The 273,354-nt window shown below is 40.5% G+C and overlaps 2 protein-coding genes and 1 long non-coding RNA gene across 10 annotated transcripts; 1 reads left to right on the forward strand and 2 right to left on the reverse strand.

Annotated features, from left to right (window-relative positions):
* Positions 1-47,188: 47,188 nt before the first annotated feature.
* On the reverse strand, positions 47,189-178,203 carry CHD7 (chromodomain helicase DNA binding protein 7). 7 transcript variants are annotated; one of them, XM_032675237.1, is made up of 40 exons: positions 177,383-177,805; positions 175,191-175,294; positions 155,699-155,829; positions 135,446-137,309; positions 103,812-104,233; positions 94,313-94,451; positions 90,979-91,116; positions 89,829-89,894; positions 85,075-85,130; positions 83,542-83,656; positions 82,111-82,194; positions 81,065-81,202; positions 80,847-80,968; positions 80,153-80,396; positions 75,305-75,481; positions 73,840-73,983; positions 72,254-72,509; positions 67,448-67,658; positions 66,731-66,926; positions 66,335-66,502; positions 65,498-65,677; positions 65,098-65,208; positions 64,806-65,011; positions 63,657-63,856; positions 62,894-63,053; positions 59,812-59,901; positions 59,109-59,212; positions 57,616-57,745; positions 57,264-57,336; positions 56,991-57,045; positions 56,057-56,285; positions 55,679-55,887; positions 54,865-55,542; positions 54,314-54,474; positions 52,481-52,708; positions 51,812-52,255; positions 51,013-51,234; positions 50,459-50,599; positions 49,870-49,974; positions 47,189-49,083 (listed from the first exon to the last, which is right to left on the reverse strand). In XM_032675237.1, the coding sequence occupies exons 4-40, from the start codon at positions 137,132-137,134 to the stop codon at positions 48,130-48,132; spliced, it is 9,045 nt and encodes a 3,014-aa protein (XP_032531128.1). In that variant the 5' UTR covers positions 137,135-137,309; positions 155,699-155,829; positions 175,191-175,294; positions 177,383-177,805; the 3' UTR covers positions 47,189-48,129. The 7 variants fall into 7 exon arrangements, with proteins under 7 accessions (XP_032531128.1, XP_032531382.1, XP_032531468.1 ...); XM_032675491.1 differs by lacking the exon at positions 155,699-155,829 and having other exon boundaries at positions 54,314-54,471; XM_032675577.1 differs by lacking the exon at positions 155,699-155,829 and having other exon boundaries at positions 50,459-50,596.
* LOC116780521 lies at positions 97,625-101,240 on the forward strand. The gene is made up of 3 exons (XR_004354514.1): positions 97,625-98,009; positions 98,413-98,511; positions 101,150-101,240. It is a non-coding gene; the product is annotated as an uncharacterized LOC116780521 (long non-coding RNA).
* Positions 178,204-197,793: 19,590 nt separating the features above from the next.
* On the reverse strand, positions 197,794-238,991 carry RAB2A (RAB2A, member RAS oncogene family). 2 transcript variants are annotated; one of them, XM_032679513.1, is made up of 8 exons: positions 238,645-238,991; positions 228,723-228,794; positions 225,065-225,132; positions 215,504-215,586; positions 214,059-214,151; positions 210,421-210,532; positions 201,254-201,322; positions 197,794-198,980 (listed from the first exon to the last, which is right to left on the reverse strand). In XM_032679513.1, the coding sequence occupies exons 1-8, from the start codon at positions 238,688-238,690 to the stop codon at positions 198,885-198,887; spliced, it is 639 nt and encodes a 212-aa protein (XP_032535404.1). In that variant the 5' UTR covers positions 238,691-238,991; the 3' UTR covers positions 197,794-198,884. The 2 variants fall into 2 exon arrangements, with proteins under 2 accessions (XP_032535404.1, XP_032535411.1); XM_032679520.1 differs by lacking the exon at positions 238,645-238,991 and adding an exon at positions 228,928-228,955.
* Between the last annotated feature and the right edge of the window lie 34,363 nt (positions 238,992-273,354).

Below are 273,354 nucleotides of genomic sequence, written 5' to 3' on the forward strand. Positions count from 1 at the left end.
CCCACAAGGACATGTTGTTTTCCAGTATGATTTAGAGCTTGGAGCGGAGGGAGGGTTTAATACAATCATGCATCAGTTTTCTTTCCAAACAGCACTGTGAAACGGAGAACAGAAGGAGGATTGCCTCTTCACCCCCTAAATCCACTTAAGCTTGGATTATGAGCCATATTCACCCAATTTTTGCTAGGAGCTTAAGGCAGCACCATGCTGCTCTTGGTCTGTGGGATGCTGGGAAGCTGGGGCAGGATTCAGGAAGCTCCAAACTTCCAGAAGTGAAACTGCCACATTCTTCGATGTGCGGAGCTCAAACAGCATAGGTCTGACTTCAGCCATACTCTAGGTCTACGTATGGAAATGGATGAAGTGCACACAGAGCAGGCAGAAAGAGTTTCTTTTAATAACTAGTAGCTTTCAGAGCATGTGTTTTTTAGTAGCTCTGCCACACGGAGTTGACAAAGAAATAAAAGGGAACACTTCTCCACACACAAATCTCTATTGATCCAAATATGGATCTTGTTTCAATATAGAGAACAACTACCACTGATGCTGTCAAACAGAGCCTTCTGGAATTATTTTACAAGGTCTATTTTCTACCCTTATGCTTCTTCCTGATACTACATGGAGAGAGAGAAAGGGAGAAAGGAGTGAAAAGGAACAGAAAAAAGAGGAGAGGAGTGAAAAGGAAAAGAAAGGAGAGAAGAGGAGAGAAAAGCAAAAGCAAAAGCAAAAGCAAATAAAAAGAAAAAGAAAAAGGAGCATAGACACTGGTAGATTGTGTGAAACCTCCACACACATCACCTGCTCTGAGCACTGTCCTTCCCGTACCCATCCCTGATGAGCTGGTTCAGTTGTGCAACCTCTGTCCTGGTTTCTCTCTTTCCCCCATGAGAATGGCCTTTCCAAGAAGTAACTGCACACACACACACACCTGGCACTGTGAGATAGGGAGCCTCACCATGGATACCGGCCTCCCATTCCCAGTCTGATCTGCGCTCCTGGGATTTGTGCAACTGTCTCCAGGATGCTGTAAACTCCAGATGTGCCTTACCTACTGCCTGGAGACACCATGTGCAAATGCTGCTTACAACTGTTATTCTGTACTCACACACACACACAGAGACACTGGCTATGCAAATCAAGCTTTGAGAAATGAAATAAAGCAAAATGTTAATCTTAATCTTCCCTTTAATATCCTACCCCATGCCAGATAAGAGCAGCTGTGTTCACACAATGTGTCCAACTGGACATGATAAATAGCCTGGGAGAAAAGAAAAATATACACACACACACAAATATATATGTGCATACACACATGCTGTAAGGAATTTAAAATATGTTTGTTAACAGAAGTGGTGGCCTCCAGCTCACAGCTTCCTCGATTAAGAGAAGGGTTGATTAGAAATAAAAATGGCTTGCCAAGGTTGGAATCATACACAATATCTGCAAGGGTAGCCCAAATGGTTAACCTTGCTGAAGCACAAATACTGGCTCTCCTCCTGTTACAGTGTAAATGCTGATTGGAAGGAAGAGATCATTCTAGGTCAGTATGTCCTTTATATTGTGAATAGCTTGACAGGGGCTAATAAACTCCCCTGCCTATGGCACTGATAATTTATTATATATTCCTAGGCATCACATGCAATTTTTTATTTAGACATGTATACTTGGTTGGTTTGCTTTTAGAGAGGTGAAGCAGGACAATGTGGGTCAAGAAACAAGCTTAAGCCCAAGGATGCAGAAGGCTCTACTCTCCTAGTCTTAACCTATGGTGGAGAATAGCATCCTGGTTGCTGCTCCCTGCTTTGCTGCCGGAACTTTGCATGGCAGCTGGGAATTGCCAAGAGTGAACTGCAGGTCAACACAGTCAACTTCTTGTACAGGGATCCGATGGGTCACACAGGTACACTTTCTCATGCTGCAAAGCAATCTCAGCTGACTTCTGAGTGATCTCGTGAATTGAGATCGTAATTTTTAATTGTAAAACTAACAGATTTTAGGAGTGGTCGCTCCCCCGCAGCCCACTGCTGAGGGAGCCATGCCCCAGAGCAGCCTGTCTTGCTCTTGCCTGCAACGTGCTGCATTTCACACTGATGAGGTAATTCCACTGCAGATGAGGTAACCCTGCAAGTTGCCCACAAGCTAGAAGAGGTTACCATATGATCGCTCATGTAAACATGCAGCCCTGTCCCCCCGGATGGTGGCTGACAGCTGCGCTCTGCCGACGCCCCGCGACGCTGAGCTGGTGGGCAGCAGCAGCCCTGGGGAGCCCCTGGCCTGCGGGGGCTTCGCGCCTCAGTGAAAGCAGCCGGTTACCTGCTATGCGTGTACCACACACCACTCACAAACGTGCTGGGCACTGCTTGGCTTTCCGCCAGTCTGACAGGGGACCCTGTTTTTCTGGCACCCCTGCAGCCAGGTTCATCATTCAGATGGCTCTTCGTCTTCCCGCAACAGGATTTCTAAATGCATGTGCCTTCTCACGCCCTGGTGAAGTGGATCATCTCTTCAGCAAGCACTAGGGAATGACTTTCTCCTGCGGCTAGAGAAGACCTGGGGGAAATCCCTTCTTCCCTTGCCTAGAGGGTGCAGGGGAGGTGAGGGGCAAGGGTGCTGCAGGGCAGCAGTGTAGGGAGCTGCCTGGGAAATCCCCACTGGTTTGGTGTGCGAGCGCTGGCACTTTATGTGAGTGCGCTTCTCACAGGTGCTGTTCCTAGAAAGTCCCCAATTTGCAAGCAGCACAAACAATGACTTCTGTGGTTAAGGAGCACTGATGACTGCACCCCTCTCCTGCCTGTAAGTGTATGCACCAGAGGATCTGCAGAACTCTTCTCACCCAACAGGCAAAAAGCTTAAATCAAAGCTCCCAGACCCAAACACCTTGTCTTCAGGGTCTGGAATCATCGCCATTTACAGTGCAGCGTAGCCTAGGACCCCTACTAGCTCTGCTGTGGTAAGTCTTCCCAGTGCTGATCCCTACCAGGGTGCTGGGCAAAGCAGATCTGTGTGATGAATGTGTGAGAATGAGGAGGAATTCACAGAGAAAAAAGAGCAGGACATAGGCTTGTCAACTCCCTGAGCCCAGAGCTCACCTGCAGCCTGCTCAGTGCTAGGAACTCTCAAAGCCTCCTTTTGACTAACAGGGTAGCTGGGATCAAATCATACCACAGCTCCCAGTAACTACCTGTGCCTGCATGGACTCTAATTAGCCACAAAAACTGTGTTTGAGAAGGTTGTTTTAGCAAACTTCCTCTCAGCAGTGGCAGTCACTGATCTGGAAATCTGTTCTGGGTAGACCTCAACCTGAACTGCAGGTGACAAGTGACCCAGGAGGACCCCGAGGTCTAACATGTCATTAGATTTGGGAAAGCAGCTAGGGTGAACATCTTGTGCTCTGTGCCCAGGTTACAAAGCTCAGGTCCCCTGGTCTGGCCAGTCTAGAAGAGGTCTAACCAAGCACCCCTGGTAAGTAAGGCATGCCTGTGCCAAGGATCCAAAGGAAGCTGTTCTCCTCAGCCCTGGGGATATAATGATCAAAGAGCTGCTGGCAAAAGGGGAAGTCTTTCCATTACCCTCTGGTGAGTTTATTTGGCCAAAAATGGGAATTACTGTGAGCAAGCCCTGGAGGAAGTCTTGTCTTTCCTTCCCCTATCTCCCAGAACAACTGCTTACACAAGGAATAGGTCAAAAGGAATGACTGATTTAATTGGAGTATATGAAGGGACAAAAAATCCATTACTGCTGGAGCTGAGCTCACCTCACTACGCAAGAGCTGAGGTCAGGACTCTTCCCCTTACCCTGAGCTCACAAGACTGCCAAAGGGGCAGACTTTTCCTGAAGTCTGCCCAGAGGGGATTCAAAAAAGCAAGGGGAGAAGTGAGGCCACATGATTTTCTCGTCCCTCCCAGCCTGGAGAGCCAGCAGTCTCTGCACCAGAAAACCTGCATCAGGGCCCCGAGGAACTGTACAGCAGGACGTGTGTTGGACTCCAGACATTGCAGCTAGATTTTTAAAAGATGTGGCTAATTTTATAAGCTCTAGTGGTTGCTGTCATGCATAATGAGGTACAGTTAATCATTTCTCTGCCTCATGCTGTAGCTGGATCATCTGTGCAGGCTCTTTTATAGGGAAAAGCCAGATGTGTTAGGTTTTACTCCTCCCTCTCTCAAACTGGGTGCCGGTCACTGTTCAGTGGAACATGAAGCCTGGCAGAGTCATGACCACCCTCCACCTCAAAGGGGTCTGTGAACAGCAGGTGGCAGGGGCCTAGAGCATGCCTGTTATGACAGACTCTAGCCTTTTGTCTGCATGCCACCTACACTTTTCAGACTTGCTCTGGTTTAGAGGGCAACAGATGGCCACACCAAGGCAGTCTGGGTAGCTTGAGCTCTCCCAGGATGTGTGTGAGCAGCTCAGGTGGGATTCACCTCTCCGACCCCTTGCTGCAGTGTAAATGTTGCCAAGATTGTCACCTCCCTTCATGGTTTAGGGGGACAAGCAGGCATCCTGTGGGCACAGCCGCCACCTCTGAGATGGTTACGGCCCCAGGTGAATCACCCTTCAAAGGTGCCATTTCCTCTCTGGTGGCCATAAAGGATCTCTAAGGTCATTAGCTTGGACCTGTCCCTGGAAAAAGCCATGTGTTCAGTCAGATCAGTTCCACCCTTTGAACCTGCTTAGTAGCCAGGCTGGCACCCCCAGCCCATGTGTCATGGGTCCTCAGCCCCAGGATGCAGACCTCAAACCTCTGCTGCTCTGCCTCAGGACGCATCTTCCCCTCCAAAGGCCCAATTACAGGTGCTGTAACACAGGCAGATCATTAATTATGTCAGGAACTGATGGAGATCCAGCAGGCAAAGAGTTAAGAGAGCCAGGGCTTGTTGCTATCCAGGAACCCAGGCTACCTCACCTCCCAGGATAACCATCAGCCAGACCTTTCTCAAGCCTTTTTTGGCAGGCTGCGTTGTCAGAAAACCACCTGTTACTTGGGAGAGATTCAAATGCATAATGAATTAAAAAAGCATATTGTGTGTTACTATCTAACCCCCAGACAGATGTGTTATTTAAGTGTGGTTGTGATCTGTGCTGTTAATTTTAAACAACATATGATCAAAGATCATGTCTGGCTCTGTGCTTTGCTTCCTTTCAGGTTCTGGCTTGTGTGACCATGCCAGACAGTTGTGGTTTCTGTCATATGGCAGGAAAAGCTTATTTTACATGCTGCCTAAATTTATATTTTATTGCACATTAAAACAGCCCATCAGAATTAAGTTATCACATTGTTTATAATGGTAAGTGAATCACAGCTGTGGAAAAGAAAGCACCACACAAAGGGATTTTTTAGGAACACCTACTCCCTACACTCAGGACTTGCAGCCATTTTAAAGACAGCAGCAGACCGAAGAGCAGACTGAAATATATAAACCACATCACCGCTCCTGTGGGAAGACTGGAAACTGTTGAAAATGGCAATCCTGCCAACCAATCAGTCCAAAAACACCAGCCAGGCCCTCGGCAGACAGGGGGACACGCTTAACAGATCATGAGATTTTTTTAAAATAATACAGTTGGGGTTCTTTTTATTTGCTCCTTGGCCTGAGTTTTCAGGCTTTGCTACCCAGCTAGAATAGCTAGACATCTGCCCTGGATGAATAGGTGAGTAAACAAACTGACTAAAAAAAAAAGAAAGAGCAGCCCCGTGTGATTGCTCAGTTCATCAGGAGATGAGGCTTTAACTTAGAGGAAATGTGTGTTTCAAGACGCTGGGTAAAACTACAGGAACTCTGGCAGACTCAGAGTGGTAGAGAGGCAAATATTCTCTTGATGGATGCCTAACTACACTGCTTTCCAAAAAACCCACACTATTTAGGGCAGATGTAAAGCACAGCAAAAAAAGTCATTCTTGCTGATTCACTGTGCAGAATAGGTATTTCACCATTGTAGCATTTGAGGATACAGAGAGAATCTCAGTTCAGACTTTCCAGATAAATCTGAGAAGTGAGATTCATCATAAGAGAACTGAAAGTGAGTAAAGTGGTTTAACACTAGTAAACATGGAGCCAGACTCAGCCTTATCTGCACTGAGGTAAGTGCAACGCTGCTGCCATGGCAAGTGCACAGGCACAGGGAGCAAGCAGATGCTGCTGGTTGCCCGCCTCTGAAATGTGCTGGGGCTTTAGCCCTCCTTTTCCTAAGAGAAGGCAAGCAAAGCTTCTGCCAGGCTGCAGGCAGCTGCCGGGCTTTGACCATCCTGCTGGGGAGGTAATTATCCTCTGACTAAACACACAAGTTACTCAGCCCCTTTACAGGAATCAGTCATCTCTTCTGCCCAGGTGTGTCAGGAGGGCTGCTCTAAGTGCCAAAGGCACTCTGCCCCTGCTCTACCCAGCCAGGGAATTCGATCCAGATTCCTTTCCCAGCCTTTTCATCTACTAAGAAACTATTCTCTCCCTGTTGTGGAGTTTCAGCTCTGCCCACTTGAGGTGTGGAGGAGGCTTCACGCTCTCCCGACACCAATGTGCTCCCAATTCCACACAGAGCAGATCCATGAGCTGGGCTAGTCACTGGCTGCCACTATCCCTGTGAAAGGCAGGCCAGCCCTGGATCTCAGCTTCACAGAAATAAATAAAGGGAAAAGACATGAACTCTCCCCCTCCAAGACTGTATTGAGACACACACCACCGTGGCTCTAGACCAGCCAGCCTTCAGCTGTGGTGGTACTACTCTGCAGCCATTTGGCAGAGGTACCACCCGTCCTCCCTGCTGGGGAAAAACATTGCCCTAAAACCTCTCCATGGAGGGGACTCAGAGAAGAGGTATCTGTGATACATCTGTGAAGGCTGTTCCCACCTCTGGGAGCCAGGCTAAAATGCTGTGTGAAGGCTCAGAGGTGAAGCAGTGAGCATGGGTTGAAGGGATGGCACTGTGCTGCTTTAAAGTAAAATAATCCTGCTCTGGGCTGCGACTGTTAGAAGACCTGAAAACACCCTCACCCACACACGCAGTACTGAACAGGAGAGTATGAGTGGTAAGATGGGATTGTTTGAGAGAAGAGACTAGAGATGAGAAGAGGATTTTAAAGAGCACAAACTCATTTCATATGGCTGAGTGCTGGCGACACTAGGAGAAATTCAATGGATTATGTTGCACCGGAGGTCAGAATATAATTGTCCCTTCTGGCCTTTAAAACCTGTGAATGTATAGATGAACCTTGAAATGACCAGATTCCTCAGGAATTTGATTCCTGGCGTTTATTTATTTATTTTCTTACCAGCTGCCAGACACAGCATGCTCCTAGACAAATAAGGAGGTGGTAGCTATGGCGGTGAGTATATCAGTAGCGCTAATCTCTTGCAGGGTTTCCTGGTAGAATTTCTATCTCCCTCAAGGAGACAAGGTTAAGGGATATAAGACAGTTTCATCTTAAAAAACTAAACAGCACGGTGCTACTTCAGAAGTCAATAGATGCAAGGGAGAACTAAGCAACTTAGTGTATGAATATTCTCCTAGAAGATTTTTTTTAAACAGAACTCCCAACCCCCACATTAAATAACTCTCTGTTGTCCTAGCAAAGGGCCAAAGAGCTAAAGATAGCTCCACTAATTGCTGCTTTCCTTTGTCCCTTAGCTCGAGAGATACCCATCTTCTATATTATTACTTCATCATTTTAATTGTGCAAGAAGCTTTTCACAGTATTAATTAGAATAAAATGATAATAATGTAAAATATAAACAGTTATTAGTATATAGGTAGCATCATTTTTAGAGCAGATACTTTGCAAAAGACTAGTAACCAACACTTCTGTCTGCACATGCTCATGATAGGCAGCCTCATTCTGCAAACTGGGGACCCATCTTGTGACCTGCACTCACGCCAAGGAGCTGTACCCTGGAAATACATTGCTGTCTCCTGAGACATGCACTGAAGAAAGGAAAGAAGAGTAAGGAATAGGGGCTGTTTCAGCTCTGAAACAGGAAGAGAAAGCCTAGAAAGTTTAAGGTGACTAACAGCCACTGTTCTTCTCCACACCCTTGGAAGTACAGGACACAATCTACTCTATAACTGATATCCACATGGGGAGGCAACTTGCAAACATCTGACCCTCTGATACCAGGCACAGACATTTAAGCAGACCAATTTACCAGTGTCATTCATTTGCACCTTTCAACTTAATGATACCTTACAGGGAAGAAAAATTCAAATTAAAAATTGAAACTCTTAATATATCTTTGAAAATTATAAAGGAACAAGATTAAGACCAATAGGAGGCCACTAATCTTGGCATACTTCTGACCTTGTACCCTTTAAATCATTGTAATACCTTGTTCAAATTCAAACATAAATAGGATTTTTTTTTATGAGGGAGTTAGTGCTCCTGCTGCATCAAAAGCCATATTACATTTTAAAATTCCTAGAGCTGAGAATACTCATTCCCAAAGTAGAAGACCTCCTCACCAGATGATGGTAACGCAGATGACAAAATAACGTTACATTGAAAAATACATCTGTAGAAAGTGAAACAGAAAAGCAGAAGAAGAGCTTTTCTCTTACACTTTTTGAAAGGGGCTCGCAAGGTAAGTAGAATGCATTTTACAGCTTTATAGTGGAGATACAGTATATTGCAGAGTAACCATGTCCTCTCCCTTCCATTGCTTCTCCATTCCTGGCAACTAGCTGCAACTCATGTATATGTGACAAGCATCAGCTAAAGACAGGCAGAAAGAGGGAACTGCTCCCAGCCAACTAACTGCATCTTTAAATTTCTCTTCCCCCTGCTCTCCATTATGTCTGTCTGCCTGTCTCTGTGAATGCCTGTTTCCCTGGAAGGGAGGAGGGGACCCAAGCAAACCCTGAAGCAATCCCAAATTTCCTTGGTAGGGGAAAAATCTATTCTCCAGAGATCAGACCTTTGGTGAATCATTTTCCACTGCTCTGACATGTCAAATACTCCAGTGATTCACCAGTCATGGATCTCTGATTCACCTGCAGTAAACAGGGCTGATTGCTTCCCAGAAGCACTGTGGTTTGCATTGCTCTTTAAAGGCTCCACTTCCTCCATGCAGCTTCTCACCTCCCTGCCACACCCCACTGCCGTGGCCTCCCTGCCACAGCAGCAGCTAGGTCAGTGACAAGGAGCAAGAAGTTCAGGCTACTGGTTTTGGATCAAAGGGCCAAGAGGGAAGACAGTCTTGGGTAAATGAACAGTGAGAGAAGTTAGGAGGGCTCATGAATCTCCCCTTGTTCCTATTTAAGTCTGAAAATGGGAAGGACAGAAAAGAAGGGATGGGAGGAGTTTGGTATTTATTTGTGGCTCTCATTGGGTTCATCTCCCTGCCAGCACAGGACGCAGTTTCTCCAAGAGGGAGTACCAGAAATAGAACCGACGTTACATCTAATGAGCTTTTTGGTGGCATATTCATTAAGTTTGTAGAAAGGGTAAAGAACGCAGGAAGCTCAGTCTTGGAAAGGCTCCAACTGGACCCCTTTGACTCATTAAAGGAGGGAGTAAAATGAACCATGCCTCAGGGCAATCATAAAAGGATAAGCTGGAAAGCAGGAAAGGGTCAGTTCATTAAGGACTGGGGGACCCCAGCAGTCCCTGGCTGGGTAGTGTGGGGATGGGGCCATGGGATGGCGGGGCCATGGGATAGAGCTCAGCGGCAGGGATGTCTGCTCGCCCTTGGCATGCTGGTGGAGCCACTGATGCTTTGTTCTGGCTGAGCCACAAAAGGCAGCAGTGAGGGGACCTTTGATAGCCCTTGCTCCCCACAATTGTCATGAGTTTCCCATCCACCACCAGCACCAGAGTTCCTGTCTCCATCTCTGGCTTGGACTGGCCTTCCTGCCTGGCAAGGGGAGGGGGAATGGGGGAAAAGTCACACAGACCCTCCTGAGCCTTGCAGGGTCAGGGGAAGGGAGGGGTAGGCAAACTCAATTGTGCAGCTTTGCGGGGGGCCCCAGATTTTCTCAAACCAGTCACGCCAGCTGCAGCCCAGCCATGAGGAGAAAGGAGAGGAGACAGTGCGACAACGGCTTCTACACCCCGAGGGAGGAGGAGTAGGAGGAGGAACAGGAGGCCCAGGCTGCTAAACTGACACCAGGCAAAAGTTGGCCACGTTTTCCCCCAGCCACGGAGGAATAGCACAGGCAAGTCAGATGTGACCATGCTACAGGAACCAGGAGAAAATAAAAACAAGTGACAGCTGACTCTTGAGGACTTTTGTAGGGGTGGGGGAGAGAGAGGGCGAGGAGGGAGGGAGAGACCTACAAATACGGGGGGAAGGGCAGAGCGCAGCCCAGGAGCCTTCTGCAGCAGCAGATGGAGAGGGAAGCTACCGCTGATTCCTGCAGAGTCAGGGAAGGAGAGAGACAGCATTGCACTGAGGTGATCACATGAATAGGGAATGAAGGCTCAGAACAAAGAAGGGGTTTTGGGGAGAGGGAGCGAGAGTCCTTTGCAGGACCCCCAGAGCCAGGGTGTCCCAGCACGGTGCCCTGGGGTGTGCAGCGGGGGGCAAACCTGCACGGGGGCTTGGGCGCAGCCAGCTGAGGCTGCTGGAGGACAGAGACAGTGCAAGCAGAGGACGGATAAAGGAGACAGTGCAGTTACTAAGGGGTGAAGCTCAGTAAGACCCCACAGAAGAACTAATTCCTCAGACCAACCAGGACACAAGCACATGGTGGGAAGGAAAGTCTAAATTCCCTTGCTCTGGGCTCAGAAGCTTCCTCTAACCGGCTGCAGGATGAAGCTGCGGAGGCTGTGAATAGTGCAGCCTGTCTTTTTGCTAGTCCTGAGGTCCCCGATGTGCCTGTGATGATTGTTATGACAGTCATTCTCGCTGTGATTGGCACCTGCCGGTTAGATCAAGGTCACTGTTGGAACATATCTTTTCATTAAAATGGCCGAGAGCCTTTCAATGACCACAGGCCACAACTAATTAAGGGAGGACCCAACACCCCCACAGGAGTCGGTAATCAGGGCGGATGCTGAGCCACCCACCCCAAGGGGAGCCAGCGGAGCAATCCTGTCCCCAGAACCCTTGCATGCAGGGAAGACATACCCACTCCCGGCATGCCAGGCCACCCACCATCCTCACTGCTGTCACACCAGAGCAATAGCATCCCCTCCTCTCATGAGAGGCACAATACCATCTTGGGCACCTGGGAACAGTCTTTGTGTCTGGCTAGGTCATGGATCCTTGAAAGGAGAAGGACGGATGACAACAAAGCTTCTTAGAGTGTGCGATCAGGTGCACATTTAAGGGACAAAGATGCATAAGCAAGCTTTTGATTTGAAGAAAATCCTTTTAGAAAAATGTCTGAATGTGACCATGTTGTTTTAATAACTAATTCTGTGAGGCTGGCTCTGTGCAGGACTTAGGAAACATGACAAAGTCTTCTTAGGAAAGGACACTGTAAGAATAGGTCCATGCTACTTGTGTAAATTATCAGATCAAACCCCGACACAGGTGAGATACAATACACTGTCCAAAGAATTTTTGCTGCCAAACACTAAGATGAAGCCATACACTGCCTGAGATTCTACACATATTTTGCATAGTACCTTCGCATGGTCTTAGTTTGGTTAAACAACGTATCGATAAAAGTCAGTTTCTTCTTATTAAAAAAAAATAATTCCTGAAAATTGAGGAAAACAGTTTTATTCCAAAGGCTACTGGTGTCTCTCAGTCTTGTTTGACAGCACTTCTGTCCAGGTCCTTACCTAGGGCTCTCTTATTAATTTTCCCATCACTGAATGATAGAGCAAGAGTTCCTCATCATGGAAAAATGGGCCTCTGGGCTGCCTCCCTACTGCCACAAATGTAATCCGTTTACTTTTACCATCAAGCTAGTGTCTCCAAGCCACACTGTCTGGTGTTCTCATGCAGACAAACTCTTCCCAATTCAACACCATTTGCACCTTACAGAGGGGTTATGCTAATCTCAAGAGAGCTATGCAAGATTCCTGCAATGCGGTTCCATGCAAGTTTGCTTATTGATGCACTTTCCTCTATTTTGGCAAAATATTTTCACTTTGTGTCCACCTCAAAATGAAAAGACTTTGGAATTATTGCAGCGTCCAGGTGCACTTCCCTTGTTTTTTTTGACTATGGTGACCTTCCACCTAGAGATAAAAGAGGACCAGTATTGGAGTTTAGCAATACAAATGATGGTATATAGGATAGGAAAAGGGGTAATGGCTTTAAACTGAAAGAGGGTAAGTTTAGATTAGATATTAGGACAGAAATTCTCTACTGTGAAGGTGATGAGACATCGGAACAGGGTGTCCAGAGAAGCTGTGGATGCCCTATCCCTGGAACTGTTGGATGGATGCCCTATCCCAGGTTGGATGGGTCTTTGAGCAACCCGGTCTAGTGGAAGGTGCCCCTGCCCACAGTAGAGAGTTTGAAACCAGATGATCTTTAAGGCCCATTCCAACCCAAACCATTCTATGATTCTATTACAGCATGTGTTTTTGGCCCAGTGAATGTGGGAAAGAAGTTTGACTCCCTAAATATGTTCTGATATACCAGACACCTTCAACGGCTTCCTGGCAGAGGAGGAGAGGGAAACTCAATCCCCCCATCCCCCCTAGTTTGTTCTCAGGCTAAACAAATGCTTTTTGGCCTTTCCATCAGTTTCTTCTTCTACTACTGTGGTTTACAAGTTACATATTAGGCCCTATACCTGAAAATAGTTTTGTAAAATATCCAGTTGAGCTGGAGTCTGACCTTAGCAGACATTTCTTGGCACAAGGTAATTTAATAATGACAATAGTGATGTTTAATTTTGACTGTGATTGTGAGAGAAGGGCAAAAGACACAGCAGGTACTTATTGCCTTACACATGAAATGTGTTTTGCAATGCAACTTTTTAAAAGTGTTTTTTAAAGAATCTTTTTTTAATTGCTATGAAGAAAGGTAAACCTTGTGTAATTTTGTCAGCATTTCACTCTGATCTCTAAGTGCCTAATCCAGGCCAGGACTTCAAGAAACCCATTACAGTGACACCAGGCACCCACTGTGAGAGTCAGTCTGGGAGCTAGACAGCTAGGAAAAACCACAGCTTTGGTCTGTGTCCAGCAGTCTAAATAAAAAGTTTCCTTTCCATGCTTTGCATTCATCACAAAAGAGCACTAGCAATCTCTTTTATACAGTAAATGTGCACCACCACAGAAACATATCACATTAAAGTCACACTCGTAAAAGCTTGAGCACAGGATGTTAAAAATGAGGTATTGTAATTATGTTATCTCAGATTAATTTCTCCTTTTTAATGACTCACGGTATTCACACAGAAATGTCAATCTCAAGCATAAAAAGAGCATGTGTTGTTTTCTCTCCACCTCAGTAAATTGTCATAGATTTGGCTTTAGAGAAAATTATTTAGGTATAAATATATATGTTTACATATATAAGTGGATGTATGGAATTGTGAGTGTTTATTTAGTTTGCACTTTTTGCACTTTAGTGATGCCCAATATTCTTTTCACAAAGGTGGAGGTGCAAAAACTGAGATTTTGCTGTTATTCATGAGACTCGTTAGGGCTTAAGTAAAGTATCAAATGTTATGAGTTCATGATGAGGTGCAAGAACTGCCAACACTATTAACTTCTTACAAGATAAATGATATATACTAAGCCAGCAAAAAAATATACGTTGAAAACACAATGCACCTGAAATACCTCTGTGTTAATATTACCAGGAATTGAACAGCTGCATCTCCTGACTTCAGTATTAACAATTCTTTTCTAATAGCTCTTATGCACTCAATCTGTGTGATGTTGTTTAAAAAAAAGAGAAAGAGACAAAATCAAGCACTGAAGTTCAGCACTCTCAGAGGGGAATACTGTGGGGAGTAGTGAATTTTGAGCGGTGCTAATTCCCATGCTGCTAATTGGACAGAGGCCATTTCCTGCACGCTAAAGTCAAACAGGACAGGAGCATATGGGCTTTCAGAGAGAGAGTTGAGTCTTTGCAAGAAAACACTAAAAAAAAGCATCCTAGAAGCCCCACAGAATATTGGTGATTGCAGTTAAATTACCGACAAATTACAAACTTTAAAGCTATATGCACAGATGCTGCTCCTATTGCTTCTGGGAGAACTGCACCTTTGAAAAGATGGTGCTTGTTCCCTGGGGATATGCCATTTTCAGTGCCCAAAATTCTCCCTTGGCCCTAGCGTTAAAGGGTATAGGGTTTGATTTGTTTTCTTTATTAATTTTTAATTATTTTTCACTTTATCTGAATTTCTTATAGGTTTCAATGGCAGGATAACATCCTCATTGGTATGCTTTTCTGAGAGCAGCCGGTATAGCTCTCAGGCCTGAAGGAGAGAGGAGGGTTGCAGGTTCTGTAATGTCACAGAGGGGACAGACCTGTCCTACAAGACTGAAAGTTAGCAGTCCACATCAGTCAGCACAGAGTCTTTTATTCAGCTGTGTCATATTCAACTAAGCCAAACATTTATCATCAGTGGAAACCATATTGGCACAAGTATCAAACATTACCTGCTCTTCTTTAAATATGCTAAATCCAAGCAAAAAAAGCCTTGCCAAATGAGTCTGGGACAGGTATAGGAAGGTCGTGCTTCAGGTATGTGACAGAGCTAGGATTCTAGGGGTGAGAGGGATGCTCTTGGAGGAGATGCTGATTAGCTCACTTCCCTGTATTTTCCTGCAAAGAAATTGGTGTAGGGTGGCCACAAACCAGGGCACTAACAGAGCATCATTCTGATCCTTTGTGGCAAGGATGATGATGGTCCAAAAGAGTTGATTTTCTTCTATTAGCTGCTAATCAAAGATGCCTCTTTTACTTTGTTTGACAGTTTATTCTCCCCACAGCAATCTCTCCTACACAACACCCTGCAAAAAACAGATGCACAGAAGGTGCTGCACAGGGACCAAGCACTGAAAATTTCAGCTGCCAGAGTGGGTGGTTTATAAAAACAGCCATGGAAAGCCACAGGGACACAATGGCTCTTGTGATGGAGTTGGTCATAACAGGCAGCACAAGCAGCAGCATCCCCATTAGAGGAGCAAACCTGCTGCATCTCCACCCAGCTTCTGCTTGCAGCCGCAGCTGCCGGCTGACCGCCTGGTTTAGCTGCTGCTGGGGCTCCCTCAGTAGCTGTCACACCTGCTCTGCCCTCCCTCGGAAAGCTGCCAGAGGAGAGAGCAGACAAAGGACGATCCACACAGCTGGAGCTGCTGGAAGCTGCACGCTACTCGGGTTGGTGTAGTGCTCGCCCAACACCCCTCTTCAGTAGGAAGCCTCTTTCCTGCTGCCCTCTGAGTTCGGCTCTTCAAGCTCCCTCATTCTTATCCCTTGCCATCGTTTTTAAGGCATTACTGCAGAATTCCTTTGTGTTTTTCAGTATTATTATCGCCGGTTCTCACCGATTTAGCCACCACAAACAATATGTCTTCATTGCTGGCTGTGCCCATGAAGCCCACTTAGGTGGCTTGCCTTGGTGCCAGCACTTGGTTGAATGGCCCAGGGCAGCAGGGCCCTGCTGGAGCACATGGGCATCAGAGCAGCAGAGAAGGGGTTAATAAAGGGTTTAATACCAAGAGGCCATACAGCAAAGCCCAAGTTAGGGCCAGCTGCACCCCTCCCCCCTCGGCCTTCATCCTGCTGCAGCAGCCCTGGCAGGGATGCAGCACTCAAGTGCTTCTTTCCCCACTTCCCTCCTGCCCCACTTGTGTGATGTAAAGCAATCCTTTTGTTTCCTCTTTAAGACATTAGCCTCAGGGGCCATTACAGGGAAAAAAGGTAGCTGGGGCTCTTTTATCTGAAGGAATCCATTAGGAAGGTGGGGGGGGAGTCTTTTCCTTCCCCCATGCCCAGGAAGCAGCTCCTGCTTTTGCACTGCTCCAGGGACATCTCACTGCTCCAGGGCCACCTCCTCCCTGCTCCATTGCCTTCTCTTCCCTGTTCCAGGGACATAACATCACTGCTCCAAGGACATCTCCTCACTGCACCATGGCCACTTCCTTGCAGCTCATGGCCAGCTTCTCAATCCACTCCAAAAATGGGTCAAACGCAGTGTCACCATGCAGAAAGCATGAGTCTGCTATTCAGAGCCTCCACCTCCCCACCCCCATGTGAAATGAAAAGGAGGACATGTTTTTAAATACACCCCAGTGTAACAGATTGGCTTTCTCTTTGCTGACATTTTGGGTGACTGAGGGGTGTTTAGTATTCTGGCATGTCTTTGTGGCTATAGAAAGCAGAAACTCATTCTTGCTCTGTTTATCCTTGCACTGAAAGCAACAGTCCCTGTGCATTTGCAAGAGTCCAGGACCTGAGGATTTAAATAAAACTCCAGATATTGTAACACTCTTAATAAACTTGAAACCACTGAAATAATAATAATAATAATAATAAAGAAATAAAAAAAATTATGACAGGGAAAATAATTGGGTAGCGGGGGGGAGGGGCTCTTTTGAGCATACCCTTTGAGCTTCTGCAAATCATGAATCACAGAACAAACATTTGTTCTGTACAGTGCATGCCACCAAGACCCATAAGGACCTATCTTAGGCTAATATAAATTGCCTGAGTTCCAGTAAGACATTAACAGCAGATAGTCCTGCTTATGCTCCAACCTCAGCGGAGACCAAGCAGCCGTGGTCAGCCGAGAGTCAAACCAAGCATGCCAGCCCAAATGGGTGTATTTACCCAGGCTTGGTGTTAACTGCTAACACCATTATGTGGTTTTACCACAGATAGGAGCTGGCTTGCACATCAGTGATTCAGAAGACAAGCAGGGTGAGGACACCAAAATAATCCTAGCTAAATACAGTGTTCAGCACAAAAGATGCAGATTAGGGTAGAAAAGGTGCCAGCGTGATTTGCTTCTGTCTAGGTCATGAGATATAGGATGTTTTTGAAAGCCCTTACTCAGCACCTGACTGCATCCGTGCATGGGGAAGCCACCCCCACAGGCACAGTCATGATGGGCACCACCGACTAGTCAAAAATAGAGGGATCAAATGAGAGCAGCTGCTGAAGACATAGTGGGAACATGTTTGTGAGCAGAAATACATGTGAACCCTTAGCTGGAACTGGTGTGAGCAGGAGCATTACCATGTCTCCTTGTCAAAATCATCAGGGAGAGAAATGCCAGTGGGCTAAGAGCAAGGGTTCCTCCCTGAGCCCTGCCATGTCCTGTCCTGCACTGCCCTGCCTTGCATGATGGCTCCAGGAGGGAGGTAGAGAGTGAGGGAGGTTGTGGTTGCTTTATAAAATGTGGGGTCTTGGGAAAAAGCCACAGGGGGATCCACACTCTGCTCTTCAAAGATCAATGGTTGGGCACACCTTAAAGCCACACGCTCGAACTCCAAAATATTTCAAGTTCGCCCAGTACCGAGAGAATAAAAAATAAATGTAGGAAGACTTCTGCCAGGAAGCACTCATGGGAAGGCCAGTGTATCTGCTGCTGCCCATTCTGACAGGTCTCCCTCTGCTCTCTCGTAAACATCCTCCCCACATGCCATATGTCACACATACCCTCCCTGGACCCGCCAACACAATTATGCTGGGTCTGGGCACAGCCAGGGAACAACATCGCTTTCCCATCAGTTCTGCGCTGTTGTAGGTAGCTCGGGAGATAACTGACCCCCAGCTACTTCTGTCACAGCCAACGGAGAACAGGAACAGGGTTGAGTCCAGTTGCTTGAGGCAAGACAAGCGGAAACACAAAGGTAGCAGAAACAGCACTGGTGTGAAAAATATTTAAACATGTATGATATTGCAGAAGTGACCTCCTTCGCTGTCATGATCCTACTTCAGCACAGGCTAGTGCCACAAAAATGAGTGAAGATGTGTGGTGCTGCTGGTAAGGTAACACTTGATCACTGACCTAAGCAGCCCCTCCTGTAGGGCTCAGGCAGCAGGATCCTCAGCTACGGCCTGGTGTCCTACTGTTTCCCATCCACAAAGTGCCTACACCTATCTAAGTGAATTTGCACTGGGAGAGAATCCTACACTGTGTGTGCACTTTGTATGAGGGTTTTTTGTTTAGGGAGAAGATGCAGGAAGGGGTGATTTGTTTCAGGGGGAGGTGGGTGGTTTGCACACACCGTACCTGCAGCAGCGGCCTGGCGGGAAGCAGGGGCTGGAGATCATGCAAGCCGCAGGGCAGACCCTGAGCACGTCTGGAGGTGCCTGCAAAGATGTGTTAAAAGCAGCCTGATTTCCAAGCCTGGGCAGATTTCCTACAAGGAAGGAAAGTGACTAGCAAGCCTGTAGCTGCCCATTGAGACACTCGGGGTACACATTTTTCAGAGCTGTGGCGCCTGCCCCTCAGCTCTTCAGGGTGCCGTGGCTGAGCCTGACACTGCCACTGCCATTAAGTGGGTGTCTGCCGGCATGGCAAAAACTCACCAACAGGCTCTCAAGGAGCCACATCTGGTGCTGGAGGTAGCTTAGGTGTCTTGCTTATCCTAGGCTGATGTTCCCAGCAGGGCTGGTAAACAAGTAGATGTTTATAGCCTCCAATCAAGGGAGGATGGCTGCTCAGGCCTGCCCAGGGTATTCTGCACAGCACTGTGCTCAGCCGTGTATGTGCTGCTTGATCCATGCAAGTCAGGCCAGTAAGAGCCAGGGAGAACTTCAAGGGGTTACATTTTGAAGAGAGTTAATACAAATAAAACAGGTTATCTTTAGAAGAATTGCAAGCAAGACTTGTCTTTCTCTACCTGGAGAGTTACTGCCAACACTGAGAAACTGTTCTAACAAAGAGCTCCCAAGAAACAGGGGAGGGATGTGATGGAAACCCTACCATTTGAGATGTGATTGACTGGACAAAACATTGAAAATATGATGGTTCCAAAGCTGCCAGAAAAATACATCAGAGCTGATCTCATCTATGACAAGTGTATTATGTACTTATGGATGGATCTATACAATCCCCCACATCTGACCCGGGGTCACAGGCGTAAAACAGTGGGAGTCACTATAAACACATTTATAATTATTTAGGAATGTCTTCTCTTCCTTCCATTCATTAAAGAAAATAATTTTGTTTCCCTTTCCACTTCTTTACTCAGGAAGAACCTGTACCTCAGATGATTAAGGTTTGCAGAACTTTGTGGAGTTTGGATCAGACTTCAAAATTCGAACCACTGTCAGGAATCTGCTCTGCCAAGATGTGTAGAAAATGTAATCCTTATCCTTGGGAATTGCTTCAATAATTCAGTGGTGTGCAAACAATAAACAACACTAAGGGTGACGTTTCTGGCAGTCCTTGTAGCCTCACAAGCAGGATTTATGCCAGGTGCCTGTTATGCATTGCTGTCACAGTCCTGTTGCTTCACATGCAATTATACTCGATCTTGGGAAGGTGCACCTGGCATTTTTGCCGAGCGTTGCTCTGTGCAGAGGCCATACAACTTGAAGATGATGCTGTGTGAAGAGACAGAGGAGCTTTTTCATCTGCTCCCTGCTCCAGCTAAAAGCATTTCCTGGGGCAGAAGCCAGACATGCTGGGAAAAAATGCTCAGGCAGCCCACTTAGTCTTGCTGGTGGACTAGCATATCTTGGCAAATAGACAATAACTAACGCCCAGAATTTGTTAACCCAGGGTATTTTAATCTGTTTGGGTGTCAGCTCTAGAGTCTGGCCATAGATGCTCACAACCCTCATGAGAATATCATGCTCTTTCTGCTGTGGTGCCAGCAGGTGTAAGTGTCCCGAGCTGAGGTGACCTGCAAAAGGCACGTGCGCTTTCCCAAGTCCTTCCTTGGCCCCTTCATCCTGGTACTCACAGAGGACGGAGATTTGATGCCAGTCCAATCTCCAGGCACTGCAGCGGCTGGGGCTGGACCACCTTGACCTAGACTTCATGTCATTCATTTCTCCTCCACTGGGAAATGGCTCTCTGAGGTCTCAGGCATCTGCTACTGCTTACCCAGGCTGCAACGCTGATTATCGGTGCTGGCACTGGTTCAAGAACACACTGTAATACTTTATTGTGCCAGTGCTGTTTTTCTGAAAGCTGCCCCAGAGGCCAGGAGGATGGGTGGATAGGAAGAGGTAGGTGGACAGGGTCCTCCACGTCTCTGTGGTGTAGGGAGGTCTCCCATCCCAGAAGTTATTGCAGCCAAAGTGCCAATCTCCAATGAGAAAGGCACTTTGCTTGCACTTGTCAAGTGGCTGTGTGAGGGGAACACATCACAATGGAATGGGGAGAGGATGTTTTCCTTGGCTTGGCTGGGGAGAGTAGAAACCCTCCTGACAGGCAGGAAAGTAGGCAGGGAAGGGAGAAGATAGGAAAAGCAGGAAAGTTCAAGCAGAAAGGCAACATCAGCAGGCAAACAGCATAATGGAGGGCACCTGTTGGAATAACTCCAGGAAAGTTCCCAGTTATTCAGGGAGTCACGAATGTGTTGAGTCAAAGCGTATTAGGAAATAAATCTGGTGGGCAGAGTGGGAGATGCCTGCATCTACGTGGCACTCAGAAATATTTTGGATACTGTCTCACAGCTATTGCTCTGAAAGGCCAAGAAAATAATTTCAAATTGCTGTATGATCCCTGGGACAGCAGAGCACTCAGCCAGGAGTGATTTGTCAGCAGGCAGACAGGGAATGGCTGTAACAGGAGCAACGGACCCCTCCCTAATTAAGGAGGAGAGATTTTTCCCAGCAGGGTCTTGACAGGCCCCCCAAATAACCCAACAGCACACCACTGAGGCTGACTCAGTCCACAGCCTTCTATCCCTCATTCACACACCTTTGAGGCAGAGCCCTCAGCTTTTGTAGGTATTTCTTCAGCCCTGACCAGGTACAACCAGAGGGGCACATTAGATGGAGTTGTAAAGCCTGTTGCTGGGAGCAAAGCTGCTGCATCCATGAGAAGGTGAAAGAAGGTTGATGCTATAACAGCTCATCCCATGAACACCGCTGCAAACACCACACCAGAAGATCAAGGTCTCCTTTAGATGGTTTCCCAAGGCTTTACAGCTCAGCTATAAAACTGTGCACTGGGAAAAACTTTAGCAGCATGAGAACAAAGTTGTTGCATCATTTTTCCTTTGCAGATTTGCCTCAGCCGTTTCTCAGCCCTCACCCTGCTGAAGAAGAGTTAATGTGCTCCCAGCTGGAGAGATTACATTTGAGCACTGCATGGCCAAAAAACCTACATGTGGAAGGAGAGGTGGAGAAGAATCTGGTGCAGGATTGACATTGCTGAGCTGTCTGGTGCCCCTGGGATTTCTCCGCACTGAAAAAAGACAATAAATAACAGTGACTGGTGGTGGTAGCATCATGCCCTGCACAGAAGGCTCTGTGGAGGATGCCAAAGGGATACACAGGGCATAGGCTCCTGCAGGCAGGATGGTGTTTTTGGGGTGCCCAGGTGGTGCCCAACTTCATGCTTTATGGGAAGGCACTACCTCCTCCCACAGAAGCAAATTAATGCCTCCCCTCCCTTCATCCCTCCCTGCTTCCCGCCCACTCCTCAAACCACCTTGGTGGCCAGCAGAGAGGGAGCCTGGGTGGTGCCCAGTGGTGCAGGGACACAGGTGTCTGTCACCTGCTCCCAGCTCCAGCTGGGATAGAGGAGGATAAGGGCTAGCTGTCTGGTCTGCCTCATTGGAAATGAGTTTCTAAAACCACAGCCATTTGCAAGGCAGATCAGCTGAAGTCCTTGACATTGCTTAAAATCTTTTTTTTTTAAAGAAGAAGAAAAGGAAGCTGAACTGCATTGCAGTCCAGGTGGGAAGCAGCAGGAGAGCAACTCCAAGGTCAGCGAATTGTGGTGGCAGGAGATGGACCAACTTGCGGAGGCCACATGGTGACATTACCACAGCAGTTCTCACCCTGTGACATCTCCTGAGCTGCAGGGTCCCCACCACCCCAAAAGCTGCATCACTCCAGACAGTGCCCGGGCACAGGGGCAAGCAGGGCATCCTATCCCTGTGGTCCATGGCAGGCTTGGAAACCACCTTGCTGGTGCCTCCTCTGGCCTTCTGCTTCTCCCTGTCCAACTTCAGCTCCTTTCCCTTGAAATCGAGTTAAGGGAGGCCTGGGCTTTTCCTTTTACACAGATGAGGTGGGGGGTGCTGCGGGGGAGGGGTTGCTATAATTGGATCACTCACTGTGTGACTAATCACAGCACCGGTAACCACAGTGACTGTGGTTTCAACCTTACTTGGCCATTCCCAAACCACATGGATGACCCAGCCATCTGCGGCAGGGTAGGCAGGCTGGGGGCACACGCCCCACAGCCCTCACTGCCTGCCCGCATGTGGGTGGGTCAGGGGCTGTGGCATCTTGATGCTGGTTCTTTCTCCATCTCTGTGCTGGTGGCCTTCTGAACCGGTGTGTGTCAGGTGGGAGCATGGCCACAGACCAGGCAGGACTAGTAGTTCTTGGTCAGTATGGGCTTCTGTGATGGAGCACCCCCCTCCTCCCAGTGCCTCCTGATTAGAGTTTGGACTGTGGCTAGGGACTTGAGATAAGACTATTGTCTAATCATCTCAAGTCTGAGGAGAAGTGGACAAGGCACAGGAAAGAAGAATATATCTGTGTTAAGAATCAGTCCTAGCTGAGCTCAGGAGGTGGTGGGGGAGAGGGGTTTCGGATGTGTGATGGTGAAATCTCCACACCAAACCAAAAGAGCAATCCCGTGCCCCCACCCCTGCCCTGAGAAGACCACATACACATGGGACATTCACATGAGAGGCAGCTGAGAAGGGGTCATAAAACACCAAAGACCCCCAAATCACCCCCCTAATTCATTCCTGAGGCCTTCCACCACCAGAAGACTGCACATGATCCAAGTGAGGCAAGAAATCTGTTACAAGTGACTGCAAAGTTCCCCCCACAAGGGGAGGTGCTGGGCATCTCCCAAACATATATTAATCCATTGGACTCTATGTTTTTTGGGAAACCTTCACCACCAAGAAGACCAGAAGAACTGGACTGATGGGACACCGCCTGGTTACATGGAATGGTGATAGTTTTTCTATTATAATCTCTCTCTGTCACTCTCTTTCTTCTAGCCCCTTCTAGCCCCTCCCTCCTTTTCCCTATTTCTTTCTATCTCTCTTTCTCTGTCTCACTTTTACCATTAAGTAAAACCCATACTATTGATTTCGGCATTTGGTCTCATAATGTACCTTAATTTGGGCAGAGGCATTTCTAATAATTTTAATAACCGGATCGTAACAGCTTCAGCGAAAAATCCAGATGTGACATTGCAGCATTCCCCAGATGAAGGGCTCAGGCTTGGCCCAGTGGACAAACCCATGGAGCTCTGCACGTCCGTGTCTGGATGTGACCGGTGGTACCTGTGCTCACTGCAGAGGTGGCATCTGACTGCCCACAACTTGCCCTGGTGCATCTATTTCTGGCAAGGAAGCAGAGGCTAGATTATGGATGGTAGATCAGATTAAGTTTTGATTCTTATGCATTTGAGTAGGAACAATCCTTAAAACACATTATTAACCTCCTTACCTTTAATCAACCAATTGCTGGGTGCCCTAGCACCTGCTTTTACCAGGTGACCTGGTGAACCTGAATGTGGTTCAGGGAAGCAGGGCATAGGCTACCACCACTGCTGTTCATCAGGAAGCTGCGCTGCAGCAATGTGTGTCAGGGCATTCACCTTCCTCTGTAACAAATTCAGGGCTGCAAGATGAGGCTGGGGAACACCCACCTGCCCCGTGCAAACACAGCCTCCTGGGAAAGCCAGACGGCCGCTGCCACTGTCACTTATTTTGAGCCCAGTGTTCAGTTCTAGAAAGGAGGACGGAAGGAAGCAACAAATGGGAAGGAAACGGGCCTGCTTGTGAAATCCAAAACCGGATCGGTAAGAAAAACATCATAAATTATGGATCCCCTGGAGCCGCCAGCAGCCTGTCACTGTGCATGATCTGTCTCCATTGTACTTTTCTGTGTGGTGAAACTGTTGTAAACTAACACAGGGTGAGCTTTTTCTGCCGAGGATCACTGCCCACTGTTAGAAGAGCCCTCTGCCTTCCAGCACAAACAGGCCATTGCAAACCAAATGTTTCGTGTAACCGATAGCGGCCCCAGCGGATAGGCAAGCCCTTGAAGAGGGTGAAGGGGAATGAGGGTTTCAGCTGATCCTGCTCACTGGAGCTTAGCACCGGTGGATGCGCCAGCTGCAAGGACGGGGACGAGCAGCCTGGGCCAGCACAAGGCCGCCCATTGTTCCCCAGTACACTGCTGGAAAAGACAACCGGATTAGGGGAGACGAGTGGCAGTGCTGCAGTGCAGGACACTCTTACTGGGGAGCCAAGGGGGCTCTGTCCCAGCCTTCAGCCCCCTGTTCCTGGGGATGGTGTGGGGGGCACATCCAGAGTGTGGTCTGCCCAGAACAGCAGGGGTTTTGAGTTGTGGAAGGGGGATTTTCAGCCATCGAGCTACACCAGCCTGTCTTGGATACCAGATGCAAGTGGGCAGGGGGAGGAGGGGAGCGGGAGCAGAGAACGAACTCAAGGTCAAACAGCGAGGGGAGGGGGAAGAAGAGGAGGTGGCGGGGAGGAGAGGAAGGGTGTCCCCCATGCGGGTGGAGAATCGCTCTTTATCCAACCTCCTTCCCCCCTTCTCACACGCCAACCACAGAGGCAGCCTCTCATCAGGATATTTATGAACACACGCACAAATGGGAGGCTGAGGGGAGGCAAAAAAAAACCCCACCGCCAACCATCCAACCCTATTTTGCTCATTCTCTTTCTTCAAAGGGCAGATGTGCTATGGCCTGCAAAACGAGAAGGACACTCCCTTGCTGTTAGCTAATTTAGGCTGACATGTTAGGGTTTTGCAGTTTGAAACAAGAAGTTTAGTAATCAGCCACTAACACTAACCAACACCTCTCACACAGCCGCCTGCGCAAGGCTTGGGCATCCTTAAATATAATAGGAAAAAAAATCTTTTTTTCCTTTTGCAGAAAAAAAAAGGCAAAAGGCTCAGCAGCATAAGACAGTTCATGGTAGTGCCGGCAAGCCCCCCTACTTTCACTGGAGCCCAGGGAGTAAATGAACAGTAATGGCGAAGAAAAGGCTGTCACCCTGGTGCTCACAAACGAGTGCCCCTCCCCACCCCCCAGAGATTCAAAGAAATAAGTCTTTCTAACATGTTTATATAGTTTTAAGAGGTCTCGTTTCTCTGTTTAAGCCACTCTCCTACTTATTTTCTCTGTTTCTGGCCACGGTTCAGCGGCTTATCAGAAGGTGGGCTAGTCCCTCATTGAAGATTCAAATGCACTTCTGTGCCAAATTGACCTGCTGTTATCCCCCCTTTCAGCTACTGTAACCAACACCACACAAACAATGAATTATGAGATTAGAGTTACAGAAAAATGGCCTCATTCTGCAGATGTTGTGTCTGGAACCGGCTGCTGCGGCCTCGTGTTTGTTGTGTCATCTTCCTCACTTCCCCCCTCCTCCTCCTCACAGCCCCACCTCCACCGTGTGATGATGCTTGCCAGGGACCCTGTTATGCAAAGAGTTAATTAGCCTCTTTCAACCCTGACACACACAGACGCCCTTCCCCCCCTCAGAAAAAAAGAAGGAGAAAGAGGGGATATGAATGAAAGAGAAAAACACATAGATAAGAGAATAGCTATTGTATAGACAGACAAGCAAAAAATTGAACTGGAATTAAAAAAAAAAAAAGCCATAGCAGAATTATTTTAAGATATTGGAGTTTCACGTGGGAGCTTCATGGTGCAGATAGCGCGATGCTGCTGAGGCCAGAGGAGGCACACAGAGTTCTTTTGTTGTGTGTGTGCTGGGAGAGGCATGGGGGTGCCTCTGTGTGTGTGTGTGTGTGTGTGTGTGTGTGTGTGTGTGTGTGTGTGTGTGTGTGTGTGTGTGTTTGTTTGTGGGTGTGCACGAGTGTGCATGTGCTGGAGCCCACACGCTGCCATCAGCTACTCGGCATCGCAGCAGCTGGTACCTGTGGACTAAAAGCCCCCTGGGCACCGTGGCAGCACCAGGATGCAGCCTCCAAAGTACATTTGCTAACTGAGGAGTTTCAGGGTGTTGTGATTTGGGTTTATTTTCCCCACAGTGAATCCAGATTTTGAGTTTAAAAAGCGGTCATTTAAAGTAGATTTAGGGACAAGAAAATGTAACAAATAAAAAAGCTACCTTAAACTCTTGATGCTGCTGAGAGTTTTGCTGTTGACTTCAACTGGGTAAGGAATTTGCCCAGGAAGCCAGTGATTGATGTGGATCAAGCCTGGTAGATACATTTGATCACTCCTTTTTCCCACTATGCATGGATTACACAGTTCAATAATTATATTTATGTGCAATTTTTAATGCACATTAGGGAGCAATGAATGGAAATAGAAGCTTTCTGCATGCTGAAGGGCCAAAGCTGTGCTCTTGGTTAGTCGTGGGACAGGTTTGATTCAAGGGAGTAATTGATTTGAAAAAAAATGCAACTCTAGGTTTAAGCTATTTGCCAGTTTCATCATATTTTTGGGGAATAGCTTTGACAAATAAAACAAAAATTCACCAGCGTTTCATTTGGGGTTTTCAAATGAAAGTACAATTTTCAAAATGAAAATACTCACTTCTGTCTTTTAAAATGATGTTTCACTTTGGAAATTATTTATGTTTAAGGAATTTAGAAAGCAAAATAAAATGAAGTGGTCTTCTTTAGAGTGAAACTAATCTTTAATTATTTCCTCTGTTGCTGAGTGTTTTTTCCCAGTTCAATGAAACCTTTTTTTTGGTTGTCATTAAATTTATGTCAGAGAGTGAGCTGGATGTCCCCAGCCTGTGTGGCTCTCTCCCCCAGCGCAGAAGGAGGTGTAATTGCTGGGGAAGGTAATTGTCCACATGGTGACAATAACTCTCTGTTCTTCAGGATGCAGCCAGGTATCCGTGTGAAACCACAGGCTGGGCACCAAGTGGAACAAGTGTAGTGATGGCCAGGAGAGGGAGGAGGTCAACCAAGCCTCCTCCTCTGCCTGGTACCCAACCTGAAGGTCCCAGCCTGCATGGAATATCCTCTCTGCCTCTCCATAAAGAGCCCGGAGGTGATCTTGCGCCCGAAAGCTGGGAGTTTCTGTGTCCATTCATTCTGTTCATCCAAGAGCAGATGGCTTCTTGCCCCAAAGTGGGGCAGTCCTGTGTCATCCAAAGAAGACACAAGTGTCTCTCTGAATTGCTTCAGGTTACATCCATCCCTCCGCTGCCCCCCACGGGTTTCCACTCTGGCACACTGCGGTGCTGCCGTGTGCCTTTTTAGTAACTGGGACTGCCGTGGCACTCCAGAGGACGAGAAAGCACAAGACAGAAACGGGAAAGCGGCTGCGAGAAGAAGCCCCATGGAGATGCCGCATCTGCTCCCTCTCTTTCTTTTTTTGCTGGTATTTTAATCTCTCAGCTAAAACGAACAGCAAGTTACAGAATTTGGCTTGATCTTTTGTGTTTTCTGCAAATTCTCAGCCTACCATCACATCCTATTGTGCTTCAGGCAGCAGCTGTAGGTAGGCTCCAATATGTTAAAAACAGTTAGCATTCCTTGAGGAGAAACACACTTTTATGAGATGCTGCAGACCTGTTAGGCAGCAGGTTCAAGATTCCCTTCTCCCTATGTCTCTGGTCTCAGTTTCTCCACAGCGTCAGTTCCCTTTCCATCCTATGTTTTCCCCATCGTCTTTACTTCCATTTTTTTAAGGCAAACTCACATTGATGTTCTTATCCCAGTCCTGTCCTGGTAAAATAGGTTACAAACATCAGTCTCCCTATTAGCAAATTCAACTAATAATATGGCAAAGTAACATTTGATAAATATCAGTTATTAAGACCCAACAGTGACAGAAAAGGATGTAAGACTTCAGTAACCTGAGTTCTTTATGATCTGCTTAGCTTTTTTTTCTGTTTTCAAAGCAAGTGTCTTCTACTGTGCCATTGAGAGGTTTTGCATCCTCCAGTCCATTTGCCCTAGACATTTTATGCTTGTGTATTTTCCTAGAGTTTGAAATGATGCTCAGAGACACTCTAGGAGAAGAGGATGGGGAGCAGAAAAATTAGAAAAGTGCTCAGGAACTGAATATGTGCGTATCTGTATGCTAGTTACTCCCCAGTTCATTAATCTGGTCTTGCCATATCTATACAGAAAGACTTACTTCAGTTTTCTTAGAATTTGTGTTGTTCCACAGGGATTTGCAAGGTCATGCTATGACTGCACAAAATCTGTTCAGTTTTATTTGGAATATTCAGATCAAATGGTTGTATTTGGTTAAACCCCTCCATAAGAATCAAAAAGGAGACTGGATTTCTGTTTGCATTCCTGCCTGTTTCCCTCCCCTATCCCATCAAACAACAACAAGAAGTTATTCATGAGGAAAGCTCAAGCAAGAAAACCTAGAATTAATGTGAGAAAGTTACAGAGAACAAGAAAAAGATCTAATAATGGAAATTACATTAACTGGAGTGCTCAAATCCATATGAATCACAATCCCTATGCTAAGAAGCCACCATTTGGTGATGCTCTCAGCAGTACCCACTGATGGGTTGGAGGGATCACTCCCAGGAAGGGGACAGTTATCATAGCAAGTGTTTTAGCTGGACAGTCTGCTGTGCCATCACCTCAACTCCATCCACATGGCGCTGTAGCCATTTAGCCATTTTCATTCATGTTGGTGATATATGAGCATACAGGCACCTGACAGCATCCATTGCTTGATTTTAAAATCTTTTTTTTTTTTTTAATCTGCATTTGAGTTACTGCTTTAACCTTTGCAGCAGCATCTTTTTTTAACCCTTCTCAGAATCACCCCATGGCTCACACGTGACATCTCTGCTATTTGGTATTCTGTCTCTTTGTTGCTACCCATATGCATTTTAATCTCTCACTGCTCATATTGTCCTTAAATAAATGCCGTACCAAACTCCTCCCCATCAACTACAGCAGTGAACACCTGTTCTCACATCATTAACTTTATGCACTTAAATTCTTCAAGAATATCACTCCTGTCCTGTAGCACTGCTGCATGTTGAACCCTGATGGATAATCTATGAAATCTTCAAAATAGCTTCAAGGATGTAAAACGAAAGATTCTCCATCCAGATTCACTTGCTGGTCCCCAACTATCCCATCTTAATTTGTAATATATATGCTTGTCTGCTCAGCAATAGGTTTATTAAGCATCTGGGGTTAAAAAAAATCCCAGTTTATCCATCCATTATTCTTCCAGCTCAACTAGTGGTAAATCAACAGCCCTAATAAAGTGTTGCATTTTCCAAATGAACAAAAACCACTTCAGGACTCCTGGAAGACAGCACGAGTATCTTTCTATAGCTCCATACAGCCAGCATCAACTTCATCACTTTCAATCCTCCCAATTTTTTTTTCACTTGGATGGCAATTTGCCCAGGAACACCTTGATGTGCAGGCTGGTGCTTGCTGTCACTCACTCCACATATCTGTTTCCTGTCAGCAGCAGTATAGCAGTGATCCTGGGGCCAGCCCCCATCCCTCCCTCCCTCCTCTTTCCTGAGCCTTCCGCAGGAGGTGCCGTGTGGGCTCTCTCCACGTGATGGGGAGCAGCTGCACTCCTGCTCAACCTCCCCTCGCTCCCCCCTTGTTGCAGCTGCAGCCCATCCTGGCTACAAAGGACGAGGAGCTAACTTTTTGTGGCATATGCTGTTACAGTCGGCTTTGCTGCATCTTTTGTCTGAATTTGTTGTCTTCAAAATAGCTGAAGCCCCTTTGCTTTCTCAGCATTCACTGAACCTGAGCATTCAGCCAGCCAACACATTAGTGTTTTGTCTTTGTAAGCACTCATGGCTGCTGTGAATGTGGCCAGGAGTTGTTAGACCTGGGACATCATAGCACCCTCTTCCCTTCTCTCGCAGCACAGACGAACTGTGCTTCATGGTCAGAGAACTGCCCTCAGCCAGCCACCTACTTGTCTGTCAGGGCATCCCATCCCATCCCATCCCATCCCATCCCATCCCATCTCATCCCATCCCATCTCATCCCATCCCATCTCATCCCATCCCATCCCCAGGTCATCACCTGGGGCTCGCACCTTTACCTTCAGTGCACTGGGGTCCCTGTTCAGCCCTCCAGAACCACGTGATGATTAGTGACCTGAGACTTTTCCCTTCCCATCATCTCCCTAAGCCTGGCCTTTGCGGTGTTGCAAAGACTCCAAGGTTAGCAAAAGCAAACCTTCTTCCTGTCCTTCTCCTGTCTGTGCTGCTCTCTGGAAGGTGTAGGAAGACTTATTCAAGAATTATTTAGGAATCACAGACATACCTTCTTCACAGCCTGGGCAGGGAGGTTTCCCCATGACATGAAGGGCACCTTTACAAACAGAGGTGGTGCTGGCAGCCCTCTGTCATATTCAGCAGCATTTGTGCTTACCAGGGGTTTGGGCATTTGGGTGTCACGGCACTCACAAGGTACCCTGAAAGCAGCATGCCACCTGACTGGTGCACATGGGGGGTTTTGAAAAGATTCCATAGCCATAAAACCCACTGTGACTTCTGGTGAGAGTATCTGGAAATGTGATCCCAAACTTTTCTCTGTTCTCAAGTATTTTTTAGAGTAAATAAAAAAATACTGTCTTTTTCTACACACATGCAGTATTCCAAAATGCCGCTATTGCTTTTCTCAAATCTCTCTCTAAAGCCAGAGGAGGTGGGAAGGTTTCCTTACACCCAAAGACAAATGCAGTTTGTGCGTAGGAAAAGAGAGACTTTACAAAATAACACCAAAACACCTCATGTGGTGTTGTCACATATGAGAATACAAACACAGCTTTGGTGCAAAACTGTTTTATGCCAGGGAATCTGGAAGTAGCTGGTGTAGATAAATGAGTTTCAGAGGCAGTTAAGTATGTGCATATTAGGTGAGAAGTCTTATGCTCAGGAGAGCCTTATAGTACTGCATTACACTTTAGCAGCTGCAAAAATCACGAATGTGCATTTAAAAACAGGAATTGGAGGAAATGATGGTGTTTTTTCTTCAGCACGCCCAGAGAAAATGAAACATTTTTCACACAAAGTCTTCACGAGTCCTCGTTTATTCTGCATACCCTGTGCATGATACCAGTCTTATTAACCTCTGCCTCCTGCACTCACCCATCAAGTACAATAAAATGGCTCCTCTGATGTCCTTGGTCTGCAGGGAGTTTCCAGAAATGGCATATGTGCTGACATTGAAATAATCTGCAGTCTGAGGCAAGTATGCAAGTTATTGACGAGGCTGCCTGGCAGCGGCGGTCAACTCTGTGAACTGCTCCATTCTTGTTTACTTAAAATCCTTTTCCTTCCTCTCTTTATTTGAGAACACAGTATGGCGTGCCACAATGCTATCTAATAGCAGTCCCACACATAGAAGGGCTGGCCAGGGACCGTGGCCCGATATTCACAGTCACAGAGGATTCAACACTCTCTGCTCCTTTGGCTTTTCGCTGCCGCTGAAAATCCGGTTTCTGCTCTTGGTCTCCTGGCATCAGTCCCACAGCAGGGGCACAGTGAGAGCAGATTATACCCACCACATGACAGGAGTCAATTCCTACTGACTCCAGGTAGCCGGCACTGCCACTGTTTCAATCAGTGTGCTGGTAATTAAAAATTGGTCATGATCCAGCCACTTCCACCTGATATATTGGGCGAAAGCATCTGCATGAGATGGACGAAGGGGTCCTGAGGCACAGATGGCTTCTCCTAGACCTCACGCTGCCTATGTAGGGAGCTGGAGCCCTATGGATACTGTGCACAGCTCAGCCTGTCTCTTCCAACAGCCGGCAGGGCAGGAATGAACCCCCAAAAAATGCATACCAGGGACTGTGCCACAGCAGGATACAGCATGGACTAGAGGAGACCAGGTCATGAACAGGCATGTAGGCAGCAGCAAAAAGTCTTGGTGTTGAATTTGGCCATCCTTCAGTTAATATAGATCACAAGAAGGACAGCTCTATCTTACAGTAACTCCCTGCACTTTTCAGTACAACAGTAAATATGTATTTATACAAAGACATCAGCATGAGACCTTTCTCTGATAGCACTTGTAGTCTGCTATGGCTGAGAAATACAGAGCATCATGTTTAGTCCCCAGAAACATCATTAACAACCCATAGTACCCAGCCTCTTGGCACAGCCCTGGCTGCTCCCCAGTTACCCCTTACAGAAAGGGGTGCAAAACCAGAATGGGGAGCCACTGTTGCCCAGACCCCATATTGCCACTTCCAGCCTGTCAAAAACCATGGCTCAATCACAACATATCAAGATACACCTGGTGCTCCAGCTTTGAGCCTTTGATCTTCAGCCAGTTTGAAAAGACAGAAAGAAGAAAAAGGTTAATCACAAACAAAGTTGTGTATAAAAATGGCAGATTCCTCTGTAACCATGTACCTTACAGAACATGGGCTTTCACCAGAAAGCAATTGCCTCTCCATTGCAGGAAATAGCTGTATGACAAGTATTTCCAGAGAGAAGAGCAGATTAAACCGGTTTTCCATCTAACCTCAGCATGGGCTCCTTAGGGATACCAAGGAAGGATATCCCTTCCTTGGTATGAGCTCACAGCTTTAGTGGGTGTTTATAACACATGCTGCATGATTTTTCCAGCTAAGCTGCAATTTCAGTTTCTATCCTGAGTCTTACACACAAAGAAGTTAAATGGGATGCTGAAAATTCATAAACACAGAATACCTGCTCGTGTCCCCTGGATCTCATCCCCTTTCTGTGTGGGTACATGCACCTCTGGGTAGACACAGCAGCCTGGCCCTCACCTGCTCCTTCCACTGGCTCTTGGCCCAGCTTTGTTCAGGCAGCCTAGTCAGACTTGTCCCAGGTGGCATGCCAGTGCTGTCTTCCTTACCATGGAATCTTTCACCAGCACCTGTGCCCCAGCCTCTTCTCCATTATATCTTTGTGGGAAAAGGGTGGCTATTGGTGCTTAGTGGCCTTACAAGGAAAGTGAGGGTTGCCCTCAGCCCCAACACTGCTCCCGGCTGATGGCATTGGCTGCTCCGCTGCCCCTTAGGACCTTGAGCTTGTCACACAGGACACTTGCCAAGGAGGTTTTGGTACCACAGCCTCATTTCTTGCCAAATCTCTCTGTCAGCACTGGAGGCTGAGGATATCATGGAGGAGGGGGGCAAAGCTGGTCTCTGCTCACACTGGCACTCACTAAAAATCCTGTTAACGAGGAGGAGAGCTGGACTTTGCACCAGGCTCAGGCCTTTCCCGGCTCCATCTCAGTTTGTCACTGAGATAGGCAGCACTGTGTGAAACAAAGAGGGAGCAAGAGCAGCTGCGGGAAGCTTTTCCAGAGAATAAATATTTCTATTATTTCCCAGCCTGACTGGAAGCATTCATGGGCTATGAGGAGATGGCTACTCCCTCCACTGCTTCACTTATCTCAGCCGCTCTAGGTGGTGGTTGCAGCAAACGGCACACTTGCGAGATAACAGCGGCTTTAAAGGGCTGCTGCCTCACAAGGAAAGGGAGATGCTGACTCAGCTGCTGGGAAAATCAAGCAAAACATGGAAAAGGAACAAAAGTTTGTTCGCGGCCTGAAGAGGAGAAAATAAGGGAGGGATTCTGAGAATAGGAAGAAGCTGAATTCAGGGTGCATCCGCTGGCGAGGCGAGGGGGGAGGCCGGGCCAGCCAACAATGGAGCAAAACAAAACAACACAAAGGCAGGAAATGCAGAAGTTCAGGTTCACACCAAAGTTCAGGTTCACACAGTGCGGCCGGGGCAGCTGCCCCACGAATGGCACAAGTATGGAACCTCCCGTGGCTGCTGCACCCCACGACATGGCTGTGCCCACCCGTGGTTTTTGGGGCTCTGCCCCCACACAGTTTGGTGGGTGTTGAATTTTTTTTTTTTTTTAAATAAACATGTAACACCCAGTAATGGGGCTGTGAGCTAAGGTAGTGCTGTGAATGGCACAGCATACAAAGTATCTACACAAAGATTGTTTTATAGTACACTGGAGAAGCAGAGTATTTTCTTCAAAGCCAAAAATTATTAAAAAATCAAAATAGTGGATGTCCCCTGTGACTTCTGCTTGTTGAGGATTTGTTAACTCACTAGGTAGGTTTTACAGTCCAGCTATTTTAGCTTTGATTAGATAACCAGACCAGTGTAAAATGTGAAATCTATATTACCGTGGATCCTCAGTGCTCATATTTCTGTAAGCATTTAGGGAGGTAACATTAAGTACCAAAACAGGGGCATATCAGCAGTTAATTTTCACTCACTGCTAATTGTGGGGATGGTTTTTTTTGCTATAATGTTCATAGCAAACCATATTTACAGAGGTCTTTTAATATTCATTAACAAGGGGGTCTTCACAGATTTATTTCTGCTGCAGAAACCAGCATCTCTAGATGCTGAGCAAGACAGCAGAGAAGTGGCTGAGGGCATAAAGGACAAAAACACACTAAGCTTCACTTGGTTAGCAGGTGTATTTAGACTCCAAATTGTTCATGTAGACTTCAAAACAAAATATATGTGGGAACTCAACTCATTGGCATGACTTGGGGCTGCATTTCTAACAACTGCTCTGGGTCCTTTGCTGCGGTTGCAGTGGTTCCCAGGGCCATGGGTTTGTGAAACCTCTCCAGTCAGCAGAGAGGAAAGGAAACTGGATGCCCTCAACCCACCGGGAACTACTCTGGCAGAGTGGTATCACACTTGCTGCCACAGAGGTGGGTTACAGCTCCCAGAGGATGAACAGGGAAGGGCTGGTTTCCATCACAGGGACTTCTCTCTGTCCTTTTGGAAATGCCATTGCCAGTTTTTTGGGGGCTGCATGCAGACTGCAGCTGAGCCCCCTGCCCGGCTTTGCTGCTGCCAGAGCAGCTGAGCTCATTAGCATGTAAAGGAAACAAAACTGCAGCTCCCGCTCTGCTTTGGGAGCATAGAGACCATAGAGCCATGCAGGAGACACAGAAATCCCTGTGCATTTCAGACCCTTGCAGAGAAGGAGGCTGTAACCATTTTTGATGGGGCAGCACCATTTGTCAAAGATACCTTGCAAGAGAGACATGCCTTGCTCCCATTTGGCTTCTGCAACTGCCACTGGAAGAGGGAGGGTAGAGCCTGTGGAGGGGACCCTCTCAACAGAGCCAAGCAGCAGCGTGCAAACTCCTCTGGGCAGCCAGGGAGTCTTATCTAGTGTCTGTAAATCTCCACATAAATTTATAGCACTATATAAAAGTTTAAAAAGAAGGAAGAGACTGCTGCTCTGTAAAGAAAGGAAGTGGTGGGGAAAGGAGTAGAGACAGGCTTAATTTGTGCAGTAGCCTGGAAAGAGTCCATAGGGAGTTTAAAAAGCAATTGTATTTTGGATCCTGAAATTAAGCAGCAAGCCACTCACTGTTTGGCTGAGGGTGAAGTGGTCAAATGTCATGACATGTGAGGGAAAACAGCAGCTTTCCATCCCCTGTGGGAGAGCTGGAGCGAGGGGTTTGGATGGGAAGGGAGGGTTACTGCACCAGAGGAATACAAAAAACAAATCAACCAAAAAAAAAATGCGGACAGGAAAGCGTGGACGGAAATTTCAGCATAAGGCCCAGGACTGCCACAACAGCAACACACAGAGGCTGTAGTGTGGTTGAATAAAGTAAGAGGATGCATGGAGAGGGGAAGGGGGGGAGCAAGGGGGGGAGGAGGGCTGGGGATTATAAACCACTGTCAGCTTAATTTCATTTCCCAGTAAAATAAAAAAACTATTTGTAGGCACACAGCTGAGAACAAGGAGATGAGATTCAGCCAAGACGGGTTTGTTAAGAACATATTGCATCAAATCAAATTAATTTCCTTGTGTGGTAAAGTAATAAGCTTTGTGGATATACTTGAGGTTGGCAAGACAGAGTCTTCCAAACATCCTCCTAAGCAAATTGGGGAAGCACGGTCTAACTCAAACTCCTGCAATATGACTGAAAATCAAATTGGAAACTGTATGAAAGGATTTAGTTAATAGCTAAAAGCAGATTCTGCAAGGCCTCTTCCAGGACCTGGTACAAACAGCATTCAGCAGGGACAGAGATCACACCTTCACGGAGATGCTTAAAATATTTTGAACAGTGATGTTCATGTTTAAAGAAGGTCTTAATATGATATAACACAGTGGAGAAGTGTCCATGCAATCTGGTGAGAAGGAGAACAGGACTGCAGTTAGTCAGAAATAACACATGGAGGGATGACCAGACGGGGGACCACCGAGTGGACCTCCTGGGAAACAGAAGATCACAAGCTGAGCACAAAACAACCAGACACCATGGCAAAAGAGGAGAGCTGGGTAACAGGAGGCGTGAATGGGAAGAGCTGAAGCCCCAGGTGAAGCAAGCTGCCTACAAGGACTCTCCCAGCCCAAACAGTCCTGGCCAGTGCCAGGACCTGCCTTAAGACTGACTGAAGGGAGTGGTCTGGAAGGAACAACCCACATACAAAGACTGGGCCAACCTTGGGTCATTCCGAAGACAAAAAACTGAGGGGAAACATGATAATTGATTTCTGAGCTAGAAACCCTGTTGCCAAGGAAAAGGGATCGTTTGGTTCTCCATGTTCACAGAAGACGGAAGTAACAGAAACAGGCAAAAACTACAGCAAGGAGAGTAAGCTAAAACACAAAGGGAGCACAACATGGATTGTGGAATCTCTGTCTCTCGCAGTCATTAAGAACAGGTTAAGCAAACATGAACAGAAGAGCATGAAGGGTTGTTGGCCCTCTTTTAGGGCACTGGATTTTTTAAACATCCAAAGGCTCCTGCCAGGTCAATGAGAGGCAAAAATACATTGACACAGTAGTGAAATAAAATGCTTGAGCACTAGGCCTTCAGTAATAACTCCAGGTATACAGTCTAATAACTTAACAGGACAATTTATGCTATTTTGTTTAGGACCTGGATGTTGTAAGACTAGAATCCAAAGGCAGGATGCGTTTTACCACTACCTTCAATATGGCCAAACTTTCACCCTGGAATTCCAGCTCCCTCCACCATCGCCCACAAGTCTCAATAAAATGTTTATATCACTCATTTTTATTGGATTTTTCTCCACATCCTGATCAGTTGCTCTGTGAAATGCCTAAGAGAGCCTGGCCTTTTAAAATTATACAGAGACATGTCAGGGCTCAAACAGCTTTTCCCATACCCATAGGCACCACTGCCTGCACCCAGCATGTCCTATTATCTTCATGTTTTGCCTTGCTGACAGTTATGAATGCCACTAGTTAGTTAAGGAAAATTTTGTTGGGCTAAGAAAGTAGGATATGGTGATGTTCATTACTGGTATAAGTTCTCCTTTCATTCATCATAGCCATAATTAATTTTCTAGCATGGGTATAGGCTGAGATTTAAAGCCATCCCTGTAAAATGAATTAGCCCCTTTTCTCATCTTATTTGGAGTTCCCTATTGTGAATATACTCCACGTGTAATAGAGAGGCAATTTATGAGAATGAAGTCTCATCTGTGTCCTATTCCTTGCCCTCTCTCTGGTGATTTTATTATGCCAGGATGCCTCTTCCCATTTGTTTAGAGGGCAGGCTGCATTTGTTATTATGAGTTCAACAGGTTGTTTAGCATATATCAATGCACAATGGGAAGCAGAGACAGGCCTTGAATGCATGACATCAAACAGTCAAAGTGTGCAGCAGGGGCCTGTGGGTGCGGGATGTTGCTCCATGTAACATCTCAGCACCAAGGAAATCCTTACAAAGGCTCACAGTGATCCAAGACTCAAATCCCAGTAAGTCACAGATCAATCCTGGAGGAAGAGCTGGACACAGCAACTTATGGGCATGAACCTGACCCAGAGCTGGTACTCTGGCACCAGCACACCTCCCATCACTCCCAGTCTGGTATGTAAGACAGCTGAAAATGTGAAGATGGGATAGGCTCAACTGTTTTCATCCAAAGAGGAGTCTGCTATTAGTGCATCTGGTGAGATTTAAAGACATCTCTCTGAAACGAATTAGCCCCATTCCTCATCCTATTTGGAGTTCCCTGTTGTGAATATAATCAGAGAAGTGTGTGGAGAAAGCTGCTGACTTCTGGGAATAGGCATTCAGCTTTGAGAGAGCTCAGGAAAGCTGAGCAGAAGAAGCAAAGGTTTTTGCAAAGCAGTGCACTGTGATGACAATTCTCTTAGGCCCAGCTCAGGGACTCTGGTGTTTGCAAGCAGCTACAGCTCCCAGGCCTTAACAGAAAAGCTTGCACCTTTGGCTTGTCTCAGAAAACTCCAGTTCCCTAGGTAAACCAACAGGGTTTCTAGTTACTCAGAAACTTAAAAAGGGCCTGTGGCATCAAATGTTGACTCCACGCCTTTAAAAAAGAAGAAACATTGTGCATAGAAGAGCAGATCCTGGCAATCCCACAATTATAAGAGTCCTCTTGCATGAGGGCATGTGGATGTAGCTGGATCCAGGGAGGAAACAACCATGGCCACCAGCAATGCCTCTGACAGCAGCTGGAGCTCCTGCACAGTCTGATGTCTTGTGACTGCCATCTCCATGCTGCTTCAAGGCTGGTACACTGACAGACTGTAATGGCTAATTTTAATGGCCTGGGCTGCAAAGTGTGGCAGCTCACAAAGCACCAAGGGCAAATGCATTTGCAGTTTAAACCATCCTACTCTCTGTCTTTGGAACATCTCCATCCACCTTAGCACTGAATTTTTATTATGGATTGATCACTTGGGCAGTTTGCATGCACATTTCAGTTGAGATGAAGAAGATATTTTGTTGGTTTAATTGCAGCTGAGTTAAAAATAAAAATTAGCACTAGTAACTTTTCACAGTTTCACCTTTGGAAAACGGCTGCATTTGATTTTCCAGAAAACTGGGATGTAGCTAATTAAAACCGCACATATCATCCTAACATCATATCCTCACTACTGAACTTCTAACCTGACATAAATACATTGCATACTGTAACCTGTTTCTCCTGATTATTAACCTTGAACATGGCAACCTATAAATCATCAGTGAAACAGCTGGTGCTCAGCATTGCCCCAAAGGTGTATGATTACGATCATTTTATATATATCTTGGTATGCAGACATGAAAAATTCATTGAAGAGCTTGGTATTGTAAGACTTATTGTAATGAATTTTCTTAAAAACATAGATCATGTTTAAAATAGGTGTCTGCTCATTATAATGTAGCCATTTATATCTTCTTGAATTACTTGTGCATAGCTTGGCTGATTTCTAAAATCCAAATGTAATTCCTAAACAAATTTGGAGTGGTCAGTTTGCCTGTACTTCAGGGTGACATTTTCATTTTCAGCTTTGTGCCTTTATTTCTACGGGAGTTAGGACTCAAACTAGCAAAAATATTCAAAGGATTACAGATTTTTCCCCGTTGGAGATTTCCCTGCAATACGTGGTGTTACATTCGTCACTACTGGGATTTCAGTAGCTGCCGTTAGCATTTTAGCAGTGCGGATGGTAGCTGTAGATTCACCCGAGGTCTGGTGCCAGCAAACACAAGAACTGTACAATTTGAAGTCAGTAATGAAACCAAAGGTAGTAAACATACCATGAAACAGGATATATAACCAGAACTTGAAAATGAACTCGTAGAGGCCACTAAAATCTGTAGGCCAGGACCTCAAGGAACATGGGGAGTTAGTCCAGAGGGAATAGGTTATCTGGTGACATTTTGGTTTTTGGGATGGCATCCTCACCTTTTCTCCCAACAGCCACACACCAGCTAAAAATGCAGGCTATAGCCTGCACCAGCTAAAAATGTGCTCAGTGACTTAAAGCTACCCAGTGCCCATCTAGCAAGCATCAAGAAGCCTGTGCCACATGTTCCATCCTACACACATTTTACAGGGAGGCTATAACTGCTCATGTCTAAACTTGAGTGGTTGTTGGTAGGTGATGGGAATCATAAGAGAAGGGTCCTGAATTTTGCTACTGATTCATACCATCAATTTATCATCTGAGAGATGAAACCATTCTTTTCTGCAGGGTTATGAGAGGATCTGGTCACCTCTGGTTCCCCTCCCTCCTGCAGCTGCTCTGTCAGAAACCCTGCCTAGAATCGATGGTGGGAGGGCCACCTTGTGCCAGCCCTCTCTGTGCATTTTCCCCAAGATAGCAGAGTCGACGCAGGAAGCTGTCCCTGCCCTTGCTGTAGTATCCATTAACAAAGTGCACCAATATCAGGAGAACTCCACCAAGGACTCTGGTACTACATCAGCCACAGACCCCTTCAGCCTTCACCTTGCACCAGAGAGGCATCACTGCCACGTTGAAGCTGGAAGGGAAACTACAGTATTCCCACAGAAATCTCCATGTTCGTCCCCGAACTCCTGGTTCTGATTTTCCCTGTGAAAATTTTTGTTCGCTGCAAGCAACAGACACACAGACATTTGCGTGCAACCCTTTTGCACACTGGTCGTCAGAGAGACCAGTGCAGATTTAATTTGCTTTTGCCTGCTCACAGCATATTCTCCCTTACCTCTCAGAAAGAGTGAAGACAAGCATAAAAACCAGCTCTACAATTGCTTGCAGATTATTTCTGTAGGTGCAAACAGTAAGGGCTCAGCAAGAAAACCAGATACCACTGCACGCAAATGTTGCTTGGGTCACTAGAGGCATGAGGCCTAAAAGCCACCTCTCCATGAGGAATAAATAAAGCACATGGCACAGAAGCATAACTTGTTCTAATTTAGTTAAGATTCTCTTGGCATGCAAACTTGCAACTGCTTTATGAAGACTTCAATAAATAGTGTGCAAGGAAGCCCACTCATCCTTTAGCTTCAATACAGTGAAATCTACTGATGAAAATAGTTTTGCAAATCCTGTTTCAAATCCAGGTTAAAAGCAGCCACCTCTGATATGGTTGTAGTCAAATACTATACACATTCGGGTGTTTTTACTGCATAGCATGATCCCTACTAGCCATCAGCAGAGAAGCTGATGCAAAATCATTAGAGGCTGTTACACAGAAAGGGTGCCAAGAAGAGCGGACAAACACAAGGTATTTAGCAGCATGTACTGAATACAGGCTGAAAGATATTTTGGAGCTTGCCTCTCATGATTTCTAGAAAATCCCTCTTTTCCTTTGGATTAAATATCATAAAATATCATTAATATCATTAAATACGGTAGGTAAGCAATGATGGCAGTTCTTCAAGTGGCAAGGGAAACTAATAAGGCAGTGAAAAAGCTTGTTCAATTCAAACACTGAGTGTTAAAGGCAACAGATGCCTTTTTCTTTTCCTGAATGCTCCTTTTCTGTGCAGTTGTATAGAGTCAATGACAGGTGCTCCTTGGTAGGAACTGGTACTTGGAAAGCTGGACTTTAGGCTTTTTAAAGAAAAACTACCAGTTTCTGCTAGAAGACCACTGGACACTGGAAGCATTATCTAACCAATTCTTTCCAAAGATGGAAAAAAGCAGGAATATTATCTTCTCTCTGCCTGTCCCCAGTGTATCCACAAGCTCCCTTACTGAGGCGGATGTAAGCAAAGCCAAGGAAGAACTAGGGGAGGGCTTTTCAGCACTTCACATGACCAGGGAGAAAGAGAAGCTGTTAGCTTACTAAAGCTGCAGCAATCTACCATCTTAATTTCATATTTGCTCCATCAGCAGAGCAATGCATGCAGCAGAAGCCTTTTGAAGAGAACATGAAGCTGTAATGATACAAATCCTGCCACTTAAAACCAGTGCCCGAACATGTAACTTCTGTAACAGCATTAGGCAGGTGAAGCGGCTCCACCGTCTTCTCCAGGCATGGCCAAAGGAATATTAAAGAAACATGAACAACCACCAACCCTCCTCCTAAAGAAGTCAGTGTACCGCTTTATGTTCCCATTTCTATGACATCCTATGCAGTCGGAACAAACAGGTTGAGTGGTAGCAAGTTGTACAGCAAAAGCAATAGCTGTGGCCCTGCCCTGACAGCGGGACTCAATGGGACAAGAATCGAGACCCAAAGCTTGGCACGCAGTTTTCTATGGAAGTAGGAGACAGCGGAGAGAAGCTGACAGATTTGGTACCTCACAGTGGGGTAGCAGGTTTGCCATTGTACAGTGGCAGCCACTGATTGAGGGGGGCTGTATTATGACAGCCCGAGACGTAATGAAGATTGTCATGTTCAAGGATGAGCTGGAGTCTTACCCAACAATCATGAGTGCTGCATGATTGTTGCTAACATTAGCCTCAAAACATCCCTGTGAAGAAGGCAAGTGTCATTCTCCATTCTGAAGATTGGAAACTGCAATTAAAGCAACCGCCTCGGGGAAGCAGACAGAATTAGAAATTGAATCTGGAGTCCTGGTCTGCTGATTCACCCACGGGCTCACCTTTCAAACTTGGGAGCGGGCAACTTAAAACAGTCAAAGGGCACCTTTTACCTGCAGCCTGAGAGACACGCTCCCCCAGATTCCAGCAATAGCTCCAGCCTAATCAAACAAGCACAAAAGAGCAAACGCTGCTTGCAAAACAAAGCGCATACCTCACTGGTCACTGGAGTGCTACAAGCTGGAATCAATGCGATGACTGTGACAGCTGAGAACAAATTCAGCTATGTTTGACAACTTCCAGAAAATATTGGCAGAGGACAGGGAGTCTGCACTGCCCAGCAGCACCTTTGTGAATTGATTAGCCATATAGCAGATGGCAAGCCTGCTGCAGACTGAGACAGCAGAAGATGGCCAGTCTGGTTGAGAAGAACTTGAAGACGACTGGGAAGAAAAAACATGTCCTTACAGTGACAGCCCAAAATGATATTTCAGAAATGTCACATGCATGGCAGATGAGGAACAGGACTGATTTTTAACATTTCCTTTAGCTATTTATTACAAGCACCTGTCTGGCTCATAAAGCAAAATAATATATTGTAGTTTAAATCTTTCACTTTCACCTCTTTCCTTCACAAAAAAGCATTAAAGAAAACATTTTAAAAAATCTTTTTTTTTTCCTTTTAAAATATTCTTCTAAAAAGGAATTATTTAAGTCATTTCCGAATCAACTGATATGTTTGAGAGAACTTCTACACATTCTCTGAAAGCAGGCACGCCTTGAAAGTTTGGTTTTAGGAAAACATATTCTGGACAAAGAGCAAAGGCTTTGCCCCCCTCCTCCTGCCACATATTTTTGGGAGGGGTTTGGCACATGTTTGGGGAAAATTCATATTTTGTAATGGTTTTAGGAAATGCCTTAGGCTATTCAGAGTCTGCACAGCTGCTCATCAGTAGCCAGCCATGGCTGAAGGAGCAGAAACTATGGTTCAGAGAAATATGCCATCTTTGTCTGGTGCAGAACAATGCCGCTGCAGTGAAATACAATGGCAGTCTCTTATTTTCTACTAGCCCTTAAAAGGAAAAAAAAAAAGACGAGGGGGGGGGGGGATGTGGGGGGGAGAAAAGGGAAGGATCATGGAGTTTCCTTGCAGGGCCTCTGAACTGAGGGAGTGAACATCAGCTCTGTGCTCACAGATATGCAAATCCTTCCCGAGGCCCAACAATAGCAGAAGCCCTGTGGGAGGAGGAGACTGATAGCACAGACCAGGCACTGCTGCTCCCAACTCCTAAGCCTGCAAAGCCCCCAGGTTCCCGGCACTTCCCAAAAACTGGAAGGCCAAAGCATGACCCAAGAAGAGAACTGTAAAAGCTGTGGTACCAGTTGACCAGCACTGCCCACAGAGCTGTAGTCTTTTCACTGGACATTTTAAAGCTTTAAAGTTGGACTGCCATTCAGTTCATGGGTGCAACTGCCCAAAAGATTGATGAGTTCATGGTTCAATGTCTCAGTATTGCCCCTTTGGTCAGTAAGGCTCACACAGAAAAAGCTGGAACTAAAAGAAAAAAGGACTTTCTGCGGTGAGACCCTAATAAACAATATTTGCACCTACATACTCCAAGCAAACTTCCCAAATGGGTGGGATGCATTAGGGTTTTGTTTTTAATGTAACTACAATTACCAGGATTTAATGACGTGCCTGACTTGCAGCTGTCACTGATATCTGAATTTTTTAAGCAAAGATTGAGGGAGGACAAGTAACAGATTGGAAACTACCTGCATTGAGCTACTGCAACAGAAATAGCTCAAATGACTGAGTTTTGATGGGTTTACCAGTGCTGACAGCAATCTGTACAAGTCAGAAAAACAAAAACATTCACTGACACGGACTTATCCCCTTTTAGAAAAGAAGTACTTTGCACTATAGATCCTTACCCTAAATATTTGCTCTTTTGTATCAGATCTATTATCTAAAACTGCATGCAGACTGAGCTGTGACATTCACCTTGCATTCAGAAGGGGGTTTTCCTCAGTCCCATCAAACTATGATCACAGCAACTGTCCATCTTTAAGTTTAATTTCCTTCATGTATCTCCTCAGAACAGCTGACTCAGGCCAGTGATTATACTGGATGCCCAAAACATCATCTGTCAATGTAAGAAGTAATCTTCAGGTCTCTCCAAGGCATCATCACTTGAAGTCAAAGAGGGGTAGAACAGGTTATTGCACAGCACGTGAAGCAAAATGTGCAGCCAGCGCTTTCCCCCTGAGGAAAGTCAGAAAATGTTCACGGGCTGGCACCTTTCAGGCTGCTGGGGAAGAGTTTGGAGGCAGCAGGACCAAGAGTCCTCATGCCATTACATTACTGGACCCCAGCCGCAATGTTAAGGATTCGGAGGTAGCTGAAACACGTGGTGCAGAGCAACAAAAGTATTAAATGCTCCAAGCAGTTTTGTTCACCATACAAAATTAAATGTGAAGCTGAATACTAAAAATACAACCAAATACCACCCCCACCCCTCCCCTCAATCTTAAGTTCCTCTCAAATAAGGAAGTGCTTAATGACAGAAGTCCTCAACAGAAGTGTGTTATTTCAATACACAGTACACTTTGATATTTGATGTTAATATGAAACAAGAGACTAAAGCTGGCAGAAAATACCTGGGACTAGTTTAGGAATTTGTCCACTATTTCATCAGTGACAGTTTTCAACACTCACATTTGAACCATTTCTCCCTTATTAAAAAATATGTCTTTAATAGCTTGAGCAGATTTGTTGTTCAGTTCTGCACACGATGCACACAGAACAGGCTGTGATAGCATGCAGATCACTGCTGCACTTTGACACAGGTACTTTCTTCTTGAAAGTAACAGAGAAAGTAACTTATATTCCTCAATAATGCCATTATCGTTTCCATGAACATTAGGAGGTCCAGGAAAAAAAATGGTTGGTGGCAAATGAAAGGCTCCTCATCAAGACAGACAGAAAGGGTGCTCCAAATGTGAATCAAGTGCAGAATAGTATCTGATCTGTGCATCTTACTCACGTAAGCTTTTATTCATTTAGACACACTTTAAAACTCCGTAAGAATATTTGCAATAATTAACATGTAAAAACTCTGTCAAATCAAAGAAAAACCTTCATATTTTCATGTAATACATTTCTCGGACATTAGATGGCAATCCCCCCACTTCATTTTTCATACAAGGGGCTCATATCCCTTCCAAAAATCAAATGTCACCATCTTTTCAACAGGTGAGGGGTCTGTTTGGCTTGTAGGAAGCAAGGCTGTTCAGAAAGCACAGAGGCTCTCACATTCCCATGGCATTCATTCCATTGCAGCAGTTCTCCAGTTTTCTTTGAGTAGGAAAGGCAGATGAGTAATATCATGGAAGATCCTTGTCCTAGGGGCAAGATTCACTCACTTGTCACTTGGACACTCTACACCACAACTTGGATGTTTCCATGTCAAAAACCTATAGGCAGAAATAGGCGGTTACAAAATTTCCCCATTTTGACAGCGGAGAAAGGGATGTAGTATGGCATTTAACAATATAATTTCTAGTCTTGCCAATTAAAGAGGGCCCTCTCAAGGGATATCATTAGTTTGTGTAAATCTTTTCTGGGAATTATAAAACTGAATTGAAAAAAAACGAAAAGAGGTTATTTGGTACAGTATGTGGAATATACACAACGGGAAGCACCTACCAACTCTTTTAGTGGGAATTCTATAGGTAGGAGAGAAAATAAGATGTGGCATTTAAACAACAGCTGAAACGAATTCAACAGAGTATGTAACACACCTGATCAAGTTAATGTACCTTGGCCTTCAGCCTCTCACTTTTTATCGTGGTTTACGTGTGATGTTTTAGAAAGAGGCAGGAATAATACACCTTGTCAACCATTCTGTGATGTACATGGTGGGGGGAATCCTTCCTGACCTTCATTAACTCCCTATGATCTATTTAAGTGGCAGTACAAGACATCCTGACACCTATTCATTTCAACAGTGCGTGCCTGTGATTCATTCACACAAAATTCACTTCCTAAGCCTTCATTTCTGATCTACTTTCATCGTCTATGAAATGTTCCTTTCAAGCCAAGTTCACCCCTTTTCATATGTCCCCCTTGGGACCAAATTTTGCCCTTGCAATACTTGTCCATTTGAGCTCTTGTGCAAATTCACAGTGTACATGAGAGTGAGGTCTGCAGCTCTCCAGCATTCCAAAAGCACAGATAATATTAGTCCTAAAGATAGGGGTCCACCCACAGCTGGCTTCTGAAATAGCCAATTTTTTATGTACTCCACTGAAAAATCTAACCTTTTATCCTCACTTTTGAGTCGGTTGTGTATGTGTGTGTCAAGGTGACAACACCGTGAAAACAGAAGTTCTCAAATGGTACATTATCTCGAATATCAAAAGGTCACAAAAGGGTACAAATCGGTAGCTCTCCAGAAGAGACACTGGTTTTTATGAAAAGTGGGTCAGTTTTAGTTTCATGTAGGTTGTTTGACACAGTGGTTTCTGGCATCACAAGCTCTGGTCTACAGGATACCACAGAGCCTTTGTATCCCTTGCTGTCACTACAGCATTGTGTTTTTCTACCCATTAACCAAGGATAAATGACCTAGATATTGTGCCTATTAAAGCCTCATTTTTCTTTTGCCCTTTTGTTCTTTAGTGTACCACATTATCACATGCTGAACACATTTAAAGTATTCTCAGTCTCTCATGCCCCTTTGAAGGAGTAAAGTAGGGATTTTAGCGTGCATTTCTGTAGAGTTACTTAGAGTGGAAAATATGAAGGCAATTCAAGGTTTCTCTTCCTGCCTAGTCCCCTGAAGACGATCAGTTTAGCATTTACAGCCACTAATCTATAAAGAATATAGCAGGAAAATGCTATAAAAAAGCCACAAATGCAAATACAGAAAGTGAACACCAGTTTTGATGTCCCTAAACGCTACATTCTATAATTACATCTCTGCATATCATGGGTCACTTTTATTAAAAGTATCATTACTACAGTTGGCAGCAATTTACATCTTATCTTACATGATAGCAGTTTCCAAAGAAAAAAAATAAAAAGACATCACAACAAAGAAAAACAATACATTTACAAAGTCATGTCTGTAAACTTCAAGGCTAGTTTAGAGTTGAGGTAATGCTGTTTAGCTTTGTGGCTAAAGTAACAAAGTCCTTTAATTTAAAAAAGGTACCTGATTTTTTTCTTTTTGTTTATACCAGTGCATTACAAGATCACGAGACGATTAAACTGTAGCTTTATCCTGTAAGAACCTTCTCCGTGGGTTAATTTCCAAAAGGTACTCTTCACATTCAACAGCTGCCTTATTATTGCTGCGTCTCAAGACAGAGACATTCACACTATCATGAAGATTGTCAGAGAGAGAGTGTGTGTGTGGGTGTGTGCGCGCATGTGAGCGGGTGAACTCCCATACAGTCAAAATGAAGCGCGAGTACGATATGTATGGTAAATTTCATCTTGACCTTCACAGCAAAAAAAAAAAAAAAAAATTTAAATATATAACTTCATCCTTCCTTTAAGCAGCACTTCCTTCTATTAGTGCCACTTGATTAAAAATTGCTGCTTAATTCATAATACCAATGGTACCAAAAGAAAAAAAAGCAGAGCATTATGTCAATTTCCTTAAAAAGACATGATCACCTCTCAAATTTCATCTCTCCTAGGGATAATAAATAATGCACTGCACAATACTTAATGACCAAGATACCTTTTGACACATCTGTATAACATGACTTGAACTTTTTTTTTGCTACACTATGTTACAGAACAGCTTATAAAAACTAAGTATGGACATTAACTGTGAGTGTAAACAGTAGGACTACCACTTGTCAAAAGTTTAAAACACTTTAACTGTAACTGGTACTGGTTATTCATCGTTTTCATTGTTTTCTATTTCTTCCCCCCCATCAAGTGAGTCTAATTCTTCACCCTGTGCTATTTCATCTTCTAAAACGGAGGAATCTGCAGTTTTATCAAGGCTCTCCTCTGCATCACTGCCTTCGAGATTTTCTTCATCTTTAAAGGCAGCTCCTTCAGTTTTGTCAGTAGCCTTCTCTTCATTGGAGCCCACTGCATTCTGAAGTCCTGCTAGTGCTGGGAAACCGGGCAGAGTCAATCCTCCCAGTCCTGGAGGTAGAAACATAGATGGATAGAAGAGGCCAGGAGCCATGGTAGACAGCAGGAAAGGATTGAAGGCCAGAGGGTTTGTGGGCAATCCAGTGTTGGTGGTGGTAGTAGTGGTGGCAGTGGCGGTAGTTGCCGCAGCAGCAGCACTGACAGATCCATTCGCAGAGTCAGTAGCAGAAACAGTGTCTGTGCTTTTCTCAGAGTCTTTGTTCTCCTCTTCATTCTCGTTTTTCTTCTCTTCAGCTTTTGAAGCACCATCCTCAGTCTCTCCTTGACCGGAAGCAGTAGTGGCATTTCCAGTAGTAGCTGTTATGGGGTTATTCAACAATCCGCTTAGTCCAAACATATTGGGCAATCCTGCCATCCCTGGCAACATCAGAGGCAACATGGCAGCCGGATTTTTAGTGTCCCCTCCAGCAGCAGCAGCTGTTGCTAGCCCTGGCGGAAAGCCCATGAGGCCTGCGAGCTGGAGAGACTGCAGGTTCTGTAGGTTCTGGAGGCTTGTGAGGTCCATTCCAGCAAACAGACTGTTCATAAGTAGTGGGTTGATTCCCGAAGTTGATGCTACAGCAGCAGCTGCTGCAGCTGCTTTGGCAATTTCACTTTTTGGCCTTCTTCCTCTTCTGCTTGCTCCTTCCTCCCTCACAACAGGTCCAGTGAGAAGACGGTCAAACATGGACTCTGGAACAAAACCCTGAAAGGGGGAGGCAAAAAGCAGGCTTTATTCTCATTTAGCTTTTATAGCTTTCAACAGTTAACTGATGACGATGGAAGAAACAGAAGGGATTTCAGCATACTCTAAAAGTGGTTTGTTTTTTTCACCCTGGCAAATGGTGACTAGCTAGCTACTAAAGTGAATGGCAGCAGAACATGTAAGGAAAGCTGAAGAAAGCAAGATCACAGATTTTTTTTACACTTAAACACAACAGTAAAACAATACATGCTGAAACTCTGTAGCTTCATTAAAAAACCAACCTGATGTGCTGCAGTCATAAATTCATATCTTTGTAATTCATACTGAATTTCAGTTAGTAATATTCTATTAAATTGAGTACTTGCAGATTTTATCCTTTATTTTCAAACAAATGTTGTAAAATAAAAGGCAGAAAACCTATTCCTTTGATGCTGCCTGTTATCAAGACAATGACATGTATTTCTGTCATGAATATGACAAAAATTTTCTTAATAGTTCTTAATTACAAATACCTGTATTTATTAAGGATTGTTGTTTATAAAAAAAAAATAATGCAAAACAAATGCTGAAGGCTACCTTAACTGTGGCTGATTTTTCGAGTATATTTCAACCCCATTCTCCAGCAGCCTCCTATCACCATCCCCCCTGAGCTGGGTAACTCCTACACAGACACTACAATTTTCTCAAAACCAACTATGAGATAAAGACTTAATGATCAATTTAAAAAACCTTCAACTTTTCTGTGCTATAATCTTCGGTGAAGCATGGAATGAGAGTTTCACTTACAGACTGTTTAACAATGTCAGTCCAATCGGGAGCAACAGCAAATTCAGGATTTTCTTCCAGCCATCTTGGCAAGTCCTTCATTGGAGGGGCCATAGCTCCACCCATCTAATGGAAGAGACAAGGTTAATACTTTAACAAAAATCCAACAACAAAACCAAACAACTACCTATATGGACATTTTCTCTCTGTGCACTTTCATCTCTGAAGGATAGCAGGGAAGACTTTCAGTTCAGACTGTGGAAAACTACATGGATACCTGAACTGACAAAATTATGTTTTAAAAAATCATATTTTAAAAAAACAGTTAAGTGCTGCAGCTTAGGCAGGTCTGGTAATAAAATCTGAATCTGACGTAAGGAAAAAATGTGCTATATAGGTTCAGAAAGTATGAATTATTCACTCAAGTGACTAATATGAACGTATCAGAAGAGCAAAGGAGGAATTACAGGAACCAGGTGGCACAGCCTGGTACGAGTAACTGCCACTGTCAAATTGTTAAACTTTCTGTTTAAAAGTTTGGAGTAGAAAGCCTGCTTTCCACATGAAAAGACATTATTAAAGACCTTAACAGAACTAACTTAATTTTTACCTTCTTTCCATTTCGTTTATTTACAACAGGTACCCTTTCCTCTCCTGTCAAGGTGTTTATATCCAGTTTATTAGGGTTTCGACATCTGTGTCGTTTTTGTTTCGGCTTCTGAAATGGGGAAAACAGCACATCTGCACTCTTCTGGAAAGAAGAGAAACGTATTGCTTTTTAGTTTTTCATTTTCTTGACAAAAATCACCAATCACAGCACCCCTTTTCACAACAGTTTTAAGAAGGGGTCAATTACTTTACTCTCAGATTATGTCAGAAGAAATTTTTCTTGTATTAGATGAAGAAATTCTACAGAACTTGACAAACGCTGTTCTAACATGTTGTTAGACACAAATATTAAGAAAGGAAAAGCAACTCAAACATCCTAATGCCACTTGGGTGTTTAGACACATTAGTAAGGATGGCTAAAGAGAAAACCTCCACTGAAAACCAAGTTACAAAATCGAATGACTATGCCTAATGTGAGGAAATTCATTCTGACATCTGTAAAACTAACTTTTCCATTAATACTATAGAACAACGCTTTTAGAATCACATACTTACTGGTACATAACTTGGCATATCTACAGTGTAAGTAGGATGCAATTTAAGCCATTCAACTAAATCCTTGTTTTTCGGAGCATCCTCTCCCACCAGCCTGGTCCCATCCTCTAGATTGATTACGGGGATGCGAGTGTCTGGGTCTAATTGACCAGGAGATGGAATGTTCCTTGCTGGTAGGGCTTCCATATCTTCTTCAAAAGCTTTGGTCACTTCTGCATCCTCCTGAAAACAGTAACATCTGTATTAATTCTCACTTCAAGGGAACAGCTGAAGAAATAATTTCAGGGACTGACCAAAATGTTCAAGATTTTGCATACACAAGAGTTAATGGGGTTTAAATATTCATACTATGTAAAGCAATATTGTTGCATTAGAGAATTTTGTAAATTCAGCATCCTTGAACAATAAAGAATATACAGCTAAAGACAAAGCAGTTTTTGTGTCTTTCTAGTAAATGTCCTTCAAGACCCTCCCCTCCCTTTTCAGCACAGCAAGGATGACATACTGAAGCCTCAAAATGTATGTTGTTGAAATATTTTACGTTAACAAAAAAAGAAAGTAATTTTGAAAGTAGGAGGGAGCTACTTAAAACTCAGCTACAATTTGCTGAGTAAAATCTTGATGTGAGCATTTTGTTTGGTTCAAAAAGTAGTAACAGCTCTAAACAAAGAAAAACATGGTTGGGCAAAAACTGTATGTTACTAATAGGGAGAGTATAGCAAGACTTTAAACACATTCAGGAAGTACCAGAGACAGAACAACAAATATGAGACAAAAAGGGAAAAGGTTGTGGTCTTACTACAGTCAACGATGTCCGTTTGTTGCTCATAAATAACAGATCAAGCCCTTCTACATTTTTCCTCCTTCCTCTCCTCCTCTTCATGGGCGGTTCTCCATCTATTAAAGAGCCATTTAGTAGATGCCTTGTGGGTGTGCGTGAAAGACCTGCTTGCAGCAGCTCCATTTGAGTTTTAAAGGCATCAGACATGGGTGTGGAGACATTAGGCAAGATAAACTTTGAAGTAACAGACGAAAAATTTGAGGTAGAACTTGTTGCCTCTCGTGAGGCCTTTGATAAATCTACAACCTTTTCTTGTCCATTTTCTGAGACCACCTGAGACTCACGTAACTGGGCAACCATTTCCATAAGATTTCTCCTCTTGGCAGCTCTCTCAGCCTCAATTTCAATCTTTCTTCGTCTCCTCCTCCTCTGACGTGGAACTGATAAATTGAGTGCATCTTCCTAATGAAAAATGAGCATTTCCAAGCATTAGCAAAGCCCTGCTTGCTATGCTCAATTTAAAACTCCAAACACGTAACTCTGAAAACAAAGCCTTCATTTTATTCAAAGAAACACTTTTACCTTTTTCCTATTTTATTTAAAGACATGCTATTTTTTTCTATTATGCAGAAGAAGAACCTGCAAGATGAAATGTTTTATGTAAAAAAGAGAAAGATGCAGGCTTGCCTTTGATAACTGAGGAGAAGCAGTGATATCTTCACTGCCACTGACGCTGGCTTGACCAACCATGGAGAGCTCTGCAAAGCTCCTTTTTTGTAGAGGGCTGTCCACAGCTGTTGGAGTATACCCAGGTATGAGCCCCTGGAAATCAAACATCTGGCGCCTATTTACTGGCCACTTCCCTTTCAGCACTGCTTCACAGATGTTGTCTAATCGGTTGATCATTACTCGGTCCTGCATAAAGGAAAAGTATGTAATGAACCTTCAATGCAGAAGTCGCCTTTTAAACTCAAATGAGTATTATGATGCAATTCAGTTTCCAGAGCTTAAGAAATACATTCAAAAAACAACTATGCTTGCATATTAGGATAAACCGATCACCTTACAAGAAGATAATACACAATTTTATAGAATAAAACACCACTAGGATTTAAAAGTTGCATTTATATTGGGGGGAGCAAGAACTAAAAACAGACCAAGTTTTCTGTGTGACGATGTACTAATTGAAAAATTTAACAGAAACTCACTGTTGTTTTACACTGCAAACCTTCAGTAGTAGTTAGCAAAATCAACAGTTAGGAGGGGAAAATCACAACATCTGCAATCAGTATCTTAAAGCTGCAGTTCTTGAGATCCAAGAGGCTGGATCTGAAATTCTGTCCTAGGAAGTGGATCCTCATTAGCGTCACTATTAATAAAGTTCAACATTATGAAACGGGCACCAACCTAGGGACATCTAATGAATGTCAATTTTCATTCCACGCCCATTATCACTTCAAATTTCACTGAAGCGTGTACACTAAAAATCTCTAATTATGTTTATTAGTCTACTTATGCCGAACCTATACAGATGAAGGATTTTCTGTTCTACTTTCACACTATGACTGGAATAAGATTTTAGCCCATGTTTCCAAAATACTTCCTGAAAGTAGAGGAGTATTATTTGATTTTTTCCATTTCAGTATTCAAGCACATTCTATGTGCCTGAAGTAGTAGAAACTTCCGAACTACAAGAAATACTGCTGGTTAGGGAATATGAGCATCAGTTAGCTTCCTGAACAGCATAACAGTGCAAAAGCCACTAGCAAATCTCAGCAGCTGCAACAGACTGCTTGCTTTCCCCAGAAATAAGCCTATTAAGAACAAGGTCCTCCTGCCATGCTCCCCCTTCCCCCCCCACCCCAAACCAGATGGCCCTGTTATGGTGATTAGTAAGCTTAAGACTATTACTACTTTATTTTTCTCTCTCCCCTTACTGCAAAGGAGAGTACTAAATTAAGTATGGATTTATTACAAGGTTACAGTTTTGCATTTTTAAAAACATTTTATACTAGATAATTTTCTGCATTGTTACCAAAATAAGGTACAGCTTTATCCTATCTAAAACTGCAGCTTATGTTTGCAGGATACCTTAATACAATTACATCTGTCAACATTACATAATGGCTTAGATCATGTAGGTCACCAAAACTCTTCTCTACAACCTCGTCACCCCACAATAAAGTGGTGATCGTAGAAAGTCTCATTTCTCAATGCTGCAGATCGCTCTGGAGACAAAATTCATAATTCAAAATTGTATAGTGGTGCAAGAGGTGGGATGCTGCTGACACAGTTATGGACCCTATGAAGAACTCACATCTGCCATGTTTGTTGTTTTAATAAATGACACTACTTTCAACAAAGCAATTTCTTTCATTTCCACTGCTAATTTGTATGAAATAGAGGCAAAAAGTGCTATTCCACAATTGTTCACAGAAAATAGTCTCTTGCCTGTTAGAAGTATCATACAAAGCTTGCTGTTATATTGAAAAAGACATATCTTTCTACCCCCTAACCAACCTTAGGCCAGAAAGAGAAGGCAAACGTTCTCTCATGAAGCAGCTGAACCACAGAGGGATCACCATCTTCCATGTAGAATCCATCGCGTGTTTCATCCCTTGCAGTACTCATAGAGGCATTGCTTTCTTCATCAAAATTCTTACCCTGAGAAACTGCTCCTGCTGAATAACAACCATGACCAAGCATTAACATCGAATGTCAACCTAACTAGACAGGCTAAGGCAACCAGGCTGGACACAACATTTCTAACTCAGGCTTTTGTTCAGTAATTACTACAGCAGAGCCTTAGCCTTCTGCATTTGGCACAGAGATCATGCTTACTGGCTCAGTAAGCTCTCTTGAAAATTATCCCTCGTGGGGGAATACCCTGCTGATGCTGGATGGTTCCTATGAAAGCTTATCTAGCCACCTGATATATGGAAGGGCAGAGGAACTGCTACATACAGCCCATCCCACACTCCATAATGGCACCATGTGTGCCACTTACCAGCTGGCTAGAACAACTCTGGGACTCAGTTAAACACACAGAACTCATCTGACCTATGCATTACCTTCAGGTTGGGAGGATTCTTCTGATTTATCATCATCATCCAGTTTCTCCTCTTCATCTTCTTCTGAACCTTTCTCAGAAATAGATTTTGGATCTACATCTGTACTCATTTCTATGTCTTTCAATTCACATTTAACAGAGCCAGGCTCAGCCTCAGCATCACAGTCTGGTTTAGTGTCCTTATCTGGAATATCAGTTTCCTCTTTGATATCAGACTTTTCTTTGGCTGCTGCATTTTCAGACCCTTCAGCTTTAGACTCTGTTTGTTCCATAGTCTTTTCTTCTTGTACTGGTGTGGATGGGACAATAGGTGGTGTTTGACTGCAGCCAGCACCCAGAGGGTTTACAGAAGAGACAGTATTTGTGTTGCCTGTCCCTCTGTTTTGAGCAAAGTTCTTGTGAGCCTCAAGAAAAGAAAGTTCAGGATCATTCAGAATGTGATAATCTGTCCTACTGACTCCATGTTTAGCAGCACCAATCAGTAAGTCTTTGTCATGTTTACCACACTCCCACCACTCTGGCAGGTCCAAACTTGGTTGGCAAAGTTTTAGCCTCTCCCCCAGCTGCGGGTGATGGAGAACCTGTTCACGGATTTTCCGCAACAGTTCTATGCGATACAAAGTTCTAGAAGCACGCTCTTCTGTGATTGGCTCGATCATTGTGGAAAGATCAGGTGGTTCTGTAATGACACCAATTTGTATTGTTTAACATGGATTAAATGTACACTTATATTAAAATTGTTACACCTGGGCAGAAAGTTTCAACAGTTCCACTATCAATAGTCATGTTGATTTCCACAGGTAGTTAAAACTTACCATCATCTGGTTTGACTGGCATTCGGCACACTCGTCTACACATATTCACAAAGCCATTAAAATACTTTTCCAAGCTTTCATCAGACTTTTTATCAAGCCTGGCAAATGCTCGAAATTGATTCCACTCAAATTGATGTTTTACAGGATCGAAAATAATTCCAAAAGTAGACACCACACGATAAAAATCAGCTTCTTCTCTTCTTGTCCATCTAGTCAAGGAGGAAACAAGACAAGTGAGGCCACCAAATAAACAAGAATCCAAACAATAGTTTAGATGCCCCAAACCCCCCTTAGTTTACTCTTTCAAAACAGAAAAGCATCACTGGTGACACGCAAGCTCAAACAGCATTTAAAGAAAGGTATCACTGAGAAACTCACTTCTGTCGTTTTTCAGTTATTATAGCTTCCCTTTCTGCTTCTAGTGCCCTCACTTCTTCTCGAGGCCGACGTCTCCTGCGGTCAGTCTTCATTAGTGCCTCTTGCCTCATTTGTTGCCTTTTATAGCTGCGCTGATAGGCAGTAATGAGGCGACGCAGACGGGTAGTCAGGGTTGAAGTGTTGGGCCAGTAGAGTTGGCCTAAGTCAGCATTGCTTTCACTGTGCTTGTCTAGAGAAGAGAGAAGTATTACCAACACTAAACATTTCAAAGTTTCTATGGCTATAACTGGATTCCCGTTTTATCAGATAAGAACATGTGCCTCTAATAATGGTGCACAACAAATTAGAAACAGGATAACCATTGGTAGGAGATAAAAAAATAGAATCAAATCATCCAACTCTAAGAACTCAGAAATGCTTGTGAAGCATTTTAAGATAACAATCAAGCATTATTATTCAATGTTATGAATTCAAATATATTATGAACACTGCAGGTATTTAAATTAATGCAATGCATCTTTAAATACATTACTAAGAATATTATTCTCCCTCTGAGGAAACACCTATGCTTATCATTTCCCACTTTATTATTCTCACTTAAACTTGGCAGTTTTCCTCCATACTGAGGAAACAACGGATCTGTAACTTCCAAGATTATCTCAGCAAAACCATCAGCGGCTGCATTATCAAACATCCGGTATTTATCATCACAGTTTCTACAATGTAATTAAAAATCCAGAGAACTATAATGTGGATTATTTAAAGACAGTAAATAATTGTTTTGTAAAACGTGAAGCACAAAGAAATTTGGCAGTAAAAAGTTTACTGTGGTACTGCCCCAAAATATCACCTATCCCCTCATAGTAATATAAACAGTCCACCTTTCACTAAACAATTCCTTTTTGCCTTCCTAATTTCTTTGCTACAGCCTTACTTGAGTGTATTTCTATGGACTCCTCTTTGTCTTCTGGAGGTGAGTTTGCAAATTCCTTGGGGAGAAGACAGAAGTTATTTTAGTTTTCAGTTTTGACCATATGTCATCATTTGAGAAGAAAAATATGTCATTTCTCAAGCAGCGCAGCAAACAATCTTTGTAAGGTGTGTTTATCCGGTAGTTCTCAAACTTAAGAACTGCACATTAAAATAAATATGCAGAATCAGTTATAATTATATATATTTGTAAATACAGAAAGTTGGAAGTTCTTACATCAATTTCATCCTTGAAAGGAGTTCTGGTTGGCTTATATTCTGGATCTTCATCCTCTCTGTCAAATTCACCCCTATAAAATATTTAGATGAAATATTTTCAAGAAGTATACTGTTTTTGAGGGGGACTGATTTTCTGGACAGAAGCAAAAAAGCTACAAATGCCACCAGTATGGTGTACCAAGTTACACATTTATATTTCATGCTCAACTGTGTAAACTACTCTATGTACTTTGTACATCATATGGTCACTTCATATCCTCAGGCAACATGTAAGTAAAATATGACATATGAACTCATGCCAACATATACAATGCCGATAAAGTTTATTAATTTTTTCATGTCCTCCTTACCCATCACCACCATCTGCTAACATGTCTGTCCCTCTCTGTTCAGCAGCTATGGCCTTTGCATCAGGCATGCCAACCCGTTCCAGAAAGCACAGTGCTGGATCAGCTCTCATAGAATTGTACTTCTCATAACCTGCATGAAGAGTGGGAGACAAATGTTTTTTTAAAAGCTATGACCAACTGTGAGTAGAACAGGTTTAGGCACTAGAAGTACAACTTCCTGGATTCATTTATTTATTTTTAAATAAAACAAAGGAGCTGTCACCATGCTGCAAACAATCACTTCATTCACATAGAGAAATTGTTCATATTGGTAAACTCCATCAGCACAGAAACATTTTCCCATCAATAACATTAATGAATGGAAGATAGTCAAGAAAGCGTTGAATTTAATGTTGTTATAAGGTTAAGCAAAAACCTTTCACAAGCGAAAAACTTGAAGTTTCCTATATGACTTTTGCACTGGATCTCCACAGTGGAGACATCTGGAAACACACAGATGTGAATGGAAACACACACATACACATTTTCTATAGCTCCAGCCCTGCTGGAACCCTCAATATAGGCTGAAAAAATGCTGTATACACGGGTTATACGTAAGGCCAACGAACCTGTCTTATTAGGTTTAGGATGATGCATGTCAGTAAGATGACACTGTTCCCTCTATGGTTTTCAAACTGCTGTTTGCTTTTTTACTGCCCAAGTTGACTAGATGGAAAATGGCAGATCCCAACAGTGCACTGCAGGAAAATGATTTTTAGACTAGACTTGCCTCAGCTGAGCCCACAACACAGAGCTGCTGTACATAGGCAGAACAGCACAATTCAATTAGGATTTGTACTACAACACACTGCTCCTAACTGCTGTAGAGCCTCAAGCCAAACTGTAATCATGAAAGGTTTTATAAGCCATCATTCTCCCCTTTAGTCAGGCTGGGCTGCTGAGAATACCTCTGCGACCTCCAGAGAATTGGGATTATAATCAGGAATCGCTCACTGTATATATCATGCCAGCTCTGCATCCCCAGCCTTTCAAAGTTAACAAGGCTGCATCCCACTCAAGGGAGCCGGGAGTTCTCAACACTGACATTTGTGAAATATTGCTTGGAACAAAGCCCAGGAGGCACTTGTACAGATTAATAGCAGAGGTTAAGCCCACCGTCCACTTTGACACTGGTTGGCAGAGTTAGCAAGTGAAGCAGCGCTGGAAGCAAAGTTTATGGAGATCTATCTTACTATTTGGCTATTATTTAAACAAATATGGCTTTGTTTTATTTACAGCCAAGAAAGTAATGTTTTCTTCTCAAATGTTCTGCAAACATTTAAAAACAGCATCTGATATTTACAGCTCATATTAGGTTTTTAATGCAGGCAAGAAAAAAAGGGAGATACAAGCCAACAGTTCTTTGGAACAATACTTGTTAATATTATGACTGAACAGTCCTACACACTGAAAGCTTTACAACTGAGTTTTGTTCAGAGTGAGACATCACTTACCGTGTTTAAAAACTCCAATTAAAAGGGATTTATCTGCCTCCTTATCCCACCAGTCTGCAGGAACTTCGGCATGGAATGGCTCAGGTATCCACACATCTACTTCACTGTGAAGACAGCATTATATACTTTCTCAAAGGTATTACAGGACAAAGATTTTAAAACAAAACAAGACAAAAACAAACAACAAAAAAAAAAAAGAGGAAAAAAACCAAAACAAAAACAAAAAACCCAAAACAAAACAAAAAAAACCTCCCAAGTGGTAAATATTAACTTTGAGGGGGGAAAAACACCCTGAAACCCAACACAGAAACTGAAATATCCCCAAAAATAATTAGGATGGTTAAACAAACAAACAAAAAACCAACCAACCAAAAAACCCACAACAAAAACCCCCCAACATTAGGCTATTTTGGGAGTGGAATGGTTATCTAAATATGATTCATTTAAAGTCTTAGTATTTTTTTCATTTTTTAAATTGTGATAGAATAATCCCTCAATATTAGCAGACCTGTAAATCCACTTCTGTCATTTCCCACATTGTTTCCTCCCCCAAGAAAATTGCCCGCTGAGCTTGATAAAATAATAAGGCTGCTTGAGAACACATATAAAGGGTGACAACCTTTAAACGTTGCATTATTAGAGTATGTGTACTTTATAAAAGCCAGTGTCATAAAGCAAAAAATAAACCTGCACTTGCACTAACCTTGAGTCAGCACCCTCTAAGATCTTGTCTGCTTGGTCCCCTATAACTTCTTGTCGTAGATAGTAGAGCATGCGGACACGCAGCAGGACCCTGGAGAGGAAGGCAGAGGGGGGAAAAAGTTCTTAACTTCAGGACTGTTTGCCAACAGTGGCTTTTGGCAGCTGCTGCTGTTCATCCATCATCCTGCCAAGGCTGATTAGCCATGCTGTATGGTAGGCTTGAAGCGTGACAGATGGTGGCACATAATCACCTCTGTGTGGTGCTTTCTGCTGGCTTCCAACAGGCCTGCCTGGCAACTGCTTACACTGCACAGAGAGGGACCCAGCTCAGCCCGGCCTCGGCGCATTTCATTTAGTTCTACCTAGTGCAGCTTGTGAAGTTTAGACACGTACTCTACCACTGCCTCTGAAGTATTGAAGCAAGTTTGTAAACAACTGAGCAGATGGCTTTCAGTAACTGTTCTGCTTCATTATCTCATAAAATTTCCTCAGCTGCTGCCTTAATACCATTTTTGGAAGCACATCAGAAGTTGTAGGAATAAACGAGATATAAAATCTGGTTTTACTACCTTACAATAAACCCTCAATATGGAATGTCAGGTTTTTCAGATTATACAACTTTTTGCTTCTGAGAATGGGGGAGAAAAATAATCCCCTGTTTCCCTTGAGAGATATTAACTATTTTTATTCTTTATAGTTCAAACTGCTATTTAATTACCTATGCACAACCTAACTGCTACAAGGAAGTGAAAATCTTCATGGTTTATTTTTCCCCATTTCTGCAATACTACAGTCATTTGTGGAAGCACTGTCAGGTGTTGTGGTCACACTTGAAGCTGGCAGGAGAGAGAATGGCAGACTGGCTTTTCAAGGAGACTTGAAATGAGGTCATTTCTGTAGAAAAAGTATCTACCTGAAAATAATCCTGTTCTCCTATGTTTACCCAATTCAGGGCACCCCCTGCTGCCTAGTTCACGAAGTAAAACCAGTACTGGCTAAGATGGAGATTACTCAGCCTGCCCTCTCACTGTATTTAAATCCATCACGGCAACTGTCGAATTGCTGCTGCTCCTGGAATAGCAAGGGTGACCAGGGAAGCAGTAATCTGATCACCCACTTGCATGAAAAATTTAGACCACCACCAGTTTTGAGAGCTCCTCATTAGAGACCTGATGCAACCAGAGCAATAGCCGGTTTCACACGTGTTACTCAATCAAACCTCCAAGAGGAGGGATTTGAATGAAGGTCATGTCTGCAATTCAAAGCATGTCAGACATGCTTCTTTTTGTACGCATGGAAACTGGGACCAGTAAGGTGTCCCTGCTCCCTGTGTGGCTATGTAAATAAGCTGTTGAGGGTCTCTATCATCTTAGTATGAAGCAATAACAGCTGTTACATCAAGCCAAAGAGGAGGAGCAGGAAATAAAACCCAAGATCAACCAAAAACCAGAGGCTCTTTGAATCTTTCAGGAGTCCTATGCATTAAACCAGCATACATGGTACACAAGAACAGGACATCAGTTCTTATAAAGCCAACTGCTACTGGTACCTTTGAAAGAAATTACTCAGATTATTAACTGGCTTCCACCTCTGTGTGATTTTACCTGTGCTAAACATGTGGCTTCTACAATTCACTTAGTCCTGGTGGATCTGGGAAGTGAAGGAAAAAGATAGCAACTGAAAACATTCTTGCACATTTACCAGCCTTCCCGATCCTTGTAATTGTATTATTAAAGAAGCAATATTTTAAAAAAATAATTTAAAGTCTGATCTGCAAACTGATATAACAAGTAATGAAGACATGTTACCTGAAAGATTATAATAATGTTTCAGGAAAGAATTTTATTACTTCAAGAGCAAGTGAAGTGTAATAACAGATCTGAGTAACAGTTCAGAAAAAAAAATAAATCACAAAAAGGTTTATTTGGAAGCGTGCTTGCTAACGTAACTCTATGAGTATCTGTTGTCATCAGCTGAGAATTAAACTTGGTTAGCATCTGGAAATGAAGTAATAAACCCCCTAAATGCCTTTCCTCCTTCACATCACACCCCCTATTGACAGCCCACAGGTACTTTTCAAATCAATAATTTCCTTCCAGTAAACAGCATCAATAAGACACAATACATATTCAAAACACAAAAGTAATGACAACCTTTCAGTAACACTGCATTACAGTTGTATGGCATATATACAACAGTGAGTAGAAATTTAAGAACAAAACCAAATGTCCCAAATACCAAAAGCAAACAACGACCCCTCAACCCTAAACCCAGGTATTTTTGGGACAAGGGTAGGTTCAGTGTCTATAATGGATAATATAGTAGCAAAACTGAGATGGAGTCAAAGGAACCTGACATAAAAATAAGATATTATGAAACAAAAGCCAGAAAACAGGTAAGAGAGTCTCTTAAGAGACATTCATGCAACAATTGAAAAAAAAAATACAATGATCTTTATCCCCAAAGGTTTCCAGTTTAGTAACATGTTAGAATTTCAGAAATCAAATCAGGACAAATCAATTCAGGTAAGAGAATTCAGTGAGAAATTTCATCTCAAAGGAGAAAAAAAAATAAATAATCTGTATAATGTGAAGAGCAAGAGAGGAATGGAGAAAAAGAATGAAGAGAAAAGATATGCCCACGTATAGGTGAACTGCTACAAGAAACTCTGGAAACTGGATATATGAGTTTAACATCTAAGGAAGAGAACCTTAAGGACATCAGCCTGAGAGACCCCACAAGAAGCGTAAGAAGCAAAGAGCTTTTGTTTAAAGATAGCCAACTGTCAAGAGAAACAGACAGTGTAGGAATATAGTCTTATGGTAAAAATAATAACTTCATCTGATTCCATTCTTACTTAGTAAGTAGACAACAATTTTCTTCAGAACTGTGCTGATCAGTCATAAAGAGCTTACAGAAGTATCCAGATATCTATTAAGATGATTACCACCAAATTAAAAAGTAATAATGGCCTTTACATCCTATTAAATGGCCCTGTGTTCTGTTAAATATACCAAAATTTTCAGAAGCATGTAGTTAAAAAAAACCCCAAACCTCTAAATGATACATTTATTAGTACTTACTTATTACAGTGATGTTTGAGATGTTTCCTATAGCTGTCTTCTTGAAATAATACATCTGGATTACAGGTTGTGAGCCAATCGGCATCTTGCAGCATTGGCTGTGAACTCTGGGCTTTTACTTTCTTCCCTTTCCTCCCTCTGGGCACTGGTGCAGACAGACCTAGATAAAACCCAAATATTTCTTACACAATCCAAATAGAAAAACTCTCACCCCAAACTACATTACAGACATACATTTAAAGCTAAGTATCACTGCTATTTTTAATTACTTTGTGGGCAACACAACCACCAAAAACTGAACAGCAACATAATTCAGTACAGAAAATTGCAAGTAACAAAATCAACCAAAACTTTCATGCAAATTTAGGTGTGAAGATTTCAAAAATTCAGAGTGCTAGCCAGAAAATGGTGTTATATAAATATTTCTTGTAAAAACTCTCATGAATCTGAATGGCTGTAAGGAAACAAGCTTTCTGATTTATGGCAATTTAAAAGACATTAACTCCAGCAGTAGGTGCCAGTTAAAACTTATACCAGAATATTTGTTTAAAACTGATTCAAGGAAAAGAACACTGCATTCTACAAAGTGTGTGAGGGAGACTTCCCCTTTAAGTACAGACCAAGTCAAAGCCCACCTTACTCATAAAATCTGACAAGATCCTACGACATGTCAGACTGGCTATAGTTTAAACTAAATACATAGCATGACTGAAGCAATTCTTTCCTATTTACTAGCATCATTATTTGATTGTGGAAGACATACCGGAATGATTAACCAAAGCTCGAGTTTGCCCATCTGCAGTTGGAGTGATCAGATCCCAGATGAAACTTTTGATATTTTCATCCCCTTTGTAATGATTAAGACAATACACCAAGATAGTCCGGCAGATGGTTTCCACATCTTGTTCTGTTAGCTGACGTTTATAGCGCCCGTGTGAGAGGATGTCAGTCCACCGACCCCAGCTATAAGAAAAATATGTTCAATACAACAGCCAGGGCACTGGTATTTTAATTTGTGACTTTCAATTTAACTCCTGGTACCAAGCAAGTTGGGACCTCCTGTGTTAGCACTAATGCGTTTTGCATTTGCAGATTACGTCAGGGAATTCTACCTCCAGCACCAAAGAGTTAAGAATGTTTATTTTACAGAACAGGCAATAAGTTCACTGCTCGTAAAGCTGCAGTTGAACTACACTCAAAATAATAAAGTACATATGTTTAACTCTAATGGTCCCAGTAAGCTACAAATAGGAAACTCAAACAATTCCTACAATCATGGGATTTGGAGAATCATTCCTAGTTTGATTCTGAAATCCATTATTAGCAATTGTTGTATTCTACTTCCTAAAACAAAGACAATCATTCTGAAGCCTAATGTGTCAGCAATCAAAAATAGCTACCTGTTTGAAAAGAGATAAAATTCAAATTGACACATTCAAATGGGGAAAAATATAAAGTATAAAATTTAAGTGGTGCCAAAATACCAGAATCTGTGTTGAAAACCTCTAGATTGACTGTTGATTTCAGAACTACATTGTTCTTTATAAATACACTTCTATTACTCTCCTCAACACTTAGAAAAGAGAGATTAGAACTCGATAACTCAAGAATATTTATGCTATGAGAAACCAGAAACAAGTATTCCATCATTGCAAAACTATTTATCATACCAGTGAGCTCATAGTCATCTGATAGACACTCAGATACTTTAAACTAAATAACACATATATAAACAACCTATATATACATAGCAACCAAAAAAATCTCACTGGCATGTATACAGCATAATGAGGCAAACATTATACAGTAAGAGATGATGTGAATGTGTCCAAGAGAAGGATGAGTTATTTACTATAATAATTTCTGTATTTTCACATGTTTAGCCACAATCAGTATATTTGTACATCCTTACCCATAAACCAACAAGTTCTTCTCCACCCTGAAACATTCACTTCTTGCATAACCTTGTGATTTGTCCTGAGGTCTACGAGGCTTTGTGCTAGGCTTTTCTTCAGAATCGCTTTCCAAGTCTGAAAACTCCATCAGTTCATCCTCTTTGACTGCACTGTAGAGTCTGGTTTGCTTTCTTACTCTTGGTGTATCAATAACCAGGTTATTCTAAAATAAAAGTGAAAATGTAGAAATTTAGGAGAGGAGAAAAATCCTCAATTTAGTTGTACTAGGAACAATCATAAAGCTCTTACCCTTCCATTTAAAGCATCGATATCCAGCTCAGCTTTCTTCGCCCACTTCTGCCAAAAATTAGGGTCATCCAAAGAAATGTCTGTCCTGTTCCCAGATGCAACAAAACTAGCCTAATAAATGTGAAAACACATGCATTGGTTTCTTAACTACATGCTACAACAAATACCTATTTTTCTCTAGCAAATACACTACTTAGAACTTATAAAATGGAAGCATCAAGAAAGAAAGAAGGTAAACCTGGAAAATATCGATGCTGGAAATACAGATTCCCAACATTTGCAAGGAAAATACCTGAGACAAGTACAGTGAAAAAATAAATAGACACAGAAGGCAACTTAATACTACTTCCATCTATTCTGGTCACATTTTATTTATTTTCCTCTGAATTTCAGTGCACACCTTTGCAAATGTTGAGCCTTTTCCTTCAGATTCAATAGTAATTGTGTGTGTTCGCCTTAAGAGAATCTGATCAATATCTTCTTCACAAAACTTAGACCCCTCATCTTCCTCATCCATCAGAGCACCATATGCCCCCTTTCGAAGAAGATCTTCAATTTCTTTTTTAGAAAGCTGTTGCACCTGTAACACATAAGAGAGGGGTTTTGTTTTGGGGGTTTTTTTTGACACTAGCCAATGTGTTCATTTGACAGCACAATCAGACTGACTGTCCTCTTGGCAGTTTAAGAACTGAAACTCTACAATAACATGGTGTTGGTCAATTAAACATTCATGTTGAAATCACCTTTTAAAGAAGAATACAAACAACAAAATTCTCAGGGCGAAGTTATGCAAGTAGTTTAAACGACTTAATAATTCATTGTCACTGAATTCCTTTAGCTCTGATGACTGCTGAACTCCTCCTGGGAGCAGATTTAACTTACTAATCTGACAAAAAAGCTAAAGCAAAGAAAGTCCAAAGCAAAAAGGCTACGCCAGCAAAAGCTAACTAGAAGAACTCCATAAAGTGCCAGGATCAACACAATGTAAAGGGTGGAATGACAAGAACAGATCAGGATTGAGGGAACATGACTCCACCTGCCCCCTTTTGGCAATAAGCGAGCCATTAGATAGGCTGAGCCAGTTCACGTAGCCAATGCCCTTATTAACCCTAATTTAAAATATATGCCGTAGTCCATCTGAAAACCACTGTCCCCCAGCTAAAATGCAAACAACCAAGAAAAGTCTAACACATTCATAGCATTTGTTGACAGTGCACCTTAAAATATTAATTCTCACCCCATTTGTAGCATTTTCTCTTCCGCTCATAGATTGTAGCACAGCCTTATCAAGGCCCAGCTTCAAGCTAGCTTTGTCAAACATTTCCCTTTCATAAGAATTCCTTGTTATCAATCTGTAAATTTTCACTGATTTGCTCTGCCCTATTCTGTGACATCGTGCTTGAGCCTGATGAAACAAAGGCAGATATTCAGTTACAGGTCACAAAAGGAAGAAAAACAAAATTAAAATAATCAACACAGAGAACTTACTTTAAAAGTTATTGTTTTCAATATAAATAATAATGTTTATGCTTTCAAGAGAGTGATAATGGATAATTTCTCTTGTAGATGAAGAAAACTTCACAGCAAAAAGGCAAAGAAAAATTTTCAATAAAATCATCTCTTGTAACATTACCTGGAGGTCATTTTGGGGGTTCCAGTCTGAATCAAAAATGATGCAGGTATCAGCAGCAGTAAGATTAATGCCCAAACCTCCTGCCCTTGTACACAGCAGGAAAACAAACCTATCAGAATCAGGTCTTGAAAACCTGTCAATAGCTGCCTGACGCAAGTTGCCTCTTACTCGGCCATCAATTCGCTCATATGGGTACCTGAAAAATAGATGCATTTTAGGGATTGCTTTACTGCAGCTGCATTCTTTCTTTAGAAGAATATGCAATTTTTAAAAAAATTGAAAAGAAAAGAGTAATATGCTACTATAGGGTCAAATGAACTCCAATAAACTAAGTGACTGCTCCTGTATCCACTAATTTCATCAGTAATAGACATCCTACTTTGTCTTCTGCTCTGCACCTTTTGGTAAAGAACAGACTTTCACTCTAAGAAATGAAATAAACATTTAGGCCTAAGCTACAAAACTCTAGAGCCACCAAAACATTTAATTGAGCAGTACACTAAGAGGTTTAAAGCTCTCCATATGAAGTAATTTTGTATTCACTCGACAGAAAAATCTCAGTACTTGCAACTTACAGGTATGTTCCTTCCCTTAATCAGATCGCTACAGAAAACACTGTAGTGTTTGAATTTCATCCTTTAACATTCACATGTTAAATACTGTGGCCACTGAGGAAGGCACAGTTTATTTATAATTGTATTATATTGTTGCTCTCACCGTCTTTGAATGAGGTAGTCTTCCAGTATGTCCAAGCAGCGCACCATCTGGGAAAAGATAAGCACCCTGTGGCCACCAGCCTTCAGTTTTGGCAGCAGCTTGTCAATCAGTACTAGCTTGCCAGCAGCCTGGATCATTGCCTGGAGCTGAAAATCTGGAGAGTCGGCATTGTGTGTTTCTTTAAACTCTTCCAAAATTTTCTCTTCAGCACCTGCAAAGATTGGACAGCAATACATGAACACTGCAAAGGGTTTTATTAATAAACAATGAGCTCGCCTTCAATACCCTATAGAAACTGTAGGAATGTTTTAAGCACTATATGAATAAACATTTATAAAAAATAAACATTTATAAAAAATATTAAGCTTAAATTTAAGACAAACATATACACAAATGCAGCATAAATAAAAAAGTAACCCTGAGAATTCGTTCCTTTTTTTTTTTCCTCTTTTAAACAACAGCAAACTCTTTCCTAAATAAATTCATAGAATTATTGATGCACACAATTTAAGGAAAAAAATTACAAAAAAAATTAAAAAACCCCCCTATTTCAACTGATAAAATTATTTTTTTGTCTTTTTTAAAATGCAATATGAAAGACAAAATATCCTATTTCTACAGGAAAATACAAGAAATACAAATACATGCCTATGGTTCCAAAATCAGCCTTAAACACCCACATGACCAGAATCTGATCCTTCCATATTAATTATAGAATCAAAATCCAAACAATGAAAAAACTAACTGGGGGAAAGCAGCTCTGAAATTATTAGTTTACCTTCTATTTAGCTTTTTTCTCACTGAATGTATTTTTTGTATTCAGTTTGATAAAGCTATCCAACGTATATATTCTTTCCAGCATTAGTAAGTTCTTTCTTGCCGCTCAATTTGCCTATGAATGATACACACAGCAGCATCTACTTCCTTGTTCTGTGCACTACCACAAGACCAAGTTCAAGCTTTCTCTGCAACCTCTCCTATGCTTTTATTGCATTTTTTTTAATGTCATTTCTACAAACAGTGGACAGTTTCAAGAATTATCAGATTGCTATTCTTGGCTAAGTAAAAGGTTAAGAACCTTCGTTCTAAGCTTATTTCATAACCAAATAAACCCTTTTTTGGAACCATCTTTTTCAGTCCCTCTGCTTTTTTTTTTTAAACAAACTGTAGTTTATAAAGTATTTCTAGTTTTTATAATATTCAGCTTCAATTCTTCTTTTGAATAGCACAAGGAAAGCTGGGAGGGCTGGAGGAGGGGGGAAGAACAGCTTACTGCCAGGCTTCTGCTGAGCATCTCTCTCTCATATCCCAGTTCTAAGTAGATGCCTGTAAACAAACACGGAAACGCACCCTCCCTGTGTGATGGCTGGTTCAGTGCCTGCTGTAATGCGGTGCCCTAACTAGATACCACCCTGAGCACGCTGACTGACAGCTTCGTGCTACTCCACACACTTGAATTACTCGCTTTTACAGAATGTGAAGGACTCAGTGTGACCACATTTGAAGAGAGTTCTACTTCCACGGATTTTCGTTATTGGGATTCCCTGTTCCAAGCACCACTCATCCTCATGGGTTGCACATAAGAAAAATAAGCCCATATGAAAATCGTGTAATCAGACGCCTAAAGTTCCCCACAATTTTATCACTTCCCATCTTGTAAAATGGGCAGAAATCTCCAATTCTGTACTGAACTTCAGCAATTTCAGGATACAGTAGACTGTCAAGTAGTTTATACACAGTAACTTCAATGATCTTTCCCAGTTACATCAATTATTTCTTATTCAATTGTGATACCCAAATTTAAGTTTACTACTGTGAAGCAAACCAATATGCAAACACCATCTGCAAAAGCAAACCATCTAAGCCAAGCATACCACAACAAACCCCCAAACTGTTCTAATGAACAGTAAATTTACAGCAGAGCTTGGTTTCAGCAAGACCCACATCCAAACCAGACCATGACCTCCAAAACCCTGCTCTTTCAAGAGCTCTGTCCTAGCTAAACCCCATAAATGGCCATCCTGTCTTTTTAATTACTACTTCAATTGCAATTAAGTCATGTACACTGAGCATCCTGTTACCCAAAAGTTACTTGATGCAGTACCTGCGGGTCTGTAACAACAGTTCCTATCCTGGCTGATTTTTAGTAGGGGATGAAAGGAAGGTATATGAATGTGTGTCTGGGTTTGGTCCATTAGGGAAATCAAATCCCCACTTCCACTCCTAATTATGAGAGGCTTCCAGGGCTCAAGAGAGCAAAACAAACAGAGTAAGGAACTCTTCCAGTGTTCAACACTGTAAGATGTGTAAGTACAGAAGCATTCCCCACTGCTGGTTCTTGGAGACAGAGAAAGAGGCATGATGTATAAATACTTGGGAATGGTTGCTATGGAGAAAACAAGGAGTCCAGTTCTAAGAAAAATGACAGACAATGCTTTGCCCAAGTTGGTTGGAGAATACACAAAATGTAGTAACTACCTCTAGAAGTCTACTCACAGTCTCAGCAGACCACAGAACACATCTATCAATCAAAAAACAAACAAAAAAGCCACTCTACATTCAACTCCTACCCTACTACTTCCATCACATAACCTTAACTGAAGAATCTATAGAAGACTTGCTTGCAACTCTTATGCAAAACAAAATGTACAGTGTTCTATTTGGATATTCAAATACACATGCAATACTGCTTGCTCACAAAACCTGCAACCTTGTAAGAAAGGAAGAAAGATTCAGCGAAACTTTAAAAAACCATTTAAGTCTCAAGAATAGAACTTGCTACTGCAACAAATCATTCATCAGAACAATATGCAGCCGTAAGTACTAGCACAGCAAGACTTCTTAAGAGAACTACATAATAATAACAATAATAATAATAAAAGAAGAAGAAGAAGAAGAATAAACTTGTGTCATCACACTAAGTACAAAGATGTTGATTATCAGTCAATAAAATAAAACCTCAGGTTTGGACAACTATAGGATGTATTTTCTGTCCTAGAACTACAAAGGATGTATTTGTTGAGTTCCATCTCCATGCTAATAACAGTTGATTTATTTCTTTTTTCCCTCAAATCTGAAGGCTTGACCCACCTGCCATGTTGCTAAGTGAGACCAAGCATGTCCAAAGGTTCAAAAATCACAAAAATGTTATAAAGGCAAATGCATTCAAGAGACAAACCCACCCCCTTTCATTAGGGTAAAGATACAATCATAAAAAAATATTTGAAATTTTCTAAATAACCACCTGGACTTCAGTAGCTCCTAAATGACATTAAATGATATAAGCCTTCTGAGGAAAAAAAGATCACTGCTGTAGGCAACACTGCAAGCACTGCTCATAAACTCTATTTGACAAAACAAACTAGCAGCAAAATATTCAGTTTATTTCTTTTAGCAAACAAGAAATAAGAAAAAATAATGGTAAGGTTAGAACTATCTGAATGCCAAGAAGCATCAAGTTCAGAAGCTCATAACTTGAACATCCTAAACTATTTTCTGATGAAGTCATTCATATAATGGATTAACGTAAAACAAACAAACAAACAAACAAAAAGAACAAAAAATCCCCAACAAATGCTCCACCAGAACCACAAGGCTACTTTACTGAACGCTCATATGAGTTTAGAAACTGAACAGCCACCAGCATGGCTGAGTTAAGCATTCTGGGGTAACCCCCTGTCATATCTTTGGAATAATTACTTGTGCATGAAAGATAACTAGATGTAATTTCATGAATCAGTTTAAGCATTCCCCCCACCCCCACTGAAACAAAAAATGTCAAGGAAAAAAACTTAAGTACTGCAATATGGAAGTCATACAATTAAAAAAACTGAAATCACATATGGCTCTCAAACAACAGTCTTCAATCAACAGTCTCAAACAAACAGTCTTCCATCATAAAGCTTATAACCAGCATTAAACCAACCATAACATAAACCATATACAGTAAGGAAGAGGAGCTGGGAAACAAGAAATTAGTAGAATGCAAGCCTGTACAGAGGTTTGTGTTACAACCTCAAAGGGAAGAACTGACCAACACGTACAAGTTCAGCATACTTCAGACAGCTATAGCTAGCAGGTTCATCATCGGGCTGGTCACTGGAACAGGCTCCCTAGAGAAGTGGTCACAGCACCATGAGTCAGAGTTCAAGGACCATCTGGATAACACTGAGCCATATGATACAATTTTATGTAGCCCTGTGAGGTGCAGGGAGTTGGACTCAATAACCTCTATGGGTTCTTTTCAACTTAAAATATTCTGTGATTCTACAGTACTTGTCAAGGGTAATCCTGATCTAAAACCAATAGCATCACACCAAAAAGCAACCTTTAAAACCTAAGATGACATTCATACTAATCTTTTTCTTACTAGTTATATTAAGAAAATGAGCTGATAACATGTGGCTATAAAAGGAGGCCTGCAACTTTTATTTAGAAATTTTAAGTCACTATCTAATAATGTTCTACATCAAGAAATTAAGCAGCAGCTAACTACAACTCTGAATAGAAAATCTGCCATATTCATGCCAGCATCCAACAACCCACATGATAACTGAAGTCTTGTTTGCCAGAAATAACAGAAAGAAAACTTGGTAATACCAACACTAACTTTGTCAGGGCTAGGAAGCCGTGGAAAAAAGCACAGATGTCTGCAAAAGCAGTGCTGTCCTGCTCAGCACATACCCATACCTATGAAACCTAAAAGGCTATCTCACTTTTCTACTTAAAATACATGAATAAACAAAAAGACACACTGGAATATCCTTAAAACCATTTTTCAAATGAGCAGAAAAATAGGAGGCCTACCATTAATAAGGTATGGATGATTGCAGCATTTTCTTAGTTCCATCATAGTGTTTAAAAGATTAGGTACATTTGCCTGACCTCCACCCTTGGAAAGAAATGTGAAATTCTTTTCAAGAATAGCACGATAGTATTTCTTCTGAATATTTGTCAGCTCAACTTCAATGATTGTTTCCTCTTTGGGGGCCAGGTTCTTTTCTACATCCTCCTTGAGACGTCTCAGCATCATCGGCTTCAAAATAGCTTGGAGTTTTTGCACCTGGAAAACAGATGTTTAATAAATAACTGAATTAAAACTGCAAGGCTTCAAATATTCATTTTTCAATTTCCTTAATTCTAAAATCCTTGTTTCCTACCTCAAATCTCAAGTAGAGGGCATTTGTAAAAAATCTTTCCTCAGTGGCCTAGAGACTGAGTTGTCCTCATTAACTCAGTGACATACACATTTCTAAAGTCAATGTTTAGTGTGTAGCCCTTCTGTTTAGTGATGTCTGTTATTAATAAGATCTCAGAACTATCTTTCTAGACAAGGACAGTACTGCACACAAGTCATGTAGAGCTAACCCTGAGTACAGCTATATAGGCAAATCTAACTTTTGCAGTTCACTTCTAATCACCAAACAGTGATTAATGCTATTTTCCCCCTTCAGAGATCTGCTTCTAATTATCTTCTTATTTCCCTAGTTTTGACATCCACTTAAGTAGAAAACTATTTAGGCCTGGTCTAAAAATGAAAACATTTTAGCTTTAAGACTCTGATAATTTTTAGTGTCTCCAGGTTTTGTGGTATATACTTTAAAACACATCCTAAAGAGTGGAAGGGGGAAAGAAGAAAATGCCAATTTTCCTCAAAAAAAAAAAAGCTAAGTTATTTCAAATTTTTGTAATTCAAGCAGACAAAAGTTAAGAGATATCAGAAATCAAATTTTCAGACAAAGAGAACAAAACTACACACAACAATGCATGAAACTATTGTCATAGGTTGCAAACAGCCAAATGAAGATGCCATGTTTCAGTTAACTGCTAATGTTAAGGTGATTTGGCTTTTTTAAAAAAATTTCATACGTGTATGGAAACATTTTACATTTCCGATATAAAACATGTTGCACTGTATATTGATTTAAGCATCTCTTATTGGACAGCTTGAGAAATCTGTTTCTGAGTCAAAAAACCCTCTCCCTCCATTTGCTGAACTGGGTTTCAAGTATGTTCCTGTTTGCACAGAATCATTGAGAAAACTCTCAGATGTTAATTCCACAGAAGTTACAGAGGACACTGATGCTGATACTTAAGGAAGAATGTCAACTGACAAGTTAATTCTCTTAGAAGTATTTTTATCCAGAAAGCATTACAAGACACACGACCCCTATTTTTAAACACTACATTTTAACAAAGGGAAGTAACTTTTGGTCAAAAAGCAAAAAACTTAACAAAATGAAAACAAACAAAAACATAGGGATAAACCCACCGTGGTCTTCCAATAAGCAAATAAGTATTATTTGTAAAAACAAGTAATGAAGTTCAGATGTAATTAGATGGATAAATTCACAATATCTAAACAGAAAAGTAAGTGTGCAAGATAACTTTACCTGCTCTTCTGTTTTAAGATCCCCAAATTCTTGCATGAATGTGGTTTCTGATGGGAAGCGACCTGGTTCCAAGAAGTGAAGCAAGCTAAATAGCTCTTCTACTGTATTTTGCAAAGGGGTTCCAGTAAGCAGCACTTTATGCTCCTGAAAGGTTAAGAAATAGCTGCCTAAGAATTCATCTCAATTAATTTTCAATGGAAAAATACACAAAATTCCTTCCTCTCATCACCATATGTCTGTCTTATCTTTGCTTCCTTTCCCCTCCCCCAGCTACTTACATAAAACTCTTTTCAAGACATTTCTAACTGGTACTCTGGTCTCCCCCCTTCAGCGATAGCTCAGAAAAATACTTCCCTACTTAAGCACCTTCAAAAGTCCTCCAAGACACAAGAGATTTTACTGATCCAGACCATCCCAGCTCTTTCACAAGTACAATGAACTTTAAATGGCAAAATTACAGCTCAACATATACCACCACTTCCAGTAGAAATCCACCGATTTACCACACATCCAATAGACCTCAGTGCATTAATCTCCTCAGAGCAGGTGTAAGTTTCCAACACAGTAAACCTGAAGCAGAGTTCTACTGTCCTACTAAATGTTACAGAGCATGAGACGGGCAGAGACTCATAAGAGTTACATATTGCTTTAGAGGAGGAGCACAGAGAGGTTAAGCAACTAGCCCACAGTCTAACATGAATTTCAAAGTATAACAAAAACCCATGTGAGAAGTCCCATATCTCTATCTATTGCCACTACTGTAAGTTCAGCTTTCCTCTACTAGCAACAGTAATGAGGACAATAAATTGTACATAGCATTTTTACAAACTTAGTTATTAACAGAGCATGACTGCATTCTCCTCACATTTTAAAAGAATCTTCTGACCACAAAAAAATAATTATTGTGTCCTTTAAATGGTAAATACCTTTACACTATCTTATTTTTCTCTGTATGTTTAATACACCTATTTTGTATACATATTACATAATTATGTAACATCAGAAACAAACTCACTTTTCCCTTCCTAAGTCACTCTGAAAGAACATCCTTATGGCCACACAACAAATTAACATTAGAGCTGATATTAATGCAGAGCAGTTTAACTCTCATGGCTGAATTTGGTCTCCTGACCACATTATACTTTTAAATAAATGTCTGTGTAAAGAAGTGACTATGGGTTAAGTCACACGAAAGGACAGAAAGGAAAGAACAAATTTATCTTGGTTCTCTTAAGAGAATCCACATAATTCTAGGTCTAAATCAAGGAAAAAACTTATTAAGCACCAGCACTCCAAAACTGAAGGTATGCATATGCTTCCAGGTATTTTACAGACTTTCTCATCTGTTTCCCTTCACTTCACTCTTCTTAACACTTGATGATTTACTTCAGAAGAAAACCTTTTATTTTACTTCCAGATTAAATCATAAATCAGAAGTTATAAAAATACAGATGTTTGCACTGACCAGGTCCATCATCTTTAGTCCTTCCAAAAGCTTACAGTTCCTGTTTTTCAGCCTGTGGGCCTCATCAATGACCACGCAACGCCATGGAATGTTACGCAGCTCTGGGCAGTCAGTCAAGATCATTTCAAATGTTGTGATAATGGCATGGAACTTGTAGGACCCCTTTATCACACGACCCTAAAAAGAACAGCAAACATTAAAAGTAAACTGCCTAGCAAAGAGAGGAAGTAATTTGTTTCATCTTCAAAATTTTTGTTTAAAAATACAGAACAGTACAATGAGCAAATGGTTCATTTAAAGTAAATTAAATCATTATTGCTGATTAAATGAGGGAATATAAATGCGTAAGTTTGCTGCTGGCTTCATGATAGGTGTTTTTAATCCTGTATAAAGGCCCACAGAACCACTGCACATTCATTACAAAGAAGTTACACAAGTATTTCAGCTGTAATTCATATGGATTATACTAATGCCTTGAGGCATTAATGTATTGCTGCAATATTCAAACAAGATTTTCAGACTTTGTCAAGATAATTCTTTTTTTTCTTTAAAATCAAAGGTATGTGAAGGTCCTCCCAGACAATCCAAATAGGGCAGAAGTGCACTACGGTTTTTATGGTTATTTGAATATTGTGCTCTCCAGTAAATTTTTTCCTGGTAGACACTCAGTATTCAAAACACCTATAATTCATAGAACAGCTTGGGTTGGAAGGGACCTTAAAGACAACCTAGTTCCAAACTCCCTGCCATGAGCCCCAACACTTTCTACTTCATTAGTTTGCTCAAAGTTCCATCCAACATAGCCTTGAACAATTCCAGGGATGGGGCATCCACAACAACTCTTGTAAACAGCTTTGAAAGAAGCAAACATTTGAACTCTTAAATGGAGAATGCATACAATTCCATAATACTTTTGTATATCTGTATTAAGTAAAGTTTAACAGGACAATTAACTTGATGTCTGGCACCATATTCACTATCATTCATTAAGAGTCTTGTTTTCAGCACTTAAACAAAGAGCCTTTACAAAAAAACCAGCCTGAATAAACTTTACTTATGAACATGTAATGAGCATCTTTCTGATATGCTATGCTCCTTCCCAATGCTGTTCAAAGAAAAATGCAATTTGGTATCTCCAATGTCACTGGGTCTGTGCAGAAAAACTGTCTCTCTAAGGATGGGCCTCACACAAGTTCAAAGCCATTCTATGTTTTCAAAGCAGGACTATGTCAGGGGTTGTATATTGAATACATTTCAAAAGAAACAGATATTTTACAGTAAGGTGACCATTTCTTCCTTTGGACCTGTGCAAGACTGAATCCTTTTATAAATGACCTGCATATAACCCTTTCCAAACCTTAGAGATCAGAACTGGCTACTGATTGAATAAAATTATTGGAAAGCTGATATCCTGAACTCAGCATTATATCTGCCTTCTTGCACCAAGAACATTTCAGAGGAAGTAATGACCTGCTCAACTATGCTTTCTCATGGCATAGTCCAGAAACATTTATCTCCTTAGAGACAAAAAATGTTGCTACTTAACAAACAGCAGATGAAGATATACTAAGTGGGCAGCTTTGAAAGCCAGCAAATTGAAATGCTGTAACCTTTTCATGAGCCAACTAAACTTCTATCACGAACAAGTCAACTCTTTCACAGAGCTCTGTCATTAGCTCTATTTGGTATATATAGTTTTCCTGATCTTAAAATAGAACTCCTTCTAAGAAGTAGAACACTTTAGAAAAGCAAATGTTTTATTTGATATTCCACCCAGGGAAGGTCCCCTAGAAGGATTTTTCAGTTATATTGCTCAAGAACACCAGAATAGACTTCTCTATGAGAATCTCACAAGCAGAATGTCTCTGGTAATACCATATCCTTACTGTTGAAGTCACACCACTGCAGAAACTTATTTTGTCATCAACAACTCTCTAGCATTTCACAACAACTTGACTCTGGTAACTGGTGTTGACTCTGAAAACCCACACTACTGCAGATGGGTAGGTGCTTTATATGCATGCTGTCTCTTGTTACAGCCCTTCAAAGCCACTCAGACTTTCTCAATGTTCAGTTGTCTTTTTGAGAAACCGCTCAGCTTGAGAGGTTTCTTTTCACATTAAGACCTAAAAAGCCAAAGATGTTGATGTCTTGGTTGATATGTTTGGCAAGGGAACTAGAAATGAAACTGCCAAATCCTGTCTTCTTTCTCTCCCTTCCTGTCTCCCATCGTACGCCCAATGATGATACTTCAGAGAATGCCAGACTGAACACTACATGGGGACTATTTTGTCAGAATACGAAGAGACTTTTTTCCCCCATATTTCAGTTTCTAACATGTGTTTCACAGCTGACACCATCTTACAAAGAATGGAACACAGAAGGTGACACATCTAAGCTAGTTGCCACCAAAAGGATGAGTTCACTCCTTTTCTCCTTTATCTGCAAATGTAGCAATTGCCTGAATCTCCTCTTAAGCCAGTTCAGGGAGCAAAGCTAGCAGAAAATGATTCATTTTCTCATTGCCATGAGTGCTTTGTCATTACTCGCTATGGGGTTAAATGACTGCCACGCTCACTGCAAGAGGCAAGTTAAGAATATGGCAACAGGGAGACCAAAACTTTCTGCAGCGTCTTGCTGTAAATCCTTTTAGTTGCCTTTAGATCAACGAAACAATATTGCCAAAATAACACTAAGAATCTGCACAGTAAGTGGGATTTTTCTGATGACATTCCTTCAGGTTTCACGCTAGGTAACTGCTGTATCCTAAGGGGAAGAACATGCTGAGAACAAGCACTGCTTAAATAACCAACAAACATGATTTTTAACACAGGAAACATTTCACTAGAGACAGTATTTATATAAATCCAAATTTTTAAAGTATATAAACTATCAATCTCTGCTAAGAAATTATTTTAAAAAATTATTTCAATTCCAGTTCATTTGTACACTATACATCTAGGTAAGAAGCTAAATGTGATAATTATCATAAGGAATATCATAGAATCATAGCATGGTCTGGGTTGAGACCTTATAGATCCAGTTCCAAGTCCCCTGCTGTGGACAAGAACACTTTTCACTAAACTGGTTGCTGAGCTCCATCCAACCTGGTCTTGAACACTTCCAGGGATGGGGCATCCACAGCTTCTCTGGACCATTAGACCTCAGCGTAGCAACTGTTATTCAATTAAATCTTTAACAACCAGGTATATGATTTTGATTTGAAAGTTTCTTGGATAAATTGCTGAGACGATTATTGTCAAGACCAAACAGATGTAACATCTAACCAATATAAATTACTTTGTGTTTTTCTACTATATTTAAGTACATGATTCTATATCTGTTTGTCCTAATGGCATGTCAAGTTGTGCCACAGTCATCACCTTCAAAAGAGTTTTTAATCAATTCTTTCCCTGTAAAAGCATACTTTTTATCTTGCAAACACCCTCATAGCTTTGCTCTAAGACTCCAGTTTTTCAACACTCTTTTTGAGGACAGGAAGTGAAAGCTAAGGAGGACTACCCACCACATTACTGACAAAGAGAAGAATGCTGTAACTTCTCTCATCTTTACTAAAGATTTGTTTCCTCCTACACACTAGCCCTTTTCACCACAGTCTCACAGTATGAACTCATATTTAACTGGTCGTGTGCCATGGCACAAAAGAATCTACATTTGTCTTACAGCCTTCTCAGAGCCGAGCTCTCTGCCTACAGTAAGAATCTTCATTCCTTGTCCACAGATAGCCCTATATTTAGCTATTCTGAGTATTGTTAGCTTGGACCCCATTTATTAAGTAACACAGTTTACTCTGTATGCATGAACTGTCTTAATTATTTACCACTCTCCCCGTCTTTGCATCATTTGAAAACTTCCTCAGTAATGATTTTATGTTTTCTTTCAGGTCATTGATAAAAGTGTTATATAGCTCATGGACACAAACCAATCCCTGAAGAGCTATGCTGGAAATGCAAATCATTTCTCATTTACAATTACATCAAGACATATCAGTTAGCCAGTTTTAAATCCGCTTAATGTGTGCCATATTGATTTTATATCCTTCTAGTTTATTAATCAAAATATCCAGTGGCATAAAATCAAATGCTTTACAGAAAATCTAAATGTATGAATTCACCACCATCACTTCCTTAAGATCAGTTGAAAATAATACTCCACAATATATCAAATCAGGTTGGACTTCCACTCTTTTTATTTTTCCTCTTAAGTGAAGAGGATTATACTGTTTTGCAATATCGTTCGATGTATGCACATTATTCTCCCCCAATTCTGTTTACTCTGGGCAAAGCCATGCACTTAAGAGTAGAGGTCTGTTGCTCTTCTTAGCTTCTGTTTTCCAAATAATTTTTTGGTTTTTACCCCTAACCTTTTCTGTACCTGCTTTCCTTCACTCACAGGAGCTATTCAACCTGAGCACAGTAACGCAGATTCAAAATATATTCTGACTTACAAAATTTGATTAAGAAGCATCAACAAGTCTAATTTCTGGAAGCAGGTCTTTCCTGGAATGGTGGGCAAAGATTTATTTTTAAGCATAGTTCCAATTAAAGTAGTTTTCTGCCAGCTCGCCTCAGGAATGCATAGTAACAAAAACCTTTCGTGAAACAATGAAACTCTAAACAAGAGTTGTACCATCCCTTGGTGCCCCTCTATTTCCAGCTGATCTATTGGTTGCTATTAAAAAGCACTCTCCTTACTAATACACGTATCTTCTTTATTAGCTAAACCCTAACATATCAGTACTGCAAAACTAATTGATGCTTAAATTAATAAACAACACTAAGGCAGATATAAAAAAAAAAAAAAAGAAAAATCATGAAGAGCTTTTACCTGTGGATCTTTGAAATACATTTCATACAACTGAATGGTCCGTCGACTTGCTTGACTCCCATGATACACAACCACATTTAACTCTGTCCAGGTGCGGAACTCCCTTTCCCAGTTGGGAATTGTGGACAATGGTGCAATAACCAAGAAAGGACCATGGATTCCTTTCAAATATATCTCATAGAGAAACGTAATGGACTGGATAGTCTTTCCCAACCCCATTTCATCTGCTAAAATGCAGTTTCGTCTGAAAACAATAATAAAAACAGTCTGAATGATTTATTCCTAACTTAAAACATAGAAAATCAGTAAGAAGATAGCCTGAACAAACCAGATATTTCTAAAATTGCAAGTTTACACTGAAAAGACATCATAATCTTTTTGCATTTTAAATAAATGTTATGATTTGTGATGCAATAAGCATGGATATATCTGTTCTATGTACCTCTCAAGTTCACAATGGGAAGGAAGGGGCAGCAGGGGGTATGCATGAACTCGAAGCATTTGCCACAAGAATCTATCTGAAATGTTCATGTTCCACCCCAAATTAGTTTGTATATGACTCCCACAGCAAAAAATGAGACGTAAATGATTCTAAAACCTCAATTTAGATGATTACTTTAAAAGGTTATTATTTCAAATAAGCTATAAAAGCTTCTCCAAAGCAGGATTCAGCAGTTAGCAATGTTTTACGTACGTGTTGTACCAATTGAAAAGAAGCCAGTTTACTCCCTCCAACTGGTATTCCCTGAGTTTGTTATTGTTTTTATACTCCCTGGAACTCTCCGATTTCTTCCAGTCATCGGCAGGAGGTCTCTCCTGTTTCAAATACAGCAAATCCCATTAGTGGTTTCTAAAAGACCACATTACTTTACTATTTTCAAATAAAATCCTCTATATGGAGCCAATTCTTACCACACGCTCCACTTCTGGCTCCCTAGACATCAGTTTCTCAAATTCTTCGATCTTAGCTTGGTCGATGTCTTGCTTGAGCTCCCAAGTGCTGTCTTCATAAGGAAGCGAACACCATTTCACCAGATAATGCGTTACAGGCTTTGTTAAGACAAAAATAATATTACATCACAATATAGAAAGAATAAAAGCGTAACCATTTTTACAGGAGATCTGCAGGCCAGATAAAATTCAAAAAGCTTTACCAGACCTGAATCAGCCAAAAGGATAAGCTAACAGCAGGCTGACACCTTGACAACCTAACGAAGTAAGATTAGAATGTGGGGAATGCAGGCTTTTCACTAAAACGAGCACACTACATTTGAAATCACTAAGGTTAGACTAAAATTTAGAAGTAAAACAATATTAATTTTTCAACCCTTACAATTTCTATGACTTACTACATATTGAAAAAAGTCAACAGTTATCTTTTATCAGTGTCAGCAAAAACTTCCCAGCAGGTAACTCAACCACTGCCATTCACTGACAGAGCAATATGGAAACACTGGCACAGTCAGTGAAGTTTTCTACTCTCCCAGGACCAAAAAGGAATCTCCTGAATCTTGTTCTGCAGAACAAGTCATTAAAAATGAAGAAACAGTGAATTCATGAACTCTTCCCCAACAGGTAGTCCAAACCATGTCTAAACCATTATGACACTTAACTAAGACTCTTTCTTGCTATTTTCATTTAAATTCTGCATTACATGCATGAATATCATATTCCTACTGTATTAAGTACCACTCCTCTGTTATTGTTGTTGTTTGGTTACTTTGTGGTAGGTTTTGTTTTAAATGTAGGTAACTCATAAGAAGTTTGGAATTTTCACTTAACTCCCTTTATTTTAGGGAAACTGCTATATTAGCCAATGTTTTCTCAGACACGTTCCTATTTTATACAGACATATACTGTGGTAGCTTCTGTAAGGGTTTATTATATTCACATTTCTAAACAATAAATTCTAAACACAATGTCTATATGACTACAGATGCACTAAAAGTTTTGTTTACCTCTCCATTATCATCTGTGCTACGTGAAACATCCATGATTCGATCAACTTCCACATAATCTGGATTAAAAAGCTCATCATCAATCTGTTCAAGGAGAGAGGCAAAAACATAAAAGATATCTCTATTAGCCCTTCCAAAGAGGAAAAATGATTATATATTTCACCACGCAATAATATTTTGGGTCACGGTGACACAGAATTTATATTTGGCAAACTTCAACATGTTAATTGAAATGCTACAATTCAGCAAGATCATTCCCCGTGAGGGAATCAGACTTCTCAGACTTTGTTAACTGGGCCTCTTAATTACTGTGTGAAACCTTTTACTGTGAGAGAATGTTTAAGAATATTTTAAATGAAGTGTGAAATTACAATTCACTAATGAGCAATCGAAAAGGCTTATGGCATGCAATGCATTTAGCATTCTTGAAAACTACAGCTTGCAATAAAGAAATTAGAGCCTTCTATACCAAGTGCCTTTGGATTATTTTATCTACAGGAATTGGCTAACAGCTTTATAAGCAAGATTTGAAGATTATTATTTCAAAAACAGAGAAAAGACAATGCATGCATACACAGTTTCTCCAAAAAATCACAATTTGTTATGTTCTTTCTTATTCCTTCAACAACTTACAGGATACACTTGCATACTAAAGCACTGTGTTTAATTTTATATTTTTATAAAAGAGACAGACAAAAGGATTAAAGACTATGTACATTTTAAAAGCTTTTTCTAAAACGAGAAGAAATTCCAAGTATTTACAATAATTTGTGATCCACTTGGAAAAAGATGAAAAAAAGAATATAGAAGCAATTCCAGGTGCCTTCACTGAGAACAGATGAAAATTTTCAATTTGCAACAGGTTTTGCTTGGCTTGAACAATATAGTAAAATAAATATAAATAAATAAATACAGTAGCTGACGAACCTAATTTTTTTTTTCTTAAAAGACAGCATTCTACTGAAAGGTAAGCTTTCAGAGACATAAATCAGCAGATCTGGTCTTTTATTGACAGGACCCCTGCCACATTACTGCTTATGGCTCTAAGTGAAATTAAATTGATGATAAAAAGCTTAGAATCCCTAGTGAGCAGCAGTCCATAACACAGAAAAATGGGATGCATTTTTTCCGGAATAATCAGCTCCCGAGAAAAGGGACATGGTACTGATTCAGTCATGCTTACAAAGCAAACAACTGGTCACTCACTTTAAAAATAACCCAAAAAACCCACTAGAGGAAAAAGTATAGAGTCAGGATAGATCACTTGCGTTTCATAGACTTGCAAGACTTGCATCCAGAATGGTTCTGCTTTATACCAGAATAAATGCTACTGATATATCACACAGTTATTCAAAATGTCCTGCTTGTATACAGAACAAGAACTCATAAGAACATTCCTTAAAACACCCAAAAGAAATAAACAAATCGTACTTCTGAAAGGAATTTGTTCTGGCCCTGTTTTGCCTTAAACCGCTTAATCTTCTGCTGAATTCTCTTGTCTTTGTCCAGCTCTTCCACAGATGCCCACTGACAGTGAAGGTAAGAACTAGAAGATGAAATAGAAAAATCTTACTCAAAACTGCTTCCATTGCAATCCTTATGTATCCCACTAGTATAACAAGATATTGTAGTGCTATGCTTGGAAAACTGGACACTATCTTTTTCATCATACAGATTATTAACAAATCATCATTCCTGAAAGTAATTATACTTACAAACAGAGAAACTTGCCAGGAAATAGAAACAACTCCCACTCAAAATTTAAATATATACCGTCTACATTTAGTGTTTGGTACAAAGCTAGGATGATTTTTATTGGGTATACTTAAAACATAAATATTATACAAGACATTTATAATAATGTCACTATCTAGCAATATATTCTAGCAAAGAGTAGGATTTTCAGAAGTTAATGAAAACATGCAAACATTTTAACTACTAACATACTATATAAATTTTTTTTGTGAGAACAGCATTGTAATCAGAAGTTGCTTATGAGTCAACTGCAGTTTTAACACTGACAGAAAGAAAAGAAAACCCCTTGTAAATGCAGCTCCATGGTAATAATTCCTCTTTAAGAAAACACAGAGTAAGGAAAAGCATCTCTGCCAAACTGACTTGTCCCACTCTATAAATTTAGAGTCTGTCAAAAGTTCTATTGCTAAGACATGAATAGTTATGACAAAAATTAATGTCTATGTAATAGAACTAAACAACTACAATTAAGCAATTAAACACCATGCAATAAACAATATAGTGCAAAAGGTACAAAATGACAGCATATTTAAAGTGAAGTCAACTATATGCAGTTAGCTGCAAGAAACTCACTCTCAGCAGATTTCTATCTCTCAGATAGAAAATTTGGTAAAATTAAACAAGATAAGCTATTTTTCTACAAGAAAAGTGAGCTTATCCAGCTCTGAAGTATTTTATTTTAAATACTGAATGCATTGCAGTTTCAGAGTCCAGAGGTGAAACAATATGCTGTTCTTGCCACTCTTAACATCCCTCTAATGGAGGGACAGTGATCTATTGGAATACGGAAAGCCATCTCTATTATCTTAGACATCTTGTTGAACACAAATCTTGTTTTTGAAACAACATCAAGGGTTATTTTTGAGTAGTTTGCACACACATTACTCTACAGTTGCAGTTAGACCTACACAGCTACATATGTATGAGCTCATGAATCTGCATGCATAATGAGCCTTAAAGCTTTTAATAGCAGAGCAACTTTACCTACGGATTTAATTTTGCAGAGAACACAAATTAAGACAACACTATCAAACCTAGCACCACCAACGCAAGCTATTTCCCTGTTTATTTGTCATTGTTTTGGATTAAATATTAGATATGCTTAAAGTTTGATAGTAACAGTTATATCAATTACAAAACCAGTTTTTGGAAACTATTTGGAAGTTATGTGAACTTAAAGATAGCAATCAAACTTATAACTTTACTTACAAGTTTTTGTACTTTACATAGAATTCCTCTATTTCTACCTCCTCTCCGTTCTCCGTCTATAAGAAAAGAAATGTTGAAATATGAATTAAACCTCTAAATAGCCCAATTTATAAATGATTAAAAGTTATCTGAAATATAAAATAAGGTCCCCACACAGATACACAAGTGGAGGTGTAGGAAAAGGTTTGTGGGGGAGGACATGGGTGAGGAGTTTCCTCCAGCTGCTTACCCAAGTACATAGTGCACTGCTTACTACAACTTCCAAGACATGAATCATTTGAACTCCTCCCTAACCACATGCAGCTTCATTCACAACCTCACCCCAAATCTGGCTTTCTGCCAAACCCACAGTGTTAAGTAGAAGCCAAGTGTACCATTTTCTCAGGCAGCAGCCAATTAGCAACTGCACTCCTGAATGCCATATGTATTATTTTTGGCTGGCTCATGGTAACTTTACATTGTGGGTTTTGTAATGTTTTAAAAAAGAGTTTTAAAAGGGGTTTATTCCTCCATATAGTTAATAACTCTAAACAAGAAGCCATATAAAACTAAACCTTATACCTCTGCTAGAATTTTAGTGCATCAGTGTTCATGGCTTTAGTTTTACTCAATGGTGCAATTAAATTCACTCAGGCAAGATGTCTCACACACAGAGCAGCCAAATTAAATTAACACCCAAAAACTACATTTAAAGCAAGGTTAAAATTGTGATACAAACCAGCAAAACCAAGGGCATTCAGTGCTAAGGGTTGAGACTATCCTTAACTCATCCCTAGTGCCAAAGCATTGCATAACATATGGCATGTAATACTTTGTTGAATTACTCCTGAACCCAGCCATAGGACAAACTAAGGACAGTGCACCAGGTACACAATTAGAATTCAGTTTATGTCACAACATTAACGGTTTGTGTTTACTAATGAACTTTGGAACAATTTTAAATAGAAGAGCATTTTCTGTTTTACATACTTTATCAGGGACAACAACATCTGTAATAAATATTGTATGCAGCACTAAATAGACAAAACTGTTGACTGCTGTGTAAGTCAACACTCTTTGTATTTATATACACACATTTTAAAAAGAGAGAGAAAATACATATACACACACAAGAGAGACTATGCTAAAGCTTGAATTGTCTCCTAGTTGCTGGCTAGATGTTACCTCCACAGCAGTCCAGTTAAGGAACAGTAACAACTGAATTAAACTGTGTTCTAGCACAGTAAAGTTCATTAATTTCTAGTTCCTGATTCACATAGTATTTCTTTGCTTCCAGACTAGCAAGGGATTTTATCAGTTAAGCATTTATATCACTCCAGTAGTCTGCTTTGTGTTCCTTTCTAGAGAGAGGAACAACACCAGACTTCAACTATTTCTCCCTAAAGAAAAGGAAGAAGATAAGGTATTCCTGGTACTACTTCTTGATCTTCTTGAATCCTCTGTCAAAGAAGATAAACTGTTCAAACTATCCCCAACCCCTAAACACAGGGAAGAAACTTCTCTGTCACTCACAAAGACACTGTCAAAGGAAGGAATCTGAAGACCATCAGGATTCTTCTTTAAACAAAAAATTTAAAAGGGTCTTTCTCAAGAAGGTATTCATATTTAGAGATCAAAACTGCTTTGAAAAAAGAAGCATTAATAAATGAAGATCACATTATCTGGAACTTATTCATTGCCCTGAGGCAAAACTAGTCTTTAAGAAGTCAACTCTAATTTTAAGACATTAAATTCTTTTATTTTCTAAAATGTATTGTGGCCAAGTCTCTTTGATTAGTGTTAAATCAGAGTCCTCTGAGATCCATCAATCTTACAATGACAACATGGTTAAACACCTTTACATAGAGGTTTCATATTAGCCAATTTAACTCCCCTCAACAGTATTTCAGTCAAGCATATTTTCTGTCAGCTGCCAACTTAATAACAATAATTTACAGTGTAGATCTCGATAAATCCTGTAACTCTCACAAGTAAAACACTTTTATATTGTCTAACAGGTAATAACTGGTCTATGTTATTATATGTTCTATGAGAGTGCATCAAAGATTCATTTAAGTAAAAGGTATTTCAGAAAAAATGTTCTTAAAATCTTAGTTTGGCATTCAACACTTATGCTCTCCTCCAAAAATCTAATCAAGTTCCAATTGCCAGCCCTCAAGTAGGAGTTAACAGTGCATAGGTTTGGGATACATGGGACAGCAGCTTATGACCCTGACATCACTGTTCAACCCCCACTACATGTACATTTACATTAACCAGGTAAAAAGGTGAGATAGAACATTTATGCAAAATTCTCCCAAAAACTGATTACAGAGACATCCTCAAATAACACATGGCAGACTTGGGCAATGCAGGACACTTCAAATTATCACTGCCAGCTGCAACCAGAATTGACAATCTGATCCACAGTCTCTGCAGATAACTGAGTAAACAAATGATCCCTTCCTTCAAGGAATGCAAAGCAACACATAAGAAACAATCACTTCAACTGATACACAGCACTAGACTGTAAACTTATCAGTTTGAGGAAGAGATGTAGGAGTTGTACACATTTCAATCAGATCTAATTCTCATGTATACTTGTAGGCAAAAAGTCACATTCAGATGTGTAACATGCAGGTATAATGTTGTACAAACTCCACATCTTTCCATAATATGTACTATTTGTGCTGGATACCATATTCAGTTCTAGACATTCCTTTTCAAAGTTAAGAAGCAGAAATTCAAAGGGGACTGTATAAAAAATTTCAACGTATAAACTTAAGACATTAGGTTTGGAAGGAGAGTGATACATATACTTAATGCTTTCTGCAAGAGGAAAGAGTGTTCAAGGGAATTCAACATTCCATGTTAAGGACAACAGGGGAAAACACTGTCTTTTATACTTCAAACGTGAACTAATTTCTGCCTTTTACCCTCTATGTTTCAAAAATGGCTGCATCCTATCTGGTAACTCCACAACCAGACTAAGACTATTTCTGAGAAAACCAGCATGATTTTGTGATAAGAATACTGCTCCAAAAGCGTAGTCATGATCTAATGTCCTGTACCTGAACGCAACATCTTTGTTACAATCTAACCCACTGAAAGGTTTCCTAGTGAAGCCTTTCCTCATGTTTATTTTATGCACTGGTCCTGATCGCAGCAATTTTACTTTGATTAGTAATCTAACAACCAGGGGTTTGATGACGTTAGTAAGAGTGTAAAAGACCTTTAATAAAAGCACAGTTGGATACTTCAGATGTTAAATATTAACATCCTGAAATCCATTTTTTTTTTTTTGGATTTTGGAGGAGTGGGTTGGGGAGAAGATCAGGGAAAGAAGAGACACCCCTCAAACCTGCAAATACAATCCATAAAAAACATTAAAGAAAAAGCTCAATATAGAGCTTGCCTCCAGCAGAGCATGCAATCAAAGACATGTAGGCAGCAGAGCAACCACTTCCCACAAACTGCAGCAAAATACACACTCCCCATGAGTAATCACACCTTTGTTTGCAGGGGAGAGGAAGAAGACAAGAATAATTGGTGAAAAACAGCTTCCAGTGTAAAGACATCTATGAAAAGACCACATTCTCCTCTCTTGCCTAGCAGACCATCAGGACAACTAATTACTCAGTTTATATTACCTGAAGTTTATCTTAAAAATAAGCCTATGATTTGAAACACAAAATATAGCTCTAGACTTAAAAAAAAAAAAAAAAAAAAAAAAAGCCCTAGAAGTTTTATGGTGTACAAGGTGCATAAACAAGTCAGACTGAATCACAGCCAGTCATGATGTTGCATGCATGTAGGTTTACAAAGTTGCTAATGACGTTAGGACAGTAGTAATAAAATTGAACACACAACCCCCGGATCAAAAAAAACCCCAAACCAAACCAAAAACCAAACCACCACAACATTGGGAAAAAAAAATAAATCCATGAGTAAAGGCAATTTTCCTTTCTCTAATTTGAAAATTAACACTGAGGAAAAGAAATAGTTCTGGTTAACTTGAGATCAATGTGAGTACTATATCTGTATAAGTCAGACAATTTTCTGTCCAACTATAGTACAAGTCAGAGAATTAGCTACACAAGAGTCTATAAAATATAATCATGCCCTTTTTGGAACAGTTCTTTTTCTACTTCCTACTCAGAGTTTTAATCTTTTGGAAGTGCATAGGCCAATCAAGTTGTGAAGCAGACTAGAAAAATCCGTAAGCAAAATAAGAATGTAACTAGCAACTAAGGCAGAATTAAAAGAGAACCTCACTGAATTTGAGTGTTTCTTTCACCATCTTAACATAGTGACAAGAGGATATAAATCACCTATACACGTAATATACTTGATCACATGTAAATCTGGTTTTAGTTGTTAAGCACAACCACTATCAAAAGATGCAAAAATCATGATTTTTGGGGGTAGAAAAGGCAGAAACTTGGGTTGCAGGAGTGTTCCCTCACTCCTCAAACTCCTACAAAACATCACTCTGAAGTGAAGAGCAACACAGATTTCACCCAGATATTTATATTTGCAAAAATCAATTTTTTCATCCAAGAAAATGGATGAAATGAGTAGAAGATCAAACAATCTGTTTTGTGTATGTGCATCCAAAAGCATACTGTCTAAATACACTTTCAGGGAACCCCCTGTATTCAATAGAACAGTTTTTCAATTTGGAATATCCAAGGTATTTTAAGAACTCAATAGGGGCTTCAGCAGAAATATGCTTAGCCTATTTAAAAATATGGGGGGAAAGGAGTTTGTTTTACCTTTTTCTTGACTGAACGGCTACTCATGATTTTCTCCACAACAGGACCTTCAGCATCAGCAGATTCCTACATCATAAATACCATACATGAGTTATGGGAGTGCATCTTTGTTACTTAAAGACTTCCTTTATTAGAAAAACTTTCAAATAATATCTTGCAACAGGAGCTTAATACACAGAAGGACATTATTCCCCTAGCATGAGAACTTAGAGGGGTCAAATAGATTTAATACCACAATAAAGGATTGAAGGGTACTTGTTTAAGCCCATTTTTAAAAGCTAATGCAACTCCAGTTCTCTCAGTAAGGTTGACATGCACAGATAAACAGGTATAACCACATGGGCAGTTCACCTCTCCTAAAATAATACACGCTTTCAGCACCATACAGTCTAAATATCAGACCATGTTCAGAAACTCCAGTGGGCTGTGTAAGCGTCCACACGATCACCACCAAAACTGCCTGCAATTCTCTATTACATTAATTCACTAATACAACAGGAGGCAAACCTACAAAATTCTCTTTCTGATAAGAAACAATTAACAATGGAGATCACACACAATATTTCACAAGGCTCAACAAATTGCCAAATGAAATACCAAAGAACATGTATATATTCTCCAATAGGTCATCAGTTAAATGAAGTAGTTCTTTGAAAAAGCACTACAAAACAATGAGATGGTTACAACAGTCATTCCTACAGTATTACCCCTCATCTTATTCAAACTATTTTATCCATCATTTACATTGCACAGAGAATAAAGTGTACCCTGCTGGGTACTACAAGGCAGTAATTTCATAAAGGAGTTCTTATGGTGCCTAGCAGCAGGGGACAAGCTTGAGTGGTTTATTAAAGTCACAGAAGCCAGACCACTGAATTCACAGAAGTAAATTCAAGATTCCTAGCAGTACAGTTTAGGTTTCCTCTAGGTAGAGACCATTAATTTCAAGGAACTTAGCTTGAACTTTCAAGCTGCGTATCATCAGCTTGAAAACAAAACCATGAATTGAGATATTCTTTAAGAATGTAAAAAAATAATGCCTTCTGGCACACTCTGACAACCATGTCTGAATATCATTCAGGAAAAGGGTCCATATTTGAACCTTCAATGCTGCAGTTACAGCCACCTTTTCAATCTGTTCATATCTGACCTGTTGCTCTGACTGAGAAGTATTCGAAGGAGAGTCTCTTCCAGCAGCATCAGCATCATCAGCCTCCTCATCTGAAATCTTGAACTCCAGGTCTTCCGTATAACGCTTCCTCTTCACCTGCCTACTGGAGCGTCGCTTCTGAATAGAAAGCATTAATATTTTTCATGAGAAACAAAACTGATGAGCAGCAGAATAACTGAGAAAACTTCTTTGTGTTTCCCAAATACACTAGTGTGTAGTGAATGCTATAATTTTTACAGCACCACGGTAGAAATACTACACTCAGGATACTACTATTCTGAACTCATGCCTGTTAGCTGTTCTTAAATTCTGTAAGCAAAAAACAACAACAAAATCCCAAAACAAAACAAAAAAACCTCAACCATAAACAAAACTCTACTTTATGCTTGTTCTGAGTTGGAAAGTGGGTTTCCTCCCCCTCCTCGTTTTTAACATTACTAAAACCATGCTAGAAAATTAGAAAGCCTATCTCAGAAAGCAATTAAAACCCAAGAAGTTGCACCTCTCCATTCACATCTTTGACAAACTTTGACAGATGGCCAATGCAGGAACTGAGCACCACCTTTCCACAGCATGGCCCACAGTGTTGCTAAGCAGTGACAACACACTTTCTTGCTCTCCCCATCCACCCAGTTGTACCAGGATTATCTTGTAGGGGAAACACAATGAAATACGATTTCCTCACTTCACTGACCCAGCACTGTTCAGAAAGGCATCCTGCTGCACAGCATGGGAAAAGACCCCAAACTAATAGAGGAAAATGAAAAACTTGAACCACCCCAAACTGAAAACATGATTTCTGTGTTACAACACCCTCATCACCAGGATGAGAGAAAGCTTCAGCAAAACCGCGTAAAACAATCTGTAAAATACACAAGCTTGCATTTGACAGAATTTACTCCTTGATGCTCAGTTGCTGGACATTATTTTCTACAACAATAAAATTCAAATTCCCAGATAGTCTGCATCAGGTTATATATCTTGAAAAGCTGAGAGCATATGCTGTTAAAGGAAACTGTCAACTTAGCATCAAGTGTCTCAATGGACTAATATATTTATTAAAAAATATACTGAATATCAATTGTAAAAAACCACCTTTATGAACTGATACACTACTTATTTATACAACTTTCTCAGCTACCACACATCTTCACTGGTACATGCAAAAACTTATGCAGCTTGTTTAACAGACCTATGCACCTGAGTCTCTCAATATACATAGATAAAATCAAATATTTACATTTAGATAGTTAGTCATGCTTTTTAAAGCACAAATATCTGATGCGCTTCACAAAATAAGAAATCCTTTCTTTAACTGAAAATGAAAATTTTGAGCCATGGTTAAGCTTACATCACCCTTTTAAATAATGGTGATGTGGCTTCTACCTTGAACACAGTAACTTAAGGGGGTTTCCACAAAACTGTAGCAATATTTTTATACTTCAAAACAGACACCACTTGACAAATTTGCATCTTCATTTACATAATTACTGATGGGAAAATACCAATTTTCTTCTGGCTGTGTAAGTAAGTCTTACCATTATTTTTGGTGCCAAAAATCTCTTTTTCCATTTCCCTAATAGAAAGAATGCCTGAAATATATAATGGTAGTTCTTTATTTGAATTTCACTGACTTGATGAACTTCCTGTTTCCTCTTACATTCATATGAAGTTTTGCAACTGATATGCATTATTGTCAGAAACTGTGCATGCATTTACCTGCATCAGATTAACTCATTAACTGATCTATAGGTAGAAAGGAGTAATAGGCTTGATAATGGAATATAAAAAGTTTGCATGGTAACACACAAAGGCAAGTATTTTTGCTCCTTAAATATAACAATGCATTGCTTTGTGCATTACTACATAATATCTTTAGAGAAGGTTCAGGATTTAACACTAAGAACACAACTGTGTTTTAGACAACTGCGTAACATCAATTTCAGCTGGGAAATGCAAACAAGCTTATTAATTCTAGCTGTCCTAGCACATATCGTTGGAACCCTTCCCCAAGTTTGTGCAAAGAAGTGTGGGTACAGTATACCATGCACTGTATGAGAAAGTATTAAGAAAACAAAAAGTTACCTGAAATACTTTATTACATTTAATTAAAAAGTGATGCAAATACCCTAACAGTTGTATTTAAAAAAAGTCCAAAGTTTATCACCAATTCAGTTTCACAAAGAGAAAGTTTTTGTTCCACTTCACTGAAAACAAGTAAACCATGCATAGATGTTGAATTGTAAACAGAATGTAACTCCGAAAAACTATCATCTCTGAAGTTTCTTCTACATCTTTTGTAAGTGTCATTAATCATGCTGAGAGAGATTTGTGGCACAGGACAGAAAACTTAATTCTTCAAACATTTTAACGTTTGCATAGTATAACAAGTTTTCTATTTCAGAATACATGGCTTGAACGAATCAGAAAGAAACACTCTTCTGTTGCTGTTTTTAACTAGAGTATACTAGGTTGCTCACATTTCCTAATACCCTACATTCTTCTAGAAAATAGTAAGAGGAAAGGCATAAACCATGTTTGTGTGGGACACCACTGCTTGCCAGAGTCTTCACTGGGCAGCTTTGACCATTCTCAAGTGATAATCAGTCTGGACATCTCTCATAACCAGAAGTGACACATCCACAACCTGATGTGCAATGGACAAATGCAGTGGATTTAAGTCAGGAGCTGACCACTTCTTAACATAGCTAATGACAGAGCACACAAAACTTGTCATTTATTCTACATCTATTTCCAGATTTTCTTTACATGAAATAAAGTTTGGACAGAAAGTGACAGGTGTGCAGTGGTCAAGAGAAATTAATCAATGCTAGCTCGTGACTGGCAGTCCTGCAGAAAGGCCCTTCATCCATTAAAGCAGTGCAGGTACAAGTCCCTGACATGCACGTTTCCAACACTGTGCTTTGTCATGTCTCACTCTTGATTTCAGAAGGTTCGCAAAGCGAATGCAAGAAGAAACACTGGGCTTATAAGCAAGATCTCGTAAATGGTACATTAAATGTACAGAGCAGAAAATTCAGCACCATAACTGCAAAAGCGATGGAAGAGAACATGTGAAAACTCAGCAGCACCTTACACATATCTACAGGTAACAAGACCACAAAGCAGAATTATGAAGAAAAATACTTGCTTTCGTAAAATATTCACCACAGTGATTTCCGGGTCTCACCTTCTTTGTAACCAACATAGAAATTACCCAAATAGCTGTATCTCTGTAACAAAGACCATGAGAACTACCATTTTACGCATCTAAGTTGTCAAAGCCTACACTGAACTTGAACAATAGCATTACCTGAACCCCTGGGTCATCTTCATCTTCAGGATGAGGTGATGGTGGTGGAGTTTTCTCCAAATCTGAGTTTTCTGAACCTTCCTTTCCCTTGTTAACCTTTTTCTTTGCAGCACTTGTTTCTGAATCTTGTTTCTTGTTACTGAAACAGAGGTATTTTTAGTAAGTATTTGTAAAAAAATATAAGCAAGAGGTGCTTAACAAAATAGTTAATCTGTGAGATTCTTTTTTTCTGATGTTTGACTTCATTATTTCAACTGCCTTTCTTAAGCATTTCAATGCAACTGCAAAATCAATGATGCATGGGCCATCACTATACATTTCCCGTTCCCTAACAACAAATATCTCACTTCTTTCCTTCAATACCTTAGACAGCAACACTGGATGTGTACAAAACAAGAAACTAAAAATGGGACTGGAAAGGAAGAGCTGCTCTCTTCAGAACCTGCAATTTCTGAAAGTAGTGTTTGGGCAACCTGACGCATGCGAAGAGAAACAGGATTATGCATGTGCTTGTCTTGATATTAACTGTGCAGACCAGGTAAACAGAACCAGAGTAAACGTTACCAAAACAAAGGACTGAATGAGAAAATTCATTTTCTTCTACAATCCCTGCTATTTCCAAGCAGAAAGGCACTTTTGAGTCAGCTCTGAGGGCACCCATACAGCTTCCATGCATGCAACTGCAGCTTGTGGGGCGGGAAAGTCACCCAGTTGGTACCTCAGCAGAAAGTACAACACTAGAAAGCTATATCCACTGACAGTAGAGCAATGTTCTGGGGATTGTTTCTCCCCCTCCTCCCCCATGAAAACGTTCACCACCTCAAGAGCTGGGACCACGTCTCCCTCCAGCTGCACTCAGAGCCTTGGAAATGGGTGAGGATGTGTGTATCAAAATCCAGCTTTAAATACACCGTCACCAAATCACTCACTGAGACAATCCGTGGCATTGCAAAGGTGAAATTTTTAAACGACAGTGAAGATCGATGGTATAAGTTTTTAAGCACATTTAGCCTCTGAATCTGAGGTGGGTTTTCGCTAATTTTTTGTCGTCAGCCCTCCACGGCCCTTTACCAATATGAGGGGCTTGCTGTGGGAAGGTGCTGAGATGCCTGAAAGCAGAGCTGTGTGCTGGTACCTGATGCTCAGCAAGGTCACCAAGCACTTTTATAAGGCTTCTGCATACTCATCACTTGAATTTCATACCCGGGACGCTGCCTGGGATTCGTTTTCCTTCAAAATCTTTAGATTTTTAACTTCTAATTTAAACATCGGCTTTAAGCTTGTTCGTTTTGATCGGCACTTTAGCCCACCAACAGCATATTTTGGAGCTGTAATTTTAAATTTCCTAATATGGTCACATGTCTCTTTGGGACTGGGACAACTTGGTTGCAGCATTGTCTCCTTGCAGCCTATGTTTAAACTAATGATGATTTCAAAGTAAAAAAAAAAGAAAAAAGAAAAAAGAAAAAAAAAGAAATTTACAAGTGAAAGGGCTTCAAGTTTGAACATGAATTTGTATTATTGCAAAATTGTCTCTACTTGGCCCTAGTAAGGCCACATCTGGAGTACTGTGTCCAGTTCTGGGCCTTCAGTATAAGAAAGAGGAGTTACTGGGGCCACAAAGATGATTAGGGGGCTGAACCATCTCTCCTATGAGGAGAGACTGCAGGAGGTGGGCCCATCTAGAGAAGACTGAAACTAGATGATCTCAGAGGTTCCTTCCAACCTTAACAATTCTGTGATTCATTAATACACATAACTATCTCAAATGCAGGTGTCAAGAGGGTGGTGCCAGACTCTTTTCAGTGGTGCCTGGTGACAGGATGGGGAGCAATGGCCATAAACAAAAACACAAGAAGTTCCACCTCAAGATGAGGAAGAACTTTATATTGAGGGTGGCATAACATTGGAACAGGCTGTCCAGAGTGGTCATGGAGTCTCCCCTCTGGAGACATTTAAAACAAACGTGGATGTGTTCCTGTGCAACCTGCTCTAGGTGACCCTTCCTTGGCAGGGAGGTTGGATGAGATGATCTCCAGAGGTCCCTTCCAACTCTAACAATTCTGCAATTCTGTGAAATTAAGAGGGTGCAACACAGCTTGGAAAAAAAAAAACACACGTGAAACTGCGACAATTAAAAAGAATAATCATCATAAGGGAGGGAGGGCGAGGAGAGTTTGACACGGTAGAAAGAGCACGGGGGCGAGGGGAAGAGTTTGGCAGGGCTGGAGGACCGCGGGCAGAGGACGAACCTCGACGGGCGGCAGGGCCGTCCCGCGCGTCCCTCCCTCCCTCGCTCCCTCCTCCCCTCCCTCGCTCGGTGCCCGGCGGGCTCCCCTCCCTCCCCGCCGGCGCTTGTTTCCGCTCTGGCTGCCACCAATGGCACAAAAAGCCGCAGCTGAAGCGGGGCCCCCTTCGCCTTTTCATCCTCACGCCGAGAGCGCTGGCGTCGCCCCGGCAACCCGCGGCCACGTGACCAGCACCTGCTCCGCTGGCCGGCGGCCACCGAGCGCTGCCATCTGCTTCCCTCAATCAGCGCCCGCCCGCTCCCGGCACCTGCGCGGCCACGGCACGGGAACCCCCCCACCAGCCCAGCCCCACACACACACCGCCTTTTATCGGATCACCGCGAAACCGCTTCCAAAAAAAAAAAAAAAAAAAAAAAAAAAAAAGCGCAACACATATACAAAAAAAAAAAACCTGAAACAAAAACAAAAAAACCCCACAACCAAACAAAACCAAACCCGCTTAACACATTTCTCGAACTTCTTTAAATCAAAGGTGAGGGTCGCCGCCAGGTGAAACGCGCTGACAGCCCGGCGCCTTTCGCCCCTGACCCCCGTAAATCGGAGCGGGGCGCGCAATTAAGCTCAGCCATCGTGCCGTGCCCCGGGTGCACGGCCGCCTGTGAATAACAGGCTTAAAGCCGGGAAGAATAGCGTGGGCTAGGCGGGATAAAACACCAGCCCGCTGAAAGGCCGGGCAGTGCTAACGAGGGCCCGCCGACCCACCGACGGCGCTGCGCTCCCCGCCGGCCGGGCGCAGACAAAGACCCCGGCGCTGCGGGCAGGTCTGGCCCGACACGGGCTTCTTTCTGGCCTCTGTGAGACCTCTCCCTCTCCGAACCATGAGTATTTCGTGACCTATATATACCCCCGAGCCGTGCGCCTTGGCGCACAGTCACTCTCGGTAACGGAGAGGCGACAGAAGCAATTCGGACACAGTTTCAAATCAATTCACTTGCTAGGCCGGTTATAAACAGACACATGAAAGAGCCAACAATTTGGGAGAACAAAGCCAGTGTGCAGCTCCACTGGGAATTTTAAGTTCTAAATTCAGCAGCAGAATTGCTCTTTTTAAATGCACAGCTACAGTTTCCTTGAAAGAAAGGGAAAAAAAAAAAAGCTGAAGTAGAAATAAACTATAGAAGAACACCACCATCCCTCTGAGTGAGGCGACACCCTGCTTCCCAGTGCATCACACACCCAGGAGCTTCACCTGGCCAGTCAGCAACTGGAACTGTCAGCAACTGTTGTTCCTCTCCATCTTCCCACAGAGCCAGTATGTTTTGTTCCTGACAATTAAATGTACCTGCTTTTGACTCAGCCTTTCCATTTTCCAGCAGATCCTACTCAGGCCATTCAGGAACAGTGTTAGCCAGGAACAGAATTACCATTCCACATGGAAGTACAGGCAGGTAGTTAGACTGTTCTTAGAGACTTTGCCATTACCATTAGGTCTCCCTATCAATGGTCAACTCTGGATGCACATCTGATAGTACTTTCCAAATCTGGTAACAAGGAAGGTGAACTCTAATATACACATTTAGACAACTATCTCTCGAATTTGTTTTTACAGATGCATGAATGCAAAATTTAGCCACGTCCCCCTACAGACAAGATAGAGTTCAGTCCCAAAACAAGAACTATAAATCTGGGAGAAGTACTATTTGCCACACACAAACCAGTGAAGTATTTCAAAACTGTCAGTTAAACTGGCTCCTCAATTCAAGTGATATAAATACAGATATTTCAGATTAGACTTTTTTTACAATCTAGCTGTCCAGTACCACTTTCTGGTTTTATCCTCTTACCCCCAAGGACTACACAGCATACTGACCAAATGGGATCAATAGAGAAAACCTGCGGAAGGTCAGACGAGCAAACAACATGAAGAAAAACAGGCTGAAGAGTAAAACAGTTAAGTAGGACAACTGAAAACAAAGCTTGAATTACAATTTGAAAATGGTATCCAAACTCTGACAAAGTGTTTTGTGTTAATTAGTCCAGCAGCCAACTACAGAGCCAGGTGAAACTCCAGGAACTTACAGGGCCAAATCATCTGACTCAAAAATAACCCCAAAATCATGGCATACTTTGCAGGATTAAGAGGGGAAGTAATTAGCCCATATGTTTACACTGTGTTACTACTTCATCTGGGTAACTGATAGATCTGTTTATTAGTATAATTTATGACAACTATCATGATTGGGATGATTTTTTTTCTACAGTTCTATGATCTAAAATAAGTCAGATGGATCACTGATTCTTATTTTACCATTTGGGAACACTGTCCTGTGACAGATTCATGACTGGAACCTGGCTTAAACAAACATTAAACATCCACTGTGGAGCATAAAAATAATTAAAAAAATAATCCCACCCTCTCAAAGTGTCAGCAATGTGAGATTTAACTGTACTGTCTCACCCAAGGAAAACAGTTATTTTTTAAAGCTCCTAGTGTAATCAAAACTTTTCTTTAAATCAATTTTTATATATCACCAAAGTAGGAAAAACAATAGGGAAACAAGGTTTTTTCCAGCCTGAAAGTCAGCCAAATAACCAGAAACCTTTGGTAACAGTGAAGCCTACAAAGCCTGCTGGCAGCACAGGCAAAGGTAAATATCAGGCAGCTGGGCTGGTTCAAAAGGGAGATGAGGACAGGTGTGAACAGGAACAGCCTCAGTGGACATATGCGTGGAAATCTCGCATGATTTCCTGTTCTCTCCCACAGGCAGCCCCTTCCTGCCTTGCTCAGGATGATCTGACCTTGGGAGTGGAAACTACTACCACTGCCTCGGGACCTCTCTTCCTGTCCTCCAGGTCCCCAGGGTGTTGCGTCCTGCTGTCCGCACTGCTCCCCCACACAGCAGCCTCTTCCCACTTCCGCGGCCAGGAGCCATCCCCTTTCCGATACAATAAACAGCCAATCTGTGCGCCAAAAAGCCCTTCTCCACCTCCCTCTAAAAGCTGTAATTATGCTCATGTTTAGCACTCCCCTTGTAAGCAGCAACCCACTCACCCTACACTGCATCCCAGGCTGCTACTCTGTGTGGGAAGAATAAAGAGTTTTCTCTGCCATAGGGAGGGGAGGAGGGAGCAGATACGAGCAGCCCTGAAAAGCACAGCACTCTGCTTTGAGAAGATGGGACGAAGGAAGAACTACTGCAAAGAGCTGCCATTTGGCCCTTGCAAATAGTTACTACTTCTCCCACCATAACCGGTGGCCACTCTCTAGGGTTTCATAGGAAGCAGCAGGAGAGATATCAGCTGTGCTGCAGTGTGATCTTCTCAAACAGGTGGTCCTCATCTCCTCCAGGGACAGGCACAGGAGGAACAGACATCTGAGCCATGACTTTGCAGTTCAGTAGGATTACTTGCCTTTCCCTGTCCATCTCCTTTTGGAAAAATCTGCCTGCTTTGCACGTGCCTGGAGTTGGCTCCATAGCACTTAGAGCCCACATAATACTCAGCACCCACACAATTTAATGAAAGCCCTTCACCTGTGATCCTAAGTATACCTAGGTATACCTGTGATCCTAGGTATATTTTGCTTTAAAACTCGACTAGTTTGGTCCACAAGAGATTTGTTTTGCAAATGTTTTTTTTTTCTAGTCACCACTATATTTGTCTTTCTGTATTGTCAGGATTGGGCTAATATCCATTAGAAGTGTAATAGTACAATATTAGTGTGTGATCTTTCACTATGCAGTGCAACATACAAGCAGCCCATTTGGGTGTTTTCTTTCTTTTTAAGATGCCACAGGACACACAATTCAAACAAGCATGAAATTAATCAGCATCTGCCATTTTCCAATCTGACTCACGTGTAGGTGCATTTCAGTGAGGCAGGTTGTTCATTTTGTCACAACTTACACCAAAGATAAAAGAGATGTCAAGGATAAAGTTTCTGAGCTTTTGTTTTTGTTTGTTACGTAAAAGGATTATACTTTCAGTCGAAATTGGAAGCAAAATAACAAGGTTATGAGCTATATTAAATTACAAAACAGTTTACGAAACACCAGATATTTTATCTGTGTGTATACTCTAATACAGCCTGTGTCAAAATTAACTATCAAGGACTCACTGTGCTCTACCAAAAAACCATTGCTCTTCAATAAATACCTAACTTTATTTACCAGAATTTTACATGACTGCAAAACTTTTATTGAAGCTGATTAGCTTATTCAGTTAGTTATACACAGCATTTAGAATCTAAAAATCACATTACTCCGTCCAGTGCTTAGAAGTAAAATACTGAGCAACACAAGCAGTAGTAGTAAAGACATGCCAGAGACTAACTTTATCAAAATATTTTACTTGTACATAATCATCCAGAATCTATATTAACTTTCATTAATTTCAGTCATCTCAGCTACTGTACTACTTCCTTTCCATAGTTAGTGCCTCTGAAATACTGTGGCTCATATGATTAAACATTTGGACTGTTGATTTATTTAAAAACTCAGTTCAATGAGCTGTCACAGGTTCCCCAGTCTGTGATGTTGCCAAAGTAAGCAAATTTCTTTCACTGATTTAAAATTCTTTGGCAGCACAGCATCCCAACACAGTCTCCAAGTTCTTCAAAGAAGCTTGATACTGAAGCTGACAAGACCACAAAATGAGAACAACCTTGTTTTCAAGAGAGCACTTGGTAACAAGAGACACAAGCCTGCTATGGCAAAAGTAGAACTTTCTCCACATCCCTGAGCAAGCATAAGGAACATCGAATGCTCTTAATGCTGCTCCAAACACGTTTCTCTCACAGGTAAAACAATACGGGCTTAGTACTTACTAGAATACTGAAAGTCACCTAGCTACCCAGGGATGAGAGTTGTTGCATGGGAAAGAAGATAAAGACTCTCCTACAAATACCTCTAAGAAAGCAGTGATTTGTTCCTTCAAAGGAAACACTGCTCCTTTAATTGCATGGCATGTCCCATGGCTCCTTTAATCTGCATGGCGTGTCTCAAGATTTAAAGACACATCTAGAGATATTAGGATTGAGGGGATGGGACAGACCAGCTCAGAGGTCTGATGTCCAGCACAACCACAGGAACCCATGCATGGTTTTTGAGGCAGACTCCTTCTAACCATGGTCCATTAAACAAAGCTTCATTGTAGTCAAGTGTTTGTAAAACTGCACTAATTGAGAAGTCCTTCAGTAAAAGATTTTTTTACTTTTTCGCTGCAAAAATTGCTGGGAGATGCTCAATACCGTGAGTTATGTAGTCTGGTCAGCCTTTAAATCTGTGAGTCTACAGAACTGGAGCATCTCTCTTAGAAGGAAAGGCTGAGGGAGCTGGGCCTGTTTAGCCTGGAGAGGAGACAACTGAGAAGAGATCTTATCAATGCATACAACTTGCTTACGGACAGGTGCCAAGACAATGGGCCAGACACTGCTCAGTGTTGCATGTTTCAGAGTCACAGAATATTCTGAGTTGGAAGGGTTCTACAAGGGTCATCAAGTCCAACTCCTAAGTGAATGGCCCATGCAGGGGACTGAACCCATGACCTCGGCATTATTAGCACCAAGTTTTAACCAACTGAGCTAATCTCAGGGCACCCACTGACAGGACAAGGGGCAGCGGGTACAAATTGAAACACAAGAAGTTCTATCCGAGTATGAAGAAAAACTTCTTTGAGGGTGACAGAGCACTGCAACAGGCTGCCCAGAGAGGCTGTGGAGCCTCCTTCCCTGGAGATATTAAAAACTCGCCTGGATGCAATCCTGTGCAACCTGCTGTAGGTGAACCTCCTTTAGCAGGGGGGTTGGACTACATGATCTCCAGGAGCCCCTTTCAACCCCAACCATTCTGTGAGTCTGTGAAAAGGTTATTTTAGCTGATACAGTATTTTGGTGTGAAAAATACATACTGTGTGATATATAACTTTTTTCCTAAGCTGTGAATTGCTGCTACGTATGTAAACCCCATCCTTAGGACAGTTTGGTACACAGCCAAAGTAACTTCTGCAGTAAGGATAGGCTGATCAACTCTAATTTACAGATCAGTTAATATAACTCGTTCATGACAACACTTGATTTTACAAGACAGTGCTTATAAGTTCTTCAGGAAATATTGTCTCTGCTAACACTGAAACTTCTCCATCTTGCTAAAGGAGCAAGTAACATCTTAGTGTCCATGCCTTGTTTAGCCATAGGATCAAACTTACCCAATAAATAGTCAATCTTGTAAAATACATGCAAGGCTGATTCATTAACTGCAATCTTTAAACCTAATACAAATAGGTTTTGCAAACTGATTTGGATTAACCAAGTCTGGCTGTGCTTCCATCTGGAAGTTATATTTTCTAATGTTAGCCACATCTTGAAAAACATATTCAGATGTTTGGAACAAATTCAGAACAGTTGTAAGAAATTCTAGGTACAAATGAAGAAAAAAAAAAATTGAGCTTTAATGTCTTTTTCCTCTCCATTTTCTTTCAAGTAGGCATTTATAAACACGGCATTTAGGGACTTGAGGGGCAAGGAAAGAATCTCTATTATTGTCTGTGATGTATTTACTCATGTATAACAGCAGTTTATTCTTTCTCATACTACTCTGTAGCATTTTAAGCCTATCCTGATAAAGGGACACGAGGCTGAATGAAAACAGTTAAGAAACAGGGTTCAAGCATCTGGTCTGTCCACAAAGATTTTCTGCTAGGAAAATTGTCTTTACATGAAACAGCAAAATGAATATAATCCCTACAGTGAGGACCCATCAATATCCATATAAAATGCCTTTTTAACAGCAGAGCACAACGCATGGGTTGTGTTAGTATAAAACAGTGTCTCTAAGGGTTGTACAGCTTACAACAATGTGAGCAACCTAATTTTTTTATTTAGGGAAAAACATCATCAAACTTTTTTACTTTAAGCCTTCATCTCTGAATGTGGTCAAAGCTACATCAATGTTGATAATGACAAGAGAAAGAGTCAGTTTTGAAATCCAACACATCCAGAAACTTTTCTGCCTTGAAAGGAAAAATTAACCTTCTGCCTTTCCAGCTTGCTTAAAATAACTGTGAAGCCATAAACAGGAAAGTCAAACAAGAGAAATGTGCCCAAGCTTCTCAAAAACATGATGTTGTAGATGGTAGAAGGCAAACGACAAAACAAGATTTCCTCTCCACCCACGCCATTTAGCACAGATGCTCTAGAAATCCCACAAACACACTGTTTTTCTCTGATCACATATAGAAGTTTCCTGACTTACCTAGCCTTTTTGCTGGTCTTGGGTTTTGGCGTGGTATTTTTTGCTTTCTTTTCCTTTGGCTCTTTAGGGGTCTTAGGGACTTTGGGGGTCTTGGGTTCCTTCTTTTCCTTGGGTTCTTTAGGATCCTTCGGTTCTTTTTTTGCCTTGGGCTTTTTCTTTTTCTTCTTCTCTTCTTGGGAGCAATCCACTGAATTTCTGCTTAGATTCTGGCTGTCAAGTCCCCCAGGAAAGTCTTCCTTACCAAAACCTTTGCTGGGACCTTCTGCAGCAATGTGATTGTTTTTCTTTTTCTTTTTCTTTTGCTGTGGCTGCGGCTCAATTGACGGCAGATAATCATCACTTTTCACTAGCTGGGTATTCGGTCCACTAACCTGAGTCATATCCGGCACTGGTTTCTCTAAAAAGGGTTCCGACGGAGAATGCTGAGAGAGATAAACAGAAACAAAATTGGAGATTTGCAACTTTGATTTCTAAAACTTTGCTCTTTTGGAGCATGAGGTAACAGAGGTAGAAAATACTAAGCACAAGATTAGCCTGTTAACAAGATTCAGCATATCTGAAACACTGTGCAGTAAAACAGTAAAGAACAAAGCTTTTTGCAGTCAAAACAGTAGCAAAATGACCAGAAATTTTTGATATGTCAAGGGTAAAATTATTCTAAAGCTTATATATAAAGTGGAAATACAGAAAACATTTAGTCTTCAACATTTAGATGCAAAAGGAAAGCAAATGTTGTTTCAGATATTTCAAAATAGTTGTTAGTAAAATTAATATCTTGTTACAAATTATCCAGTTGCATTGAAATTTTGTTTCTAGACATTCAAAGGAAAATAAAGTATATTCACAGGCTGTATTTATAAAAAATTAATCAAGGCAATTTACATTGGTTCAGCTGTGACAGGAGGTATTTTGATCAGCATGTGAAGGATTAAGCCACTTGAAAATGTAATATAATGTTATATTTTATGTCCAAAATCAACAGCTCCCAACTTGTACTCAAAAAAGATTTGTTCCTGCTCCAGACTGGGTAAAGAACTACCTTAAGTGTTTATGAACCTGCATAAACATCCTATTTCAAAGTCTCTATAGTGTCTCAGGTTTACACCAGACTTACATATTATGGGAAAACCTATGTATCATTACACAAATGTCAAATGTCTGAACTAAAAACATATTTCTGCAGTGAAAAGGTGTCTGAGCTCTACCATGACTTTGCAGCATATCAAACCTCTAAACCGCTTCTCCTTCCTGCCTGTGGTTGTAAATGCAGGACAACAGTGCTTTTCAAGAAGCAATAGCATGACACCATACTCATGCCTTTCTTGCACCTACTTACACGGTCAGACCGTTTTCCCACCTTCTTTCCCTCTTTGTTTCTCTTCACTAAAAATTAAGCCAGGATAATTCTAGGTGGAAGAGTTCCCTACTAGCCGTGGTGTCATAGTCTTGCTTTTGAGATGTTTGATCCATTGAACTGGGGAGAAGAAAGGTGTATAGCACATCAGAATTTGACTTCTTGGAATAACAGTGCCTGTGTAACTGTAATGTTCTTCACATTTCCTTTTCTCCAACTTTTTATTCAAACTGCACTTAGAAGTGGCAAGCGTGCAAATGAATGACTACAAACCCAATCCCTGAGCATAAGGAGAACTGATGGGCACACACAGACATATACTTCAGCCACCTGGTTCTAAATAGAAATGCAGTTAAGATTTAAGAAATCAAAGTCTCGATATCATTCACAAGAAAGTAAAGGCATGTGTATCTTTCCAAATACATTAATATAATTTTCTGAATGTAAATAAACTGAACTAGTGCAGTCCTATCTACTTCTGGCATTTATTTACAGTAGCATAAAAACAGTGTGCCCTGAATACACTCATATACTCAGAAGCTACCCAAGCAGCAGAAGGAGCAAGGCTGCCCAGAAGTGAAGACAACAATTTTTTCTGCTGTCTGGGAGAGCTTTGAATGGTACATGCCATACACTACAGTTCTTCATGGAAGAGACAGGACAGAGGGAAGGCCTGATTGACGGACTGAAGGTTTGGGTCTCCTTGGCTTAAGCAAGAACTTCCAGGGTGACTTCTGCATGTTTCTGCCTTCCATCTGTGGAAGGCCCTTTTGTGCAACAGGGTCTAAGCTGCAGTGGAAACTCAGCACTGCATTAGCACCAACATCAATCAGCCCCACCTCAAGCCCATCTCATGTTAGCCATCCTGAAGTATGAAGCAACATCTGTTCTAGAAATCTGTAGTCACCATCAACACTTACATCTCCATGCTGGAAAGTTCACAAAAACTGAGTATCTGTATAGAAAACACTGATGCCAGAAAGACAGTGGTAACAATGAGCTCTGTAGTCCAATTATGCATTACATAAAATAGAGATCTTTTGAAATGTTCTAATTGTTTCTGAATTTGGTTGACTGCATTGAATGACTCCTCAGATTTGTTCTGATGCAGAACAAAACAGACTTCTCTCTACCTATTACGTACTTGTACTGTTAAACTTATTTTTAGGTAGGAAAAAACACTTGTAGTGTAGATCACCTGTAAATACTTCTTATCCCTTGCTTTTCAGAGCAGTACCTTTAACATACATTTTTGTAAGGCAGTCAATATTATATCTGCCATTTCATATCTCATGCCTCCTACATTTTGCAGAAACCTCAAGTGAGAGTTTCACCAATTTCTTCACCAAGCTGTCCACCTTAATACTCAATTCTCTTTTAAAATACTGTTCACTTGCTGTGTCTAACATATAAGAAATCTAACATCTTCTTTCTGATATTTGTAGATTTTGTATTGAGCAAGTACCTTGTAGTTAGCACTACATTATTTGTTTGCCATATTAAGAGAGAATTTTTAAACTATCTAGAAGCTTATGCATAAGGTACAGCTTTCTAGAACAAATCAGACTTAATTGTTTGATTTATTTTTCTTCCTAAGCATATGAAACAGCCAAGCCAACAAATACTAAACCCCACAAGGAATCCAGTAATGCCATGTAAATTTAATTCTAGAAAATTTTCAATGTTGCACCTTCATTAGTGGTATGACTGTGTCACTGAAATCAATATTTGGTTTTATACATGTTTCAGTATTCAAAAAAAATTAATCCTTGTCTCCTTTCTAAGACTTGTGAGTTGTTTTTGTTTCTTTGTTTTAGAAGTCTGAACAATAACTTTCAGCAGAGTCACAGGCAAACCTGAAAGCAAAGCTTTCCAAATCTCCACAAGACACTTCCAATCGTTCAAGATTTGACATGGCCTGACCAGAAGGTAAAGCACAGAGAATGGCAGCAATTGCTGCCACACTGTAGTACCCAGTAACTCATCCTGTGAAAATTCAGATTCTTACTCCTCAGAAACCTTATCCACAAGAATCATTCTCAGGCTCTAAAACAACTTAGACTATACACTGGATTTAAATGTTATGCTTGAAACAAACATTAAAAACCCCCCAAACTTACTGCATTTTATTTACAGTACCAAGTTATGTGCCTTACCAAGCATACAAATACTGTGATTTTGGTTTATAGCATTCACAATCTCAGAAACATTAAGCTACAAAAAGCCAACGCTGCCTAACTAGGCTTTGGTTGCATTTTCCCATTACTTGAAAATACAGTACTTCTGCCACATGCCACTCCCCTTGCAGTTTGGTACGTTCATAAGTCACCTATATCTGATTTCTAAATTGTAGCACTCCTTCAAAGAAATAGTTGTGAGTACCTTTACTTTTCTAGGAAGTTCTGTGGCTAGACTTTTGCAATATGCTAAAACGGTTTATCCCTAACCAACAACCCCACATTGCTCCCTAGTGTGAAGCTGTGTAGGAGCAGCACAAATCTAGTGAGAAGAGGAGATGGGAAGCAGCTTGAAAGATGCATTTTCTTACCCCAAACCAGTTGTCTGCTCTTTCTTAAGTAGGGAGAAAAGGAAGAACAGCAAGCTTTCACTAGTAAATATTAGATTAAGCCTACCACAGGGAATTATTTCAAACAGTTCTACTTTAAATCTACAAAGGATTAGCTCTAGTTACAGGGTCACAGTTTTAAATGAAAGAACCCCATTTTCCATTTATAAAATTTTAGAAATATGTATATTACAAGTTTTACCAAAAGATTGAAAAAAATTATCTGCATACTTCACAGAAATCACTTTTCCTGCTGCTTTTAGTAATAACAAAGCCATAATTTAGTATGTTGGTACAGAATTTAATCTCCCATAGGAAAGAAACCAGTGAAGATTAAACACAAATAGGTATTCATCCTATTTGATATTGCAACAGAATTATTTTTGGTATTATTTGAAATAAGGTGACAAAGGTGCTCAAAAATATTGCTTTGTTTACTAGACCCACATCTCTTTAAATCTTTTAGAGAAAAGCTGTTTTTGTAAACATTTAACAAAGAACAGATGGCCTGTTTTAATCATGCGAAAAAACCTGGAGCTCACATTAATACTCCTACCAGCAACTACCAGGGCTAGTCACCTCCCTAACCAGCAGCATGGCACGGTCTTCAGTAATATCATTTAAATTTACAATGGACATTTTCTCATCAGTTCTCACTGCTTGACAGTTAATCAATGCTATTAACATGCAATATCAGAATGCAGGACACTCCTACAGATCGCAGCATATTAGAGCAAAACAGAGATTCTTCAGGAACTCCGAAGAGTAACAGGCTACCTAACATGGTGATGTGCTTTTGCATTGTCAGTAAGAGCCAACAACATCCAAGGAAATAAAAAATGAAAACACTATTGGAGAAACTGTTTCTAGACTGCAAAAATCTCACTTTTCTGGAATTCAAACTTATTTTTAAGCTTCCAACCATGTATCGCTACGACTTGAAAAATTAAATCGAAGCTGCCTGCATTTCATGCCTGCGTTTTGCAGCTGCTTACACGTTCAGAGCTAAGCTCATTCTCTGCAGCCCAAAGCACAGAGAGCTGTCTCAAACCAGGCCGGTTACGTGAAGTAGCAAGATGGACAGGATGTAGGATTAATCCAGTGAGGGTGAGTGGCAGGGAGGGAGGTTAAGGAGGAGAGTCTTTCTGTTACTTGAACAAGGATTGAACCACAATCAACTGTACTTAAGCACTGAAAGCAGCTGAGTGTCACTTCCCCAGCAGAGCAGCAACTTGAGCCAATATGGAGCTTTAAGAAGTATGAAGGAAGAGCACCAAAGTATGTGACATGACTCAGCTAACTTTTTGAAATTGAAACATCAGCACCAACTAAACAAAAAAAAAAAAAAAAAGGTCCTTTTTACCAGGACTACTTTCATTTCACTCATGGGTACTACTTCCAGACTCCCTGGTCTTTTCCATATTTTAATAAAGACTTATGATAACCACACTTTATTTAAATTTTCCAGTAAAACTTCGGTTTACTAAGTTATCTTAACAGTAAAGCAAGTGCTCAGTCAGTTCCCACTGACTCTAAAATACAAATCTCTCCAGTATGATCTCCATACAGTGGATGATTTCACTTTAGGTAAATCATTAGAGAATATTCTCAATTGCAGCCCTGTTAAATTATCACCTTCACTTTGGAAAAGTTAAAACAGCAACCTGTGACCAAAGAAAATTCTTTTAAAACAGAAGAAAGACTACAACAGCATTGCTTCTGGCAGCAGCCCTATCTAGTGCCACTATAATAATTCATTTTCAATTTATATCCTTCCTGATGGCACAGTCCAAAAGGTGTTAAAAGCCATCACATGGTGAAATCACTCCATGATTCTTTCTTTCAAAGGTTAGTGAAAGGATTCATCATCCCTCTGGACTATTTAGAATGAACTACTCATCTTGACTATCCTCCAAACTATAATTGGAAAGTTTCTGCATCATGTCTCTATATGTTGCTTTACATATGTTGTTCTGCAATTCTCAACTTGTCTCACCAACACTTTCAGCATTAGGCCTCTCAGTTCTTCCTTGATCTGAAGCATGAGTTGTCTTCTATAGAGCTCTGTAAATACTTTTCACTTGTCCATATGCAAAGCTCACATAGCAGTAAAAACTCCAGAGTAAACAGGAATCAACACCACCTCCAAAACTCCAACCAAACGCCAGAACCTACATTCAACAGCAGTACAACTATTTTTTCCTATAGTAACTAAAGTCCAGAAACATCCTATGTTCACAACTGGAATTCTTTTTTTATTAATCAGTTTCTTCTCCTTCATTATGAATGACGATCCCTTCCTTTCATGTGAAACTACTACCTTGAAGATGCATATGAGACTCTTTTACTGTACTATATGAAAATACTTAGTACTAAACTCAAAATACTTTGGGGAATATGATGCTGTTAAGAAACAACTGGTATCTCAGTAATTCAGAAACCCCTCTAAGAAAATTGTAGTTCCAAAGTGACAACTGGCATTTATAAACCAACAAGTGCTGTCAGTGATCTGTGTAATAAAGGGAAAGCTATCACACCAGATGAGAATGAAGAAGTCTATTTTACAAATAGGCTTGACAGGAATCTAAATTCTTGACATACCTCCACAAAACACACATGAAAGTGTATGGAAACAGAAGTGTCTATTAATACATTCCTAAACTTGACAATTAAAAATCATTGTGCATGAAACAAGTTAATGTTTTAGTGAAGTGCTGCTGCAAAACCATTTTATTTCTTAAGCAAGTCTTAGGAGAAAACAGAATATTCTAAGACTATCCTAAGTCATCCTGTGTTGTTACTGCTACTGGAAAGCTGTTAAAAAGCAGGTACCAATGACTAAGTTATAACTTGCTGATCCAAAGCTTTTTAAAAACTCTGAATCAAACAACTAGAATTTTGATGCCAGCAGTATCCTAACAGTGGAGTGGAAGCAATTAAAACTGATCTTTAATGTCCTCTGCCACCACAGCAAAAGTACAATCTTTGCTTATTTGGTGGAGCTGAAAATATCACTCAATTACTGAATTTCCAATAGTAAAAACACCACTGTGCACACTCCAGAGTTCTTATTTGAGTCTCAGCACAGGTAGAGTATCAGAAGTATCTGTTTTCTGGTCATGTACTCGTGGAGTAACACAGATACAACTATGAATGACACTAATGTGGCCATCCCAAAAGCAAACATCCCATCATATTTTACAGTAATCATATGCAGCAACAGTGTTCATGCTCACAGAAAGTGAGCAACATAACTAAGCCTATGGCATATCAGCCAGTGCAACAAGTGCTGTGGCTTGTTCACAGTTCAAAAAAACAACTTGTCCATAAGAGAGTTCCCTAGGTGCTGTCCCTCAATCAGAATCGACATCAGTGTTGATCAGGCAATCCCAGACAAATCTGCCACCCTTACAAAAATGAAGCTATGCCTGCTCCAAATTAGCATTCTACACAAGAGAACTGCAGTAGCAACCACATGGATTGTATGTAATGCTAATGTCATGGTCCCAAAGACAAACATTTTCTCTTAATACCTTTTTTTGCTACAGGACTTACTTGGCAATACTATACTGACTTGCAGGACGAGTATTGCTCGCTAATGGCAGAGGCAACGTCAGCTCCTAAAGAGCAAGAGCAACCAAGACTCTTTCATTCCGTCGTACCATCATCCACTGTTATGAGCTCTGACTGAGCACTGCGCGCAACTTTTGGCAAGCTTTTACTAGTTCATAGCTGCAGAGGACCACTAGAATGGCTGGGACAATCAGGTACTGAATTCTACTGACAAAGCTGCACTGCTCACGTTGACAGCTTGTCTACCTCAAGCTTGCCTTCCCTGCATGGCCACAGTTAAAGAAATCTTCACTTCTGTGTGCACTCCATTATCAAGCAGAAGACGTGCCAAAACATGCCAACATGTTTTACCACAGAAGTTTTGCAGAGTTTATGCCATGCAGTTAATACCATAGGTGAAAAAATGACTGGAAGGTCAGCAAGAGTCCACCTGTAAAATGGCCGATAAGCATCTTTTTCTTAACACCTTACTTCTGAAAGGGCTGCACAAGTTTTATGAGGAGTGGCTGACAGAGCTGGGGTTGTTTAACCTAAAGAAAAGGAGGCTCAGGAGGGACCTTATCACTCTCTACAACTACCTGAAAGGAGATTGTAGTGAGGTGGGGGTCAGTCTCTTCTTGCAGATAACAAGTGACAGAACAAAAGGAAATGACCTCAAGTTACACCAGGGGAGGTTTAGATTGGATACTAGGAAAATTTTTTTCATGGAAATGGTTGTCAAGCATTGGAATGGCCTGCCCAAGGAAGTGGTGGAGTCAACATCACTGAAGGTGTTCAAAAAACACATGGATATTGCACTTGAGGACAAGGTTTAATGGTGAACACAGAGGTGCCAGGTTGATTGTTGGACTTGATGACCTTAAATGTCTTCTCTAATCTTAACAATTCTTTGATTCTGCCATATAACATCTGTATTTAAAAATGTGTGTATTTTCTTTGTGAAGTTGTCTGTGACGTTATACTCAAGCACAACTTATCAAGATATCTAGTGCTTACTAGAGAATTCCTTGGATTAGAGAATATCCAGGAGATTCATGAGCAGTCTTTTCCAATCCCTCTAAAACAAGGCAGTAGCTGCTCATCTCCAGGCAAGATGAGAAAGTCACACAGTAAAAAACATGTAAGGGGGAAACAGTCTCCAAAGGATCTAGTACAATACTCCAACTTCTCCAGTAAAAATGGCGAATAGGGGAGGAAACATCTGCATATATTCAACTAAAACGGTAATAATTAAACTGCTATTATTAAATACATAACATTATAAAGACTAACCTAACATTTTAACAATGTACAGGCTGAGTTGTTGCTCCTGGCCTTGCCTCCATGTTACCCACAGCCCTTAAACTGCACTGTGAAAGCAAAGCAGTTCCTCCAAAATAGTAAAATACAAACATCCTCTTTCTTGTAGGCATATTTCACATCCATCCTTTGAAATACAAGGATGTATTCCCTGAGGGGAAAAGAGAAACTATACTGTCAGGCAAATGCAGCCTCCTCCCTATGCCAGCAGAATTCCCTCTGTTCAGTTACTTAATGTCAAATACATGGGGATCCATCCTCTCTGAAGGGTAACTCATTCCTACATCATTTTGTATTGCCATCACCATAGTTTATGATGCTCTGGCACAAACTATGATTTCCACTAAACACCCTGTTCCCTACCCAGAAAAAGAAAACACAACAAAACAGTCCTGACTGACTTGGTATATTAAGCACTTACAGCCTTCCCACAGTATTCACACTGATAATGTCCTCTAAAATTTTGGTTTTTTCTATGGAAGGACTTAAAGTCACCTAGAAAACCATTTGGAGGGACCTTAAATAGATCAACTCTACCTCTATTAATACATTTCTCTACTGTTGTCAAATCTAAATCACAGGTGACACCATAGCAAACGGCATCAGGGTTTATGACTAAAGAGAAAATCAAAGACCAGCATACATGGTACAGCACTGGTTCTTCTGACCACAGATAACGAAAAAGCTCCATCTGTGTTTTCACTGCCTGCAAGCAACAGTAGTAGTAAAAGCAAGAACACTTTTTTTCTGGTACTTTTTACTCACCCCTTCTAACCCCCAAAAGAGTTAACAGGAAAACTTATTTAACAGGCTATAAATGTAAAAAGAAAGGTGAAAGGTAATAAGATAATATATTATCTTCCATGTTTACTTGAGAGATACATATTATTAAAACATAAAAATACAAGGTGTATTGTAAATTCAGATGGGATACCCTCTTTTTTGATTTGCCAGACCTCTAATGATATATTCTTTATCTGAATTCAATAAGGTACACTTCATCTTCTCGTATTTACAACTAAAAAAGTTACTTTAATCTAAGGAAGGGGGAACAACAATAGAGAGAAGAGCAGCATATTTGGAGTGGTTTTTTTCATTAGATTAAGCTGAAGATTTACAGACCAGGAAACATTTTTTCTCCTGCTGCTCTGCAGCACTTAAGATTCAAGTAATACAAGTTACAAAAATACACGTGTGAGCCCCAGTCCGTTGCTTGTAAGGACAATACAATGCTTTTCTAAACATCATCATGGCTGGGCTCGTGATACGAAGATTTGGGAAGGGCTTTACCCACGTTTGTTGCAAGCACGTTGGTGGCTAAAAAGGCCAATACGAGATAGACACGTCCAATTGCAAAAGGCACAGCAGAAAGATCTCGTAGGTGGTAAATTCTGCAAGACTTTCGCGTTGCCCTTTTCTCCTCCAGGGTGGACCCTGCGTGGTTTCTCAAAAGCATCAGCAGCGTTATAGATAGCGTGTCTCCAGGCCTCCCAATTGGAGGCCAGAGTAGACCAGTTATGTTGATCAATATGGCCGAGGCTGAGATGTTGTTTCAGGGAGTCCTTGTATCTTCTCTTTGGGGCTCCTCTCTTGCGGCAGCCGGTGGCGAGTTCACCATAAAGGCATAGATTAGGGAGGCGGTGGTCCTCATCCTGGAGACGTGCCCTGCCCAGCGCAGCTGTGTTCTCAGCAACATGGGCTCAATACTTGTGACTGCTGCTTGTTCAAGACAGATGTATTGGTCACATAATCTGACAGTGGATGTTTAGGATCTGTACGGATGGCAGCGTTGATGGAAGCGTTCTAGGAGATGGAGGTGGGTAGCGGTAGATGAACCATGATTCAGATCCGTTATAAGAGAGTAGACAGCACTATGGCTCTGTAAACACTGATCTTTGGTACTTTTCTTCAGATGTTTATTTCGCCAAACTCTTTTATTAAGCTTTCCGAAGGCACTGTATGCCCTTGCTATCTGTTGTCTATCAGTCCATCTTTTACCATCCGAGGAGATGAGGCTACCTAGGTAATTAAACTGCTGAACTGATTGAGCTTGATTCGCCAATGGTGATAGGGGATGAAGGAAGACTTCCTGAGGTGCAGGTTGATGGAGCACTTTTGTCTTCTTTAAATGACTTCCAGCCCAAAGAGCTCAGCAGCGTCTGCAAAGCAGGATGTTAACGCCTGCAGAGCTGCTTTCAACAATGAATCACAGCATCATCGAATATCTGAGTGGGAAGGGACGCACAAGGATTGTCAAAGTCCAACCCTTAGCCCTGCACAGGACAGCCCCAAGAGTCACACCATGTGCCTGAGAGCATTGTCCAACACTTCTTGAACTCTGGGCAGGCTTGGTGCTGTGACCACTTCCTAGGGAGCCTGTTCCAGTGCTCAAACACTTGGGAGAAAAATCTTTTCCTAATATCCAAACTAAACCTCACTACCAGAAGCGTCATAGCCATTGCCTCCAGTCCTGTCACTGGTCATCAGAGAGAAAAGGATCAGTGCCTGCCCTTCCGCTTCCCTTCGTGAGGAAGTTGTAGACTGCAAAAGGACCAAACCACAACAGACTGTAAGGAAATACACCAGGAGCAGATGGATGTATTGCCCCAGTCTCATTACTCAGCACCATGACATGCCTCTGCCAGAAAGTCTTCAAACTCAGCCTTATACACTTCACACTTCACATCCAATAATTCTGCTGTCCGGTGTGTGCACACCATAACATCCTTTCTTCTGGGCAAACACTGCGTGTTTGCCAGTTATGGGCAAATCAGTGTGGACTTAATGGTAGCCTTTTCTCCATAAGAGTATGAGGTTCTCACTTGAAGTTCCTCTGCCATGTACCTGAGGGCATTATAAGGCGCTCTGAACTTGATTCGTCATATACCAAGAAATCTACACAAAATAAAGCTGTTGGATTTACCAAGAGGGAATATGTAGACTAACTAGGCTGTGGAAACAGAATGAGGACTGGCATGGTGTTTGACAGGTTTTAAATAAGTATAGTAGTGAATTGTGAAACAGAACATCCTAATCTGGAAATTACTGACCAGTGAAGGAATAACTTTTTTTCACTCCCCCTAAGTACGCAGGATCTATCAGACTTTTTATGTACCATTGGAAAGCTGGATGAAGAATTTCAGTATGGCATTTTAAGTAATTTTTTTACCTGCAGCATGAGTCAATACTGTTCTCCTCTACCCACCCTGCCTTCCCCCCCAGTTGATTTAGGCAAAACACTTTGAAGTGGTTTTAATTCCAAATGTTATGGTTTTTCTTGAGCAGGCTGAAACAGAAACTCAGTGGAACCTACATCTAGGTTTGACTGGCATGGCTTGTTGCATGGCACACTCTGTTTTGCCATGCATACCTGCTGCAGGCAACCTCTCACCCCTCTTCTTAGGGCACTCTAATGCAAGGGGTCTTCAATGGGTCTAGCCCATCTCTGAGAAAGCCATTCCTCAGTGGGCAGCCTGGGGATTTCAGCTGCCCATCAAGCCCTTACTTGTAGACATGAATAAGGGCAGCAACTGAAGAGTGTGACTTCATACATTCATAAAACAGTAAGATACAGCAACCACCAGCAAAATGCTTTCAAAGTTATTTTCAGACCACCACATTTATTAGCATATGGTGTTTGTTCAGATGCACTAGGAAGACTTTAGTTAAGATATAACTTTTCTATCATTTTCCTAACCCTTTCCTTATATATCATGGAAAACAAAAGCCCAGCATTTTTGTTTTAGAAGTTCTCCCAATCAGCTTCTAGACTTGCTAACCATCCATGTTTAAGAAGCCTGCACATATAAAAAAAATGTATCAGTCACAGTTTAATGGCAAACGTGCATCAGATGACAAGGCTGGTAAAAAGAGGATGCAAATTGTAGAGAGCCTTTACTAAGAACTTTATCACTTCTCCTACCTGCAAGCCTTCGTAAAAAAAAGAACAAGTTTTCCCCGAAGGTATAAATATATACGTATGTTCTAATAGCTCAAGGAAAGGGCAGTGGCCTTAGATGTTTAAGATTTCAATAGCTGTGAAAAGGACTATAACCCTTGAATTTTTACTCATGTCCCTAGAAAGGAGGTCCCACTGAAGTCCCATGATACTTCCACAATACCGTTCCTAAGTACGTTTATTAAATCACAGAACACTCTGAACTGTTCCACAGTTCGCAACAAGATTTTTTTCAATTTCAAATATTTTATAGATAAGTGTACCAGATTGAGAAAAATGAACTGAAAGCATTAGAAGAAACACTACCGGCACAGTTATTACACTTTGTTTTCTGTTTAGAGCTGACAAACTTTCAGTTCATCAATATTTTATGTAGATGACTGGCAATAGACCCCACTACACAAATAATACAATACTCTTTCTTCCCTTGCCATTTTCCTCCTCTGCAAGATGAAGTTTTACTGTATCCACAATCAAAAGATGAAATCCCTTTTATTCAGTAGCTGAGCTGGTGACTTTTTTTTTTTTAAACTACAACTTGTACTCAAGGTTTTTCTGCTAAAAATTTTAAAAAACACACAATTCTCTGACCATGTGGACTTCTAATGCCATAAAATACTAAGGAACCACCTAGGAATGAAAGTTAAATCAGTCTAAAGCAACTTTTTTTCTTTTTATGTAATGATTGTAATCTTTAAGTTGGCTGACTTCTTCTGATTAAAACAGCCTCATCTCAGAATTTCACCCAAAAGACCACATTTGGTAAATGTTTTCTGATATCATAAGATGATGTCTCATATTATCTCAATCAACCTGTCTCTACTGTTTATGTCTACTTCAGATCTCAAAGTGTTTAACTGCTGCTGTTTCAAAGCATAGGTGAGCACACTTAGTACTAGTAAAATCATAACTTAAAATTATAACTTTTTGTTTTGACATTCTAAATGCCACTTCTATAGTCACAAAGTACCACCACATCATGAAAGAAACTCCAAAATCCCAATGCCACTATCACTTTTACTTCTATTAGATGTCCCAAATAGTTGAAGTGACTTTCCTCACCCATATTTATCCAACAATAATCTGTTCTTGTCCAGCAGAAATTCAAAAGCTTTCTTCAGACACTGGCCAATGAGTCACTACGCCAGTGAAATAATAAACATGTAATGTTGCCTTGCAAAAAAGAATATTTAAAATTCATTGTACCCCTAAGAAAACACACTGTAAATTATAACCATGTTTTTATTTTTTTAATGGCAGTCTAAATTATTTAAGTATTCCAAATACTTGAAACAAAGAAATTGTTCTTATTAAACAAATTTTATGTCCTATTGCTTAACCTTTTACAATAACATCTCTAACATACAGGGTGACTCCTTCCTAGTTACTTCCAGATTTGCTGCCTCATGTACTTTACAGGATGGTTTGGGGTTTTTTTTCCCTTTTCTGTTAAATTACATACTCATTTCTTTCTAACATGAGCCTCCAGCAAAGGACTTGCCATGGACTCTCTTCCTGAGAAGTGCCCAACCATGACTGCAAGAGAGCACCTACTTGGATAACTACAGGCTTCAGCATCAGGGCAATGCAGCCCAGTGTAACACACACAGATAAGCCCCAAAGCCCATTACTATCATTCTGGCCTTGGGTAACTCCCTATCCCTCTGTCTTGGTTTACTCATATGTAAAAAATGGAGAATACACGCTGTAGGAGAGTTTAGAAGATGAATAAATTAGTGGCTGGGGGAGTTCTCCTGTGATATGATTACCATTTAAAAAGTTCATTTAGCTATTCTTTACCAAGATATGAAGAGAGACACTGCAGGAAGAGTTAGCCTGTTTCATGAGATTCTGTGATATTCATTATCAGGTTTACTGGATAATATACAGTAAACAAATTATCAGGCCATACCTCAAATAATAAAAACAAACTAATTAAACATCTACTTTATCACAGAAGGCCTTCTGCAGGTAGAAGAGTCAGAGAAAACATGGTTGCATAAACAGATTACATCCTATTTCATAGGCACGAGAAACATGTAGTAACAGTCCTACTTCAGCTCTTTCTTAACTCCAGCTTTGCAGCTTGCCATCATTCCGTACACACAATCACTCAAAATAGGTGTATGAAGTTACATAGTTTAACATTTTCTGTAACTTACTTAGTTCTTTCTTGATACTTAGTTTTAAAAAGTATATACAATAATTACAACCAAAGACTTCTTGCTAACTGGAGATACAAAGAAGGTAGACTAGGCAGATGGTAAAAAACAATTACAGTTTTCTGGATGCCCTCATCACACCCCTCTTTTGGAGGCACTGATGCTTACAGCAATATAGATAATTAAAAGCTCTAAGGTGTCCCATATGAAGTATGAGGGGAAATAACAAAAGAGTTAAAAGCTACTGTTCTTCTTTATATACATATATATTTACCACTATATACATATGTATTTGAACATTTAACTTTCAGTGTTTAAATTGCTTGTACTGATGTCTGACTCCCTTCCCAAACAACAGCTGTTTTCATGTTCACTTTCCACTATCTTAAAAAACAAAAATGAACCCAAACCAACCCCAAAAAATGAACCCAACCTGCAACAGGGGAGGAAAAAAAAAAAAAAAATCAACTAAATCATGCCAGTTCTCCCCTGGGTACATACTCAAGAATTAACTTTTCCCATCCTGTCACGTAGAAGGTAATCATTCCTCAGGTTAAATAATTTCTATGAAGATAAAACACAATGGAAAGACAGGTGTTTCCCTCTCCCTCCTCCTGTTTGCAATGGTTTTCTTATATTTTGTTTTCAATGCACTCCTAAATAGTGATGGAAAAGCAGTAATTCTAAAAAGGTCTCTCTGATTAACCAGTCTTTAAACACCTATAGTTGACCAAGTCATGGAAATCAGAGGGCAAAAGGTACAATACATCTTCAGCAGCGATGCATTTTATACCAATGACACCTATTTTATGAGAGAAAAACTACTGAAGATTTAATGGTGCCAATTAAAGAAGCCAAGAGTTTGCATGGTTCAATGGCTGAGTCATAGACCTTTTCCCCATAATAGGTTCCATTGCAGTCCTGAGCTCAAACTGTGGGAAGAGGATTGCAGATGAGTAAGAGGAATTAGTATTTTTAAATGTTATAGCAAAGGAAGGTGTCCTTTAAGCATTATGCAACTGTGTCTCTGGTAGCAGTAGTGCAGCTTGTGCTTACTCACCACTGTAGCTTTGAGATCCTCAGAAATTTGCAGACACCTTGCAACTTCAAAACACTATCACAGAAATTAAGCCCATCAGTGTAGCACCTCTCAAATTTAAATAACATTTCATATGCATTTCTAAACTTGAAATACTCCAATACTTGTAATTTTTGTGCTGTGTTATTACCCAATTTTTTAAATTCATTTATATTTACGTAAAACAACTTAAGACTGCCTAGCTGAAGACCAAAGTAGTTTGTTCTTAACCATATGATGTCTCTAAACAACTGGTGGGATGTACAATGAGGAAAAGAAAATTAAAATGTTGATGTGCCTCTCAAGATCGCTTCCCAGGGAAGTATATGTGCCAGAGTACAATGTTGCACAAAATACTGATCATCTACATCAACAACAGTTACACTTCAGACATGGGTGTACAGATTGCCTTGAAGAAGTCTAAAGGGAACCTAACTATTTATCAAAACGCTGGCAGATCCTAATACAGGAAATAAAAATAATTACGATCAGTAAATTTGTACCAGAGTAAATTGGGTATAAAACCAGTTACTAATAAATTTAGGATAGAAAGTCAGATGCCTGTTCCAACATACAAAGTAATCTGATTTGGGTAAGAATTTAAAAAAAAAAAAAAAAAAAAGGAACTGGGAACAAAGCCAAATGATCTTTAAATTGAAGCTTGATGAGGTTACGAAAAGCAGTCCATAAGATGGTACTTGTGACAGCTGGAAGCTCAACTCAGTGTCCCAGACAACCTTTACAAGTATTTTGCTCCTAATGACTGGTGACAGTAAAAATCAACAGCAAAATCTAGTTTACATTAAAAAATAAATGCATTTTAACAAATGCAATTTGGAATATGACAAACACTGAACATATTAGTTCAGAAAAGAGTTAAATATGCTTAGGATTAACCATTTATGTTTAATTTTCTAGGGGAAGAAAATATCTATTAAGCAGACTAACAGGACTGGTAAAACAAGCTTCTGGTCACAGAAGTTTTATCTTCAGACCTGCAAAAAGGGGTCAGTTACCCAAAAAGCTTTTATAATTACACTGGCCAACATGGTCAGGAAAAAAACTTGAAGTATTACCTCCTTTATAAGCCTTACTTCACACACATCCTCAAGTTATCACAGCTATGAACATGATGACTCAGATACCCCAAAGAAAACCTCTGTGATTTCAAATGTTTGTATTTATAACATTTTTTCCTTTGCTAGGAATTGTCTTTGTATCATGACTGTCACAGAAAATGCAACAGTGCTGTTTAAAACAGAAAAGGCTACTTATTAAATAAAGATGCCACAGTCCCAGTGTTCTTTTGCAATAGCTTTTCTTTTCCCTAGTTTGGACAATTTTCCCAGAACATTGCAGAAGTAATTTTTATTTTCAAGAACTCTTAGACAACAGAGACTTGAGAAAAGTAGAAGTAAGCAATTTATTAAATTACCGATCATCCATCATTTATTCATTTACACAGTAACATTATTTAAGTATTAGTGATATATTTGTAAGGAGTGGGTTAGTACAGAAGGGTGCTTGTATCCAATTGCTGGCTATGTGTCTGAAGTTGCAACAGGAGTATCGCCCCTAAAAAAGGCTCCTGAGAAAATTTCACCTCTTTCTTATGTTGTGTTGGAAAATTCGTTCTTCCTCAAGAGCTTCCTACACACAACATCCCTAATACAAAAGATCAGAATCAACGAGGATAAATGAAGACAGAACAAATTCTTCCCTCAAAAAAAAAAAAAAGAAATTCTTTTCCCTAGAAAGCACCCCAGAGCTCCCAGCTCAGAAGCCCATAAGCCTACATTGAGGTTTCTCCTGATCAGTTAGTTACAATCTAAAACCCCTTCTCCCACCCCCACACCCATTAAGCAATTGAGTGGTTTACCGAAGTGCTTTGTTTTGGGCTAAGTTTGATACAAATTGATGTAGAGACACAGTAGAGACAGAAAGAAGCAAGAGTTTCTATCTTTTGTACCTATTAGTAAGTCAGACTTCTGCAGTTAATCACTGAAAGAGCAAGACAAACCTGCAGATCATACTTCAACTACTTACAGCCTGAGTTTTCTTGGATATAAATTTTCCCCCCATAATGTTTTCTTACTTTCATTTGTGAATACAAGCATCTACCTCTTCAGCATCTACAACTCACAGAACATATTCCTGAGTTAAAAAGCAAGTATGCTAATCAAGATTTAAGTAATTCTGTATTTGTGACTTGCAAGAAATAAACTGGTGGTTTTCTAGCATTGAAAGTAGATATTTTCACATGCAATGCTAGTATTCTTTTTATGTACCAGTCTCTAAAGTTTTGCATGATAATTTTTGATTATCCAATTAGACACAGTCAGTAAAATCACTTTAAATGCAGAAAGTCACTTTCTGAAGCTGCAGTGTTCATATTTTGGACATAGTAGAAGACAAAGCAAAACTAAGGACTACACCCAAAGGCTTTTTTGTCTTTTTTAGGACATGCAAATACAGACAAGTCAAGAAAGTGTGCAGGAATTGAGGAACAACCAGTGCTAACTATTCTCAAGGTAGAGTTGCTGAGGCAGGCACCCCTCAGAGCACCAAGCAGGCATGGAGGACCTTGCCCAGGGTTGTGGGGGTGGAAGACTGCAGAGGTTTGTGGTCACCTCTGTAACCTCAGGCTGTTACCCATCTGCACATTTCCACCCTTTGAAATGGAAACAGTGACTGGGTTTGCCTGACCCACCAGCAAATTCCCACTGATCCAAATTACACAAAGGTTATCTGATGGAAGAAGTTAACAGACATGGATGGTACGTATCACAGGCTAAAGTAATCTTTTTCCAGCTGGTTTACTAATACTCACCTGTCGAACTCCAGTAACTGTGGTTTCACGCTGACACTTTCCACTACAAGATTTACATCTCGACAGAAAGGGCTCAGTTATGCCCAGTTCCCTTCAAATCCAGAGGTAAATATAACATATAACAAATATAACATTTTTAGTATATGTCTTTGTCAGTCTTTCTGTGCCCTTTCCAAAAAATGTGGCACTATACAATCCATTACTTCCAGGTCAGGTGAGGATACACTATCTGGAGCCAACACAGAACACCCTTCTGAAGAGATCATAGCATGGCTTGGGTGAGAAGAGACTTCAAAGCCTATCTAGTCCCAACACCCTTGCAACGAGCAGGGACATCTCCAACTCAATCAGGTTGTCCATCCAACCTGACTTTGAATGTTTCCAAGAATGGGGCATCCACCACCTCTCTGGGGAACCTGTTCCACTGCTTCACCACCCTCACTGTAAAAAAATTCCTCCTTATATCTATTCTAACGCAATCTTCTTTTAGTTTAAACCCATTACCCCCTTACCCTATCACACTAGGACCTGCTAAAAGGTCTGTCCCCATCTTTCTTGTAAGTCCCCTTTAAGTACTGAAAGGCTGCAATAACATCTCTCCAGAGCCTTCTCTTCTACAGGCTGAACAAACCCAACTCTCTCAGCTTTTCCTTATAAGAGAGGTGTTTCAGACTCCTGATCATCTGCATGTCCTCTTCTGGACTTGCTCCAACATATCCATGTCTTTCGTGCCAAGAACCCCAGAGCTGGATGCAACATTCCAGGTGGGGTCTCACAAGAACAGAGCAGAGGAACAGAACCACCTCCCTTGACCTGTTGGCCACAATGCTTTTGATGCAGCCCAGGATATGGCCGAGTTTCAGGGCTGCAAGCGCATTTCGCCAGGTCACATTCAGTCTTTAATCCACCAGTACCCCCAAGTCCTTCTCAGCAGGGCTGCTCTCAATCCCTTCATCCCCCAGCCTGTACTGATACCAGGGGTTGCCCTGATAGAAGTGCAGGACCTTGCACTTGGACTTGATGAACATCATGAGGTTCACATAGACCCATTTCTCAAGATTGTCCAGGTCCCTCAGGATGGCTTCCTGTCCCTCAGGTGTGTTAACCACAGCCCTCAGCCTGGTGGTCTGCAAACTTGCTAAGGGTGCACTTGATCTCACTGTCCAAGTCACTGATGAAGACACTGAATGGTACTGGTAACACAGCACCCTTTTATGGAACAGGAGGTATCTGCACTTGGCTTTACACTGAGGTGTAACCACTGTAATTTCAGACACCAGCCTGAACAGTTCCCTTCAGAAGTGAGATTTACATAACACCACAGAACTCTGTTCTGTCAAGTTTCCATCTCCCCCTTTTTTTTGTTGTTAATCTGTAAGCCTCTAGTACAGGAGATGTAACTCTCTCTATAAACTTCCCATACACATATTGTTGCTTATCATATAAACCTGCTCTCCTTAATCAACTTTCCCAGACTACAAAAAAGTAGTTTGCAGGAGACTTTAGAGGTATACAGACTGTGGTTTGAAAACACCAACTTAAAGAAATCTTAACGGATACATATGAGATACAAAACTAAAAGTGATCACCACTAATCAACTCTATTTTTCTCTTGGGGTGGGAAAACAGCAGTTCTCCATATGGTCTTTTCATTGCACTATTTTATTAACTTCAACATGACAAAGTGGGCTTCAAATCATAGACTTGTTAAAAATCCTTTGATGTTGTATTTGCTGCCCAAGATTCATTTATGTCAAAGAGCCCAAGATACTTCTCAGACTCCAGTTCTGTAGTCCCAGCAATAAATGAAAATAGCCTTTGAATATGTCAGCTATAGCATGTCACTGGTAGGCCTTTCCCCAGCTCCTCCAGTAATTGAGCTAAACTAACAATTAAATCAGTGTCATTAGAACTTGAAGGTGAAGAAAGAAAGAAAAAAACCAACCAAAATCCCACACTTTATTTTCTGTGGACAAACACCTACCTCAGCACCAACTTTATCTGCACCGAGTTAACTCTTAATTATAATGTTTAATCATACTTTAGTTATCCAACCAGTTTGATTAACACTGTTCTACAAAACACCTTATCTTTAGTGCAGATATCTTTTGTATCCTAGCTCCAGCCATTCTTTACACAATGTATAGTAAAATGTAAAATCCATATACTCAGGTCCTAAATCAGATGTGCCTACAGCAATATCAGGTCTAGATTTTGGGTTATATTGTAGTATTATAATGGAGAGATGTGTCTAAAGCAATCCTTTAACTCACTCCTCACTGCTATAACAGTTTCTGAGTTACGTTTTTCACTGCTGTGCAGGAACCTCTCTGCCATCCCCCGCTCGCCACTGCCAGAGCACTTCCCCAAAGCACATCCAACAGCAATACTGGCAATATAGACACCAAACAAGCAACTTGTGTCAGTCAGCAAAAAGTCCCCAAATCCCAGCCTAATACCTTATGTACAGAATTATCTGGTTTTCAGCAAGTTTTCTTGAAATATTTCAAAGAAGGCCTGCTGACAGAAACACTTAGAACCAGGCAGTATTCCAGTATTGCAGGTGTTTATCCTTATATCCACATCTGACAATGCTTGCCCCTGTAAACAACTGCAAGGTCCCATTAACGAACTGAGATACAAATAACAACTTTAGACTAGTTTTAATGACTACATATTTCATACAGTTGTACAAGAAAACTGTGACGTCAACTTTTTATGGTAAGGTGTCGCTTTAAATTCAAACATGCACCGTGTATTAAGCCTCCCACTATATTTAGCAACAATTGGCTGGTACAGAAAGATTTCTTCCAAAAATAAAATAAAGGACCTCATATCATTCAGCACTCACATGTAAGGAAAATTACAGTATTATCACAGTTATCAGAGTCTTGCAGGGCCAAAAAGATACGAAGTACAGAATGCAAAGTGGATGGAGGGCCATCTGGAGAGAAAGGAGATGTAAAAGGAGAGTGGAAAAAACAGAGTTCATATTGACTACTAGACATCAGGAAGTTGTTATGAAGCTTGTTATGAATCCTCTCTTCCTTACAAGAAGATTACACCCAAAAAGCTGTGGAACTATTAACTTCTCAGTTACTGTAGTCATTATGTTCTTTTTCATTGGGCAGTTACAGAAACATAATAAACACAACTGAATTAGCACAATTAAAATTGACTATTTTTTTCAGATTCAAACAATTAAATTATTCAGTCTGTTTCAAGAAAGAAGTCTACTGTAAGGGGTATACATTCCTTTTGGCACTCCCTACAACATGCTATATCATATATCAAAGATGCATTTGTTTTTGTGTACTAAAGAATAAATGTTGCATCTTGAAGACAAATATTTCCAATTTTCCCCAAATGAAAAAGGTTAATAATATGCCACAGAAACATGCCAAGTCCAGAAGTCAAGATTTTAGAAGTTGAGATTGTGGACTTCCAGTACTTATAAAAAAAGAGGGAGAGGAACTTTTACACAGGCAGATCATGACAAGGCAAGGGGGATTGTTTTAAACTAAAGGAGAGGATTTAGATTAGATGCTAAGAAGAAATTTTTTACTCAGTGGGTAGAGAGGTACCGAACAGATTGCATAGGTAAGTTGGAAATGCCCCATCCCTGGAAGTGGTCAAGGCCAGGTTGGGGCCAGGAGCAACCTTATGTAGTGGGTGGCATCCTGCCTGTGGTGGGGTAGTTGGAACTAGATCATTGCCTTATGGTCCCTTCAACACAGTCATTCTATTAGCCTGTGATTTCTTAACACTGGGTTTCTACAGCAGCAACCCTTGCAATATGAACCATTCCCGCAAGTTCTTAATTTTTGTGCTTGTTCAGCGTAATACAAGATCTACTGTCTCCTAAGACTGGTTAACACAGTAAACCACTGAGGAGTACAGGAAAGAGTTGTACCCAGATCCTCAATACTGAGGAAGAACAAAGCAAATAAACAAAGATTCCTCCCAACCCCAACAGTAAAAAATCAGAGATCCACTTGTTTTCTTCCACATCTTTTATATAACTGCACTACTCTCACATAACCTCTATAATTACCAAATTCCTACACGAGAAGTACGATTTCCTCACTTGAACTGCTAAGATCAGTTGTCACAGTCTTCTTAAGCTGCATTTATAAGACAGAGCAGTACTGGCAGGAGGGACAAGGAGAGCAAGGAGGTGACATGTTTTAGAGTAACAGATACCTAAGTAAGAACTCGAATTGGGAATTTTATGGATTTGGGTTTTGAATTAATAACAAAGTTTATGCTCACCATCTACATGTTCCTCTTCATAACAGGCAGCAACGCAATTTTTAGCTACAACAACCTTGCCCAGGAACAGAGAAAATTCTAACTAAACATATAGGGTAATCAGCCATTGGAATGGACTACCCAGGGAAGTGGTGGATTCTCCGTCCCTGGATGGTTTTAAGATGAGGCTGGACGTGGCACTTAGTGCCATGGTCTAGCAACTGTGGTGGTAGTGGATCGAGGGTTGGACTTGATGATCTCAGAGGACCTTTCCAACCCGTCTGATTCTATGATTCTATGATATGATGCATGAAAACAGTAAAATCAGAAGAATGTTGATTCCAGAGTTTATAAATCAAACCCACACTCAGACCACTAAGTCATCCTGTGATGAATAAAATTAATCTGAGTTTTATTTCTAACTTTCATGCTTTTTAAACAATTCTCCATGCTGAAGAAAAAAGGAAAAAAATCCCATTCAATACTCAAAGAAAACAACTGATTGACTGTACTGGAAGCATCTTCCCTCATTTCAACACACATGACACCACCTAAGAAAACTGTGCCAAGCTCTTTGGTAGAAAGGGATGTTCTTTCACCTCTGCAATAACAAAATAGCTGCAAATACTTCAGTTGGAAGAGGAAAACAGTTGTCTTTTCTAAATCAAAACAAAACAGAACACCACTCCTGAAATCAAACCAGTCACTTATAATTGTGTGGACTAAAAAAAAAGTGTTGTGGAGAAGTTGGAATGTGATCAGTTTGTCACTAATTCAATAGAACAAGACAACGTTTTGACTTCTAACAACAGTTTAATTTATCAAAATTTAAGGGAGAACTCAAGGGCTGGTTACTGCGGGCAAGTGCTACAAAAACACAAGCGGGTGCTGTAAGGGTACTAAAAAGCCTGAAAGGGCCAGAGAAAGAGGCAATCCCCATTTTGCCCAGCAAGTATTCCCACTCCCACACACCAACACCAGCTGGGTGATCTTGTGGTCACACAGCAAAGAGATGCTGGGAACATGACCTGGCCAGAAGTGAGCAGGCCAGATAAGCCGTTCACCCAATGATCAGGCATGCTGATGCAAGGAAGGAGCTAACGTTCTGTATCCCAGACCTCAGCCACCTTTATTGCATGGATTTATTTTTTTTTAAGCCAGATTAGATACTGAGAGTTACTGAGTGCACACAACTATGCTGGGAAGCTGTCAGTGGACTATTTGCCCACAGCATGGTGACACAAAGGTTACACCCCTGAAGCAGTGTGCAGAGCAAGTAACAGGCACCACTGGACAAATGGCTACCTCTGGAAGGGCTCAGTAGGAGGTGACTCAAGCAGAAGGAGAGGTGGAGTGACTCCCTAACTCTGCCCCATTTTACACAAACACTGGCCATTTCCTCTCTGTTCCTACTGCTCTGTCAGCTCAGCCAGCCTCTTTCACCTGAACCCCTTCCCTGATCAATGCTTCCTGCCTAACCCTTCCTACTCTGGTCCCCAGAAGCAGCTTCACCATCTTTAAATCACACTCCAAACAAATTTATGGCAATAAAAGAAAGATCTGTCCAAACAGATGCTTTAACGACCATGAAAACTCAAGGGTGTCAATCTTGCTCTTAGCTACCCAAACTTTACAACTCTGTTGCCAAAAGAAGTCTATAAATATTTATAGATGTCATCTCTATAGAAAAAAAAACCAACAAACGTTTTGTTTCCAACCCAGACCACATTATCACTAGTAAAATACATGCATCCTCATACAATTAAAAGAACTGAGTCTGAAATTCAAAGTGAAAAGCACTGCACTGAAGAGAAAACAACTTCTACAGGCTGAAGTTAAAAATTACACTTCAAAGTGATGGTGTCCCCCATCCTAGCAGGAACTGAGACATTTTTCTCCACAGAAGAAAAAAAAAGAGAGGACACTTACACAAGTTTGTGACACTTGCATTCAAGATCAAGCATAGGCATATTAATTAAAAATAAATGGATGCCTCGAATTCCATATGAAAGAGTAAGATAGAAGACTGGGAGGAGGATCTATAATAAAAAGGTAGGAAATTATTACTTTGCCTGCAACTGGTCCGTATTAGAATTTCTACTGTATTTAAAGAATAAAACATTAAATGTAAAAAAAATTTAAAATCAAGCATTTCTCCTTTCATTGGCCCTAATTTTCCACCCTTGTAAGTTTATATAACTTACTGATAATACTGACAAGAGGGTTGTATTAGACTATCAGCCTTCAATGGAGAAAAAAGTCTTCTCCAAACAACAGATTTGAATTTATTCAATAAATATAAAGTAATAGAATGTGTTTGGCCATGGGAAAAATAAGATGACTGCCAAATCCCACTGGAAGTGACCATCAAGCAGATAAGAACACTGTATATGAAGTACTGAATAGCAGCATAATCTAAAATATTTCTAGTTACGTGATTCCTCAGATAACCCCAATGATTTCAGGAAACAATACATTCAGGTTACCAACATATCATAGAACTTTCAAATATTCATGCTGCAAGAACAAGTCTGGTAACTCTTAAGCCTACAACCAGAATGCTGATGCAGAGTTGTGTTTTTATGCTAATGCTGCAAAACTGGCTTTACCCATGACTTCAGAGTAGATAATTTAATGGCACAAATTATTTTCATTATAGTTAAATCATGGCACCAAGGGAAGACGTATTCTTGAAATTGTTTGTGCCTCCCCAGCAGTTAAAAGATGACAAAGAATTTATAGCAAAACCACCTCAAAACTACAAGTCTTTGGCCCAAAGGCTATTCACTGAAGGATCCCTCAAAGCCCTTATTTACAAAAGCACACACAGCCTTTTCAAGGGTGAGGAAGAAATTTAGTCTTTGGACATTGCTATATTAACTTTAGACTTGAATATAACTGAGGAGTTTTAAAACATGAACTTTGTTGGACAAAATATTTCATATAATTATTATATCCTTTGCACAGGAACTAGCTCATGGATGGACAAGGTATAAGTGTAACACAATATTCTAGTCCACAGAACGTGAAATAACATCAACACTGAAACACTTTTCTGGTCTACTTTTCTTTTAGTGGGAAAATTATAATTAATACATTGCATACATGCTCAAATACAGGAGTTCTTCAGATCCTCAACAAAACATAGCAGAAGCCTGCAAATTTTTAAGAAAAGGTAGTTATCAACCTTTTCCTTTTAAATGAATACTAGGATTTTCTTTGCAGCTTTTCTTTCATTCTATCACCCTCCACAACTTCTGATTTTGCCTATGTTTTCTACATACATTTACATAAATATACACTACATTCTGCTTATCTATATATAAATCATATACAATTTAATTAAAGTTCAGTATTAGTGGGGTTTTGATTTCGTTTAGTCAGGCAGCTTCAAAAATCTTGCCAACATACACTGTTTGCTGGTCTATGCATAATTAAAAGGGAAACTACAATTTCTAGGACTAGGCCATGAAATTTTGCTGAACATGCAGCATATAGAGTACCCCAAAAGACCAGCTAGCTGTCATGTGAAATAGCCTCTGTGTCAAAACAAAAAGACCCAACAGTGTTGTACATTTTTCTTTAAAAAATTGACTGTTCTACTTATCAACAGGAAAATAGTAAAAGAGTTAAACACCTGAGGGATTAAAAGCAGTTCTCTGGAGATATGGGAAATTGCTTATGAATATTAATTAATGGGAAAAATCTTAACTATTCGAAATTATACCATTTCTTACTTTGTAAAATTATAGGAAACATGCTGAAAGGTAATTGCTCATATGAAGACAGTAAGAGTCAATCTCTTCTTTCTTCTCTTAGGCATTAAAACAATACTCAGGAGAAAGTCAACTTCATTTTAGAGTGCCAGCAAGTAACTGGACTTAACCTGTACTCTCTGCCCGGTTAAAATATTGCATCAAACCACTCCAGCTGACAGTAGTTTTCATTAATATCCCTCTCCATTCAGGTACATCCAAGTATAAATTAAACTGAGGCAGCAACTCAGGGTTTGAAAATACAGAAGGGCCTGTGAGAGGGGTGACCCAGCTGGTGACTCAGCAGGACTTTCCCTGCCTCTTCCCCTGCAAGGGAGGGCAGGAAATTTCAAAGGAATGTGTTCATACCAAACACAGCTATGAGTTATGATTTAAAGCAAAGTCACATGCCCACAGATAATAAGGCCAGCAGAGTAAACCTGGCAGTGAACCCTTAACACACACAAAATGAGTTCTTTCTCCACTAGAAGCTGGAAACTGCAACCTGGCATCCTTCAACACTGTTGGTGCCTATCACTGAGCTCTACCATTTAGTCAAGTATGGAGGCTATACCATACCTGTTTGTCATTTAAATACTCCTGTGTTTGACTATAAATAATGTAGATCGCATTTGTGGAACAATGATTAATGAACAGAACTCGAAACTTCAGCCCACACAGTAGCTGTGGGTAAAAGAAGTTGTGTGTAATAACACACCAGGACAGCCTATTCTTGGCAAAGAAAACTCCTACACTTCCTCTACCACTAAAAAATGCTCTGAAAATAATGACATGTAAGAGCAACTACACAGCATTAGACCCCCAGAGGCCTGTCTAACCTGATATCCCCTCTTTGATAAAGTATGTGGAACAGTACAAGAACCAGACACACACACAGTAGATGCAACCCAATAACAAATTCTCAGCCACTTATATATGGCACAGATCTGCTGAGCCAAATGTGGTGTCTTCATGTTTATCAAATGATGATGCATTTTTCTGTGCAACATCTCAGAGATCAGCATCTTAATGTGCAGTTCTGAGCTCACCACCTGATAATTTGCTGAATACCTTAAAAGAATTAAAGGAGACAGAAGAGGTGACAAATAACCCTTATTTCACATTCATCCTCTTCTTCCACCCATATTACTCACAATTTTAGAGGCTTTCACCATCTCTCTCCTTCCCTCCCCCCAAATTACCCCCTTCTGTGCTTTTCCAAGTGTTACCGTATTTTCTGAGGCCTGAGGAAGGGACCCAGAGTTTCACAGCACTCGCCACACCAGCATACCAAGCATACAGACAGCAACGTAGTAACAATCCTTGTTTTGCTCTCTACTACTTCCATAACAATTCCTACCAATTTCTTTCTTTGACTGTCATAGCACACTTTCAGACAGCCATCTAACACCAAGACCCTTTTCCTAAGGAGAGGCTTTTGCCTGCCATTTCACTGGCCAAGCACTACAGAACCATAAAATCATTTATGTTGGAAAAGACCATTAAGATCACTGAGTTTAACTTAGACCCAGCATTACCAGCTCCCCCACTACACCATGTCCCTAAGCACCACATCTACATGCCTTTTAAAATCCTCCAGGGATGGTGACTCTACCACTTCCATGGGAAGCTTTTTCCAACGACTGACAATCCTTTCAGCGAAGAAAATTTTCCTAATATCCAATCTAAACCTCCTCTGGCCAAACCTTGACTCCCACTACTTATGGCCAAGTGACTGACACTCCTACTAGATTTCTAATTATTTAGTTTCACTCTTGTTAGGGTCTTTACCACAGCTGCACTTGGCACTCTGCTTTGGGTAAACTGACAACAGCAGCAAACTTTGCCATCTGACTTTTCACCCTTCTCCAGATGATTTATGAGCATTTTGGAGAGCACAAGCTCATGAGCCCAACACAGACGCCTCCACTGTGAAAACAAACAAGCTACTCCTACTCTCTGCTTTGCACCTTGGTGGATTACCCTGCAACAGCAGAACCCGCCTTCTCACCCCATGGTCACTGAGCTCTTCTAAAAGCCTTTGGTGGTGAAGAACATTTCAAAGGAGCGCCTGAAAAACCACACCAACTGAACATCTCAGCGCTGTGGTGGTTCTTATGGATCTATCAAACTCCACCGAAGCCAGCAACTCACTGCTAACACAGTCCTAAAAACCACGTTTAGTTTTCAGCTATTAATCGAAACCAGATGAATTGTCAATCACCAGCTTCATCTCCCAGCCAAAATAATTTGCAGTTTTGCACACAAAAAAAGAAATAACAAGCCTTGGAATCAACACAGCAATTTCTTTCAACTTAAAAGCAAAAGAACTGCACTTTCCTTCCAACATATCTAAAAACAAAACAGTAATTGGTTAACCACAAGTATTACAGCCTTCCCATGATAAGGCTAGCTTCAAATCACTGAAAAATAATTACTAAGATGGCTTCTGTTGATTTTAAAGTACATAGTGATTTCCATTTCACTGACTATATTAATTTTGTTGATTCATTTTATACAAATAAAAACAAACCAGTCCTTTAAATAACCGTTCTTCAGTGAACAGCTTTCTGCCTACTGACATGGAAGGAAACCATGACACAGGAAAGCTACCAATTCTGTATTCAGGCTTTAGAACAGGGGTTTCGCACATCTGCATTTTTCCCCAGGGGGTGGGGAGGAGTTTTCGTTGACTTGAACAATATTCATTTCATCCAAACAGATTTCAATGGGAAATGCTTGTCTGTCAAGAATTTCATTACTACAGTCAGGGCTCAAACTAACTACTTAATGGGCAAGTATGTTAACAAGAACTTTTACCAGACAAAAACTTCACAGAAGTAGGCTAACAGAGAATTTACTTGGCTTGCTACAACTGTCTGAATTACTGATTTTAATCAAATAACTTGAGTTATCATGTGGTTTTCCTCTAATTATTTAGTTTCAGCACTTACCTTTCTTCAAGCTATTCATCTGCAGTTCAGCACTTTGTAATAGGTTGCATAGCTCATTTAAGGGTTGAGCTGTTTGCATTTTACCTCTTCACTGATTAAAGAGAAAAAAATGTCCCAAGAACATTTAACAAGCCTATCCATTCTATCAGTAAACCTTCTCCCAAACCACTTTCTGATGTCAAAAATAGGCTTGCTGGATTATCAGATGAAAACAAGGAATTAATGCTGGTAAAGACCACAACTTTAGGGCACAGTCCACCTCAAGTCTTTCCTCCCACATCCCCAGCATCACTAGTCATGAAAGATCTCAGTGACACTGGTTTTTGTTCCTTTACAGTCTTCTAAATCTTACATTACCATTTCTATGATTTTCTTTCAAGTTGTTTCTGCTAGATGTGTCAGCTCTTGTCTTCAGGATAAAAACAGTCTTATACTTCTTTTTGTCATCCCTACTGTTTTTCATACCAATTTTGAGGAGGGCAGGGAAGAAAAATATGGTTTTGAAGATATACTCCGCCCCTTCCAGAGAGCTTCCTCCTCCCTCCCAGAAAGACTGTACTTTTTCCCCTTGCCCAGCTTAGTCCCTGATCTCCCTTCTCCACCCTACAGCACCTCCAATGCTCCCCCCTCCTCTCTTCCACGGGGAATGTGGAAGCCTGTCCCAGCTGCTGAGCTGCTCCACCTACCACTCCTTGGCAGCTGCCTCTCTGTAGCGCATACATCTGATTCCCAGACCCACCTCATGCTGTGTGGAGCAGCGAACAGAAGCAGCCGGCAGGCAGCAGTGGAGGGGACTGCTGAGCAGCTGCTTCCCGCACAGGCCCAGGACACTGGCTAGGACAACTGGTTTTATGATTTATTAAGTGTATTGTAGCCTCATATCATTACGACTGCATTCCAGCAATTGTCTCCAAATATTTATGGGCAGAGCTACTTGGTATTAATTACTGACTGGTTTTAAAAAAAAAAAAAAAGTAAACCTCTGATATCTTGACCACTTATTCATTTGGTACCAAAATCTCTCGAATGCTGACTGAGAGAGCCACAGGCAAACAATGGCAAATGTGAAGATCACAAAAAACACTTTTTCAGCTGAAGTTTAACATACTAGCAGGTAGTAAAACCTGATAAGCTACAGAGAATCAAGATGTTTTACCATTTTTAGCTTTTAATTAAAAAATGACATGGAAGCAATACATTGCCATTGAAATCTGGCAGATCAGAGACTAGGTAAAATAAAGCTTCAATTCTATTCAACATTTCATTGAAGCCTCAGATTTTATTTCAGACTATGATTCACATCTGTTGTCTTCTCCTTGCATAAACTGTTGCCCCATGACTTCTCAGTTGCATTACTTCGTGCTGAAGAAGTTCACACTGGAAATTTTTTCACATGTAAAAATTTCAGCTTTAATTTAAAACCACAAAACATTTTCTTAGAATTTAAAGAAAACCATTGGTTTGGCCAAAACAAACACATTATAACACATACTTCTTTCTCCAAGTTGCAAATACAAAAATTAATAATTAAAATGACAATTCTCACACGTGCCTTCTGTTTTCCCCTCAAAGGAACCAACATGAAAAAAAAGAGTAGGTATTCAGGTATTGTACTGCTGCTGTATCAAATTTCAGCCTATCCATAATGTTATCCTGTAAAAATTACATGAAAGATGTTAGCAAGCTACCTGAACTTCATTTTACCTTCAGCCTCTGTACACCAAAAGAGCCACATAACCAGTAACAAACAAGGGAGTCAAACAGGAGCAACTATTTTGACACCATAGTTCTTACATATCCTGAAATGCACTTAAAGTCATTTAAAACATTTTCCACTAATTGGAAGTAGCTTACCTGAAGGACAGGCACTTTTTGTGGTGTGTTTTGTGGTGACTGGTGAAGCTGTGCCCAAGGCTGATGATGAGGATGTGGGGGCGGTGAAGACTGGTGATGTATCCCTGGATGAGGCTGCATGGGAGGACAGGTTGGCATTTGCTGTTGAAAAGACTGCTGTTGACTAGGAAGCTGCTGGCCAGATATTAGTCGCTCTTGTATTGCTTGTGGATCTGCAAGGCCAACACCTGGACAACCATTTGGTCTCATGTGCCCACCCATCTCCCGTGGTGTTGAAGACATACCCATAAATGGACGATTCTGTTGCATGTTTCGGGGGCCCATATTCCTTTGTCCAATTCCCATGGCACCAGGGGGCTGGTGTGACGGTTGAGGATGGGGTATATTTGGGTAACTGCCAACTTCCATTGGTATTCCAGCACTACCAGGTCTAACCTGTGGAGGAGGTGTACCTGCTGGATTACTCATTGCTTTCATAGGTGACATGGGAGGTGGAGAGGCATAAGTTCCCTGAGGCTGTGAAGGGTGCATAGTTTGCGTGTTCATTTGGTTAAGTGAGCCACTAGGGTGGATGGGCTGCTGGTGCATTAGTCCTTGACCACTGTTTGATGGAAATCCGACAGCATTTGGGTATCTTGGTACAGATTGATTCATTGGAGTGTTATTTGTAAGGCCTAAATTCTGATTCATCCCTGTATTATTAACTAATCCCTGATTAAGGTTACTGTAAGGATATCGAGAATACTGCCCTGAGTTGTTTATAGTAGGTGAGGGTACCGTCTGGCTCCGAGAACTAAAATTAAGTGTTTGTGGCCTAACAGCACCCTGCTGGGGAGGATTAGGGGAGAATCTGGGACTGTGGGCTACTGATTCTCCATGGAGAGCAGTGGGGGGATGGTGGTGAAATTGCTGGACTGAGTGTCGCAAAGAAGGTGCCATACTGGGATTCTGCTGGGGCACATGAGACAAGTGGCCAGGTCCTGAGGTGGCAATGAAAGGGTTTCCCTGATTGAGGCCTTCTTGGCCTTGAGAAAACTGGTTCATCCTCTGCTGCTGCGGCTGACTGTGCTGCTGCATTGAAAAATCACCACGAGCCATGTAGTTTCCCATCTGCTGCATGTGCTGAGGATGGCCCTGCCCAGGGGGTCCGGAGGGTGCCTGCGGCGGCTGTGTCGGTTGCGGCGGCTGCTGCTGCTGCTGTTGCTGCTGGTATGGTGCTCTTATCTGGTCTGGCACTTGAACTGCCCGTGGTCCCCACATGGAGCCACTGTCTACGAAGGGTTGCCCGTGTCTTTCGTTCTGCATGCCGGGATAGACTCCCATCTGACCACCAGCACCACTGCTGTGAGGAACCTGAGGAACCGGAGGGTTGTGATACTGCGAATGAGGAGACGCTATACCATTCCCAGGGGCATTGCTTATCATCCTGTTCGGCTGATCCATCAGGTGCATTTTCTGCTGTTCGTATTGATTATAGTGATCAAAATGGGTCAACTTGGCTTGATTTTGATTTGCAGTGGGATGATGAAGAGATGACTGTAAAGCGGGAAATCCTTGATCCATGGGCATTTGCTGCCCCATAGGATTCACTGTATTTTCAGGATATCCACATTCTCCAAGACCTTCCAACCCTTCACTGAAAATATTACCATCTTCTCCAAACAGACTCATCATTCCTGGATCTGCCATCTTTTTTCAGCACACAGCTCCTTGGAGCTACAACCAGAATGCTAGTCTGTGCTTCACCTCGGTGAGGTGTTTTGTCCTCAAAGCCTTTAATCCTCAACTAATCTCCTTCATGTCATTCCATATTTCCTTAATTCTTTTGGACCACGCAGTGTCAGGCAAAGTCTGGTTACTGCTCCTAGAAAAAGTGGGGGAGGGAGGAGAAAGAGAGGAAGATATTGAAATAAATAACATCAGGCAACAAAGAAAAAAAATACTTGACTGGTTTTTAAACAACCCTAGCTAGTTTCAGTCCCCTGAAATACATCTTAAAAATCTATTTCACTTTACGAAGGATTCAATAGCTTTATCAGAAGCTTTATTATGATGGAGAGTTAGGAAGCAAGCAAAACACTAGCCTTAACCTTAAATTAATCCATTCACTAGACTTCCTAGTGCTCCCTTCTTGGGTGGAACAGAACAAAAGAACACAACATGCAGCAGCAGCAGCTGCCACAGCAGGTAGGCAGATGTATGAATATAGCCAGGCAGCCCATCTGCTGAACTAAAGCCCTGAAAACGCTCTAGTTACCAACAGCATGTCCTTAACCTTATTCCCTTGAGCTGCGTAATCAGATGAGCAAGCAGAAGCACCAAGTCTTACAATGAACTAAAGTTAGTTATACGGACAACAGATTTTTCAAGTGCACACAGACACGACCCACTAAAATATACCAAATCCCTAGAGTTAGCCTTTAGGAAAAAAAAAAAAATAATTTTTTTAACAGTCACAATTTATTTTAATTTAACAGATTTGTAAAACTGAAAGACAATGCCTCTTTCCAGTTAAACAAAACTATATGCTCAATTTGTGTAAGAAAATTAAATTCAAAAGCTTCATTCACAATCCCTATTCTAATTTCCTTCATGGTGGTAACAGGGAACCAGTGTCATTGAAGTTCATTACTCATCTTCAGGTTATCATGCTACTACTGCAACTACAGCACTTGAGAAGAACAGAGAAGTTTTGTTCTCTCCAGAATTATAATCTTGAATAGTCACTCAAGAGAATGAGTAATGGTAAAAGAAATGAAATAATAAAAAGCAAACCTAACAAGGTACACACTTGGACTTGGTGGGCAAAAAAAAAAAAAAAAAGCAACACACAGTAGATTCAGAAAAGTTCCCATTCAGGTTTTCCACAGGGAAGACTGCTCTGTTCTGACATGTGTCCCCCATTCTCTCCCCTCAAGAACTTGCAAAATTTTGTTTGGATCCATTTACTATGAACAATGTTGTCTTTTCTTCTTATGATCAGAATTTTAAATGCTATGTCTTACATATCAAAATAAACTTTTAGACTAGTCAAGGGAGCCTATCCACACAGCAAATAAAACCAAATATTTTCGCATCTTTGTTATACTTTAGGAGCAACTTTACTTGCAGATACCAACTCACCCTTTAAACAGTAACCAAAGTAAAGAAGATTTACAAGTTTGTGCTTTCACATCTTGCATTTTGTAGTGGATTTTCAGTCACTTAGGATGCAAAATGCCAGGCCAGACTACTTGACTGAAGGTGATTTGTCCCAGACAAGTTTTAGGGAGAAAATATCAGCACATTTATTACCCTTCTTGTAGTCACTGTCAAAAGGACCTTCTACAGCATGAAGCAGAGGGCAAGAGGAAAAGCACAAGCATTTATCACTCCTCTTAAAATAGCATTTGAATGTCACCTTTAAAACCACACTCTTAAATCTCTTTAGTGCTCAGCTGGGATATTAACACTTATATTCCTAAATCACTTGGAGGTAAACTCCTATGAGCCATCTTCATATCTCTAATACCTATTTTTTTCTTATTTCATTTCCGTTATTAAGCAAAGCCATCTGTAATATTTACCACCTCTATCAGTTTACTAAAGCACACCCAGTAAGAAAGTTCCCACAACAAGGTGAGAAGGAACCTCCTTCACCACAAAAGAAACTTTTGCTATTAGATTGCTCCAGAGCAGACTACAGTCATGGTGAAGACCCCTGATTGCTTGACGACTTCTGGCACTGCTACTGCTGATGCACTGGGACCTGCCAAAGCTGTACATCACTGTGTACTGAAAGTCTCCACCTAATGGAATGGTCTTTTTGCTTGGAAATGCTAAAAAGCATAACACAGAGATACTGTTACCTGCCAACCACTGATGTAATCTGGGCAATATCAAATGTGAGCCGAGCAGAGGATCTCACCCATCCTCTAATGTGTTTCATAACCACAGAGTAATGAACATGTAAGAATTTTCACTCATTATATAAATCATGCCTGCTAAAAAAAAAATCTTTTTTAAGACAAGCATGTTCTACTCTCCTGAAGAACTAATGAAACTTTCCAATAAAAAGAAATTAAATCCACACAGAGGAATTCTCTTTGCCATCTGCTATAGACAAAGTAACTGAGCATCTCCAGAAACACGGTTAAAAGCAACAAGCACACATTTGAATCCTACTGCTTTATTAACTGTTTTTCAGCTGACAAGCTGAAAAAATTCAGGCCAGTCAGCCACAGGTAACAGTCAACATCAGCTAACAGTAGCTATGCTATGACTCTCAGAAAACCAAATTAAAATAGGCTAAGGGTTTTGTTTTACTACACACATTATTTCTGCCCAGCTCACTCCATCCCAATGGAGTCTGGGCTAGGGACTGTCCTTTACAATGAAGGACATGTGCTATGGAACCTAGCACTCATGTGGCTTCCTCAGCACATGATCTTTCAAAAGAAAAGTAACCTTTAAGTTCATGATGTACTTTGTAAACAAACAAATTCATCATCTAAATTAAGAGCAAAAACACTGTTTGCCACTATGTATGATTTTAGATCTGCATTTTTATCTGAAGTGTGATTCGACTTCATGTTTGAGCTGTTGATGCTAAAGCTGTTAGGTTTGAAATACAGCGTAAGACCTTGTTTAGGAAGATGTCTCAAACTGTAGAAGTATTTCTTCGGATTTAAGTTTCACCTTAAAATTAATGACCACAGCCCTTTACAGTCAGTTGTGCTCTTGCCAAACCTTCTTCCAACTTCCCCCAATAAGAGTCACACCTCTGATGTGATATATGGCTAACAGCAGCTGTTGAAGCATGAAAGACAGTAGCAGCTACAGCCTGATCAAAATAAATTAACCAATGTTTTGATAACGAAACAGTCAATACTGGAATTACCTAACAACCTCTCAATAACAGGATAAACGTCTTCTAGATAGTTAAGCAAGTCATGAGAGTCAGCCTCATTTTAAGTTGCAAAAATCTCTTTGCTTCTTTCACTACAAGCAATATATTTTCTTTGCTTAAATCCTCAAAGCTAGTCAAAAAAACCCCGCACACAAATAAAGGTAGAACCTGCATCATCAAGCAATAATTCTACAATACTCAGCACGACTGTTCACTTTCCCATCAACGCAGACATACTAACAGCAAGACTAACCATGATAAACTCAGCCCACAGTCTTTATTTGATTAAATAGTTTAAAAATAAGGGATGGTATATCTTCTTCTCTACATTCCTGTGACTTAAAACCACCATACAGAGAACCCGTGACTGTTTTTCAGATACAAAGGAAAGCATATCTGAACCCTTAGAAAGGTGGATTGCTTTAAAGAAGTGTGAATGTATGAAAGGTAGTGACTTTTTTAAAATCATCTTAAAGGATACAGATTCTGCTATAAAATTCTATCACTTTTCTGTTCCTGAACATGAAAGATTGCACTAAGACTGACCTAAAGAGTCAGTGAATATATTTCCTTAAGGCTGCCTATAATACAGCCTGTTTCTGTTCAAACCAGGACACAGTCAATTACTTAACGACCCTGTTGTCTCAACAGACAAAGCTCACATTTACTCCAGCCTGCAACATTCCAGTCCTAAACAGCTAGATTTCAAATTTAAGTAGTAGTTAACCATTGCCCAGCTTAATATTTCAGACTTACATGGACTCAGTAGCCTTGGGCAGCTTCCCACTTTTATGAGTTGAAGTAAACTGGCTGCTGCACACGCATAACCTGCCCGATCGAGGTTTTATTCCTTAAGCAGCAGAGCGAGGCAGTCAAGACCAGGAAGCTGCAAAGAGCAGCATGCTGATGCCCTCCACACCACCATCCTCACATTCTGCCATTCAGATTTTGTAAAATCAACAGGTTCCTCGATTCAGCTCTCGAGACTTCTATAGAAGAAATTTAGCAGCATTTCTTGATGGTCATGCAGCAAGCAAACTGAATAAACAGAAGTGAGCAGGCAGCTAATAATGAGTGCTTCAACCTTGAAAGACATGTCATGCAGAGTTGATGTTTTTACAGCTATTAGTTGATATCTCAGACAAAACTCTTAAGTACTTAGACACACACAAACCAGTTACTCATATAATGGAACTATGCACCTACACACAATACAATAAACAGCACAAATACCGTGCTATTTTGAAGAACTAGGCTAAAAAGACCTCTCATGCTAAAAAATGCCGTGCCAAAGGTCATATTGAGAGCAGAGCCTCAAAATGTAGGATTAAACATTAGGCTACTAAATCTGCATTTAAACATTGCGTATTTAAACTGCTTTTCAAAACTGCTAAGCTCCTGCTGGCTGTTAGGGGTAGTAATTTAAGCATTTGCCGCATGGAAGGAGATGACATAAATGACAGCAATGAAAGTCACGTTCTTATTTTACTCAAAAAATTGAAGGAAAACATTCACTGAAAACTTCGCAAACACATGTAACACCGTGACGACATAGAAAAAGGCATGACAAGACATTCAAACTGGGGAAGATGGCTCATGAGACTTCTACATTTCAGCTCATTTACCTACTGAGAGAACAGCACTGCTGATGCCAGGACAGTTATGCAAGTGCCTGACCACGTCCGTGGGAAGTACGCCTAGTCTCCTGCGTGTTTAATGCCTAGCTCTCATGGCTGTCACAGACACCACACATGGTACATTCCTCCTGCATACAGATTAGCCAAAATATAAGACCAGAGCTGTAAAGTGACTGCAACATCATTTCTGACTGCTGCTTCCAAAGAAACTTGGTTATCTGAACGCAATGCTTTCCTAGTATACACTTCACACAGTACAGCTGTGTTAAAAATTAAGTCTGTACAGTTTAGACATCAAAGGATGGCAGGAATCTTGTTCCCCCTCATCCCAGGAAGGGGAGACACAACTTGTAAAGGTGAAAATAATGACCTGATGCACTTCAGAAATATTCTGCCTTCAGTGGGAAGCATCCGCAAATACGATATAAGCATTTCTGAAAAGTTTAGTTTCACATTTATCTTTCTGAAATTCAGTTAGTTCTTCACAGAAATACATATCCTTACAAAAAATCTGCAGTTTAACAGTGTCACTTGTTAAACTAAGAATTGAGGAGGGAGGTAGGAGTGAAAACCTCAGGTCCCTTTCTCAAAAGTCACAAGTTTTGCCTATGTACAGTCAGCTAAATGCCATGAATGCTATTCAGTAACATCATTTGGGCAAGAAATCCATGAAATCCTAAGTTCCCCACATAATCGTTCAGCAGGAGCCAGACTGCGTTTTATTTCCTTAATGCATGATGTACTTTGTTGAAGAACAGGCTTCTACCAAGGCAACTGAGGGCACAACAGCCTTCGAATATTTGGCAGCTTGTTGCTGTCAAGCAGCTGATGCAGGAATGACCAGCCTAGAGTTCAGCCTGTGCCACAGATTTGGAAACAATATCCTACGTCATTCAAGTTCACAGGAGCTCAGATATGAGACCACAACCACGTCACGTAGGAGGACTCTGATGCAAACCCACCGAGCCTCGTTGTTACATCACACAAAGTCATTTGCCACAACAATTGGGCTGTAAACTCTTTTCCCTAACATGGGAGCACTGCTAATTTTAAGTCAGTGCTTATAACATGAAGTAAGAAGCCTCAGCATGTCTTTTCTTTCCAGATCAGAAGAAAAAGACAAAAGTCTACAGCCATTTATTACAAGCACATATTTAGAGGCTTTTAATGAGAGCAATAAGGAAACCAGAAAACCAGAGCAATAAGGAAAAGAAATAATGTTTTTTACATTTAAGTACATTATGAACATGAGTAGGAAGGGACAAGCCTAATCCAGAGACACTTCAGTTTTAGTGTTACATAACCTGGAATTTTAAGAGCCCTTTTTTGGTCGTATGACCACCCTCTCTCCCAACATAAGTTTAAAACACAGATGTGAAGCGGTTTATCTAAAAATAGTCCTAGATAAGCAAGTGAAACAATTGCAGCCACAAAAATATTTCAGGAATACTCTTCAAAACATTTGACAGAGGCGTTAACCTTGCAAACAACGCCATACAGGAGAGCAGTAAGATGCTTAACATGACCCCTAAATGACGTTTGACCATGACAAAGCAGCCGTGTAGCCAATATAAAAAATACAAGAAGATATGAAAAATTGTATGGACTACACGGTTGCCTTGTTTTGGTGGTTTTTGGTGGGCTGGGGACATTTAGCTGAGCGCTTGCTGCTCCGTGGCTGTGTGACGGCCAAGCGAGCACAAAGCCTTGGCAGGGCCGGCGGGGAGGTAGTGTCAGGGAGAAGACTTATATTGTCGCCATCAGTCACCCAGATATCTCCCCGCAATTACATTCTCTTCTCAAGCTGACACTAAACCGGCCCGGGGATTCAAGAGGTGGGGCCAGCGGCGACCCCACTGGGGTGCTGAAAAAACACCCCGCGCAACCGATGGCTCCTGTTAAGGGCCGGGCTTTTTGAGCACCTACTGCATTTGTCACTGATTAACCAACTTATCTGGCAATTTCCTACATTCTTTTGCATTTAAAAAGGATCTGAAAGGCCGAGAGTCATCCCTTGCATATTCCCGGGGGAGTGGGAGGCTGCGCCTCGTCCGGCTGGTGGGGCGCGGAGGGGCCTCCGCCACCCTCCCGCCCTCCTCCCCCAGCTCGGGCCTGCAGCTGAAAATAATTTATCTGTTCGCTCAGCCGGGCTCCCGGCATATGCGACTGGGAGGGAAACGTATCCATCATGGATAAACTTGAGCACAAAGACAGGCTGAGTGTCACAGGATACAAAAGGGCAGAGGTCGCCGCGGCGAGCAGGAGGGTTTGCGCAGGGCAGGGCAGGGCAGGGCGGCATGGCCGCCTTACGGCAGCGCCGGGCCCGGCCTGCCCGGCCGGTCACAGCCCCTCGAGTAAACAAAGCCCGAGCCACAAAAACCGGAAAAAACCGCTGTAAACAACAAAATAATCGGAGGGGTGACGCAGCTCTAAGTAACACGAGGCCTTTCCCCCTCCCTTCGCTGAAAGCAGCTCGTGGTGTTTACACCCAGAAAGCTGGGAACTGTAAAAATTCATGAGGTGGAGACTCAAATGTTTCCCAGAGTTTCTGAACATGTGATTTTCACCGAAATGTATTTTTTTAATCACAGGCAGGTTTTAAGACTTAATCGTATCCCAAAAGGCTATTTCCAGCTATAGAATTATGAGCACTTTAAAGTAGCCAGACCCCATATTTTACTTTACCTGTTACAAGGCCAATACAATCATGTTTCATTCATAGTTTATGAAGTCTGAAAAACCACTTGATGAAATTACAGTCTACCAATACCACACATGGTATATTTGTCCACGTATATTCTATAATCATTTCAATTTATGACTTGTACTTAAGAGTCATTTTCCTGTACATGTGTTCTTCATAAATACTGGTAGATCACAGTCTGTGCTTTTACAGGAACCACATATCCACACTCATTTCTGTGAAGATAAATACACCTTATGCATCCAAAGTGAAAAGCCAGAGTTTTCACAGGACTAAAGAGAACATACTTCAGGACTGCAGAACAAAATGGTAGTTCTCCCTTACACTCTTTATATGTGGCAAGAGGAATCATCCTACATCTGAACTTAAGCCCTCACTCCACTGCCAATACTGATGATCATTTTTGCCCCATACACTTAAGCATAACTTCGTGATTGTTTCAGCAAAGAAAAAAATTATTACATATTACAACGGAAAAGGATTACAAATTGTCTTATTCAGAAAAAAATGACATCACTGTTTCATATAGTATTTTAAATGAAATCACACATTGAATGGCTTGGGTTGGAAGGATCCTTAAAGATCCTCCAAAGCCCCAAACATGATCTATCGGATTTTACAAATTTTATCTTCATTACAAAGAAGACCTGCAGTACCACACTAATTATGTATTTTATCATATGTTATAGACTATTTAAATGAAGTGTTAAATTATTTCACTAACTTAAAATCAACCATAAAGAAAAAGGGTTGGGGAGTGAGGGTGTGAAGAAAGACAGTATGCTGCAGGACACAATGCAGCACACAGAGTAAATAGATTTCAGAAACCCTCATTTAGTGCCTGGACCATTGCGTGGGTCCAGTAATGTCCTACAGGACATGGGGGACAGCTGAGACAGGACAGATAACCAAAAGACCTTCCACAACTAGTTCATTAGACTACTTAAATTTGAGAGGTAGGTTTGTTTGTTTTGACAAAATTAACATATGCACCTTGAACATTCTATTGTTTTTTTGAAGGATATGACAAAAAAGGTGGTTTATTCTTGGTCAGTGGAAGCAGGCTCTCACGTACAGATGAAGTCTGATTTTTGTTGTTGTTTTTTGGTTTTTTTTTAACATAATGCCTGGTTCACAGTGATACTTATTCAAACCACAACATAAACAACTATACCAGGCTGTTCTCTGCAATGGAGAGTGGCAAGGGAAAAGAGTGTAGAGGTCTCAACTTCCATTGTATAAGACTAAGATATTTAAGAGTAAACGAACAGCTGCATTCAAGTTCACTTAGACATGGATAAAGGGTGCCTAGACAGCATAAACAATAGTGCCAGAAGTTATACATTGAAATGGGGACTGTCAGATGAGTGCAACCCTTATCAGGCTTCATATGCAATGTGGCCTTTCTTTCCAGGCACAACTGAACTGAATGTTTTTCCTCTATAAAAGCAGAGCAGGTTCAAAGGGAAGAAAACCAAATTTTCTTGTGCAAAACTTTAATGGGCCTCCAGACAAAGAAGAAAACTAACTGAGGTGTTTTCAAGTGTGTTGCCTAATTCATGTGCACTTCTAAGATGACTCCAGCATAGTTATGTTCAAACAAACAGAGCCTTCCAGGGAAAAATTTGTCATCTAAAGTTCTAGAACTATGCAATCTCACTCCCCTTCTCATCAAGATTTTGAAGAACTTGGAAGTAATTATCTTTGACTTGCAAACAACTGATCCAGTACCCAGAGCCACAGTCATTCAAACTACTGCAAGCAGTAGGAACACCTGACATTCATCTACCACAAAATCTTTTACACACAACAGCAAAGTTCTTGAGCTACCTTCAATTCTCCACAATCTTTGCAGAGACGGATGATGAACATACCAGAGCAGTGCTGCATTCATAGATCAGATATGAAAGGGAGTTTTTACTTATCTAAAAAAGAACTTGGAAATCAGTTCCACTTCATGGTAGGCAGCTCCATCTTCACTCAGAAAGCAGAGCTAAACTTAATTTTATAATGGGAAGCACTATTTTCAGTGTTCCTAACGATTCACATTCTGTTTAAATTTACCTTCCAAGTTTATCAATCTTGCTGCAGCATTTACAGAGAATTAGACATTTCTAAGCCCTTTTAAATTAAAATAAATAAATAAACCTCTCCCCAAAAAAACCAACCAAACAAACCCAAAACAAACAAAAAGACCCATTTCCACATTGCCCTCCTCTCAACAAACACAAAAATTTATTTCTACTCACTAGAAAACTGTGAGGTTAAAATTTACTGTGGAGTGCTGGGGTGTTTTTTTTGTTTTGGGTTATTTTCGGGGGGGTTTTTTGTTGTCATCATTTTTGTTGTGTTTCTTTAAGTAGGAAAAGCAAGAAAATTGAAGAAATGGGCAGGCTGCCTAGAAGGTTAGACTACTGTGTTAAAGCATAAGAAATAAGAAGGCTTATTTTGATAACTTTGGAAGAGTTTGATTGCAAACCTAGCTGGACTAGCAATTTCTTTCGTGTTTGTAAATACCTAAAAAAGTGAGAGTCTGACCAATAAAATAGCTCATTAAAAAAATCCCAAGCAAAAACACTCAAGCTGCAAAGATCCCAGAACGACAGAACTCAGCACTCCTAAACAAGTACTATATGAAGATTGCTACCACACAGATTTGTGTAACCAGCCAAGTTTAGAACTATTTCACTTACTATTCAGAGTCCAGTTCTCAGAACAAGACCTACAACAGCTAGTGTATTATCTCTGCTACAGTGCAATGCAGAAACACTACTAGCTAAACAACATTTCCAAATTTATTTTATCTCCACAAAAAAACCATCATTCAGAATAAGATAGCAAACGAAAGACTGAAAGACTATACTATGTTTTACTTAAGCATCTACTAAATGGCATTTTTATAGCATAGACTTAGATTGCCTGAACCCAACACTACAGTGCTCAGCTGAGGAAAAAGCATGGATGAGGCTCTGCTAGAGATCAACTGATTTAGAAGTCACAGGAATTAGAAGCAGATTAAATACTTATGCTGTATTAGCAAATATTATTTGGACCTACAACCGAGACTCAGGTAACGGTTTAATTAATGATGCCTGCAAAGCAATAAAATCTAGCTCCTTTTCCCCCCAATTATATATACTATGTAAAACTAGTTATGAAAGTAAAAGTACACAGAAGTACTTTAAGGGGAAGATGAACTGCCTGCTATCACTACAATACCTCCACAATGAGCTTTCCTGTCCCATGTTTTACAGTACCTTTTAAATTATTGTATCTGGTCACAAAGCATTATCAAAAAATCTGAAACACGTAAGAGGATGATTCTTCCTTTCCTACCCTGTTCAGCACCTGAAATCCAGGTACCTTCATGTGTTTTCAGGCAACCGTTATCCCTGAGTTTAGTCTTGAAATAGAAGCAAGAGAGAAGATCCCCTCAGAGAAGTACATGTTATGTACTCTCAACTGAGACTGCAGCTTCAAAACAAAGCAAGCAATGAAACATCACACCTCAGTAACAGCCAGTCATCAGAATCAGGCCCCCCTGGACACTGTATACCAGTGTGCCAAGCTTGGGCAGGAACAAGTTATTCAGGAAAAAAAATTCTATTTGAGAAACTTCTGTGCTTACCACTCAAAAATACACAAAGACTTAATACATAGATCTTCTACCACCTGCTCTTTATGTAAACTGTTAAGGAAGTTCTTTTGTCTGGATGTCCCTCAAAGCCAGGTCTCACTCCTCAGCGTAAGGGACACTAACACCAACTGCACCTATCACATCTCCACAGCACCCAACACGTTCCGCGCAGCTCTGCAAGTTACTCAAAAACCAAAAGTGAAGAGTCAAGCAAAAGACACGGGAACCAGTGTAATCGAGAGATGTCTGCAAGGCAGTAGCAACAGCTGTCAACTGGATTTGCTCATCGGGATTGTCAGGAGTCCCAGCCTGCTTCTGAGCATTCAGGTAAGCCAGCTGCCACCTTCCCTTTCAAATGAACTCCTCACTAGTCAGCCATGACTCTCACAGCAACCCTGGGTTACAGCACAGGCACTGTGATCATATTCAAAAGCTGTTGCTACCAAAACCTAGAAATATTTATTTAAAATTTAGACTTCTTTTTGTGTATCTTTTTTTTTCCTCTGGGGAAGGCTGCATTTGTGTTTGATTTGTGGCTACTTTATAAATTAACTCTTTTACTGTTAAAGTAACTCTTTCTGACACCTCCATATAAAATACATACTTTTAGAATGAATAGAAGATACTATGAAACAAGAATTACTCTGTATCTGTAATCTCCTTAGTAAATAGTAATTGATGCATTAGATAAAAAGAAAAACCACCAAGAAAACCCAAACAAAACCACTTAAATATCTGTGTGCTTAAAAGGAAAAATTCCCCTATTCTCTAGGGATCTCAAGATTGTAAACAGCATCACAGACAGGAGGGATTATTACATTTTTCACAGCATCAAGATGCTCTATGAAGAAACAGGCTACATCACTTTTTCTGTTTGCAATAAACATGTAATTCAATGTAGTTCATTTAAACCAGGAGAGTCAGCTCCCTGGTATCAGCCTGGTCCACAAATAGCCCCTGTTGATAATCTGAGAATTTGAGATTATTGCTATGGCCATAGCATACTACTTTACCTAAGGATCAGCAGTTAGTTTTTCATGTCTCACACCCATGGCCCTATGTCTTCTTCACAACAAAGACAAAACTAAGCTCCCTCTCACACCTTCTAAACCACTGAGTGAGGTAACAGCATTAAAGCTGGAGTAGATTTACAGTTAAGGTCCAGATCTAAAAAAGCCTTTTTCTCCAGAGCTGAAGCCAATGAAAACAAGTTTAAACCAGAGTTTCATTTGAGAGGCAAGGAGGAAGGATACATCAGCAAAGCAGCGATGCAAGGAACATCTACAAGATAGAAATCTATGGAGCGCCTCTATTTCAAACCTATGATCACTATATTGTCCAATCATTTATACTTTGTTAGAAAAGTGGTGCCCATCTTACTTCAAAAAAGACATACCACCTTTTAAGGTAACTGACACAAAGGTGCAACAGAATATACCTTGAAATCTTTTTACAGTTTTGAGAACTAGATCGAAGATTTCAGTGATAACCACAAATTTCACATTTCACTGGAGTCAGAGACTGTCCAGCCAGTTTTTCCCCTACTTCTTTTTGACCTAGGCATCTGCACCTTTGAATTAATTCAAACTCAGAAAACTACTAATTCATCCATTTAAATTAATTTCCTATTTCTGCTTCACCGTACTGTAGCTACTTAATCTGAGTGCCTTGTAGCTAGACAGACTATCATACCTAATAACTCCTTAAACCATCAGTAGACACTCACTCCACTGTCTGTTGTTCCCTATCTTCAGAAATCACAAGCTGGATTCTCCTTGACCCTGATCTTTTATTTTCCCTAGTAATGATCCAACTGCTGAACACGGGATGGGGAAGCTTCTTTCCAAAATATTGCACAGCCTCTTCCCTGACTGCTCTGTACTCTTACTGTTCAACTAAACTCCCAAACTATTAACAACATGGTAGTTCCTCACTACTGAGCACAAATGAGAGACTGAGTCATGCAAATGTTATCCATCAATAAAAACATTCATGTCTCACCAAGTCCTCTCCTTCTTGTTCAGTGTTTCATTCACTCCATGTTTTTCAAAAAGGCAACACATCTCATGGGCATGGAACCTCTCTTCTCACTCTGCATGGAACATGTGTGGCAGCTGCACTTGCATAGAAAACCTCCCAGAAGTATATTACACCTCTGATAATGCAATACATCTATCATCCCAAAAGGCAAACAGTTGCTCCTATCAGCAACTCTATATTTTATTCCTCCATAATCAGTTTCTGCCAACATCAAGCTAATAAATGCATGATCCCCAGTTAGAAATCAGTGGTTAAGTTACATATATTGTATTAGCTGGGATGTGGGGGCAGAGTGGGGCTAATTTGAGAAATACACAGAAACTTTGCTTTCAGGAGAATGAGAATTAGCACTTTTAATGTGCTCTGGGATTTCAAGTTGAATGTATGAACCACTTAAAAAAAAAATCACTTTACAGTAATTTCCAACTGGTTGCCTAACACCCATCTCCTAAGTGACTATCATCAAAACATAACCATAACACTAGCAATGAATTAATATTAAAACCCTTCAGTGAGATCACAGAAGTCCTCAAAGAACAGCCCAAGTTGTCAGAGCACACTTCTCCCACACTCTGAATAGTAGTTAGGTTCTGGAAATAAAAGCTTTGTTCAATTACTAAAGTGGGTGCTAGGTACATTTCTCATTTACACATATAATTTTGAAATTCAAACCAATTTGATGGTGTCTAAACAGATTTTAAAAGCCAAGAACGACTACTTTCAAAAAGAAAATGATGCAGTAGTCAGAAAAAGGGGAAGCTACACTCACTCACTAGGACAATTTGACTAGCAAGGGACTGCACTCTGACAATTTTATTAACTTTGGCAGTGATAATTTATGAAGTTTTGCAGAGTTTCTGTGTACCAGCAAGTCAGAAGTGGTTACAATTCTTCACTTATAAAATGGAAATTTTGTTGTTCACCTATTTTGCATTACAGAAATACTTCTCAGTCACAGGCCTGCATTGCCACTGTCTCTGCTGCTGTTGGTAACTCACCAGATTCACTCACAAGAGAGCAACAGCTCAGCGATCTATGAAAGGGATAATCTAAGTGACTGCAGGATGGAAGAAGTGCTAAAGACAAGAGCAGCCTAAAATAGCAGTCTGAAGATGGGCAGCAGGCATCTGCCTGCCAAAAGCAAAAACACCTCACAAGGTCAAGTTCCCCAGCTCCTAGGCCAAGAGAGTGATGACCATGTTAAGGTTTCTTAACACCTCCCTTGACTCCCTGCAACTTCTCACTAGTTGCATATTTTGTCTTCACAAATAAGGCTTCAGCTATTTCTCTGTCTGTCTCCTGCATCTTAACATTTAGCATCACTGTGCCTTTCTGAGCCCACCACGGAGCAAAGCACAGTGCTCCTCCCAGGACAGGGGGCAGCTGCCACATAGGACAGGCCTACAGCATCGCGCACACAACTAAGATGAGTAAATACGTTTGCTACAAAGAAATGCACCTAACAAAGTTTCTCAAGATACTAGATGTCTTGCATGCCAAGTTTCTGAGAGAAAAGGAAAATAAGCATGCAAGCCATTTTCTCCAAAACCACAACCCCTTAATTCCCCGGGTCAGCACAGTGTCTGGTCCTTCAGCATTTTACTCGGCTCAGCAGATGAGGAAACAGTCACACCAGAAGGCCCTGTAACAGATGGAAACCAGAGCAGCTGGAGAGCAGGGAAATGTCTGTGCAGGCGAGGGGGTGGGGTGGGGCAGAAAGCCCATCCCCACTCCCGAGCTTTAAAGCTGTGTGCAGCCATCACGCCGTACTGCAAACTCAGCCCCCGGATCTGCTGGGGAGAAAGTTGAAGGAAGCAGTATGTGGCCGGATGATTTAGTGCTTCCCAGACTTCCCATCAGGAGAGCAACACTGAGCCATGCAACACAGGCTTGCAAGCACTGGGTGTGAGCCCCTCAGGGGAACGAGAGATAGTGGAAAAGAGCAAGCTGGGCATTTGCCTTCTTCATGAAAAGCACTGCAGATGAAGAACTGCTAGCTGGAGAAGGCCTAGAACTGGAATGGTGAGGAAGGAAACAAAACTATATATGCATACTGGAGAAACAGTAAGGAAACAGTGAATGAATTAATACCAAAACCTGTGAAGGCTTGAGGGATTTTTTTCCTTCTTTTTTTAAAAAAAGAGGTATTACAGAACCAAAGTGGCACAGAGATACATTTTTAAAGAGAAAAAACCCAACATGGTAAATGAGGAAGAATAAGAATTGAAGAAAAAAACCTGCCATATGGTACAACTATTCCACTACAGTTTAGATTCACAGCTTTACAACACCTGCGCAGTAAATAACCACATTAAGTCATACATGATGTCACCAGTATTTCCTTTCTCAACTTAGTTAACTATTCAGGAAATACATCTAACAGGGGGTTCTATACTGCTGGAAAGACAAATGACTGTCCATGACTAAGATGCCCATTCCCTGACAGAGTTTGGACAGCAGCCTATCACCATTTCCCAGATGAAGGAAACAGACCAAGCCCTATGAGGCAAAGTAAGCCATTAAGCAGGGAGTTTATTATAAACAAGAAGAGTGAGGTGGGTTTTTTCCTTGTTTGTTTGTTTCTTTTAATCCAGGTTGGAACTACCTTCTGCAATCCTTTTGCTCCTCAAGTCAGGAGACAAGAAACTAAACTGATCAACGCGTAAGACGGAAGTCCTCATATGAGAGCAGCAGATTACAGCGTTAACCCAGATAATGCAAACAAGGTCAGTCAATGCTTGTAAAAGGCACATAGAAATACTCCATTTTCTATGTATGTGTGTGTGTATATGTATATATAAATATATATAAAAATGTAAAAAAACCTCTTCTTTACCTGGCCTGCCATGTAGAATTAGACTTTGAACATTGATTTTCAGCAGCTGAGAACAAGTGCAAAATTGACAGGACAGTGGAAAGTTTTCATGAAAATTTTTCCTCCATAGTTATTTCTGTTCCTAACCTCAAGCATGATGCTTTTGTTCTACTATTATCCCAAACATCTCACGAAAATTCAGGTGCAGTCTGACACCGGAGGTAAGCTGATCTAACCATTAGTTGCCATCAGAAGATAGTCACCACAGGGGTAGCTGAACAGCAGTGACAGCACAAGGAAAGAAGCAAGAGTGGTATGGCTGATTTCAAGCATCACAACCCACTGGATCAACTTATTACTATACCATTCATTCAAACTGCCTTCAGGCCATGGCCAGGTGGTTCAACAACTTAACCTGAAAAGCACAACAGTAAAACAAGCCAGGCATTTGCTATACAGAAAGAATATCAGAAACCACTGTCTGCTGGTATGACTTGCAGAGAAAACAATTTATGAATTTTAACTTGGTCAAATATAGGAAAAATATTTTGCATCCAACTAATCAAGCGCACAATCAAATCAACATTGAACACTACACAAAGCAAGGGAAATCTTGCAGTTCCCTCTAGCTGCTCCTGCTGGCTGGAAGATTGCTGACCTAGAGCTATTTTATACAGTGTAAAACTCCAGTGAAGGATGTGCTGAGATCTGGCATTAGAATTTCTTTTAGACAAGAAATGTTATATTTCAGTGTGATTTAGGAAAATAAAGGCCATTTGTGAATACTAAGGATATTTGTCAAGAGAGTCAAAGAACAGGTTTTAGTTAAGACATTCCAAAAGCAATTAATCCATAGTGCTCAGAGGACTGCCTCCAGCAGTTCAAGGCAAGCACACATACAGTTCCTCAATGAATGGTTGTGATGGATAAACACCCTACTTAAAGGGAGAATACTTCATCAACACCCATTCAACACCTAGGAAGCCTTCTGGACCTAGAGAGGTAAAACTTTCTTAGATTTCTCAGTACACTTCTCCTGCTCACATTGTACTTGTCTGCAGTCTTCCCTAAATCCCCACATGAAGAGTCCATTAGCATAAGATAGGGTTTTACATATTCTTTTTTTTTTAAACATATTCACCAGAAGAATTTTTAAATATATCCCACTATTTGAAACACTTTTGTTCCAAGAGCTGACCATTACAGACTATTTTCTAGATATGGCAGGACAAATTCCTTCCTGTCTGAGAGTTTCCATGGTAATAAAAGTCCCCTTTAAACACATTCACGGTGGTTTGGGCAGGCCAAACAGGCAGCCTTTGTACTGAAAAGCTCCCTCTTTGTACTCCTCTGTGCTGATCCTGCACAAACTACCGTAAAAGTGTATTTTAGTGGAGGCAGAGTAAAACTAAGGCTCACATCAGTTTCACACGACAACTGTTTATTCCACAGCACAGATACAATCCTTTGGAAGATTCCCTTCCCAAAGAATTTCGAGTGGTTGGAGAAAACAAGCTACAGGACAGCCTATGACACATTTCAGCAGACCTAACTGCAGCAACTTTGCCACTTCCACTATTAAAAAAGACAAACTGAAATGACCATCCTCCTTTTCCCTTCCCCCTCTCCCCATCATGTAGCCTCATTGCTATTTGGGGATGGCATATTTACACCAGTGCATGTGTCTCTAGTTAAACAAGAGTGGTCTCAATCAATAGCTCCACATCAGCATGCAGATCTATCATGGAAAGGGACTGAACCACACCTAATGGGTGGTTCAGAATGTTTCTATATATTCCTCCAAACAAACAAAAAACCAACAAAGCACTTCACTTTAAATTTTTGTCTATCCACATTTGTGCTTTGGCACCTTTGAGTACTAACACAAATTCCAGAACATTTAGGTCTTACTTCAAGCGGAACATCTTTTTATTAGGAGTTTACATTTCAGTGCTTCATGCAGTATTTCAAATTTAAAAATATTTTTTTCTGCCATAACTATAGCAGACCTTCTAGAGATGCTGGATCAACTCTACAGACAACAATTCTCTTAAAGAACCAAATCATTAAGCATAAACGTGCAACCCTAATTCACTAAGAAAGGTTTCAGCTACTCCTTAGATTTTCCTTTGTTAGTCTTCAAAAACTTATATGGAGATTACTTTAGATAAAAAGTCTCTATTTCCTGGTCAAGTTTGGTCACTAGAGCTTTCAAAGTTTCAGATATCTCAGGAAGACTCTTAAGTGCAGCTCAGTTCCCAAGCCAGTATTTCTTTGTTTATAATAAAATACAGAAGAGAAAATGTAAGCATCTGATTTGCACAGTGAGCTTTTCTCCAGTGCTACCATTAAAATCCAGGGTGGTTTTTTTTCCACCTCATCTAGCAGATACTTCAGCATAGCACAGAACTCTCTTATCCCAGCTTTTGAGAGAATATATGAAGAAAGAACAACAGGAATAGCTCCAAGAAACCAACATAATGCTTCACTATCAGCAGTTTTAAAACACCCCTCAAACACACACATGCACACCTCCTTTCTCAGCTCTCACCCCCACCATGTAACTCATTCCCTGCTGGTTGTCATTGCTCCCAAAAAGTCCAGTCTTGACTACAGACTCTTTCCTTCCCAAGAATTGAAGCAGTTTGTATGGAAAGCATTATCTGGATGAGTAAAAAAAAAAAATAATAATAATAAAAAAAATCAGTCTTTGGTCACTTTACGCACATAAGAATGAAAATCCCTCATTTTTGTGAAATCTAATTTAGAGGAGTTTAGATTTCCTTTTTGGCAATAGAGGAAACAGCCTTAAAATTACAGCAAATTTAAAATTGTAGTAGGCAGTGCAGTACCATTTAAGTCAAGCAGACTGAATAGAAGGTGTGAGAAAGGCATGTTATGCGGAACGATGACGACCCATAAACCCAAGTTATGGCTGTAACTTTCTGGAGAAGCTTTTCAGTAGGCAGATTTTAAGGACAGGATCAGAGCAGATACAGAAAAATCAGGAGACAGCAAAGTATTCATGAAATGCCTCTCAAAATAACAGGTCTAATAGCTCACTGACTACTGGCAACTGAAAAATTATGGGTTTGGCTTCAGCAAAACTAACAGCATTTATTTTTTTCCAATAGAAAATTTCAACTCGGGGAAAAGAAACTGAACAGAATTTGTTTTGGTTGCCAGCAAAACCTGGTCTATCGCTTTCGTTGAAACTAGTCCAATTTAAACAAACATCAATGTAACATCCCACATTTCTCATGCTAGCAAATCTTATTACGAAGACTTTCCACAAACACATGGTATTGATCAGTTATTATCAACAACAACAACAAAAGAAGTCATACGCAGTCCTTAAGGATCATTTGGAGTAAATCCATCTATGTCAGCAATCTAGCTATAAATCTATGTCCCTAAAAAGATGCAACATGTTAGATGATTTTCACTGTAGGTTGTAATATTTCTGAGTATGTTTAAATTGCCCTCAAATTATGCTTTATCAAGCCATCATGCTGATTGTAAGATAACTGAATATAATCAGAAAAGGTAAACTGTAGCTTCTATTTCTTATGCACCCACTTCTTAAAATCAAAGTCATTGTACGACAAAGATTTCATTACCACCCTGTTCTGACAGAAACCAATATTAATTATTATTTGAATTAACCTTTGAGTCATAGTTTTCATCAGTACTCAGTAAAGACATGGACAATTTCTAATTACATTCTACTCTCATTATAAGTCACCAGGCTGTAAAGCTGCATCTGACAAGATTGCTATACTTGGCCTTCACTATAAATCTTTCAGAAACATCTAAGAACTCATTGAATACAAGAGCTATCACACAGGATGCTTCTCCAACAATTTAGAAGCCGCTTTAAAGGGATACCGACTGTGATATGACGGAATTGCAATACTATTCCTGGAGAAAAATAAATTATCAGTGGCTTTATCATTTGGCATCGCTATATAGGTGATCTTCTACCTAAAGTTACATACAGTGGATTGACTCAGTCCATCAAATGCAGTGATCATCAACTAAATCATAATTATATTCAACAAATAATATAAGAAAATGAAAATGTATAGAATGGCAGAAATCTGATTCCCAAGCTTAGAGCAAATATCTACAGCATAGGCTGTATTTATTACGGACCAGAGAGAGAGGTTTGATCCACTAAAGTGTTATTAGTTCTCTAGCAGGAAATATGGATTTTAAGGGTCATAAATGAAGAATAACCTCTAATTAATATAAAATAAATTAGTGCAAGAGGGCAATTTTTTTTTTTTTTGTAATTTTTCAGCTTTACCTCACATAATCACTTTGCTGCGGTCAGTTAGCTATCCAGCAAAAAATGAAATAAACACATGGATACAGGGAAAGTAAATGCCATTCTGGAGAAAAGGTTTCTACCCTTGGCTATGCCAAATCTCTTGAACGAACAAACTGAACTTCGAAAAGAGTGATTTCTGGCTCTGTAACCCGAGCCTGATTTTCACAACTTCACAAAGCTCACATCTATGACTAACTCCAAATGTTCAATCTCTAAGCTAAAGACAGTTTTATTTGAAGGAATACCAGAGGCTGGGATCTATCAGGTTTCAAAACCAGAACTTGACTTAGCTGCTGACTCAAGACATATTTCAAGATAACACAGGCATATTTCAAGACACCATTTTTAACGTTCTACTGTTGAAAATACCTGTATCTTAAAACAGAAGCCTCAGTATGAAATCAGTTTAATTCCAGTGAATGACATTTCACGTTACAGAAACCTTGACTTCGACTAAGATGCACAATATATATGATTTTACATTTTTTCGCCTAAAAAAACCAAATGAAAACAAGACAAAAAACCCACCCAAACAAAAAAAAACCCAACCAATGATCTTTCCTTCACAGATCACTTTTATGGGTGCTGTTAATTAGACAGAAGAACTAAGTTACTAACTGCACAAAGATTTTAAAGGGAAAATCATAAGACACAAGAGAACCTAATATAAAGTTTGGAGTTTTTAAACACAGAAAATGACAGTTTTGCATGTATTTAAACATATTATGGATTCCATTAGTTAATGCACAGCAACTTTGTAATCACACAGGGTAGAGATGGTCCATGACCAGAAGAATAGCTGGATGCAATCGGGCTTATCACGAGACAGAATATGGCAAGAGAATTCAGATCTCGCAATTTTTAGAAAAGGCTAGAGATGATGTATGGGATGTCAGTCTATAAAAATGCAGTGTTTGTAGCATTGGTGTCAACAGTGTTACCGATTGTAAACATGCCTCCATTTAAACGCAGAAGTTGTATTTTCACTTCCAAGCCAGGTGATTAAGACTACTATCTTAAATCGTGTCCCCATACTCTGAAACTATCCAGACCCTTCACCTTAGGGCCCCAACTTGCTTACCAACTCAAATGGGCCATATTGGTTTGTTCCTGTTTTTTCATCCTTGCAGTTACATGCTTTTCAGAAGGTACTCCAAACATAGCGCTTCTCTGTATTACAGTTAAATCTACCTGAATATTCAGATAAGCATTTTTCTTTTATACCCGATACATTAAATGCCTGGATTATTATTCTTCTCTACCAGCTAAAAATATGTAACTGGTAGTTTGACTATTTCTTTGCTAGACATATATGGGTAAAAGGACAAGAGAGGAATGAAAAATCATCATTCTTCACTATGCAAAACCAGCGCTTAAACAGAAACAAAGAATTTAATTCCTTCCAGCCAAGTGATGGGAAAATATCTGAGGATTCAGATCAGTAATCATATGGGGAGGAGGGAAAGGAGGCATCAGAACCATGGTGGGTTAGTCCATCTTTATGAACATTTTAAAGTACTTTCCACACAACATTTCATAGAGTTTGCTATTGTAGTTAAACTTCAAGGTAGACCAGAAGGAACAAGTATGTATCCAAGCCTTTGAAAAGGCAAGGAAGACTGGCAACTTACTGTGAAAAAGAGTCAGTGTTGATTTTATTCTACAACAAAGCCTACATTGTGACTCTATTCTGCTAATGCATTAACTGCTTCACAAATCACAGAATCATAGAATGGTTTGGGTTGGAAAGGACCTTAAAGATCATCTAGTTCCAGTCCTCTAAAACAAAGCACATGATTTAACCTCATGCCACATATCCCCTTTAATAATAAAATTAAGATAATACTAACAAGATCATTAAATCATTAACACTAAATTTATTTGAAAAATGTATTTGGTCATCAGAAAGGCTGCCTTTTAAAAGATGCAAAAAGATATTGCCTTACTGCTGGTGCATGAGGGGAACAAAAGTGGTACATGCCTTTGACAAGGATCACAGAAACAGGGGCAGATACCTATACATAATCCATAGCTTTGTTCATCCTACTAGATTAAGACCAACTTCCCTCTCCCAATGCCATTTTTAAAATCCCATGTGTGGGGGGCATAAGGGACAAGGAGGTTGAGAGAGAAAACAACAGCACTGCAGCACCTCGTTTTGCTTATCAGCTATTCATAGACCATGACGAAATCCCCAACTACCTTCATGTCATTTTTTCGCATCAGATTTGCTAGTTACATTTTTCAGCAAGCCTATAAGCAATGTATTCTAATAAATCAGCCTATAAAAGCACCTATTCCATTTAAACCTCAGCACTAAATGACTGATAGTTTGTGATCTTCCAATAGTAGAGATACGTTCTACTAATGCACAACTACACAGCTTTTAAACGAATGCTAGAATCCCCCTCCATTCTTCATTGCAGTTACTTCGGAGGAGAAGTTCAAAAATCTCTTTGTTAGGGAAGAGATACAAAAACTGGCAAGAGCACCCTAATGTTTAACACCTAAAAGACTTTACCATCTCAGAACACGCTGCTTTTGATTGTTTCTAGGCTGGACTAGTTTCAACTCTTGTTACTTCAGATTCTGTTACCAACCTTTACTTTGCACACAGAAAGCCACTCCTCCACTTTCTTCTAGGTACTTTGCCAGTAATTAGATGAACTAAGTGACCACATCCTAAAATTCCTTTGAGTTCTTTCTTAAACCAAAAGCCTATACTTCTCTATAGTTCCTTTCCCTGTTACCCTCAGCAAATTTACCTGTAAGCCCATTGATTGCAATTTAACTTGTATTTTAATCAGAATAAAAACCAATTTATGAGTTATCTTGCACACAATGGCATGCTATCTAGCAGCTGTAGTCAGATTCATGAGAAAGTTTAAAAATTAACAGATTTGCAGACTTACAACTTTCCAAGTCATTTTCAGCTAAGCAAAGGAACATAAATCTCAAAAAAACCCAGTACGAAGTGGTTATTATTTGTGCAAAAGTTTTTCTAAATATGGTACTCACACATCTATACATGAAGACATGAATAAACTCTTACTGTTCCACCACTGCTTCAAGCACCAAAGGTTTTTATACAGAGTGGTACTGTAGCATGTCACATACTATGATAAAACAGAGAGACCTCAGTATTAAACAATTAAATAATATATTACAGTACAGTTTTTCACACAGAGAACTAAGAAAAAGAAAAGCAGAAGTTATGGCTCCCATGATAACTACAGCTTGATTGTAATACTGTTTTATACTGTATATTTGAACAAATGCATCAATTTACAATTGATGGGGAATTATAACTGAAGGACACAGTCACGTACTTTGTCTCACTCCAAAATAAATCAGTGGCATTTGAAATAAATTTCCATTCCACTTGTACAAGTTGGTAAGGTGACTGGTTTTCCAGTAAGAAGAAATCACAGTATAAAAGCATATAAACCATATTTATCAAACAATTTACATGAAGTTATGATAAAGCACAGAGGGTAGCACTGCTACATTTTAACTAGATCACGGACTATTTAAACATACATCAAATTATACTACATTCAGATTTGTTCATGTCATATTTGACTTAACTATATCAAGACTCATGGCTACTGCTAATGAAATTCATTAAATATATTTAAACTTAGTATTCCAAAAAAAGCAACAAAAACACATTGTTGGAGTGCTTACTCTCAGGCTATCAGTAAGAACATTTTTCAAGAAGAAGTGAATAAATGGGACAAAAAGAACTAGCAAGGAAAATTGCAAACAAAAGATATGCTTCTAAAGGAGCAAATTCATAAAAGGTCCTTCCACAAATGCCAGGTGTATGAAGCCTGCTAGAGAATCCACTGGACTAATATATAACCAAGATATGAAAAAAGTACTCCAAGAAAATAAAAATTAAAGTTTTCTGCATCTACTGTCATTGGAGAAGCTAAGGGAAGCTTTCTTCTTAGTCACATAAATCCTCAGAGGTAGTTTTGGTCAAACCAAAGCAAACAGTAGCAAGTTACTAGTGTGAGATGGCATTCACCAAGAGTTCTGAAGAGCTGAAGGATAAAATATCCTGTCTGTCCACTGTGCTGCATAATATCTCAGAGTCAAACACTACTTTCACATCAATGGTGCATCAGTTTTGAAAGGTGGTCACACCTTTAGCCTGCCAAGAACTACAGACCAACAAGTCCAAGGTCTCAGCAGGCCAAACAAGCAGAAGATAGAAGCAACACGGGCACGAAGCTAAGTACAGGCTACAGAAGTGACACCTATGCTTTCCCACAGAAAAGTCCTGTCTTACCAATACAGGAGATTTCACTGAAGCAATTGGTAAGTGGTCAAAGTTTGAGCTAACCTGGACGACCAAAACGCATGCCAGCTGCTGAACAAAGCTCCTCCAGCAATAGTTCCTAAGGAAACTAAGCTACAACAGCAAAAAAGGGAAGGCCTTCACATGGATAAAAGTAACCAGTTTAAAACAGGAAAAAACCACTAGAAAATATCACCCAGCTCTTTTCTAGACCTGCATCGACAGCATGCACATAAAAGATCTAGAAACAGACGGTGAAGCTTGAAGTGAGTTTGCTGATAATATTAACAAGTTCATTTTGCTAAAACTTAAAATCCACTGTCCAGGAAGCAGCATCATACCCAGTGAAGGTGTAATAAAGTGCAGATGAGATTTAGTGTAGGTAAATAGAAGACAATGCATCTGAGGAAATACAATCTTGACTGTTTTACATACATTTTACTGAGCTCTCACATGATCATCATCAATAAAGAGATTTGGGAGTCAGAATAAATAGATCTAGGAAAACAAGATTTGTCAGAAGAGTAAACAGAATACTAGGCATATTTAAGAAAAAAAGAGAAGGGAAAAAACCCCACAGAATTGTACAAGATGAGATACGCAAGTCTGTGAGATATCTCTGTCTTGCTGCAGTGCTAGTATTTGCTCTGCTCTGCTACTTCAAAATTAAAATTGACAGCCCAGAGAGGGATTTGAAGACCCTTCAAAATCTCCAGCAAGAAGGGACAACCAGGGAGAGAATAAAAGAGCCTACGAAATCAGGAGCTACATGGAACAGGTAAGTAGTGAACCATTGTTCTCTTTTAACAAGGAAACTAGAGAACATCAAACAAAACTAGCAGGTGGTAGGTTCAAAATAAAACAAACAAAAGGAAGCAGTTCTTCATACAATGTGTACTTAAGCTACAGAACTCATTGCCATGGTCTCAATGGAAGCCAAGAGTTTACACAGACCAAGAGAAGACTAGATGAATTCATGCAAGAAAAATTCATTAAGCATTACCTATCATTTTTTCTGAGACAATTCTGAGCTGCAGGGTTGTGGAGGCTAAGGGGCTTGCTCTGTTTCTGGATAGCCTCCACTCTGGTTACTGTGAAACAGGATTTTGGATGACAGACCTCTGGTACTAAAAAAGTAAGATGATATTCACAACATGGTTTTAATAGCTCTTGACAACTATGCTACTTCAATAAGACACAATTTCCAGTATATCATTTCACCCTCCTTTCATGAAGATGCTGTATTTTAGTCCATGTTACCAATACTTCAAGAATACAAGTGAGATTACAACATTCTAGAGGATCACAGCATGAGACAGACAAGGACACCCAAAACTGTATCAGAGTCTACAGAAATTCTACCAGTCCTGTATAAAATTACCCTATTCCAACAACAGAAAATTCAGAGAAGAGTTTATGATCTGGTTTTAACCCCTTAAAGAGTGGAAATAAAAAAGGCAACAAAAATACTGACAATACTAAATACTGCAGCACAAGCAGTACTTCTCTGCATGCTACTCAGCACCTGCAGTGGTTAAGTTCACTTTTTGTAACTCAAAAAAGTGGATTTTTAATAACTCAAAACAAAGTTGTGTTATACATTGACATTTTAGGAATGCTGAGCTTGTACTAAAAACATTTTTTCATGTTTGAAGGAAAAAAGAGTTAAAAACAACACTAAGTGATGAAAAAATTAAAATATTCGCACTTTTGATTTAAACAGCATATGTAAAAGATAGTATCAGCTCAAAGCATTGGCCTGGAGCTTTATTACTGTTATAAAAAGGTACTTAAAATAACTACAACATATTTAGGTTAAGCACTTAAAGGAATTACTGGAAGACTGAATTCAATCCTCGGCTCCAATCCACAAGTCATTGTGCAACGTCTTAGCTGCTGAAAACAAACCCATGCTCCCCATAAAGTGGGGACCATGCTCATTTCCTAAATGAGGGGTACAAATCTTTCCCTTAACAAATACAGAAGGCACAGCGATTGCTGTTGTAAGCATCTCCCAGCCCTGCTTCCTCCAACCCAAGAAAGGTGCTGCTGCCACTGTATGCCAAGCACAGCCCAAGCTTGAAGGCAGCAGCATACTCCCAGTGCAGAGAAGGCCTTCTGGTAAACCTCTGTCAAAGAGAAGGCAGCACAAGCCAGTGGTTTATTTTCAAGGACTCATAACAATCAAACTTTTCATAGGTACAGTAAAACTCACCATAACACCCAGATCACGACCAACAAAGAAATTACACACCCTTGCTTAGAAACATGCAGTTTTCAAAGAGACTGTATGGCTGTAGTTTAGTTGAGTCAGGTTAAAAACTTGACTTGAGATGGAAAATAATCTGACAGAAAATGCAAGTCAAAATGGCTAATAACCTAGCACAGAATACAAAGTATCTTCTCTGAACTCTTTCTATTCCCAAACCTAAACCCAACATATAATTGCAGACTATTTGGCAGAGTTTGTTAAGGAAACTGTATGGGACAAGAGGGAAGCTTATAGTCCCTAAACTCAACACAAAAAATACAATTGTTTAGAATTTACTCCCGAGAAAAATATTTAAAGGAAGAAGATGTAAATTCTGAAAAATCGCAGTCTACTCGGACACAGACTGTAAACACACTTAAAACAGATTTTTTTTTAAGTGCTAAATGTCAGACCAACTCCCCTTTTAAGGAGGGCATTTATCTACTTCACAAGAGCAGTAGCAAGGCAAAATTAACACTTGGTAAAGAACTGAGATCATCTGATGAGTGCTGCTGGGTAATCAGCAACTATTACATATCCCAATATGGTGGACCGCAAAACACCTCACTATGAACCTGGTACACCAGTTTGGAGTAGCACTTAGGATCCTGGCTTCCAAACAGCTGCTCAGGTCACTAGCCTTGAAGAAAAAACTACCCAAACACTTGGAGCTGCCTAAACTAAACAGATATTTTGCCTTCTATCACTTCCACGTGCAATTGAGACAAGAAGCATCAAACTTACACACTGGAAATGAATGTACTTTTTCTTACGGTACAGCGGAACTATGTGCTCAGAACTCCTCCTGCCCTTTCACAGCAAGGCTTGTCCATAGGCCAGCAACAGTAACCATCCCAAAGTGGGAAAATACCCTTCCTGCTTGTATTCCAAATGCCTTTTTTTTTTTTGAAGCAACGCTTAAGTTCCTCTTAAGCCCTTCCTGTAGCAATGCCCACCACACCAGACACCTCCAAATTTAATCCACTGGAATAAGCAGCCTTTAAATTAAGGTGTTATAAGGTCATATAGCAAGCAAGATGATCGGATTAAAGAGGAAGTGGAGTTAAGTTAATACAGAGTCACTATTTTAAGTTCTGTATTCAAGACAACAGCATGATAGCTGTTCAAGTGCAATCCAGTTTTCAAGCAGGATGGCAAAGAACTTCTCTATTAAAAAAAAAAGTTTTATTCCTCTTCTAAATTTGAATATGAAATGCAGGACAACAGCTCACCAGACAGATAAGATCTGGTCCCTGAGACAGATGTTTTACAGCTGTGCTTTGGGCTTCCTAAAGCCCATTAGAGCTAGCACATACAATTCCTAATGTAAACAAGCTGCTTTTAGTAACTACAATATTCATCCTGAACACACACAGTGCTAGCGAGGGCCACCACTCCTCAGAGTTTTCACCAAAAGCAGCTTACAATGTCCTTAAGATAGAATTTGTAAGTCCTCCATCCTGCTGCTCCCACCATCCCCTGTAGCTGCTGAAAGGGAATTTTTTAGATGTAAAACCCAAAGAAAGGAATCTAGACAGTGCACTACATGGGAGTTTGGTTTTTTTATAACTATGACAAGTGTTTACCTTCCATTAAGGCATATAGAATTGCCCAAATCTTGAGAAAAACAGGAAGGAAAGCATGAGCTTCCACTCTTCCACCTGCTAAGAAGCCCCGTTCTGTCACACTGCAGGCAATTTACACAAATAACTTGACAAAATAGCCAAGGCTATTCAGAAAGCTAGCAGCTTCTCATGCCACATTTCTGGTACACTGAGTCACCTCAAGCTGGCAGGTGGATTGAGCAGAAGTTGCAGTCAGAATCCCCAATTTTCTCTAAGGTGTTCATTCCTCTACTGAGCTACACAGTATCAACTGTCCACTTTTCTCTCTGGAGAGTAGCAAGAGACTGTACTACAGGAGTGACTTGCAATGTACTTTTTTCACCAATTTTAACAAGTAGGAGTGCATTCATTTCATTATAAGAAAGCTTTAGACTGTGACGGAAAGTAACAGTCTCAGCCACCTACTATTACCAAACTCTTATTCCATCTCAAACCAGGAAGAATAAGATAAATACTTGGGATAAAACTCTGAATAAGGGAATCCACTGAATTACCGACTGATGAAACTTAATGACATTGAAACACAGTGACTTGATAAAATCTGAGGCATACAAATTGACTCAGAAGGTTGATAAACCTAACAGAGAACTTCAAAGTTGCCAAAAAAAAAAGAACAAACAACAAACAAACCACAAAACACTTGTGAATAAGTTGTTTCAAAGATTAAATACTTCACATTTGAAATAGCAGACAAGATATTTATACATTAGTAAATCTTTAAGGCTTTTGTTCTCCTACCTCAAGAAGAAAACTCATTTCTGGGCAGTAGCTTACTAATTCTAACAAACTGTTTATAGCATGCAATCCATAGCACCACCAGAATAAACAAATTTTAATATCAATTTGAACTCAGGCCAGCACATTTTTCTTTTGGTATCCTTTGCTTCACAGATGATTACTCCATTTCTCTTTCTCCCATGAAGGTTCCCAGGCAACTGAGCCAATCCACTTGCTCACTGCCACCAAAATGAAAAGATGAAAAGCACTTGCTGCTCTCCAAGCCAGCGGCCCCCCTCGTCCTAAGTACCAGCTCTGGTGTTCATCAGATCCTTTTATGAGCCAGTTTGATTCATTACAACAGCAAAATGCTCTCCATTTTACAGAGTTATTTTTCTGCCATTTTGGTAAACTAAAGTGGCTCACAGAAGGACCTGACAAGCACTGCTGCCGAAAGAAAGTAGCAGAGCCATGTGGTTGTGAGGAAGAGTGCAGGGGGACAAAGGCAGAGAGGAGACTTCTCATTTCAGAACAAGGTCTGGTTAAATTAGCTCGCTACATTTCTTAAACCGTACTCTGACTTACAAATGATTAGATGGACCATAAGATGACATTCAACAGTTTCCAGCTATTTTTAGAGCTACAAAAAAACTTACTGTACAAGAATACATGGTAGTATGTATTCTTCCACAGGTTTAAGTATTACACTCCATCAGAAGGAAATAAAAGTTCTTACAAATGTAGTATCAAGATAACTATAACAATTGGAAGAGGAAGGTAAAGAAAGCTTGGCATATTTCACCCTAGTTTTATGTTGGTTTTGTTTGCTGGTGGGTTTTTTTAAATAAAAAAAGCCTTGGGAACATGACCACCAATCTCAATAAGCATTATGATGGAGAAACAAGTGTTTCTGAGAAGGAAAATACAGCAAGAACTTTGCCTTTTCTGCTGAAGTTGTCACCAGTTTCCAAAGTGAAGCTATTAGAGGATGGCTGACGTGCCTAAGAACCTGGATGGAGACAGTTGAGCCAACAGATGCTGTAGATGCCTAGTCACCAGGTTTTCTGCCCAGAGATTTCTCTTCATGGATCAATCTGCCTCCTTATGTGATGGACTGCCTGCTGTGGATGCGCCATTTCACTAGAGAAACAAGAAGTCAACTTGTATCAAATGTATCACTCCCATGGCCAAACTGAATTAATGACAGCAGCACATGGGACAGCTCAGCTGCTGGAGTCCTTACCTTGCTATTCAAAGTTCACTGCCTACCTGGAGGCACCTCGAAAGAGAAACAGCTCCTTTCAATATGCACTGAAGAGAAGAAGCACTCTGCCCCAAAACACCACCATCATCACACCTCGAATTAGAGAAAGGGTTTTCAATGTTCCTGACCCTACCAGCTTCCTACCAAAAATCTTAATGTTGGACAGCCACAGAGAACACCACATATCTCCATGTGACAGAGACAGAGGCACAGAGAGGAAGACAGCAGCAGATCCCAGAAGCCGCACCAGGGATAAAATCAGGCACACAGCCTGCACCCCAGCTGACACTAATATCCACCTCCAAGAGCCCCTCCTAGTCCAGTTCCTCACACAACAAAAATTCGCATTGCCCAACCAGCCCCATACTGCACAGTCCAGTTGTGCCACTGGTCATGCGACAGTCTCAGCAGGGAAATCACACATGAACCACTGACAAACCAAAGGTCATCCATCCTTCATCCAGAGAGGCAGGCAGAAAGTCAGGCATTCTGGTTTCCTTTCTTTTAGGAGAGGAGGCAGGGAAAGAGGAAGAAGAGAAATATATCAAGGAGATCAATCTGTGTTACGGAAATTTCTTATCAGAAGAGCAATGGAAGCAATTCCTTTCACCTCCCGTCTTTTCTGCAGCCATGGTTTTCTTTTTTAGCCCCCCCAAAATTAAGCAGTCATGGTTTGGGCAGGGGGCAGCCAGGGCATCTGAGGCATTAACTTTCTTCCTTGAGAACTCACCATTCAAGAACTCAGTCACCTTAACCACAGCATTTCCCTAATTCTAACCATGGTAAGTGAAAAGTCACACAAACACACCCCCCCTTCCATTTTTCTTTTTTCAGTGCAACATCTTGACTTCTAAGACTACTATCTACTACAATTATTGCACCCAAGCAGTAAAACATGTTTCTGTTCTAGCAGTGTCTGTAAGAAGCTAATTCTTCCAAGAGCCATGCCATTTCCATGAAACAACCCTTTCCTTCTGCATGGCTGCCACAAGGTTCAAATCCTGTTTAACACACACAAGTGCATTCACTAAGAGTCACTTCTGTGAGGGAAGGCAGCATGGGCTGGGGAATACTGCAGAACTGAAAGAAAGGAGAAATGCAGGTGAAACTGAGGCGGGGTTGTTTTCAGTAACCTCTGTGAAGGTTACAATAGAATTAAAGAACCACATGTAACTGCCTTCACTTACTTCTGTACAAAAAAAAAAACAAAAAAAAAACAACCAACAAAAATTACAATGTACCTTTGCAGAGATCAAGACAGAAAGAGGGGGGAAGTGAAGCTGAAGCCTGCTTATTCACTTCCCTACCAATGAAAGAATGATGATTAAAGTAAGGATAAGTGAGGCTGTACCCCACTTACTGAATGCAAAGCACAGCAGACATCTCGCAGCGGTACTGATAAATAAACTGAATTACTTAGCAGTTCTCTCCCAGACTTACAACCTGAGGCAGTCCAGAAACCCCTATTTAACTCACTTTCTGAATGATTCCTTCCTAAATCAAGAGAGATATTAAATTGCTCACTATAAACTCTCAGTTTAATTCTTCACGGTTAAAACAACTCGAGGCAAGAATTACACTTACTTAGAGTCCCCTCATCAGAGTTTAAAGGAATCTCTGAACTCACATAGGCAATGGCTACTATGTCAGAAGGCCTTCCTTTAAGCCATCCTCAGACAACTATACCACCCTGTGAAGCCTGCCTGATCTTCCCAGGAACTAGAAACATAGTCCCCGTACCTCTCAAACCAAGAACCGGAGATGACAACCTGCCTGCTTTTTGCCTTGCAATAAATCACCAAATCCAATAAGCAGCTACTCCACTCCAAAAGCAGTGCAAACCAGAGCACATTCTCAAAAAGCCACAGGACTTGCCTAAATATATGCCAGACAGTTGAGACAAAAAAAGAAATAAAATCACATTCTTAGACCTTATTTCAAACCAATAACTGAAGTTATAGTTGTTTAGGTTATTTCTTACCCCACACGACCAAACAATGCACATTCAAATATAGAACTACAAGCAGCAAGATACTTGATTTCTGGACTTCAGATAAGCTCTCCTGTCCAGGAAGAGGTAAGATTGTAAAAACATTTGTTATACCCTAAATGACTAATTAAGATGCATCTTTGAAATTTACCAGTCTCTCACCTACGTGCAGTTTTATCTCAGCCTTATCACAGTGATTTTTGAACATCTGTTAGCCTCAACACTACCCTCCTTTCCTCAATCCTCCTCCTATCAAGCATTAGAAATGAAGTCAGTTGTATCACCTTTTTGGCTGCTGATCTTCAACTCGAAGAAATACTAAACTGCTATTCTCTACAGTACAGACTGCCACACACTTTCCTGCAACATAATTCACCAAGTAGCATTTCAGCTTTGGACTTCAATCTCAACAGCTACATTGATGGATCCTCTTTGAAGCAAAGAATGTCTTCTTGTAAGCTGTCATCAACTCGGACTTCCCACTTATTAGCTCACCCAAGTTAATACCAAAGACTTGAACTGAATTTCTCAGTTTCTGTCATGTAAGAGTTGTTTCACATTTCTCCCAGAACAGCACTACCTCAATGCTTTCTATGAAGACTTTCTCCTTGTTTTGTCCTATTACTGATGTCTAAAATTCTAAAATCTCAGCTCTCAGTTCTAGTTAATTTTCCCCTGAATTCTCTCTCAAAGAATAACGAGTATTCTTTCGCACCTAAAGACTACCCATTTAACAAATCCTGTTTACCCTGTAAATAAATCCACAGGCTTCCTTTTTTAAGGTTGAGGACAAAAGTGCCTTTATTAAAATCTTCCTTGGATTTGCTCCATGTTCTGATCTGCTGTACCAGTGGTCACATAATTGTTGGTCTCCAAAGCGTCCCTATTCCCTTCAGAAACATCACAATCCCCCCAGGAGCTCCTCCCCATACCCCAAATTTCTGTTTGGCAAGGGATAGCCCACAGTGGCTATGCCCATTTCAAAGCTGTCATGGGATTTGCCCCTCCCCATGCACAACTGCTCGGTGCACATAGCAAGAGAAACCATTACAGCTATGTGTCTTAACTGTTAAAAGATGGGATAATGTCATTGTCACAAAAACAAAACCTGAAACGAGAGGCCTTTCCTATTCAAGAGGTCATGAAGAACCTTTGGAAAGCTGTCAGCAGGCTGCAGTAGCCCTCTGCTCTGGTTCTCCACTGCTGACCATCTCCTTGCCACGACAGCATCCAGTCTAATGCGAGACTTCATCAGGCTTTGGTGCAGTCAGCCAGCCAGCTTTTCCCACATCAACAAAAGCATCCTCCATGCTTTGGGTAGAAAGCAGCATTATTAGGAGTTGAAACGCATGTTTATTTTGTAACATATCCTAATTATCTCGGGCTGGCAAGAAAACACAACTCTGCTAACCAAACAGAGAGCAATATGAATTGGAAAGAAGATTAAAAACTCAACAGGAAAGGCACAATCTAAAGAGGAAAAAAAAAATCTATAGGAAAGCTGGAGGGGGGGAGCAGGCAGGAAAGAGAAATAAAAGGTTTTTAGAGCAGGACTGGCTTTGCTGCACAAAAGAAATCATATTTTGTACATCTGATGTATACTGCCACAAAATGTTTTAAGAAGTTATGCCTATTTTGTAGACAGCAATCAAAATAAACTGTGGGGTGGTCAATTTCTTTCAAAAATCACAAAGAAAAAATTTTAAAGCCAGCTACCTGTTGAAGTTCTAGCAGTAAACAGAAAGCTCAACTGAATAGCTTAAAAAGTGGCTCAAAGACATTAAAATAAAGTGGTTCCAAAACTAGCCAGCATTGAATTCTCCACATGCCAGCTAATCACAGGCAGGTAAGTTGCTGCGCTGCTCGCCACAAGCACCAGCCCATATTTAAATGAGACCTGAACAGAATAACCTCTAGAACCAGGGCAATATATGTTGAATTTAATCTTCCCCTCAGAACCATTAGGAAGACAGCAAACATTTTGGCTGCAATGACTTTTTCCAGACAATTGATTCCCAAAGTTATTTATTCCCCACCATTCCCCTCAAGGCCCTCTCATCACAGCAACTGTCTATGTCAGATGAAGGTTGGACTCAGCTCCCACAAAAGCCAAGCAAAACCACACCCAAAATAGCTATATAGGTCACTACAAAGCAAAGCAAGCCCTGCATCGTGCCAGCAAGGGCTTCCGGTTAGTTCCCATATGCCAACAAGCTTTCAAAATAACGTGTTACAAGCTCTACTAATACGGTATCTTATTTGATAATTAGCACTTTTATTGAATTACAACTTTTAAAAGAAAATGTTTAAATTAAGTTATATCTCTGCTTTCCTTTCCCCCCCCCGCCCTCTTTTTAAGGAGAATCCGTGTAGCGTAACGGCAGCAAAATAACCAGGACGTTTAGAAACTGCTCCTGAGCAGCATCCAGAGAACCCAACTGGCAGCATGAAGATCTTTAGTTTTGGCTTGGCTTCTTCTAGGTGCGTGTTTACATCTTTGAAAATGTTGGAAGCTAAGAGCTAATCAGCTTTTGTATACTTAAGAATACCCTTAAGAGCTTTGTTGTCATATTTGGGCTCTTGGAGCATGTTCTTTAGGTCACAGCCTCCTTTTTATTTTTTGCATCATGCCTTCCAACCAAGGAGTTTTCCAAGGAAGAATTTTAATGTGGAACTACAACATGGTATTTCCATGACTGCTGATCTTGGGTAAGATACAAAACACTGCAAGTTACCGTTTGATTCTGCAGGTAGAAAAAAAATCAGGAGAAAAACTCTTCCATCAGGTTTCAGTATCTTGTCAGAACCCTAATACAAACATGGGATGTTTCTGCATATTGCACTTCACTCCCTCCTCTGAAAGAGTTGTAAAAAATAAATTGTAGTTGGAGTTTCCCTTTGCCTTTTTATCACTGCTACAACGTAGACAATATTTCAGACTTTCTTCCATTAAAATCCAGAGGTTTGTATTTGTACAAACGAGCTATTCATGGAAACACAAAGTATGAGAAACGATGGATTTGATGTCTGTCTTAATGATGAAGCTAAATTGATGCAGTAAATTAATACAATAACTTTTCTGTTGGAAGAGTGAAATCTAAAGCCTCACCTACACACAAAAGACTCATTTGTCAGAAAGACAGTTTAATTATTTACTAAAATTTGCCATTTTCTCATGTATACAGGGAATATTAAAGTAACATAAAAGTATCACCCATGTTACTTATGGGCATCAGTTAACCAGCTCATAAATCTGAGCAGTTAGTGATTTGTTCACAGCAAATACATAAGGGTTTGGAAGTCAGGAGTTTAAGGGAACTGGGGGAAGGAAGACCATCAGATACACACACCTCTTGTCACATGGTTGCCTGTACCCTTGCTAGCCAGACAGATTTCTCTGAATAACACCAGATTCACAAGAGCAAATACTGACCATCAGGTTCTAGAGGCCTTCCCTCTGAAAATTAATGTAAAAATGAGTGGGAAATAAAGGATAGAGGTAAGGCGCAGGATTCAAGGAAACGCATGTTTATTTCCACCCTCTTTCTTTCTGGTTACTTTTTCCTCCTCCTCCCACCTTAACAACCTTTACCTATCACACCATATGCTACAAACAAAACCCCAAACAGCCACCTGTTATAGGATGCCATGAATATGGCAAACCACAGAGCCTCACTGCCACACTTCAGCAGTCCTGGAAAACTTGAGAATTCCCTGTCACTGAGGGCTTTACAGAAAATCACACCTGGGCTGGCTTTGTTTGTTTCTTAAGGTTTTGCTGTATCCTTTTGCTGCAGATTCTCCTCCAGTGAAGGGCCTAGGCCATGTCCTGCCTGCACAGCTGCCATCCATGGGGCACAGACCTGCCAGGGCAGCACAGGCCTGCCAACCACAACACCCACCCACGCCAAGCCTGGACCAAGCAGACCATCCCCTTCTTCAGCACACTGCTTGCAGCTTCACCATCGGCCTGTTTCACCTTGACTTGCAAATAACTCATTTTACGTCTTATAAAACTCCTAATATTATTTGAGCGTTAACGGCAAATACGGTGAACATTCATCAAAAGCTTTTCAGTTCAAAACAGCAAATAACTTGTGTGGAAAAAAAGCTACACTCAGGTTAACTGACCCCTCTACACAGATTGGGAAGCCTTTACAATGTTCTTTTGACCCAAGGCTTCAGGTTTCTACATTAACCATATAAAAAAAAAATTTGGTCATAACTCAAATCTCCCACCACTGTACAGAGTTTTGATTGCAGCAGAGAGTATTCTGCTATACTTCATTTTTACTGATATTTCTTAAAACCTGTTATTTTCCTAAAAGGATGGCGTGATCCTTGCCTATGATCAAAACTTTCCTTCATTACCGAAGAGGCAATAGAATCATTTGGGGTTTCAAATATGAGGTTTTTTCCACTGTTTAAATAACTTAGCTAGGATTTACAAGTAATAACAGAAATATCATTACATTGTTAAATATTTAGTAAGATATTTGGTCAAATACAATTATCCAATTAGTATCAGTGAATCACTAATTCAGTTAAACATGCAATCACAAGCATTTAATGCTCTTCTAAGAGCCTGTGCGACAGCTTTAATAACGATCTTTATAAATTTCTTACTAAAAAAACAAGTTCAAAAGAGACTGAAAATAAGCAGTTCAGGTTAAAAGAAAGGCAAGACAAGGGGATGTGTCAATCTCTGGCATTTTCCAGTGCTTTAGTGGGGAAAATTTTGTTTTGTAAAACTGTTTCAGACTTCAACTTATGTCTCTCAGCAAAAACAATCACTTCTTCCAAGCAGTTGTGGTTTTATCCTAGAGGAAAATAGCACATTATCAAAAGGATCTCCGTGAAACCCTGAGAACATTTACAACACCAAACAAGAAGAAACAAGCAATACTCCTTGCTTTTAGTAGCTAGAGATAGGAAAATATATGGAATGTAATTGTTCTAATCACCTGTTACAAACCTCAGAAACAAATGGTTAATATTCCCCCGGACTGCATCTTATTTTAAAAGGCGTTACTAGAATTTTTGCGCTGTTGTTATAAATGCAGCCCTCTTGGAAGGAGCTCTGTCTAACTATCCCCTTACCGGTAAGTTTGTCAGCAACCCGGACGTCTAAAATGTGGTTTATGCTGAGCAATGCAATTTTTTCTTTCTCCTTTTTTTAATGAGGAAACAAAAAAGTATTGGAAACTTTCACGATAGAAACTAGAGAGCTTCTAAGTTCCTCTCTTAGCAGCGCCCAGCAATGGAGAGGAGAGTGTTCTGCAAACGTGCCCCAAGCATCCAGCTACATTTAGCTTTCAGCCTTTTTATTATCATTGTCAATGAATGGGCCCCAGTCAAATTAAAGCTGCCATTTTAGGTTAAAGACTAGAGAGCCTCTGTTGTGCAACAGCGAGACAAAAACACTCCAAGCGACAGATGCAGCACTCTCATTGGAAAACAACGGATTTCAACTTCTACCAGAAAAAAAAAAAAATTACGGATCATGCTTTTTAATATGAATTATATATTGATACTCACACATTACCGCAAACTAACGGGATTTATAATTGGGATAAATCAGCTACCCATGCTGCTAAGGTCATAGTCATTAAGATTTTTTTGCCGTCGTTAGAATGGATGATCTGTGAGGAAATGAACAGAAACATTTTTTGTTCAACTTGTTTGTTGTATCTCCACTAGTCCCGTATATCACGAGAAAAGAAAAAAGGAAAAGAGGAAAAAAAAGGAAAAAAAAAAAAAGGCTAACACATTATCCCGAAAGCCATCTTCCAGGATAAATACAGCCCGCGATCTGCTTTGATGGGAGTAAAAATCGAGACGAACATCGACACAGAAACAAACTTATCGCACCAAGGTTATTCGGATATTCCCGGAGTCAAACACCCGCGGAAGGAAGCCCGACTGGCTGGGGAAATAAAAAAAGGAGGAAAAAAAAAAAGAGGAAAAAAAAAAGAAAAGAAAAGAAAAAAGCTTCTTGGAAATGAAAAAATCGCCCTTTTCTGTAGTGGGGAGGCACGCTCAGCCCCTTCCCAAACGAAAACAAAGGCAGAAAGTGGGTAAGTGCGGGAGAGTTGCGCGGCGCCGCGCGGCCCCGCAGCGGACAGGGAGCTCCCGGGCATCCATCGCTACTTTCCTTTTGTCCATTGTCTGTTTAAAAAACAACTACTTTAAACCCGGGCGTGAGCGGGGTGTCGGGGGGAGCCGGGGAAACCGGCTCCGTTTCCAGCCCGTGCCCCATGGCCACCCCCTCTCCCGGCACCCCGATCCGCCCCCCCCGGACACCCACCCGCGAAGGCCGGCACGGGGCGCGCCCGGAGGGGCTCCCCCGGCGTGGGAGCGCGTCCCCTGATTTAGCGCTACCGGGATAAATGAAGGCAACGTAATGATGGCTGCTCATTGCCTGCAGCGCCTTCTCCCTGAGACTCACTAACAACCCTGCCCCCCTCCCCCCGCCACCGCTCTCTCTCACACACACACCCGCGCACACGCACAGGCGCTGCCCGCTCCCCGCCGCCCCGCACGCAGCGCCCGCCGCTGGCCCTGCTCCGCTCCCCCCGCACCCCGCGGACCGAGCGCGGCCGCCCCCCCGCCCCGCGCCCTGACCACTCTGGCCTCAAATCACCTTTTTCCGCTCACCCTCAAAATGGCCCGGAACGGGGCGGGGGGGAGCGCGGCGAGGGGAGCGCCCCGGCCCCGACCCCATGTGCGCGGTGAGGGCGGCAGCGCCTCCTGCCCGCCCCGGCCCCGCGCCGGCGGAGCGAAGGTGCCCGGCGGGGTGAAGCCCCTATTATGCGACGTCCGCCGGCACCGCTCCGGCTGCCTCGGGTAGCGCTCTCCCTTCCCGTCCCCTCCCTCCTTCCCCCGCTCCCCTTTCTTCTCCGGCCGCCGGGGAGCGCCGGCCGCCCCCTGCCCCCTCCCGGTGCCGCCGGGGCAGGACGATCCCCCCGCCGCGCGCACCGGCGGCCGGAGCGGCACCTCGTGCTCCCGCCTCCCTCCTCCTCCTCCTCCCTCCCCGCCCGCCTTCCTGCCGCCCGCCGCCACCCACCGCCCGGCCTCTGCTGGGGGTGCCCCCGCTGCGGCCCGGCCCCGGCGACCCATGTGCCGGCGCGGAGCGAGGAGCGGGGCGGTGCCGGGCCGAGCCGGGCCGGGCCGTGCGCGGCAGGGAAGCGCCCTCACTTTGTTAGCGCTTGTTGTGCCGCCGCGGCCGCCGGGAGCCGTCAGCGTGGTCAGCGGGGGAAGCGCTCCCGCGGCCATCCCGGCCGAAGCTGGGCCCCGCCGCCCCTGCCGCGCAGTTTCGCTCAACTTTTCCCGGATTTTTAGTCACCCTCCAAACTTGCGGAGAGGAGCGGGGGGGAACAAGGGGGAGAAGAAGGGAAGGGGCGCCGGCGCTCTGTTTCCCCAGTGCCCTCCCCTCCCCCGAGGCGAGGCAGGCTGCCGGCCGGCCGCAGCACAACAAAAAGCCATTTACACCCGGGGAAGTGCCCCGCTGAGACACCCCACACACACCCCCCCGCCCTGCCTCGCCCGGAGCCGCGGCAGGGCTCAGCATCCCCCACCCCCCCACCCCCGACCGCCGCCGGCAGCGAGCACCCCCGCGCCGCTCCGCTCCGCCGGGGACACAGACCTGCCGCGGGTCCCCTGCTCCATGGCCAGCGCCCGCCCGCCCAGCCTCCCTCCCTCCGCGCCCAGCGAGGTGCGGGGTCACTCACCGGACCGGTGCGTGGCCGTCGGGGACCGGTGTCCCCCGCTCGCTCCCTCGCTGCCCTCCGCCGAAGGGCCGGGGAGGAGGAGGGGACACGCTCCGGAGTTGGTGCCGCCGGCCGGGGGGGGGCGAGGTGGGGTGCGGGTCTCGCACACACACACACGCACACAACACACACGCACGGAGTTGCTCGCTCGCACCGGGGCTGGGCTAAGAGGGGAGGAGGGGGATCCCTGACCGGGGCGGGCGGGCGAAGGAGGGGTGGAAGGGAGGGGAGGGAGAGGAAGGGTCAGCGCGGGTCTCGGGTAGTTTCGGGGTCTCCGCCGGCTCCGCTTCGCTCCTTTGTGTAATTTCACTCGATTCAAGTTTAATCCGATAGTTCCCGAGCGAGCGAGCGCGCCCGCCGGAGCCGAGCCGAGCGCGACACCAGCCAGCCAGGCGGCTGCCGCCCCCTGCGCCCGCCCGCCCCCGCCGCCTCCCTCCCTCCTTCCCTCCCTCCGCCGCCACAAGGCGCGCCCCCGACACCGCCCCCTCCCCGGGGGCGAGCGCCGCCGCGCGCCCCGCCCCCGCGACGTCACAGCCCCGCCTGGCATAATTTATGCAACGAGGAGAGAAGGGGGGGGGAAGGGGAAAAGAGGGGGGAAAAATAAAAAAAGAAAGAGAAAAAAAATAGGAAACCCCCCCCCGCCGCCCCGGGAGGAGGAGGGGCGGGGGTCACTAACCTGCCTCCGCCCGGCCCGGCAGCGCCCCGTCAGGTCTCCCGCCCGCCCGCCGAGGCAGCGCTGCCGCGGGGCACGGCGGGGCACGGCGTCTTCCGTGCGCTCCCCCCGCCCCGCTCCGCTCCGCTCCGCCCGCCGCTCACCGGGGCGAGGGGAGCTGCTCCGCTCCGCTCCGCGGGGTCAGCTCCGCGCCCGCCCGCCCTGGCGCGTCCCGTCCTGGGAAACTCCCAGTGAAGCCACGGGTGTATGTTATGTGTGAGGTGTCACTGTGTCACTGCCGCGCTTCAAACTTCCCAACCGCGGCGGCGAAACGAAACCGAGAGGCGCTCCGGGAGCCTGCCCGGCCCCCTGCGGCCCGCCCCGGCCCCGGCCCCTGCCCCCGGCCGGGCAGCGGGCACCGCGCCCCCGCCCGCCCGCGCACTCATCCCGGCCACCGGCGCGGGGCGGGGCCGGGCGAGGGTAGGATTGCCCGAGACCGCGGTTTAGGGTGGACTTTGTCCCGACCGGGTCGGGTTTTCAAAGGGAAGCGGCCATTAAGCGCTGCCCGCCCGCGACAGCGCTCCCGTCCCGGCGGGGCCGCGCTCCCCCGGCACCGCAGCGGCACAGCCGCCGCCGCGTTTGTAAGCGATGCATTCGAATTCGTGATACAAACCGAAACAAACTCATTCCATAAGCAAATGAGACAAATCCCACCTAAAAGTGATTACCAGTAGCGCGCTTAGCGGTCCTCCCCGCATCGCTCTGGAAACTAAATAAGCGTCTTAAAAGTATAAAGAGATTAAAGCGTAAACCCAGTGTAAAGATACTAGGCATTACAGGAATTTTCAGCGAGTCATTTGACGAGATAACTTTTTACCATCGTTGTTTGTAGCAATGCTCCCGAGAAGGGAGACACCCACCCCCTCCAGCTCCTGCCACTCCTATTAGGGGGCTGTTTCTTGCACTCACATTCGTACCTCTTCCGTGGGAAAGAGAGAAGCCGTCTTCATAGGATCTCACACAGCTTTCCCTCTACACTCTTTTAACACACAGTTAGTAAGCTGGGAGCCGGACACAGACAACGTGGATGTCAAAAGCTTTTCTGGCACTTGGGTCATTGGTTCCCTCAGTCCAGGTGTCCGTGTCAATTCCACAGCCATGGGGGCCACTACAGCTGCAAAAATATTTCAGGCTTCTCCAGAGGAAGTATGACACTCTTCCACATAGTATCATTTGTGTCTGGCCTACTCAATCTCTCTTGGCTTTAGGGGGAAAGCACCTTTTGGGAGAAGGGACGGTTTGTGGTTGGAGAGGCATTGCCTGCTCCCTTGCAGTTGGGCCCGCACAATCACTCAGAAAGGGGCCAGCAGCTGGGGAGGTGTTGCTGTCCCATGCTTTTGACTGAAAAACGTGTTGAAAAGCTGATAGCACGTGATGGTGCAGTAGAATACATTCCCTGTTCTTCACCGAGGTCTTCCATGAAGTTAAAAATAGCAAGTGGAAATAATATTTAAAAAACCACTTTGAAGCACCACGTGCCCCAAGTATACCTTCACCAAATTTGCGCAGTTGATGATTGTTCTATTTTTAATTTGCAAACAAAAGAAAAAAAACAACAAACCTACACAGAAGTTTCCTCCCAAGTTACTAAATGTAATCAGTTTCAGTTTTCTCTTGCAGTATGTTGATAGATCAGACAGAAAACAGCCTAGAAACACTTATCCCTAAGTCTGTTTTTCTGCGCATATCACTTAACTGTACCTCTATTCTGGTAGCCAGGCACCCTGGTGTAGTGTAAACTCACCTGGAACTCCCCTTGCTTTCAAAGATTTAAGTTGTCCAAGATTTAGGGGCAAGAGAAACTCATTCTGAGACCAACTGCCAGCAGCCTCACTGCTCCCTCTAGAACTTGTTTCAGTTTCTTGTTGAGCAGAAATCAGATCGCAAAGCTGCCAAGCATGAAAAGTGTTCAAAGAATATTGTGGTGACAGGGTGAGACAACCAAAGAAATGCAGCATTTCTTTGGAAAAAAGAAGTATATTAGCATGGCAGCAGCAGTGAGGGGGGACATGGGTAGGTACTTAGATAAATGTTTGCCCCAAGGGAAAAAAAATTCCCCAGTCTCTAGTGCATGCCTCTTGCAGATGGCACAGAACCAGCTCCTCGGGTCCCATAGATCACCCTCAGGCCGTGGCCTGTGAAATCAGCTGGCTTACTACGTGGGTCTTAAAAATGTGCAGGGAGTCTCCCAATGCTTTCAAACATTAGAAGAAACAGCATCTGCAAATAGCACTTTCACAGGACAGGGAGAGTTACAGCTGCTCTCCAACTTCTCAGCAAGAACAGGAAATGGAGAGTAAGAAAAGTGCTGCAGGGGTTTCACCACTCCAAGGTGGGACACCATCCAGGTGTGGCACAAGTTCACACACATGCACACTCAATGGTAGTACCAGACATGGACAATACACATTGCATAGTGGCTATGGAGGAAAAGTTTTTGAAACTTTAACTTGTGCTTCTGCCAGTCCCCAAAGAGAAAGACGTAACTCCATGAGTTACCATCAAGGCAGCTCCGTAGGACAGCGAGGAAGCATCAACATGGCAGTCTTCATGATTAACCTCATTGGTAATAGCTTATTAAAATATCCAAGAGATGACAGGGATGAAAATTCACTTGTAGCTAGCCACCCAACCCTTTATGTGCTGGGACGAAGTAATCCATCTGATGTAGGCAGCCATTTGGCTCGCAGATTAGAAAGAATTTGCATTAATGGCTGAGAATTTCAACAGCAGTTGCAGAGCAAGGGTATATGTACCAACAAACCCCCAACGAATTGCTACACTTTACCTAACTAGGTAAACTTTCAAGGTGGGGATAGTTTGTACAAAGCTGAGCCAGTCACTGTGTATGACAGGCGTAATTGCGTAGAGATAAGTTAATGTACTCCGTAAGAAGTACAGCATTGAGATTACTGTGCAGCATTTAAATCTGTTTTAAAACATCAGTATTACAAAATGCAAATGATTTAGCATCACATGAAAATACAAAGGCAGGTTACTTATTCAGCAGCCTTTGAAGAACTAGCATCTGTTTTAACAGCCAGGTACAGTGAAATGTGATCTTAAGATCTAGACATTGTCACTTCTGCAGGCGGCAGATGACACCTCAGAAGTCGTGAGTCCCCAAACAAGCCATGCACAGGGAAGCCTTCGGGCCACAAGGCACCAGCAGTCTGTGCCTCATTCCTGACAACCCAGTCCAGACATTGAGCTTCTTTGAGAGCTTCTGAGAGCTGCGCACAGGGAGCTCAGAGCAGCCCACCTCGCTGGAGAGCAGCTCTGTTAAGCACATCTGGTTCCTCACCTGCTCAGCACTGTGATGGTCCAAACCACACATCAGTTCCAACAGAAAGTGCTTGTGCTGGTGCCATGCCCTCCAGCTGGCTTCTTCTAAAAGGCTTTTTTGCTCTGGTGAAGGAACTTGAAGCTCCCAAGGAAATTCTGTACAGATGTACCCAAACCTCAACAACAACTTCACTCACAGCCTTGCTTTTACTTCTGTTTGTGCAAGGAGAGATGTAAAACTGCACCAGGAGCCCACGCTTGTGCTTGGAGTAGCTGCCCTCTGAGCACTCCAGGCTCAGTATTCAGGATGCCATTTCACGGCCTCAGACAAGCTAAGGCATCGTGTTTTGTCCCATGATTGCTGGGAAGTGGCTTCAAAATCACACGACCCTGACACACACTCATGTTTTATTAATCTCTGAACATTGTTTCAGCCAAATGAAGTGAAAAAGACAAATGGTTTCTTTTTCTTTCACAAGTGAAAGTTTTACTCAAAGTTTCTCAAAATTTACACAGCAATGGAAGCCCACAAGACTGACAGTGTGTAGTGGCCAAAAGGGCACAGATGCTAATGATATGCCACATGCTGAAGAAAAACAATATCCCTTCTTCAGAAGAGATCATTCACCAACCTACAGCACACTGAAATACTGAAAGCACGTGTATTTTGGTAAGTACCAGGAAGCAGCAGACTCATACCAGAAAGAACAACTTTAACGATTTCAGCTGAAGAGCTAAAAGTGTTGGAAATACAAGTGCTACAAGGAGCCACCCTGTGGCACCAGCAAGCTAAGGGAACGGAGGGTGAGCCAGGGTAGACACTTGTGTTAGTTGGTTGGTTTCTGTTTGGGGTTTTTTTTTTGAAACTCCAGCCAGAGCGACAAAAGCTGGAACAGGCCCAAACAGCCACTTCTGTGGCAGGGAACTCCTTAACTGTGGAACTGAACCAGAAAAGCAGAGGGGCAGCGAGCTCCAGCAGTTCATGTCCAGATTCCACTCGCCTTTGCCAGGCCTTACAGGGGCAAAGCTTTCTGAGGGACATCAGCATTCCCTGTTGCCCCACCTTCAGGAATCCAACAATAACAAGAATTAATACTACTCCCAAAGTTAATTCTTTTATGAGGAAGTGTTCTGATACAGCAGTCTCTCTCAGAACAAGGGTAACAACATCTAGCTCTCTCTCGGCTAACTTAAGGACATAACCAAAGACTTTTAGGGGGTAATAGGTGGAAATGCTGCCTGAAACAGCACACCCTAACTTGTCACTGTGGGTTGTGTGGGTGCACACACAGCTGTAGGCAGCTGCCCCCAACCTGCCTGCACTCTCCCCCTCAAGTGTCCCTGAAATGCAGCCGGGCACTGCCACTTACCCATGATGATCTTCACAGATGGATGTGCCAGCAGCACAGAGGTGATAAACAACTCTCTTTCCCTCCCAAATAGACTCACCACTTAGTTTACTGTTGTATGAGGCAGGATCACTTGGCTTTCCACCTAAATTCTGATTTAACAGGCCAGTGACTGACTGCTCACCTCAGGCCCCTGGTTCCCATTACTACTGGAGACAAGACCAGGTAACCCCTTTAATCGGGAACAGTAGTGAGTTCTTATAAAAATGGAGCAATGCTGTAGAACTGACCTACTCCACATCATCACTGCTCCTGAGGATGTTTGCTCTTGGATCATGACATGAACTGACAGCTTCACGGTCGGTTTTGTTTTCAACGTGCACGAGCAGCATTAAGGACTCCCATTTCCATCTTTGACGGCTCAGCAGAACGAGCCTCTTCTTATATGGAGAGACAAAGCTATCGCAGCGCTGACAATTTCTGACCTTTGTCCCTAATAAATGGAAGGCATCATATCTAAGAATGAAGTCACACACCCGCTGAAACTATCAGCTGACATAAAAATACAGCAACTCATCTGCTTAGCAACACGGGCTGCCACCAACTTCACTTCCTTCTTAAATACAAAGTTCAGTTCACGGGCTCCGCCCTGACTCAGAGCCGCCTGTAAAATTGGATCTGACTTGCCGAGAGGTCACGTCTTCTCGCTGTGAGCAGGACTTTCCACAGCAGCTATATTTCATTGGAACTTCCCAACGCGCAGGCAGGGAAGGCGGGAGGGTGGGAGGGAGGCGCCACTGCAGTCACAGAGTTCACCTGCCGAGGAGGCAAGGCACTGACGTTCACATTCCCATTCAGACAGATTTTTCAGAACAGGTACTGAAAAACTTGTTCCTTCTGTGGACTGGGGAGCAAGAGTGATTTCTCATGTTTATTTCCTGGGCTTGCACATGCAAGGACTCAGGTGCAATATTGTTGTATACAGTCAGATATACCTACAGATGTTCTCACTGCTTGTTTTGAAATGGGAGGCAATGTAAAACCCATGGCCAAACACACATTTATACCATGGTTGAAAAATACTTAAAAACTTGCTATTTTTGCTACTTTGCATTTAAAAATTGTTTCTTGAAACTAACACCACAAATGCTGTAAGGACTACTTTACATGTGTTCAGTTTTATAACTTTTTAGGTAACTTTTTTTTTTTTAATAACCATGTGTTTTTTTAAAAATTCTTTATAAAACTGCAAGTCAACAACAATTAAAAAAAAAAAAAATCCATTTACTTACATAGTTAACTTAAATGCGGTTTCTCTCTGATTCTTTTTCTATTCTGAAAGAGGATCAACTAATAGGATGATACCGTTTTCTCATTAAACTCAGGTCCATTCCCCTCCCTGCTTGGTAAACTTGTAGGAAGAGGGCTGAGAGGGATCTGAAGAGACCATCTGGTCCCCTCTGGACACACAAAGATGGGATAAAGTAGCCCCAGACAATCCCCAACAGATGTTTGTCTAACCTGTTCTTAGAAACCCTTCATGAAGCAGAGACCCGAACTTCCTAAGCAGCTTGTTCTGGTATTTCACTATAATGATTTAAAAGTTGTTGTGGCATCTCCCCCCACTCTCCTAATATCCAATTTAAATCATCCTGCCACCCTCCTAACATCCTACCTGAGACATTTTCCCTCTGTACAGATCTGGTTTCTCTCATCTTTCCCCCAGCATTCAAAAACAGTTGATCAAACCTCTTCTAATATTTTACACATTGGAAAATTTATCCGATTTCCTCTAAACATTATATTTCAGGCTAAACATCCTCCCTTCCTTCACCATTTCCTTTTATATTCTACATCTCCTATTCCTTTCTTGCGCTGTCCTATACTTTATTTTTCAGCACAGAACACGAAACCAAGGGCAACGTGGCCGTTGGGACCTTACCAGCACTCGGTGGAGTCATCTTTACATTGTTCTGATGACTTACATATGCCACCTATTGATAAATCCTAAGAGAGCATTTCGCAGGAGCATTGCAGAGTCCACTGGTATTTTGTTAGTGATGCTCTGCAAACTCCCTCTAACCATCTACCTTGATTTCTCCACAAAACTGATGATTTATTTTTCCTTTGCACTTAGGAAGTTCACTTTGATTTCTGAACTGCTGATCTGTAGTCCTCCCACCTGGCTGTAATTGAGACATTTCATAAACATGCTCTGCATTACATCAATCCAGATTATTCTTTGTGTTTTCTTACACCGGATTTATAAGCATACTATCCTAGTGCCTCACAGAAGAGTAACTGGTGACAGCTCTTCTGTCTCTTTTCCTCTCTGTCTTGTCCTTCCTCTCTTCAGATGGGTGTGCATGGAAAATTTGGTTTCAGAAGGACATGCATAAAACTGTATGTTTATACAGAGAAAAAAGTAAAATAAATTGTTCCTTCAGACCCAGCCCTGAGAAAACAGTCTCATACATGGTTAGGATGAGGAAACAATTTTGTACATAGTTAAGTTTAATGCTCATGGAAAAGTTTAGCTGCGACACAGTAGCGAAGGTGGCAGCTGTGGTCTTCATTTCACTGGCCTAAAACACTTGAAGGGAAGGGCCGAAACTCTGAATATGCATCAATACTCTGTGATGGAAAGAGCATAACTCAGAGGAAAAGAGGAATGCACTCACACTGTAGCCTGCATTGCTGAGGATACTGGGACATTTAAAAAGTGTGAGATACATTCATCAAACATATAAGGACTTAAACTTACTTGCACCATCTTCACAGCTCCTCACAACCCAGCCGAACCTGTATCCCTCGTAGAGCACTTCACTGCAAGAAAAGAAACAACTGCCTCTCTAGGTACACTTTGATCATAGAATCATAGAATAGTTTGGGTTTGAAGGACCCTTTAAAGGACATCTAGTCCAATGCCCCTGCAATGAGCAGTCAAGTTGCTCAGAGCCTCGTCCAAACTGACCTTGGATGTTTACAGGGATGGGGCATCTACCACCTCTCAGGACAACCTGTTCCAGTGCTTAACCACTGTATTGGGTTTCTGTGGCCAGGTTTTGGTATTGGGGGGGGCACAGGCTCCTGTAAGAAGCTGCCAGAAGCTTCCCCCATGTCCTGTAGAACCAATGCCAACCAGATCCAAGACAGACTCGCCGCTGGCCAAGGCTGAGCCAATGAGAATGATAGTAATGTCTCCATGATAACATATTTAAGAAGGAAAAAAGTTGTTGGGCAGATGAAAATTGCAGCCAGAGAAGAGTGGAGTGAGAACAAGTGAACAGCTCTGCAGACACCAAGGGCAGTGCAGAGGGAGGGGGATGAGGTGCTCCAGGCATTGGAGCTGAGGTTCAGACTGTGGTGCAGACCATGGTGGAGCAGCTGTGCCCCTGAAGCCCATGGAGGACCATGGGGTTGCAGAGATCCACCTGCAGCCTGTGAAGGAGACCCAGGCTAGAGCAGGTGGATGCTCAAAGGAGGCTGTGACCCTGTGGGAGGCCCATGCTGGAGCAGGGTCCTGGCAGGGACCTGCAGCCTATGGAGAGAGGAGCCCATGCTGGAGCAGGTTTTCCTGGAAGGACTTCTGGCTCTGTGGGGGACCCACACTGGAACAGCCTGTGCCTGAAGGACTGCACCCCATGGAAAAGTGACCCATGTGGCAGCAATCTGTGAAGAACTGTTGCCCTTGGGATGGACTCACGCCAGAGAGGTTTGTGAAGGACTGTCTCCTGTGGGAGGAACCCCACAGTGAGCAGGGGAAGGACTCCACTTCCTGAGCAGTGGCAGAAACAACCTGTGATGAACAGACCATAACCCCATTCCCTGTAATACTGAGGGGGAGGAGGTAGAACTTGGAAGGAGGGAGGGTGGGGGAAAGGTGTTTTTAAGATTTATTTTACTTCTCATTCTCCCGCTCTGATTCTGTTAGTAATAAATTTAATTAATATCCCCACTTTGAGACAGTGATTGGTAAGTGATCTCTCTTGGTCCTTATCTCAACTCATGAGTCCTTTGTTATATTTTCTCTCATCTGTCCGGTTGCAGAGGGGAGTGAGAGAGAGGCTTTAGTGGGTACCGGGTGTCCAGCCAGGGTCAACCCACTACAACCACCCGCTCTGTAAAAAAACTTCTAATCACCTAAGTATTTACAACAATACACCATTAATTGAACCTTAACAAATATTAAAACCGAGTTTAACTAAATGTACTCTGATAACACCAACTCACAGATAAAGGAACACCTTACTTCATGCTTACATTTCAGAGGAGACATATAAGATCTGATTCCATGAGGCGCTGCATACTTGCCACTCATGCCGATGTGATTTGAAAGTAGAGGTGTTCAGTAAAGAGGTGTTCAGTAACACTGAGTGCCAAACGTGAAGAAATAAATACAGAGTCACGGGGCGGCATTAAAAGCACCACCACCGCCCAACAAGACCTCATTTTGTATCCTCCATTTTGCACCTTTTCTGCACCTGTCTTATGTAAATATCTAAAATTTGTCTTATCCCTAAAGAGGAACGCCTTGACTCTGCGGCACTGAGGGAAACTCCCCTGAGAACCTGCCAAGAAACTCACCTCTCCTGTGCACAAGACTGTTTATACTTTGGGCATTACAACCAACTTACACAATCATTGTATTTACCTGAACATTCTGGGCAGATGAACAGAACTTGCTTGTTTCAGTTAAGGCAGAAAGACTTTGTGCCTTCATCCTGTGGTTGCCGAGAAGGGAGGGGACATGCACTGCATCTGTAACGCCACAGGTCACACTCCACAGGCTGCACACTTCAGTGGCGCTGCACAGAACGGCACAGCTTTTAAGCAATGGACCAATTGTTTTCTCTCTTAAAAAACACAAGCCAGAACATGCCGTATTTTTTGCACCAAGAGTACAGATTATATCAAGGCTTCCAAGGTGGCAGGTTTTTACCTGAAGCTTGTCTATAACTTAACAGAAAAGCTGTAAAACAGTTGCTAAAACATAAAGACAACTGATGCAGTGCCGGCACTAATAGTCATCTTTGGTGTAGCAGGTTACTAACATGACTTTTGAGTCAGAACACTGCACATGCTGCCAGATTTTTTATTTAGTAAGTAACATACCACACACCATGTCCACCTTGCAATCTGTAGGGAAATAAGAAATGTTGACACGAGAGCTAAAAAGCCCAAACTCGATGGCAGTCACATTGATGCCAACTTCTTGGAACCCAAGTTTAATGATGCATAAAAGCTGCTTGCTTTCTTCAGGGGTAACCTTAAGTTTTTAAGTTACATTTGCTGTTGTACAACCACCAGAAGTAGTACATTATACACAACAAAACTCCTCAGAACATCAATGAATCAACATAAGTAAAGACAGATATTCTAATATATTGATCAAGTGACTACAACTCTCTCAGTTTTGTAGCTTAGTTTGAAAGGCAGGCAGTTCTCAGGGCCTGGATGAAAGGGAATTGCAGCAGGATGAAGGGAGGAGCAGGAAAAGGCCCACTTCCACCTGCAGTTGCTTTTTATAAGCCTCCCTGCTACTAAACAGGCAATCCCAGTGCTTACAAGGATTGCCCCATGGGAACCTTGCTGACAAAGGCCCAAATACACAGTTTATTCTTGATCCTGAAAAAAAACCAAAATGAGAGCCTTCAGAGAAATAAAGAGAGGGATCATCTGTTCAGTTCAACATGCTGGAAGGACATTTCTCTCTCACTACTCTCCACAGAGATTTAAGGCTAGCCAGGCACAGATTCCCAAATAGATGGAGCAACAGCACTTACTGTAATAAAAGGATCAGTGTACCTAGGTCTTGGATTTTTTTTCAAGCAGAAAATATTATTATGCTCAGAAGCTCTCCAGCGCCAAAGACAGCAGCACATCTAACACTATGGTGTCCTAGGTATCTTTTACATGTTTATACAAAGGCACAACAGTATTGTAAGGGTTATCATCAAAGCCAGTAAGTCCTTCAACCCTCCTACGAATCCCTAGAAACAATCTTCTGAAAAACAAAGATACCACTACACACACACACACCCACACACCCACCCACCCACCCACCCACCCCTGAAAAAATTACAGGCAATACGTGTTTTTAAACCCTCACTGATCTTTCCCCTAGTCTAAATGCCATAAAATCCCAGTAACTTAAACTTCTCTAAGAATTTAAAACCTATAATTCCCCGCAAATCGTAAGTTTTACTACACATTTTTCACCTCCTTTAAAAACGAAAACTTTTAGCAGAAGTGAGACTATTGCTTCACCATGATTAGATATAAGCAAGAGAAAACAAACAAACTGACGCTGGGGCCTAATGCTGTCAGCATTCGTTCCACAGGCGGTGCTTTACTGGGCACTTCTCAGCATCAGCACACATGGTAGTTTTTGCAAGATCATGGCCTTGTTTTAGTATAACACAATCAAGATAATTTTTACAAGGTCAGAAAGTTGGAATAAGGGGAAACAAAATCCAGGCCAGTTGTGTCTGGAATCAATTAGGCTTATGTGCTTTTCAGATGCTGCTTGTCTTTCTATTAAATAGTATTTCAACATATACATTCTATTAGTGCACACCTAAAAGTATACATTCCCCACAATGTGTTTCTCCAATTAATTTGAACCCACCTAAACTAGGGATGTCAGGAGGTCAAAAAAAGAGGAGGTGTTCATCTGTGAGTGCTGAAATGGTTTTCCTTTGCATTTATAGTTTAGTTATCTGCCTCCTCAATGACAAACTACTCAGAAGGGCAAAATGTCCAGGCTTGCCTGTGGTGTACTCTAGCTGTCCAAAGAGCAAATTAAAACTGAAGCAGCAGATCAGGTAAACACTGACTGTACTCACTGTCAACTTTTAAGCACATTGTTGAGTTGTAAGATTTAGAGCAAAAAGAAAATGTTATTTCACTTTTTCAAGATGTAACTTTACCATCTAAGCATTACATCCAGTCCTGAATCATCTACAGAAGAATTTAGTTAAGGAAAAGTTGACTTTATAAGGAATTTCTACTTTCTGTAGATGAGGTCAGTCTAATTTATACTGAAATTAAGGCCAGTATCAGTACAGAAGGCATGTGCAGGGCACACAACCCAGACAGATTCTTTCTGCATTCGCAAGTAAAACAGGTGACAGTAAAAATATTTATCTGTTGCTCATATTGTGAAAAAACATTACAGACATCAAAGTTCGATTGTCTAATCACATAAAGATCAAAATACTTACCTTCATTGCTTCTTTTCTCACCTTCATTTTGACCAATGCAAAAATAAAGTGAAAGAAAGTGTTCTTCCTCCACTGCAGCAACTTTTTAACATAAAAGTTGAAAACATTTTGGAGATAGCACGGTAAATAATAACAATATGAAGTGAAAGAAGTTAAAACCATCAGTTTTCCTATTTTTTTCTAAGCAGAACAGCTATATGGTGTTGTTTACACCCTCAGAGCCGGCTCGGTACCACAACACACGGGTCAGCAACATTCCAGCTGAAGCTGGGCCAGAGGAGGGACTCCGGAAAGGGCTACGGGCAGATTCTGCAGGGTCAGAGGGGGGCGGCAGGCCGGGCTGCCCTTGAAATGACCACAAAACCTCATTCCCTGGTCGCAGGCAATGATTTTCCTGCTGCAGTCACCCCTCCCACAGCGGTTCGGCTCCACACGCGGGCGGCGAGGGGAGGACGCGGCCGCCTGCAAGGGCAGAGGTCGAGCAGGCAAACGCATCCCGGAGGGAAGCCTCGAGTGGGCTGGAGGAGGGGCCTGGCATCCGCACGGCCATTGTGCTTCCCGGGAACGGGATTCCGCGCACATCGGGCTCCGCGCCCGTCCCGCGGGGCGGGGCGGGCTCCCCCCGCCTGCCCAGCGCTCCCGCTCCGGGACGGCATCGCTCCTTTGAACGCTCCAGCGGCTCCGAGCCCTGGGCCACAGCGGGGCAGGACCACCGCCTCCCCTCTCTCCCGAGGAGCTCCGCTCGCACAACCTCGCACCCGTCCCCTCCTGCCGCCGTTCCGTGTCCCCACGGACACTCCCGGGAGCCCCGGGCAGATTCGCGCCGGGACAGCGCCTCAGGTGCCCGGCCGGGATGGGGAGGGGGCCCGAGTGCGCACCCTCGCAGGGCCGCCGGGAAGAGCGAGTAGCTGGTGCCGGGCGCCTCTCGGGGCGGCGGGGAGGGATGGCGGGACCGACCCTGCCACCGCCGCCCGCTGCCTGCGCCCCTTCCCCCCGCGGGTCGGAGGTTGCCGTGGCGACGAGCCAACACCATCCCTCGGGAAAGAGCTGGGAGCCACCGGCACGGAACGATCCCTACCCGCCTCCCAGGGGGAACCCTCTCCCGCCCACCCCCCCCGACGTCAGCTCGGACGGGCTTTTCTGTCCCCGGCGGCGCCCGCCCCTGGGAGCCGCCGTGTGTGGTGCCCGCCGCCACCTCCGCCTCCCCCGCGCAGGCAAAGCTGCACCCGGTTAAGCTGAGCCCCCTGTAGACGTATTTATTTCGGTTTAAGAGGTGTTTATGGTATGTTAGCCCGGACCTGTTCCTAATCAATCCGAGCTTAATCAAAATAACGCCGATTTATACCGACTCGGTGCCAACCGAGCAGGTGTTACCTCCCACCTGTGGCTAAACCGGCGGTGGGCACCCGGTCAGGCCTCTTGGCTGGCGGGAGGGTGATGGCTCTGCCCGGACTGACCGCTGCCACAGTGCCCAGAGCCAAAGCACGCGAAGCACAACAGCCTTCCCCGGCAGAATGGAGAAAGAGGAAGTTACAGCACATGGATTCCGGGGTAGACTTTTTTTCATTTTCTGTCCTGGCTCACGCTAGGAGCACATGGTCGTCGCAACAAGCACAAGCGCTGGGAGGAAGAATTACCTCATGGAATTGCAAGCACTTTCCAAGTAAAGGTGGAGGCTGGAGCAAACAGGAGATCCAGCTGATAGTGGGTAACAAGCCCGGGGAGTATCGCATTGCTGCTTTGCTTACCTCAGAAACGCTTCACTCCTTGTGGAGCAGGAAGAGGAGCCTCTCTAACACACTGGATCCCAGCGTCCAGATAATGAGACGTCTCCTCCTTCCTGCAGCAAGCAAGCTTACTCCTTGGCTCACAGAGAAATACTTTCAGTAGCAGCTTTTCCTCTAATGGATCCTCTTTATGTTTAGTGGGCAACAACAACCCAACAACTTTAGAACTTAACAGTTCATCTGACATTGAAGGAAAACTGCTTTTTGCCTTGCATAGCAACTGAATTAAACTGGAAGGCCAGGATGGAATGAAGTTATGCACACCTTCAAAAAAAGACCAAACCAAACAAACCCCCACCATTCAGAAGGTGCTTGGCCAAAATAATTACTAACTGGCAACTGCATTTTTCGCCTGTGATTGAGGCCTTCTACTGCTGGTGGATGGATGATCTAGGAGAGGGGATTTAGCAGAATTAAAGAGGTGGGTCTCTGACCAGCTATGTATGTTAAGTTTATATAACAGCATTGCTACAAGCAAACCACTTCATCCAAAGGCAAAGTGTTTTTTGGTTTTTTTTAACTAGTGATAGTTAATACAGGTCTTCCAGAAGAACTGAGTACTATAAATATGCCGCAGCTTTTCTTGAATCATTTGCCCTAAACAGACATCAACCTCCAAACAGGAAAGAAAAAGGTGAAAGAAGAGGTACAGAAGATAGGAAGAAACAAGACACAGAGCTCTGAAAACTGGAAATAGAATTGGACTTTGACAGGAATCCAGAGAAAATGATGAAGCATTTAACTGATGATGCAGTGGTGGTCAGTCCTGGACATAAGGATCCCCTTTTCTCTGGAGTTACAGGGCTTTATAGAAAAACATCCCAAACAGGATTATAATATTGCACACAAGTTCACAAGCTTAATTTCTGCTTCACAGCAGTAACTATGGGACACACCACAAGTGCTTTTGTTTCTGTGCAGGAATGTTTTACTTCTGAAATGAGAGTTGAACGGCACAGGGCAAGGAGGATCAGCAGAGCCCATCTGCTGGATTTCTGTGCACCCCTGATGGCTGACAGACCTTCACCAGTTAGCTTAGGTCAGTCAGTCACGTTTGCTTAGAAGTGGCTGGATTGACTCTCAAGGGCACCAGACACACAGATTCTTTTGTGGTCTGATATTCTCCATGTTAAATACTTTAGACATGAACCTAACCCTCCAGTAAGGTCCAGTCATTCTCATGAATTGTGATTTAAAAAACCCACAATAATCTGCTTCCAAATACATTCAAAACAAAGCTTTGCTGTATTTGTGTAAAACAATCACAGACAGGTGTTGTACATTAATTCAGGTATTTTTTTTTTTGAGCCAGCACTGACTAGTAAATTTGCCCCATGTCCTCTGCTGTTGTTTCTGTACTCATCTCTCCTCCTAAAAGCCATGCATGTGACTCATACAAGTTAAGGACACTGCCTCAGCTCTCATCTTAGTGCTACAAATGTGCACCTGGCAGATTGTCCAAATTTAAAAGTTCCTTCCTCACAGGCGGCCCAGTACTATGGTCCTCCAGCAGCAACACCAGCCCAGGCAGAGGTGTCAGTGCTCAGGTGCTGAGCAATGCCTTTTAAACTGACAGCTTCTCCTGGGAGTCAGAAGCAACCCCATGGGTCCCAAGTATACTTATTATTTAACTGTCTTGTAAGCCACATTCTTTCAGACATTTCCTGCGTCTGAAAATATTTTCCCATGCCATAATCAGAACACACACTGTTTACTTGACTGCTTTAACCCAGACAATGTTAAATTGGCAATTGTTAGAGTGGTACCTCTGTCTCTTTTGAGTTGTCCTTGCACTTAAGGATATTCCTGCCTCCCAGTATTTTATGTCTAAATCTAGGAAAGTAAACAATCAGTTTGCAGTTAGTTTGATACATGGAACTGTGCTTAGCTTAAGAAAGGCTAATTAGATCCTGCTGTCATTTACAGCAAGTGTACCACAGACCCAAACCATCAACAAGAGTCTGCCCAATATAAACATTTATATCTCTGACTCTGTAACGAAGGAATTTTAAAAATCATAATTATGCTGTGCGGGTAAAAAACCCCCAACAAACACTGATGCATTGATTTATCTACATTCATGCTGCTATAGACAATTTTACAAGAACTGTAATTTGGGACAGGAATTCAAATGCATGTGCAGACTTCTAAAAAAGCTTTGAAGTAGGCTTTCCCTATACCTTATTTCACCTCTATGTCACAGAGCATGGGATGTAGCAGTTAAATTCCACGTCTGCGTATCAGATACATGTTACAGTTTAGTTATCAAATCAAATACTTATCACCATGATATGGAGATTTGCAACCAAACAGGTTTCTAAAACTTATTTTTAAGTGAACAGTATAGCTGATGGTATAGAATAGCCATTTCTTTACTCAGCCTTCCCCTAACAACAGCGTGTTTTTTCAGGCTGGGGTATAACAGACTATGGAGTACGCTGGTTTTGCCTTCTCCAGCTTGGATTGCCTGCGGTAACATTGCTACAGCAACAATCTCTTTCCTCAAGCCAATGCTAAAGCAGGAACACTTCCTCCTCCCCCCCCCTCCAGCTGCTAAGCAAAGAATAAACTTTTAGCTTTGCCCCTCCTTTATTGGAAGGGGAATAGGGTAATATGCTGTAATTGGTTTTCCATGTTTGCCAAGAGTCTGTTTCCTCTTATCATCCACAATATTTAACATAAGTCTTGTAATAGTTCCAAAAATAATAAAATCTGTCCCAAGAATAAAAATGATAGATCCACAACATGCTGCTTTTTTTGTCATGGTCTTGGTTTCGTAACATTCTGTTAGTAGTTTTTATTGCCTAATGTTGTGGTTTCTTTCATATGCAGCAGACCCAGTAAAGACATTTCATCAGCTACTTACACAGCAGCAGCCTGGATTATTTACAAATGGAGATTTCAGTAGTGTATTACAATAAATCACCACTGCATACTGTTAAAGTTACGTTGCAGCAGTGTGGCAGAAGAAAACCCAGAGATTCCACGAGGAGGAACATTAAGTATATACAAATCATACGTATGATATCAGCAAACAAATTTATTAAGATATCCAAATAAAACCTGTTAGTCCTCCTGTCTCCCCTATCTCCTCCCATGCAATAGTAGAAGAGTACTAGGCAAATTATATCACCCCACACATGCAAAACAGCACACACAGTATGTGTAACCCATGCAATACTTCCTTCATGATTTTATATAATGAAGATAGCATATCCCTCTCTCCCTCTGCCCCACCCTTCCATCCCTAAAATAAATGCCCTGTACTGGGCAAATACATAAGTGCAGGAGTTACAGATGTGGAGCAGGTAAAGATGTAGAGCAGCACTTTGCTCACAGGACTCAGTTTGAATTAAAGAATATGAAAACAGAAAAGCAAAAGGAGATAATACAAAAGAGAGACTTGATTTAGAAGGAAAAAAAAAGACAAAACCAACCAACTAAAAACCTAAGAAGAAACTTGTAGGACAATCAGTAGTATCAAAAGAACAGTTCATCAAGAGGAACCACTACCTCAGCCCTCAGCATCTACAAAAGCAATACCCTATAGGTAGCAACTTTGAGAAAAATGCAGGCACATTGGGGTGCTCTCATTAGGAAAGACTGCTTTAAAAAAAGAAAAAAAAATCTTCAATGCCTGAAATTGTCTTCTGATATTTCTAAGTTAGTTTAATACGTATTTTTTTATTCAGATTCAGTTTAACTGTAACTTTGAGTCTGATAAGAGGTTTTCCTTTCTTCCCAAGAACAGATATAGTGCTCTAACAGTCACAGGTAAACTCTTAAGGCAGAAATAACTTTCCCAATTTAAATGTATGCCATTTAGCCTAAAACCAATGTGTACTCTTCTAACCCCCCCAATATATAAATACTGCAGCTGAAGGCTCTTCAACGAGCTGCCACCATGAACTGTGTCACAAAAAGCATAACACAGCAGAAAGGATACAACCCTGGAGCAGGGGACAGAGCACTCACTGCCTGCTAAGGGCTTCAGACACTCTTGTTATTTTAGCTTATCAGCAAGTGTTTTTGCAGTCATTTTACCTTAACTCACTGCTGAGTCTGATCTCACGTAAGTCAGAATGACCGAAGCCAACAGAAACACACAGGTGTGTAAGATTAAGGGGGATTGTCAGTCTTTCTTAAATGACTGCCAAAACTCCTGGAGCTTCTCGTTTTAGTAGGAGAGACAAGTCTTAAGTCACACTTAGAGGACTTATCACTCCAAATTTACTAACTCCAAGGTTAACTATGGCTTGTACCATATGCTAACTGGAAATAAGGGAAACTGCACCTTAGTACGATTTTTTGGTATCGATACTTTTCCATTACATGTAAGAGCTGTACAAGTTGATGGGGAAAAATTAAATGTTTTAGCTCTTTGGTTGTGAAAATGCAACTAATAAAAGCAACTTGAATTCAACACGAAATCTCAACAAGTTATCAGTCACTCATGTTCAAGTAAAACCGAAACCTGGGAAAGAATAACCTTGTTAAAGCACATGTTCTAGAAGTAAACCATCCTGCTAGGTTCTGTGCTATATAATTTTCAAATTCTAATAGGATAAAATAACATCAAGGCTTCTCAAAAAAAAAAAAAAAAACCAAAAACCAAACAACAAAACTAACCCCACAAAAATACAGAGATCTGTAAATGGCAACAAAAGGATTATGTGCGCACAAAGTTTGTGACAAAAAGCCAGCCACAGTGCATGGAAACTTCAGTTTTGTTCTAGCTCCTCTTTGAAAGTACCAGATTCTTAACATAATGTACAGTGTAAGACTGACATGTGAGCCAGGACCAACGAGCAGGATCAGCAATCAATCGCATACATGATGTCAGTAAGTCACAGCGCATTCCCCCTGCCCCTCACCCCCCAGAAAGCAGCCCTGGTGGCTCTTTGCTATAATACCCCTAGACTCCTGGGCAGTTTTATACCTCTTCAACGCTTTCAGAAAATGAGAGGCTGTCAGAAGCTTCAGTTTTGTAAATCATCACCACTTAAAACAGTGTGCATTTTTGTTCTTCTTGGGATAGGGTACAAATCCCCCCTCAGCTCCCTTAATGGGCAGTTTTTACGGCTAAGAGAAATTTATTCCCAGTTGTAATGGAGCTGATGCTGCTACAGAAGAGCACACTTTTTTCACATATTGTCTCAAGCAACTAAGTTCTACAATGTTGCCAGTTGCAAAAAAACTTCAGATAGTTAATTCAAGCAAGTACTCTAGTTTGTGCGCTCCTTGTGAACAGCAAGTTACTACATGCCAGTTTTCCCTTGGCATCCACGGAGTGCAGTCCTATGGTTTTACTGTTCAGTCCTATTTTTACTGTCATGCAACACAATTTTCAAATTTCAACTGAAACAATAAATGTGCTTTATAAATGCAAATTTCATATAATAAACAGTTAACAGTTGAAAGTATCTGAATTGAGTAACCTCTTAATAAATAGTTGAAAACAATTATATTGCATTGCTGATAGTGTTCCTAAGCGTGTAGAAAAGAACTGTTCAGCAACTAACATAAATCCATACTGATTGCCCTTGCCCGTAGATACCAACAAAAGGTTCCACACATTTTTTCAAATTTTATTTAATCTCAGAACCACTGCTATGTTACACCTGTCAGGCTGAAGTTATTCACTTTGGATGTAAAGTTCTGACAATCAGAACGGGTAACATGAGGTTCCCAATCCTCCCATTTTGTGCTGTGGTGAGTATTGGTCCAGCAAGACAAAGTTTTGCAGTCACTGCCCCCCACTCTCTTTTTTTCCCCCCAATACACAAAGCATGGCCTAGCATTAGTGTCACTCTTTTATCTGCAATTATTTAGATAGGATGAGATGGAAACTCAGTTGTTTGCACAGTTGTAGGAAAAGTGACATGAACACTCTGTATTTTAACAAATAAACGCTTAAACACAGGATTTTGTTTTGCACTGTTGCAACCCTTTCACTTGAGGCAAAACCTGCCCTCCCCAACCACCACCATAATAAGTACCAAAACATTTCTAGTTTTGATTTTCATCAAGATTTCCAAACTGGCAGATTTTATTTTCACACCCTCTTCACAATAGACAAGATGCTTACCATATATTTAGGATTACAAGTTGTCACTAAAAGAAAACTTTACACAACCACTATACATTTAGGTTGAAAAACTGTCCTTGCATGAAAAATATACTTAGAAATCAAGTGGTAAACAAGAAAAAAAACATTGAGAAAAGATTAATGTTTTTATAATGTGCCATTTTAAATTTATCAACTCCTCCTCTACTTTTCATTCATACTCTGTTTTTACCTATAGTATTTGTTAAGGCAAACAGCTAATCCATTTCTGAAGAGGTGCTGTGGAAATTGTGGACAAACAGCAAACATTTGGCATTAAAATAGATAGCACGCATGTAGCCTCTAGTAATATACATTAAGCATCTCTCTTGGACTTCAGGATAATGATGGGGAGCATGAACATGCTAACAATGTCAAAAAGGCTTAAAATTTAGCATCCAAGCAATTTCTAGTAATGCTTCTGTAGTTTTCAAGCTCTAAGTAGTATAGAATTTATGCAAATGCATTAAAGAATTCTAGCTTGGCAAGTACACCCAAGCAGGTTATTAAACTATATATACAGAAAGTGATAAATACAGAATTAAAAGAGTCCTTCCGCTTCTCTTCATAGCCTTGAAAATTGACAAAAAACTTGAGGACAGCTCTACAATATTAAACATTAGGTAACCGCAGGAGCTGGGAAACCTAACTACACAAACTGATTAAAATACTCAGATGACTTTGTAGTGTTTAATACAATTCAGTTCGTAGTCAAGGGCACAAGACAACATTTAACAAAAATAATCACATCAATTGACCTAGAAATCAAATGTAAATAGATATGAATACAATCTCCAAAATCTGTCTTTAAGTGAACATTAACCATTTATTCAAAGTTATACAAGAGTTTGAAGGATAAAGTCTTCTGCAACAGGAAACCAACTTACAAGGTTCATGTCTCAGTTGAACTGAAGTGGAGGCGAGCGGGGCGGGGGAAGGGAAGGGTGAACAAACAAGTTAGTAGGCCCCATCCAGGCAGCTAGAAAGTAAAAACAGGCTCAACAGCAGCCTCCTCCAGCTTGTTGTCCTCCCTGATTGCCTGCAAGTGTTGCATTAGTAGCAGCATGTTGAGGGCCAATTTTTATGCCATTTGCCTGAAATGAAGTTGAATACACAGTGTAAATACTTTAAAAGACTAATATACTTGAAAAGCTGCTTTTTCTATTTAGAATATAGCAAGTTCTCCTAAGGTATGCAATAAATATAGCAAAGTTTGTAATTTTTTAGTAACGTGTCCTTAGTGATTAAATATAATTTAAAAGAAGATGCCTTCCTTCCTTCTCATTTAAATTTTATCTCCATGTTACACTCTGTAGCTTAAACTCCTAACAATAAAACTCACAAAGCAAGAATTGTATTTGAATACTACTTGGCATAAGGCTTTAAAAATACATAGCATTTGTTAAGAATGTATAACCTCTCCCCTCTTGCCAAAACCTCCACTAGTTTAATAGTTTAATATAAGACTTTTCCTCTCTAGACAGCATTTCTTTCTGTGTTGAATCAGCTGTAGAGGCTAAGGGCATACGAGTGTTCTGTGTCATCAATAATTTCTGTGATCCCAAAAGACATGGCTACTTGCCAAGAACCCACACACAGCGTAGCTCTTTCATTCATCAAAATCACACTTATATCTTAACCCTCACTCCCTCAAGTGGATTTTACCTAAAAATACAGCACTTTGAGAAAAGTAATACAGTAGCTTCAGAAATTAAGCTCTTAAGGAAACTCTGCGTCACAGCAAATCTCAGATTTATAGTGCTTGGCAGTTGTTCTGCAGCAGTGGTAGCCTTCGGGTTTCTGGCACTCGCTCAGTATTGACAGCAGCTGATGTGGTTTCTTTTCGCTCTTTGACTCCTCTTTAATAAAAAGCATGCCCTATGGCTCATTGGTTTTGCCCCCTCTGGGCTGATAGCAACTTCTTGAGGAATCAAGGAGCCAGACTTGGCATAAAGCCAAATAAGTAGCACGGACTGTTGGCTCTTGACAGCATATTGCAATCAAAGCTCCGTAAGGCACAGTAAAGCAGTCAGCTACTATATGAGACTCAACAGATACAGCGAGCATGCTTGTTCAGAAACTCTGATTGCTCTCCAATTTATATTGTACTACCAACTGCATTTTCTTCAGGAAAAACATGAAAGAAAATTTTAAACTTTTCATCAGTGAACGGAGTTTAAGAAATGTTTCACCAAAACACCACATGCACACACACTTTCCAGTCAGAATTAGTGTCTCTGAAGGATTATTATTCGAGTCTTATTTAGCTACAAGTTTCCTAATGCAATACTTTGCATATTACTGAGGTTTCTCATTTTTTCCTCTCTGAAGTCATCAGCAATATTTTTAATAGTCTAAGTTTTCTCATGTTGAAATATATTACGCAGAAAGAGGTGAAGCTATTTAATGGAGTCCTGCCCATTCCCTCACCACTCTAAGCAATTCTGCAAAGACTGTAATGTTTAAGAGAAGCCTCAGACTGACAGTCCTGGACACCCCCACTCACAGAACAGAAACAGAACACGGTGGTGGGTGCAGACTTCCATGTGTGGTTTCCCTGAGCACCTCAGCAACAATATTGAGGGACACGCAAGCTAAAATACCACCTTGGACATCAGGAAAGACCAACCACATTGTCAAATTTAAACTTTATGTGGTGTGACTTTTTATGTGAATGTTAACAGAGAGCTTATATGATTTTAACATTTCTATACAACACTAAGATGTCTATTTACCACCAATGAATTTGAATCTGCTTTTTCTATGGCCAAGAACCTCTCTCCAAACTGCTCAAGATTTTCCACAGCACAGTAATTTCAAAATTCAAGAGAGACATTATAGGTCTTTCTAAGCTCTTGCATTACAGAAGTGCTCCCTCCTCCACGTCTCTACCCCCACTCGAAACAAGCAAAGGGACAGGCCCCAATAATTTGTAATTTCAGTAATGTGCATAGGCAAAATGGCTAATCTTTTATTCCCTACAGTATTCAGCCACCTAAACCAGGAACATTTCAAAAGTCTTTTATGTAACTCTCAAAGCAATCCCTCCCCTACACTGGACAGCTCATGGAGTGCATCTGGCATATCAACATGGTCCCCCATTTACATAGTGGAAAATTATCTTTGAAAACAGATGACACCATATGGAGAAGTGGATGAAAGTGGATTTTCTTCTCTTTTGGGGATTTATATTATTTTGCGATGTTTCATGGATGGATAGGGTCACTTATTTTAATCCATTTTTATCACAATGGCAGACAATTCTATATCCAAATGGAACAGACAAATCTTTTACTGTCCAGCCTTCTAGGGAAGGTGAATTTTGTACCTTTAAAAAGGAAACAGTGTTCAAAGTACTAAAAGTTACCTCATTATTAATGTCAAAAACTCCTTCCTGGATTTTCTCGTAGATCTCCTTTGCAGTATTAATAAATGCCTAAAACAGAGGAAAAAAGACCACAAACACAATGAATGAGATATCCTTTGGTGTAAGATGCACTAATTGGAATTCAATCTCATGTGCAATTGTTTCAGCAAGACTCTCCTTCCTGACCTCTGCAGGAACAGGTATGACAACAGCATCCTATAACCTACCCTGAAGCAGCAATGGATCACCCGCTGTTTACAAAAACAGTGGCACTTTCATAACATCTGTATTCTACAATCTGTTGTCCAGTAATTACAGGGAAAAAGTGGTTTTTAAGATATATAAATTACTTCTAAATTATTTATTTCTGACCCTTATGGATAGATTGTGTGGCAGATGGTTTCCCCTACCCTTAATATCTTTGTAATAGGCCACTCTAGATTAGAGTGCTTAGCAACATAAAACCACAGGGTACTTACCATGATGATGTAAGGATGCTGTCTGCTGGATGAAACCTTATGCTATCATTTAATATTCACCTAATTTTAAGAATGTATTCTCTTTAATTAATCTTGCACACAATAGGCAACAGACATCTTAATAAAAGAAAAGAGATGCCCCAGGTTTTATAACAATTTCTATATAAAGATCTATTGTTTTAATTCAGAGAAAATACTTTGACACTCAGGACTGAAAAGGTGACTGATATAAATGTTTTTGGTTAAAGTTTACAATCAGTGATTCCATTCTTCATCTCTCATTTAGCTTTATAGGTCAAGTAATGCCTAAAATAATGTACAATTTAGGAGGTAATGAACAGCACCTAGTAATTACAATAAACATACAGTTCTTTTTGTTTTAAAATACCAACACCATGCAATCATACAGGACATGCTACTTTCTGCAGAAGCCTATAATAGCAAATACAGATCTAATTCAAATATAAAAAAGTAAACAGGGTTCATGGAGAGGAACAAATCATACTTTTCCTCATTTCTACACTGGAAGCATTTGACTGCTGAACTTGCCACCAGAGCTTTGTTTCCTAATTAACAGGACTGATATGTTTTCACCTTTAAAGGCCTTACAGCTCCCCAGAGTAATCAATCTACTGCAGCTCAATTACTGCACCAAGCACACACCACAGTCAGTGAAGGAGACTTGAACGACTGGAGCAGGAGTGGAAAGATATGAATATGCATAAACTCTAAGTGGGTGATCGAATCATCACAGAGGGTCATGAGAATTTGCAGCAAAATAATGAGAAGAATTAATCATTGCAGATTCACAAGGCACTTAGGAAGTGAGTTCGTTTTTCAAACACATGTTAAGAGTTGAGGAGAAAAATTGGCTTTCAGCCAACTATGAATTGATTCAAATTCCTCAGAAACTGAAGTTTTACACATAACAAAAAAATTCAAAAACTTATCTTTGTTTCTGATAACACACTAATTATTGTAATGGCCTCATACATGGGCCTACTGAAAGGTATAAGTCAAAAACTTTGGAAATTCACACAGCTGGAATCTGCAAGGATACTTGCTTGCTTCTACTTCAGTGGGACATTAAACAGAACTTGAAGTCTTAAAAATGCATTATGATAACTTCATGTAAACAAGCACTTAACAATTGGCACTTCTAATAATTCTAGAACATGCTGGCTAAGTACGCCTAGGCTCTTAGAATTTATGTCATGAGAATTACACTACATCTACAAAAATTACTTCAGAGCAACAAAACTAGCATTTTAACAGACTAGAAACTCCAAACTAACACAACTGATTACAAATTATCTCCTGGATGCTACATTCAAGAACAGATCACTGTGGGAATGCAAGATGCACTGGAAAACAGCATTGCACAAACACAAACATCCCCCCCCTTTATTACACGTGTAATGTACAAAGCAAAAGAGCACTGAGTTCAGTACAGTCTATTTTAATATTAAACATATTGTCTAAGAAACTGTTGACCTGAAAAATCCAATTATTACTTTAATCTCAGTTCTATCATTTAAGTTCTCTCAGAAAGACATATCTGACAGTCACATTCCTCAGTGATGCTGATGCACCACACATTAGTGTTAAAACAGCACGTACTGTTATTCCATGTGGCAAAATGCCAGGCTGCACTGGGTCACAGAAATAATTCCTATTTGAAAACAATGGTTTGACAAGAATATAGCACGTAATGAGTCTACCTCATGTTCTCTTCTTGGTATGGATTCTGAAAAATTGCTACTAATCAGCCATGAAAAGAGACTTGAATCCCTTGAGACTTCCATTTGTTTCTTGCATCCATGTATTTTAAGTTCACTTATACTTCAAAGTGTAAGCAGACTCAAAATAACCACCTGAGAACATCACTGAAAACAGCAGTCTACTTACTTTAAGAATATCATATCAGATTTTGGTATTGCATGCTAGTGCCCCAATTAGCAAGGACAAGAAGATGAACTTGGTGTAATTGTCTTCTTCTAAAAATCTCTTTTAATACTGCATGTTCTAACTCTTCTCTGGAACATACAGTATACTACAAACTCTTAATTATTTATGGGCAGTTTATCCTATTTGCAGGTTAACTGAGCCCTAGATGCAGAAATACAGAGCTGTTTCCCCTCAAATCCAGTTTGGATTTATCAGACCATGTGTAAGGGACTGCAAGAACACAGCTGTAGCACTTCACAGGCCAACTTGGATCCAGGTGCAGCTTAGCCACTTCCACACAACTCAAGACCTCAACCAGTAAGCCCACATGGACTCAGCTGGCTGCCTAGCAAGCCTACTGCAGTCACACCGTACATTCCCATAATGCTGCTGCTACTAAAACACTACACAAAGACACTTGAACCATTCCATCCCACATCAGCTCAGGTTGAGGTTTATTTTCACCACTCCAGGAGAGACAGTACCAGACTCAGCCTGGATTTATACAAAGTCACCTGAAAGATGGCAAGACTCTAGTACACAGTACCTCTATTACTCAGAAAAGAAGCGAGAGACTTTTGCAAAAACAGTATATTAGATTTCCAAACAAAAATTCTTGACTGCATTTCCGGAAAATTCAAGAAAACAATGTAACTTCAGGAAAATGTCTACATTTAATGTTTAACTCTTGGTTTTAATCTTTCTAAATCACAACTTACTGATCCTTTTATGCATGAGACTACTGAATATACCTGTACCACAGCATTAAAAAAAAAAAAAAAGGTTGTATACAAGTTATTCAGTGATTTGTTTTAATGTAATGAGTTTTTCAATTGTGTGCTCATTAAAACTAGGTTCTCAAATAAAAGTAATACCCGTTGAGGAAAATTGTGTTGCTGTACAAGTGGGAAAGTGAGTCTTGCAAGACGTGATCTGCCTGTTGTGTCACGCCTGCACCCACTGCAAAGCTAACAAAAGAGGCTTTTGAGTCACAATATACCAGTATAATATCACTTCAGATTATTTGTATAAGGAGTTTCCTAGATTATATTGCAACATGAGAATCAAGAAGTCTCATAGTACTCACCTCAAAAAACCCCCGAACAACCCCAAACACAAAACCCCAACTACCAAAGAGTACAGATGCTGCATTTAAGGTAAATTAATCCTAAAAACACTGAAGGTAGAATTATATCAACTTCAACATTCATGTCATCACACAAGTGAACAAGGTAATGTAGGTTTATTCCCCTAAGACAAAACCAGGAAGAATGAATTCTATAACTGGTAAAAACAATGCAAGAAGTAAGGGAATAAGTTCCTGATACCTCTGTCTTATGGAAGCTGTATGCAGGAGTAATAATAAGCTAAAGGCAGCAGAATCCAACTTATAGAACAGCTACAGTTAGTTTTTACTTGTATTGACATATTTACTTATGTCAATAATGTCGCTTCTCTTTCTAAGAAAGTTAATGCTATGACAAGAATTTGAGGACTTAGATACAAGCTGAGCATAACAGGAAAAACTTGTCAATGAATCACTGATACTTTTCAAAACTCAGATTTTACAAGCTCACCTTTGCCTAAAATCAGACGCGATCAGCTTCAGCACTGCCAGCTCGTGGAACATGCTGCCCTCTGGTGGCAATGTTAAAACTAAACAATGCTTGGCAATAAAAATTGGGCCATCATTAATTCTGGATTCTTTCTTACAATTAAATGAGGAATGTTTAAAGATTAAATACCTCACAAATTCTAAAGCATGACCCTCAGCTCCGTAGTCAGCCAACACCAGGAATTTCCTCCTCCTCTCCAACTTCTCATCTTATCTTTTAGCAACATGATATGATATGATATAGTTAGATTACTCTAGTATTTAAGAATGCATTTGGAAACAGTAACAAACATGGACTACAAATGGATTTACCCCTACAACATTTATCACCACAGTGTGTAAGTGGTGCTGGATGGCTACTTAATACAGTGAGATTCCAAGGCTCTGAGCAGCTCTTTTATGCACACACAGTAAGGCAATACTTTTTACAGTTAAAGAATCTTTCAGAAAGAAGCCTAGTACACTAAAAGGGCTGAAGAGGGGTTAATTATCAAGCAGTAGTAAGGTGCTGTATAATGAACCCCAACACATTTGTAGCCTTATATTTTCACTATAGGTGCAAAAGCACAAAACAGAACTTGACAGCAATTTCTTTATACGTCCCCACTGAGGCACAATTTCCTGATAAACTTACTGGGAAGATGTACATTATTGGGGCTCAAATTATCTTGAAAAGTCCTGTAGCTGCTATTGAACAGTTACAAAGGATAAAATATCTGAGAAAAAAAAAGATGAAACCCTCAGAACTAAGAATCCATCTCTCCAGAAATCTACAGGTCAGGCAGGCAGTATCATACACTTCATGCTCTTCTATAGAGCCTGAGACTCTCAATTAACTGAGACCTTTTATTCCCATCATATCACAAGATGCCCAGAAGTCCCAAGAACCATGGCAGAGCTACTGTTCCTTACTGGGTAGTTGAGGCACAGCCCAGGAATTTGCTACAAGAAGCTAAAAGCTGTCAATCTTCACTGGAGACATGTGTCCTGCCCCTTTTCCCTCCCACAGTTGAACTGACACGAGCTATAACCCCATTTTCTCATGGGAGAAACTAGCTGAAGTTTTACACAGCTGAAACGTCACAGAACTTTAAATTCCAGGAACCTGAAGGAATACTGGTCCTGATACAAGTTAAGATAAACCTAACTCTTGGGTTTTGGTTTGCTTGGTTGTTTTTTTTAAAGACTCATGACCTAGAAATTCTGCTCTTTTGCAAGTTCTAGTCAGATTACATCTTGTGTATTACTCTACCTTACTATGAAAAGTATTAACATCCTAGGACTTTCAAGTTTTATTAACTAAACCCCTAGGTACTATACTACCAGGTCAAACAACTGTTTGTTTACCAGCAATTAGTTATGTTCAGGGAGGGTGTGGAAGGGCAATAAAACACACTTCTAAAAATCAGTTCGAATTTAGATGCTGCCAAGCATCTCATCTTTCCATGACATTTTCATTTTTTTCCCTTCAGAATATCATAAAAAGCCATCTTCCTTCCCTTATCTGTGCCCAAGCAGTGCCACTGTTGAGGCAATGGGGGCTTTGAATATTCATTACCCATTTAAGCGAAAGTATAAAAGAATCTGCTTGAAGAGAAAACTAAGTTACAGCTGGAACAGAACCACTGAATGACCATCCTGCTCCATGTAGCAGAAGTGCTCCATTGCTCAGTCAAAACCATTAGTCTATTAAGATTTAATCCTAAATAATGAATCCATTATTGCATTCTATTTATGTGCAGGCAACTTGGAATAACACAAACAATGCTCTTAAAAGTTTGGCATAGGGATATATAATCCCCTCCATATAGGAAACAACTTAGTAAAACCGACTCCCACACCAGGAGTCAGTGATACACTGGTACAACTGAAGTGAGATCAGCTTCTGAACAGTGATGGTCTCTGGCACTGCTTTGACCAGCATTCAAAAAACTTTCTGGCTTAAGGTTGGACACATAATTAATAATTATCAATTATTAATTAATCATTACTAATAGTAATAATAATATTATTAAGTATTAAATATGGAATTAAAGAATCATGCACAAAGTGCAAATGAAAGAATAATGCTTCCCAAATACAGCTAGGTAACCCTACTTCTTGATAATCAGTGCACATACGTGGATTCAAACCACTGATATGCCAGGGACAAAAAGATAAGCACTGTGTGCTGTAAGAGATTGCATGATCACCCTGAGTTCTTGCAGGTGATTCCACTCTGCCTCTACAAGTGTTAAGACACTGCCCAAGCAGAAAGCATTCAGCAAGCTCTGAACTGCAGGTCGCAGATAAGACCAGAATTAACAGTCATATACTATTCTTGAACTATCAAGGAAGAAACAAATGTGCTAAAATTGTTAATGACTCTTGCAAATGAGAGAAAAAAATCTTGTGTGTTTTGTGTTGATTTAATGCAAGGTCAGAAAGCAATGGATGTTATGATTAAAACAAGTGCAAACCTGCCTGCGGTTGGGACTTCAGACTTACACATATACAAGTCCCCCAACAGGCATCACAGTGTTTTCTCAGGCAAAAAAGTAAATAGGCAAGACTGAAGTCTGCAAACAGTACATCAGAGTGCACATCACCCATCCACAACTCAACAAAGTAGAGCAAATATGATAACCAAGATTCTACTGGAAGAAAGCCCTCAGCCACGCTCAGAGTGTACCAGTATTACTGAAACTCCAATACAGCTTAGAAATCACTAAGAAGAAAAAAAGCCAAAGAACAAAAGAATCACTTATGTTTTGATAGCTGGCTACCTTGACAGCTTTAGACAGAGCCTAAAGGAAATCAACAACAAACCCCTGTTTAAATAAATATGATACTGCTGAAGAGACTAGCATTTATATCCTTGCTCTGCAGTCAAATTATAACCCTGTGCCTAACCTTCCCCCCAAATCCTTCTATCCTCTTGATGATACAGAAATTCTTTTTGCCTGATACCATTCCACATCCAACATGATGATTTAACTCTGTGGCCACAGTGAATTCTTCGAAGTCTCCAAAGTAACTACGAAGGAAGAGCCTACACCTGCTTGTACTCCCTACCATCAATTACCTGTTGTGCAAACAGGGTAGAAACTTCCCCAACAGCCTTGCATAAGATAAAGAACCAATGGGAAGTTTTCCACTGCTAAACATTTCTATCCAAGCTATAGGTTATGAAACAATCCTGAAGAACACAATGAACATTTTAAACTGTCTTGAGATCCAAGCACCAAACAGGTCAATGCACTGCTACAGCTACAGATTTACTGAGGTATTCCACAGCGTTGGAAATCAGGATTAAACAAAGGAGACAGCTTAAAAAACATTGACAGAAGCCAGTTTGTTCATATAAAGAAACTACTAAAGATTACGATTTTGCTCCTGTAGCTGTAACTATTCTAAATCATGCCACCTATTTTAGTGTTGACTGAGAACACCATTTAAGGAATGCACCTGACTGTCACTGAAAAGGAGTATATCCTAAAGCTTTTCCATCAGAATTAGGAAGTTAGCACACACATCATTCACTCATATCATCAGGAGAGAATTCTATTTGAACTTGTTTGACAAAGAACTTTATGCTCATTTGCCTTCTGATAATCAGAGATGCATTAGGTATTGGACAATTCATTCACTAGGACATATTTTTTGACACAAAGAGAGGTGATAATGTTAGAATCAGGTAGTAACAAACCAGACTGAATTCTGTTAAAGCAATGTGTAACTTACTCTAACTTTTCAAAAAAACTAGAATATTTCAAAAGCAAAAGGCTTTACCTCTAAAAGAATACCTCATTGGTTGCACAACATTTTACATTTAGGACAACTCTGGAGAAGAATAATGTAGATCAGGTAGTGTAAGAAGCTGAACTATGTCATGCTATTATAAACAAGGTCACTGTGGATGTATGAACTGAGTATGGCCTTTAAAGACATGTGAAGCAATCTTCCTGCTTTACATAGCACTAACATCTCAGCTGGAGCTCTCTGTTCACCACTGTACTGCGTCTGGCTAGAATGCCGTTAGTTTCCTTTACAGCCTGTATGGTGCTGTATTTTGGATTTATGACTAAAACAGTATTGATAACTCACTGATGTTTTAGCTAATGCTGAGTGTCAAGGTTTTGTGTTTCTTACTCTGCCCTCCTCCTGCCAGTGATCAGGGTTAGGGTAGGCAAAATCATAAGGGACACAATACAGCCATAACACGGCCTAAGGGTTATTTCATATAATCTGACATCATGCTCAAGAATAAAAACTAAAACGTAGTCAAAGTCACTCTTGCTCACAGCTAGGAGTGACTGCCTTTCTGTAACTCTTCTCCCACATCTTTCCTTCATTTTTTAAACTCTATCTTAGCCCTTGAGTTTTTCTTGCTTTGGTTCTTCTAGTGTTTTCCCCATCCTGCTGGACAGAGGGACCAAGTGAGTAACTCGGTGGGCATTCAGTTGCTGGCTGAGAGCAGCCCACCACAACCCCTCTTCAAGAAAGGCATGCAGTACATCAAGGTGAGATATGCAAGAACTCACATGTGTCCAGAAATATGAACAATAAGCCAAACTTGAAAAGACTTAAATTCTTTAAAGAAGAAAAAACTGAAAAACTTATTCAAATACATAGCAGACTACAGCAACCAAGACAATGACCTCTTCAGCAGCTCTGTAGAGGACAGAAAAAAGAAGCTGTATGTGAATCGAAGCAAAGAAGATTCCTACCAGGTAGTGGAAAGATGACAACAACACAGATACCAAAGCACTGCAATAGATTGCTCTGAAGAGCTTGTAAAATATTAGAGGCTTTAAAATAGGTTAGAGTTACATCTGTCAAGAATACCAATAGTTTGGCTTGCTTTGGACTAGCATATCTATTCTAGTCTTAGATTTCAGTGCAGACAGAAATCAGCCATTTCTCTGATGAAATACTTATAAAAACTCCACAAGTACATTAATAAATCTCAACAATATAATCAGTGCTGTGCAAACAGGTACAACATAGACATTGTGTTTCTCGTAATATAAATTAAGAAGTAGTTAATTTAAGTTAAGGAATCAATGCTCTAGAGAAACAATATCTGTACAAAGTGTAATTCAAAGCAACTGTTTTAGTAAAATGCCAGTGTTCAGCAAAGTTACCTCCTCTACATTGGAAGCAGTTTTGGCAGATGTCTCCATAAAGATAAGTCCATGCTCTCGTGCAAATGCTTCACCCTCTTCTTTCTTGACTTCTCGTCTAGATTCTAAATCACTAAGACGGAAGAAAAAAAAAAAAGTTATTACATGGTCCAACATGTCCATGTAAATATTATTCTTCACTGGCATGCTTATAAGCCTTATAAACCAAGAGCCCCTTCCAGAACTTAAGTAGATATGGATACCTATTCAAGCCCTTACATAAGGTAGAATTATTGTAAGCCTTGCACTTACAGTATGCGGAATAGCCACAGGCATCACACTTGCTTGAGCTATCAATCCTAGCTGACATAAATCAAAGACTTCATGAAATGGCTTTCAAGGATGAGTGTATACTTATTCAGGTATTCCTTGAATACTAGCTTTATCATTTTAGGTACATATTACTCTCTTCTAGTATAACGTTATCTACCAATCCAATACTGTAAAACTGAGCTGATAAGGGAGCTTTATAAATTATTTCTTAATATTAAAAATAATTTAAAAAATAAAATTTGTTTTTTCTATTCAGTAGCAGAACTTCATACAGTCCATTTCTGTTTTGATAAAAAGATCTAAAAGCAAGAATAAGTTCTTTTAAACTACATTAGCTCTTCTCTCCCAATAAGCTAGCATTTAGGTTTTCAAAGTCCAGGCCTAACTGTCTAATAGCAAAAGAAACTGAAGTGACTATTAGACAATTTCTTGCTTCCTGCTTTCCAAGCAATTTAGTTGAAAGTTAAATATTACATAAAAGACCAGAAAAAACCCCTCTTGGACTGGACAACTGAAGACAAAACCGTTTCTATAAGTCATATAGACAAGTATGTTACTCTTATTTTTTAAAGCTTCTTTAGGAATAGTCCTTCTTTGTAAGTATATTACATCTTAAGCTACAATGGCACACATACATAAATAATAAACACAAACTATATTTTTCAGTAAAGTCTCATCTAAGTTGTGCATGTAAAAATATCTCCTCAGATACACATTTTTAAACTAAACAGCATGCAAACAGATATGTTTAATTTGCAGTAAGAATACAAATAAAAAGTATCATACTAGGCTTCAGTGTTTGCCAACCTTGTAATCATACACATATTAAAAATAAATAATACTCACTGTGGCATCTATTTTGCAGCAAAGCAGGTTTTTGTTGTTTTTAACAACTAAATGTTAGCTCAAATGAATTATAGATTCAGCAGATCATTTAAACATTAAAAAAATAGTTTGAAGAAATACAAGAAATGTTTTCTCAAAACAATTTTGAAATTGATGTTCATTATATTTAAGCACTTCCAGTATTAGCTATCTGACATTCTCTTTTTGAACCTAAGCAATGTCTTTATTTGCTAAGATCATGCTACCCTCAAAAATACCTTTCTTAAAACCTTGATTCACTTGTGTCATGGAGATAACACCGAACACGAAAAGCTTTTTACTTGAAATAGTGCAGCTGCATCAAAAACTGCAGTGACAGCCCAATCAAAATTCACTACCGATACCTAAACATATTCTTAAAGAGCTTTAACTGCTTCTACTAACCACAGTTGTCTTCCTCTCTCCATTCGAATAATTCGAAGCATTTGGTCTTACTAGATCAATATAGCTATGCTTTGTTCTGGAAAGAAGATTAAGTACAGTATTTGTCATGTTTTCACACTAGTATTTGTCATGTTTTCAACAAACAGCCATTATATTTCAAACTAAATTCTCAACACTCTTAAAATCCAGCCATAAGTCAGTACTACAAACTTATGTCAAATGCACTTCTGGGATTCATAAGAACAGTATGTATTCCTTCAAAAATATTATGCTAGTATACATGTTCTTCCTTCCATCCATCTCTAGTAGTTTGCCCTACAATAAGAACTTTCAGGGTAATGCAAGGAAATTGAAGGAGTTTTCTTCCTGTACTCCTTGAAAAAAAATCTTCCTTAAAAAGCTTCTTAAAGAACTTTAATCCAGGTGGCACCTTGATCTGTAACTCAATTTACAGTACAAATTTTAAGAATATTTATTGCTTGAATAAAACCTGGTTTAACTGGGAATTTCTGAGCTAACCGCAAGCAGCATATTATAACATACAATCATGGTATAGTCTGCATCAGCAGAATGTAAGACATGAAAATTTAGTTTAAGAGCTAAGAATAATCAGGAATAGTTACAGATGTCAATTAAGTATGCAAACACTGCACTTTAACACTTCTCTCAGTGCCATATTTTTATTCACAAAGGCATAAATACAGTTGTTCAGGGACATCACAGGCTTACCAAAGCTTCATTTGATAGAACAGATTACATTTTTATATTGTTTTGTGAAGATTATGTTTATTATATTCCTCAATGAAAAAGAAAGTTGTCAGTCATCTTCCAGATTAGGTACAAAAAAAGTTGACAAACTTCACAATTACTTAATGCTTAACATGTGTTTCAGGAGGAGGTAGCAGCAGTGGGTAGACATAGGGGAAAAATAAAAGGAAGAAAAGGGGGAAGAAGAAAGTACAGAGTTGAACAGGCCTGAGTAGCAAAATCAGACTCACTCTATCACAAGGCTGTTTCTCAGCAGCATCTAAGAAATGATCTAGCTGTTAATTAAATTTTAAGGAGCAAGCATACACACCATTATTTCGACTCACATCTTTACCTTCAAAAATTGCTGAGGCATGGAGACAAGTTCAGGTCAATTAGGTAAAGGCCCATAACTAATGGATTATTAAATTCTGAGGTGATGCTTTTGATATTTTGAAAAAATCCTGCATCCAGCAAAAAAATCTAGACATGATGCTACAATTCACTGCCTCGAAAACTAGAAAAATTACAGATGAACTTAATGTATTCACTGATGTGTTTTTATAAAGACCTTCACTACAGATCAAAGTCTCAGCATCATAAGGACCATTTTATAATTTTGGACAGTGTACCTGATGAGAAGACCAAGTAAATAACTGTTTACAAATTCTGTAACACTTCTGAAACTTTAATTGTATTTTCATCACCCAGTGAATTCACTAGGAAATGGTGAAAAAGCATTCTCTGCCTCCAACCCTAGAAAAAAGGTACAGAATATGAAACAGGCTAATTCAGAAGCATCTCATATAATCATTGAGGTACATACTTTTCACATTTGAGAGAAGTTTCTGAAGTGAATCCTGTGGTATGGGTTTCTGAGTTTTTTAAAATGACATTGTCTCTGCTGTGATTCTTAACCAAAAACTAAAGCGCTTAAGAACATCTCAAATTAGGAATCTTATTCTCTTTATAAGGGAGAGATATAGGTCCTTCTAATTGGTTATTCCAGATGAAAAAAACAATGAGAAAGTAATTCACACAGTCCATGACTTCATGCACTCACAGTCAATCCTTTAGAAATAAAATTATTTCTAAAAAAGATACTCAGAACGCAAGGTAGTTGATCATGTGCTGCACATTGTATAGTCTAATTAGAATAGGAGAGGTTTTAGATTTACCACAGAACTATGCCCAGTGACTGAAAGGAATTTAAAGGCAACATTTTTCCTACAAATAAGAAAAAAACAAAAACTGAAATACAGAGTCATAAATCTTTCCCTCTCACAAAATAATAGCTGATAAAACTTTACCTTTTGTTTCCAATAAGCATTATAACCATGTTGGAATTGGAATGCTGACGAGCATCTTCTAACCAAGTTGTCAAGTGGTTGAAAGTGTCCCTCCTAAGTTATAAAAGAGAAGGAAAATTAAAACCAGTATTTCAAGAAATCCTCTGCCTCTCTTTGTCAGCTCCTCTACTTGAGTAATCAAATCATTTATTAGTACCCATGCACCAGGGATAAAAGCTAGTAATCCCTTTGTGAGAGGTAGAATAGTTGAACGAAAATTTTGTAAACAAGAAGCGTTAATGAACTCTGCCTAAAAAGTAATTGAAAACATGTTTGCTACAAAGAGTAAAGAGGATTCTTACAGTTGTAAGAATCTATAATTTTATATACATATAAAATCTGTTGAACAGAATTTTAAAAGTCCCCAACAGCTTCAACAATTCAAACAACAGTACAAATACTCATACAGTAATGCTTTTTCTACTGAAGGTAGAAAGTGATTGCTAATTTTCTGAGTTTATAAACTGAATAATAACTTTGGCAGTAAAGTCTTTTAAAGTGAGATATACTAATGTGGCATGTTACAGTTTTTACAGAATGTATACATTAAAAATTAAATCTCATACTTGCAGAGTGATTTTAAGATATTAATCAGAGTAAACCCATTTATTTACAAATAAAAGATTCATTTATTGGAAATCCAGTGGAAAGAATATGTTACTTCCTGATATTTAAACATAAACTGGGAACAAAAAGAAAAACATTTAGGAAATCTCTAGTAAAAAGTCATTGCTCAATGCAGCAACAAGAGCCAGGATCCACAAAAGGAGGCATGCAACTTCTGAAAACGTTCAGGCTCCAAAATCTTCTTAAGCCAGCCACAGTACCCACAAGTTTACAGATTACAAGTTGTATATAGAGACTTTATTCAATACAGCAGGAGAATCTTCGTAACTTCTGAACAGCTACTAAAAAAATTAACACATTAAGAGACCTCATAAACACAGCAACAGTAGAGGTTTTTTGGTATCTTTTGTAACCCAACTTGTATGTTTTACTATTTCACTCCTTTGCAGAATGGCACATCAGTAAAATGATCTGCTATAATTAAAGAAAAATTAATGCTCATGATAATAAAAAAATTAGAAAGGAATTAATGAAATATTTTCAGGTCTTTCTCAATAAAGATAATCCAGAGGTTGATGGTCAAATAGTAAAAAAATATTTTGTTTCATTCTTCCTGAGCCTTTATGTATACTTTTTCTTAACTACTATACAGAGAAAATTGGAAGTATATACATTACATAAGCTATTTCTTGATTTTGAGCACTTGAGGAAAGTTGACACAATGTTAGACTACAAATATCTATACAAAAAGCCAAATTAAATGAGACATTTTAGCACTGCTATATATCATAGGACAATTCTACAAAGACATATCATTGTAATCCAGCTGGCATTCTCACCTTGTAATGTCATACACTAGTAAAGCCCCTGCTGCCCCTCTGTAGTATGATCTTGTAATGGAACGGAAGGACTCCTGCCCTGCCTGTAGAAAACAAGGTGTTGTTATTTCATAGCTCATATTTATTTTTTGGTCCTGAACACCACAAACTTAGAATCACAGGATCATAGAATTTTACTTTTCAGAAGACAGGGACAAGGAGGAATATGGAGGGGAAATCAGAGAGGGGACAACTGGGGACAAAGTCTCCAACAGTAGCAAGAGAAGGTACATAAGCAGAAGACACAGACTATAGCACAGTGCTGTTAAAAAAAAAAAAAAAAAAAAAATCGGAACAAGACCTCTAAACCTTTTTTGGCAATCCCTGACAACCCAATTTACTGAATGGCTTCACAATACATGAATCATTATTAGAGCACAGAATGGACTCCTAGCAACTAAGCTCTGAAGACAAATTTGAAAGGAAGCAAATAACCCAGAGCTTCACATTTGAATTCAATAACCCGCTCCCTGGGGCAGCTGTTGACACTAGAATAAATAAAGTCCATTGTAAATAAATGATGAATGACATCTTTACGCCCACCATCTGCTGGTGTAAAGGTTGTTGGAAGGCCAAGGATGCAGATTTTATCCGTTATATCATAAACTGCAGCCAGCTTTCAACAGTCTTCAGATGGAATTCTTTCATAATCATTTTATTAAGAAAAAACAGAAAACAGTCATGAATTCAATTTTACACAATTCTGCTCCACAGTTAATCAATTTCCTCTGTAATTGATAAATAATGCTTGTCAAAGCAGCTACAGGACACAAGAGTCATCTTCATAGGCACTGTGAAAAACTTTAGATTCTATATAAATTAGATAGTTCTCATAGAAAAGTATCCTGTAAAATTCGCAGCACTTAAAAGAACATGCTCAAAAGAACACTGTCCTGAAAAATAAATATTCATAGTTGCAGATCTTGAGCTCCTCATGCTCATGTTTTTCAGAAGAGCTATCTAGCACCTGACACTTGTTAGAAGAAATATTTACTTCTAATATTTAGTAATAACAGATGCTTTAGAATAATTCAAAGATAACAGAACATGTTTAAGAAATACTAATATTAATGCTGAAAAAAACCCTGCAGTAAGCTATTTATCTGCAAAACTATAGGAAACTGCCCTGATTTAAAACCATGAAAAGTAAGAATGAAATACTTATCAAATAAAAGCTACCCTTCAGCTCTGCCTACAAAATTAGTGTATGCATAACTTTTTCTTCTCACAGTTACCGTACTTTTCTTAATATTAATTCAAGAATTCTTGAATTCAAGGAGAACTTGGTCTAGATACTGTTATTAAACAAGAACAGTGGCACAACAAGTTTTGGCATGTTCAGTCTTCAGAAATCATCCTTATCTTCCAGAATAATCAGTTATTTCAGTTTAAGAAAACACTTGATCTTAGCCATTCTGGTGAAAAAAGTTATGAAATACAGACAACATATCTAATAGTTTCAACACGATTAGAATACGCGAGCACATGCTCTTGGGCCGATAGTCCAAGTACATCTTGATGTAAACAGTGACAGTAAAATACAGAAAATCCAGCAGAATACACAGAGAAATAGTAAAAAAACCCCAACAGTTTTTTAGTGCAATATTTGGTTTCCTACATAGAAGTTCCACTAAGCTCTACTTTTTCTCGGTATAGTGACTAGTTCAAGTGGATGGTAGATACATGAAACATTTCCCTCCTAACCAGACAATAGAGTTGTTGTTACCCATGTATTCAATCTATTGCCTAAATTCATACATGACCTGGACTTCGTCTACCACATTAAGATTGCCTGTTTCACCTTCATAAATTCCACCTTGACATGTGAAATTGTTCATCTCCCTGAGTGAATTAATCGTGGTCAAGTAAGATTGTCAGAGGTTTCTAGTAGATCTTATAAGAATTTATGAATTGTGAGTTCTTAAAAGAATCATTTACTTAACAGAAGTTCAGTATATAAATCCTGAAAATACTGTAACATTTTTAATTGTGTCTCACTTGCCTATGTTGAAATTTAAATATCACTGCTTCCTGAAGGGTGGAAAATTGTATCTTTGGTGAAAGGAACACAACTTCCATACACAATAATGAATTTGTGCTTACCTATACCAATGGACAACACAAACTGAATTCCCTTTCATTCTAAGCAGAATAAAACTGAGTTTTTGTAAATAAGCTTCATTATATTAATTTTTATTTTATATGTAATATAAGAAAGGTATTATATAAAAAGAAACATATCTATATAATTTACTGTCTATTTTAACAGTATAATTCTAAATGAGATCTGGAAAGTCAAATAGCAGGGTTAGGTTTGTAGAAAATACTCCACAGCTTTTTTTTTTTTTTAAGTATCATTATTACTTAAAGCATTTTTTCATCTGACATTTTGCTTCCTGTCCCCTCCCTTTCATTTCAAGGGGACAAGCCGTTTCAAAGAAGACAAAACCAAAAGAAAGTGTAGGTTATTAGCCAAAACAAACTTAAAAAAAAATACAAGTGTGTTATAATTGTACTTTACTCGTCTTCAAGTTTAGCTACTTGCTACAAGGAGCAAGAGACAGAAGTAGCAGTTTACAAGCTCAGTATAAATTCAAATCAGCTTTGAGATCAGAGAAAAGTCCTTTATCTTAAGTATAGTTTTGTTATTACTATCCCTTTCATGTTCCTGCAAAATCCAGCACTTGCTTGTTTTTATCTCTTCCATACTAAAAAGTTTTTTTCACAGAATTATAGAATGATTGAGGTGGGATAGGGACCTCTGGAGGTCACCTGTTGCAACCCCCCCAGCTCAAACAGGACCATCCAAAGCAGGTTGCCCAGATCCATGTCCAGATCATGGGGGAGGTCAGGGGCTGTGATGTGGGGAATAGTGGGGGCAATAGTCACTAAATAAACGTTAAATAGGGTATTTCCCAAGGCCACATTCCGGGTGACACAAGTCTTTATTCCAAGACAACCCCTGGTTATACCCACTGTCAGAATTACACTGCAGTGGAACTGGGGAGATGGACAATATTGTCGGTAATATCCAGACCATGACAGCAATTTCAAATGTAGAAACTCCAGCTCAGACATAGCTGCCTACAGGAACCAAAAACTGCATGCTGAGCTGGCCTGAGCACGCATCCTCTCTCCTAAGAGAAACAGGTGCTAGGTCTGATGCCAGTAGATCACTAATCATGAAAAAACATGGGCCTCTAATAAACATGCAATGTTTAAAGTGCTGGCTATTTTCTGTACTGTAAGCTTTTACAATTCATATCATATGGGTTAACAAACTTTTTCATAAGAAAGCCTTACATAATCATAGCTCTAGAAGTCACAAGTCTTCAAAAGAGTATAAAAATCTTCATCCCTGCTTGAACTGCATGAATATATATCCTGTGTGTTTCTGAAAACATATTTCAGTATAGAAACCAAAACAATTTCAGAATAACGATGTAAGCAAAACATGAAACATTATCAGTCACCTTAGGCCACTAAGATACGTGGAAATTTAGGACCTGCACTAAAGTTTTCAGGAACATTTAAGCCATGCAATGTGTTACCACAGACAGAGTATCTGTGGCACATTTAAGAAAAGACTCCAAGTGTTACTATTCCCAGAGGAAATCTCAGTGTCATTTCCAAGTGTGTGGTGTAGTCACATGGGTGTCAGTTGTAAAATGGGTTACTTACAAGCTCTTTACCTGCATATTTTTGAATTTATAAACGAAGGAAAAAAAATAATGAAAAGAGCCATGATGCAGGACAAGAAAGTAGTTAATAAAACAAGATCCACAATAGAGCACCTCCCTAGAAAAAAGCCAACTTTGTTGAATTCTCTACTCTCAATGTTGAAGAATTTGGAAAGTTTCTTCAAAGACCAAGTTATCTGAGTGCATCCCAGCAGGCCTTTACCATCCAAGCTGACCAACAGTTTTTACTAGGAGGAAACTTTATAGTATACATCTACATGAAATATGAGAAACCAAAATGCACCACAGCTCGTAGCTCTAGACTCCCACACTTTTAAAACAGGTGTATGTGTGTGGTATGTTAAAACCAGTGACAGAACATCTCATTCACATTGGGAGTTACTCATTTCACTTGTTTACACTTTCCTAAGTTGTATAGCAAACTGAAAAGACATCTAAGAAATAACCAAGTCACACAAGTGTCACACCACCTCTGACAGCTGCCAGTTGGGAACTACTCCACAAAGTTGATCCCTGGAACAAAGTGTTCCAGAAAGAGAGAGGAGCAATACATACCTTTATATATAGTTTTCAAAGTTATAAATAAATTAACCGCCTTTTAGTCACATGGTAACTTGTTTATATAAATGCATTACTCTTTTTTGCAATCATATCTTTAATCCAGAATAAACAGAATTTTAAGGTGATTTACTAGCATGTAGTACAAATAGGCACAGTAGTGTAAAAATAAAAACCAAGCACTGTTGTTTCCATCAAAGTCATTCCCAAACAAGAACAGAACTAAAGATGTTTCTGAACAAGAATCCATAATAACATAAGAAAGTGTCAGAAGTTATGTGAAGGATTTGGCTAAGTTACATGTTGCTTCAGAATAACCCCATTGGCATGACGTAAGAACTGAAATTTCAAGTGGACTAAAGATCCTCAAGGGTGAAACTGTACATATGTCTAAATACAGACAATTTGTACATCTGCCTGTTCTTCTGCTGGTGTTGAATAAATGTCATTTAGACATCCAAAGCAATTCCCAACACAGAAATAAAGCTTTAGCCTTCCATTATTACAAGTACACTTACGGTTTATTTCAAGGTATTTGAAACCTTTAAGTTTTAAGTAGCTACCCTCACTAAAATGGGAGTTCTACTATGGAAAAATGTGAGTCACACTCCTCCCATTTAAGGCCTTATCCTAAGCAAGAGTTTGCTCCACTATTGTAGAAAGCCCTGGATAAACTGCTAAGAAATCTAAAACCAGTCAGAAAAAAACATGGATATTACAGTAATTCAATAACCATTTAAGCATGACAGACAAAGGCTAAGCTAAAAGGTGTATCAAGTTGCCTCAGCTTCTTGAAGTGCCAGCATGGGTGTGAACAATAACTTAGCTACCAGCACTGAAGTTCAGATGATGGTTATATTACACAAACTGCAATAGGACTAACCATCAAATGGACAAATCTCCCTACCCCACCCTCTGATACATGCATCCAGAAATAAGTTAATCCTTCCACATAGCAGCAAATGCAATCTGTGAACTGATGATCAAACTAGTTTCAGGAACCAAAGTATATCCTCTAAGTTCTTGATGTTACTTCACAGCAGTGTAACAGAGGGTCATGACATGCAGCCACGTTCATGCAGGTTCCAGGGCTGAGAAGTCAAATTAGTAAAAAAGTGTATAAAAGAATACACCAACTGTCCATGAACTAAGAGTATGCTCTGACTACCAAAGCAAGTAGAAAATATCATGAAGCAGACAGTTGATAACGAACTCTTGGGGGTGAACCTTATATCCTAGCAATTGTCAAAATCACTAAGATGAAATGGATATTCGTTTAATGAATGAGGGCACTTTATTTGGTTCTACTAGATCTAAAGCGGTTGCAACTACATGAAAAATAACCCAATTTCCAAGAAGATTTAGTATATTCAGAATATCTGAAAGTGAAATATACTTTCAACAATTATGTCTCCTGTCTTCCATAAACATGCTTTTTTGTGTGAGCTCTCACACAAAAAAAGAAAACACTGTCAATTCAACCAGAAAACACACTCATATGGAAACCAAGCACTTACTTGCAATTAGCTTATAAAACACAATTATTTCAGATATTTCATTTGTCTGAGCAATGCTAAGGTGGTTCATAAACATAATAAAAATGTTTTTTAGTCACAGATTTCCATGAAATAAAGCTGAAATAGATATTGAAAAATATAGTATTTAAATACATAAGAAAAATTCTTACTCATATCAATTCAGAGGACAGTAGTATTACTTAGTATCATCTTTGATCTCTCCTGCTGCAGTGTCTGAGAGAACTTAAATACCCTCTTTTAACTACTGCTTACTTTTGCTCACCAACAATGACTTGTTAGTAACAGTCAACACAATAGGGAACATTCCCCTAAACGACAAAATGAAGGCCACTGACTCAGCCTGGTAACAAGCCAGTGTCTCTCTACAACAATGAAATTTTTCTGAGAAGTAATTTTAGTATTTCTCAGTGTTATGCTGCTGCCACAAGACAATCAACCTCATCTACGCAGCTTGTTTGAACTCAGAAAGCTTAGCAGCTTCCAGAACAGTCACTTTAATCCTTACTTGCTGCTGTACACCACTTCTAGTTCCCTCAAAGATATTTGTGCAGCTGACACAAGCTCAAATACCACACTCCCACAAAAGAGTAGCTTAACTTATCATAATAGGCAATTACCAACTAATCAGTTGGAGAAAAGCATTTCTCAGTCTATCCACCTATTGAAAGCCATTACTAAGATAAAGACACAGGAAAAGAAATAATCTAGAGACTCAAGACAGACAAATGAACAATTTGGTCCAATAACTCCACTCCTGACTGACTGACCTAAAGGCATCAAAAAGGAAAAATGAAACCCAAGGACTCACAGACCTAAACACCTGGGTGTGCCACAGCACACAGCAACAGCCAGCCTGCAGAGCCCAGCAGTGGGGAGATCCAGAGCAGCCTGCAGCTGGGAGAGAACAACAGGACACACAACTTGCTTGTTCTGACATGAACAGCAGAGCCAAGACTGCAACATAACACTAAGTATGTGAGGGCCACACTGGGTATCTTTCATAGAATGTGAGTTTTCAGCTGTGGGGTTTTTTTCTCAGGATGAGTGTCTTTTTCAATCAGACTAGTTTTACTAGACTACCAGCTCACAGGACCATATACTGGACTACTTTCTAATGGGCATATCTGAATTCCTTAGGCATATCTTCCAGTCTGGCCTCATCCAAAAGGAATTCAGTTCGTATACTCCCACGTGAAAAACAGACTGCAGTAAGCAGAACTAACTTCCATAACACAATCCTAATCCAAACTAAGATGAATTTGAAAGATGTTAATGAAAAAGTAAAATATTCTTGAGTTATAATAGAAGGACACACAAATGGATCTCACAGACACACAACAGTGTTAGCTGCAGCTGCCCCTGTAAGGTACAACATCCTCCTGCAGTGAGGTATGCTGCACCTTTCATATGTTCCCTTTACTAAGACACACCTTTCCTTGGAGCTGCAGGGATCTGCTGAAGACAACACAAAATCATCACTGTTGCCTAGAAGAATCGAGTCGGAAAAATCTGAATTTACATTTTTGATTCTCTTAAGAAAGCAAGTTTATTGTTAAACAATCAAAACAAATTTTATTGAGTTCTCCACTTCTTATGTATCTGCTCAGGATGTATCCTGTTCAGTGATTAATTAAAAGCCGGTGTGTAAGGCAAGCACTAAATCAGAGATATGCTGTTGTGTGACTCAGTAAGCACCAAGAAAAACAAAACACTTCACGTGTTTCCTTTGCAATAGGTGTAAAATGAACTTTCTCTTATTAAACAGAAATTGTTCCAGTCTAACAAATATAGAGATAGCACCAGTAACAGTAGCAGTTTTGGCTAACAGAAAATCAGGAAATACTCAATGCAGATACATGATACAGGCATATCCTTGGTCATTATGGACACTTCCGTGTGACTTAAGACTCATAAGTAAAATATCCCTTGAGAATTACCTCATCATATTTGTTATTTTTGCTATTCCTTCAACACCTTTGCATGCAAGATCAAAACTGAGACAGCAGAATTCAGATATGCTTACAAGCCAAGATTAGATTAGAATAGAAATAGCCCATGTTTTAAAAATCAGATTATAATCTTTAAATTAAAATAGTTAAATAATCTTTAAGTTAAAATAGTTTAATTTTTAACTATGGCAAATACATTAAGTCATTCATTGCTTATAACATAAGTATATAGTCTATTCAGTGTATGAAAGTTTTCAGTTAATATTTTTAATTTCTGTATGTATACTTAAGAAACTATTCAGGAAAAAATCCCTGCTTGAAAGGAGTTTATAAATTATAGTCAAAAGCAATTAGGTTGACATTTTGGCTATTAGATAATTTGCACACATTCAAGGCAACAGATTCCAAAAAACCACTGAGTCAGAGGCACTAAGACAAGCACAATCTACTCAAACATAGTTGTAGTTCATTTGTATTTAAGGAGATTAACAAAATCAGTTCAAAAGCCAATGAAAGACAGTGGTTGCACTGGTAGTAAAATTAGCACTTTTGGCTACAGAGAATCTGTCCCAATTTTAGAAAAAAAGGACCAATCTAGGTATGTTCTCATGTAGTCACATGACACACCAGAGGTTTGATTACCAAGTTGCTGTTTTTGCAGAGATTTGCTTGTTTATTGAACTTAAAAATGCTCAGACACCTTGGTAATCAGCAATGCACAATTATAACAATAAAAATGTCCAGGGTAGAAAAAGCCTAACCATACCGTTATATATATAAGCTGACTATATCATTCTATACCTTTTCACAGAGAACTTCCAAAGAGACACGGGTGTTAGATGCCACTTCACATCATGAAGTGGTAAAAAAAGTAAGGTCTTACCTATGAAGTTCAATAAATTTACATTTTAATATACACATGCACATATGTAGGCATGCATATATGAATGTATGATCCTTCACTGACTTGTTGTACCAAAAAGAGCACATAGATGAGGCTGTGGCTCATGTACCCCTCAGTTTCTAAAGGTACCCTAAATGCTTTTGGAAAAGGAAACGGGCAACTCTGCTTTAGGGAACAGTTAAACACATTTGAAAGATATAGCTATCAGTATGAACATCTTAAAGCTGCTTCATGTAGACAGTGAGGTTGACTATAGTAAAGTGACAAGAAGAAAATAGCAAATGTATGTTCTTAACCTGAACCACCTCAAAAGTCAAAGTCTGATTTTTGGAAAGTTTTTTGAAACTTTAAGCTTTTACCAATCCCTTCTTGACTGTTTGGAGTATTTACTATCTTCATGACTACAGTGAACTTGTGTTCTTAAGCGTTCTTCTATGAAAAGTGAGCCATATGTTTTCTTCTACCTTGGAAATGCAAACATTTCCTCTAGAGAACTTGATTAAAGCTAGTAGACACATCACAACAGGATGCTGTATTTACCAAATCTTGCATAAATGCACAAAGAAAGATTATTTAGAGAAATCTGAGTTCTTAATAATATAGCAAACTTTCACAAAAAAGTGAGACAGCACGAATTCCAGTCTTACAAATCTGACAGTGTTGAGGAAATAAGTGTAAATACCAAAAAAATTGTACTAAGAAGACATCACACCAAAAAAGGAAATGTTACAAAATTTTTAACTTCATATAAACCAAAGAAAGCTGCAAGACAAAGTGCACAGTATATGAGTGCTGGTGATCGAGTTTAGCCAGAATAAAGGAAAAGTTAGGGGGACCATAAGTTTAAACAATTTTTATGATTTATTACTTACTGTATCCCATATCTGAAGCTTTATCTGTTTTCCATCAATAGTGATCATTCGAGCACCAAATTCTACACCTGAATAGATTTTACAAAAGATTACATTATTAGCATATATCAAAAAGAGGAACATCAAGTACTACAAAAGCAAGAACGTAAGTTTAAGTTCACTCAGCATTGTAGGAAATAATCTCTTTCACAGTCTGATTTCAGTTAATTTTCCAGATGCCTGAAAGAAATAATGTTTTCAAGGAGAAAGGTAACTGTTACTGCCCAAGTACTTTAAAAATGCATTAATTAAAACAAGTGTCAGGGAGGTATTTCCTACAAAGTTTTCCAAAAGATTTAGTAGCTCTAGATCGGAGGGAGAAACACATGTCCCTTTGAATGCAAACAGGAAATTGAAGTCATAGTTATTTTAACACTCTACCAACAGACTGCTGAAGCCAGTTTAGAAGAAATTAAACCTACAGTTCTTTATCAATAAAATATTCTATTAAGTGAGCATGCAAAATGTTACCTTCAAAAAGATAAATTTTATTACTGTATTAACTAAAACACAACAGTCTATGAAAAAAAAAAAACAAAACACTTCCAAAATTCTAGCTAAAGATCAAATTTAACAACCTATGGAAAAAAAATGTTTCAAATAAACTAAAGAAATTTCTTCAGTAGAAAAATTCAGCCTATTATATCATCTTTTAAAGCAATTTAAAGATCATTAACAGTAAATCAAGTATAAATTGAGGCTATTACTGCAGTATTTAAAATCTGACAAATGGCTAGAGATAGTAGACAAATTTAAAGGCTATCACATTTCCATTAATCTATCCTTCATATACCCATTATTTCAGAAAATACACAGGTAGCTGAAGTTTGTCTAAAATTGGTCACTGTCTAGACTTGGTCTCAAAGTCTTTCAATTACGCAGCCCTGATTTGAAGTATTCCAAATGTCTCTTCAAAAGCTTGTCTAGAATATTAGAGGGTGCAGTGTTGCTTTCTGCAGAATGATTTTTGGGGAAGGGGGCAGTCCCACCCCAACAAGATATTGAAGCCAAATAAATGCCACGGGCCAAAGACTATTGTACTCTTCAGCAATCAAATAACTTGCAGCAACTGTATGCAAAGAAATCAAAAAAATGAAGGTGGAGAGGCAGCAAGGAGGAAGCAGGTGAATGACAGCACTCTCTCTGAAGTTGACTGCAAAGCCAGGGGAAGGTCCTTGTACCACTACAAGTGTAAACACTGCAGGTTTTGCTTCATCTCAAAATGTGGCTATAGAGCTGCTGATTTAAATCCAACGATCTTCCTACATGTTTAGTTTCTACACACACCATCATAGAAAATTGAAAAGGATATTTATCGTGTTCCATCAAAATATCTGCTGAGAAAAAATTCTGAATTTGAAAAAATACAAACCGTTTGACAGCAAGCTTGTCCCCTCAAATAAGGAATAGAAACTGTTCAGGTTTACAGTAAGGGCATGTCCTAAGGGTAATGGGCAAACCAACTAGAACATATGCAATGGCTTTTATCACCCACATCTGCCTACATACGGGGGGGGGGGGGGGGTTTGCTGTTGTCTTTGGTTTTGTTTGGGTCCTGTTTGCTGTTGTTTTGGGTTTGGTTCCCCCCCCCTCCAAACTGCATCATGCAGCTAGCTTCTCCCTCCATCCTTAATTTCTTTTAATAACAGATACTTCAATTACCAAATGAAAACTAAACAGAAACAGCTGTCATATTGTAAGTTCTTTTAGAGTACACTATCACAGTTACACACAATTCTGTACGTAGTTCAAAGATAGAAAAATACCTGCTTCTATGTATTCTATCTTCCCTCCTTCTCCCATCTTGCTTTGTTTAGTGGCAAAGTATCTCTTAGAATTTCTTAAATCTTAGAGGTAACATTTTAGGCTTGTTATGCTAAAATTTGGGGCTGATTTTTGCACAACTCTAGATGCAAAGGCTGTGTCCCACATGTCCAGTTTCAGTTTCCCCTCTTTTGAGCTGCTCACAGCAAGAATAGAATCTGCAGTCTCACAGGTTAAAATCACTGTATTATACTGAATAAAGTTAGGCTATGTAACACAAGGCTTTTTATTCAATCTACAGGTTTTCAGGACTTTTAATATAATCAGTTGGGCATTTATTAGCTAACATCAACTCACCCCATCCTGTCCCATAGGGGCCTTCATATGACTTAGAACCCATGTTCTTTATTTATCTCTGTCATTCTAGATCTGTTCAGGTAACTGGGAGAACCTGGCCAAAACACATACACATGCCCTAGCAGTTAAGGGGGCCGTTCCCAGCCTCCTCATCCCCTTTTCGAGCAGCTTCCCATGCTCCATTACTACATCCTTCATTATGTTGCTGTCTAGGTTCACCTCCTCATCTCACTAGCTTCAATTTCTGTTCTGTTCCCAGATTTCAGTGAGCTGTACAACAGGCAAAGAATTGGCACTACAACCACACTGCTGAGGTGAAGATGTTTCTCACAGCCTATCAGTCTCCTGAGGTGACAGGACTGCCAAAGGCACAAGTGATACAAAAGGTGTCATATATTTGGCAGGCCTAAAGAGAAAAAGATAACTCATGCCTCCCTAAAGAACTCAGGCTCTTTACTCAGCCAGACTATCTGCTGCCAAGACCTCAAATATCTGAAAACTGATGTCAGCCCAAAAATTTGAACTGTACGAGACAGCCATACACAAGGTGTGGGAGGACTGTCAAGAGAAAGGGAAGCCATAATCAAACCACCTGATACATTCTGTTACACAAAGAGTATCTGTTTACATTTCAAGCATCTATTTCAGTACTCCCAAACTCAGGATGCCTACCTATTCCAGAGCACAAACTAAAAATAGAGACTAGGAACACATTTTGTGCTCGTGATTAGAGCCAATAGGTTCCTTGAAATAACACCAACAAGTTCAAAGGTTCTGCAACCTTATTGGAGACTAGCATCTGTTATGCTTAACAGCAAAACTGATCTGCAGACTAAGCTTGCTCACAGAAGAATTTATTCCCACACTATTCCTCATATTTTGCGTGGAAAGATAAACAAAACTTTGTATAATTTACTGTAGTTAGATCAGAGGCAATGTGTTCTGTCAACATGCATTCATTTCCCTTAGTATTAAATCATACCTAATAAAAATGGTCCACATCCAACTGAGGAGTTGGGAAGGAAAACCCTTGTCCCTTCCAAAGAGTGAATACATTCACACTTCAATCCTTTTGTATCTAAAAGTTAGTCTTCCCAAATAGTAAATTTTTTTTATTCATCTTTAAGGTTAATTTCGCTTTAGTTTAACTTGTCTTCAGGATTTTGTGGGTAGGCTAATATTATGTTCCCTAGTGAAAAAAATGCCACTTGCATCATCATCAATGCATTTCAAGCTTAGTCACTTCTTTTGTGCCCAGCTTTCAGCTTCTCTGAAGAGACAGTTGAGATACTGCAGTTATGAATTTTTTTTTAATTGTTTCAGACTGTACCTTCCCAATAAGAAAAAAAAAGCATCCCCTCACTTGACTTTGAGAGCTAACAAATATTCATCACCTAGAGACTGACTGCTACCTTAACACAGCAGAAATCCTGCATTACCATAGCATGACAAACTCACCACCTAACTACTGGCATTGTGCAGCACAACAGAGACCTACCAATAGTGAGATCATGGACTGGTTGAAACCGCTTGTCTGTAAACTGTAACAATAAACATGATTTCCCAACACCTAAAAGAAAGAAAAAAAAGAAGCGTTAAGCAAATTTTAAAAAAAATCTGTAAAGAATCAATAAAAATTAATTTAAGCAAATGGTATATATTGCTTAAAATTCATTACTAGAACTTGAGAGATTAGATCTCACCTACTCACACCCTCATCCATCTCCCAATTTATCACCTGAGTAACAGCAGTACATCTGTGGCTGCTAAAACCACTATATGTTACTGCCCACTGGTTCCCAATAGGCCAAAAAAGCAGTCCAAGAACTAGCAACAACTGAGTTCAGAGTACAGTCAGACAGACAACACAAACACTGTCCACTCCAATCTGAGTCAGAAATCAGTGTAACTATTTCACAATACATGGACATTGGTCAGCAAATGGGCAATTTCTTCTCTATGTGAAAGCACCGAAAACTAGAAGTTAATGCAGTCAACAGTAGTACTCAAACTACTTAGGTTTGTAAACATAATACTTTTTATGGTTTATTTTTCCTTGTTCTTTTACTTGGAGGAGTTACTCTTCCAGTTCTGTTCAGTCAAACTTCGTATTTTCAGCCTTTTAAAATGTGACAGTAATATATTTGGTTTACAGGTATTTAAACTCTGAACTATTATCACATAACATACAATACTGTAGCATCCAAGTTCTTGCTGTACTTTGCTTTATCTGTCCAGCAAGATAAGGCTATTTTAGCCACATACTAGAGGTCAGCAACAGCTCATCAGAAGAGACATATCTGGTAATAAAAGACAACAAACAAAGGGATATGGAAAAGAACCACACTGCAGACACAAGATAGGCATACTAGAGGTTTGCACAGAGTGACTTATACTAAATACTAAACTCAGCAAAGTTTTTTTAATATGGTTTATAGAGGAAACAAAACCTGCATAAACAATCACCACCCACCTGTCATTTTAGACTTAAAAAGCTTAGATCAGTGGCCAGTTTCATCAAATCTAACAGAAATGAGACCGTATTTAGTTTCCTCACAAATTGAGTTGCGACCAATTGATGACACTCAGATTAACAACCCAAACAATGCAGCAATTCCAACAACCTAGGCCAGTTATTGGTGCTGCTGCCTCTACTCTCTTCCCTACAGTATGCTCATGCCCATTTTCCCATATGGCTTAGATGAGTTCTGAAGCAATTTCAATTGTCCACTGGGTTAGCACACTAATCTGACGAGAAGAGTGACAAAGCAAACAGAAATAGCTTAATGCAGGGTCAGACAATCACAAGAGTTCATTCAAATGAGGGAAAAGAAATGCAGCAGCCAGCAGATCAATAACTTAGAGGGGCATGGAACTGTAGTAGAAGGCAAAATTTGCACCTGCCTCACTAGATCTCTTTTCTGTACCTATTTGGCTTATGATGGCAAGCTGTCAGAATACAAGCAGCTTGGAAACAGGTACAGATTTTGTTCAAAAATATTAATAAACACAAGAGAAGTGGAGAAGGAATGGAGGAAAGCAAGAAATAGGGAGAAGGACAGGCAGAGAGTACTGGAGCTGTAGGGACAGAGAACACAAAACTCTAAGGAATCTTAAAATAGTAATAATTCTACTCACAGTACACTGTTTATATATACAGGTAACTTTTATATCGCCACTGAAATACAAACGCCCTATCACAGAACATAATCACCACCTCACTTATAAAAAACAACCTGTAAGTCACACCAGAAACAGCTTTTGCCATTAACCTCACAAAGTGATTTCAGTATCACTGGATAAACCAGAACCTCAAACCCCAATATTCCTGCATATATCTTACAAATGTTGGAACAATATTTCATATGCTAATTAACAAAGAGACACTTGACTAAATGTTCCAGCACTAGTTCTCAAGTGGCAATCTGATATTTCTTCCTCTTGTAAGGCTGCTGACCAACTTGGCTGGAGTGAACATAGAAACACCCTCGTCAGCAGAGGGAAGATGACAGACAAGCACAGACTCTGTGGTGCAAGCCCTGTCTTAGACCGGCATGGGATGACTGCACCTCTAGTTACACCTCCATAGCAGGCCTTTCAGCAGCAGACTGTAGACTGATGTCTTCACACACAGAAACAGAAGAAACAACTAGTTTCTGTTTAATGCCATTCCTGGTACTTCAGAACCTTCAGCAAAAAGCCATCTGAAAGTTCCTAAGTTTTGTACTGCTGCTGACTGAAACAGAGGTTCAAAAAGTTGCAAGCAAGGCTGTTGTGCCTGTTAAGTTTAGGTTATAAATACTTTGTTGTTTATATTTAATAGTTACATTTTATTTTAATTTTATAGTTTTAAGATATTGCAAGTTTGTATCCCAAAAGTTCTTATGAGAATAGCTCCTAGCTCATATGCTTCCAGACCCTGAGCAGACTGCACTGTCACAGACACAGCCAGGAATGTGTACCAGGAACAGGAGCTGTATATGAACTCCTGAGTAGTTTACCACCTCATGACATAAACAGATGCTGCAAAGATCAACTAACAGTTGCATGGCAGCTAATTCCATGGCACACAGGTGGCTTAAAGTAACTATACAGGTTAAGTCTAAAAGCAGAGTGACTACTTACCAGGTATCTCACTCACTTAGCACTGTAAATATTACAACATGAAATGAGGCAGACACTGTGAAAAATGTAGGTGAGCATGTCTTATGATAGTCAATTGTAGAACACAAAAGGGATAGATTCGGTTATTTATTAGCTCATTCTCCATTTTACTGCCACAATTATTTTAACATAGCTTCACATAAACCACCCCCAGAGGAAAAAAAAAAATCTAATATTTTAGAGCAAGAGAGCATGGATACACTTCAACAACCACAGTAAACAAAAGCTCTTGCCTAGGAACAAATGAAAACAATGGATTATGTGCTCAGAGGGGAGGCAGCTTACTTCTTTCCAAGTGCCTGTTTTAGGATCTCTTCGCTTCCTAGTACTCAGTGATGGGAAGTGGAACTTGTGCTACAGTAATTTTACCCTCCAGCTCTGAATTCCAAACCAGCAGACTGAGTCCGTTCTCCAAATTCCTCTGCTTCCTTTAAAAGCTCCCTCTTATCTGAGTGCCACTCTGCAGTCAATTTGCCTAGGCAAGGCATTGCCAGAGCTTTGCTACCGTCCACTTTGGCCCAGCTTCAACACCTCCCTCCCTTATATCAACACTTGTGTTCATTTCAGGGCTCAGCAAGACAGGGTAGCTCAGTGGTAAAGCTGCCCTCTCCCTTCTCTCTCTTAGGTTATGCAACCAGCTACACCAAGAAATGGATCCAGCATAGAACTATAGTCACCCAAACACTAGTATGTGCATGACACTAGGGCTATAAAATATATAACAAAGTTAAGGGTAGTTCTTTTGAGTAGCAGGCTGAACTCAAGGTAATTTAAAAAATAATGGAACCACAGCTCTGGAACCACAGCACAGGTGATAGCTGAGCCAGGCTATGGTTTGGCTAAGAGAGCTGACTTGCTTCCTTCTCCCTTCCAGTTCCTATGATTCCCTGTGAACAGGGCAAGGAAACTTCAATTACTGGCTATGAAGCCAGGGGTGCACTACTTAACATCCAGAAAACTTCCAGGCTTTTCTTACCACTAGACAAAACTCGTAGTGTTTTGTCTTGAGAAGCTGACATGGCTCAAAACTGAAAATGCCCCAAAATAGGGGGTAAAGGGGCTAAGATATTTTTCTTACTTGCTCACCTGAGCACCACTATACCCCAAGAAAGGTGACAGAGGAAAAGAACTGTGGTAATAGTCCTCCCAACCTGGGTTTCAAGACTGAATCCTGAAGACAAATCTCTTCTGTTAATCTGCCTGCTGTCTCTGAGTAGACTTACTCCTTTCCACACAGTTCCACCTCCTTACTCAAAAGGGCTCTTGCACTGATCTGACCATATCTATTATTTGTTTGATTTTGTTTTTCAAATCATCAATGTGAGCTGAGCTGGCTCTCTGAAGGATCACATAAACAATGATGCTGACAGGTAAGAAGCAACAAAGTTCATAGACGAGACAAGAAGTGGTAACAAGGTCTACTCACTTTGGCAGCAGATAAACACTGGATTAATTTAGCCATCTCACAGAACTATTTTTCTTGTGGTTGCTTCACACAACACTGTGATCAATCAGCTCACCACCCACACAGATGAGGACCTACTTTCCCTTTGATATCTCGCTCTCACCAATCCTCCTAAATTCAGTTTCCTCCCCTGAAAGTACTCCAGACCTTGGAAAGCACAGCTCCAAGGCCAAATCAGCTGATTCATTCACTAAGCAAAAACTTAACCTAAAAAGTAGGTAGCTTTCTACTGCGTTAGTGGGTTGATCCAGATAGTGGCAGACTATCAAAGCCACCACAAAGTAAGGGGAGCAACAACTCCATTCCTGCAGAACCAACTATGTCAGCTTGGATGTCCATGAAACCAGTGCCACAACAACTGAGCCGAAATAAGCTTCCCACTTCTCTTACTTTCCTTTAGAAAAACAAACAAAAATAAATCTTTGAATAGGTTAAGGAAATTTTAAAACAATGGGCAAGTCTCAAATAACAGATTTTAAAACTCACTTGGATTTAAACCCAGTAATTACATAGTACAAATGTCACAAGATATATACCTCTAACCTGGCTTATGAGGTAGTGTTAGTTCTTTCCAGTGGTCTGCAGAGCTTCCAGATGTTTAATAAACCCTTTTCTTATTGCAGGCTGCAGTTCATTCCCTCTTTCTTTCCTTTCCAACCACAGCAGCCTTATGCAAGTCAAGAAAGTGCAGTACTACCCTTTTACAGGACTAGGCATAACAAGACATTAACCTAAAGTAAAAACTTTTCTTAACCTCTTTTCAACCAGTTATCTGTTAGTCAAAACTCTGTCATCAAATGGGAAAGCCTTATTTAAATCTATAGAAAGGACAAACTAAAAAATTCCAAACCATCAGTTACAGAGCAAAGAGACTTCACATACAAATAAATGTAAGCATGGACAAGAAGGGAAGAAAAATAACCTCAAAAACCCTTCACAATGGCTACATAATTTTGGGAAAAGTAATGTAATAAAAATGGCTTTTTTACTCTTTTAAAGATGATTCAGCTTCAGTACTTAAATAAACAAACATTTTCAACAGCATATTTGAAGCCAATGATTTAACTTTTCCTTTCTACATAACAATTAACACAGGCCTACAAAGTGAAAGGAGCTCTTCAGATAACTCATGTTTCAGTTTCTACAGCACTACTCAACTGTTAACTGCAAGTTTAAAAAAATAAATTAAAATATTTTAAAAAAAAAAATTAAGCTACATGAGTCTATAAAAAAGCCTCTTCATGTCCTGGATGATGACAAAAGACTTAAAAACTGCCAGCCATTCATAATAAAATTGTTTTAGTCAAAATGAGGAGTGGGGTTGGATTTTTTTTTTAGCAGAGAGGTGTTTGGGGTTTCTTTTAAGTGTTTGAATTTGTACAAAGGTTGAACACTAACAGTCCCATGAAACCATATGTATGGACAAATACTTACTGTTTAGTTAACAACTTCTAAGATGCTAAGAAGATGTACTTATACAACACCTAATAACTGTTCTTTCAGGCATTCACAGAATCGCAAAATATGCTGAGTTGGAATGGACCCACAAGGATCATTAAGTCCAACTCCTGGCCCTGCACCCACTCCCCAGAGTGACATCATGTGCCTGAGACATCGTCTAAATGCTTCCTGAACTCTGTCACGCTTGGTGCTATGACCACTTCCCTGCAAAGCCTGTTCCAGCATTCAACCACCCTCTGGGTGAAGAACCTCTTTCTAATATCTAACCCAAACCTCCCCTGAGACAACTTCAGGCCATTCCCTCAGGTCCTGTCACTGGTCACCACAGAGAAGAGATCAGTGCCTGGTCTCCTCTCTGTCTCCTCCAGGCTGAACAGACCAAGTGACCTCAGCCACTCCTCATACGGCTTCCCCTCAAGGCCCTTTACCCTTGTTTGAACACTCTCTAACAGCTCAATATCTTTCTGATATTGTGGCTCCCAAAACTGCACACAATATTCAAGGTGAGGCCGCACCAGGTCAGAGCAGAGCACGACAACGCTCTCCCTTGAGCGGCTGGCAATGTTTTGCCTGATGCCCCCCAGGACACAGTTGAGTCCTCCTGGCTGCCAGGGCACTGCTGACTCATATTCAACTTGCCATCAATTAAAGTATCATTGAAAGGGTCGCAAAGTAAGATATAAGGAGTACAGATCAGTACTCTGGTTTTCAGTACAAACAAGTTCTCAAGCTATCACAGGGTGTTAACACCACCTGTAGTGGGATGAAAACCTGTTTAACCAAGAAGTGCTATTACATGCTTGCAGAAATTAAGGGCAAGAGACTCTGGTCATGCAGATTGCTAGCTCGTACCAGCTGCTGTTCCAGAACAAAGTGCAAAAACACTAGAAACATTTCACAAGGAGGACTGAAAAATAAACCTAATTCAATTGCTTAATTTCAACATTTGAGTCTCTTAGACAAATGAAATGGTTGACTAGACAGCCTACTTCACTCTAGAGAGTAAGGAGGATTAGATCACCTAGCAATTTTATATTCTTTCATCATCATCATCTCCTAATAAGAGTAACTATGAGATACTGTTGGTCTAGAACCAGCAACTATCTGCTAAAATTGAAAGGCAATGGAAGTCCCTTAGGCAAAAAGCTCAGAGGGTTGCTGAAGTAACACATTCAAGAAAAGCAGAAGACAGACCTGCTCATGGAAGATGCAGCAACACTGATCATAGACATTTAGATGGACTACAACTGACAAGTTATGTTGGCGGCAAGAAATCTGACATTGTAAAACTAATACTTTAGGTATACTAAAGTTCAGGAGCATTCTCTGATGGAATCTAGTAAATATACTCTAATATAAGAAAATTCTGTTTAATGAGTATTATGTATTCTGAAAAAAAATATTCCAGCTCTAGCCCTCACAGAAATCTTGCATCATTGCCAGTTTGCCATGTGCTACACATTGCTGGTAAGAAACATTCAAGTAAAAAAGATTTCACCGTTATACAGAAAAACATCTAAAAAGAAAATGACAGACTTTCAACCAACTGCAGAAACTGCCAATACTGCTAGGCCCAGAGTATTCATCCTAGCTCAGATCAAAGTCCACCTCAACTTCACCTGGTGGCCAAAAGCAGATGTGTAGAGAAGAGTGGATGAAGACACCAATTCCTACCAGCAACCAAAATGAAAGACACCACCAACCACCAAGGCAAAGGTCTCAGAGGTACAGCCCTAAGAAGAATGAACCACATATGCTTCTAAATGCCTTTGCAAACTCTTATAATGCTTTGGAAATATTCAGATCAAAAGATTTTTCCTGGTAAGCTCTCACAGTAGTCAATATTCCAAATACTTGTATTTTTCTCTTATAGATACCAGCTCCATGAAACTCCACAGCCACTGTCCCACTGATATAATGTAAAACTCACACAAATTTACAGCAATATTGTTTGAGTACCTGAAATACAGCCATGCCATTTCAGGTCTCTCCCACAACAAAAAACTAACCAGATTCTAAACGAGTTCCAATTATACAGAAAATAAAATTTATATATTAAAAAAATAGAGTTAACAACCAGATGAGAATCAATCCCACGTTCACTAAGCTGCCATGCCTGAAGTACCAGAGAAAAAAGTCAGTGAACGTCCATGACCAATGAAGCAGGCAACGCAAAGCGACAAGAGCTGTTGAGCACAAAGCAGTCTTGCTCAGTCAGTTTCTGTGGCTGTCATTTTAAGAGACTGAGATCATACTGAATTCCTGTGTTTAAGCAGATGAAAGCATGTGGAATCACAATTCAGAGAAGACACATGCAGGTGTCTTGTATAACTGCAGGGGGTTTTCGTTGGTTTGCTTACGGTTCACACAACCCACTTTGTTTTTTTTAGTGCTGAAAAGAAAGAGGAGCTAAATGTTAACATCTGTCCCCAGCTGTGTCTGTCTTACTTTTCTCCTACAGTTTGTTTACAACTAATTGCTGAGTCACCAGGCAGCTGAGCCATTTCCAAAGACTCTAAATCAAGTACCAGAGACAAATTTCTTGATCGCCAATGGCATATCTTCACTCGTTATAATGCTGTGGGAGACCACCACTAGAACTGAACAGGACAGTCACCATCCCCTCCTAATTTCCATCATCAGAGCTGTGAGTTCAACTGCCTTCATCTTAGGCAGTTAGGAAGAATGCTAACTCCTAAACCATCACCATCATTTTGGCAACAGACAACCGTGCACAACATAAATTGGCTCTTCAGTACTAGCTCTGGTAGAATACTTAAAAGGCTCATAGCAACTGTTTGCTGCTGTCTCTACCACTTCATTGCTAATAGTTTTTAGAGATGCACCAGAATTGGCCACACTGTTTCTGAGCTGTGCACTACCATCTTGGATCACCCTGGGCTGACAAACAAACCTCTTCTTACTTCTCCTGAATCTGCTCAGGTAATCTCCTGCCCTCTGGTTTAATGAACTGTCATCCAACTAAATACTCAAAAAAAACCACCAAACAAACCAGAATTTTCAGTAATCATCTACAGCCTAATGCTTCCAATGCAGTCATTATAGCTGTGATATATTTCTTAAGATTCACTACTGCAGTAGCCTAAAAAAGCTTTCAGAGTTTAAATGTAGGTTTAAAAAAAAGGATGAAAATCACATAGTAGTTGCATCCAGTGTATTTAACAACCTCATGTGTAATGCAACTGTAATGTATAATTATACTCCAGCAACAGATAACTTGGTTCACAGGTATGAATTATGCAGCTACCCTTAGAATACCATGTAAAATAACAGGTGTATCATCAAACTTATTAAAGAAGGCATTTAGACAGGTATGAGGAAAACAACAAAGAAAATGTACAATACACAGGCACAGTAGTTAACTATGTTAGTTACCATGTCCTGACAACAGTTTGATCAAAGTATGCTACTCCCATCCACACTAGGCTGAGGAAGCATAAAACATACTGGCAAAGGGGCTTCTGACAGCAATTCCTAGCAGCATACGGCTCTGCCAGCAGCACTCGTAAGCATTAATTGTCACACAGCAGCCAATTACAAACAGAATGCAGTAAATTTTTAAAAAGTGTTCAAGGCCAGGTTAGATGGGGCCTTGAACAACCTGGTCTAGTGGGAGGTGTCCGTAGCTACGGCAAGGGGGGGGTACGGGACTAGATGGTCTTTAAGGTCCGTTCCAACTCCTTGACATTTTATGATTCAATATGTTTTAAAAAGTGACAAGAAATATCTGGAAAAGCAGTGGTATTTAAAGAAATTTAAAGAAAAAATCCTTGTAAATTAAAACTGGAGGAGCTAGGGCTTTTAATTCCTTTGACAGTATGTCTTCACAGAGTTTGCTACTGCAACTCCAGCCGAGGCTGGAAAGAGCATCCTTGCGGCCTGAGCTGAAGATAACTCACAGCAGCGAGGTACAAGCTCACCACGGAACTGCGGGGTGGAGAGTGGCACCTCTCAGCCCTCGCTGTCGCGGGGCTGCAAACCAGGGCACTGCCCAGGTACAAGTTCCACTGTGACACCTTCTCTCTCCCCGCTGCCCGCCTCGGCCGCCGCGGCCAGGGCCGTGACACAGCCCGAGCCGCCCCGCGGCCCGTCAGCCGGGCCCGGGGGCGGCTGCCAGGGGCCCAAGGCCTTCGGGAGACAAGGCCGAGGCCGCGGGCGGGGCCCGGCGTAAAGGCGGAGGGGAGACACCGCCTCCTCCCCGCGCGGAGGCACCACGTCGGCGGCACTGCCAGCACTGCGGAAATGGGCGCAGGGAGTCGGGCCCGGCCCTCCGGCCCCCACCCCGCCGTGCCGGGCCGCGCTGACCCACCTGTGTCGCCGATGATGATGTACTTGAAGAGGTACGCGTAGGCCATGGCCGCTCCCGGGTGCCGCTCCCGGGCTGTCCCGCGCTCGCTCCGGCGTGACGCGCGCGCTCGCCGCCCGGGCTCGCGCTGCGGAGAGGCGGAAGCGGGTTAACGGCCCCCGGGCGGCGCCTCCGCCCGCTCGCTCCCTCCTACCTCCGCCTCCGCCGGTGGAGCGGCTGCGCTCGCTCGAGTCGCCGCTGCCCGCCCTCCCTCCGTTCCTCCCGCCGCGGCCCCGCGGTGCCGGGCAAGGCAGAACGCAGCGGCGGCGAGAACAATAAACAGGCGCCCAGCGGCCCCCGGACTCTCCGGCGACGTCAGCGCCCGCCCCCTCGCGCCACCCCGCCCCCGACCCGGAAGTGGTGGGGAGCGCGGCCGCCGCCCGCCCCGCCCCGCCGCGCTGAGGGAGGTGGCGGCCGGGGGGCTCAAGGGGTTACGGTCAGTGAATCCCGGGATCAGTTAGGCAGCTTGAGGCCATATCTTCTTGTTCTGTCACTTGTTACCTGGGAGAAGCGACCGACCCCCACCTCACTACACTCGCTTTCAGGCGGTTGTAGAGAGTGATAAGGTCCCCCCTGAGCCTCCTTTTCTCCAGGCTAAACAACCCCAGTTCCCTCAGCTGCTCCTCATAAGACTTGTGCTCTTCACCAGCCTTGTTGGCCTTCTTTGGACCTGCTCCAGCACCTCAATGCCCTTCCTGAATTGAGGGGCCCACAGCATAAAACCTCTAAGCATAAACAGTAATCAGCAATTCAGTGCAAATTATCTTCATCACATATAAAAGCTGAGTTCTGGCCTGGAAAAGGTTTTTTCCGTTTTGTTTTTGTCCTTCCTCACTGAACTGGAAGAAATGAGCCAGGACGGTACTTAAATTCACAGCTAGTGTTTAGAACTTTCTACTCAGAGTTCACATGGGATGGGTGAGTTTGAAGAAACTTCAAGGCCTTCCATAGTCTAAGCAGCTTCATGAAGTGCCATGTGTACCCAGACCTTTGGACCTGGAGTAGTCGAAATCAGCTTGGCTCATGGATTGGATCTGCACTGAGGTTGCATCAGATGCCTGGCAGTGGTAAAGGGGGCAGGACACTCCAGTCAGATCATACTGATGATGCTTTCAGATTCCCTTCAGTTCATCTCTTTGTTGACCACAGATCGAGGGGACTATTGAAAAGCCATTGGCATGTTCTTCATATAAATTCACATTTTACTCCCATTCTGGCTGGTAGTTTTTAGCTCTATAGAGGTGATCAATGGCTTGGCCAGCATTGACCTACATGGCTTCTAACAGGTATGCATCCAACTTGCTTGTGAAAACCTTCAATAAAGCTGATTGTGCCAAATCTTGTTGTCATGTTTCATGACCTGAAACCCCAAAATGAAGCTTTTTTTTTTTTTTAAATTTTCCTGTCCCCTGTGGATGTGCAAAAACCCCCCAACATTGCTAATAAAGAGGAAGTAACTCTTTTATATATTCTAAACATTATATCTATCTTTTTCACATAAAAAAATTCATGTTTTTCATGACCACTTGTCAGACATTTGTCTCCTTCATTTTTTTTCTCCTCTGTACTTCTTCCAGTTTCTCAACACTATTTGTGAAGTGTGAGGTCCAAAACACCAGCCTCGTCAGCTCAAAACAAGCAAATGAGTATCTGAAGTCTTGCCCCTGTCTGAATGTGATTCTTTTTTTCTTTTTTTATCAACACCTGAATTTTATTTTTGATACTAGATCCGTATTTTAAACAGTTACTACTCAAATTTGTCTATACATTTGGTATCTCCTTATTAATTGCTGTTTTCCCCTTTACTAAATTTCACATCCCTTTGCTAAATTTGATCTTGGCCACTCAGTTTAGCAAAAAAATTTGATTCTTTTTCTTTTCGTATCATCTCGGACATTTTGTTACCCAGATTGTTCACGACAATATTGAACAGGTCTTGCCTGGACAGGACAGAGCATTGAAAAGTGACATGCAAAATTTTGTCCTAGTTTAAAAATCCCTTACCCATTGAAGAGAGCCATTTCCCTGTTATTTTATGTAACAGTAGTTTTGATATACATTTTTGTTAATTGACAGTTCCTGTCCGGAATGAGTTTTCTCAGAGAAACAAGTTTTTACCTTGTCTCCTGTGAAAGTCAAGCTCCTATTTTCACATATTGCTGCATGTCTATGTTCCATGTCCTAATAATGATCATGAAATCTGGCATCTGGATGGAGCAGGGTACCTTGGCTGAAGGAAAAGCTGCAGTTGGGGTCAGCTGTCAAATCCACTCAAGAATTCAGACTAAAACAAGTCTTCCCCAGTGCTTCCTCAGCAGCTAAGCCCTTCAGCTGGCATTCATGCTGTTAGCATGGGTTTCTGTGACCTCAACCACTGGAAAAAAAAGCTGTAGGAGATAAGGCCGTAAGCAGATAAGATCTCGTCCAGTATAAGTAAAGGTTGCTGCTGAAAGGGATGGGGCAGCTCTGCTTCCACTAATCCGCTCATGGACCCTTCCTTGTTCTGACACTCTCAGGGTTGTCTGTGGAATGAGGGAACAGGAGTGGCTAAGCTTTCATTTTTTCATATTAGCTTTCAGGCAAAATCAACCTGGGTCCCCCAGCCAGAGCAACAAACTAAAATGCTTTTGACAGCCTTGTCAGTTGGATCCTACCTCTACCCAGCTGTTCCCACTCCTCACAGAGGGTCCTGTGGTTGTGAAGACTAAAGCTTGTTCTTTGAGATCATGCAGGCAGGTATTGAGTCTCAGGATGAGCCCTCTCCTTTAAGTGCTTCTCCTGTGACTGACAGGATGAAGAACTGTGTGAGCTTCTCTGTCGTTCACCTTTTCCTTCAGAGCCCTTCTGTTATTCATGACATGCTCCAAGTTTCCATTGGTGCTATCCAGGTTTTCTACATGATTGAGCCACAAAGGATATTAATCTGAGGGCTGGTAAAGTCTTGGCAATCTGTCCTCAACATCCCAGGGTAAGAAGTTTCAAGTGTATTTTAATAGGGACTGTAGCAATAGAAAAAAAAGAGTAATGGTTTAAAACTAATGGAAGAAGATTTAGACTAGATATATGGAAGAATTTTTTTATGATGAGGGTGGTGAAGCACTGGAATATGTTCCCCAGAGAGGCGGTAGTTGCCCCATCTCTGGAAACATTCAAGGACAGATTGGATGGGGCTCTGAGCATCCAGATCTAGGTGAAAATGTCCCTGCTCATTGCAGGGGTGTTGAACTGCATGGCCTTTAAATGTCCCTTCCAACCCAAACCATTCCAGGATTCTATGATTCTATAACTCTGTTTACCTCACTGATGGGATTTGGTCTCTTAGTTCCCAAATTATGTGATCTTCTAGACTTCCAGACAAGCCAAATTGGCCTGATGCGATTGAATTAAATCTGATAAGAAAAGGGAATTCAATTTTGTAGAACTGCGGTTTCCTGATGGAGAGAAAATACAGACAGTGCAGAATCCCCAGTGAAATGCAAGGTACCTTTAGTACCACTGCTGAGCCACCTGACAGCCTGCTGGCTGGACTAACAGCGCAGAGAGACTCAGCCCTACCTGTTTCTGCTTTGGCAGCCTAGTAAGCCACAGAGGTAACCAACTTGCAAGTGACCCACACTTGGGAGTCTATGCCCCACCGAATCCCTGAGTGGTTACTCAGCTTGGGTCAGTAGCTGCACAGTGGTCAGATAGCCAGGCCTCTGCTGGTCAGCCAGGTAGCCAGCGGCGCTGGAGAGGCGTTACCTGTGCTGGTCTGTGGAGTATTTCAGTCATTTGTGATGCTACCGTTGGGGTATTTATTGAATCAGTGTTTGGCAGAGACTTGCAAGGATAATATACAAGAATTTGTTGCTTAGGCTACCCCATGGTAAATACAAACTAATTTGCTACTGGATAAGAGACTCTATACCTAAGTTATTGAGTGTTATCAGCTGTTCTGCAAATCTGAGGTGCCTCCAACTAGATATTAATGTAAAATTGATTTTCCTCCAAATTATGCGTAACATACATTTCTTTAAATACTAATAAGGGGCGTGTAAATAGCTACTGTAATTTTTCTACAGTAAAGCTAATAGCTACTAATTTCTAATAGCTACTAATTTTTCATTCTTTACTTCTCCCCTGCTAAATTTCTGTTTTCCAGAAAAATTAATATCTTCTTTTGTTAAGCATTGGTACTCTAATAGAAGGCTACTATGAAGTCATATTCACTGACTCCAGTTGATATAAAGAAGCATTGGTTATTCAATACTGAAGCATTGTGCTTGCAGAGGGTTGTTTTGCTTTGGTTTGGTTTATTTGTTAATGTTCTCTTGAATAATACATGTCATCTGTGAGTGATTTTATATCACATGTTCTCTAGAAGTATGATGAAATGCTTCGCTATGATGACTGTATTGGGATTATATTTTGGCAAACTCAATAGTCTTGAGAAAACCACAACTTGCTCTTTTTTCTGTGCCACTTGGTTTTTCCTGCATTTCCATCATTTATCACTGTACAGATTCACTTGGTGTTTTTAGCAAAGACTTAGGTTTTGCAGGATCCTTTCCACTAACAGTCGTATTTAGGAAAGAGCCATGAAGGCATACAAAGCTCAGGATACTCTGCAGAGCAAAACATTAGACCAGACTTTATTATGGAAACTAAATCACAAAACCAGAACTCTAGCACAACATATGAATACAATCACTTTGATTATAATTTGCACTGTACTACCATTTAACTGTCAGAACTCAATCTCTACCCACTCTTCAGTTTAGCTTAAAATTTTTAAATCATTCCTGTGTCCAGTTAAATTATTCATAGAGTTACTGAGTAGGAAATGTTATTTTCTAGTGTCTGGCATTTAATGTGTCTGTATGTACTTTTTCTGAACATTAATTATATGCTACAATTCACATTATTTGTGAATTTTTAAAATAATTTTTAAAGTATTAGATTTGTATTATACTTAAGTAACAAGGAAATATATAGCATATTTTATTTATTATAAATATTGAGAATGGGAATCCACTTTATGTTGAAATAAATATATAGAGCAGATCCTGCAAGAAGACATTCAAATACCCCTAAATTTCAATGAAGATCTGCCTTTGTAGTGAGAATTTCTAAGTACCTCTTAAGCATAAAAAGGTAAACTGGAGACTAGACTTCTGAGCAGAGTACCTAGAAACACATGCCTATGAGTGATGTGTGACTTGGGCTCTGAGGGTCCTAGAGGAGGCAGCTTTGGCTGGGATTTCAGCTCACAGCTGTGCACAGAGGCTGTTTCCCCACTCTCTCCGTAGCCTCTGTTTTGCTTTCAGAAATACACCAATTTTAATAGTGCCAATTTGTATACTTTTAAAAGACCCAAGCTAAGTTACATTGTTACTGTTTGAGCTGGTGAAAAAAAAAATTTGGAAATAAGTTTCTTTTTTAAAATCTCTCTTTAGAGTGGTATAGGATTTAACTAACAGTCTTAGTTAAATGCTCTTAGCTGAACATTAAAAATAAGATTCTACATTTCTCCAGTCAATATAATAATTGAATGTTTTATTACAGTTTAACTACATTGATAAATAATTTTTGGAAATTAAAAATTCAGTTCTAATAGCATTTTTTGTTTTCAAAATATAAACTTGAGAATACATTCTTAAGCCAGTGCAGCACAAAGTAAAGAATAGTTCTTCAGGTTCCCAGCTGTATTCATATTTTAGGTTTTTGCATCCTTGAAAATATTTACATTACTTCTGCTTTATCCCTGCTTATTTACTAATGGCTTTTGCCACTGTTGTCATTGCACCCTGGTTTTCCTTGCACATAACCTTGTTTTTCACTGCCTTGACATAAAAATGAACAATCTGATAAGCCAGCACATGATAAATTTTAATAAACTTTTCCCATAAAAACAGGGTAAACAATAAAATCCCTGAAATAACCTTGGAATGGCTGACACACTAACTGAAAAGATATGTTGATTTTTTTGTTTTTATTCTCAGGAGCATTAGAAAATATGTGCTTGTGTAACAAGATTCACAAAAGTGTGGAGTAGTAGTGCTACACAGACGATATCAGAGATCCATGCAGAATTCTACTTAAACTGACATCAAGGTAAATTTTCAATATTTTTTTTGCTTTAGAGACTGAGTTTTTCTTAATTTTCTTAAGACGTCTTTTAAAAACTGTTTTGACCATGGTTTGATAAAGTGGAAACTAAAGTTACTGCCCAGGCTCACAGGAAGGGAAAGTTGTGAAAACTTCCTGTTTATTCATAGCAAGAAGTGAGACACCATTGAGAAAAATGGTTTGCTTAAAAAGGCAAGCCTGGTCACATTTTTTTGTAAGCAAAAATATTTCGGTCTGAAAGGGTTAATAATAAGCTTTTAAATTTTTTTTTCTTCTTCTTCTCTTCCAATAGTAATGATTTCATTTTCTTTTTTTCAGACTCTTCCCTTGATGTTTTCTGGTGGCTGTAGAAAGTAAGGAACTGTCTAAGACTCTGGAAGTCAGCAGAATTACTAAAGGATTTGACCTGAGGAAATCTTAGTGTCACAGAAATGATCTTTTTCCACCAAGATATTAGCAGATAACCTACCTTACATTTTTGTCTCAAAGATATAATAGCAATGTCTGGTAATTCTAACAAAAATGCTTGTAGGTAAACCATAGCTAGGATTATGTTAAAAGGCTTTAAGATTTTATTGAAATTGCTTAAAATTTAACAAACCAAAATAGCATGAAACTAGAGTTTTATTTCTCTTTCAAGTACTTCTTCATTATGCATTCCACTGAATAAGCTTCAGCATGAGTTTTTTGAATTAGAAGATGTTTATGTGTATGCTCCTTGGATATTTAGCCATTGTTGATGTAGAGGGCAGCATGTGATTCTGCATGTATTAGCCTTCATTTGATTGAGTACTTTTAGAACTCCAGCCATCCTGGAGTTATTTCATCACACTTTCCGTCACTTGTCTTCAGGCTGTGAAGGTCACAGCACAGCTGTTATTGCCTACATGATCTGTGCCGTTGTAGCCTTACATTGTAAGCTAGGGAGTCTTTAATTCCACAGATCAGAAGGTGGGCAAGTGTTATTTTTTTTTCTCTTAAATCAGATGCTTAAACACATTCGCATACTGGCTGAGAGAGGTAAATAGCCTAGAAAAGCAAAACACCCAAGAGAATGAATTGCAATGGGGCAACACTCAGTTTGAATTTGTTTTAGATGGTGAATTATTAGGTGTTCCATTCCTACATTTCTTGAGAATACCTTGTTGCTCTGATCATGATATGTAAAGGAGTACAAAGTTTTGGGTGTCAAGGATTCTGTCTTAGGTTCCATGACAATAACTGTAGGAGGAAAGCAATTTTCCTGCCTTCATGGTCCTGTTTATTTTCATCGGATTTCTCTTTGGCAGACAAGCTCTTCTTTTATGGTTCTATAGTTTACTCCTATGCCACTTAAAAAAAGGGATTTTTCAGTTCTTTAATTCTAATTCTAATTAATTAGTCCACAAATGGAAAGAAGAGTTGTATCACATCTTGACTTAAGGAAGCTTGTCTGCTAAAACTCATATTGAAATTATATCACTAGCCACTCTAATTCTATCTTTTTTAACAGTGAAGCTTCTTTAGTTGTCACAACCTTGATGTCATCATATTTACTTAGCATAAAAAATGCTTGCAGTTTGTGGCAGTGCCAAGACCTCATCACCATAATGCTTGCCCTGTGGTATGTTGACAGCCCCCTTCTCTAAGGCCTATTCCTATTCCTTTCTTGCCTTGCTATGTTTCTTGATATTTTCTTCATTTTCCTCAGAGTGACCTTTATTTTATGTGGTCAAAAATTATGTGAAAATTGACAAAACGGCTTTCTGAGTAACAATTTCAGTCGTGGTGTTTTCTTCCCATGTTTTCAAAAGGTAAGATGACCAGTCTCTGCAGAGCTTCTCAGTGTTGTAGCAAAAAAAAAATGCACAGTATATAGTGCCTTAGGAAATGTGAGCATGGAGTGGTCCACAGACTATTGGAAAGTAATTTAGTGTTTCAGAAATAAAACCCAAACCTCCTTCTTTTAGGAAATCATCAGCCATTTGGCAACTGGCTAAGGCCATAAAACAGTGCTACCTTATGTCCTGTAGGGACTGGGAGCCTACTCCTAGTACTACTTGTAGTAATTTTCTTTGACAAAGACAACAGGGGAGCATACAGGAAGAGCCTAAATTAATTTTTTCATGAGCAACGGTTATGTGGAAATTTTTCATTGTTCTTCTTGCCATGCACATGAACACGCTTGCATGAAAAGGAAAAGCAGACCTGTCCCTGACAAAAAGAGTGATCATGACCATAGTTCATAAATTCTTCCTGCATTAGCAGTCAGGCCATGGCCATCCTCTTCTCCTCTCTCTTGTGTATATATACTCTGTGTGACGTAGAGTTAATCAGTCTTCTTCTACTCAGTAAATGGGATGCTCCCATGGCGCATCAAACTTACCATGCTGAAGGTATGCAGTAAAATTCTGCCATGTATTAAGAATGCAACTTGTCTTGCCACAGAAAGAAATGAAGCAGCCAAACTTACCAGAAAGGTATGGCAACACTAATCTAATTAACCTGAACTAGACTAAGCAGAGATCAAAATATTTGTGTCCTGGTGACTCAAATCAGGTGTTGGAACAGTTCCCTCAAGTGAAAGCAATAAAAATGTATAGTTCCTCTAGTATAGTGTCAGTTGAAACAAAGAGAAAACACAGAGAGAAGCTTATGACAATTATAATATTTATGTCCAATGAAAATGGAGAAAATGCTGCAATATTCAGTTGAAGTAGTATAATGTCACCTATACAATAAAAAGAACTGTTTTGGAAAAAAAAATGTTGATTGCAGTAGGCATCGAAAGGAAGAGGAGAAAAGAAGGAAAAGCACAGATCAATTATACAAATGGGCTAGTTTCCAAAACAAAAGCGCCTTACAGAGATTCATAGGCTTGTTAACATTTCCCAGTAAATTAATCCCTGATTAATGGCTGAATAAAACCTGCTTCTCTTTACACTGTTACTGGAAAGAAAAATTGTAATTGGAATTTTTTGGAACATAAATTGGCTTGCTGAACATTCCATCCCCTCTGTGGCTTGTTCTTTCAGGTTTCATCCTAGTAAGTTGATTTTTCTATCAGTAATTCACATTTACATTAAAAAATACTGAAGATTTTATCTGTATTTACTTTCTTACATAAAAATTTTGCTGTAACGACAACAGACAATATTTATTTTATTTTATGTAAGTCAATTTGGAATGTGGAATCATCCCATTGTTTGTAATAGTTCAGTAGTTCTGCTTTACAAGTGGTAAGTTTACTAGTGTCTCTTCAAACAGGCAAACATTTTATCCTACACCTCAGATAATGATCAAATAGGTTTAAATACCAGACTTGCAGTAAGCAGATGTTTGACCTTATGTTCCCAGGTGAGTAAATTCCATACATTTTTGTACATATGAGTTTGACTCTGTCTTTTCTGTCAAAGAGAAATACAGAGGTGCTTAGTAATGCATGTGATCAAGCTGAATTTTAGAGGAAAACAGACTTGAACTGACAAACCCAAGTGGTAAAAAAATAATACTTTGCTGAGCCTTATTTTAAAGTAATTACCTTGATTGGAATTGAAATTCTGTTAATTTTGCCTATTGAATTGGAAAAACAGGAAGTTACAAATTTAACTCTCATGAGTGCGGTCCTGTGAGAGAAAAAAATGTTACCTATTATATGTTTATTTGTAACAAATTATTATAATTAGTATCATATTTGATAAACAGAAATTATATAAATCCAAAGAAAGCTGTGACTCAGTGTTTGTGCTGGTTATATTGAGGGTAAATGAGAAACAAAATGATATGCTAGAGAGGATTCAAAGCACTTTTGACTGAAGTATTGCCACAGACTGGACGACGCAGATGTATTTCTGTGGCATTAAAAATTTTGGAAATGTACATGTTGTATGGCAGGAATAGCTGGGAATAACAGCAGTATTTCAGAAGTTTGGTGTATTTGAAATTGACATAAAGAGGGATATACTCATTGTTCCCCAAACCTGCTTCTAATTATATACATGAAGCACTAGATGTTACAGTTAAAACATCAACCATGCTTTCTAGGAAATTTAGAATATAGAATTTAGGATGGTCTACGTTGAAAGGGGCCGTAAAGATCATCTAGTTCCAACACTAGTGGACTAGTGGCAGGGACACCTGCCACTAGATCAGATTGCTCAGAGCCCTATCCAACCTGGCCTTTCTTGAACACCCTCCAGGGATAAGGAGTCCACAACTTCTCTGGGCAACCTTTTATATATATATATATATATATATGTATATAAATATATATAAATATATATAAATACAACTGTTTGCTGTACAGGATCCCTGACATAATTTGTGTCAGGGGTAATGTGTATTATGTTTTTTATTTATGAGAAAATCTTTGCTTGTCTCAGAAAAAAATATACATTCCTTATCCTGCCATTTTGAAAATACCCAGTTTTCTGTATTTCCCTGTATCCTGTCCCTACAGGCATTTTCAGTACTTTCTACAATATGCAATAGTTATACAATACTTACTACTTCCTCTTCATGGAGGAAATAGTAGGTGATGCAGTAAAGATAAATTTAACATCATAGAGATACATTACAGAAAACAAGATGCACATTGTGAATGAAACACCTTAAAAAGTAACCAAGGATCATCAATCTGAGGACTTCAGATTTCAATTATAGCTCATGCACATGGCTCAGAATGTATTTAGCATGTCTTGAACTTAGGCTGCTGACTAAGAATCTGAATCTGTTAAAGTAAATCAGGTAAGCCCCCAGCAAATTTCCCCAGATACTGAAACAAGACCAGATTTTAGACTTGAATTGAACAGTTTAAAGTCTTCGCCAAACGATTATGGTCTTTATATCTGACTTGGACTAGGGAACCATTGCTGAAAAGAAGGTGGTACAAAGGCAAACACAATCCCTCCTCAGAGAAGGCTAACTTGTGGGAGTGCTGGATGAAAGTGGAAATGAGTTCTCCAGAGCCTTCTTCCAGTGGTGGAACAAGGTCAGTGAGAGTTTCTCAGTCTTTTTTCCTCAAGGCAGAGCTGTGGAAGGGGAATGAAAGCTTGGTACAATACTTTTCGTTTTGACTGAGAAATGCAGAATAAGAAAGTAATGAGATTGTAAAAATCACTTATGTCCATAAGAAATTAAAATTCTGAGAAAAAGCCTTTTTCTAGAGAGTTGCTAGAAACCACAGGAAAGAGGAGCAACTGGAATCAGAGTGCACAGGTCTGTTCTAGAGAATATTCCTCTAAATAGCAGACTTTGACAAGATTTGAATACGGAAAAGGTACTTCACTGAATAATTTAGCTCCTGTAACTGAATGGATTGCAGTGGCATGCAAACATTTCCTAGACGTGCAGTTACTCCAGGAAGGTTAAGAACAGGCTGTGGAGTAGTTTCCATATAGCAGCCTCGATTGAGAAGCAAAGGGAAGAAATGATATAAAATTTACTAATAGCTCCATTTTTAAATAGACTGGATTTACCCTCAAAACTTCACAAATCCTAAAGATTTACATCTTTTCTGTGTGACAGAACCATAGATTCTAAATGTTGGAACAGTCAACTGTTCAGGGCAGCATAACACCTCCCTGAAGATGCATTTTGGCTCATGTACTTTTTCTGGCGTGTTAAGCGATACTGGAGCTGTAAAGGAGGAATTGCTGAGAGTTTAAATAGCAATAAACCAATCTATGAACATCAAGGGAAAAAACTAGGCTTGGCTTTGCATATAAACAATGATGACTGTCTCCCAACTAACAGCCTGCTCTAGGTATTGGTTTTTTTCAATTTACAGTGTCTTCTATTTTCAGTTAAATCATTTTAAAAATGTGTGTGTAGAAGCACACATATAGTCTCACAGTTAAACTACTGGGAATTTGAATTAAAAGAGACAGGAAATAGATAGTTGAGATTTATATAACTAACTCAGGGTTAAGCAGTGCAACTCCAACTCCCTTGAGGAAGTCTGAATGTTTGAGATGATCGTATGTATAAATAATAGCTACATAAAATCTTTTCCAACTTTACCTCTGTAAATAGCAGCTATAGTAGCAACTGCTGTTTAATCTTCAATAGGGCTTATTCCTGCTTTACTGTAATTATTTTATTGCCAATGAAAGTGATCTGAATAACATGACTGACTTTTAAAACCTAACCTCACTGCAGTTGTTTCGTACAGGCTACCATTTCAGTCTTTGGATGCTCTTACTAATGGCAAAAAGAAATTCTCAGATGACCAATAACAACCTCTGCAACAATACTACAGTTAAATAACTCTGGTAATTTGGCACTTCAAAACATAGAGTTTCCTTCCCCAAACCGTGATTTACAGTTAATATTGACAATACCTCAGATAAATCTTAAAACTGAAACTGTCAGTGTTTCATTTCACACGATAAGGGCTTTTCATTGTTTCCATGGACCAACACTGACTGCTGACCACAAATTTTAAGGAGCTGTAGGTTTGTGTCCTCCTTCCAAAATCCACAGAAATTTTCAAGGTTGTTTTGGTGAAGTTCCCTCAATAAGTACAAGGACCATTATGCATTTCAGAAAAATGACATTTAATTTTGGATTCAGGTTAATTTAATTTAGTTATACATGTTGACAGTTATTCTGAAGCACACTGTTTTGACATTGCATTTCTTCTAGATATTTGGAGAGTTTGCTTTGACTTATTTGGAGGAAACCTTCAGGAAGGTCAACAGTCACGGCTGAAACATCACTTTCTTGAGCGACTGTCAAAATAAACAATTTAGGCCAGCATAGGTTATTGAAGTCAGTGTTTCTTTTGTGTTATTCCATGTTAATTGAGAGGCCTACATTACAAAATTTACTGTTATTATACAGAAAAAAGTGTCAAGGTCACTTACTGTAACCCCAGTCACATCTCCTTGGTTAAATAATGTAAAAACAGCAAAGAAGCTTATTACTGCCAACTTCTCTCTCTCCAAAACTTCACGTAAGAGTGGAAGTATGACAATTTTAGGACAGAGAATTTAAATTTACTTAGGCGATATCGTGGAAAGTTGGCTTGAGACTTGGGACATCCACTTGTGACTTGAATTTACTGCTCTACCAGTTTTGTTGTTGCTTTGGTGAAAATTATGTTTATCACTTTCTTGCATTACTAAAATAATGTCAAGATTATGAAGACCTCACATATCATTATAATATTGGGCAATACAAGCATCATAGTCAACTGAAACTAGATAACTCAATAGAAAGTGTGTACTTCTGTAAGCATCATCTACTGGGATTCCCTGAAGTGACTGGGTCTCTGTTTTTGTGCCAGATTAGCAATGATATTTTGGCTGGGGATGGATTAACTCCAACTTGTAGTCAAGTTAGTTGATTTAAAATTGAAGTTTCCCAGTACATGTAATTGTTTTTATAGTGACCTTCTTGCCCTCTTTTCTTTCCTTTAGTGTTTTTGTATGTATTGATATTTGAAAAAAGTTTCAAGTATTCTTTTGAAAGCAGATGAGGAAGTTTAACCACTTGCACCAATACTATGCTGATGAACCTCAAATCCCTTACATGAGGATGGATTTTAGGCCAGTTTCAGTTACTCAAAGAGATTTTGTTGAAGAGTCACCAAATTCCAGATGTATTCAATATTCTTATGATGGCTGTAACATTTTTCTTACACTCATCATGTAGTGATCAGTAATGATAGGACAATAAGGCTGTTCCACATTGAAATACATATCTCACTTTGGAGTTATGTATGATGTTTTTATCCAGTGTTAGAATCTTCATGTATATTTACTCAACCAAACAGGATTTTTATACCTACAGAACGTAGTGTTTTGTTCAACTATTAACCCTTAGTGGTAGACTTTTTCTGGGTCTAAGGGTGAATAGCAAGATTTACCTGCTGAAAGGCCTGGACTTGAGATATCTATTGTATACCAATATGTTTTTCTGCAGTTTCTCAGAGCCCGATTTTGGTATACTTTATTTTTGTTGTTGTTGTTGTTGTTGTTTTCCTTGATCATATGGTATATTAGGTAAGACTTTAGTAAGTCTGCTCTACAAGTTACTGGTCACATTTCTCACGTGCAGACTAGGGATCCAGTTTAAACCATCAAAGATGTTTGAATAGTCTCTTGTAAGTATTTTGTAAGCTATTTTACTGCACATCTCTGATCAGTGGCTTGCTGCTGACTCAAGGCAGTCATTCTCTGTGTTGGCTCATCCAAGACACAAATTCTTTCTTTTTCCGGACAGATTCTACCTATGCATGCTGAGTGTCCACTACAATTTCATATCTGTAAACTTATCAATGGTATTGCCTTTTCTGAAATAACACCAATATAATAATTAAAGTACTTAGGTTAGTATATTTAATTTTCTATTCTTGAGTCACTGAGCAGTAGCATTCCTCTAAAATTGCTGTTAAATTTTCAATAACCATGTCCATGAGTCCAACCTGCCACATTAGGGACTTTCTCTGGGGAGACACTTCTCTTTCCTTTTCAGTCTGCCTAAATTATTGGAATGTAATGATGTCCACAAGTGCTGTACTCACGACGAACATGTTCCACACTCTCAACAAGCTCAGTTTTGATACCACACTGCAGCCATAGTAGTTGCTGTACTTTACTGCCCTATGTTTATAATTTCAGGAACACTGTAGCTATTACCACGTACCAAGTCCACTTGGGGACAACTAACAACTAATTCAGTAGCCTTTTCGCTTAACTAAAATAAGATTTTTCTCTATGCTTTCTGATATATTTATGTCCACTGACAGTCAGACACATTGTTTCTTTACTCTCCAAAATTTCTAGGGCCTATCCATAGTAAATCATCGGCTCATGGCTCCAATAACCACAAAACCTCATCTTTTACTATTATTTTCCAATCAAGTTAGTAATCTTAATATATTCACAGTATTTTAGGCATCGGTGTTTTCTGCTTTGCGTCTGTTTGCTTGATATTCTTCTGCATGGTATTTTGTATGATACTACTCTGTAATCCTGTATCTCAGGCACTGGTCTCAAATACTACCTTTCACAGAATTAACACTCCCTTTTTTCAGTTATCCAGGATAGCCTGGTCAAATCCAGCTTTCATTAGAATAAACCACACTGGTTAAATCTGACTTATTTGTCCGTTTACAGAGAGCTGTGATTTTATCATGGTTTAATTTATTCGTTCTGGTTTTGGTTGCTGATGGTTAACAGGTTTCCAGTGGCGTGTAGTTTCCTTTATGCTTTCTTGGAGCAGTATGTCAATCTCAGTCTTTCATTATCCTGTTTGTTTTATTTGAATTCTCCCTTCTCTTTTTTCCTTCTGTTGCAGTTAATTCCAGTTTCTAACTCTTCTTTAAGTAATTTAATATTTGATTCTCTGAGAATGGATTTTTGCTGTAATTCCATGCTATTTCCCCTCAAATAATACTCAGGCTTCTCTGAAATATTCTTTCTTTAGCTTTTAAGAGTTCTCCTATTCCAATGCAAAAATCTTTCAAGTATTCATTAGATTATACTTCTGAGTAATTAAATCTTTCACAGTAACTTCTGGAGCAATCTACATCAGGTAAACGAGACTCTTAATAGTTCAGCTTCTCCTGCCAGGCCCCTCAAATATTACAAAAAGCAACTTTAAAACTAGTGATCTATTAACTTGAGCCATGTAAAAACCCTGATACCATAGCTTGCATGGGTGCTTGTCTTAGTTTCCAAGTTTCCAAAAAACAAATAAACCATGACTGCTACAATCCTGTGCTTACTCCCCTTTATCTCTTCCTTTCAGTTCAAATCCTGAATGAAACAGAATGTTTGTAAGTATGATTTGGTTTCACCTTAGAAATAAAATAGACTAGAGTAGGCTGGACTATTTCAGTGGGAAGGGACCTACAATGATCACCTAGTCCAACTGCTGAACAATTCAGGGCTGACCAAAAGTTAAAGCATGTTGTTAAGGGCATTATTCAAATGCCTGGAGCATTGACCACCTCTCTAGGAAGGGGTTTGATCACCCTCTCAGTAAAGAAATGCTTCCTAATGTTCAGCCTAAAACCTCTCTTGGCATAGCTTTGAACCATTAGCATATGTCCTATCACTGGATACCAGAGAGAAGTGATCAGCACCTCTCTCTCCACTTCTCCTCCTCAGGAAGCTGGAGAGAGCAATGAGGCCACCCCTCAGCCTCCTTCTCTCTAGATAAGCCTAAAGTCCTCAGCTTCTCCTCACAAGATGTGAAGATGTGCCTTCCAGCCCTCTCACCAGCTTTGTTGCCCTTCTCTGGATGCTTCACATCCTTTAAAAACTGTGGGGCTCAGAACCGCACAGAGCACTAAGGTAAGGCCACACCAGCACTGAACACAGCAGGATAATCACCTCTTTTGACTCACTGCTGATGCTGTGTTTGATGCACCCCAGAATGGGGTTTGCCCTCTTGTCCACCAGATCACACACGCTGCTGGCTCCTGTTGAGCATCCCGTCAGCCTGCGCCTCCAGACCCTTTTCTGCAGGGCTATTTCCAGCCACTCCTCTCCCAATTTATATTTTACCCCGTGTTACTCTGTCCTAGGTGCAAAATCCAGCATTTCAACTTGTTAAATTTCATCGTGTTATTCACTGCCCAATGGTCCAATCTACCTGGATCCCTCTGTAAGGCCTCTTGTTCCTCAAGACAGTGAGCAGCACTTCCCAGTCATCAGTAAACTTGCCAACGGTGCATTCAACTCCTGCCACCAGATCATTGATAAACATATTGAACAGAACTGGCCTTAAAATTGAGCCCTGAGGAACACGGTTGGTGACCAGTCGCCAGCCAGGTGTAGTTCACTCCATTTACTCCATTTACTCCAACCCTTTGAGCTCTTCCCTTCAGCCAGTTCTTCACCCAGTGCACTGTCAACTGTTCATCCCATAGTTGGACAACTTGTCCAGAAGGATGGTGAGAGGACCCATGGCTATCCACTAACCTCTTACATGGAACCTTTAAAATATAATTGAATACTGGTCTTTCAAAACCCCTTGTTCTGTGTCAGTCAGCACTTCACACTGAGTTTACTGGCCAGGGACCTAGAGGCACTTGGTCCCAAAGGGGCAAATTAAGGACCAGTAGTTTGCTGAAACTCTAGTTCAGATGTTAAAAATATAAATTAATTAGAAATTGCTCTTCAAATGGCATCCTCCTTTTCCTGCTTGCTACAATTCCGTGTACTATAAAGGCCATGTTTAAAAGGGAAGGATTGAATCAGGCTTTGTGCTAGTTTCTGGAAAGATACCCAAGACTGACTGAGCTATGTGGGGCAAAGTGACAGCAACAGTGACATCTGCAGATCTAGTGCTGTCACTATCAGCAGCACAAATGTGTTTTGCATTTTTTATGAGTTTAATTCATTGGAGGATAGAATAGATCTTTTGACAAATTCTGTGCTACAATTACAAGTCTGTTGCTCAAAGAAAAGACTGTTTCTCAACTGAGAAGTCAGAGACTTTGGTCATCTGTAGGCTGAACTGCTACAGTAATTTAACGCAGAAGCAAGAAACATATAATCCAATTATGGGGGAGTAATATCTAAATCACTGCTATTCCTTTTTTAATGGTTTGCTTTGGAATCCATTAGGACAAAAGGATCTCTATGTATGTAAAATATGAATAAAATGAAAAATTGAAGTGATCATAGTTAGTTGTAAGTGAACAAAGTGCATTCATTTATGTTCCCTCTAAGTCCTGTCATTCTTCTCCAGAATATGTTGTCATGGTATCCAATATGGCCATGTTCAAAAGTAGTAGTAACAAATGATGATGGTTAGGGACATGTAGCAGATTACTTTTTCTCTTTGGTATCTAGTGTGGGGTTGAATGGGCAAAGATAAGTGACTGTTTCAGACTCAGAGGTAACAGCATTCTGAGGCTAAACTCTGGAAAAGTGGGATCTAACAAAGCTGAAAATACATGATGTAGAACAAATGTTAGCAGGGATTTGGAGTATTTTTTTTGAGAAATGAATAGGTTTTAACTTATTACTTTAAAAAAAGCCCCTGTATCTCAGCTTCTATAAACCAGATTGACATCTTTGAATTAATAACAGTTATTTAGCCAGATTAGACTAGCCGAGATTCCAAGCCTCTCTCAATTAAGAAGGCCTTCAGATAAGACCTTGGCTGTGTTTGAGGTCAAAAAAACCCTTTGCAGCCTGTGACCAGAAAAAGGCTCCTGTCCCAAGTTTACCAAGATGCAAAACTATACTGATTTAATTTCAAATGTTACATTAAATTGGGTTAGTTAAGACTGTGATAAAGGAAATGTTTATCAGAGTTTTCCAGTCTTTTCCTGGGCTGAAACTGAAGTCCAAATATTCTGACCAATATGAAGGGTGCAGAATTGCTTTCATATGAATGACATGAATGGAGAGATTAGTTGTCTTGAAATAATTATTTTTCTGTCCTAGACCTTTAGAAATGTTTTCTAGGGTGCTGGGAAATCAGTGGCTAGTCCTAAAGCAAGACAAAGGAACAGTCATAAATATCCCTCTCCTTCCAAATCCTGCAGAAAAGATGGCAAGATTAACATATATGTGGCTGCATAATTTTCTTCTGCTGTCAGTCACCCTTAATCCCTTCCTATCTTAGGGAGGCAGGAAAACACAAGGATTTGAAGGGCCAATTCAAAGGGCAGGATGGCAGTCCATTTTACTTAACTGTAAGACTTCAGTTGTGAATGGAAAGAACATTCCAAAAATCTGCATATCACAATCTTAACATCATGACAATAGCAACCACCCCCTTGCCTAACTAAGTCTTCCATTGCTGTTTTCATAAGAAAGGTGATCTCTGCAAATAAAAATATTTAGCTGTTGTTGCCCCAAAAACGAATTCAGATTTTAACATAGTTACTTTCACAGAAATTTCACAGAATATTCTGCGTTGGAAGGGACCCACAAGAATCATTGAGTCCAACTCTTAAGCGGATGGACTATGCAGGGATCAAGCCCATAACCTTGGTGTTATTAGCACCACGCTCTGACCAACTGAGCTAATCTCTTCCTTGAGGCTATCATATTTTCCATCAAAATCTTCCCTGAAACATGTAACTTTTTCTTATGTAGATTTAGCCATCAGCCCTTCTAACTTCCCTCTCTAGTCAATGGAGAAAAAGAGACATCTTCAGAAAGAGAATCAGAGAGCTCCTTCAGTAGCAGTTCGACCTGTCTTACTCCATGAACTATATACAGCACCACAACTTTTAATTTAGACAGTATGAAATCAACCTCTTTGTATCTTGGGCTTTATTTGAGCAGGTAATAAGCAAGTGATGAATCTGTGGTACTATCCAATAAAAGCTGAAAGTTTCATTTTTCTAAAATATCCCCTGTAAATCTTCAGTTAGGAACTGTGATACAGATGAGAAGAAAGGACCGAGTCACATACACATAAATAGACTGCATGTCTCTGATGATATCCACAATCATAACTCTGTATATAATCCTTGCCAACAAACAATGTCTGTCTGTAAAAGGCGTTTTAGAATTTCTGAAGTAAATGATCGATTCATATAAGAACAATGTGACAGATTTTGTCCATGTACCCTAGATAAAAAAAGAACAACAGCGACTTAAAATGTTTTGCATTTATCATCTTTAGGAAAGAAAAAAGGAATTTGGAATCACTGTCCAATCTCAAGGGATGTTTATTCTGTGTCCAGTATGACCGTAATTATAATGATAATATAATGAAGAAATGTTCCCTCTCTTCCTGTAGCTGCACACTGGCAATCTGCAGAAAATTGCCTTCAGCTGTAGATATATGAATATGTATTTTCTAACAGTGAGCTGTGTTCTGTGTTCTTCTCATAGCACACTTTTTTTTTTTTAAGGGATCCCCCCATGAGCTGTGATAAAGGAAGGAGAATCTATCATGTTATTAAGAAAGTACCAAGTAGACCAAGACCAAAGTCAAAACCAGATGCTAGCTTAATTTAATATAACTGAGAAAAAAAAGTAGCCAAATACAAAAGGGCACCAACATTGACAATAGTGTGAATTATAGATAATTGTGACCGTATTCCAAAGTAAAACATATATGCCCGTGCAACAACTGCAAGACTGACTAAAAATGCTGAAATATTTCGTTTGTTAGAAATATTCCCATGTATTAATCGCTTCTAGAAACTTCCATTTGCCTCAGTTACATTTTATGATTCATAGGGGGCTTTTGCACAAATTTTACAGAATAATTCAGCTTTTTTTTTAATTTTTATTTTGTCATGACAAGTAAAGAATATTTCTTCCCACAATAATTTACTTTCAGATGTGTTACAACCCTAGCACCAAAGCAGTAGGTGGTGAACAAGATGAAATTTGATAGAACAGGAGCTCTGGACTGTGCCCCCAGACTCCATTTTAATTCCTTTGGTTTGCATTGGTTGTGTACTGAAAATGTTGCACAATTCCATGAGGGAATTTGAAAAAAAACCCAACCCAGAGCTATGCACTTGCATTAGTTCTTATTCTTGAAGAAGTGCTTTGTAGATACATCCTTATAAATGACTAGCTGCTCAGTATCATGAGAATTCTCAGCAACCCTTGTGTGAACAAGTATAAAAATCAAGGCATGCTCCTCAATTAAGAGAATTTTTTCAAATATCTGAGGATATTTTTTTCTCCTTCTGGTTATTTGCGTTTTAGCAAAGAACATGAGGTCAGTTTTCATTAAGATAGCAAACTAATTTCACGTGTACTACAAACATTTAAGACTCAACTGAATATAAGCATATAACATATGAACTCCGTCCTTTGTGGACAGAAGGATGGAAGAATATTGCAGGTATTTTCTTGCTCATTACCAGAAGACTTGTCACAGTCTCTATGGAAGGAACCTGGCAAGCAGGGAATGTCATTACCCAGTTTATTTTCCTGTCTCTGAAGGACAGACAATGTATAAGCAACTGTAGCAGATGAAATCAGTAGACTATTGACACTGAAGAGGAAAAACTGAAAAGCAGTATGTTGGCACAAGGCCAGTGTAGCTACAACTGAAGAACAGAAGACATGTTCCCAGGCCGAAGAGTGGGGAAGAGAGGTTATAAATTTTACCTTCCTGCTTCAACCACATTGTTCATATGTCCAACTCAGTAACTAAGTCCGATGTTGCCTTGTCGCTGTCCTTGGGATATTTGCATGCCAGTATTTGGCAGCCCTTGTTATGCAATATTCTTTGATTTCTATCGTGCAAATGACAACTGTAATATGCCAAGTGCCAAAAGGTTGACTTAGTGTACACAAAATGGCTGAGTGGGCTGTTGGGCAGCCCCAAAATTTACTCCTCGTACACTGAAAACTAAGTGAAATGTGTACAGCAAAAGTTGCTGAGGAAGTGAGACCCTTTCTTACAGCAGTCATTGGGAGCCTGTTAGCTCCACTCACAGCCTTTATTACATACTTATATTCCCTATAGCTCCTGTTGGGGAGCTAGTGGTGGATTCTGACATTTCACAGAATTGCATAGTGGGTAGGGTCAGAAGGGACCACACTGGGCCATCTGGTCCAACCTCCCTGCTCAGTTGGGATCATCCTAGAGCACATTGCGCGGGATTGTGTTCAGGTGGTTCTTAAATATCTCCAGTGAAGGAGACTCTACAACCTCTCTGGGCAAGTTGTTCCTGTGCTCAGTCACCCACACAGTAAAGAAGTTCTTCCTCATATTCAGGGGAAACTTCCTGTGCACTCGTTTCTACCTGTTACCTCCTATTCTGCTGCTTAGCAGCTCTGAAAAGAGACTGGCTCCATCCTCCTGACACCCTCATTTCACATACTTACATACACTGATGAGGTCCCCTCTCAGTCATCTCTTCTTGAAGCTGAACATGATTAGCTCCCTCTGCCTTTCCTTATAAGAAAGATGCTTCAGTCCTTTAATCATCTTTTTTGCCCTCCACTGGAACCACTCCAGGAACTCCATGTCTCTCTTGTGCTGAGGAGCCCAGAACTGGACACAGCACTCCAGATGTGGTCACGCCAGGGCTCAGTAAAGGGGCAGGATCACCTCCCTTGACCTGCTGGCAAAGCCTTTTCTAATGGACCCCAGGATATTACTGGTTTTCTTGGCCACCAGGGCACACTGCTGGCTCATGGACAGCTTGTTGTCCACCAGGACCCCCAGGTCCTTCTCTGCGGAGCTGCTTTCCAGCATATCAGCCCCCCAGCCTGTACTGGTGCCTGGGGTTATTCTGTGTGGAACCCTGCATTTGCTGTTGTTGAACTTCAGACAGCTCTTTTCTGCCCATCTCTCCAACACGTTGAGGTCCTCTGGAAGGGCTGCACAGCACTCTGGGGTAATTTAACCCTTTTCCTTCCAGTCAAGAGCTGCTGGGCTACTAAAACCTGCATTCTGATCTCCAGAAATGAGAAAAAGTGTTTTGCTCTTGGTGATGGATCGTGAACTAGTATCACAGTTGTAAGTGTACTAACGTTGCTCTGAATATTCCTTGCTTCTGGCTGGCCAAAATTTGGTGCAAGACCAAGGACATCACTAACGTAAAAAGAAAATAATAAGAGCTCCACAAATTACATAGCTCTGTATTTTAGCTTTTCTCTAAGGAAGAGTAAATACAACAAAGCTCATGTACTAAGGTTTGTGTCGCAGTTGAAATCCAGGGACTGTAAAAGACAGTATTAAATGTATATGTTCCATGATCACCAGGTGTGGTAGTTTGGGCTAGGCCTTCCTTGGTGACCAGTTTGTAACCAAGGAAGGGTCCAGATTTACCCAGTATTCCCTACGATTTTTACGTAAACCAGACTATAAGAAGAAAGGAGGAAGGCCTTCGTTCTCTTTCCTTCCAGCGGCTTGGAGGTGCAGGTTCCCTGCTGTTGAGTCTGTCATGTCGGGGAGCGAGGCCTGGTAAGGCCTTGTCGACCTTGGGAGGCGGAGGTTGCCGGCGATTGTTCCAGAGCGACTCTCGGTTGTCCCAAGGAGAGTGGTGGGATATTTCTTTGCTAACTCTTTAGTTACTAGATCTTGGGCTACTGATTGGGATATATATATATATTTTATTTTGGTTTTGTTCCCTTTTCCCTTCCCCCGTCCCTTTCCCTTGTGAAATTGTATATATTTTAATTGTATATAATTGTAATATAAGTGTAAATATATTTATATATATCACTTCAGCTGTCTCTCTCGTTTTGGGTTTTCTTGGTTGTTTTTCTCCCTCTTCTCCCTGAGGTTTGGCGGGGGGGGGAAACTCTTGTGGTAAGGTTTGGAGATTTGGCAGGGAGCCAGCTTCAAACCATATCACAAGGAAACTCTCCCTTTTTTTCTGCCTCGTGTTTTACCCTGCAGGATACTGTGTTTATGTTGCCTAATCTAGCATTAAGAAATCTATTGTGCTGGATTAAGTATTATCTTCCTGCTTGGAAGGATAATGCACTGCCTTTGAAAGCTATTTGTTATCAGCATGGAGGAAAAGATTTTGGTTAAGTCTCTTTCCTCCACTGCTGCTTGTTTGTGATCTGTTCGAGATAAGTCTTAGCCTCCTGCTGCTGTCTCAGTTTCCCCTTCTGTGCAGCAGGGATGTCTCCCTGATGCTGCTGTGCAGGCAGTGTAGTGTGCACGTGAGGTGGTGTGCTGGCTCAGAGACAGGTACCCAAGTAAGTCTACCTGCATCTGCAAGGCTTGGTGCTGTGGTGGAGTCGGCTGGTACAGTGAGAAAGATTAAACTGGAACTTCATCAGCAAAAGGCAATGTGATCTCCAATACCGGCAGATTGAGTTCTGGTAAGTGCACTGAACAAATCAAGGCACCTTTTCAATACTCATGTTATATGAGATGAAGTTTATAATGTTGATCTGTATCAAGTCAGGACGTGCGACCTCATTTGTCTGATGTGGGCTCTCAACTATAATCTATACCTTCATTATCTCAAGTGCAGGATAACTGTAACCCATTCTCGCTGTCAAGTCACAACTAAAAACTACTGTGAACTGAAGGTGACTTGAAATGCAGCCATGCAATTATTAAGTAATGTGTCATGCAAGGAGCACAGTGCATTACAGCAATTGCTTTGGCAGTGCACTCATCACCAGCAAGCAAGGAGGTGAAATTCATACCCTCTGTTCTGACCTTTGTCTCCTGAAATGGAGACCTGGCTGAAATTCACTGTGCTGTGTGCTACAGTTGTGATTACAGGTACTGAAGCTGGGGACCAGCTTTGGTCCTAATAGATCCTGGGGTCTGAACTGTGTATTTTGTATAAGTACTTATTACTTTTGGGGTTGTTGTTGTTTTTGTTGTTGATTTTTTTTTAAGAGACTGTTCTTTGTAAGCACAGGGGGAATTATTATCATGATTCATGTGTTTAAGCAGAGTGGATATTATGTTCATCTTGTTTGACTTTCTGCAGGGCAATGTTCTTTCTCCTTTCCCCTGGAATTCCTGCACGATGCACATGTGTATGATGGTCTCACCATTTACACACATGTACATAGTCAGACCAGGATACATATTTTACCAGCCCGCCCAGCCTCAAAGTAAGAACTTTAAGTGCTTTGAAATTTCCCGTGCCCCATGGTAAGCTGTTCAAATCGATACTTTTTGCTCTGCCACCTGGACGGGTTTGTTTTGTCAATGCTATATGAGCAGGTATGTTGCCTGCTCTAAAATTTTCTTTTAAATGTGATTGTTAATATTTTTGAGGTGTAAGGATTTTCTAAAAATAGGACTTTGCTCATCTACCAAAACCTAGGTGAATAAAATGTCTGACATTTTTTAGTTTAAATGGTTTTGTGGATACATTTGATTGATGTGACTGGTTTTTATTTTGTAGCTGTCCTCATCTTTATGTTTTCCAAAGCTATTATAAATGTTTCAGTCACAGTGTAAAATGAAGTTTAATTTTTGAAAAAAACTTATTATATAGCTTAAATATTTATAAAATATTATGTGAGGAGCTGTTGCTATTGCTCCTTAAATGAATTAGAAATAAAAATAATGACATGCAAGGAATTGAGATCTCTTGGAGCATTAAAAATGACTCCACTAGGTGGAGAAGTTGCATCAAGTATGCAACTAAAAATGTTGGCACTTACTGAAATCATGTCGATGTTGCAAAATTTAAACTCCTAATAACAGATTAGTTTTTGTATCATACTTCCCTTCTATCATTTTTAGTGAAGAGCGCTTTTAAATTTGTGGCATAGAAATTCTGTGAGGTTGTAGAACACCATATTAATGATTAATATATATTTCTTAATACATTAGCTGAAGAAGTAGCTTTCAGTAGTTTTCAACTTTTCTGTGAAATGTACTCATTTAGAGCACTCTTCTTCACCATCCAGCTCATTCTAATGACTTGCTGACAATGCGGACGGTCTAAGGGTAGAAAGAGTGAAAAATCTTGGCCAAAAAGAGTTACTTAATTTTTAAATGTCCTATTTAACTGGATCCCAGTTAGTAAGAACATAAAGAAACATTATATTTTATTATTTTCCCTGGTTCTGTCAACATGACCAATATTAAATAACTCAGAACTAGGAAGAAGACAAATGCTGACAACAGGGAACATTTTAATGTATATTTTTGTGTTGGATATAGGTCCCAACCATCATATAGAATTATGACTGGGGTTGACACTGGAATTTTTGTGGATTGAGAATTCTGTAGCATTGCAGTAAGTCCCATATAGGTGGGAGGAAAATAAAGACTAATGGGGACAGTTTTTCTTAACCCGATGGGACTAATCTGTGGATGTCGGGAATTTGCAATCTGCATATTTGTCTGCTGAAAATAATTAAAAAGTGGTATATGGTTTGTGTAAGAGTCAGGGTGTAAAGCTTTTAGGACTCGCATGTCCAGAAGGGGACAATTTAGAAAGGGTCATTGCTTGTTTGGGTGTGCAAGCTAACACCAGGCTTCAAGGTACATTTTGAGTTGGGGTTTGGAAGTGTAAGAGAATTGCAGGGGTTTTTTGTTTTCTCAGGGGAGTGGAGAATCAAGAAGATGGCAGAAATGCTCTATATCTTTCTTTAATATTTACATATGTTTAATTAATACAAGTATTACAACTGGGATTTGGGACTTCAAGTCTTCAAGATACTTGCTTATGTCTTTATTCTGGTGGTCTGACAGAGTTAGGAAGAGAGCAGAGGATGACAGTGTAGAAGGTTGGATGTACTCTTTCATTATGCTCTTAGCCCTGCAAGTAATTAACATCAGACATAGAGTTTGGAACTGGATTTTGAAGACTCCAGTTTAAAATATGTTATCTGTGGCTTGCAGAGTTCAGGAGACAAGACAACAGGTGCTGGTAAAGAGAAATACTGTGTATTTTTTTGTTTGAATGCATACCAGGTTATAACTAAGATTAGAGCTGGTAACTGGCTAAGTATTAGGGTAAGGCTCTAACTTGCTTTAAATTTAGGGCTGAGCTTAGATTTCAGGTTAAGAGGCATTCTCTTCTATTGGCATATTCATTCTTAGGAGCCTAGATATTTGCTACATCCTATTATTACTAAAGAGTTAGAAATGGGCAGGTTTTGGAAATTACCAATGTTTCTGTGTTGTCTTGCAGACGCTAGATTTACACTGCTGCCCTGACTAAGGTATCTAAGGAAATCTAAACTTTACTGTTCTCAATTTATGGGTGGGAGTTCCAGGGACTAGGGAAATACAAAGATGACATGTTTCTCTGTGGAAATATGGTTTTCTTTCACTGTCATTGATGTTCTCACTTTTGGTGTTGACATTAAGATTGAAACTAGGGTTAAAGTTTTGGGTTTAATACTGAAAGGAACTTCTTTTGCTTAGGCCAATGCTCTATGTTCTCATTTCCTTCTGGGATTTCTTCAATTCATTCATATAATTAGATTTTGTGTTAGGATTTGTACTTTGTATGATTTATGAAGACAGACAGAATTACTATTCATTTATAGTAATAATTAGTGTAAAATAATAGCTTTCAAAAATTATTATATAACATAGGGGAGAACACTAGAAAGAACTCTGGCTAATGATTAAGTTCAGGTTCAGGGTTGCAAGTAAATTTAGAGCTTAGAAATCTAAAGCCTCAAAACTACAATGTATTCTCTTCTTATATAAGATCTACCCATGTTTAGAAAGGGCAATTTCTCAAAGATATTACCGTAATTAGAGGCCATATCTAATTAAAAATAATTAGGATTAAATTTAGGGCTGGAGTTATCATTTGGAAGGCAAGTTGAAGAGCCAGGTTTGTTATTGCATTTTGCAGGGTCCTCTGAGGTGGAAAACGGGAATAGGTCATTCGTGGACATGCATTATTTTCTTCCCACCCATGAAAGAGAACCTCTGCCAGGAATTAAAGCTAGAGTCAAGGTGAGGGTTAATTAACCCCTGTGTGCTCCTGGCTGGGGTAGTGGGATGGGACAGGACAGCCTGCCAGTCTCTGCCGTACTTCCGCAGGGGTGCCAGAAGCGTTTGTCATCCTGTAGAAGTGCTGCAAGAACTGATTTGAGAGAGATGTGTGACAGCAGCAGTTAAGACTTAGGTTGTCTTACAGATTATGAATTTGCCTTGTGAGTATGATGAAGGCTCTCATTAGCAGAGGGGAACATGAAGGTATTCTCATGCTTTCTGTCTTGCTTGTTCCTTGTTTCCATATCTGGACCTCATTTTCCTTGATGATCCATCATGTCCACCTCCCTTTGGAAGATGGCAATTATTTCACCCAAACATAAATCCAGACCCAGCTGATACTCTGCTTTAGATTGTCTCCCAGACAGTTTGGCAAAGGGTTGCACTGAATCTGACTTTGTCTTCCAGGATACTTTGAAATGAAAAAAACCCCAAATGCAGGAAGTATATTCATGGGTTGAGTGTCAGGCCAAACAGTGCTGAAGGATAATAGACATAAGGAAAAGTGGAAAAAAATTGAATCTGCTCTGATTGCTCCAGTGGTCAGAATTCCTTCTGGTGGGTGGATCCTCAGTGATGAAGACAGAGCAAAGGCTACTTACTAAAAGCTTCGCTGTTGTTAGGAGAAACCATCAAAACTGTGTAGATCAACAGGACTAGTGCAAACATAGATCTTAATGCACACGTTGTACAATGGTATGACAGCCTTTTCTTGATTTGATCTGCAATTCTCACAGTATAAAAGATACTACCAGAATTCAGGAGGGTGGGCATCTGTCCTTTGCCATGTATTTGAATGGGTATCTCCAACCATTTAATACTCTTTTAGCTTGTAACAAACTTTAGTGATTTGTCTTATTTTTGGTAATTTTATCCCTTTTTCTTGTGCAAGTTGAAAAATATTAACGGACTGCTATGGACAGAATCTGCCTGTTTTGCTGTTACCTCAGAAAAGGGCAGAAGGATGACCTAAAACTGTAGTGAGATGGGTGTTGATCTCTTATCCCGCGTAGCAAGGGATAGGACAAGATGAAATATCCTCAGGTTGCACCAGAGGAGATTTAGATTGACTACTAGGAAAAATTTTTTCACCAAAATTATTGTCAAGCATTGGAACAGGCTGCCCAGAGAAGTAGCTGAGTCACCATCCCTGGAGATATTTACAAGATATATAGATGTGGCACTTAGGGACATGGTTTAGTGGTAGACTTGGCAGTGCTGGGTTAACAGTAGGATTCAATTATCTTAAAAGTCTTTTTCAAACTAAATGATTCTATGATTTCATGGGATTCACAGAGACTGTGCAGTTTTCTTCAGTTCTGAAGGCCACTGAACTGGCTGTCACAAAGGCAAGACACGAGAAGGCCCCCCTTCAAGGTACAGAAGGCAAATGGAGTTATTTATAAACTTTTTAAAATTTCAGTTTTACCTGGTTGAATCACTTTGAGTGTCCTGGTAATAAAAACAAAGGAAAAAGCTTTCTAAGGAAAGCTGACTTCTTTGAATATAAAAGTCTTTTTTTTTTTTTGAGGAGGAGTGAGTGTCATTACTACAGGAAAAAGATCTGGTTCAACCCTTTGCTGTGTGGTAAGTGCATATTGCTTCTCAGAAACCTAGATCACAGTCGCTCTTCTGACTTCTGTATTGTACCAGTTTTACACCTTCTGATTTGGTGATAATGAAATACAGTCTTCCAGCCTTTCGTTTTTGCTTTCTGAGAAAACATATCCTGTTTGTTTTCATAAGTGCTTCAAAGCATTCAGAAGTGTTTAAACCAGGCACATGTCAGTGTACCAAATTAACATGGTAGGCATAAGGAGTGCTATTGTATTTATATCTTACAAATCATCTCCACCCCCTTATCTGCTTTTTGAAAGAATAGTTTGTCTGAAGTTATAATTTAATAAAATGGTAGCTGACAATTCATTTTTTTTTTAAGATAAAACATTGAAAAGGATTATTTGATCAGGAAAAGAAACAATCCTCTAATTTCAACACAGGGAGGGAGAGCTTGATAATGTCTTTTCTTTGTTGGGAACTTTTTGTTCTATTTTTTTAACTCTGTTCCATATCATAGAATCTTAGAATGGCTTGGGTTGGAAGGAACCTTAAAAATCATCTCGTTCCAGTCCCCTGCCATAGGCAGGGACACCTTTCACTAGACCAGATTGCTCAGGACCCCATCCAATGGTCTTGAACAATTCCAGGGATGGGGCTTCCACAACTTCTCTGGACAACCTATTCCAGTGCCTCACCACCCCCACAGTAAAGAATTTCTTCTTAACATCTAATCTAAATCTACTCTCTTTCAGTTTAAAACCTCTACTCCCTGTCCTATCATGATACGCCCCTGTAAAAACTCCCTCTCTTGACTATTCTTCACTGTAAATTTTGCTCTGGCAGCTCTTGTACCCATCAAAACAGCCTGTGTGTGCTAGTGCAGGTAATGCTACAGGAGACTGATGCACTCCTAAATATTATGTGATGGACAGAGAAGAGAAAATAATTTATTTTGGTTGTGCTTCAAAGCAAGAGAAGTGAGAGGCAGACAGAGTAAAAAACCTCCTGTTTTCAGATCTCTGTATGGAAACATTCCAGATCGCTGGCTATTCTGAGTAATTGTTTTCCATTTAATTAAGGTAGAAACAAGAGATCAAGAGCCAAGATGTCCACAGTCAGAGATAAAATCGTGGGACACAAAGTTCAGGTGTGATGACGGAGATTTTTAAAAGTGTGACATCTTTAGAACAATTGAAAACTCACCAGGAGGAAGGTTGGGAACTCCTTCCTTTCGGCAACACCAGTGCAGAACACTATGAAATGTGTAAGAAAAAGCACTATCTTTTGGAAAGTGAAAGCTTTATTCTGTGTTCAGAAAACAGCAGATGTAAGTAACTTTTACCTTAACCTGTCAATTCAAAGATTTTCAAGCTGATATTTTTTGCTTGTTTTGCAATTGGTTGAGGGAGTCTGCATGACTTTTTTGTAAGGGAAATACTGATTTTCAGTCCAGAAGTTCTTCATCGGCTCCATGTTATCATGAGTGCAAGAACATTTATGCAAGTCCCAGAAGTATTACTTTCCCAGGAAAATATTTTAACAGTCCAGTTTCACACTAGCGTTATTATATCCCATTTGATCAGTAAAACTAGTAATCTAGAGCTAAAGAATGGCAGGAAGAAATTATGATTTCTCTTATTCTCTGTGCCTGTATCCTCCATCAGTTAGAGAATTTTCAGAGATAAGCTTTTCCATGTGGAGAAATCAATCATTAAGCAGTCATGGTATATATATGGAGAGTGAAGTGTGCAAGAGTGGGGTCTATGGGAGCCACCTGGCAGCATACAATGATAATTAGAAACCTCAAGTGAACATGAGCCTTACTCCCTAAAAGACCTCAGGCTCTCTATCTCTCTCCTGATGAAATTAGATACTCTTTCTCAGAAACCCCTAAAGCAGGAGATAACAGATCCAGTAGAATTCATTCAGTCTTGTGAAACGCTCAGTCATATTCAGACTCATTCTTCCACCTTTGGAGGTGGCAGTGCCGGGAGAGTTGAGTGTGGGTTTTATATATTCTTCTGATGAAACTTTTGCATGCTGTGTGAAGTAATTGAATGGACTTAGACTTTTCAGATCTCTCAAGCCTCTGTACTCCTCTAAAATTGCTGTGTGCAGTGTGAGTCAGTTTAAGAGGACTAATTGAGAGAATTTCACTCTAGCTGATTTGAGACACTCTGATAATGTATTCCCTTGGGAAGCACGTGAGTTAGTTCAAGTCATCTTGAGATTTAACCTTGAGTGTCACATATATGAGGACATTAAAAGGTAAGGACAAAAGATACAGTACTTTTTTTTCTTAATTTCATAGAAGAAAAAGTTTTTTGGCTTTTTTTCTAAGAATACCAGTCAAATATGGCCTCACAAGGGAGAAAGGCAAGGTACTTCTATCATTTGGGAATTTTCTTTGAGGACATAAGTATTCTGGGTGTGCTTCAGTCAGAAATATTACTGGCAAACTTTAGATAGCTGTAAATGTTAGACTTTTCAGGAGCAAAGAGCTGCTGAAAGGCTCCAGATAGGTGACTTTTAAATTCAGCATGTAAATCTTGGACCCTAATCTTTTTATGAATCTAACCTTATACTCCTGTCCTTGATCTTGATCTTCTGATGGCTGAATGAGAAAAGCCCTAAACAGTGAGAACACTCCCTTTCTATAATTGCAGGGTGAAATCCCAAACAAATGGCAAGGAACCCATTGACTTCAAGTCACGCCAGGAATTCACATGTGGTTTTGGTTTTATTGTAGGTCTTTCCCTTTTGTTCATGAGCATTGGCAGTGAACCTAACATAATGAGACTTACAGAGCTTCCCTGGACAATATTATTAAAAAAGAAAAAGGAAGCTGTCTAATGTATCTAATAATAACTGAATGATGGCAAGCTATTCAAAATTAATGAGTTGGCATACAGACTTCTTTTCCAGACATTACCAGTTAGTCTGTATTTACACACAAAAAACCATACTATGACAAAAAAAAAAAAATCAGATGTTTTTATAAGCTAAGAATATCTTATTTAACCCAACTCAGTCTAAATATTTTTCCATACTTTTATCTGAAAAAAAGATTTGGGATGCTTGATCAGAAAAAATGTAAGTACACAGGTTTTTTCTCACTTCTTCAAATATTTTGAAATTAAGTGTTATGAATATTAATACTTTATGTTTTCTACTTGTTCTTTTTCAGACTACGGTGCCAGGATTTCTGTTCTTACTTGTCATTACGTCTTTTACATTACCTCCTTGCTTTGTAACTAATTAAAATATTATTGTTATGACCAAATTGTTCCTGCCAGTTAGAACATAGAGCATATAGCAAAAATTCTAGCAACTACATGGAATATTTTAAACTTTAGTTTTACTTCAAATTAACTGATTATAAATTAACTTGATATAGCTATTAGTTTTTTTAAATTGTTGTACATATGGCCCGCATGTTTGTTTGCCTACAGACATTCTCTTCTATTAAACTCAAATTGGTTGTTGCTGTGAGAAAATGTTTGTGTAATGTCCAAAGTGTTCTTCATAATAATGTTAACAAGTAAGTAATTGATTTAAAAATTACCCTAAAATCTGTCCACTTTGGATAGTTCTCTGAGTTTATACTGCAGAATAGCACAAATGTGTCCTTTATTGGAAAGTACCTTGACTACTTGGCTCTGGAGTTGAACTCTGTGTTGTTTCTTTTTCTCTTGCTTATTCTCTCACTTAGTAACACACATTGCAGGAGATACTTACAAAGAAACTATTTGAGTATATGCTGTCACAATGACCAAGATTTTGATGCTGAATTTGGTTACATGCACTTGTTTATTCCAGTTCCTATCCTTATGGAAAGGATACAGTTGCTTATAAAATTTGATTAAAATATTTTTTTTCTTTATTTCTTAGTTTGTTTTCAGTGAACACAGCATCTGCTTGTATCTTCAACAACACTACTCAATATCTTTCTGGTTGCATCCCTCCATTGTTTTTAGTTGAATGTTCATCTCTCTCTAGTTATGCTGTGTAATACTTTTTTTCATCGAGTCACACTTACTTGTATGCTACTTACATATAACATTTCCTTTTTCTCTGTAATTGCGTATATTCCAGTTAGATGTGTTAAAATTCCCAACTGTTGCAAAGCACTCCATTTTATCTATGTGCCAGTATCTCTGACAGGAATACTTTTGGGTTCCAATGTCTTGTCCTTCACCAATGTCATTTTGGCCATGAGCAGGGCTTTCCTGAGGTTTGGAGAGGAAAATGGTGTGCCTTTGCAGACCCTTTCTGCCTTTCTGCAAAGGTCACCTCCTGTAAGGTGATAAGAGATTCTGGCTTCTGCTATTGTTACACAGGACAGTTCTGATTCTCAGCAGAAAAGTGTCTAGGCAAGACATAGGATACAGTGGCCTTTGTGCTGTTTCCACCCTGAGGCACTGCATGCCAAGGGCTGTTGTCAGCACAAGCTGGAATCTTTTGCATGGATACAATTATACGTAAACGTGTAGGACTCAGTTTCATAAGTTGGTTTCCAAACTGCTGCTTAAACCTTGCATGCTGAAATGTTAATATTTCATAATTAAGAATATTACACAGAAATTATGTTTTTTATGTTATGTGTAATTTTTCCCATTCATCACATTTTAGATTGTATTTTACATTATCATTTGGATGCATTTAAGCTTTTTGCATCCAACTTTGTTGAATAATAATTTATCTGTCATCTGTTAATGTCTGCTTGATAGCTAAACAGCCAAGTCCTGGCATCACAGCTCGGGATATTTGCTAGTTTACTGCTATTGCTTTCATGTTCATTGTTTGTTCTGTAATGGCCTTTAAACTAATTTCCGATGCATATTTGGGCTAGAACGATTTTTTACATAATGCCTTAGAGGAAAACAAGGTTCTTCTAATAGCAATTAAAATTAGCAATGATATTAGGCTAGGAACTTCAAATCACATCTCACTCTTGTGCAAATTCCCTTTTATAATTTAAAGAAAAAAATCAATTTTCAACGATGTTGTATACTTCATGCATTATACACAGCTTAAGTGATTTACTTCTTGTTTTGGCACAGGCATAGTTGAATGATATAAGAGCTAATTTTGTTTTTCTGCTTTAATAGCTTGTATTGTCTGCATAATGAACTCTTTCTGAGTTTCATCAGGAGAGTTATGCTGTTCATACACTTCTGCTAGTGAAAATTTTTGTGCTTGTTCTCCAAGAAGTTTATCTTACCTGTAGTCTGAAAGAACCATTCAGGAAGGTATCTGGTATCAAGCACCATTCACAGCTAATCGGGCAGGTATCAGGAAGATAAAAATCTAGAGCTGGGCTTCCTCATTAAGATGCAGGAAGTGGATGCAGGAAACTGAAGTGTGGAACAAAGCATCAAAAGAAGTTCCCAGCCATGCTACACATTTTGACAAATGACACTTGTGATTTTTAGATTGAATCATATAAGGAATAATGCCTTGGAGAGATGGTCAAAGAAGAGGCTTTTTGTAGCCAGAGAACGGCAAAGAAATAACAATGAGGACTAACACATAGATTAAGAATTTGAGATATCTAGACTTTTGCAATGTTTGTCCATTTGGAAATATTTCAGAAACTGAGCTTCTTTCTATTTCCTCTGTAAAGAAAGAGTTCAAATAAAGAAATGAAAGGGGAAGTTGGGAAGAAGCTTTTAACCTACA

Source organism: Chiroxiphia lanceolata, chromosome 1 (genome assembly GCF_009829145.1).
Source record: "Chiroxiphia lanceolata isolate bChiLan1 chromosome 1, bChiLan1.pri, whole genome shotgun sequence".
Lineage (NCBI taxonomy): Eukaryota > Metazoa > Chordata > Aves > Passeriformes > Pipridae > Chiroxiphia > Chiroxiphia lanceolata.

Coding starts and splice junctions, on each gene's coding strand:
- CHD7 (XM_032675403.1), bottom strand. CDS start 137,134: ATGGCAGATCCAGGAATGATGAGTCTGTTTGGAGAAGATGGTAATATT. Junction 56,286..56,990: donor GTCCATAGAAATACACTCAA/GTAAGGCTGTAG, acceptor TCTCTTCTCTAG/ACAAGCACAGTGAAAGCAAT. Junction 50,600..51,012: donor ATATGCCAAGTTATGTACCA/GTAAGTATGTGA, acceptor TCTTCTTTCCAG/AAGAGTGCAGATGTGCTGTT.
- RAB2A (XM_032679513.1), bottom strand. CDS start 238,690: ATGGCCTACGCGTACCTCTTCAAGTACATCATCATCGGCGACACAG. Junction 215,587..225,064: donor AGCTTCAGATATGGGATACA/GTAAGTAATAAA, acceptor TGTTTTCTACAG/GCAGGGCAGGAGTCCTTCCG. Junction 210,533..214,058: donor ATGCTTATTGGAAACAAAAG/GTAAAGTTTTAT, acceptor CTTCCGTCTTAG/TGATTTAGAATCTAGACGAG.